Raw genomic sequence first — 244,009 nt, 5'->3', positions numbered from 1 at the left:
CCCTAGCATAGATGGCAACTTCTGAAAACTGGAACCCCAGAACTTTCTGCACAACTTGCAGAGTCCAGCCAACTCCCACTGTTTATGTACCCTTGAGTGAAAGGGGCCCTGTGAATCTAGTCAGTTTCAGGGACTTCAAGAAACTTGTGAATTGTGTAAAAGAGACTCTTCCTAGGGTGGGAAGTTTCAATTAGGAGGATATTATTACACAATGTCCCCAGATCTACCCCAGATTTGCAGAAGTTTCTGAAACATAATTTTGTCATCAGGAAGCAAGGGAGGGAAAGACCCTCCCCCCCCCCACACCCTTGCATATAAAGCTGCATATAAAGTTATCCCCACAGAGTGACTCTTAGAGAATGTAGTAAGCTCTCTCCATTCTCTTCTCTCTTCCCCACAACTTTCCAAGGATCAAAGGACAAGTTGAAGTCAACCCAGAGGGAATATTCAGGACCCTAGCTAGTGTCCTGAGTTCTTCAGGGCTTCCATTGTTTCTGTGACAGCTTCAAGAATAGTCTTTTTGGAGCAGATCTAACCATGCTGCTCACTTAGCTAGTCACATAGGTTTCCCAGTGGAAATAGTCCCCATGTGCTCCAGCCCCTGCCTGTCTCCATAGCTCATCTTGTACTTAGTGGTCACACTGTCCTCCAACCCCTGCTAAGATTTTGTTTGTTTCCTTGTGTTCTTATTTATTTCTATTTTTTATCTATCTGATAAACTTAGTTGATACCTTGAGCCCTGCGCCTGAGACAGCTGTTCCCAGTATGGCAGCAGGTTGTGGCAAATGCCAGTTATGGCCACTTTATACAATTCTCTCTCTCTCTCTCTCTCTCTCTCTCTCTGTGGTGTTCCCTTTCCTAAGCAATGCCAATGAGGAAAAGTAGAGGTGGTTCACTCTGTGGTGGGTAGTGCCTCTTACCAAGTAGGCAGGAAATGGTGTATGCTAACAGGATGGAGAGCTGTTAGCAGCTCCTCAGAGGAGCCCAGTGCCAGCTTAAGTCCTGGGGTCCTCCTCATTGCCTATCTGTCTTGGTTTCCTTGTGCAATCAGAATGATCCTGAACTTGACTTCTGGTGACATCTGGTCTTGACCCAGTCCCTTCCCTGCAAAGTGAGAAGTCAGAAAATTTGCCTATGCTCTTTTTTCTTGCCCTTGGACAGAATCCCAGCCAAGCCACCAAGCATCTCTTAGCCACCCTGGGGAAGATCTTCCCAGATCTTTGTAAATTAGCCTTGTCTGGTCTCTGTAGTTCCAGATAACACTTGGGGACTATAACCTATACTTCTAAGTGGCCTTCAAGTAGGGATGCATGACTACTGGATATACCCTAAGAGCCTTGACTTTATGGAGAAACAATAGCATATTACAATTCTCCAGTCTCTTAGAAGCACGTCTTTAATCCCAGTACTCGGGAAGCAGAGGCAGGTGGATTTCTGAGTTTGAGGCCAGCCTGGTCTACAAAGTGAGTTCCAGGACAGCAAGAGCTACACAGAGAAACCCTGTCTCGAAAAACCAAAAAAGAAGGAGGAGGAGGAGGAGGAGGAGGAAGAGAAGAACAAGAACAAGAAGAACAAGAAGAAGAACAAGAAGAAGAACAAGGAGAAGAACAAGGAGAAGAAGAAGAAGAAGAAGAAGAAGAAGAAGAAGAAGAAGAAGGAGAAGGAGAAGGAGAAGGAGAAGGAGAAGGAGAAGGAGAAGGAGAAGGAGAAGGAGAAGGAGAAGGAGAAGGAGAAGGAGAAGGAGAAGGAGAAGAAGAAGAAGAAGAAGAAGAAGAACAACAACAACAACAACAACAACAATAACAAGAACAAGAAGAACAAGAACAAGAAGAACAAGAACAAGAAGAAGAACAAGAAGAAGAACAAGAACAAGAACAAGAAGAAGCACACAACCTTGGACAAACGATGAATCCCAGTCTACATCTTCAGTTGCTCAGCACAGAGCTGAGGTCTGCTGGGAATGGTTATCTTTCTATTTCCGTTGTATCCTCTTTGATCAGGATGAAATGGATGCCAGGAAGTATTGGGGTTCTCATCTCCTAGAATTACTGGCAATGCCCGACACTTGGATAGTGTATACCTTATCCTGAGTGGCAACCACCATCTCCTCCTCAGAAAGAGCATTGGTGTGCTGGAGTCAGCTCACCAACAACAAGACACCCCAATGCCAAGTTCTCAGCATAAAGGAGGTTTATTTGTCCCATATGGACAGAGAATAGGGAAAAAGAGACAAAGACAGGAGATAGAGGATGAGGAAGAAGAGGAAGGGAATAGGGGAGAAAGGGAAGGGATATTTGTCCAGAGGGGGCCAAAGGACTGCCTCTGGATAGAGAGGAGATAGACAGGGCTCATAGGAAAGTAGAGTTTATAAAGGTAAAAGGGGAAACCCCATGTTAGGATGAGGTGTTTATTTTAATTTAATTTAATTTTATGTATATGAGTACACTGTAGCTATCTTCAGACACACAGGTAGAGGGCATTGGATCCCATTACAGATGGTTATGAGCCACCGTGTGGTTGCTAGGAATTGAACTCAGGACCTCTGGAAGAGCAGTCAGTGTTCTTAACTGCTGAGCCATCTCTCCAGCCTGAGGTGTTTAATTTTAATTGGGCATGTTAATTAGGTGAGCCAACAAGTGTTTTTGATTGCTGGACTTCAGTACTTTGATAGTTAGACATTGTAGTTGGCCTCAGGAGGGAGAAATGGCCAAATATTGGAATAGACCTTGGTGGGTAACTTTAGGAATATAATCTAAAGATTTTTAGCAAGGCAGGGGAATGGGGAGAGGGCAAGGCCTTCCAAGCCATGTTTGCCACACCCTGGCTGGCTAGAGTTGCTTCAACTGGGGTTTTTTTTCTCAGCTCACATCTGTTTATCTCACCTGACCCACCAAGCAAGAGGAGCTGAAGAGAAATTGGATTTATTACTTTGGGCTGGAAAAGCAGGTTTTCCTTGTTTGTCCCTGGATGGCATCCAAGTTTCTGAAGTAGGACTTTTGCCACCCACATTTGCCAACAAGCTGTCTCAAAATTTCTGGAAAGAGCGTCAGGAAATTGGAGACATCTCTGACAAACGACAACGCCCAGCCAAAGCCACACTCCTTGGGAGCTAAACTCTCATCACAGTGGTCACCACTAGACTAGTTGCCATGACAACATCTGTTTCCAGTAGATGAATTTTAATCCAGCAACATGGGTGTCCTGGCAAGGGATCGTATCCAAAGACCTTCTAGGTCTATGTGATCTGACTGGAATGCAGACAGGCTCTGGATCACAGTGTGATCTGGCTGGAATACAGACACACCGTTAGTACACATCTTTGATCCCTAACAATAAAGGTAAGGTTGGTTTGTAGGAAAGCAGCCATGTTTGAAAATGACATCTAATTGAGAGGCAGACGAAGTGACGAATCAGAGAAAGATCTGACAGAATGAGTCAGGGATAGGATGCACCCAACTCTCATGAGGACAGACAGGAAAGTGAGCTACCTAAAAGCAGGGCAGTTGAGAATGGAGGGCAGTCCAGTTGAGTTTTGTTCACGTCTGTTCAGTTCATGGAGTTTAGAGGCAGGTTTCCCAAGCAGAACAATTCAGCAAGAAGCTGAGAGAAGCCAGTTTGAATCAGCCAGCTTGGAGAGGCATTTTGAGCCAGAACATCTGAGTTGAACCAGCAAACCAGAGCTCAGAAAGAACTAGAAAGGGTGAACTTATTCAACAGTAAGCCTCCTAGATGACAATTACATCTGGTGATTATAAGTTAGTTACACAGTTCCCCAGTATCAGGTACCATTTGTGCTGACTCACTTGCAAGGGGCATTCAGGGGTGGGGGTGGGGAGGAACATTCTTCAGCACAAAGTTAGCACCCAACCTTTCCATCTCTTGATTATATTCCCGGCAGATGTCTGCTCTGGAGGGAGATGGATGTGCTCCAAAGGGTATTGCCCAAATGGTGGCATCCAACTAGCTCTAAAATGTAAGAACTCTTGGGTGCAAAAATACAAGTGCCCAGCAGCAGTCAGACACAGATGAGACTCAGTTCTCAGAGCCTCAGGTGCCATGCTCAGGGGAGCATCAGTAGCCTTCAGAGGAACTGTAGCAGATGCCAAAGCTTTATCCAGTGCTGGGCAGAGAGAGCAGGTTTCCTTTAATTTCTACAGGAGACAGTAAACTAAAGATCTGTGAGAACCAAATTGTTACCAGGCTGTGCTGGCTAGTTTTATGCCAATTTGGCACAGCTAAAAGGCATCTATCTGAGAGGAGGAAACCTCAGTTGAGAACAACGACTCCATGAGATCAGTCTGCAAGGCTGCCTGTAGGGAATTTTCTCTCTTAGTGATTGATGGGAGATGGCCAGGCCATCGTGAGAGGTGCCACTCCTGACACTAGCCCTTCTTTCTATGAGAAAGCAGGGTGAGCAAGCCATGGGGACGAAGCCAGTAAGTAATACCCCTCCATGGCCTTCTCATCAGCTCCTGCCTCCAGGTTCCTGCCCTGTTTGAATTCCTGCCTTGGCTTCCCTCAATGGACTGTGATGTGTGCGATATGTAAGCCAAATATAAACCCTTTTCTCCCTAAGTTGCTTTTGGTCATGTTGTTTCATCATAGCAATGGCCCTAAGAAGCAGAAATACAAAAATGTTAAAGCTGGAAGGGGCTTGCAGGTCATTTAGTCCAAAATAATTGTATAGATATGAGCGCTTAGGTGCAGAGGCAGTTACCTAGCTTGGGGATCTAATAGTGGCCAGGGACAGTTACCACATAGTGTTACATGGTCATGGCTCTGACTCAGCTCCAGGCTGAGGTGAGCATGATTTGTTGTTGAGGTCACTTCACTGGAAAGCCCTTGATTCAGTAACCCCCACCGTTTCTCTTTTATAGATAGCCATAGCAAACATTAGTTTGGGGCTCCAGTGAGCTGTCTTCAGTTACCTGTGAATTATAGTGAATACTATTTGGCTGTGTAGAATAAAGTCCACTTAGCCCATCTTATTACAGAAATACAAATGCCCCCAGTTGCCATTAAGACGTAATAATGGGAATAGGAAGTATAAAAGTGAGGACTGAATGTGAAAATATCATATGACTGACAGGATGTCTTTCCTGGTTAAGAACCTTCCAATTTGATCGGCCATGATGACACATCTCTTTAATCACAACACTCGGGGAGAAGTGGGCAAATAGCTGTGATTTTTAAGGCCGGTCTGGTCTACACAGAGTTTTCCAGGACAGCCAGGAATATAGAGAAAGACCCTGTCTCAGAAATAAGATAAAGTGAACCCTTCAAATAAAAATCAAATATCCTTTTCTTACTCTCAAGACACCTCCTTCAGAGGCCAGATCTGAGATGGGTCACCTGGGTAGCTTAGGGTGGCAGAATTCCAGGAGGCCATTGCCTCTGTCTGTCCTCTGTTTCCTCGATCCTCCACTGATGGGGTGCTGGGGGGAGTCTTGAAGAGTCTCAAGAACCCACTGGATATTCCTTACCAGGAATGAAGTCAAAGCTCCAAAACACACACACACACACACAAACACACACACACACACAAACACACTCCCCCACAAACACCCACACCCACACACCTACACTCACAAACATTTCCCCACACACAGACACACACATGCACACGCTTCTTTCTATTTTTCCTAGCAGCTCCACTCACTTTTCGACATTTCCCCCAAGAGACGATACATGTACATGGGAAACAACGGCAGAGAGAGAGAGGGAGAGAGAGAGAGAGAGAGAGAGAGAGAGAGAGAGAGAGAGAGAGTGTGTGTGTTTTAAATGTACATCAATAGAATGGGCTGTGGCAGATCCATACAGTGGAATATTATACAGTTGTGAAAGAGAAGTTAGTTAGAGCCACATGTCTGCATAAAGCTTAAATTTTTAATGTTGAAAAAAAATGTGTGATGCAATTTAAGAATTGAAGTAAAACTTGGAAACACACAAATACTCACTAGTGCTCAGGGATCAAATGATCATTTAGTAAAAATATAAAGGAAGGCTCAGAATAACAAATCAGAATGTAAGATCCTGGTCTTCTCAGTATAGGGCACAAGAAGAAAATTCAACTGTGGTCGTCAAGGTTTATTGAAGTTGGCAGAGGTTCATGGGTGTTTGATACACGAGATTTTTTTTCTGAATTTTATACATCTAAAATATTAATGTAAAGGAACAAAGAGAAACACTGGGCTGCCAACCCGATTGGAAAACGATTTATTTACCACTGTAAGATTTTGTGCTCCAAAGTGTAACCAGACATGTGACCACGATGTCTCATGCGACTTTTTGTGCTTTTATGTGGAATGGCATCACAAACACGCAGCATCTAACAACAGGAAACAGCAAGGGTAGAAACACTGCACAGGACCAACTTTCTCCTCCAAAGATTCCCACCTCAGTTCAGGCCAGACACTGCCCCTTCCCCCGGGGCCCCTTTACATCTGAGAGCTGCCCGCCTGAACAGCAGTCCCGGACTCCTCTTATCTGATGTTTCCGTTAAGGTGATAAGCTACTCACTCGCCCCCAGAGCCTTCTCTAATCAGAATGGACAGACACATGCACGGTCTTGGTGGACAAACACTCAACAAATAGATGCCTAGTTGTCCTGGGGAGAGGATTCACAGAGGACTGGGGTGAACTCCTAACCTCCCAGCAGTAGCCCAGCCTGGAATGGCCTCTCACTTTATTTCCACCTCTTTCCAGAAATCACTCCCTGGCAAAGACATAGAGAGGTTCCTTCCCAAGCTGATTCGGAGGTGACTTACAGGAATGGCTGGAAACAGATTAAGCCGATGTAAAAGGTGACTGAAAGTTTTTGGTTCCCAGTCTAACATCTCTGAGCAATTTACAGAGGAGGTTTTGGAGAAGAAGCACAGCCAACGGAGGAGCCAGGAAGTGCCACCAACTGACCAGTAACAATTGATGCCCGCTAAGATGCCTCTTGCTTACCTCCTGAAGCTGGACTGGCAAGCTCCCATGACATTGGTGCTGTGCTATAGGTGGCCACACTGAGGCGCTGTGGAGCAAGGAAGTAATGACAACTCGAATTCCGGCTCACAAGTATCTACCCCTGCAGCTAGCTACTTATTTGATTCCTAGTGGGGCATCTATTGGAAATATCAACAGGGGCAATCAAACCTAGCTTTTTGTTATTTCCAAGTTAAAGGACATGTCCCCCAAACTGGAGGGAGGCATGTTATCAAGAGACCACGTTTTCTCTTTAAAGTTCATCTACCTCCTCATTTACATAGCCAGATGGAACAAGCCAAGCTCAGAGCTACTTCGTCCTGAAGTACAGGCATACTGAGAAGAACAGGTCTGTCACATGGAGTCAGCTTGGGGGTGGGGGGGGGTGACATGACAGCTGTCCTCAGAATGCCGCAGACACTCCAGAGGAGTGGCAACCTAGGCCTGCCAGGGAACGGGCACTCTACGTGTGATAAAAAAAAAACAAACACAACCCACTCCAATCCCTTAAATAAAACAGTCAAAACACACAATGTAGCTCGAGAGTGGAATATGAACAGCAGAAATATAAAAAAGAAGAAATAAAGTAAGCAGAGAGTTCCTGCCTTCACACTGTCCTGGTGCTGGGCCCCCGGAGATCAAGAGGAAAGGCTGCCTGGATAGGGGAGAAGGGATCTTATCAAGCGCAGCCCCTCCTGCTCTGCTCCAGAACCCCTGTGCTAGCTAAGGACAGAGGCTTGTGTATTCCACCGGAACATCAGTGTGGCATGACCCCCCAGTGGCCCAGAGACCTGCTGGCCAGCCAGTGATTCTCAACCTTCCTAGTGCTGTGACCCTATAAGAAAGTTTCTTGTGTTTTGGTGATCTCCAACCACAGAATTGTTCTCATTGCTACTTTGTAACTGTAATTTTGCTACTGTTATGAATCATAATGTAAATATTTTTTGGAGATAGAGGGTTGTGATACACAGGTTAAGAACCACTGCTTCAGCTCAATGTGAGCAGGGGCTGCCGACTGAGGGTACCTGGCACATATCTTTTTCCATAACACAGATGAGCATGATACAGTCTTCTGAGTGCCAGTCCCACTCACTGTCCTGGCGCCACCGCTCACTTTTTAGTATTGGGAATACAGTAAGAGAGGAATGAGGTCTTGGCCTCAGCCAACACGTCTGCATCTGTCTTTGGGTATAGGCATGTGGACAGAGCACGAGGGATGACTGACAGCTGAGCCTGGAAGATGACTGTGTCCAAGAAAGACGGTCAGTGGCCGGTGGCAGGTGGCCGACTACAGGTGCAGTTGGTGCCACATGGCGATCTGCCGGCGTGGGTTTTTTAGCATCTCCTCCCAGTGGCTGCGCTCAGAGCCCGAGGCATGCAGGCCTAGGCTGCAGTGGCCCAGCTCGCAGCTCGGCCCCTCCTCGCCCTGGCCCAGCACCTCCAGCTCCACACTGGATGCCCGCAGCAAGTCATCCGGTAGCTCAAACATGATCATCTCGTTCCACACGGGGTTGATCTTGTGCTTGGCCCGTTTTGTCTGTTTCTTCTTCAGCTTCTGAGCCTGGTGTTTCAAGGTCACCTTGACAGACACATCTAGGGAGGGGTACAGAGAAAAGAAAGTTGTAGGGGAGCAAGTGAGCTGCTTCTTCTTGGGGTTTCCTACATCTCCACTGGACCGTGCATTCTCTCAACAGTATTAAGTATCTACCAGACGTCAGGAACCGGTCTAGAGATAGCAAAACAGACAAAGATGCGTGTCTAACCCTTGCATTAGAATGTGGAAGACTGGCCATACAGGATGAATACCTATCTCTGTAAGGTTTGGAACCATAAACATTTCAGATTTGGTGTGTTTTACAGACTAGGGGATATTTGCATATATTATGCAAATTGGAATTGGGTCTCAAGTGTAAGCATAACATTCATTTAATATTCATTTTTGCCTTGAACCTCGGACTTTACATATACTAAGCAAGCATTCTAGCCCTGAGCCAAATCTCCAGTCTTCTTTTCTCTTTTTCTTTGGTGACAGGGTTATACCAAGTCACTACAGTTGGTCACAAACTTCCTCTGCAGCCCAGGCAACCCTGGTCTTGAGTTCTTCCTGCCTTCACAGAAGCTGGGATTCCAGGCCTGCACCCCTATGCTTTCGTGTGCCTCTTACACACCCAGCCTAAAGATACTTTTATACAACATAAAACCAAGTGTTCATGGAGTAGAGTTCTCCACTAGTGGTCAGGAGATTCCAGAAGTTGGCATTTATTAGATTTTCACGTTAGAGATTACATTAGCCTGTCACAGAACATATGAGGTCAGTGGGTGGCTCAGACCTGAGCATGTCAGATGGCCTCTGGGGAACCACTTTGACCATAGCCCTTTCTAAGTGACTTGACAAACCAAGTCAGGGGCAAGGGCTTAAATGTCCTCTAGTTTGCTATCAAATCAGACCAGACAAAAGCTCTCTCCACCTTTAGCTTCTCCATTGTCCAGTCAAGCCTATGTTTTATCGTTAAGATGGTCCTGGCTGGCTGAGTTTTGTTCATACGTCTCTTTCCTAAGTTTTACCTGAGGACCTGGATTTACTATAGAGAGGGTGGAGGCAGGCTCCCTGGCCTCAGGTCCCCAGGAAATTCACAAGTCAGCAGGCAAGCTTCCACAGTTTAGGACCGTTTGTTTTCATTAGTCAAGGTTGCCCAAGCTAATGTGAGAATAATTGTTACTTTGTATTTATTGCTATCGTTATCGCCCCTGGGTGGTTAGTTTGTTATTTCTACAGAGATATTTCAGACACAAAGTGCTCTTCTGTAATGGTCCTGATGGGAGCTATTAAAAAAAAAAAAAAAAAAAAAAAGCAAGACAGAATTGACTGGAAGGGATGAAGCCAGGCATCAGCCTCTGACCTGTGGCTCAGGACTATAGCAACACCAGCCCTTCTGATTTCATTTACCCAAGACTTGTTAGGAATGCACAGGTGAACCTGTATTTTTTAACTTTAATACATAAAGATGATTTCTGTATTATTGATATCTTGCAGTGAGCAGTCCGTTCCCTGTGTAGGTAGGTCCCAACCTATCCTTGCTGCTTTTCTGCTTTTCTAGGAGATCTTGCTCCGTCCTCACAACTAGGGACCTGTGCCCAGGTATCAGAAGGCACCCTTAAGCCTTTTATGAATAGGTTTATGTGGGCATCTATATCACAGATTCCTTAAACCTCAGCCTTTACCTTCATAGCCACACATCACCTGCTGTGAGCCGAGTTCAGCAGGTATATATGGGAGGGGGGGCGTTTGGCCAAGGCTTGGAATGGAGAAGAGAGGGGGAAGGTGTGAAATCACTAGCAGAGAGGTGAGAGAACTTAAAGACACGAGTGTGTCCATCAGAACTAGCAACAGACACTGAGGGTGAGTTCACTATGGGACTCCTATCACATCCCGGTTCACCCATCTCCATTTACACCAGGGACCACTGCCTTCTGCTTGTATCCCAGACAAGACATCCTGCCTGTCTCCTTGCACCCTCACTTACCCTTGCCCAGCAGCTCCTTGGATTGGTTGGAGTGGAGGTTCTTAGCTTTAATCAGCACCACCAGGAGGCGATTGGCAGCTGGGAGGTAGCTGATTGACAGAAGGACCTCCCCGGCCCCTGCAGATGGCTCCTGAACACAGAAAGGTAGAGATTGCATTTGTGCTTGCCTTCTGATCCATCAACTGAAGCCAAGGCTAGAGTCACACTGCCCTCATACCCCGTTGACATCCCAGGGTTCACTCACCGAAGGTTCGTTTATTTACCACTGTACAAGGCAGCAGGGCCCAGAGGAGGAGGCTGACATGCATGTCAACAGGAGAACTTGGTCTACCATATGTCATCACTCTATGTGTATTTATTTGAAACAGGTTCTCACTATGTAGCCCTAGCTGGACCAGAACTCATTATGTAGATCAGGCTGGCCTCAAATGTAAAGGATTCACCTGCCTCTGCCTCTTAGGTGCTAAGATTAGGCATGAGCCGCCATGCCCTGGCACACATTCTCTCTCTAAATCCAACTTATAAGCAGAAAATAGTCCCCTCTCATGCTACATTGAGGGCAGAAAGCAGGGGGACTCTCTCCTTTTGCACCCTTTGCCTAGACTCAGGACATACCTTGGTAGATGTCTAGGGTCCTAGGAAACCCAGTTTGAGAGTCATATCATGGACCCACCAGGCGCCTGGGGGGGGTAGGGTTATTGCTTTTCTCCCTTTGTTTTTCTTTATTTTAAATTATGTGTATTTGTGTGCTGGGGTGTGCATGTGTGAATGCAGGTGCCCTCAGAGACCAGGTGACATCAGATCCCTTGAAACAGGACTTACAGGTGGCTGTTAGTCACCAAACATGTATGCTGGCACATGTGTCCTCTTTCGGAGTGGTTGGAGCTCTCCATCACTGAGCCATTTCTTTTCTTTTCTTTTTTTTTCTTTTTTTTTTCTTTTTTTTCTTTTTGTTTTTTTTTTGTTTGTTTGTTTTTGTTTTGTTTTGTTTTGTTTTTTGCGACAGGGTTTCTCTGTGTAGTCCTGGCTGTCCTGGAGCTCGCTCTGTAGACCAGGCTGGCCCCGAACTCAGAAATCCGCCTGCCTCTGCCTCCCAACGCCCGGTACTGAGCCGTTTCTTTAGGCCCACCCAAGTTGTCCATGTCTTTGTTTGAAGAGACAACTCCAGCTTTGCAGGCTAGTATCACCAATGAAGTGGCATGTCCTAATGCTTAAGAGGGACTGGATTTACCAACAGGAGCCAGCAACATCAGCACAAGGCTGGGCATCAAGAACAGCTGAGTGGCATGTCATAGTCAGAATAGGCTTGAGACACTCTGTCTCTGTCCACCCCCAGCGCTCCCAAGCCCCACCCCCAAGCGCCCCCAAGCCCCACTCCCAGTGCCCTCAAGCCCCACCCCCAGCACCCCAAGCCCCACCCCCAGCGTCCCCAAGCCCCACCCCCAGCGCCCCCAAGCCCCACCACCATGTACTGATTTACAGTGCCCCCCATCAACTTCCTTCAGGAGTGTGAGCTGTTGCCAAGTCTTTTGAATGAAGCCCTCCCTGACCTGTGGCACAGCTTTTAGGCCCCAGATTTTGTCCTTTTTTTTCGGCTCAGTGAGAGGACACAGGGAGCCCATCCCCTACCCAAACACTGAGGTCACTGGTAAGTGGTCACAGAGCCCTTTACCTCCTTCAGTCAAACTGGCAGGAGCCCAGCTGTGGATAGTGGAGCCCTGCTGTGTGCTCTGAGCACACCCTCTGCCTCAGAGCATGCCTGTCATCCAGGACAAATGTCTCTACCATGACCCCAACAGCTCATTCTTCCCAGGGGATCCTTTAGAAACTATCCTATGCCCTTGAGGGAGGATCCAGGTCTCTACCCTAATTGCTTCCCTTCTGCTCCTCTAATTTTTCTCCTCTTCTGTTTCTAATTTTAAGAATTGGGGAACCTGCAGGCCATTACCTCATGATGGGAACTGAACCCCCAAAGCAGTAGCAATACCCCTATAGAGAAGTGAGATAACCTCACCCACACCTTTGTGCCCACAATTATCCTGCCTCTGCCATCTCAGGGCTACTTCAGGACAGGAAGGCAGACAGCTTTCTTAAGCAGTGGGGAAACAAGCTTTCCTGCTCTGCCTCCATTCCTGTCCATGCTAATTGGACCCTTGAGGCAGCTTGTGGTCTATCCCGGTCTGTTGAGATGCCCAGAGGAAGGCCTTGGCCTTGAGATTTCAGTAGAAGTTTAATTAGATATAGATAGCTAGTCACATGACAAATTGATCTGGGAGTGCCGGGGACTCTTGGTGTGACAAGAGAGCAGACAGCCATGGTCTATTAAACACGAACACTCTGCTCCACCCAATTGTGTTGCCTGTCCCCGCAGACTGCAGGTTCATTCCACAGCCCTGGCACTGGGCATGCACTGGATACAAAATACATGTTTGCCAGAAATTTTGCAGACATCTCTCTTAATCTTGGCCGTGACCTTGGGAAGGGAACTGAAGTTCTCATTCTCCTTGGGAGAACCAGGTGGGAGCTACCTCCTGGGTCAGCAGCTATGACACAGCAAATCTGAAGCTATGACACAGCAAATCTGAGACTCCCGTGGAATCTGCTCTAAGTCCCAGTCACTGCTCCAGCTTCCTAGGTGAATGTCCTCTTGTTCTCATGTCACAGTGGAGGCAGTGAGGTCTGGGGATAGGTGACAAACACATAGCCTGGGAGCAGCAGAGCCGTCAAGGTCACCTATCAGAGTGACACAGCTGTCCTGGGCCACTGTTAAAAATGACCAGGCCTGAGCCCTCTGCCCTCCACCCCTCAGCAGGTCTGCACTCTTGACGCACGTGAGAGTGAAAACCAGGACCAGCCATGTGGATGTCATCACACAAGAGAACTGCAGCCACACCTGGCCCTAGTCTCAAAGCACCACAAAGGAAAAAAAAAAAAAAAACGAGGCTTCCCCCCCTCCCTCTTCCTGTCTCACGCTACCGCCTTTTCTCTTAGATGCTCAGTGAATCACTCCAGGCTGCCCTCAGAGTGGGGTGCTCCGTTGTCCCAAATGACGCACATGCCACTTTTGGCTAAATGTCTTCCGGCAGGAATTGGGGCATTGCTGCCGCCTCTGTTAACCCATTCAAGCCCAAAAAGGAACAAAACTAAACAAAAACATCTGGTTTGCAGAGACTGCAGACTCTCTTATCAGCTTTAAATCAGCTCTCAGTCTGCATCTGGGTGGGGTTCCTGACCTGGCCAGGAGCTGAATGGCTCCTGCACACCACTACCCGGAGGGAAAGAGATGCTCCTGGCTAGCTCTGGAGTAGTGACAGCTGCAGCAAGTGATGACAGTAAGATGGATGAGCCTGAGGACAGGGCTCCAGCTGCAGCTGTGGCTTACTGCCTGGGACACAGCAGGGGTTGGGCGAGGTGCTTAGGAATGAGCGATTATTGTCTTCCAGGGGATAGACAGCAACAGGCAAGATACTCAGGATTCTGTCTCAGTGAGGTGGATTTCAGCCCTTCTGGGGTCATTCCAAAAGCACCCAAGCCTGGTAGGGGGACCTTCTAAGCTCCAGAGAGGATAAGCTTATTAGTTTAAGAAGCCCACATGTCTTCTCTCCCACCAGGGACCCTGTGTGTGACTCCACATACCACATAGTCATTAGAAAGTGGGCTTTGAGACATCAGGTCTCAAAGGGTGGCTGTGGTTTTTCCTCTCAATTTTCCAAGCGGAGAAAAGACAGAGAAACAGGGCTCAGGAGAAACGATGAGCCAAAGAGAAGCCGGAGAGGAGAGGAATCTGCTCTGCCTCCTACAGTCCAGGCTTGAATAGAAAAGACGCCTGTCCATCACCTCCTCTGGCATGTGCAGGGCAGTTTGAAAAAGCACCCAGGATGAGAAAGGACATGCCGTCGAGGCTGAGCTATCTGCCCCGCTGGTCTGCTGATGCTGTGTGGATTTCTAATCAGGTCAGCCTCAGTTCCCCTATGTGTGCAGAGAGGGTGGTAACAGTGTTGCCCTTACCTGTCTGGTTTGGAAGTGATGATGATGATGGTGGTGGTGGTGGTGGTGGTGACAACCATGACTACTACTACTACTGCTGATACTATTACTACTATTCAGATAGATGACTTCCTAAGCCAAGCCACTTAGATGGGGCACACAGAAATAGTGTCCCAATGGGCAGATTGGCAACTTGCTTTATCCAGAAAGGTAATGGGAAAGGCTTGCAACTTTGTGGGTCTTTCAAGCTGGTCCAGACTGGTCCAGCCTGTGACCCATGGGTTGTAGGAAGCCTCGTGACATAAGGATTTCTATAAATGCCACCCAATGCAAAACCATAAACTCACGTAAAGCATTTTGAGATTGTTTTGTGATATTTATATACATATACACGGTTCTTGATGGTAAATCATGACAGGCGAATGACAACATCATATCCCAGTGTCAAAAGGTTGGACACATCTTAGTGATGGAAAACAGCAAACTGACAGACAAGCTATCATTATCAGAAGTTCCCTGAAGGTTGCTCAGTGGCAGGCTCGTGGATTGATTCTGACTGACACACCATCCCTGACCTGCCTTGACGCCATTATTGTCCTGGTTGGTAGGGGACATGGCTTGATTCCCCAAGGAGCCCAAGGTCTCAGCAGCCTCCACAGTGGACACTATCCCAGACCAGCATCTGTGCAGACCACTGATTGTACTCTGCTCTTCACAGAGCCCAGACAGCTCATTCAGTATTAGCACCCCTTCCTAACAGACCTTCCAGAACATTCCATCAGAGCACATACAGGCTCTTCTTAGACATCCCAGGATCTAAATCCTGTCTCAGATCAGCTGTCAGCAGCTATCTGTATCAGTTTGTCCCCAGGTCTGCATGCTCTGAGATCAGAGGGGCTCTGTGCTTCCTTCCTCTGCTCACCTCTGCAGGGCTAGCTGGAGAGGAACATAAGAATCAAAGCTGTATTTAGATGAGGGAGGCTGTCATAGCATGAAAGCTGATGCCACCCTCACCATGATGCTGCCCCTGGTGGCTGGTCTGTCCTCAAACAGGTGCCAGGAACCCCAAGTTCTGGGCTACGAATCTGCTACCTACGGCCTCTGACCGGGAGCCCAAGCTGCCTTTGCTCTGAGCTGAGAGTGTCTCTAGAGTCTTGTTTCATCATCTCAACCTTCTCCTCTGAAGCTCTACCAGCCAGCTCTAGGCCTCTGGTCTGAAAGCTCCCTACCTTTGCTGTGGTCTTCAGCTCACCCCACTGTGCTGCCCCCAGGGGTACAGATGCTCCATCCAGGCCCAGGCGGAGTTCCCCAATCACACTATGGCGGGAGAAGCGGTCACAGGTGCGCAGGGTGAGTGTCAGGGTAGCTGTGGGGAGCTCTTCCTCACCCAGGGGCAGGGCCAGGCCCTCCTCCCAGGTTGTGTGCAGCTGCCGCTTCTTCAGAGCTGTCTGTGCCTCCACAGAGCCGGTCTTGACAGCCACGCTGCCTTGGATGTAACAGTCACAGCCTCCTTCATGGTCACTGGTGACAGCTGCAGGCAGGAACAAAACAAGACAGACCTGGGACTTCCCGGGCTTTGGGGAGATAGGTCTCCAGATGGGGCTATAGAACACAGGTGACCTGGGGTGTCTGCAGGACCACGGGGTTGCCACAGCATTCCATCACTATGTAACAGTCTTGTGGGGAAGAAGCATTTCAAATTGGGACATCATGGAACTGGGCGGGGGAGGGTTCCTTGGATAGTAAGGATAAGAGGAGGCACTTTCCAGGTTCCTTCCGACCTCAAGATTCAGAGACGTCCCCATTGGTGCCAAGGTCCCTGACGAGCTTTGGTTAGGATAGCTACCAACGCTGTGTGTGACTCATGGATTTCTGTATTTTAAATATTTACCACACAGCCACTTGCGATCTGAGTCACCCGGCTGCTGCCTCATGAATGTTGCTTCCGACTCTCGACCTTGATGGTTTGGATGCATCCCACTGTGGATTGTGTTAGTCAGTTTTCTGACACTGTAACAAACACCTTAGAGTACCAGCTTAGAGAGTAAAAAGGTTTACTTGGTTTCATAGTTTCAGAAATGCTAGCCCATGGGACCATCGGTTACATTGCTTTGTTAGGCAGCATGTCATGGTGGAATCACATGACCCAGCAGAACAATTACATCATAGCCAGGGAACAAATGAGTGTGAGAGAAACAGATCAGTGGATTGGGGAGCAAGTGTTAGCTGCATGCACTTCTGGGGACAGTTAGGATCTAAGCTATAGCATTTGGCCACTCTGATGGGCTTCGGTCTTTAACCTCACCAGGAAAGGGACCTGGGTCTCCCACTCAGCGCCCTGCTCTGTGTCACTAATGTGTCACTGTGTCCATCCCTGCTGACCAGTGTGCTTCTAAAGTGTCATGGCGTGGATGTGTCCTGCATACCCTCCTAAGACTCTGATGATGATCCCTTCACTGTGGGAGCTGATATGAGAAAGAGAGAGAGAGAGAGAGAGAGAGAGAGAGAGAGAGAGAGAGGTTGAATGAGCCCATTCTCCATCAATGAGGCCTGAGGACCTGGTGCTTCCTTCTGAGCTTCAAGTGGCTGTTTGTTCCTGGCTCCATCACTCATTATCAGAGTAACCTGGAGCCCTGGGAGGAGAGGCTAGAACTGTTTCCTAATCTATAAAATTGTAGTTACCTGAGGACCAGAGGTGTACATGGGAGTGCTTAAACATTTTAAGCAACAGAACAAAGGGAAAAATTCTCACTCAGATAAGGAAACTAGGGGCTGTGGGGGGAGGGGGGTGAAGCTCAGGGGTGGGGAACTTACTCAGCAGGCTTGAAGCCCTGGTTTCCATCTCCAAGGTCAAGTTCAATACAAGACTGATGTGGTACAAGTGACAGTTAGCTTTGTCAACTTGATAAGATCTAGAATCATCTAGAGGACCAACCTGTGGGCGTGGTCATGAGGGAGCTTTTAGATCCCAAAGACCCACCAATGGTGCCTTCTGAGAGCCTAAGCTGAAAAAGTAACTGAGCCTCAGAGTTCATCACTCTGTGTTTCTGGTCTGTAGACATTGTGGTCGGCTGCCTCAGTCCCCGGCTGCCTCAATCCCCGGCTGCCTCAATCCCTGGCAGCCATGGTACACAATGGACGTGTATTCTCCAACTGTGGGCCAGAATGAATCCTTTCCCTTTAAATTGCTTTTGTCAGGATATTTTATCAAAGCAGATAGATAAGTCACTAATGAGGGTTTGGACCTTCACACGTCCTGCAAAGGCAGCAGGCTGGAGGCTTGGCCCTGGCTGACGGTGCTCTAGGGAGGTGGGACCCAGGGGAAGGAAACCAGTCACTGGGCATATTCTTGAAGAGCATCATGGAACTCTGGCCACCCCCTGCTTCCTTGTCACTGTAAGGTGAGTGGCTTTGCTCTCTGCCATGGTGTTCTGCTCACCACAGACCCAAGGTCAACAGGGCCCCCTGTAGACTGAGGGAAACTTCTGGAACTGTGGGCCAGAACCAATCTTCCCTCCTCAGGTATTTTGCCACAGTGATGGAAAGTTGGTTAACACAGAAACAGAAGTCATTAGGAAGAGAAACAGCACAGCTGACACACCACTGTCTCCAGCTCGGGTTTCTTTGTAGAAGTCTGAACTTTGTTGGTGGCGGGGAGTACTGTCAGAGGAGTACTCCCCAGAATATCCTATCAGACAGATTACCCGAATCCAGGATAAGTTCTCAGAAATGTTTCTGACCTTTGAAAGACTGTCTTTGTCTGGCACAGAGCCCTGTTCAATGTCAAAGGCATTGCTGGCAAAGGCCACTAGCTGCTTGTCCATCACTTATCTCCCATCCTGGTAGGCAGCCTGCCAGGTCACCTTTCCTAAAATGCCCTGCAACAAAGTGTGGCCAAGTGAGAAGGTTCCAACCAATGGATATGAGAAGAAGTGACTCACGCTCCATCCATTAAGGCTATTATGAAATGGCTGTGACCTCTTCTAATTCTCATCTTATCAGCTAGAAGCACCTAGCAGGAGGTCTGAGAAGTGTAGAGAACTACAGGTGGAAGGGACTGGTCCTTGAGTCACCATGCGGAAGAAAGATGTCTGTCAGCTAGGAATTCCTGGTGTGCACGGCTATAGGAGGGAGGGGGGAAGAATCTCTGTGTCTGAGCACTGTGCATGAGAGACTGCCAGAGCGCTAACCCTTGCTCTTTCTAGCTGCAGACCCTTCCATCCCACCTGCAGGGCCTGCCAATCACACAAAGCAGTACCTTCCAGGCTTGTCACAAATAACTCAGCCTTCTTCTGGTCATAGTCCAGGCGGAAGTGGAGTTTGGGGGCCTGGTTCCAGCTGGCAGCCTTCTCTGGGTTCCAGGTCTCCATGACACAGACATCCTCAACTACACCTGGGAGACAGATAGGGTGACCATGGCTATCATGCTGATCATAATATGCTATCTTTGCCACCCAAGCCCAAAAACTGTCCCTAAAGGGGGCTATGGAATTGCACCTTAAGGGACCGTTATGGTTCAGTGGTCAATATGTAGGTTCTGATATTGCCCTTAAGTTGCCACATAGTAGTTGTGTGTTTTTTATAGATGATGCTCTCCGCTCTGGCCTGGTCTATAGTGTGCCTTCCACAAGGAAAGCTGTCACGTGGTCACATGGTCTGGTAGGGGGTAGAATTATGGGCAAATCTCACAGAAAAGAACAGGTGGAGACAACAGCAAAACCGAGCCCAGAGTTGATGCCACTGGCAAGGATGGTGGCTTTGATTTTGATTTTATGTCCATTCAACATTTGCTGAGTGAACGGAGAACCTTATCTTTAATCAAGAAGCTCCTAAAACCACCAATAAAACTACCAATGTTGCTGGTTTCACCCCTCACTCGAGCTGGAGCCTAATGTGTGAAAGATTCTCGTGAGTCAAGCCTGAAAGGAGAATTAAGAAGCCACAGTGGATACCGCAGATGACACTTAATGCAACCAGAACTGAGCTGCTGCTCCTCAGAATGAATCAGAGGGCAGGACTCTAGGGGGCCATTAATGTCCCCAAGGACTCATTATTAGACTCTTGCTACAAAGTATCCTCTAAGGAGAAGATTGACTGTGGTGAGATCAAGACACGTATATGTGCAGGATGCTCTTGGCTCCCAGAGCCATCCTGAGGATGCCGCAGTGGACTGGGTAACAAGGGGCTTATTGGTACCTAGAGGTCTTGGAGCTCAAGCAGCCTCAGACTGAGGATGCAAATCCCCATCCATCCGGCATTGCCTCCCCTGGCTGGGCTTCTGCCCAGGAGCAGCATCTGCAAAGCTCCCTCTGCAGCTGTGTTATCCTTGAGTGAGGGGAGGAGTGGAGCTGGGGGTGGGAGGGAGTCAAAAACACTCAGTGCATCATGGGATGCTGGCTGAATTGGCCAATGCTGGTAGCTGTCTGTGGGTCAGAACCAGGATGCTGCCCTTTGCAATGGGAAGGAAATGAAGACAAGGAGTCTCTGTGTGCTGGATTCTCTGGAGCCATGGCGAGTTCCATCCTGGATCCATCCAAGCATTGAGTAATCCAGGGCTCCTGAGAGAGGCTCTGGCAGTGGGGATCGTCCCCATGAGTACTCACACCCATCAATCTTGCCTGACTTAATTCTCCCGTCTTCGATTTTGAATCTATGTGAAATGTGGGCAGGGAAGCCTGACTGCTGACAGCCAAGAGGACTGGCCCACTTGCAGCACAGATCCAAGTGGTTTCTGAAAAGCCAGGCCAGGGATCACTGCTGAACCCTGAATTAGGCCATCTGTCCACTGGCCAACAGGAATACACATGAACCCAGGTCACTGTCAAAGCTGCTGCTTCCTCACTACCACATGCAGCAAATCTGGACCACAGGACTGGCTACCTTCTTACTCTTAGGATTGTCTCTCTTAAAAGCTTCTGTATTCCTGTGAGTTAAGGCCTGCATCTCAGCTCCCCTGCTATAGCCCTGGCTGCACCATGCTGCCCACCTGTGAGTACTGCCTTCCGAAGCCTGGTGCTCATAGGAAGAATAGGGACAGTGACAATAGCCATATGGTTCCATGCTTTGTACTAAGCCCTGGTTCAAGCATTTATTTTAGTCATTATTGATATACATTTAACAGTGACTTTCACAGGTAGGTGATAATATGGTTCTACTCCATCGATGAAGATGAAGTCCCAGAGAGGCTTAGTGTATGTCTATGCCACACAGCAAGCATATAAAAAGGCAGAGAATTAGACACAACCCAGAAGTCTGTTTTTAACCTTGATTTTTTTTTATCCCTTATGTAATTGCACAGTAGGATCTGAAACAGACTCTTCGTTTCTCACAGGAAAGCTGGATGCCAAACATCGGAGCCTACCACACCGGGGCTCTAGACAGCTTCAGGGGGTCACACACTGTATCCGAAGATACAGGCAAGACCCTCCCTGACCTCATGCGGCCCACCAGGCGCAGGGAACCCTACCGTTCTGAGGACGGATGGACAGCTCCTCTGTGACCTGCCTCTTGAGGCGACTGTCACTCTGGGCCTGGGGGCTGGCAGGTGCAGCAGACTCCTCTGTGGTCTCCAAGGTGTAGTCTGCGTAGTTGATGACTTCTGGGGCCGTCACGGCTGGCCGGGGACCATAGATGTCCGGGAACTTAAGGAGAGGTCGGGGCTGGACAGGCTCCGTGGACTTTTTAATGTTGAACTATGGATGGGAATAGAACTGGTTAGTTGGTGCGAACAGAAGGAGGTGGTAGGAACCATGTTCACCCCAAGAAGGAGAAGTGGGCATGACTTCCTGAAGGAGGGAGGGTGGGAGCTCTGCTTCCAGTCTGCCCCAAGAACTAGCCTGGGAAGGGAAAATGTCACTTCTAAGAGTATATGTGTAAATGGAGTGGGCCATAATCCATTATTCACCCTCCCCTCAACCATATCTGGGTAAAGTCATATTTCTATGCACCCCCCTTTAAGGCCTTCCTCTCTGTCTCTCTGTCAGTCTCTCTGTCTCTTGTCTATCTGTCTGTCTGCCTGTCTGTCTGTCTCTTATTCTCTGTTCTTTATGTCCCTTTCCAATGGCTGAGCTGGGCCAGTGGTCCCCACCACATCTACCACAAAATCCAGACTCCTGTAACAGCCTGCCTTGCCTGACCCACTGGCCTCTGGCACTTCCCAAACCTGTCCACCTCCTTTCTAAGGCCCCAAAGGCCATCTCTGACCCACCCATCACCCATCTGGACTATTCCAACCTCTCCTCACCACAACTGGTCTTTGGCTCACAGTACTGACCTCCCCCAGTAATGTTTTAGCTGTTGGTGGTGTGACCCATGAGCACAGCACCTAGGTCTAGCCCCACTCCTGACCCTAGCACCAGAACTGGGGCACTTTGGCTGGGTCATTTTGCTTCTCTGGGCTGTTGGCTTAAATGACACCTCTGAGCTGTTGCTTCAGGTTGCAAAGACAGGTGACATTGTCCTTTGGGAAGATGTCCCAGACAACAGAAGGGAAGAACTAGCCCATCTAACTGTTTAGGAGATAGAGCGTCAGTGGACCAAAGGTCAAGGGCAGGACTGCATGTGATCCACAGGCAATTAGAGAGTCTGGAAGTCAGGTTTGGCTTTGACCTTGAAGGAGGGAGGTGTGCAGAAGGCAGAAGGACCATGTCCCTGACACGTAGTAGTCCAGAGCCATGTCCTGCATCTCACCTAAGTGTGGGTTAAATCTGTTTTACTATTTCGCAGTGGGGAAAATGAGACTCAGGAACACTTGGGGCCATACTGAGCCCCTAGAGACTCTGATGTGTCTTCATACCATTTATCGGTTGGCATCGACTGTCATTTGGCCATTGCTAGTGGACCAAATGGCAATTGAAGCACCTGGTCCTGCCTCAGGTGCTCTACCTTGTTCCTCGGCCCCAAGGAGTTCCTAGATACTGCTGGGTCTCAGCCACCCTTGACTCAGAGTCAGCTTGCCTGCCACATATTGGGACCAGAAGTGAGGCTGTCTGAGTAGCCTTGGGAGCACACCCTTGTCTACATTTGATTTTATTCCACCTTAATCGTTTGATAGAGGGCTGGATTTGGCTCTTGGGTTTGAGTCTTGGTTGGCTGAACTTGTGGTTTTGGTGGGGGGACACATCACTGGCTCCTGGAATGGATGGAGTTCTCCATGGGGACCTCCCCCAGAGCCAGGGGATGCTTTCCTGCCTATCCTGAAGCAGAAAGACACATCCTGACTCCCTTCTGTCTGCTTTCCCACACACTGTCACCTGGTTGTCTGGGGCCATCTTCACCCCCAGGCTGTGATTGCTCGCTCTATCCATGGCATTACTTTGGTAGATTTTCCTGTTCATTCCTAGAGAAGCCAGTCCAGATGCTATGTTAGGCATGTTCTCCAGACAGAATGTGTCCCCACTAGGCAGAAACCACATGCCCCTGTCTTGTGACTGCAAGATGAGTCAGAGTTAGGACAAAGCCAACACCATGCACTGCGGGTAGAGGGACACAGAGTCTGTTTCTCTGATATTAATATTGTGGGGAGCCGCCCTCACATTCGCCGTTACAAGATGGCGCTGACATCCTGTGTTCTAAGTGGTAAACAAATAATCTGCGCATGTGCCAAGGGTAGTTTTCCACCCCATGTGCTCTGCCTTCCCCGTGACGACAACTCGGCCGATGGGCTGCAGCCAATCAGGGAGTAATACGTCCTAGGCGGAGAATAATTCTCCTTAAAGGGGACGGGGTTTCGCCATTCTCTCTCTTGCTCTGGCTCTTGCACTCTAGCGCTCTTGCGCTCTGGCTCCTAAAGATGTAAGCAATAGAGCTCTTGCTCTCTTGCTCTCTGGCTCCTGAAGATGTAAGCAATAAAGTTTTGCCGCAGAAGATTCTGGTTTGTTGTGTTCTTCCTGGCCGGTCGTGAACGCGTGTAAGAAATATCATTTGGCCACCAGGTCCATCCACCCTGGGACCTTGAATGCTCACAGTGATGATATTCTTACTGTTGGAGCTCTGCCTTGTAACCCAAAGCATGCCAAACGGATGCCCAGCACCGCAGACAGGGTTCATCAGCCTCTGTCCACTCAGCCTTGGGCAGGACTTCATATCCCTGCAATCTTCTGTATGCCCAGTCTATGGCTTCCACACTTGGTATCGATCCTTATCCTGAGGGCAAACAGCAGTGGCCTTTTGCAAGAATGATTAATGGTCCAAGCTCTGGGAGCAGAGCTGCGGTCAGTAACTCACATCCTCAAGGCACAAAAGCACCAGTCACACATCTTGTTTCTCATTTCAGAACCCTGTTTCGGGGTCATTGAGTTGGTTCACTGGGTAAGGATGTTTCTGCCAAGTCTGACAACCTGAGTTCAATACTCAGAACCTACATGATGGAAAGAAGAACTGACTCCTGTGGGCAGTCTTCTGACCATACATACACCATGGACAACATGTGTGCTTCCTACCTACCTACCAACCTACATACATACATACATACATAAATGTGAAAAAATGTCATCTTTTCATTGCATGTCAAATAACTGAAACCTCACTGCTCAAGTCATAGAAAAGAGGCTGAGGGCAGAGAGAGCTTGGGAGAGGGGTTTGGGGAATAACAATGTCTGGGAGAAAGAGGATGTTAAGGGGCAGGCCCTGCAGGCACACTTGTACCCAAGTGGAGGTGGAGAAGTGGCCAGGACTTCTGGTCTCCCTGTCCCTGTAGCCCAGGACAGGGATCTGAGACAGTAGGTACCAATGCATCAGGAAAGGTGTTCAGAGGGACTACAATCAGGAATGTCTGTCTATCAGAGCCAAGCAGAAGAGACATGTGTTCAGAACAGAACCCTCAGAGGAGCCCCTTGGCTTCCCAGCCTTATCTGAATCCTAGACTATTAGCCTCTGATTCCCTGCAGCACGGCCAACTCTGCAGATACAAGGTTCAGTCGGGGCGGGGGGCTGGGGGGGGGAGGAGTGTACGACAGTGCCTGAGACATGCCCGGTCACATCCAGCCTGCCTCCTGCTGCAGGACTGAATCAGCCAGTCAAAACCAACCAGGGAGTGCAGAGCACTAAAAGCCCATGGGGAAAAGTCAGAGTTAAAAAAATCCAAACTACTCCACCCAAAAGCAGGCAAAGGACTTCTGTGGTCATTCTCCAAAGAGGAAACACAATTACCACCTAAGCAAGATACGCTGGGTAGTTTCTCTGTGCTTGACACAAGCTGGGTCATCTGGGCAGAGGGAACTTCAAAAAGAAACTGCCTTCATAAGACTGGTCTGTAGGCAAGTGTAAGGAAATTTTCTTGATTAATGATAGATGTGGGAGTGGCCAGACCACTGTGGGTGGTCCCACCCCTGAGCAGGTAGTTCTGGGCTATCTAAGAAAGCAAGATGAGCAAACCATGGGGAACAAGCCAGTAAGCAGTGTTCCTCCATGGTCTCCGCTTCAGTTCCTGCCTCCAGGTTCCTGCCTGAGGAACAGAGAGACAGAGGAGAGAAAAAGAAAGAAATTGGCAGTACAGGCATTGAAATGCTATTCATCCTTAAGAGAGGAGTCCTGACACGCTGCCATGTGCGCAAACCTAGAGGACAACACTGCAACTGGAAGATGCTGGCTACAGGGCAAACCTGAGAGACCTTGGGTAGTCAGACACCATAGGTAGGATGCACAAGGGTGGTATCGAGGCATAGTGGGGAGGGAGGGAGGTACTGTTGAAAAGGGACAGAGTTGCAGTCTTACAAAATCCACATGCTGTGGAGATTCTGGGTCACTACCCAGCATTGTGAGCTTATTTAACAGCCACACTAAGCAGATTTCATGCCATGTGTATTTAGTACAACAGAGCATAGTAAGCCTGATGTGTTGGTCAGGCATGAGCGTTCCCTATGTGCCTGTAATCACTGTTGGGAGGCAGATCTGGGAAGAGTGGCATGAGTTTGAGGTCAGCTTGGTCTACATTAATGAGTTCCAGGCCAGGCAGGCAGGGCTATGTACTGAGAAACTGTTTCAAAAACCCCAATACAGGCACACATGCACACAATATAATACACATATACATACATACACAAACATTTATAAACACACAAGCATATGCATACATATATATACATACAACACACAGATGTGTTACATGCATGTATGTATTCACATACATGTACATACATATAACACACATATATGCATACATATATAAGCACACATACATAGACACACCTATATACACATATAAAACATACATATTCATATACATACATATACAAACACACACATATATATATATATACACACAAACATATACACATATATAACACATACATACATATATACATACATACACACATACATACATAAAGGTGGCATAGTGATTCACACCTGTAACTCTAGCACTCAGGAGGTAGAGGCAGGAGGATCACAAGTTGAAAGCCAACCAGGCCTATATAGTAAGATCCTTCTGCAAACAACATCTATAAAAAAATAATTTATTTTATTTTATTTTATCTTATTTTATTTTATTTTGGAAAAAGCTTGTGAAAAGCCAATAGCTCTGGGGAGAACTTGCCTCTGTGCAGGGAGCCTAACTGAATTTCGGTTTTTCCTTTTCTTTGTTTTCCCCAAGTCTTTAGAACTTGGGGGATGAAGGTGACTCCTGCAGCCCCAGCAGTCACTCTGGGGCTAAGTGGAGGCTGCTGCTCGCCTTGTGCCCTTCCTCCCAGCCTCACCCCACCTTCCTGGCTCAGGCTTCCTTGGGCTCTGTCTACATCAGCTCTTGCAGGCTGACAGATGGCTTGGGGGCAGGGCAGGAGGACCTGGACTTCATCTAATGAGCAAATATTGATGGAGCCTCACCTCAGGCCAGGCCTCACCTGAGCGTGAAGGCTCCAGGAGGGAAGAGACAGATGCCCTCCCAAGTGAGGTTTATGTTGGGAAAGCAGAAGTTAATTACAGAGCTAGCGGTCTGTGAAGACTCAGCTGACCTGAGGTTTCTTTGACCCTGGTTATTAATTTGATGTTTTGTGCTGGGACATCCTTCTTAAAGTAACGGATGTTTCAGGGAGCTGGAGAGATGGCTTAGACAGGAAAGGGTTAGTACGCAAGCATGAGAACCTGAGTTCAGATTCCCAGTGCCCACATAAATAGCAGGGTATGATGGCACACACTGGTGACCCTGGCATCCAGGGGGTGGAGACACAGATTCTCTGAGCTCAGTAGCTAGATGGTTTATTTACATCAGTGGACTCCAAACTCAGAGAAGCCTTGACTGAAAAATAAGAAGGGAGGCACCCAAGGTTGATCTCTGGCCTCCACATTCACATGTACACAGTTACACACACACACACACACACACACACACACACACACACACACACACACACACACACGCACACGTGCACATGCACGTGTGAATACACAAAAGTGCACACATATAATCACCATCTCCCCAGGGGAAGACTACCTTCTACAGGCTAAGTTTGCAGTTCAGATTGGCCTGACTTTCTTTGGAACCTAATTTTGCCATGGAAAACTGTGTGCTCTATAACAAACAGCTTCCTCCGCACCACGGAGAACAGTGGGGGTTTCCTTTCAATCTAGGCTAAACTCTAGAATTTTATCCTGATGTCCTCTACTGCCCCACACAGCCTTCCGTCCAAGGGTGGGGGATGGGGAGCAGGCATATTGGAGGAGCTAGCTGGCAGACATCATTCACAGAGAGAGCCAGACAACCCAGATTCCAGGCCCGGGCCTCAGGTGGATTCTGCATGTCTAAGAAGCCTCCCGTGGTGCTACTGGTGTGACTGGTACCTGCATCATTCTTGGGCCCATCCCAGGTTGACAGAGACCCCAGAGACACAAGTATGGTAGATCAGCTTGGCTGCTCAGGGGCGAGTCCACAGGGTCCCAGTAAAAAAAAAGGTGTGTATTCCAAACTGCTGAGCTGAGCTTCATTTTAAAGAAACAGCTGGTCTTCCGGTCCTGGCGCCAAGCAGCGTTTCCATGGCAATCCTGCAGCCTGCACCACCTCCTCTCCTGTGTATTCCAAGCCTGTGTCCCAAATCCCCTTCTATCGGGACTCACCTCTTCCTACTCTGTTTTCCCTTGGAGGTTATTTTTAAACCTAAAAAGGCTAGTTTTGAGGACTGGGGATGTGGCTCAGTAGGTAGAGTTTTGTCTAATATTTACAAAGCCCCGGGTTCAACCCTCAACACTCCATAAACCAGAGATGGCACACACCTGTGATCCTAACACTTGGGAGGTGGAGATAGGAGGATCAGGAGTTCAAGGCTATATCCTTGGCTATATAGTATGTCTAAGGGCAGTCTAGACTCTAGACACACACACACACACACACACACACACACACACACACACATATATATATATACACACACACACACTTGTGTGTGTGTGAAAATTGTATGGCTCACGACTTTGATCCTAGCACTCAGGAGACAGAGGCAGGTGGATCTCTATGAATTTGAAGCCAGCCTGGTCTACAAAGTGAATTCCAGGACAGCCAGGGCTGTTATACTAAAAAAACCCTGTCTCAAAAAGACAATAATTAAAGAAACAAGCAAACATGAATGAATAAATAAATCAATAAATAAATAAATAATTCTGTGTATCAATCAGATGTCATTCATAGGTCTATATATTGCACCAGAAGGATGTGTTTAAAGCTTACTACCTCATGAGGAAAGTGTCTATATTCTGCCTGCTTTTCAGAAGAGGAAACAGAGGCACAGAGGAGTAAGTCTGAAGTCATGTGATTAATGAGATACCAAGTTAGGGTTTGGATCCAGGCATGTGACTATAGAGTCTGTAGGCTAGCCTGTGCTTCTTTGCTGGCAGTGGATTTCCCAAGGCTGTGGGAAGGTGTAAGGAAAGATGTGGGAAGAGGCTTGAGGAGAGAACGTTCCATCTCTGTGTTTCTAGGCGGTACCTTCACTCATTCATCTGGTCAGACATCATTCACCATCAAGGGCATGTTCTGTGAACGAAGCCATGGCAGCCTCTGGTCTTTACCCTCACACACGGTCTGCACGCATGCGGAGGGGAGAGAGGTGTGTGGGTCTATTAAGTTAAGCCAGCTAGCTGAGGGAGATCACTGTCCCCAGTGGAAGCTGACCTCCTACAGGCTAAATCTGTAGTCAGAATGGCCTTACTCCTCTTGGAACTTAATTTGGCCAGAGAAGACTACGTGCTTTGTAACAGCATCCTCTGCCCACCCCCTCTACCCCTCACCCTCCACCCCCCAGGTCAGTGGCTAAGCAATTCGAAAGCAGATTTTTTTTCCCAGTCTGAGGAAGATCTCTGCTTCTCTCATTTAAACTCAGGCTTGCAGCCTTTCCCACCCCATGTCTGTCTGTGTCCTCCCTACACTGCCCATGCAAATTCCCGAGCTTTCTAAGTCTCTGTAGAGGAAATTATGTGAGATTGATACATAGTTACAGATGTTATAAGGGAAACTGCTATGCTGAGCCTAATAAAAACCCAGCTAGAATGGGTGGCTGGAATCGCACAGATTTTGTGGCTTGAATCACACAGCATCCAGAGAAGGCAGTGTAGAGAGGGGAGCCATGCAAGAAGATGCTCAGAGACCCTGACTTTGGACTGAGCACCCCAAAGCATAATCGGCAGCTTGACAGGCAGAGACATTAGAAAGGAGCATTCTGGGACAAAGCAGTGGCTGAACATTTTCATCCAAAGAGCAGTGAGTCTGTAGGTGATTGACAGTAAGGCACCAGAGGATGAGGTGGGCTAGACCCAGCCATTCAGAAAAGAGATAGAACAGAGCTGAGCATGGACTTGCCACTCTTAGAGGATCTGGGCTCACTTCTCAGCACCCACATGGTGGTACCATTAGTAACTCTAGTTCTAGGAGATCCGACACCCTCTTCTGACCTCCACCAACTGCATGAAAGTGGTAGACAGGTGAAACACTCACATATAAAAATTAAATAAAATTTAAAAACCAAGTAAAAATCAAATCAGCATAGCTCTTTTCTCTACCAGGAGAAAATGGGGTATCATAAAAACTGAAGCTTGTTCAAGGCCTCAAAGTGGGTGGGCAGCTCAGACAGGATTAGAATCCAAAGCCAGTTCTGCTCAGAACATGTGTGGCTCCCAGGTCTGGATATCTACGGAAACAGTTGAGGATGGATGTCCCCAAGGCTTCTTGACTTTCCCTTTGGTGTTGCCTACCTGGACACCGTGTCCTGTGGGCCTCTTCTCCAGACCAGTGAGGTGTCTGTTGGTTTTGAATGAATGGTCTGGATGTTTGAACATTGCCCACTTTACTATACTCTTGTTCAAATCTGAGTTTGACATTCTTTGTGTGCTTCAGTGACTTTCGACCCCAGAGCTGTCTCTCCATCAGCCTTTGACCTCCAAAGTTTCCGTGTGAGCCCCTCCCTCAGCACTGGTCCCTCCATCTGCAGGGGCCGAAAGTCTCTCTGTTAAATAGAGACTAAGGGCCAGGAGCTCAGCTCAGCCTATCAGTGGCTTCTGTAAGACAGCAGTATACGGGCTTCATACAGCCTCTGATCCAGTTTAACCCCTTAGACACTTTTACTTCCATTTCTTATCTGTGGTGGCCATGATTGTTTGGTGTGTTTGTGTGGTCACTCAAATACCCATGTGTGTGCAGGCATGTGGAGGTCAGAGGACATACCTTAGTTGTTTCTTAGGTGACACGTCTACTTAGCTCTTCTGAGACAGAGTCTCTCACTGTCCTAGGACTCTCCAAGTAGCCCGGGCTGGCCAGCAAGCCTGTGTCTGGCTCCTCACCACTCATTGGGTTACAAGTGTAACCTTGCCTGGCTTTTATTACATGGGCCCTGCTCACTTTTCTAGACACGGAATCTAGACTCTTCTTCCAGAGCAGCCAGAGAAATTGTTGATTCTATGATCCTTGCATAGTTGATGAAGCCATGGGCCAGGACAACAGTTTCACCCCTGTTATGATGCCAACTTATTGAAAATCATAAGCTACTGGAACAGGATTGTGTTTACCCATGAAATAAGGGGTGCACTCAAGATTACCCTTCTAACAACGCCTGCTGTTCACATCCGCATCCCCGAAGCTTTTCTCCACATTAGAGGAGGAAGTACATTTGCTGAGCCTGGCAAGCATATAAATCATCCATCAAGGGTGACACAGGGTGGAAAAAGTGCAGAGAGGTGCAGGTCTCCGGGAACAGCTGTGCTCTGTGCTCAGTCATGTGGAAGGCACAGCAGTCTCTACCCTGGAGATATGAGTACAGCCGGGGAGGTAGTGTGCTAGCGAACAGGTGTGCATTCTCCTTAGATGTGGGGCTTAAGCCTAGATTCTCCTCGTTGGGTTAGGATCTGATAAGTCATCCCACATCCATTTCCTGTGTACTCACCCAGCCTCTGCAGCAAACATGATGTTCTACTCCCAGAGAGTTTACTGAGGGGTTGGATGAGAGACTCCATACTCAGGAGCAAGGAAGTGCTTATGCCCCAACTCCTGAGACTGAACTCATGGCAGACACAGCTAATCCATCAAATTCCTGAGACTGAACTCATGGCAGACATAGCTAATCTATCAGAGGGTTCGTTCTTGCTCAGCTCAGGCATCCTCGTGCTGTATCAATGGGTAAGGACTGATAGACAAGATGAAAGGTATTGGCTGCCCCGGGTACATCTGTATAGAAAGGTGAGCAGCAGCCTTTCATTTTGGGCAGTTCTGAGGACGGAACCCACGCAGCCTCATGTGTGTGACCAAACCCATTACAACTGAGCTACTCCCCCAGCCTGCCGAATATGGCCTTTTAAAAGTGAAGGTTATTTTTATTTATGTGCATATGTCTGTGTGAGTGTGTGCCACTCACAGGTGCCTGGGAAGGCTAGCATCTGGATCTGCAGCCATAGGCAGTTAGTGTGAGCCACCTGATGAAAGTAGTGGGAACTGAACTCAGGTCGTCTGAAAGGCCAGCAAGTGTTCCTGTCTCTCCAGTTCCCTGAGTGTGGTCTTAAAAGGTCCAGTGTTTGGGGCTGTGCACTACCAAAGGCCCAAAAAACAGCTCCTCGCCATCGGTGTGATCAGAGGAGGAGGGCTTCAGCCTAGAACTTGAGGCTGATGAATGGTGAAAGAGACAAAGGCATCTCAAGGAAGATGGCAGTAATCTGGACCCAGAGGGCTACACACCCTTGGCATGGTGAAGTCACCAAGGTGAGACTGGAAAAGAATGTGAGGCCAGGCCATCAAGGGCCTTGAACAAAAGGTTTGGAATTCTATTTTAACAGCGAGAGCTTTGGAGAGTCTGTGAGGGAGAATGGCCTCAACAAAATAGATTCAGGTAAGTCACAGCAGCAGTGCATGCAAGGACAGTGACAGACAGACAGACAGACAGACAGACAGACAGACAGAGAGACATGAGAGGTGGGAGGAGAAAGAGAGATGGAGGGGTGGGAGATGTCCAGGAGGGAGGAATCAGGGGCACCAAGAACCAAGCCGAGAAAAGGAGCATCGGATGAGACATCTCCAAGAACAATGGACTGCTTAGGGTGGAACCCGGTTTGAGGGGGAGGGGTGTGTGTTAGAGAGCTGAACCCAGGAGGAATTTTGTTTTCTTCTTCTACTTCCAGGTTTGTAAGCTGCCCAGAGGGAACTCTAACGGAAGGTGCTGCATAACTACCTACAGCAGGGCTTAGAGGGCAGACTAGTTCCTTCCTTGACCTTCCTATCTAGTCAAGAAGAGACGATCCCTTTAAAGGGCAAACACTGGGTAGGCAAGGAGTTGAAGATAGCCAAGGATATTGACATGTTGGGCAGCTATATTTCTTCATGGTCTGAATGCCCCTTTGGGGTCACAGTTAGGTTGTTGCCACTAGATCAGAAATTAGAGCGCTCACCCAATTTCCAGATATGTGCTAATGAATGGTGTGTGTGTGTGTGTGTGTGTGTGTGTGTGTGTGTGTGCTGTTAAAGACTCTGGCTTTATAATATACATCACTTACATTGTGGTTTTGACTTCTGTACCCTTGTGACTTTTTTTTTATAGGATCATGGGAAGAAATGACCTAAAAGGGAGATCTGGTCTACCATGATTTGGGAGTGAAATGGCTTGCTTACCCTAGCCCATGAATGTGTTGCCTACCAGATCCAGAGTTATAGAAGTTTCTTTCAAATGCACAACGCAGAACCCACTGGGCAGCTTGTTCCCTTCAAGGCGGCCCTTTGCAGTTTCTCTTTGGAGTATCTGCTTTGCTTAGCTTTGCTAAAACAACAATAACAAACACAAGCCAGCAAGTAGACAAAACTCTTCAGTTTACACAGTCTGTCTCTCTAACTTAATCCTCTCCCTTGAGAAAATACAGAGAGATGTCTGTCCCCAACCACAGCAGAGCCAGGTCGAACATCTCCCTTCAAGCTGCCATTTTGACAGAGTTGTTCTTCCTTCTAAACCAGATACAAACCTCTTGCATCGCTCACCCCACATCCTGCAACAGGTCTGAAAAATGTACAAGAATATGATTGGACCATAGGAGGTCAGTAATATCAGAACAGCTGGCTTCTGGTTACTATAAACTTGGGGTGTTTCTCCTCAGGTCCTTACAAGCTCCCTGAAATGAGAACCACCCTAAAGTGCCCTGCTCCCAGGTGTTGATTGGCAACAGGTATTAAAGGCCATGAGATTCACAGATCCTACTGTCTGGATGTTGAATAAAACGGAAAATGAAAGCCAGTGTTATAGGTTGAGACCTTGTGTGACTAGAAGCATCTTCCCTGTTGGGCCCCACCTTCCCAGTCTCATTCTCCTGGCTGACTCTCAGGGTCTGTGATGGTGGCTAACACTGACTGAGCACCCATTGTTAGATTTGGGCCGGAACATGGGGTACATTTGCACTGGATGTCAGGATGCTGCGGGGGGTGGGGGGGGAGGCTGGATGGGGGACCTTTCATTAAACATTTACACTAGTGGAGGGTCAAGGCCTCAGCGTGAAACATGAATGGTGGATATCTCAGGCCCAGCAGGATCATTGGGGTTCAGAGGAGGGGAGGTCACAAGCCCCAGGGCAGTTGGATGACTGAAGACATTCCCCTGGAAAGTGCTGAGCCCTTCAGTCATGGATACAGCAAGCCACCTTCAGCAACCTGGCAGGGAGGAATCAAGGGGAGGTCTCCTTCAGGGTCCTCTTGGGCTAACACACAGTGTTCTAGCAATGTAGCTGACAGGAAGGAGCCTCTAGGGCCAGAGCATAAAAGGACAGAAAATCAGGGTCGCTCAGGGAAAAGGTGGGGGTGGGATAAGATTGGAGCTGGGCCAGGAGGACTCAGAGAGAGGCCTTGGAGAAACAAGGGGCAGTTTCTAACCCAGCACTTACTGCATTCTGGGCACTATGCTTTGTGTGTTTTGGCTCACAGTTTGAAGGTGCAGTGCATCCTGGTAGGAAAGGTATGGCCGCAGGCCCTTGAGGAGGTTGGTTCTATGGTTGGTTCTATTGTATCCGCAGTCAGAAAGCAGGGAGATAAATTCTAGTGTTTTGCTAGTCTTCTCCATTTTAATTTGTCTGAGACACCCCCAACCTGAATGGTCTCACCTATGGCCAAGATGGGTCTTGTCACCTCAATTAACCTAATTTTGATCATTCCCACAGGCCGGCCCCCGGGGGGGGGGGGGAGGGGGGCTTGCTTCCTTAGTGATTCTAGGTTCTGTAAGGTTGACAATTTACTCTAACCACCACAGCATGCTACCTAATCTCCATGATGATTCAGTAATGAGGAAACAGCAGGTAACCAAGGCAGGTGCGGAAGGCATAGGTCACTGGCTGATGTCAAAGCAGAGAGAAGGTGGATCTACTCAGATGCCTCAAGACTTCACTCACTCAAAGACTATATAGCAAAATCACTCTGAGAAGGGCCTTTGAAGGCAGCTTAATTATTTATACTATTTATTAGCCTAATTACCATTCCGTTTACTGTTGCAATTAGCGCAGCCTCCCAAGGCGGCCTGTCTGAGTCCCCCAGGCAGGGTTTCTCCTGGCTTAGTCAACCTCAGCCACAGGCTCTGTGCTCCTGAGGAGGCCGTGGCCCTATGGCGCCTCCCCCAGGGACAATCTGCAGTGCTGTTTGGATCCCTGGCAGGAGCCTCAGCCCATGATTCCAGACTTCAAGGCCCAGGTATAGGCAGACACAGGGAGTCACTGTGAGACTCTCCCAGGGCATTGGCAGCTACACAGCCAAGGATTCTGGAGCTTTCCTAAAATGAAGGAAGAGTCAAGAAACCCCACCGGGCAGGACTGGCAGGCATTTGCTTCCTCTGATGCTAGCAGCTCCTTTGTATGGACTGCAAATATCTCAGTTGTGCCCCACGTCCCCCACTAAGGCCCTACTTGCCTTATAGGGATCTGAAGGATGCTTTGTCCATTCAGACTCTGGTGAGCATGACCCTCTCAGGGCACCCTGAGACACAGTGACCTCCACCCCCAGCTTCCTCTCATGCCACCTGCAGGCTGAGCTCTCCTGCCTCTGGTCCACAGAGCCTCTGTCTGTCTTCACAGCCAGGCTTCCCTATTGGGTTCTGTAATCTATTGTTCCAAGAGTGTTTGTTGTGGAAAGCAAAGATCCCCTGGTTCCCTATCCCTATCCTGATGCCAACATGGCAAAACTCTGGCTGTGAGTCAGCCACTCCTCACACTCTCTTGCTCTTCTTGTCCGTAAGTGTTTTGCACAAAGGCCCCATCGTGTGCTGCTTTGAGCATCTGCTACTCCTACAGTAGGAGATGAGGTCTTCAAAGGACACACTTGCACAGCTACCAGAAAGCCTGCAGGTCAGGCTGGGTTTTGTCTTGAAATAACACCACTGATGAGCCTCTGTCTGTCAGCTCGTCCTTCCTTTTAGACAAAGGAAGGTGTATTGGAAATGGAAGCCGGACTGCTGAAGGGCTCTGAGGGAAGGGAAGGTATGAAACCAGGAGAGGCAGGGCCTGGGCCTGCCTCCATCAGACCCTCTGCTGTTCCCTCCAGTGCTCTCCCCTACTCTGAATCCTCTCCAGAACATTCCTCTTTAAACATTTTAGTCATCACTATTTTGGATTCTTTGAGACTGGGCCTCATGTAGCCCAGGCCAGTCTTGAACTTGCTATGTACTCAGGGATGACCTTAAACTCTTGACTCCCCTGCCTCAACCTCCCTGTGTTACAAGCATGCACCACCATGCCTTACTTTTTAAGTTATGTTAGTTGAACTCCATTATAGCATTTTCATGCCTATGTCTCACTCTCGTACCTCACCCTTCCAAATAGCTTCTCCCCACTCTCATCCAATTTTCTGTCCCCTCTTCCCTCCCAACACTTCCTCTGCTTTTATATGTATATGGGAATCTACTTGGTGTAGGAGAGAAGACAGTTTGTCATAGTCAGTTGTGTCATCTTCCAGTTGTGTTGTCTTCTTTTTCCTCCTTTTGTGACATGCTGGGGACTGAATCAAGGATATGCTAGGCAAGTGTTTCATCACTAAGTCACATTCCAGTCTGAAGATATGTCTTTCTTCCCATCCTCATGCCCTTCTTTGGTTCTCCTGATCTTTGGAAATCTTCCTCCCACATCATAGTCCTCCTTCTACTTTCCTGTTATACATATATGCATAGCACACACAAACATAGATGTGTGAATACACACATAAACATATGTGCACAAACACACATATATGCATGCAAATACACACTTGCACACACACAAACACATATGAACCCAGACACGCATATGGACATGCATACATATATGCATACATTCACGAAAACACACAACCACACCCTCACAGACAGATACAAGTACACATACATGCACAAGTGCTCTCATGTATGAACCTGCATATACACATGTGCACATGCATGCACACACACACACACCACACACCTCTCTCCTGCTTGCTACTACCTCTCCATGATACCTCAGCAGCATAGCCACCTTAAGCAGTTTGGACCCTTTGTCAGGCACAGTATGAACTTCCCAGGTGTTGGAGCCTGGTCCTCACAGGTGAAGACTTAGGTGTGTGTGTAGATACACTTGCACTTGTGTGTATGTACACATGGAGATCAGAGGTAGATACCTGGTCCTATAGACTCCCTGGTGCTGGAATTATAAGCACTCACCACTATGCCAGGCTTTTAGACTGGTGCCACTGATTTGAAGAGACCTCCATGCTTGCACAGTCAGCACTTGGCAGATTGAGACAGCTCCCTGCGCCCACGGGTGAAGTTTTTACTTTGTCCTAAGCTAACCAAGTGAACCAAGGCCTAAAGGGAGGGAAACCAATCAGAAGTGAGACTGCCCACACGCCACAAGGCAAGTGCAGAGATTGCTCAAAACCTGCAGCACCCCTGCAACCCCATGCCTATGCTGTGAGCATGCTGTGGCTGCAGGCAGCTTGCTCACCCACTCCCCAGCCAGCCCCCGTGCAGCTTCCAATCCATTCACCCTCTTAGCCTTCCTCCAAGCCCTGTGCCAGTTTCTAAGAAAGCTAAGCACACCCTGGCTTTAATGAGCGGAAGTGAGGGCAAAGGAGATCAATGAAATCTATCAACCTGCCCTGGGTCTTTGCCAGGTGGACTCAATCACACAGAATTCCCTCAGGACCCTTCCCTGCTTTTGTTCATTCATACTCATGTGTAAATGCCCCTCATGGCACAGTCCCAACTTGTTCCCATAGAGCAAGCTTTAGTAGGCAAGCGACACTCTTGTCATTATAATGGAAAAACTCATAAAGTGTTCCTTGTCACCCTAAAGCCTCAACCCACCTCTCGAAATATCTTGTAATCACCCTTCAATGCAGTGTGAAAATCATCTAAGCCTTTCCTTTACTTTAGTGTAAAGGCATGAAAGCCTTTTAGCCAAGGAGTTAGCACTTAGTGAAAGTTCCGATGGGAAGGCTTGGGTACAGGCCACACAGCAGCTCCATTGGGGACATTGTCAGAGCTCCTCCTGGCACTGTTCTGGCCTGTCAGCCTCAAGACATATGGGCATTATATACAAAATGGAGTTGAGCTTAGAGGACACTCGAGTGTCTGGGTGAAGCAGCAGGGTCCTCAGCTCCAAACCCAAGCTAAAGGTTGGTGGGGTGGGAGCTAAGGATGAGGGCCAAGACAGCGTACAACTGATTTAAGGTACAGAATGGCAGGTACAGACTTCTCAACTGTCACGCCGACTGCTTCTGGGACACAAGTGTCTCAGATGCATGCAGACGTACCTGGGTTCACTTCAATGAACTTCCAGTGTACTTAGAAACGTAAATCAGGATAAATGCACAAGAATCATTTTAAAATGTTTCCAGGAAAGGCTTAGGAGATTCTGAAGTGAGATGCGTGTGTGTTTTAGTTTCGTCTCCTGCTGCTGTGACCAAACCTGACAAGAAGGAACTTACAGGAAGGAGAGCCGATTCTGGCTCACAGTTTTAGGGGATACCAGGCCATCATGGTGAGAGAGGCAGGAAGCCAGAGGGTGAGGCAGTTGATCAGATTGCTTCTGCAATCGGGAAACAGATCAGACAGGTTGTGGGGCCAGGCTGTAAAACCCCAAGGCCCAACCCTAGTGGCCCACTTCTCTTGGCAAGACTCCACTTCCTCAGCCTTCCAAAACATCGCCACCGGCTGGAGGCCAGAGGTTAGAACACAGCAAGCCTAGGTGGGGTGGGGGCAGGGCATAGCTTACATCCAAAGCACAGCTTCACACAGTTTCAAGGGGGCTATCTCAAAGGAAAGAGGAAGAGGAAGAAGGAAGGAAGGAAGGAAGGGAGGGAGGGAGGAAGGAAGGAAGGAAGGAAATCAGAATGTAAAAAGAGTTTCAGAATTTGGCTTCTTGAATATTGTTGGGAGAATAGAAAATGGCAGAGTATCCATGGAAGGCAGTTTGGCTGATCCCCCAGAAGTTACATGCAGAATTTCCATATGATCTGGAATTCAACTCCCATGTGTATCATGTCCTGAAGGAACACAAACCAACAGGCTGTGATGTCCAGGGAGGAGGACTAGGGAAAGGAAAGCAGGCGGGGTGTGTGAACAATGGGACAAACCTTAGCAATGCTCTGAGTGGTGGGACTAGAGAGCTGGTGCAGCAGGTACCAACATCTGCTGTTTTGCAGATGACCAAAGCAGGGTTCACACACTTCTTCCCATAGCAGACAGCTCACAGCCATCTGTAACTTCCCATCCAGGCACTCGGACAGCCTCCTGTATCCGCATCCAAGTGTACCTGCACACATACGCTCAGATTCACACACACACACACAAAACTGAAAATAAAACAAAGTTTTGCAAAAACAGTCATTATGCTAACTCTAAGACACCAGACACAGAAGGTCACTTGCTAAATGTTTCTATTTATACGAAATGTCCAAGGAGACCAGCAGCAGTGTTTACCAGAGCCTGGGGAAGAAGGACAAGAGGCTCTCACTCAGCAGTGCAGGTTTTCTGCCAAGGTTATGAATTATTCTGGAACTAGGTACAGTGGTAGTTGGTTAACAACTCGAATGTACTAAATGGCACTGATTCATGATTCATGCACTTTAAAGTGGTCGGGTTTTGTGTGGATTTCACCTTAATACAAAAACCCATGGGAACTAAATAGAAGCCGTACTCAGTCCACAGAGGCATTAGAACATATGGAGCATGCATGAGGATGGCCTGACCAGGGGCTGCAATGGGATGCTTGCCTCAGCTTCACTGACCCTCAAGCCTGACCTCATGCTCTTCACTTCACACACCCTGGCCTTTCTGTTGACTCTGGTCCTGCCCACAGCACTGTATGCTTCATGAGGCTAGAGAATGGGTCACTGTGTCACGGAGGAGGGAGCAGTCACTACTGTGTACCCATCCCCGCGTACTGAGCCTGGCACACAGTATGTGCTCAATAAATGTCATTACAGGGGTAAAGAAAGGAATAGAGGGTCAGGTATGGTGGCACAAAACTTTAATCCCAGCACTTGAGGGGCAAGGCAGGAGGATCTCCAAGTTCCAGGCTAGCTTGGTCTACATAGTTAGAACAGTGAGACGCTGCTTGAAATGCTCAACTTAAAGAATAAGAGAGAAGGAGGGGAAGGGGAGGAGGGGAAGGAGGAGGAAGAGGAGGAAAAGTGAGTATAAACACAGTGAAGGGGAGAGAGGGCAGGAGGGAGGGATGCTTCTGTTTTCTTCTCCCCTCTGCTGACACGTTAGTTTCTACATTTTGGTTATGAGGTATTTTGTGTGCTCCAATGTGTTGGTTCTGATGCCCATACAAAGAATTCCTTAGTTATTAAAATTCAGCTCTACTGGGACTGGAGAGCTAGATCCGTGGTTAAGAGCTCTTGTTGCTCTTGCAGAGGACTTGGGTTTGGTTTCCACCACCCACATGGTGGCTCACAACTGCTTGTACCAGTTCCAGGTAATCCAAACAATGCCCTCTTCTGACTTTTGCAGAAACTTCTGTGCATGCATGCACATAGTGCTCATGTACACACACACACACACACACACACACACACACACACACACACACAAGAACACTTGCTTCTGTGAAGCTATTTTCTTCATCTTCAGACCAGGTTTCCCCAGAGCTAGCAAGGAATAGTCTGTGTTGGTTGTGAACACAGAGGCACTAAGGTCGGGGTGGGGTTTGAACTGATGCCCTTTAGTAGAGGAATGTGTAGAGACCCTGTACTCAGGGTAGGCAAGAGAGAGCCTCGGCCTCAGTATCCCTGTAGTGTGGCAGGTACCCAGGAACGAGCTCGTGTCTGTTTATTCTGATTGTTTCTGGATCTTGACTCAGGTATCCTCTTGCCCTTCTGAGTCCTCTTGCTGGTCTCTTCTTTCCCTTCTCTCTTTGCCTTAACCACTGCTTGCTGCTTTGGCTATTTCCCCTACTGAGTCTTTCTCCTGCATTCTTAGTTGCCGATTACATGGTCAGCATCTAAAACCCTAGGCAGGGTGCAACAGTGTTTTCTGTATGGGATCTACTAGGAAATAAGTCACAAACCTGACTCTTGGCTAATTTTCCTGTTGCTGTGATAACATGCCTAGTAGACAAGGGGAAAGGCTGTCCTTTGGCTCAAGGGAGAGCAGGGAGATCAAGGCAGCAGGAGCTTGGAGTAGCTGATCACATCACAATCGTAACAGGAAAGCAGAGGGCAGTGAAGGCACACTGCTCTTCAGCTCCCTTTCACCATGTATTTAGTCCTGGATTTCATCCAGGGGATGGTGCCACCCACAGTGGACAGGTCTTCCCACCTTGGTTAACATAATCAAAATAATCCCTAGGTATGCCCAGAAGCCTGTCTCCTGAGTGATTCTAAGTTCTGTTAAGTTAATAATCAACATCAATCATTACACTAACTAATCTATAAGCCATACCAAAAAGAGAAACTGGGGGAAAAACCAGTAATGTGATGGGTCAGGACCTGCTGTTGGGAAGGGACTGGTAGGTCCAAGTACAGAGATACCCTATTCGATTGCTTTGAAGGGCTTAGCACTTCCTGCGGCTGTGTGCTCATCTCCCTGAAATAATATATGCTAATCTTGTGATGAAAAATTCATACTGTCTTTGTTGTTGCTAAGCAACCAGCCCAAACATGTTTACTGTGTAAAATCTCTCTGGAGGGCCCTGAGCTGTACCCAGTGCCTGGAGCCGACAGATGTACAATGCAGAGAAAAACCCAAGCATCAGGGGATATTTTGGAAACTGGCCTGCAAAGACGCAGACACCTGTTCACCTGTCTGGGGAAACAGTGCCCTGAGCAAAATGTTGACTAGCTTTTTCTTATTAAGCTCTAGCTAAGTGATCAAATATTTGGTTCTAGAGCCAGACTTCATGTCCCAGCTCTGCGTATGAATGTTACGCTCTCACATTTCTCACTGGTAAAGTGCAATTGTCTGGTACATAGAAAGAACTTATGTAGATGGCAGTGCCAGACCTGATATTTGCTACTCTGTGGAAATGGGTCTTTTATTGTTGTTCATAAAGACAGAAGAGTTACTAGTCAGGGGATTTACTACAGAAAGCTGGCAGTTGAATCCTTTAAAGAGGTGAGAACTGGCCTGGGGTGGTCTTAGTAGTAACATGTGTACTTAGCATGTAGGAAGGGTCAAGCCTCCCCTGCCCCCACCAACAGCTATCAACATCAATAACAAATGAGAAAAAGGCTGAGAACCTATGGAGGTCAGCTCTTAGAGCAGCCAGAGTCCAATCAGTTCCAGAAGTGGGGTTAGCAATTCACAGGACCTCCAATAAGAGTCATCAAAAAGGATGTCCAGAGAGTGGCCTTTCAGATCTGGAGAAAGATGTACTTTGGATTGTGGCTGGCATTGTCCCTCCTCAGGATTTCCCATAGTTCCCTGAGTGTTACCTCTCATGGAGCAAAATTACACGCTCTGTAGCAATTGCTGGCTGTACCTTCTGTCTCCTCAGCAGCAGTATGTCCGCCTTTTACCATATACTGTGCTTCGGATGCACTCATTAACCTTTAATGGATGACACGATTAATGTGTGGTACCACTGCTGTGCTTGGCCTGTCTCACTCATGGGTGTAATGAAAACAAGCAGCTTAGAGGTGCTGCTCTGAGGCCATAAGAAGGACAATTAGGGGTGTCCTAGAGCCCCATTGATGGCATTGTGGCCCCAGTCCCTAGAGCAAGACTTTTATGTTGCAGGTGGAGAAATAGTGCAAATGGGTAGTGTCAAGAGGCAGCTTGTGAGAGACCGTGTACAGGAGGATCACAGGCCTAAAAGCCCGTATCATTAGACTACTGGCCTAGCCTTCATAATGTTCACAAACACTATGTCACGATGAGATGGCTTAATAGGAACCATGTTGGTACATAACTTCTTACAGGAAAACAAACAATAAGGCTAGGTACATTTTAAAGGAAATAAACCATGTACCCAGCACTTACATCAAGAGGCAGAGCAGAGATCAAAGTCCAGAGGCTACCCATGCTTTATGCAGCCTGTCCCTTACTGGCCTTGCAGGGTGTCACCGTGCATGTCTCAAGCCTGGCTTCAGGTTTTCTGTAAATAGGCGTTTGCCTGTATGACCTACTTTGTGGTTTGTCCCCCCAAGTCCATGTTGTATATAAAACCTTTCATTCAATATACACATCCAGGCGGATCACATGCCCTGCTTCCCAGCAGACATTGTCAGGGACATGGGAAAAGTGAAGGACATACTTTGGACTTTGGGGGAAAGGACTTGACTATTCATATATTATTTGACACAAATCCAGCATTTATTCATCCCATGAAAACTTGGAACTCAGCTTCTGTTGTAAGCCATCATGTTTCAGCTCTGATGGAAGGAAAGAGCTGAGTGATCTGGGTGCTGGTATGGATAGGTTGGGTGTGGCAGTGGGGAGCTGGGGTGTGGGTGGGGGAGTTGGGTGTGAAAGTGGGGATCAGGGGTATGATGGGAGGGTTGGGTGTGGCAGTGGGGAGCTGGGATGTGGGTGGGAGAGTTGGGCGAGTACAGATAAAGGCCAAGCAAGTTCACTAAAGTCTCTGGCTACATGTTGCCTTTGAGAGGACAGACAATACCAGGTCCCCTGGGAACCTAAAAGTTATTTGAAAAGATCCACCAATGGCACTTATGGTCACAGTCAAGCAAATGTCACATAGGGGTATAAGGACCCTAAAATGAAAGCCTCTTGACTTCAGGATGATCAAGGGGGAGAGTATCCTCTCTGCTCACCCAGGAATGCCAAAAGGGACAGTGGGGACCTGAAACCTGGGAAGAGAAAATCCCAGAGAATGAAGGCAGGGAATCTGAAGGCGGCTTTCACATAAATTCAGAGACAGTTGTGATGGAGAGGACACAGCCCTCAGAGCACCTCCCTGACTATTTCTTCTTCAAATCACAGGTCAGCTGTAACCGGGACTTCCTGGTGTTCCTAGTGATTCCAGCAACCCAGGAATGTCCTGTGTAAGAGACTGAATTGTCTGCATCTTCCCCAAAGGCTGGGCACAGTGAGGGGGAGCAAGAGCACTGTGACCTGTGACCTGTGACAGCAGGGCATGGTCTGCAGAGAGGATACTGCAGAGAGCTCCCACCCTCTGCTACCTGGCCCTCAGCAGGAGCTCCTGATCACCCGTGCTGTGTCCTGACCCCTTCCCTCCAGGGTGCTTAAAAATCTGAAGGTAAAACATATAGGCTGTGAAGGAATAGTCAATAGCATATGTCCAGGAAAAGCTACATGCGTGGTCCTTTATTAATGTAGTAAATCACAGGACAGAGCAGGAACTTTAATAAATGCCATAACTTAAAATGGGAGGGGAGGGGGATAAACGACTACGGGGAAGCTTCAGCCAGCGCTGCAGCATGGTTCAGATGAGCTACGATTTTCTGCAACGAAGTTGCAGGGATCAGGAACACGCCCCTGCTTTCTTGTTTATAGCCCCACTTATAGAAAATGCCAAGTTTCAGTTGGAGTTACTGGTGATAAAACCATGATCATTTCTCCCCCACTCCAGACCCTGACCCCCATAAACTCCATCTGCAGACTCCTGGCAGATTTTGAACCCCTGGGAAGACCTCCAGGCTCTTTTTTTCAGTACAAACTTCAATTTTGTTTATCCATTTGGGGCATAAATCAGATTAGCAGCCTGCCCTATAAAACCAAAGACATTTCCCAGCAACACAGCCAATGAAATCTGGAAACATGAGGCAGGGATGCTGCACCCTACAAACACCCCAGTCCTCAGGGGGACACAACAGCTGCAAGCTGCTGGGGCCAGAAACTGAGAATCACCTTCCTCCTCCAGTACTGAGTCCTCTCTCTGAACGTCATCTTCAGTGAGCCCTGCTGACTGTCCTCAGTCACCTCCCACCCTGCGCCTGCCTCCTTGGCTTCCTTGAAATCAAGTGCGCTGTCTTTGTTGTTACTTTATCTGGGTCAGTGGCTGAATCAGAGCACAGTGGCCACCAAGACACACCTTGAGCTCTCAGGCCATCATTTTCACACCTATTGAGCCTCTGTTGCCAAGTTCCCTGGCACCAGGGAACGAGGAGAAGAAATGTAGATGGGTGAGCATTACTTATCAACAGATATTCATGGGCAGACATCACTGGGCCTCCGTAGAACTGGCCCTGGGCTGCAGAGCCGCAGCCCCTGCACCCATATCCCTTGGAACAGAAGGCTGAGTGCCTTTGTTTGTCAGTGGTTTCTTATTGCACAAATGCCATTTTCTAGGTAGGAATGAGTGCAATGCAGGTGGATGATATGAATGGCCGCCAACGTTGGGAGCGCTGTAAAGGGCATTTGAAGGGATGATATGGGACAACGGTCATAAGGGTGGTTGTTTCACGGGCTAGTAAGTAAAATCCTCCCTCGGATGATAACAGGAAGAGATAGAAAGGCTGAGGCCATCTGTATGGAAAATGAATGGGGAGGAAGAAGAAGAGAAGGAGGAGGAGGAAGAGGGAGAGGGAGAGGGGAAGGAGAGGGAGAGGGAGAGGGAGAGGGAGAGGGAGAGGGAGAGGGAGAGGGAGAGGGAGAGGGAGAGGGAGAGGGAGAGGGAGAGGGAAAAGAAGAAGAAAGTAAATACTGAAGTCACAGGGGTGAGCCTTCCTGGAGAAACAGGCAACTGACAGACATAGGGGGAGGGGGCTGGCTGGAGGGGCTACTAGTTAGGAATCTTAAATCAGACTAGCTCAGGGACAGTGAGGCTCAAAACCAAAACAAAACAAAAACCTCTAACTGTGTGGCCTTGGGCAAGTCACTTGCCCTCTCTGAATTTGTGTTTCCTAATTTGTAAGTTGGACTATTCCCCTCTACCTTTGTTGGTCTGTTAAGAGCAAGAATATATGTAAAAGTCTTACCAATGAGGCGGTGTGGGGGTGACTAAGCCATGGCTGGCTTGCTGCCACTTATTCTAATGAGGTGTTTGGGGGGTTTTAAGTTGCAAAGAAATAGCCTGGCTGGCATGTCTTTGGCAGATAATCAACATTGTGTGGGCTACTGGGGGTCAGTAGGACAGTCAGAAAGGAGCTGAAGGCAGTTCACACTAACTGCTCCCCAGCCAGGGGCAGGGCTGAAGGCCACAGCTGAAAGGCAGCAGGATGCCATCTGTCCCTCAGGTGTCTTATACACACCAGATGGGAGGGCAGTGAACCACACCCTCACCACGGGAGGGGGAGCCCACTCCCCACTCACAGACGGGTCCAGGCAGACCTCCCACCACTCACCAGCTCCTGTTTACCAGTGACAATGTCACTTGCCTGGGATTCTAAGTGCCTCAAGGACAGCAAGCCATCTCCCTTTTACTCTCTCTGCTGTGACCAATGACACAGGCTCCACTCTGCGACCCGGGAGGGGTGTGTGTGTGTCTTCTGAATAATTAATTTACTAGGAAAAGAAGAACTGGCTCAGAGCAAAGATGCTCCCAGAAGACCAAAACCAGGGAATCTGTAAGTTCCTGGGAGGTCCCTGATACACGCTTGACCTATGGCCAGCCTTCCTCTGTCCAAGGAGCACTGGCCTCCACCTAAGAAGCTTTCTGGAGTCACAGATCATGGAGAAGGCCCTTCTCCCAGACCTCCCTGCTTCCATTCCTGCCTGGGATGCACAGTCCATTTCCAGCTCAAGTGGGGCCACAGATGCAGGGGGATAAAAGCCCTCTGAATCTCCGGAGACCCACGGGGAAGCTGAGGCTCAGCTGCTAGGAGTGGAGGGTCTTGCAGGCTCCTCCTCGCTGGCTGCCTCTAGAGCCGTCTCCCCCCCCCCCCCCCACTCCTGCTGTCCAGCTGGGAGGAGGCGTCACCTCCTCCTTTCTGGTTATTTTTCAAAAAAATTTGTTTCTCCTGCAGTCTCCCTCTTTCCTCTGGAAGACCCCACTACCCTTGTCCCCTATTTCTGCAGGCGTCCCCCGAAGGGTCTTCTAACCCTGCAGCTCCCCCATCCTTCCAAAGGCTCACCACCTCTCCTCCCTGCACACTGTCCCCCAACCTCATTCCTTTCCCAGCCCTCTGAAGCCCTCATTCCCTCCTCCCTCCCATTCTCCTTCATGTCCTTCCCCCATTCCTCGGGGCCACTGCGACCCCTGCTGCAGGTCTGCAGTTCCTTCCCAGCCTGGCAAAACATAGGGTGGCCCGGCTATCCCACCTGGCCTTCACTCACCTGTTGGGCCGCCTGAAGCACACCGGGCCTTGCCTTCTCCGGGTCGGGCTCACGGTCCCGCGGCAGCAACCCCTTCTTGGGGTGCATGTGTCGGCACAGGCAAGTGACCCCGCACAGCGCAAGGATGCTGGTGGCAGTGCCCAGCGTGGCGCCCAGCGCGATCACAGGCACCGACAGCACCATGGTGCCTGCTTCCCGCGGCTCGCCCGCCTCCCGCCGGCCTCCTGCACCTCGCGCTCCCGCCTGGCTCCAGCCGCTCTCTAGACTCCGAGGGCGGGGACGCAGCCAGCTGGGAGGAAGGATGGCTGTAAGGACGTCAGAGGCGGAGGCTGACCCAGAGGCGCGTCAACCGCTACCCCCTCCTCGCCACCATGTGACCCGCCCCCTATTGCCAGGAGAGCAGGAGCAGGTAGGTGATAGCCTCAGGTTTGTGTGTTCTATGTACACAAGCACACACATGTATACACACGCACAAACACACATTGGTAGGTGATAGTCTCAGGGTTGTGTGGGGTCATTCCACATTCTCTCATTCTCTCTTCCTCTCTCTCAGGTGATAATCTCGGGGTTATTTGGAGCAATTCTTAGAACTCTGTGTACACACATGTATGCACACAAAGACACGCAGATGCAACACGTACATGTATGGACACACACACACATTGGCATGTGATAACCTCAGGGTTGATTCCTAGTGCTTTATGTATAGACACACACACATATGCACACATTCACAAAGACACATGCAAGTGGGTAATTTTAGTGTTGTCTGGAGACATTCTTAATGCTCTGTGCACATGTGTACACACACAGGCAGTTGGACCTAAGAAGGACTGGAGCTTACTAAGGTCACAGGGTCAATCAACCAGGGCTTCAACCCAGACCTGGAACTCACTCTGGGTAGCTGGTCACCTCATCAGATTAGTAACCCTTTGCTTGCCACGGCACCCTTCCCCCTTCCCCAGAGCTGGTAAGAAGGCTGTAAAGTGGAAGCCCTAAGCCTTGCAAACACTCACACAGGACTAGAGCTGTCTCATTTTCTAGGCTCACAGTGACGTCCCACTAAGGACAAAGACAGAGACTGGGAAAAGGAATGTGGGGGGAACAAGGAGAGAGATTGGGGAACCTGGGGTATGGCAGGGGCTGGCTGATGTACTGTGGCTTCTGGTGTGGGGTCCTATGTTCTGGTGGGTTGTATTTACAGCTCACATTGATTACCTGATCTGATCAGCAGAGACCTTACCTCCTACATAGCTGAGGACACAAGGACACTAAAAACCTTGCCAGCCTCCTGAGGCCACACTCCGTGTTTGCTGATTCCAAGTCCTGTCTTCCAGGGACCAACGACAGCAGAGGTTGCTGCTAGGGCACGAGGCTCACAACAAGGAGAGCGTGTATGCTTGTGAGGGAGGGAAAATGAGAATTTGTCCAGGAAGGTGACTGTCTTAGCTCTAGGAAACTGAGCTGTTTGGTGTTTTTCATTATGAGGAAGGTTTCCTCCACTGAGGACTAGATGTTGTTTGTGGGCTCTCGGGGTGCTGGGCACTTCTGAGAAGGGGCTCGGCAGGATTTAATCCTCGGCTTCCAGGCAGCTGATGATTCCAGCAGCTCTTGTCTGTCTCTGCTCAGGTGTGATCATTGTCTGGGTCCCCCTTCTCCTCCCACTAATTTATCACTTACCCACCGCACAGAGCCCCACCCAGCACTTCGTGCCTTAGAACGGTTGTTTTTCTACACAGCGTGATTCTGTAGGTTGTCTGGGCTCAGCGAGGTGGTTTCTGCTTAGCAGTCTTCTGGGACTGCAGTTATCCAGGGGTCCAGCTGGTTTGGGCTGTGCAATGGAGCACTCAATGGCAGCAGCTGGTGCTGGGCCACCACAGGAAGCACTCTGAAACCTCAGCAGGCACCCTTGGTTCTCCTCTGCATGGCGTCTCTCTGTGGCCCGAGCATCTCCCAGCATGGCAGCCAGCTTCGAAGAGGAAGAAAACCCCGACTGCCAGTTCTCCTAAGGGATGGGTACAGGAGAAAAATCATTTCTTTGCTCAAAGTAATATGCTTGTTTTTCTAATTCTTTCAACATCTACCAGAACGGATGTTTCTGAAGCCTGCATTGGACCCTGACTGTCACAGACATAAACTCTCAAAGGTTCTCCGTGGATGGACCCCAGGAGCAACTCAGATGCAAACACTGCCACAAGGTTGGTCCTGCTTCTCTTCAGGCATCCCTAGTAGGCTGCAGATTCATTCATTTATTCAAAAATTAGAGGCTGCATGTTACTCATGACTGCACACAGCAGGCACTCAATAATTGTTAAGTAACCCACGTGATCATCTCCCTAGGGGTTCTGGCAGCTTGCAGGGAGTTCCATTTTCGAGATCACCTCCATTTTATTACATTGACTTTCCCACAGTTATTACTTGTGTGCTTGCTCTACATTACACCAGGAATAATTTCCTATTAAGCTCCATTTGTTTACAACTATGAACTGTACTTCTTGAACACCCACCCTACCCCCATCTCCTGCGTTCTATTTAGCAGCCTCTCTCATCAGAACCTCCCTGGGAGGTTCTTTTGGCTCCTGAGCTTGGCATTGCTAAACATTCTGGAGAGACGAGAGGCTTAATTAAGGCAGCTGGCTGCAGGTCTCCCAGGCCTGAGCTGCTCCCCTGGGAGACTCTTAATGCCACCAGTCAGAATAGAATCTACTGAAGACATGGATGGAAGGAGGAGGAAGAGCACTTAACACCAGAAAATGTCTGATGGACATCAGACACCTGCCATGTGGTCCATTGTTGCTATGGTTACTGGGATGCTAGCAGCTGCAGTGGCCCCCAGCCTAGGAAGAAGAGTTTACTTCTCATCTCTTTCATATGCAATGAACCTATTAGAGAGCCAAGAGTGGAGTCCAAGACAGATGAACCCCAGGGGTTGTCAGGATGCTGGGATGCCTTTGCTAGCCAACCAGACAGGCCTCACACACACCATCAAAGGGATAACTTACACTTCCTGTGACTGATATCTGAGAAATGGTCTTTAATGAAAAGGCATGGCTGGGTTTCTTTGACAAATGAAATCATGTGGTCTGATAAAAGTGGTTGACAGAGTCATCCTGGAAGAATGGATGAGACAGTGAAGAGGCTGGTGGATAATTGGGAATATTCTGGCTGCCAGGCTTCCAAGGTCAGACAAGAGCAAGATGGTGGGGGGGGCAGGCATTTTAAGCAGAAGAAGGCTCTCTATGGGCTGCTCCCCAACCTCTGGATGAAATGCCTTCATTGTTATCTTGATATATGTGTGGATGTTTAAATAGTCACTCTAGTCTAATAAGGAAGAGTCACTCCCAGTCTCTAAGATCCAGAAAGGCTTTCATCCTGGAGAAAAAAAAAATTCAAATACACCATGGGGTAGCTTCTGAGAATTCTTCAAGCCACAATCTCATCATAGGATGCAATTACAAAGACCAGAACACATAGATCAGCCAACCTCCCTGGTCCCCTGTATGCAGTTACGGGAAGCCATGACTGGAGGCTGCACAGAGGCTGCATCCAGTATCATTGTTTCACAGTAGTAATTTTTAAAATTATTATAAGGAATGCATTAGAAAATGCTTATAATAGTAAGTGCAGTAAATACATGAACCAGTGATAGTGGCTCGTTGCTTTGACCAAGTATTGTCATGAACACAACTCTATGCCCTGTGATTTTCTATAACCCATGGTATAGTATGTCTGTTCTCGCAAGGCTCTCTAAGGGCTGTCCTTAGACAAGTGTTCTAAGACAGGAGCATGGCCATAGACAAGTGAGGACTGCATCACGGCCACACCAGGTTAGCACCATTCTCATCTTATGGAGCCAAAATCAAATGTGCTGCATCTCATTGACCACACTCTCCCTGTAATAAAACACATGACAGTGTAAAGAGTCAAATATGAGTGACCATGGCCCAGGAACACGGATTCAGGTTGCCCTCAAAATGTGGTAACTATTTCATGATTTAAAAAAAAAATGGTAACAGAACAAAATAGTCAAGTCACTTAGACTTTTCCTCAGTGGAACCAGCAGCTTTGTAGGTTTTAGCAAAGCAGGTGTGGTGGTTTGAATGAGAAATGGCTTCCATGGGCTCACATATTTGAACATTTAGTCCCCAAGGTAGGGTCTTATTGGAGGAAGTATTTCACTGAGACTGGCTTTGAGGTTTATAGTCTTGCCCCACTTCCTGTTCTGATCCTTCTGCTTCTGGTGTGTGGATGAGACGTGACTGTCCAGTTTCCTGTGGTGTGCAGATGAAATGTGACCATCCAGCTTCCGGCTCTGCCACACTATGCCTTCCCTGGAGTTACGGACTCTAACCCTCTAAAACCCGTAAGCCAAAATAAAGGCTTACTTAGTTGCTTTTGATCATGGTATTTTATCCCAGCAACAGAAAAGTAACTCAGACCACACTCTTTGGTACAGGCTCCAGATGCCATCTGATGGTGTGCTCAGCTTTCGAGTTGCTAGAAGCTAGTGGATTGTTGATACATCCCAAAGGATTTATACCAGATAGTCCCAGAATGTCAGGTCAGACCCAGTAGTGGGCCACACACATGACTGTTAGGAAAGATAATTGCCTCTGGGCCCGCAACAGCTTAAAAGTCCTAGTTAGTCAATCTGCAGTGCAGACAGCTGGTGCAACAGCTTGGTTTGGTTTGGTTTGGTTTGGTTTGGTTTGGTTTGGTTTGGTTTGGTTTGGTTTGGTTTGGTTTGGTTTGAATTTTGTTTTTTTGTTTTCTGGGAACTTTGGTCCACAGCGCCCCCAGCTGACCAAGCGTCTCATTTGCATGAGGCCAAATATTGTGTGTGTGTGTGTGTGTGTGTGTGTGTGTGTGTGTGTGTGTGTGTGTTCTGTGGCACTAGAAAGGCTTGTTCCTAGTATCTGCTAAATCTGAAGCCGGAGTGCCAGCAGGAAGGTGGTCCCAGAGAGAGGGGAAGGGGAGGGGGAGGGGAAGAGGGAGAATTAGTGGGAAAAGCCACTAAGGAAGAGATGCCTGGACCACATCAAATTTTAACAGCCATTATGACTCAGATCTGGTCTTTCCTCCTTTCTTCCTTCCCCTCCCATCCTGTCCATCCTCCACTCCTCCCCTCCATCCTCCCCTGTTCTGTAACTGACATAACGCTTACATGTGATGTATACTAGTATTATACCCACAGAAAAAAACAATCAAGAACACAGTATGGGATGAAGATATAAAGGGATGAGGGAAACAGGCTTTTTAAACAACCAAAAGCCATATTTTAAACTAGATTAATCACACGTTTCTCTCTGCATCTACAGCTCCTTGTACTAAAAACAAAAAAGTTTAACGTTTGATGGTAGAATTATAACTTTACGAGAAGTGCTAGTTTTAGTTTTAGGAAAGATTAGTCTTCAATACCTAAACCATTGTAATTCCTCTTTGTGACTAACAATTTCATTTGTTCTATTATTTTGGTTACATCAGATTCATTTTGGGGAAGTGAATAGAAACTCATGTTAGAGAAGAATACAGGTGACAGCATAGTATATTATCACTTTCAGTTTCTTTTTAGCAAAATATATTTTCAATCTCTCTCTCTCTCTCTCTCTCTCTCTCTCTCTCTCTCTCTCTCTCTCTCTCTCTCTTTGTCTCTCTCTCTCTCTCCCTCTGATGGTTCCTTGAAATTTTCCCTTATAAACTTTAGAAATATTTTCCTAAAATAATTATAGTTCCATAAAAATCAAGGAAAGCAATATTTAAAAAGCAGAAAACACGGACATCATGTATTCAATATCTGGCAGTTATAAGTACAGCATGAAACATGGCACATTTCTGTGTCATCTTAGAACAGATAACCCTTTTACCATTGAAGTCTTGGTATAATGGGCATTTAGAAACCACCTTTGCTCAAAGCAATGACTTCTCATTCAGGGCAGAATGCAACCAAAATGCTGGTTTAAAGTTGGACATTTCTGTCTCCTCCCAGTTTACCATTTCCTTTACATTTGGGTTATCAGTTTAATAATTTAATGGGTATCTATTTACATTAGTTTATTCCTCTTCAAGGCTGAAGGCTCAGAGATTAATTATTGTTGCAAGTGTGCTTACAAGGAAGAGGGGATTTAAATAATATTTAAGATGTAATATAAGAGACACCAGTATCATTTGTAAATATGACATTTTTAAAAAAAATCTGTAAGCTTGAAGCAGGCAAGTATAGGCTAGCAGTTTAGTTTTATAATGACCTTTAAGATAAATTAGATCTAAATTTTCAGAGTTGTATTTAACTTAGGCTTGAGAAAATAAGGACCTTGAAAACACTGTTTTTCAAAAATGGTTAGAAGTCAAAATTATACTCAAAATGCTTACATTCACATGCATGCATGCACATACACAAACATACATGCATACACGTTCATGCATGCATGTATACTTATGAATGCGCGCGCGCACACACACACACACACAATCTTAAATTACACATGCCAAGAACAGTAATGCTAGTGCACAATAAATTAAAAACGTAAGCTGCAGTGTCCACAGATTTTGTTGCTCAGTCATCAGTTTATTTTAAAGGTAGAATCTTGTCTCACAATGTCTTAGACACAAAAGTGACCCATAAAAATGATCATGCAAACAGTGATCATTAACACACATGACGTGACATCAGTAAATCGGAGTGTCTTGGGAAGATGGAAGGTTTCAGTGCTTTGAGATGAAACAAAGGCTGAATGTCTCACAGGGAGGTTTGTCAAGCCGACCCTGGGGAGTAACTGAAGCTGTCTCAGGCTACTTTGTGGACTCTTCTTTCTTTCTCCACTCCTTTCTCCCACCCTTTCAACCCCCTAACCCTAGACAGGAGAGAAGAAAAGATAGAGAGGACAGGGGGCGACATTATCCTTAAACCACTTCCTGTGGCTTAGAGGAGTTGAGTTCCTTGGGGCAAGTTTGATCTTCACATTCAGGATATCTAATTTCTTCTTGTTTCTTCTCTGTGTGTGACTATTTAACAAACCACAACCAACAGCAAACAAGCCACAAGCAACACCCCACCCCACCTCTAGGAGCCCTGCCATTCATATACCCTCTGAAAAGTTCCCAGAAATCTCCATGTCACACAATCACAGAAACTACCTGCTTCTGGCAAAATCACACCCCTGCTAGAGCATGAGGCAAATCACACTCACCTGCTGTGGACAGTCTGAAGCAGCCCCATATTCCACACCTGGGATTAGAATGAAAACATATTCTTATAACATTTCTCTCTCTCTGTGTGTGTGTTTTAAGAAATCAAACTCCTAAAACTGTCACTACAAGTAACCATCCCTATTCCATACCCGCACAGCAGGGTGTGGGGGCAGGAGGTGTTTCACAGCTGCAAAGCTTGTCCTGGAATAGACTGCTAGCTAGCATCTTCTGCTAAAGACAAAGAGGAAGAGGTATGGTCAGGGAAGGCAAAGTGAGAGGAAGGAATTGAAAATTACATTTCTCAGGATTTAGCTCTGGCACAGCCTCTAGAAATTTCAAATTAATTTCCTTTTCATCTTTAACATCTCTTATTAACTTAAATGTAGTTCCCAAGGCACCCTGGGAGCTTCCACAGTCCATCACTGAATCCTACCCCAGTGAAGAAGCCCAGTAGATCTCAAAGGACAATGACAGTTCAAGCGAGCTGCTTATTCCTATGACCCCAACTGCAGCAGGCCCACCCCTGAAGCAAAGCTGCCTGGGTGGGTGACTGGTCACACACATCAACACATGACTGAGCCAAGCAGAGGCTAGAGGAACCTCCCCACTGAGCCCAGCCAAGTGCCACCCGCAGAACTCAGAGTTCCATTAAGTAATAAGCTGTTCAGTTTGGGAGTATATGTTACATACCAAGAGCTAACTGACATAAACAAAGAGATGATTGATATCCTATCATTCTTGGGTTCATGTTAAGACAGGCAACACACCCCCTCCCTTTTTAAAAATTGTGTATCTTTTATTTTACTTTCTGTATGTCTGTTTGCCACTTGTGTGCCTGGTCCCTGTAGAGGTCAGAAGAGGGCATCAGAACCCCTGGAATAAGGCAGCTGTGAGAAACTATGGGGATGCAGGACACCAAACCTGGGTCCTCTGCAAGAGTAGCCGGTGCTATAACCACTGAGCCATCTCTCCAGCTCCGAATACTCTGTATTGTTAAGTAACCCAGAGCAGAGTCTTTAAGTTGCATGATTAATGCCTTTGATTATTTTTCTTACTGACCAGGGGAAGCCTTACAAACAAATGCACAAGATCTTTTGGATCCCAGCATTGTGGAAGTGAACAGCATCGCTTCCCAGAACTGGCCTCCACTGGTCCGGCTTTCTAGCTTAGTCCTAGCTCCACATGGCTATGGCCCCACCCGATGCCTCAGTCTGTTCGATGATGCTCATAGCCCACAGCCCACACTCTAATTGACATCACCTTTCTCCCCTTACCCCTGTCTCTCACCTACCTAGGGATAGCTGATTTCATATCCAGACCTTTTAATATCTGTTGATATCATTATCAAAACACATGTTTTACTTGTACAACCCCTATGGAAGTCAATCTGGCAGTTTCTCAGAAAATTGGAAATATTTCTACCTGAATACCTAGGTATACCACTCATGGGCATATACCCAAAAGATGCCCCACCATACCACAGGGATACATGCTCCACTATGTTCATAGCGGCTTCCTTTGTAATAGCCAAAAACTGTTAACAACCCAGATGTCCTTTAACTGAAGAACAGATACAGACAATGTGGTACATTTACACAATGAAATACTCAGCTATTAAAAAACTAGGACAGCATGAAATTTTCAGACAAATAGATGTAACTAGCAAATATCATCCAAGGACATGCATGGTTTGCACTCACTGATAAGTGGATACTAGCTTTTAAGTACAGGATACTGAAATAACAAGGCAGGCCAAAGCAAGGATGCCTGGATTTCACCCAGAAGGGAAATGAAACAGTCATTGGAGGCAGATGGAGGTGGGAACTGAGCAGGGAGGAGATTATCTCTAGGACCCAGAGACCTGGGATGGGGGAGACTGCCGGGAGTCTGTGGGGGTGACTCTAGCTGAGACTCCTAGCAGTGGTGGATATGGAACCTGAAGTAGCCACCTCCTGTAGTCAGGCAGGACCCCAAAGGATGAGGACACCAAACTACCCACAAAACCTTGGACCCAAAATCCTGCTTACAAGACATGCAGGGACAAAGATGGAGCAGAGACTGAGGGACTGGCCAGCTGATGACTGGCCTAACTTGAGACCCATCCTATGGGCAAGAAGCAACCCCTGACACTCACTGTTAATGATACTCTGTAATGCTTGCAGACAGGAGTCTAGAATAACTGTCCTCAGAGAGGTTCCACCCAGCAGCCGACTGAAACAAATGCAAAGACCTACAGCCAAACATCAGAAGGAGCTCTGGGAGTCTCGTGGAAGAGTTGGGGAAAGGATGGAGGGACCCAGAGGGGACAGGAACTCCATGGAAAGATCAACAGAGTCAATTAACCTGGACATTTGGGGGCTCCCAGAGACTGAACTATCAACCAAAAAGCATACCTGAGCTGGACCTAGCCCTCCCCTCCATATATAGCAGATATACAACTTGGTCTTCTAGAGCAGGGACTGTCCCTAAATCTGTTAGACAACAGGGTCTGTGGATCGGGTTCCCATAACTGGCTGCCTTGTCTGGCCTCAGTGAGAGGATGAGCCTAGTCCTGCAGTGACTTGATGTGCCAGGGTGGGGTGATACCCAAGGGGTCCTCCCCTTCTCAGAGGAGAAGGGGAAGGGGGACTGAGTGAGGAGGGACTGGGAGGAGGGGGACCGTGATTAGGATGTAAAGAGAATCAATAAAATAGTTAATGAAAAAAAAAAAACCCAACACAACATAACCCCACATGTTTTAATTAATTGAGAAGTCAACCAACAAACGAGAAGTCTGGAGCATTTGTTTGATGGAACCCAAGATGGGTGCTTTGCCCAGATCCACTGGGTCATTGGTGCCTTTAGAGTTGCTAATGAATTAGGGTGAGTTATTCATAAAAGTCGGAGAGATACTCCAACAGGTAAGAGCCCTTACTGCTCTTCCGGAGGATCTGAGTTCTGTTTCCCAGTACCCATATCAAGTAGTTTACAATTGCCTGTAACTCCAGATCTGAGAAGATCCAATACCTGAGCTGGACCTAGGCTCCCCCACCACAGATAGCTGTATATCTGCTATATATGTGGGAGGGGAGCATAGACCCAGCTCAGGTATACCTCTTTGGGCAACTGTACTCGTGTGCACAAATAATAGTAACAAAAACAACAGGCTGGTGAAAATTCCAGCATTCTAGGACTCTGCCCTCAGACTCCAGGCAAATCTGCTTGTTCTCCCTTTACTGTAGAACAGGGGACAGACCAGGAACCACAAAGGAGGCTCCGTGGGTGTGCTCCGGAGGTGAGGCTGACAGTCATTAAGTGCTTCTTCCTACCTGTCGGAGCTTTCTGTCGGTACTAATCCCATTACGTAAAATCTGAGAAATCTGAGGAGAATGGCAGCTCTTGCTAGAGGGGGTGGGGGCAAAACAATGCAACGGTGATTCAGATTAAAATAAAAGCTTAGGGCGTGGGTGTCATTGTGACTGATTTTTGAAGTGCGATGCACACAGTGCATAGGTCCTAAGCATGTCACAGCTGGATCCTATAGTGTGGGAACCCATGTTTGCCAGATCAGAGATCAGTATTCTCTCCCCAGGGGTTCTTCAGGTTCTGTGTCAAAGACGCCCCTATTTTAGAAATAGTTTTAGACAGAAGTTGTTTCTTGAATGAGGAAATGCTTCCCCCTAGAGGCCATCATAGGAATTGTTCCCTCTCTGCATCTGCTGCAAGCCTAGTGTCCTCTAAGCAGTCTTCAAGGACCTGATACATCTGAAATCACCATCTCTCTGCTTCATCCTCCCCATCTCTTGCCCCATCACCTCCTGGTCCTCTTTCCTGTATTTTTTTTCAAGCGTTTGAGCTTACACTATTTAATCTTCCACAGCGCACTGCTTATCTGTCTTGTTTATCTTGCTGAGTATTCTCTGGAAATAAGGCCTTAGGAAGACAGGGAAAAACGGGTCTGTGCTGTTCATTGGTGTGTTCTCAGCCCCGAACAGAGCCAGGCATACTACATCCTTCTAAAATGACACCAACTGTCACTGACAGCCCCTGTGCCATCCCTGTCCAGGATAACTGATTCCCTGACGGACTCTGAACAGACTTTTGTAGGTTTCCCTACTGCTTCCCACTTGTGGAGGGGGCCACGGATCTCCCTGGTTTGTGTCTGTTCAGCGGTCAGGCAGGCTGAGATCAGCGTCGTGCTTTTGTCTAGAAGGAAGTGGCCCCAGTGAACCTGAGTCCCACAGGGAAAGCAGCTGGGAAGCCTTAACCGTCCTAAAGGCTAAGCTCAGTGTCTGAAAATGGTGAGGCGGCTATGCAGTGGACACGGAGGTTCAGCCTAATGCGCGTCACGTGATGCGCACTGGCCTTGGAATGATTTCTGTCCTTTAAAACAGCATTGTAGAATGTGAATCAGGTGCTTTCTGGGTGCAGGAGGGAGTCTAGTCACAGTGATGGGTGGAGTAGAAAACAAAGGACAGGCTGCTTTGGTGGAGGAGAGTGAGGGCAGAGTCGCTTGGGCTAGCCTCGTCACCTCCCACCCACCTCTCCGAAGCACCAATGGCTCGGTTCTCTGAAGTATGTATGAGGCTCCTGATGGTAGTTTGTGCCCTCATTTTACAGGGGCGGGGGTAGGGAGGCATTTTACAGATGGGGACATGGGGTATACGGGGTTGGGGGAGGGTTTACTGCAGCAACCAGCTAGCCTCTCCCAGGGGGAATGCTCTCAGAGCTTTGCCAGCGTTCCTTGTCTCTGGACTCCACGTTATGCTGATAAAATGTCCTCCTGAGAGGTTCCAATTATGTAGAATCCAATGGCCTCCTGGGAATCTTGCTTCAGCAGCTGGGGGAGGGGCGGAGGGGGGAGCGCAGGTGTGTGTGTGTGGGTTCTCCACGCTGGCAGCTGCTGTCCGAGTGCTTTCTGATGGCTTCCTCGGAATCATGTGACTGCCACCAACCATGTGAATCAGCCTATGATCCAGCCCTGAGGACCCTGTGCCACTCTGGCTTGGGACCCCTCCTCTAAGATGTGGTGACAGGAATCAGATTTGTGTACAGGCACAATTCATACTGACCCATCTCAGACATTTATCCCCTTGCCAATCTACACAGTCATGTTCGATACACACTCATTTAGCAGGGACTTATGACAGTTTGGGGATGTGTCAGTCAACAAACCAGACAGTGGAGACGGCTTAGGGAGTAAAGGATTTGCTTCACAAACGTGAGGACCGGAGTTCAAATCCCTAGGACTTATGTAAAAATCGGGCACAGAGGTGCATGTCTGCAACCTCAGCACCACAGGGCAGAGACAGGTGAAATCCTGAAGCTCACTGGTCAGCCAGCCTAGCCAATCAATTGTGATTATAAAAAGATAAGGAAGTATTAAGATATGTTCTATGGGGGTATGGTGTATCTATGTATCTATCCGTAAATATATCTATATATCTATGAACCTATCATCTATCTACCTGCCTACTTACCTGCCTACCTATCCAGTATGTATCAATGTTTATAAGTATGTATGTGTGTATGTGCATCTATCTATCTATCTATCTATCTATCTATCTATCTATCTATCTATCTATCACCTATCCTGTTGTCCCTGTCTTTTGAGAGCGAGCCCTAAGTACTACAGTGGTACACATTACTTACTAACTGGTGAGCTTATCTCATGACCAAGGACGAGGACAGGCTTTTTCTTAGAAAACTCTTTAGTGCCGGGTTGCAGGGCAAGTCCACCTCAGCAGTTACTGTGGCCTCAACAAACAGAACCCACCAGATTCTATACTGACCTTCAGATGTGTGCTCTCCCTTGCCAAGGTCCCTGCCCTCTCTTATGAAGGGGGTGATGATTCCTGTCTGCCTAAAGAACTGTCCAAGTGAGTTGGTGAATGCCATTATTCTTGGGGAACCAACGGCAGCCTTCTGTGATACTTACACAGTTAACATTGTGGTGGTCCATCCTTTTGTTTGACCTATTTAGAAGGTAGCTTCCTTTCCTTTTCCTCTCCCTCCCTCTCCTCCCCCCTCTCTCTGAGAAAAACTATCACTAAGCCTTTGTTTCTTTGGAAAACAAAACTAAGGAAAGTGCCCAGAGCTGCCCAGTGTCCCCTGCTCCCCTGCTGCAGGAGAAGGCTTGGCAGAGTTCTGGTTTCTGTGGGACTGTAGAACTGGGTGGCTTTCTTACTCCATGTTTGTTTAGTGCTTTGCACCCATGGAGGGCCATGAGATTTCCAGCTGAGCTTAATTGTTATTGATGTTTAGTGAGCCATAAAACCCCAATTTCCTGGTTGCAACCCCTTCCCCAGCTATAAATGACCCATTTGCAGCAGCCTATAAACTGGTGGGTCCCAGTTCCATTCCCAAAGCCTGGAGGGTTTTCAAACATCAAAGTCTCTCCCCATCCTTTGCCTCGTTGGTTTCTCTGGCCGGCCCCATCCCAGTGCTTCCTGAACTAGCTTCTCCACTGAGCAGGGACCACAGCAGCAGCGCTGTGTCCCAGAAATGGTTGAGAGTCCATGCTGGAAGCCTGTGGCTCAGGGACCTGATCCCACCCCCACCCCCACCCCCACAACAGAGTTCCAGGGGCCCTGTATGAGAACAAAGGGACAATAAGAGCCACAGGCAGGAATAAAGTCTCCTCTACTGACCAGGCCTGGCCGAAGCTGCACCCTGTCACCCACACTTCCTGTCTGTACTCATGCCCCTTACACCCACAGCCTCCATGGTAGTCAGTCCTGTTTCAACTTTTCCCAACAGGTAGGACACTAGCAACTACTTTAACAGACACTAGTCTAGGAACTCCTTGTGCTTCAACTGTCCCAGCAACCAGCACCCCAAGGGGAGTGAGCATGTCTTATCCTCCCTGTCCCTCCATAAACCCAACTAGGTGCTGACCCAGGTGCTCCATGCCTGACCCTCTCTTCTCTGCTTTCCAGGGTCTCACTATGAAGCCCAGGTGGGTCTCAAACTCTCAATTCTCCTGTCTCAGCCTCCTGAGTGTTGGCACCCACACACCTTGCTGTTCCATGTCTTCCCGAGGAGATAAGATAGAAAGGTCAGGCAAGGAAGAGCCAAGCCAGAGAGAGCCCAGTGGATTGGAGCACAGCCAATGGTGGCTTGAGTCCTCTTCATTTCCTATCCTATATATGTCTCTGGGGACACAATAAAGAGAAAGTCTGACAGGAAGTCAGGAATGACTCTAGGCAAGCCTCATTGTTCTTTCTTTCTCTTACCCCTTTTTATTTTTTTATTTTTTGGTTTTTCGAGACAGGATTTCTTTGTATAGTCCTGGCTGTCCTAGAACTCACTTTGTAGACCAGACTGGCCTCGAACTCAGAAATCCACCTGCCTCTGCCTCCCAAGTGCTGGGATTAAAGGCATGCGCCACCAGGCCCGGCTCCCCTTTTTATTTTTTTATTAAGGGTTGCTTATTTATTTGGCGTATATGTATGTGCTGTGGTGTATGTGTGGAAATCAGAAGACAATTTTTGGGAGCTGGTTCTCTCTTTATACCATATGAGCTCCATGGATTGAACCTGGGTTGTCAGGTTTGGGGACAAGCTCCTGCCCACACTGAGCTACTCACTGGCCCTTAGACAGCCATGGTCAGAGGCTCAGTTCCCCTCCCGTTAAGGAAGGTATGGAGTTGCTATAGTTTTCTGTGTCCAAGATACTAACAAAGAATCCACAGTGACAAGCACTGGGCTTTATTGGTTCACATTTTGGGCTGATAATAGTTATAAGGTCATGAGAGCCCTGCCGTCTGGCCGTGGTAGGTACCAGATATTTGTCTATGGCTGGCAGATGGAGATCTTGCTCACACTGCTGTCCATGCCTTGCAGAGCACCTTCATTCTTTGGGAGTGTGGTGGTTTGAATATGCTTGGCCCAGGGAGTGGCACTATTAGGAGGCATGACCTTGTTGGAGTTGGGGTGGTATTGTTGGAAGAAGTGTGTCACTGTGGGGGTGGGCAATGAGACCTTCCTCTTAACCACGTGAGAGCCAGTCTTTTAGAGATCTTCAGATGAAGATGTAGAACTCTCAGCTCCTCCTGAACCATGCCTTGATGATAATGGATTCAACCTCTGAACCTGTAAGCCAGCCCCAACTAAATGTTGTCCTTATAAGAATTGCCTTATTCATGGTGTCTCTTCACAGCAATGCAAACCCTAAGATAGAAGTTGGTACCAAGAACTGGGGTATTGCTGTGATAGACCTGACCATGCTTTTGTTTGGAGGAACATGGATTTGGGGACTTTGGAAAGCAGTGGAATGCTTTGAGTGGAGCTTAATGGACCAACCAAGTAGAAATATGGAAGACATTGATGCTGAGGGTGATTTGAATTGTGCAGACCTGACCCAAGATGTTTCAATGGAGAAGGATTTTAGTATGTGGCCTAGAGACTGTTCTTATGATAGTTTGGGGAAGAATATGGCTGCTTTTTGTCATTGACTTAAGAATCTGCTCCTGGCTTCCTTTGGCTGAAGATACAGAACTCTCAGCTCCTTCTCCAGCTCCATGCCTACTTGGACGCTGCCTTCCTGCTATGATGATAACGGGCTACATCTGTAAGCCAGCCCCAATAAAATGCTGTCCCTTGTAAGAGTTGCCTTGGTCATGGTGTCTCTTCATAGCAATGAAATCCTAACTAAGACAGGGAAGCTCCATCCAGGAAAAGTTAGATCTGTGACTTCCACAGAAACAAACTTCAGGATGTTCTGAAGTTGTTGACTTTACCCATACCCAGGATTGAGGACCTTCCTTTTCTTCCCATGTCCCCATAACTTCCTGTCCTTCTATCCCACCTCAGTGGAGGTAACTGGACACCATAGGAGTGGGGGAGGAGTGAGGGAGGGGTGCTGGGTGTAGTTATCATGCAGAGCTTCTTACCTGGGACAGCAGAAGTGAGCACATCAGTGTTTATCTTGCAGGCCTTCAATCCCTGTCACTAGTGTCCTTTGGCACCTTAGACACCCAGTGACAGCCACCTCCCCCACCTGATGGCCCTTCCTCATCAGTCTCAGTGATGACAACATTTCACAGGGGCACACCAGGAACTTCACATCTGAATGCAAAGGTTAACAGTAAGAGGTCCAGACAGAGCAGTGGGACCTCTGATGTTACTGTATCCACAGAAGAGCTGCCTGCAGTGGCCTTTCTGGAGATGGGGGAGGAGACTAGCTGTACTCACCTCCATAGGATCAGGAGGAAGTGGGGAGGCCGTGTTGTTCCTCCCAAGCCCAGCAGCTCTCCAATGGGACTCATTCCACTTTGTGGGCAGTGAGTTCTACTCTGCCTTAAGAAACAAGGGACAGAAAGCCATCCCAAGGCAGTTTAACCAAACCAGAGAGCTGTTAGATTCACCATCCAGCCAACAAAAGATGCAGGCAGGATTAGTTTGAGGGCCTCTTAGGTCCGAGAACTCAATTGTGACTGAAGTCTTTTCTTTCCTCCTCCCTACATTTCTGCTTACCTCCGGGGCCCATGCTGAACCGTGTGGTTTCAAAGAAAAAGAAAAGCCTGTTGTCTCTTTGACAACAGTGTCTAGTTGGCTCAGCTTGTATGAAGACAGCAATGAGCTATGCTGAGTCCCTAGGGCTGAGATTGCATAGCTGAGTTCTACATAGGGACCAAAGGAGCCAGAATGTTCACAGAAGAGGAAGAGGTTCTTGCTAATACTGAGCCCCACAGAAGAGGTCCCAAGATCTGAGCAGGGGCTCAGTGTCTGTTCCAGTGTGGGCAGCTGCTTCACATCACAGGTGTCATCTCCACTGACTTCATTTCCAAAGCCAGACACAGGAGTGTGAGGCAAGTGGACCATGCCTCCAGACAGAACTGGTAAGGTCCAGCAGGTTCAGACCCCAGGGGATCTCAGATTCAAGAGCAGCAGGATTAGAGCCAACTCCCTGCCAAACTACTTGATCTGGAACATGTAACCATGACACCCCACTGAGAGGACCATGGTAATCAGTCCCATAACATAAAAACTTAGAATTCCTCATGCAATTGAGGTACCTAGGTAGGCCCTGAGTGTTTAGCCAATGAGCTTCCCTTCCTGGGCATTCCTTCCCAAAAAAGGTATTTAATCCCTGGTTCACCCTGAATAAGGTGTATACATTCACATTTGCCATCATATAAAATAGTTTGGTCAAGCAAGGACCTTCTTTTCATCAAGAGTTGGGGAGTGGGGGGTGTAGCTTTGTTATAAAGAGCCTCAGTCTCCTAGACAAGGCCTTCTCTTCTTCCAGTCCCTCTCTATTCTTGGCACTCACTTTGAGCCAAACCTGGTTCTGAACTCTGCCTTCTCCTTCCTGCCTGGCACTTAAATGCCCTGAGAGGACCCTCAGACCCCTGTTCCCAACTCCCAAGGGGTGCTTGGGTACACAAGAGACTAAGGAGCCACGACAACCATCGCAGAGCCTGCTGCTTCCTACCCGAGAAAGCAAGGACTGACAAGCACTACAGACTGTGTTGTGCCTCCCCGAACAGCTTGCCAGACATGCAGCTTAGCCTAGGAGCTCTGAAGCAAGCAAGCCATTTCCCCCTTCCTAATCTCTGGTTCCATTCTGGCATGTGGTTCAGCTTTGGTAGGCTGAGATGGCTACTGGATAATTTCTTACTACAGATAAGCAGGCCGTTGTGTCAGAAACCATTCCTTCCCATGTCAACAAGGACACATAGTTAGTACCTTTGAAGTGGCCTGTGGACATCTGGAGAAGCAGCTATATACCTGAATGTCACACCTCTCTCTGACTCTATCTCCTGGTATCTCACCCTGTCATTCCTATAGCCTGTCCCAACAAGACAGTGAGCTTCTCTACTCGGGCAGTTTGCTTCCCATAAGCACTCGCTTCTTGACTATTCATTGCATAGCCTGGAATTCACACTGCAGCCCAGGCTGCCCTTGAATACATGGCAATCCTCCTGCTTTAGCATCTAGAATCCTAAGATGGAGTCACCATGAGTCACCATGCTAGCTCTTTCAAAAGTTTAAAAGTTTGTATTTCTCATTTAGGCCAATCCTTCACCCAGAGCCCTGCTGTTCCTGTGTTTGGTGGGAGGTGGAGATCTGAGCATATTTTTCTACAAGGAACACCAATTGTCAACACATCATGGATTGGCTGCCAAACCCTTCCATACTGGCTTGCAATGCTCCCTCTGGCAGTGAGGCGCCTCGTGTGGGCATGTGGTCTTCTTCTGGTTCTGAACTCTGCTCTGTCTTGTTAGTTCATGTGTCCACCCCTGCTCAGCAGCACACAGTCTTCATCACATTGGTTTTAAATCAAGTCTTTCTGCAACCAAGACAAGAGCTGCTAATTCAGTCCAATTGTCAAATTTGATGAGAAATCTTTTGAAGACTTTAGTTGGAATTAAATTAAATTTATAAATGGATTTGAGAAAAAGAGGCATAGTTAGGAGTTCAGATTTTTTCCATCTATGAACACAACCTATCTCTCCATTACTGGGGACTTCAATGCCTTGCAGTGAAACTTTACTCTGCTACATCAAAATCCTCTCACATCTTTTGTTAGGTTTAGCCTTGGCTTATTTACTTTTATTGCTGTATTTAAATGAAATATCACAGCTTTCCCCCCCCCCCCAGGTGCTTTGATATAGACATGTATTTTGTCTTTGTTTACTGTTCTTTTGTGAAGCAGCCTAGCCTGGTTCTCTTAGGTCTGATAATTTGTTTGCAATGGAGGTGATTTAGTTTCTTTACATTTGGCTCCCCTCCCCATTACTGCACGGCTGGGACTCACTAGTCCACCTTAAGTGAAAATACAGCAGATATTTTCCAGTCCACCTTAAGTGAAAATAAGGCAGATATTTTCTCTTAATGTAATTTCTTCTAAGGAGAAGGCTTAGTCTTTCCATTCCTTTCTCTTTCTTTCAGTTTTAGGTTTTAATTTTCTCTAAGTGGCATGCTTTAGATTTTTTTCCTTTCAGTTTCTGTCCTTGCCTTTGATTCTCTTCAAGAAGAAAACGTTTGAGGAACACTGAAAGAATGGTGGGTGACCACTGTGCACCTCTTCACTGGCATTATTAATATTTTTTCTTTAATTTGTTCTAGATTTATTTGTTTTTATTGTATGTGTACAAGTGCTTTGTCTTCATGTGTACACACATGTGCACTGTTTGCGTGCCTAGTGCCCTCAGAGGTCGGGGAGGATGTTGGATCCCCTGGAACTGTAGTTACAGATGGTCGTGAGCCACCATGTGGGGCCTAGGAATGAACCCCATTTTCTCTGTAACTGCTGAGCCACCCCTCCAGACTGTTTGTTGGTCATTAACACTGTGCTTCATGCTTCCATTTCTCTTTAACTACACACAGTTCCCTTCACAAAACACTGAAGAAAGCAAAAGACAAGTACCTACAACCTTCATCCTGAAGGTGCTGAGACAAGCACTTCCTCCCACACAGCCTCCTCCTCATAACCTAAGAACACTGATGTTAGCTCAGTAACTCCTAATGTACAATCCATATACACCATCAGCTGCCAGTCAGCCTGGAAATGTAGTGCATAGCTTTAAAAAAAAAAACACCAAAAACCAAAAAAACTGGAATCCAATCACCTATGCTCACTGTGTTTGGCTAGTGTGTCTCTTGGGTTTAGAGAGGCCACCCCCATCTCCCATGACTCTTGACTAAATGAGCTCTGTGTTGTGAACTTCATCAGTGCCGTTCTGCACAGCAGGAGCTCCTCTGGTCTTGCTGTAGTATAATGTTCCATAGCATGTGACTTCCATCACAATTATCTCCCTTCCCGGACAATGATGAGCAATGGTGGCTCTCAAGCATTTTGTCCCCAATTATTTGAGCCAGTAATAGCAGCCTTGTATGTGTCTCCTGGGAAACTTATGCTCACGGCTTGGAAAGGTGTCACTAGGTCACTGGTTAAATGTGTGCTCGACTTTAGTAGACAGGAAGTTTTTCAGTAGTTTTACACTAGTTCTCCTAGTAGCAATGGGTTAATGCTCTGTTTGCTCCAGTGTGGATGGCTTAGCTTGAGAGATTCTGGATTTATTGAATTGTCTTTATAATTGGAGGCCAGGTAGTCAAACAATGACCATCTTTGGTTCAACAGTGGAGGTGTAGAGAACTCAATAACTGCTCAGTTCAAGAAACTGGAAGCCTTAGAGCCAGGGTGCTATAGTCAGGGTTTCTACTGTTGTGATGAAACATCAAGACCATGATCAATTTGGAGAGGTAAGGGTTTATTTCACTTACTCTTCTATTATCACAGTCCATCACTGAAGGCAGTGAGGACAGGAACTCAAACAGGGCAGGGGCCTGGAGGCAGGAGCTGACACAGAGGCCATGGAAGAGTGCTGCTTACCGGCTTGCTCCAGATGGCTTACTCAGTTGGCTTTCTTGTAGCACCTAGGACCAACCACCCAAGGATGGTATCACCCGCAATGGGCTGGGCTCTCCCACTTCAATCATTGTATTGTTCTCTAGAAGAAGAGAACTGTTTACACACACGCGCGCACACACACACACACACACACACACACACACACACACACACACAAATACACATTGTGGGCCTGTGTTCCACTCTGACACTGGGGTGTGGGTGGGGCTGCGGGGCTGGGGAGGGGCAGAGAGTGGAGGCTCCCTGGCATCCAGTTGCTGCTGGGGTGCTGCACAGAGAAGTTGGGAATAAAGGATGGGGGTCTATGGGCCCAAGGCAAGACTGGACCAGGTTCTCTCAAACTCTTGGACATCTAGGTGCTGCTGAGTTGAAGGGAGCTGGGAGCAGAGTTGGGGGCCTGAGGGCTGAGGGGGAAAGGAATGGGAGCTGCAGCTTAGCGCATCAGTGATTGATCGGTAATTGGCTGTGGTTGTCTAGAAGTGCAAAGAGGCTTTCTACAGGCTGAGGCTCTGTAGGCAAAGCCCTTCTTCATCCTCCCCATGGCAGTTTCAATAGAAGAGACAGTCCATGTGTATTCATACTGTTTATTGACTGTTCATCGTGGAAAATGGATGCATACCAACTCCTCAGGGTGGACCAGAGATGAAATACCTTTTGGAGAGAGAAATGTTCAGGAAGGGAATATTATTGGCTAAACCCTCAGGGCCTCTGGATACCTCATTAGCATGGAGAACTCTGTTCTGGGCTATGTGACTGACATGGGAAGTGTGGTCTTGTGTTCTGGGCCAGGAATCTGGTAGCGAGCAGGGAGGTGCCTACCATCTCAGGTGGGTGCTGGGGACCAAGGACTCTGAACTTGCTCAACCTACCAAGTTTCCTGGCACAGTCCACTGTCCAACAATACATTTAGAATTTTATTAGAGTGGCTTACAGTCTGTGGTCCAGCTAGTCCAAAAATGGCTGTTTTACCAACAGAAGGTCCAAGAATCCAAAACTTATTCAGTCCGTGAGGCTGGATGTCTCAGCTCGTTTTCAGCATATCTAAGAATCCCAAAGAAATAGACTCTAATACTAGTGAAGGTATGGCCTTCCCAGTAATCGTGAGGTCAGGCAGACAAAGAGCAAGTGCTTCCTTCTTCCATGTTCTTTGAGTGGGGCCATATTTAAGGTGGATCTTCCCACCTCAAAGGCCAATCATTTTCTGAATCAAATTGACTTTTTTCAAATGACTAGCTCTGGTTGTTAAGATAAAGTGAGCCAGCACACGTGAGGAAGCACTGATGGAGCTCCAGTCTGAGGATGATAGCCTGGGATTTCCTGGGGTTACTGGGACAAGCTTGTGTTGAAAGGCTGAAGAACGTGGAGTGGGGTGTCCCTGGACAGTTATAGCAATACTAGGCCCATGCACTCGAGAAAACTGGAGCCTCCATGAGCTGGCTGACTGTCTCCTTCCTTCCTTCTAATAGATGGTGCTGCCCACATTCAGGGCAGGTCTGCTCCCCCAGTTACCGTATCTCGCCTTAGTTTTCTCTGGAAATGCCCCGCTGGACACACGTAGATGTGTTAATCCAATCAAGTCAACAGTGATGATTATCCATCACTCTAAGAGTTCAGCATCCTTCCACATGCCCAAGGCTCAGGTTGGGGAAAACGTACATCTTGTTAATTTTATATTGTCAACTTGACACAACCTGAAGTCATCTTGGAAGTGGGAACCTCAACTGAAAAGCTGCCTCTTCAGACTGGCTTGTGGCCACATCTGTGAGGGAATGTTGTGATATGGAAGGTTCAGGCCATAGTGGGCGGCGCCATCCCCAAGCAGGTAGGCTTGGGCTGTATAAGAAAGCCAGCTGAGCATGGGCAGAGAAGTGAGCCAGTAAGCAGTGTTGCCTCAGGGTTTATGCGGCAGGTCCTGCTTGAGTTCCTGCCCCAACTTCCCTCAGTGATAAACTACAGCCTGCAAGTGTAAGCCGAAATAAGTGTTTTGTTCTCCTAGGTTGTTTTTGGTTGCAGTGTTTATCATAGCAACAGAAAGCAAGCTAAGACAACCTTATTAAGCCATATTACTGTGCTGTTATTATTGCCTAACTTGTAAGCAGTTGATAGTCTATTTATCATTGATGACTAGCTTGATTCCACAGCTGGGTGAGGATGGGCTCTGAATGCTTCTAATATTTTACATTACTTTGAAGTTTCTTTAAATAGCCCGGCAATATGGTATTTGAGTAAATATTCTATGTGCACTTGGAAAATGTGCGGAATTTTTCACTGTGATTGAAAAGAAAAGTGTGTGTGTATGCATGTGTGTGTGTGTGTGTGTGTGTGTGTGTGTGTGTTGGTCTTCAAACCAGCTCCTGGCAGAAAGCTCCTAAAACCCTTAGAAGTTCTCAAGCAGTAGAAATACTAGTAAAATCTTTAGTCCTGACATTGGCTCGCTGACCTAGTTCCAGGCACAGAGCTCAGATTCTCTTGGAATTTCCTGGGTACTAAAAGTCATGTTTGTTCTAAAAAGGTGGGCCTTGTTGGAAAGGGGTGGGCTTTGGTGTTTCAAAAGACGCAAACCATTCTCTCTCTCTCTCTCTCTCTCTCTCTCTCTCTCTCTCTCTGCTTCCTACTTGTAGATCATATGGGAGCACCCTGCTGTTCCTGCTGCCAGCCTTTGCCTTGGTCATACTGTTTTGTCACTGCAATAGAAAAGTAACCAACACACCCCTGTGGCTCTCCACATAGCTGCTCACTGTATTCAGTACCGGCTCCCCCTCCTTAATAAGCCAGTGCATGTGTCCCCTGATTTGGTGAGCCAGTCTAGCTAACTAATAAAATCCTAAAAGAGGATTGTGGGAGACTCCAGTTTATAGTCAGGCTGGGGAGAAGTTGAGATGACTGAGTGTGCACAGCCTGGAATTTTAGGGTCTTTTTATGGGACTTATGGCAGAAACTGGACATAATCTGAGGTAACATTTTTAAAGATTGGTTATCTGCCAATACTGAGAGCTGAAGCAACAGGGGTCACGCGTGTTCTGTGCATGTTCGATGCATGCCCTCCTGACCCAGCTGAGGAGGGAGCCAAAGGCTGCTGTGTGCTGCTCACCTAGCTAAGGGTGGTGGCATGTTTAAACCCCACTCTGCTCGTGCCTGATTCACTCTGTGAGCTGCTGACCTTGGCTGGTCCACTGGCTGCTGGCCCTGGCTGGAGTCACTGGTCGGTTCAGTTGGGGGGTCTTTGTTCTTATGGTTAAGTGGCCAGTTAGTGGTTCTACTATAGGCCTTCCCCCTTTAATGCCTGTGGAGAATGAATTCCTGCCTTGTTAGCAATACAAGAAAAAAATAGTAATAACATGTATAGCACATACATTTGAATAATATGTATATAGTTGGGTTTTTTGTTTATTTGTTTGTTTGTTTGTTTGTTTGTTTGTTTTTTGAGACAAAGTCTCAGGTAGCCTGAGCTAGTCTCAGAGTTGCTAGGTAGCTTTACAGAAGGAGCAAACAATTGCAAGGTCAGGAGACTGAGCGGCTGAGAGCAGATTCTTGGACCTGCAAATAGTGCAAAGAGCTGGCTCCAGGGTCGCAGCTTTGGTGAGGCGTCCCTGGTTTTGGGGTGAGCCTTTCAGTTATGGAAAGCTGCTTTTGTGAATCCTCCCTGCTCCTGTAAGTAATCCCCCAACAGATCTGTTAGCAACCCCAGTAAAAACTCACCTGCTCACCCGCTCACCAGGTTGAACTTCGGCACAATCATTGCATTGGTCTGTTATAGATTCCTTTTCTGGAGTGATTGTGTGACTGTGTGCGTGTGCATGTGTGTGTCTCCCCAGGGAAAAGCCTGTCTCACTGCAGTGTGTGGTGCTTGAACACATGTATACAGGGGCAGGGCAAAGTGCCAGGGGTCCTGATCTGCTACTTCCTCACATCCTTCTGAGGCAGGGTCCCTCTAAACATGGAGCTAGGCTGGCAGTGAGCAGGCCCCAGCATCCTCCTGGCCATGATTCCACAAAGTGCTGTGCTCTGTTTTCCGCTGTGCACAGTCATGCTTGGCCTTTTGTGTGGGACCTCAGGACCTCAGACTTGGGCAGCAAGCACGTTACCTCCTGAGCCATTCCTCCAGTCTCAGGAAGGTGTCCAGGCACAGCCTTGACCTACAGCAGGGCTGGAGCGCCACTTTCCACCATTTATGGTACCAATCGTTTGGAGGCACGATCTCAAAAGGGCTGACCTCAATCTTGTGGCAATCCTCCAGCCTCATACTCCAGGATGCTGGATTACAGGCATTCACCCATTGCCACTGAACTCTCTCTAGTGTCATTTTCTAGGACAGGAAATTTTAGTATTGATGGAATCGACCTTCCTGCATTTTCCTGTGGCATCTGTGCGCTTACACCTTACCTAAGAAAGACTGTAGTGGTTCAGACATAAAATGTCTCCCGCAGTCTCACGTGTTTAAGTCTCCCGTCAGCATTGCTATTTCTGGAGGTGTGGAACTCTGCGATACACGTTCTAGCCAGGGGATGCAGGTCACCTGTGTTAGCTGGGGATTGATAAAAAAGAAGGAGACCAACCTTTCTGAAGGCAGAACTGTTCTTCAGGCAGGACATCTGGAGGACGCAGTCTCTCTGCAGGAGCAGAGACTGTGTGTGAGCGTGTGGTGCAGGGAGCTGGAGGTTTTATAGGGTGGGAAGGGGGTCTGGGGGATGGAGGATGCCACCTGATGTCAGTTCCCTGCAGTGGCAAATTCCCCCCGGGTTGTTACGTTGGCCTTCTTATGAGAAGCTTCTGGTATTCTAATAGCCCATGGGTGTTATTAGTCGGTCAAGTCAACCGTCTAGAGTTTCTCTGTCCACCTGAGGGGTATCGAAGGTTACACCCCAGCCCTACTTCTGGCCCCCCTTTGATCTGCCCGGATATGACAAACTGCACTGATAGTTCTTCCTGTTCTTCTTCCTGTTCTAGACAGAACTGTCAGGGAACTAACTGTGTCTTCCCAACAGTTACGGACCCTGCTCCTGGCAACCATGAGCCAAAGCAGACCTTCTTCCCTGAACTTGTCACAGCGATGAGAAAAGAAACTAATATGGGGCCTTTCATTCTTCTGCATTGTATTTGATTTTTTTTAAAAAAAAAAAAAAAGCATTGGCAACTCCATTAAATCTTTAACCCATCTGGACAGTATTAGTCCAGTACTGTGTACTTTATATGGAAAGCCTTGAACTTTGTCCAGGCTAGGAGCAGAGCAATATTCAGTAACAACCTCTCAGCACGGAGTCCAGCTGTCACCCTCCCCTGAGCTACAGTGTCACACCTCATACACCAGTCTGTTTGAGGATGGTCCTCTAGGCCTGCGGTGTGTTTCTGTTTTGGCCTCTAAAGCAGGTTTATTTGGATCATGGTACCTCGGGATCTAAGTGTGAACACTTGCTCAGGTGAAGCCCTCTTCACTGAGGCTTCTTAGCCATTTTTCTGGCCCTTCTTGAATATTTATCCTTCCATCTGAAATTTAAGGTTGTCCCTCCTCTAACAAAGGATGCTACATCCGTGTGCCATTTGTTTTGTTCACTTAGGAGCATCTCTCTTTCCACCCTCTTCTTCGTTCTTGTGTCCCAGGACGTGGAGTTGGATTGTAGAGTTAGGATGCTGTGTATGTGCAGCATCAGCCCCTTGGTACCGCAGTTCATGCAATTCCCACTTTACGTGGAGGAAAAGGAAATTAATTTCTCCTGAGACCACTGTGCAAGAGCAGCCAGGGCTCTGAGCCCTTGTCTTTTATGGGCCAAGCCACAGAGTGATGCAGACACTGGTGTACTCCTTTCCGATGATATTGGATCCCTTCTTGGTCTGGAATGATCTTGTTTGAGTGCCCGGGTCAGAAAGTAAGTGGTGGAGAAGATAAAACATCAGCTTTAACACCTGTTGGGACGTAGATTTCATCTCAAAGCCTGGATCAGCTGTGTCCTGGGGTCTGGCATCCATAAATTCTTTCATTTGTCCAGCAGCTGAATGTGAGGTGCCCTGTGCATGTGAGTGCTGGTCCCTCACGCCACATTGGGAGCCTTCAGAGATCAAAGCAGAGCTGGGCTTTGCCCCTCTCCTCCCACCCTTGAACTGACAACATATTTGAAGAGTGATGTCCGCTCAGGGCTGGAGCACAGATGGAAATATCGGACCCTTCCCTTGTCTCTGGGTCCTGATGAGATGGAGTGTCCAAGGTCTAACAGGTACAGATCCACTCTAGCCAAGAGGGAGTGCAGTCAACAGCATGGGAGGCTAAAGTCATGGGATGAGGGAGGACCACTTCATTTCTCTCAGCTGGATAAAAAAGCCCCATTAAGAACACACCCAGCTGACGTGAGCTCTCTGGAACTGCCCTGGCAGTAAAGCGGGATCTTGTTTAACAATGCTCTTGTGGGGATGTAAGGACCTGATGATGCTCTGGTGAGCTTGGAAGAGAAAAGGCAGCCTCCTTCTCCCTCCCTCTGATTGCCTGAGAGGAGGACACTGTTCTGAGGTAGGGACCCAGGAAGGAGGCCAGGCATGGCAGTTTGCTCTTGCAGGTGCCAACAAGGCGAGGCTCCCTCTGTCTGCTGGCCTGCTTCCTCTGGCTGCCCCACAACCCATGTGTTTGGTGAGTTTGTCTCTCATCTGAGATGGCATCTCTCCTTTCAGACTCCCATCTTCCCCTCATTGGGATGAGTTGAAAGCTTGAATGGTATAAACAATCATTTTATTTATTATTTCTCAAAACCATCTATCAAAGATTATCTATCTCAGGGCTGGAGAGATGGCTCAAGCAGGTAAGGCTATCTGCTTTTTCAGAGGATCCTGGTTCAGTTCCAGCACCCATGTGAGTTGGTTCATCACCACCCATGACTCTGAATCTAAGGGAGCCAGTGTCTCTGGCCTCTGTGGACTTGCACACACAAACACCCAATTTAAAAGATTACATTACTCAAGATCTTAATCAGTTTACCACCCAAACCAACGGAACAAAAATGGAGGGCTGTTTCTGTGATCACAAAGATCATCTCCCAAACACTCAGGATGAGGCCGAGGCAGGAAAAAGTCCAGTTCAAGGCCCACCTTGACTGCAGAATGAGTTAAGGTCAGCCTGGATAACTTAGTGGAGGTGTACACTGTGATACCAACACCTGCTCACCATGTGTGAGACCTTGAACTTGGTCCTCAATGAGAGCAACAGAACACAAGAACAGTACTCACCAGGAAGGGCATGTTCAAAGTCACTTAAGAGCCAACAGAAAAACAGAGCATTCAAATTGAAATTGCACTTTCTTCTTGACTTGGGATTCTTTTTTCAGCTAGGTGATCATATATCTCTTCTATTATTTGTTTGTTTGCTTATTTATTTACATGTGTGTGTGTGTGTACATATGTAGAAGTCAGAGGGGCAGAAGTTCTTTTTTTTTTAAGATTTATTTATTTATTATATGTAAGTACACTGTAGCTGTCTTCAGACACACCACAAGAGGGCATCAGATCTCATTATGGATGGCTGTGAGCCATTATGTGGTTGCTCGCATTTGAACTCATGACCTTCAAAAGAGCGGTCGGCACCCTTAACCACTAAGCCATCTCTCCAGCCCCAGAAGTTCTTTCTTTCCATTCCAAGGTGGGTGCAAGAGCTCAGACTCAGCATGTTTGCCTGATGAACCATCTCTCCAGCCCATAGTTTCCCGTAGATAACCTCAGAGCAGTCAAAGCTGGCCCCAGAGGAGCAGAGCCTCAGAAGCTGGCCAAGTATTGGCTCCTGACCCTGGGAAGGCCTGGGGCTTTCCTGTTCTGTCAGCCTTGCTCCCAGTGGGGGACACTGGTGAAGAGTGAGTATCACAGGATCACGGGGTGACTCAGCTCTGCCAGCCTGGACACCATGCAACAACAGTGCCTTAGACTCCTCAATACAAACACTGCAGCTCTGTCTTAACGGAAATAAGAACCAGTTTATTCTGGAGCTGTTTTGAGTGACCTGGACTCAGGAGCATTAATTTAGTTTATCTCAAATTCCATGTTTCAATATGGAAGCAGTTTCACTGAGTTTTATAGTTTTACAGAACAGAAAGTGTCTTAACTCAAGGCAAGGGAACATCAGAAAGGCGGGTACAGGGAGACTAGCGGGGTGTGTGTGTGTGTGTGTGTGTGTGTGTAGCTTTCTTATAGGTTCTAGTTGCTGTCAGGTGGCTTCTTTGCTTATGGATTGGTAGACACTGGTTGCCTGCTAAGTTAATAGTCTATCAGTTTTTGTTGTTTTTGTTTTGTTTTGTTAATTTATTGCCACAAGGTGTTACTTTTGATAAGAAACGAGCCAATTCGAGCGGGATTAGATTATATTAAATAAAAGTTTGTTGGGAGGCTGCTCTTGGACAGGTGAATTCACTGACTCCAAGGAAGGAGACCAGGGAAGTCGCCATGGAAAGAGTGAGATGAGAATGGGGAAGAGAGAGAAGAGAAAGGAGCAAGAGAGGGAGTGGGAGAAGGGGGAGGAGACCAAAATGCTGGATTATATAGGAAAAAGCCTCTGGGAGAAGGGCAGCCCAACCTCTGGGCTGGAAAATTCAGGATTGGGTGCAGAGTATGCCAGGTAGGGACTGAGGGATGCTGGGAGAACCTGGAGGTCAGATCTGCTTTGATGTGTAAAATATGCCCCTCAGTCCTTGATCCTGGGTTCCAAGCCTAACAAGTTTCTACACCAGGTTTGGGAAATGTCAAGGAATGGCTGTTCAAGCCCAAGATAAGCTAATTAATCTTTGGACACACACCCTTCCAATCTCTACATTATGGAAATTCTAATCTGCCAATCAGTGTGCAGATTCAGTTTCCTTTCAGGAAGAAAGGAATTTCCCAACAAATTCCCAAAGGAATTTGTTCACAGTCTCCCCAGTCCCACCAACTCCTTCTCTGTCTTCATCAGCCTCCTGACTCAGCTCATCTGCCTTCAACCTCCCTCAGTCCTCTCCTCTCCCTTTCCCTCTTCCTTCCCTCTCTCTCCCTCATTCTTTTCAGCCTCCCTCATTCTCCCTTAGTGTCCTTAGCCTCCCTTGACTTCCTCATCCTCTGTCATCTATCACACTTGGCCTCTTCATCCTCCCTCATGCCCTCCATCACTCTTGGCCTCTCAGCCTTCTCAATCTCACTTGGTCCCCCTTGGCCTACTCAGGCTCCCTCTGCCTTCATAGCCTCTGTTTCCCACAGCCCCCTCTGTTCCCTCATCCTCCTTTGCCTTCCATGAGCCTTCTCAGCTCTTCCCCCACTGTTCATTTGGACTTTCTTAGCCTTCTTACACTCATCGCTCAGCTCAGTCTATTCTCTTTTCTATTCTGCCTCCGACCAGATATCTGTGCCCTGGACGTTGTACATACCCAGCTCATCCAGAAAAACTGCCTCGCCTTTGAAATCTGATGCTAACATCATGGCTGAGGCCAAGCTGGCTTTGGCTTGAGGTCCAGCAAGATGCCTCTGGGAGCCGGCGCCTCCTCTTCCCAGGTGGGCTCCCTTACAGCTTGTTTCCAGCACCTTCCACCAGTAGCCAGCCTGAGCCTGCTTTTGATGGAACGAGTCAAGGCTTTACTGGAGCTTCTGGTTTCTGTACAAAACTTGTTTGAGGCAGAGCAAGAATGTGGCACATCTTGAAGCTGGAACAAGTTTGGTCAAGCTGGGAAATGCAGCCCAACAGGTCAGGGTACCCACCGTGGGGACCTGTGGAGAAAGGGTGACCAATGTTCCTACCTGGTTCTTGTTCTCATGTCATGGAAGTTCCCAAAGCTGGATCTCAGGTGCAGCCTCTGGATCGGTGGCATCTGCTCATGGCTATGCGCCTGACCTAGTGCTACCCAGGTAATGGGCTCGTATTGATGTCACAGTGAGATGAATGGTGGCTGCCATTGGTTTTGGACCTGGGACAAGGGACTGAGGTGAATATTTTACATATGAAAGCAGACCAGACCTCCAAGTTATGCCAGCATTGGCAGTCCGTACCCTGCCCCAACCCCAGAACTTTCCAGCCCAGGGCCTGGGCTGCCCTTCCCTCAGAGGTTCTTCCCTGTATAATCCAGACATTTTGGAGACTCAACAGAAACAGACTGAAAATTATAAATAAATAAATAAACAAACAAACAAATAAATAACAAAAAAAAGAAAAGAAAAGAAAAAAGGAAAGAAAGAAAAGATTTGGGCTTGTAGCGAACCAAGCATGCAGCAGCTTTTATTCTGCCATTATTAAACATTACAATAAGGATCATAGCAAATCTGTTTTAAAGTATGCAGGAGGTAGGGTGTTTGGGGGTCACATGCAGCTCTTTTACAAGGAGCTTGTGTGTCTCAGATTTTCGTATCTGAGGGTTCCTGGGAACACACCCACCCCAGGTCATGAGAGACAGTGGCACTCAGAGAAAGGGTCTTTGTACTGTAGTTAAGCATCTTACATGCAGATTACATTGGGTTATCTAGGTGGACCCTGTGACAAGTATCCTTACAAAAGCCATAGAAGAGGCAAGTGGTCCTGGAAGATGGAGAGGGAGGAGCCAGCAGTGACTGGAGATAGAGGGGGAGGAGCCAGCAGTGACTGGAGATGGAGGGAGAGGAGCCTGCAGTGACTGGAGATGGAGAGGGAGGAGCCAGCAGTGACTGGAGATGGAGAGGGAGGAGCCAACAGTGACTGGAGATGGAGGGAGAGGAGCCAGCAGTGACTGGAGATGGAGGGGGAGGAGCCTGCAGTGACTGGAGATGGAGAGGGAGGAGCCTGCAGTGACTGGAGATAGGAGGGAGAGGAGCCAGCAGTGAGTGGAGATGGAGGGGGAGGAGCCTGCAGCGACTGGAATTTCTGTACAGGATCTACCGGCTGCCAAGAGGCAAGGAAGGAACTCTGCCAAGCTCCCAGTGAGAAGTGACCCTCACACAGGATCTTGGGCTTTTAGTCTTAGCTCTGCCCTTGTTGGGATAGTAAGGACAAGCTGACAGACTCAAATTCAAGTCCCCACTAGGGCCTTTCAGGACCCTATAGCCTTTGCTAAATCGTTTTAACCTCCAGGGCTTTAAGTAGTAATAGGCGTGAACAAACTCAGGCTCGTGGTGAGGATGCTGAGAGATCATGTCCCCGTTCAGACGTATAAGACCGCGTTCCAGGCACCGCAGTTACCCTGCCTCTGGCTCCTTAAGCATCTTTCTCAGTCTCGATCTAGCCCCTCACACTCTTCCTTTTGGAGTTCTTGTCCCAGCTGCTGGAAAGCCTAGGTACCTTTCATCCTTTGGCCTGGCTGGGGTGGGGGTAGGGGGTGCGGAAATCGCTAGTGCTCAAGCTTCTTCCTGCCCTCTCCTCTCCGCAGCCCTCCCCACAGTCACTTCCCATTGTTCCTGCACTTTACCAGACTGCAAGCTCTGTTGGGGGCAACCACATCTGAGCTGGAATTGGCTTAACGAATATCTAATTAACATTTGTTGATTTCATGGTTCCCTATAACTGGCTCTAGGGAAGAAACCTGATCCTGTGGTATTCTGGTTTTGTTTTGTTTTATTAGAAAAATAAGGATGTTGGAAATAAGGGGTGTTCTTCCTCTCAAACTTCCATCCTGTTCAGCAAAGCTAAGAATCAGCGAGTCGAGGCTCTGCTCATGTGGCCTCTTGCTGCCCCCTGGTGGGCAAGATGATAAATGGCACCTCATCATTTTCCCTTGTCTGTTTTGTACTCTGTTAAGAACACACAAAAAGCCACCCACTGAAGCAGAATAAAGCCAAAGAAAGGACAATATTCAGCAGTCAAAAGACCATGCTTTCTTTTCCATGACATGCTGTGGGTCACAGAGTTGTTCCGCATATCAGGAATGGTGATGGAGGGCCTGAGGCCACCACCTTAAAACTCCTTGGGTGAATCTGGTCTTAGGGCGGCTGTGCACAGCCTGTGTTCTTATCTGTGAATTGGGCATAGAAAGCATCCACCTCACAGACGTTTCAAGACTAAATGTGGCAAGGCACCTGACCTGTGGGAAATCCTTAGCAAAGGTCGGTACCCTTCTGGGCTTTCAATACATTTTGCATGAAGAGGCAGCAGCCACAGACACGGGGTATTTAGTACTCAGGTCTAGTTTCTGTTGTCATAAAGTACCCTTAAAATGCCACTTAAAGGAGAAGAGGTAGAGTTTTAGCTCACAATTCCAAGTTGTAGACCATAATACCAGGGAAGTCAAGGCAGGAACTTGAGTCATCTTCACAGTCAAGAGCAGAGAGAGCGTGATGCATGTCTGCTTGTCCATGTTCAGCTCCTTCTTATGCTTATACAACTTAGGGCCCCCTGCCTAGGGAATGGTGCCACCCACAGTAAGCTGGATCTGTCCCACACCAACTCCTGAAATCAAGACAATCCCTCCCAGATGTTAGCATTTCCTCTAGGCTCCGCCCCACAGTTACCTAGCAACAGCCAGGTATATAAGCTTGGAGCCAGGCATACAAGGGCTGTTCAGGCTTCTTTCTCTCTCCATCTTCTCCCCCGCCCCCCTACCTATTCTCTCTCTCTACCTATTCTCTCTCTTTCTCCCTATGTGTCCCTGGATGGCCTCTTCCCTTCTTTCTCTCTCCTCTCTTTTTCAGTCCTTCCCTGTCCCCCATTCTCTGCCTCAACCCCCTTTCCCCAGGTCCCATATAAATTCCCTTTTATATTAAGCCTGTCCTGTGTCTGACTCTTCAGAGGGAACACTTTGGCATGGGCCCGCCCAGGCACTTCATTTCACCACACCACTGTATGTTTTATAAAACACAACAACACACAAAAACATTTATGCATGTACACACATGCACAGGTGCGTGCATGCACACACACACACACCAACCTAATCTAGACAATCCTTCACTAAGACTCTCTTCCCAGATAATTCTGCATTGTGTTAGGTTAAAAAACTAGCACTATAGCACAGAGAAACAAGGAAATGAATCTGGGAGCCTCTAAACAAGTAGAGTTCGTTTCTAACCGAGGTTCTTTGAGCAGGCAGCTCTGGAGTCCCTCTATATCTAAATGCTTGTCTACAGAATCGAATGCTGATGTACAGATGGCTCCATTCACATCTTTCCACCTCTCTTCTAAACGTCTTCCTGCAGCACAGACATGGGAGCGCTGAGGTCAGGTGCCTCCCCCTCCTTCCTGGCAGCCAGGTGTGCTATGACATAGTTTCCATCAATCCCCATTCACGGCGGTTTCTGGGAGACATCACGGCAGATGTGTTGGGCTTGCTGGGGAGATTGGGAGGAACCCTAAACATTCAGTCCCATTATGGTTTGGGTTTGAAATGCCCCCCCCCCCCAGGCTCATGGGCTTGGTCCCTAGCTGCTCTGGGAGGTTATGGAACTTTTGGGACATGGGGTCTGCCTGGAGGACAGGGGCCATAAATGTGAGCCTTTGAATCTGGCCCAGAGTTCCCTGTTCCCCGTGTCAACAGAATGTGAACACGTCCTAGCTTTTAAAGTTATCATGCCTTCCCCAGCCATGATGCACTTCTCTAATCGCAAGCTGTTTCCGTCAGGTAGTCGGTTGCAGCAGTAAGAAAATGGGTCAGAAGCAGGGGACTTCCAAGAGAAAAGTCCTTTAGGGACCTGGGACAGGTGAAGAACAAGCTAGACTCAGCTGCCCAAAGCTATCTTGGGTCTGCTTGTTTCCCTGGTCCTCCCAGAATCCATAAGTTAAACCCCACCAGGTCCCCTTCAGTGTGAGCTTGCTGGTGGAGCCTCTGCTGTGTGCAGCCAAGGGCCTCGGGATGCACCAACTGTACTATATTAGACTGGAAGATGGCCCGTGAGTGATCTTTACTTTATAGGAGCAGTCATTCTGTGTTGGCTGATAATTCTATGAGAGGAGCGTTGTGTCTTCTTATGGTTAGTGTGGAGAGGTTTTTAAAGTCCATCAATTTCTCTCCATGGGGACGTGTTCAGGTGGCATGTCCCAGGAGAGGACATGCCACCTGAACACATAAAATCTAATTCCAGTAAACTCCTACTTCTAGGGTTGCTCAGTCAGTGAAGGCTTCTTCCCCTTTTCTTGGCATCAGTGATGTAGGGGTACATGTACTACTCACCTCCAGTCTCATCTGCAAGGCAGCCAAGGATGATGAGTCTGCCTGACCCGTGCCTCGATCCGTGGCATCTAATTCTTCTGCACCTGCCTCACCCTCTCCACTGTCTCTTCGCATCTCCTCCCCATGATGCTATGCCTCATAGGTTTCTCCAGTCTCTCGGCTCTTAGAGCCTCTCCCTGGGGTCCTGGCAATGCACAGACCCCAGGACCTGAGTTCTAGCCCCGCCTCTCTGACCTGCTTGCTCTCACTCACATCTGAGGTTAGAACTCACGTATCCCTTTGAAAGGGGACATTGTTCCTTTGCTTTCAAGTGTTGTTTTGCTTAGTTGTTTTTGTTTGTTTGTTTGGTTTGGTTCCTCCCCCCACCCCCCCACTCTGTGAATTTTTGTGTAGCTCACCAAAAAAGCCAAAAAGGGAAAACCTACTTTCTTAAACTGCATGGAAGAGTGCCTTACTGAATGTGTGGGGGTACTTACAGACAGACATTCCCTGGGGCAGGAAACATAAAAGTAGGATGGACAGACAGACATTTGCATGTAGGTGGACAAGTGCACAATAACCACATTTGCAAGCCCATTTTTAAAAAGGCAACTGTCCTATGGCTTTGTGAAAGCCAGAAAGGGGACGTGGGACAGAGCAGCTGGCTAATGGGAAAGTGGCCTGTTATGCAGCCTCACGGGACACAGGCCACCACCAGAGTCCAGGGTATTCTGACCTGTTCAAGTCTAGCAAGATGGGAGGCTCACACGAACTCTAGCGACCTGCAGTGAGCTTACTGTGGCCGCAGAGATAACAGTAGCCTTCGAGGTACAAGGAGTTGTTCCCCAGGATGGATGGAGTCTCCTCTGTCTGTTCCCACTTACAGTGCCACTAAGGAGTCCCAGAAAGCCAGCTTGCTTGTTGACACACCAGAATTAGGATTTTCGGTACAAAGGCTGTTTCCAGAAAAGACTACCAGCAGAAACAGAACTGGATGGGTCCATGGGCCCTTGGAGAACAGTCTGTGGTGCTGCGGCATTGTATAAGATATGCAGGAAGGCTGGCATGCACTTGAGCCTGAGTCTACAGACCATGCAATGTGCTTTACCATGGGCAAGAATAAGAAGGAAGGTCAATAGGCTTGTTGAACAGTGACCAGAGAGTGGGCAGCTCTGACTTAAATAATCATCAGGCTGTATTCGGTTGGACCCTGTTTGAAGGCACAGAAACCATGAGTTTTGTCATTAAAGGTTGGAAGGCTTAAGTAGAGAAGTGATTTGCGTTCTAAGACTATTATGATCTCTTTGGGGGAGTGATTGATTGTAACAGTGTTGCAAGGGCAGGACAGCAGGGAGCAAAATGAGTGCTGGAAGGCCACATGAGCCACAAGGGCAGCCTGGGCTCTGAGGATGGAGCTGGCCAGGAATACATTCTTCCAGATGCATCTTCAGAGCTGCTGGTTGCAGGATGCGGAGCAAGAGCAGGACTTGAGAGATGCTCAGGCATTCCCTTGGGCGTTCCCTAGGAAGACTGCACTGCTTCATAGGAAGAGATGCTAGGACAAGTATTTCCCACACTAGAGGGAGGAGTGTGTGTGTGTGTGTGTGTGTGTGTGTGTGTGTGTGTGTGTGTGTTGACTGAAGCTGTTAGCGTCATCTTTCATCCTATAGAACCCTGCAGTAGGACCTAAAAGGTTGAGCAGTGACACTTACTGTCAGTCAGATTGGCACAGGCTCACCCATGGCAGCAACTTAGGGATATCTGTGCTCATGCAGCTTGCAGCCTGCTGTGCACCCTCCACATGCTCTGTTCTTTAAGGAGTGTGAGCCTCAGAACAACTGTAAGGTACAGGTACTCCATGAGCCCTCAGTTTACAGAAAAGGTGAGGTGTGAGAGCAGAGGCAAGGTCCTACCACATCTAGGCTTAGCAACACTGGCTCTAGAATGGCCAGGGTGTGCAAGCCCTGGTTTGTTTTCCTGTCTCTGACTCCAGATGTGGAGACCTGAGCAAAGGCTTTGTCGTACAGCAAACAACAATTCACAACGATACTTTGTTGCATCGATACTTGGGTACCCAGCTAACAGGACTCTTCTGAAGTTGAGACACAATGGGTCTCCAGCAGATGCTGATTGCAATGATCACCAGCACCAGGCAGGAGGCAGGCTGTGTGTCGATCTCTTTCCTTCTCTTGTTGTTACTCTGTGGCTGCTCTAGTGAAGCTGGGCAAGGAAAAACTTGAACATCCTTTCATGGATCCTTCCTCTTACTGGAAGGGAGGAGAGAAGAAAGAAGCGCAAATGTTAACAGGGTGTAAAATCCAAACAGAAAGGCTCAGAGGCAGGGACAACAGTGACCTGGAGATTGCAAATGGCAAATGATGTGGGGCCCAGGAGATGGCAGCCTTGGCTGAACGAGGACGCTGTCAAGAGGAGAAAAGGGAAGAATGGAAGGAAGATCAACCCTGGACATAGACGAGAGGAGGCTGAGTTCTGTGGAACGCAGGCCTGTGCACCTTGTTAGGAGGGAAGGCCTGTTCATTTGCTTCTCCACTGTTGAAAATTTTAAGGACAGAGATATGTTTGATTAACTTCCAGCAGAGGAAAGATGTGGTCCTTCTGTGGGAAAGTGAGAAGTAGTCTGCCCATCCCTAGAGGAGGGAGAAAGGAAGATGGAGGAAGGAAGAAGGAGGGAGACACTCTAAGCAAGATAGCTGCATCCCTGCCCAGTGTGTCTCTGCCTGCCCAGTGTGTACCTGCCCACTGTGTCTCTGCCTGCCCAGTGTGTGCCTGCCCAGTGTGTACCTGCCCAGTGTGTGCCTGCCTTCCCAGTGTGTACCTGCCCAGTGTGTACCTGCCCAGTGTGTACCTGCCCAGTGTGTGCCTGCCCAGTGTGTGCCTGCCCAGTGTGTGCCTGCCCAGTGTGTCCCAGCCATAGTCTCTTCACTCACTGGGACTAGAGCAATACCATCTGGAATCAACATCAAGCCACCCTGAAGCAATGATACAAAAGGGAAAAGACTGGCTGGCTGGGCCCGAATTAGACACACAACTCAGACTCAGCCATGCCAGAAGGGAGTTTGATCAGCTGCTGCCAACCATGGAAATTGCTTTTCTGGGAAAGACAGACTTGTTAAGAAGTGAATAGGGGCCAAGCCTTAAATCAGGGGTCCGCAAGCTTAGCTGTAAAGGGCAGCTAGTAAATACTTAGGCTCTCCACTCGGAGGCTCTGGGTGGCTCTGCTGACATCCTGGGCAATTAGCTAGACAGTCTCTACAAGAGTAATTGTGTTTGTGTTTCAGTGCAAATTTATTTAGAGACAAAAAGATGTGAATTTCTCTGTGAAAAGGGAACAAGACCTAGGGTGGAAGACACATACTATTAAGGACAAGGATCCAATGTACACAGATATTAATAATTCAGCGCACACAAGAGACCTAGTATGGGGGCATAACTTTTAATCTCAGTATTAAAGAAAAAGGCAGGCAGATCTGATTTCAAGGCTACCCTGGTCTACATAGAGCAATGGCTCTCAACCCTCCTAATGCTGTGACCCTTTAATACCCTCATGTTGTGGTAACCCCCAACCATGCAATTATTTCTTTGCTACTTCATACCTGTAATTTTGCTACTGCTATGAATCATAATGCAAATATCCGACATTCAGGATACCTGATATGTGACGCCCTATGAAAAGATCATTGGACCCCCCTCCAAGGGGTTGTGACCCATAGGTTGAGAACCACTGACATAGGTTCTAGGGCAGCCATGGCTACATGGTGAGACCCTGTCTCAAGAACCAAACAAAACAACCAAACCCCCAAACAAAAGGAAGCTTCATGGAATTACTAAAGTGGAAAAAGACAAGCAGGGCTTGAATGCAGACTATTCTATGAGCAAAGGCCTTGTGAGAAGACGGCCCCCCTGTGTCATTCCAGCTCTGTCATATTTGGGGAAAGAGGGCTTCAGAGGCAGTAGAAAGATCAGTGTTTGCCTGGAGGGAGTGAGAGTTAGAGAGATGGATGAGTTCTTCAGGGCAGTGAATATATTCTAGGCAATTCTTTAATGGGGCAACAGATCATTACACACGTGTCAAAACTTAGAGCATGTGCTGTTCAATGGTGAGTCCCAGAGTGAGCTCTAGACCGGTTAATAGCAGCAAGTCAGCATTGGCTCACATACTGTGACCAGTGCACGTCACTAATGTGAGGTGATGAAGATAGGAGCAGGGCAGGTGGAAAGAGGGGGCCAGGGGAGAGGGTGGGGAGGGGGGAAATCTGGAAATTCTCTGTAATTTCTGCTCAATTTTTTGGTAAACTTGTGCCCCTAAAGTCTGTGGTGGCTCACATCTGGGATCATAGTGCTCAAGAGGCCAACACAAAGGGATTGCTGTAAGTTCAAGACCAATTTGGGCAAAAAGTGAAATTCAAAATACAAGAACAAAACCAGAAAAACAAACAGAAGAGGAGCTGGAGAGATGGCTCAGTGGTTAAGAGCCCTGGCTGCTCTTGGTGAGAACCGGGGTTCAATTCCCAGCACTCCACAGTGGCTCATAACCATCTATAACTCCAGTCCCAGGGGATCGGATGATGTCCTGGCCTCCACGGGCAGCAGCCCACATGGTGCACAGACACACACGTGGGCAAACACCCATCCACATAAACAAATCAAAACCAAACCGAAAGCAAAAACTGCATAAGTGGTTCTGTGGCGGAGTGATGTGATTTACCACAGGGTCTAAACCGGAATTGAAGTTTAAAGTTTAAAGATAAAAATCTACAATCTGAAGTAGTTTTTTTTTTTAATTTACCTTAATTTTCTTTTGCAAATTAAGTTGTTAGGTTAGGGCTGGAGCTACTGGGGCTACTTCCTCGGCAGCAGTCAATCCCCCTTTCCCCTCCACAGCCACCTTATAAGAAATGGCAAGCCCCATGCTGCAACTCTCTGCGAGTCTGGACTTCTCATCCATGCCCCACCCCCTGTGTACCCAAGGGAGCTTACCAAGCTCTTGGGGGCTCCAGGTGGCAGGCACTGCCACCTTTGATGGACACACATCCAACAAAGAGAGGCTTTGTCGCTCTGTCCGTCCCAGGTGACTGCTGAATCCTGTAGGAAAAGGGGCCCTGCTTAGCCTCCTGAGTGTCCCCTGCCATGCAACTTCCTGTGGTATCAACAACTTACAGAGAAACCTCCTCCCCAGGGGACAAGCGACCTACAACTGAATAGTTTTAGGAGGCCTGCAGTTTAGATTCAGGGAGAAAGAACACTGAAGGTTGCCAACACTGTGGTCCAAGTAAGCACTGTCCATGCATTCTTCACAGCCCTGTTTGCAATGCCTTTAGGGAAATGTGCATACTCTCTGCAGGTGACTTTGATGACATTGGTTGTGCTGATGTTTCCTGACTCTCAGCCACCAGGAAAGACAGTCTAGAGCCAAGGTGGCGGGGTTCTTTCCACATGGAGGGAGTGGAGGGGGGTGCTGCTGGCTGATACCTCTGCCGCTGGACCCTAGCTAGACCACCAGCCACGGGAGCTGAGGCTCCTAGGATTCATGTGACCCTGACAAGTGTGTGAGGGATAGCAGTCAACACCACTTGAAGTCTTCTTTTGTATCCACACGATCGGGAAAGTGCATGGATCCTTCATCCCACACAAAGAAGAAGTTGAGCCGTTCCCCTCACAAGGACAGAGTATCTGCGCACAGCATGTGTCTCTGGACTGAATCACCCAGGCCACCACTCTGTAGTCTTCCTGCAGAGAAGAAAAGGTTCAGAGAATGGGTTGTCCTCATAGCAGCATCAGATCTAGATGCAAGAGACCTGTGTTGACTGCAATCATCTTTGTCCATCTTCCTGATATGTGGACACTTCTCCCTCCTGGAATAGCCTTGGGAAATGCCACAGGAAGCTGTGTGAGGAGAAGGAGAGAGCCAGCTGAGGTCACTCCAAGTCCTTGGAGGAGCAGCAACTGAACCAAGCATGGAAAGACCCACAGTACGAGATGGGAGGGGTACAAGCCAGGAAAGGACAGTTTATACTAAGGAGGGGCAGCCAGACTGGCCAGCCCTTCCAGGAACTGATGTAGTCTTTGGAATAGCACAGCCTCATGGTTAGGCTTAAGGCCCTAGTGTAGGGTCTAGCTCTGCTAGATTTTAGCTTATGGCCTTGGGCAAATGAAATGACCTATCTGTGTTTGCATCTCCCATTGAAAATGGAATCTTAGGGCATTAACTTCACTCAGGTGTCAGGATCTCATGAACAAGGGTCTGTCCAGCACTTGTAGCCATGGTTGACACATGGTTGACTCCCTTATTATAATCTAGATGGAAAGATGACTGGTATTCTAGTTCTCCTCTGTTACTATGAACATTCTGTTCAAAAGCAATTTGGGGGAAGAATGGGCTTATTTGTCTTACACTTCTAGGTCACAATCCATCACTGGGAGAAGTCAGGCAAGAAACTTAGAGTCAGGAACTGGAGACAGAAACCATAGAGGGATGCCACTTCCTCTCTCTCTTCTCTGTCTCTGTCTCTGTCTGTCTCTCTCTCTTATTTTCTCTTTCTCTCATTTTCTCCCTCTCCCTCATGCCTTCCCTCTGTCTGTCTGTCTGTCTCTGGCTCATATTACATTGGTTTTCTAATATAGCTTAGGCCCACCACCTAGATGATGTCACCTCTAGTGGCATGGACCCTCCCACATCAGACGTGAATCAAGACACTCATTCACAGACATGGCCCCAGGCCAGTGTGACCTAGGCAAGCCTCACTGAGACTAGAAGCTGTGCCCAGTTGTCACGTGACACTAGTAGGAAGGGTGGATTTACAGGCGAGGCAGTGCGTGTCCAGATTATGGATTCTGAGTCCATCTGTGGAACAGCAAGAGGAGCTGCCCTTTGGTGATAGGGCCAATGCTCCCACTTGGTGGTCATGGACATTGATAGCATCCATGTCCCTGAGGCTCTGAGCCACTAGGGTTTAGGACCACGCCTTCATCTTGGGTCCTGGCTACAGCCCATTTCCCCCAAAGGCCAGGTATGGGAAGCCAGAACTCGATGCTAAGGTAGTAAGAGATAAGCGATCCTAGAGTATTTGCGCCAAAGTGAGCAGGCTGATCCCATAGTTCACACTGGGCAAACAGAAACCATGGCTTTCTGAAGTTAAGCACACAGGCAGGGCAAAGAGGGTCCAAAGTGAGGAGGCCAAAGGGTCTGAGCCAGACCCAAGCAGGCACGTGGAGCCAGCTCAGGCATGGGAGAGTCCACCAGATGTCTGAGAAAAGATGCTCTAAATTATCTCTATTAAAATTGCTCTCAGAATGTTTTAATCTCAAAAGTAATACTTCATCTCTGAAGAAATATTAGAATATTCAGAAAAGCAAAGAAATGTGAGGGAAATTTTAAAAATCACTCCCCTATGTGTCTTTTTAGATGTGGTGGTCTGGTAGCATCCTGCTGCCGGCCAGGGTCATCTTCAAAACATTGGACATTGCTGTCAACTGGGAGCCCCTCCCTGGCCTGTACTTCCTTAGGGCTGTTCGCAGGTTTGGAAGATAACAGAAGAATCTGAGTACTGGAGAAAAAAAAAAAAAAAGACTTGTTTATAAGGGACCCTGCTTTCCTAGAAGCATTCCCAGACTCACATTCCAGGGTAGTGACCTCACATGTCAGAGTGGCCCTGGTGGCAACTCCATCTACAAGGAGATAATTGATGGTGAGAACTTCTTCCAGAAGCAGACGGGTCCTGGCATCTTGTCCATAGAGAATGCTGGACCAAACACACATGCTTCCCAGATCTTCATCCATACTGCCAAGCCCTGGAGGTTGGATTGAAAGCTTGTGGTCTTTGGGTCCCAGAGCCACAAAACCAGTAAGAAGACGATAGTTGCTGCCTGCTGACAATTTGGGCACATTTGACTGGTGCACATCTTAACCACCAGACCAGAGCAGCCACAGCTCAGGAGCCCGGCCCTCACTATGCTTGTATGCTTGAAATCCCTGCCACTCTTGTGTTCTCCCTGCCAGACTTCGGTTTTTTTCTGTACTTTCTTAGCTTTTGACTTAACAAGTCAAAACTAAACAATATGGCTGAGGAGATGGCTCTGTGGGACACGGCTTGCTGCACAAGTCTGAGGTCTGATTCCAGGGACTCAGGTAGACCAGATGCAGTAGACTGGGTCTGTAATCACAGAGACCCTACACTGTAGGACCTACAAGGGGGTGTGGGGCAGAGGGAGGGGGAATTCCTGAAGCTGAACAGCCATGGTGTAAGCAGCAACAAACTAGAGATTCCATCTCAAAAGAAACTTGTCTCAGCCGGGCAGAGGTGGCGCACGCCTTTAATCCCAGCACTTGGGAGGCAGAGGCAGGCGGATTTCTGAGTTCGAGGCCAGCCTGGTCTACAGAGTGAGTTCCAGGACAGTCAGGGCTACGCATAGAAACCCTGTCTTGAAAAAAAAAGAAACTTGTCTCAAAGAAAGCAGAAGGCAGAACTATACTGAAGGTTTTCATCTAACCTCTGACCTCCACAATGCCCCTCTGCATTGACGTCTGCACTCAACATGCATGAACACACATACATTTCACACATACTATGAAAGAAAAACTAAACTGAAGATATATTCCTACTATCTAGAGATACTCTTTACACTAAATACCTCCCACCTTTACCCCTAGAACTGCAATGTGTCTATTTATGCACACACTTTTGAAAATTGAATCATGTACCACACACCACTGTTACTTTTTTCTTCACTTTGCACTATATCATTAATATACTTTCCTTTCAATCATTAATGTTTGTATACATTTCATCAAAAGGAATAATTTTCATCAGTTCCTCTTCTTGGCTATTTAGGCTACTTTCTAGTTCTCATTATCCTGAGTGAATATTCCATTGTATTTACCCACACCCCCATTGGCTTACTGGGGTTATACATCTAAAGACAGAAGTGCCTGATAAACAAGATGCTAACATTTTAGTAATGAGTGAAACCCCAGAGAAGGGACATGCTGATTTGCCTACAAACCAAAGCCTTGTCCGTTATTAAACACACACAGTTGTGATTTGAGCATGCTCAGTCCTGACTCTTCTAAGCAAGCTGTCTGAAGGTCTGCTCTGAATTCTGCTAGGTCTCTAAGACTCGGTGAATTGGTCCTATGAGAGAGAGAAAGGAGAAAGATGGAAAGGTGGCACCTCAGGGGAGGAAGCCATTAAATAACCACCTAGGCCACTAAGCTGAAATACAGGTGTTAACACTCCAGTTACAAGCATGACTAGTCCAACATAAATTAAGTCTGAAACTTCACACTGTGGAGCCAGGCCAGGAAAGGTCACGTGTCTGACAGACCTGCCCACCTGCTGGTTAAAATTGAAGACCACGCAGAAGGTAACCTTTGTTCTATGGAAACCCCCAACCCCCAAGAATCTCCTAGAGTTCCTTCTGGGGGAGTCACACTGCCTTCAATAGTTGATGTGAACATCTTAGGGAACTTGCTTCACAGGCATGTGGGTGAATACAGAGGAGCCCCCAGCTGCCATTCATATCCACCCCACGCTTTGATTTTTTTTTTGACCTATTTGTTTAAAATCTTTGAACCAAAGGGGCTCGCTTCATTTTGACACGACGGGATCATTGCTGGAAAACAGAGAAGGTTTTAGTTGAGCCCTACAATGGTTTCTGCATTAAGCCTCACAAATGAAAGGCAGATTTAACTGGCTTTACTCAACCTTGACATCAAAGAAAGGAGAGGGAAGGGGAAATACACATTAAAACACACAAAATCATCTTTCCACAAAGCCTGACATTTATGAACATAACTCGGAGAAAAACCTTAGAATTAATCTAGGGATTACAGTAATTTGAACACAGAATGGAGAACGGAGAGACAAAGTGAAATGTATTGACATCTGAAGTCTGTTTTCATTGAAGAATAAACAGCCTCAAAGAACACAGAGTTCTCTTAGCTATTGGCCATGTATTTTCTCCCCATGGGCTCTGTGTAATTTTCATCACATACAATATATTAAAAATCCGCTTTAGGATTTACCTGCACAAAAATTGCAAAGGAAGAAAACGTTATAAGATTCTACGACAGTCTCAAAGAGGAATTGCAGATGTGCGCATCAGGCAACAGACACAAAGGAGGAAGGGGGGGAGGGGGGAAGGGGAGTGGTTCGGCCGGCCTATCTCTCTCCAAGGACTTGATGTTAATTTCAATTCACTGGCAAGCAGCTTTGTAAAGGATTATTCAGGAAAACAAATAACCAGGCTGTTTGATAAGAAGGTAGTTGGGGAATTATTTCCCCGGAATTTTCATTAGAAGGTGGGCAAGTGAGTTTCTGATTCATAGCAGCCTCTGCTTTTCCACTGGAAACTGGAAAGGGCAGCAAGCCCACCTCAGTGTGAACAGTGTAACGTGGTCTCCTGGGCAGGGCACAGGAAGGCACTCAAAGAGTAGCTGCGTTTGAGCCCTTTGTGGTGGCTCCTACCTACCCTCCCAACAATAGGGAGCCTGGAGGAGCCTGAGTTGGTGGCTAGCCTGGCCTGCAGAGTGAATTCATGGCAAGCTCAGGCTACATTTTTATTGACATGGTTCATGGCAAAAAAAGATTTTTAAACTACCTGTAATAATACCGCTAAGAGGTATAATAATACACTTTTCTAAAATGTGTCCTTTTTCTTTAGTTCTTCCGCATCTACAGTGTAACCAAGTAATAAGCTATGCTGGGTTCTTCAGATGGCAGAACTCAATCAAGGGCAGCCTCTTTCTCTGAGCGCTTGCCACACATCAAGAGCTTTATAGTAATAAAAGAGTCCTTACATCACCCAACGGGCAGGGGCTGTCACCTAGCTTCATTTGCCATTGATGGAGCTGAGATCACTAGGAGTTCAACAGCTTTTCAAATGGCTGGAAGCAGTAGTAAGAGGAGCTAAGAATGAACTGTGGACTGGTTGGGAGACTTGGGATGGGTGGTTTGAGAGAGAGAGAGAGAGAGAGAGAGAGAGAGAGAAGCACTGTGCAGAACTGTGGAGGCTGGGAAATGCAGACTTGCAGGATAGCTGGCTGAGTAGCCGGCTGAATCCAATAGCCGTTGATGCCAGTCTTGAGCACCTTGGCTGACTAGATGCTGAGTTCCTATCAACTGATCCCGATCCGGATGATGTTTGCTCATAGTTTACTCCATTCAAAGTCTACTGATTCAAATGTCAATCATAAACGAAAAGGATAGCTTCACAGCAATACAGTGTTCAAGCAACTGAACACTGTAGCCTTCTTGGTTGTCATATGGAGTGAACCACCATGGGGGGCAGCTAACGATACTGCTTATGTTGCCTGGTTGGGGAAGAATTAAATGGAACTGAGTGTCTAGAACTTGGAATACCTTCAGCACTCTATATATTTAGTGCTTGGGGAAAGATCCAGCTGAGGTTGAACACTCTGTAAGAGCTATGCACTGTTACTAAACCCAAGCCATGTGTCAGCTTCTAATGTAGTCACCAAATAGAGCAGCAACTATGTATTTGTATGTGACTAGGTTGACTAGAATATAGACGTAAATATAAACACTAAAGCAGCAGAGAGTTTTAAATACTGAAAGGATCCAGGTACCAGATATATGTCTGAATAAAAGAGACTGAATAAAAGAGACCACCACAGTTATTTCACTGTTACTTTTCAGTTGTCTTAAATGTGGATCCCCAGGGAATTGTAAATGACACATGTAGTTGCATCAAATTTCACTGTGCGGTACTGCTCCAAATGTGACCACAGCTCTGCATAGAAGAGGCTAAGCAGGGAAACACAGTCTCCATGTGCCTTGGTTTTAGGAGGCTACATGGATGCTACACCAACCTTGAGAACATGGCAGCAGCACCAGCCACACGAAGAGTGTGCACCCTGAATTTCAATAATATAAGATCTTAGGATTATTTATTTACTTGTTGTTGTTATTGTTGGTGGTGGCATGTGTGTGTGTGTGTGTGTGTGTGTGTGTGTTTGTATGTGTATGCCTAAGTATATATGTATGCAGCTGCATGGAAGTGTTGTGCCCTCAGAGGCCAGAAGAGGACATCTTTTAGAGTTGGAGTTATAGGTGTCTGTGAGTCACTCAATATGGGTTCTTTGCAAGAGCAGCAAATGCTCTTAACCACCAAGCCTGAAGATGAGATCTTTTGTTTATCAGGGACACTATTAAGAGAGGGGAAAGACACAGAGCAGAGGTGATGGTTAGTTTTGTCAACTTAACACAAACTATTATGGAGAATGAACTTAATTGAGGGGTTTTCTTCATCAGAATGGCCTGTAATCAAGACTGTGGGCCTTTTTCTTCATTAGTATTGATGCTAGAGGGCACATCCCATGGATGTGGTGGTGTCACCCTTGGGTAGATGGTCCTGGATGGTCTAAGAGAGCAGGCTGAGTAAGCCAAGGGGAGCAAGCCAATAAGCAGCATTCCTCTATGGTCTTTGCTTTAGTTCCTGCCTCCAGGTTCCTGCCCTGACTTTCCCAGATGATGCAGGGAGTAGGTGGAAATAAACTATTGCTTTGGTCATGGTATTTATCACAGCAACAGAAAGCAACTTAGTACAACAAATTTAGAAAAGATAATCACATCTGCCCAGGATCTTCTAGCTTTCATAATCTCTGGTGAGAAGTCTGGTATAATTCTGATAGGTCTGCCTTTATATATTACTTGACCTTTTTCCATTACTGCTTTTAATATTCTTTCTCTGTTTAGTGCATTTGGTGTTTTGATTATTATGTAACAGAAGGAATTTCTTTTCTGGTCCAGTCTATTTGGAGTTCGGTAGGCTTCTTGTATGTTCATGGGCATCTCTTTCTTTAGGTAAGGGAAGTTTTCTTATATAATCTTGTTGAAGATATTTACTGGCCCTTTGAGTTGGGAATCTTTGCTCTCTTCAATACCTATCATCCTTAGGTTTGTTTTTTTCATTGTGTCCTAGATTTCCTGGATGTTTTGGGTTAGGAGCTTTTTGCTTTTTGCTTTTTCTTTGACTGTTGTGTCAATGTTTTCTATGGTATCTTCTGCCCATGAGATTCTCTTGTCTATCTCTTGTATTCTGTTGGTGATGCTTGCATCTATGACTCCTGATCGCTTTCCTAGGTTTTCTATCGCAAGGGTTGTCTCCCTCTGTGATTTCTTCATTGTTTCTATTTCTGTTTTTAGGTGGCGTTGCACCCACAATCAAGAAGCAGAGAGCAATGAATGCGTGCTTCATGGTCAGCTCCCTTTCCTTACACAGTCCAGGATTCCCCACTTAGTAAATTAAGATGGGTCTTTCCACATCAACTAATGAAATCGAGCTAATCTCTCACAGCCTTTCCCAGAGGCTCATCTCCCAGGGGATTCTCAGTCCTGTCCATTGACAATTGACACTGACCACCACAGGTGTATATGCTAATTACCCATCTCATCATTAGCTGGGTCAGCATGATATTGTGTCCTGCCCAAAATATAGCAATAATTTATTTTAAAATGCAAACATGGAAACTGTGAAGTATACTTCTAGAAAAGATGATGTCAAATAGCCAAAAAGCATGAAAAGAAATATAGTGCATGAACTTTTATTTATACCCAAAGGCAGATGAGATAGAGAGGACTGTGGTTCTCAGTGGTTTTGGGAAAGGTCATTGGCGTAAGCACACGAGGATGTACTTCCTTCATCGACAGTCCTAAAGCTTTCTCTGTTTCTCTCCTCCCTACTAACAACGATGGGGAATTTCACTTTAAAGCTCTTCTTTCAAAATGGGTAAAATAATGAGGAAGAGGGCCTTGGGTTCTGCCACACCAGGAGTGAAGGGGCATTGACTGAGCCATAGGGAAACCACAGGATCAAAACATGGTAAGCTTCAAAAACAGACAACTACAGCCACTGACCTTTTGTAAGCAAACCTGTGGGTTCCTTGCAAGCTGCAGGGTGGCCTTTTGGAAGCAGAGGGCCCCTGTAGGGGTGTTTGTGAAAACAGACTGGAATTAGCCACGAGTTGCTTTCACACTAAGACATGAAACAATTTTCCTTGGGGAAAAAAAAAAGTGGGTCTGTAACAAATGCGCCTGAAGACTAGATCATGGGAAAATGGGAATTTGCAAAGCTTTGCTTGGGCCTTTGATATCCTGGTCTGCCCTAAATCTAAGAGATAAGAGCTATTCTAGTCTGTTTTTGAAGTGTCTCTGTAAATCTCTGCATGTGCGAAGCTCTGCTTCTAATTAGGGAAACTCAGGGGTGACTGTGGATAGCATAAAACAGGAAACCCTGGAACTGCTTGCTTTCTTTCTCCCTCCAAGCCTAGCTGCTGTTTCCTCTTTGCCTAACCCTGGGTCCTGATGATTTGATCCCCCTTTCCCCCTAAATTGTGTGTGTGTGTGTGTATGCTTATGTGTGTTTATGTATGTATATATATGTGTGTGTGTGCATATGAGTATACATATATGTGTGTATCTATGTATATATGTGTGTATGTATGTTTGTATGTGTATGTGTGAGTATATATGTGTGTGTGTGCATGTGTGTATATGTGTATACATGTGTGTAGGTGTGTTTATGTGTGTGCATGTATGTGCAGAGGCCAGAGGCCAACCTCAAGTGGCATTCCTGAGGAACTTTGTGTTTTGGACAGTCTCCCATTTCCTGGGACTCACTGATTAAATTAAACTGGCGGGCCAGTGAGCCCCAGGGATTCTCCTGTCTCTGCCTCACCAGGGATGGTATTACCAGTGTGTTACCATACTTGGCATCTTTATGGGGTTTGGAGGGTCAATTACAGATTTTTATGCTTGTACATAGGAACTTCCCAAACTGAGTCATCTCCCAGCCCTTCGAATGTTTAATAGCTACGTTATGCTTATGACTTACTTCAAATTCTTTCTTAAGTGCCTGTGAGACCTGAGTCCTTTAATTCTTTTAAAGTTTAATTTATGTGTATGTATCTGTGTGATTTTCTGTGTGCCACATATGTGCAGGTTCCCTTGGAAAATGGAAGGTCACCTGGCTTTGTGCTAGGAACCAAATCCAAGTCCTCTTCAGGAGCAGTGAGTACTCTTGATGGCCAAGCTCTCCCGGCCGTCCTCCCAGGAGCCTCCTGAGTCATTTTTATTTAGTTGGTTTTTGAGTTTTAAGAACTTCTTTTTCTCTTTGTTTCTTTTGTCCCTTTCTCTCTCTCTCTCTCTCTCTCTCTCTCTCTCTCCCTCCCTCCCTTCCTTCCTTCCTTGCTTCCTTCTTCCCATGAAAGCCATGCTCACTCTAGCGTTATTGGCCTTTGCTTTTGTTTCTTGCTCAAGAATCTTTAGGGACAGGTGCCCCATGGCTCTGCTTCCAAGCACACTACTGTCTTCCCCTGATCTCTGTGTTCATCTTTCTTCCTTACTGTGTGGCTTGAGAGCATAGTTCGAGATCAAGGTTCACTGACTTTCCCCATTGTGTTTTTCTCCTTTCTCAAAGTTCTATTGCTACTCTCGCTTCTTTGTCTTGTTGTAAACATAGCAGAATAGTCTTACTCGTGTCTACAAAAATACTTCTGGGATTTGGCTAAGCAGTTTATTAATATGTACAACGTAGGTATGTATCTATCTCAAGAAATGTCACCTTGGCTGAACTTTTCAGGGCCATCTTCTTTCTCTGTTCAGACTTTCTTTGATTTCTTCCAGCAATATTCTGTAGCTTCCAACATACGATTCCCAGATTTATCTGATTTCTACCTGAGCATTTTGTGTGTCAGGCTCACACATTCAGTCTGTGTTTCTTCTGCCTAAGTTTCTTGAGATTTTTCAGTGCATATAACTATGTGAAAACAGATACAATGGTTTTTGTTTCATTTTTGTTCATTTGTTTTGATCAGCGCGGCTTTTTATTTCCCTTCCTTATTTTATTGCTTTGTACAAAGTTCTAAAATCATGTTGAATAGGAATGGTGAGAAGGGACATCCTGCATGTGCTCTGACTTTAGGGAGAAACAGTCACTTTCACTTCATTATGCGTATTATTACAGAGTCTGGAGAGGTGGCCTAGCAGGTAAGCATCAATCATGAAGGAGAGTTCGGAAGTCAGTACTGAGATGACAAGCTGGTATCTTGTAAGTGTCTGTAACCCAAGCTTCAAGGGACTCGAAGCAGGAAAATGAGATAATATGAAAACTGACTGTTTTATCCATCTCCCAAGGGGATTTCCCAGGTCCTGTCACTTATTGGTTGGTGCTAGTGAGGACTCTGCCTCTGGAGATGCTCCTGTCCTCATCTCTGGCATCTCGCTGCCTGCCTGCACCAACCATTGCCAGTGTTTATAGTGTACCAGAAGGACTCAGGGAAGGCCTGTCCAAAAGCAGATTCCAGAGCCTTGGTCTGCAGGTGGATCCCGGACTAGTAGCATCTCAGTCTTCTGTAAGATAGGTGTCAGCATCAGAACTCCCTGGGATGTGGAAACTTAGCACTATAGCATGAATAAAGGTTCCATACTGATAGCAATTTACTAGATTCTCATGAAAAGAAAATATTGTAAAAGTGGGACGAGTAAGGTAATAAACGACAGGATGTGGGAAATAGAGAGGGGTTTTGGTATCGGGACCGACAGTCAAGGTGGTTGTCACTCCGTGCAGTTTCACCTTCTCTCTCTCTTGACCTCTAAGTACAGAAGGCCACTCTACCCATCTCATGTTTCCCCAGATTTCAGGCATTTTACATTACTGACAAGCCATTACATGGAGGCACACACGACTTTGCCTGTCTTTCTTCCTGCACTAGGGAAGAAAGTCTTAATGAGGAATTATTTAGAACAGGTTCCCCCTGTGGGCAAGCTTTGTGGGTGGGGTTGCCTTGATTGTTAATTGAAGTGGAAAAGACTCAACCCATTGTGGGTGGCACCATTTCCTAGGCAATGGGAACTGAGAGTAGAAAGCTGGCCAAGTGGAGGTAAGGATGTGTTTGTTCCCTTGTTACTATTGACTGTGGATGTGAATTTCAACTAGAAAAGAGCAGGTCCACAATTGTCCAATTAAAGCAAGCTCTATTGTGGGGGTGTACCAGGAACCAGTCAGCTGGCTGCCTCTGCTAGCCTCTTGAAGTCTCTTATAGGAGAGATGGGATGTTCACAGGGGCAAGAGATTGTAGGTTATACATTGTTAGGAAAATACAGTGTAAGGGAAGGAAGGAGGGTAAGGAGCTCCGCCATGGGCATGGGGCTGCAAGCAGTTTACACCAGTTCTATGAAACAGAAGCTTATTCTCACTTACAAATAGAAACCTTAACTTGCAAGAACTCAACATAGGACAACAGAGACTTCTTAACTGTCTTAACTGCAAATAGAACCCTTAACCTACAAGATGTATGGTTCCTGGTTTGGTTTCACCAGTCCCTTCATTCTGCATCTGCCACGGACTGGTCTCAGTTGGTCCCTCAATCTGAGGGAGAATTCAGGGTCCCGGTTCTCAGGTGGACAAGAAGTCAGTGGGATGACAAACAGACATGGACACCAGAGAGAGTGCTGTATCTGAATGTAATGTCTCCAAGAGAGCATCAGACTTATATTACAGAAGAAAATAAGGAAGTTTGGTGACACATCAGCCAAGGTACATTGAGGTTACCGGATACTTAATAACTCTTTACACAAAACAGAGAAAATGCATACATAAAAGCTGATAGAAACTAGGCAGTGTTACAACTGAGATAAGAGCAGCCCTATCTAAAATCAGCTATTCACAGGAGCCAGGTGAAAGGGCTAATATTCCCAGGTGCAATTCTAGTCTATTGTATAACCCACCACCAGGGGTTCCTTAGTAAATACCAAATTATGCTATTTCTCTGGGCCTAGTGGAAAACAAGCACCAGGGCAGTTCCGTTCCACTAACCTTTTCAAGAATAATACAATATTATAGTTCCTCCTTAAACCACAACCCTCCTTCTTCCTAAACTATTGTAAATTCCTGCATATGGGAGTAAATTGGCTGCTCTTTTAAGTATCCATAGGGAATCTCCATTTGTCAGAGGAACTCACCAACTTTCTTCTAATATGTAATGTAGTCTGCCATACCTGACTGTAATGAGGATTCTAAGTATACTTTGTTGAACTAGCCTTGAGAATTCTAGCTCCTATCCGGCAAACTGCAATACCTAATTTCTTACTATCAACACTGGAGACATTTCATCTGAATGAGTAATATTCTTACGAAATTCCAAGCCCAGGGTCAGCTCAAGGACTGCCTAGGACATCAGGACATTGGTGAAAGGCCAGGAAGCAAAGTTAAATCTAACTTATCTATTTGTCAAATCATTCCTTGGAGGCACCTATAATAAAACAATACTGAAAGAAAGCACACAGAACCATTCACTGACTAATGCAAGGAAAGTTTGGAGCATTCATGCTACGGGATGCCAAGGCTCCAGGAGACCAGTTTCCGTGAAACTTTTTGCTTCAGGACTGTGTCCAAGCTTTTGGGCTTGTCAAACAGTTTCCACTAGAGTGGGTGTGGCATGCATCCATTCTACCAACCCCACTTTCTCAAAAAAAAAAAAATATCATCCTTTAAAAACAAAACAAAAGGCAATTTAGCCATCAGTTGATTAACATCTTCAACTCTTTTTGTGAGACAGGGTCTCATGTACACCAAGATAACCTCCCATAGAACAATGCTTTGGATTCTTGTTTCTCCTGCTCCATTTCCCACAGACTGAGACTGCAGGTGAGAGACACCATCTTGCTTTGTGTGGTACTTGGAATTGAATTTATGGCTTTGTGCATAGTGTGCAAGCACTCTACCAACAGCCACTCTAGCCACAACCCTAGATCCTCTCTACTCTTAAAACAAAACCCAACACAGCTGTGCATCTCATCCACATAGCTTCTATCAAAAAGGAGCTCACAGGAGCCGCAGTTGCTTTGTGTGCCTCCTGTTTTCTGACTCTTAGTGGCACTGCCCTCTCTTGTGCTTCCTTTAATTTTGTGGACTTCTCCTTCCTCTTCCTCTTCCTCTTCCTTCTCATCTTCTTCTCCTTCCTCCTCACAATGGTTTCCAAGAGTAAAATGCATGGGTAATGTTGCTGGTAAGGCACCGTATTGAGTGACTGAGGAGAAAGCAAAATCAGACAGAATCTAGGACATCATCGATGGAAACTAGTCAGCTCATTACTGACTACTCAGGTATGTTCCATTTCGTCATAGCTTCACTCCTGCATAGCAAAGTAACAGAAGCCATTAAAGCAGCGGTTCTCAACCTTCTTAATGCTGCGACCCTTTAATACCATTCCTCATGCTGTGGTGATTCCCAACCATAAAATTATCTTTATAACTGTAATTTTGCAACTGTTATGAATCGTAATGTGAACATCTGTGTTTTCCAATGGTCTTAGGTGACCCTGTGAAAGTGTCATTCCTGCCCCCCACCCCCCAGCCCCAGAGGTCACGACCCACAGGTTGAGAACTGCTGCAGTAAAGGCTCTGCCTCATTGAAGACAGTAAAGCTCACAAAAATTTGGGAAGGGTCTATATCAGATATGGAGAAACTTCTAGAGAACTGGATTGAGAAGACCCATTGACCCACAGTTCCCTCCCCCTTCTCTCTTTGGCTAATGAAAACAGTCAACAGTATGTCTGTAGCATTGCACGAGAAACCGACCCCCAATGAAGACATTAAACTCAGGGCTGCAGGGACAAGAGTCAGTCGTTGTTATCCACTACACTTGTGGGACTGGAGGTGTGTGTAAGTGGCAGTGTAGAGAACACTCGTTGTTATTGGTAAAATGATTACAGAGAACTAATAACAACTCCCAGCCACAATCCCCAGGCAGCCCAGGCCTCTGCCAGCTCATCCATCCCTGTTGACAACACTCATGAAATTGCCCAGGGGCACGCACAATTCTTGGAACTGTCTCTGTCGTTAGCCCCACAGGATTTTAATTTAAGAAGACATTAGCATCTTCTTTCTACTACAACTCTCATTCTTTCACAGACAATTTCCTGGGAGACTCTGTATGCTCATTTTTGCCCATTTTCTCACCCTCCCTCTCCTTCTGCCCCCCCCCCCCCCCCGGGGCAGCTCTTCTCCTTAGTTCCAGTGAGCAGGCTCTGGCTGGTGTGTGCATGGCATTCCTGGTCTTCTCAGCACAGTGGCCCAGGTGCCCTACTCCTTGGAGCTTTCTTGCCTTGCTCCTACTACACCATTTCTTCCTATGGCTGCCAGCTGTTCCTCTCCTTTTAGCATTATTTATTTCTTAATCTTGCATGTATGAGTTTTGCCTGCACGCATGTCTGTGTACACTGTGCATGCCTGGTGGCTGCAGAAGTCAGAATCCCTGATGCATATGGTTGGTCATTGTCATCTGGGTACTTGCTGCACACGAAACCCTATGAAAAGAGCAAGAGCTCGTAATCATGGAGCCTTCTCTCCAGCTCTCTTCTTCCTCTCCTTTTAAGAGCGGGAGCTCTTGATGCTCAGTCCTAGGCCTGTTTCTGAAAGAGCGCTTTCCCCCTTGCTCCACTCCATCTTTGTGCTTTAATTTAAAACAGACTTCTAGCTCAAGCCTCAAAATGAAAGCTCCAATCAATGCATCCCGTTGGCCTGCTGAGTCTCCCCACCTGCTGGTCCTTCAGGCTGAATGTCTCTAAAAACCAAACTGTTTCATTTGTGTCCTTTTGTGGCCTATAGTACCCCAGTGTTCACATAGCTATCTACCTATTGCAATTGCTCCTGCTCATTCCACAAGTCAATCTACCACGACCCCCTTCTCAGCCATTTCTTCACCTCTTCCTCTCATATTTTCCAGTGTGGCCCTATTTCGAGTAGCTCCAAGGGGAATCAAAGCACTCCATGTTGAAGACTCTATAAGTCGTAGTGTCTGAACTTTATAATTACAGAAAACTAGACGGTTGAGACCAGAACCAAATTATCCTGGGCTGTTTTTCAGCCCCTGAAAAGACATTCATTGACCATTCCTGTCTGATCTAACATTCGTATGACTACTAAAACCCATACTCTTAACCAGTCCAAAAGCTAAGAAAGTCATCAGATAGCACCTAAAACCTTTAGGAGAAATGTCCCAGCTTTACTGACTTATGGCTCTCTTTGTTTTGTAACTAACACAACATCAGGTGACCACTTCCATAATGAAGCATGTCTTTGGGAGCAGCCTGACTCCATTCATGTTCCTGGGCCACACACACTCATATTTGGTTCAAGAATGGTGAGGGCTATGTTTCTCCTTGACATGGCCAAAGCCAGACAAGCCTCCTTTAGATGCTTCATGTTGGCTGTACTCCATGCTCAGCCTTCCCGGGGCTCCATGCTCAGCCTTCCTAGTGCTCCCTGCTGGAAACTGTCTACTCCATGGCTTATCCTGAAGTTTCCACTGCCAGGAAACTTAACGGTTGGTCCATCTTGCTCCCTGATTTCTGGGTCAGAGCACATAGTGGGGCTACAATAAACACTGTGTCCAGAAAGAGGAGGGTGATTGATGGTAGTGGGAAGGAGTGGGTCAGCCCATTCTCTTTGCTACAGTGCAGAGCCTTAAGGTTGAGACCTTACCCAGCATTCGCAACATGGTGGCTACCTGACCCAGGGTGGCTTTTGGGTCTCACATAGAATTTCTCTCACTTTTTGGCTTGCTTTAGCGCCCTCTAGAAATGAAGAGCTGACGTTAGCATTTTGTCTCGGCACACTGGAGATCTCTGCCTCCTTCATCTTCTTTACCTATCTGAGGGGCTGGTGGTGAGGCAGCCTAGAGAGAAACAGCGAGGAAGGAGTCCAGAGGAAGGTTCCCTGAGCTCAGGTTGAGAACCCACTCACGGGTGCAGCAGGGATACAGAGACAGTCAATACTGTGGCTGGCCATCATGGTCACCCAGGGCCTTGATATCCACAGAACTGCTCTCTTCTCCGTTTAGATTTAGTTGAGCCAGACCCAGCCACTTAGTTATCTGGCAAACTTCCTGTATCTGGATCTACATCCATGAAGAATGTCATTACTGGATAATGCCAATTGTATCACACACCTTGCTTTTTCATTGAAATGGCAGTGCAAATCCAAGTACAAACAGCACTGTTAATGGCTGAGAGGTCTATAGAGGCCAGAGACTTTGGTATTTATCTTTAAAATGAAAACCTTAAAAATTTATTGAAAGAACTTGAAGGCGCTTGACATAGACCTCGCAGAAAATGAAAGCTGTGCCTTAGTGGATAAGAAAGACCATTACCAGGAACGAGGGGGATGGCTCAGTGGTTAGAGTACTCACTGCACTAGTGTGAGGACCAAAGTTCAGATCCCTAAAAACCTGCATAAATGCCAGGCGGAGGCAGTGGCCGGCTGTAATCACAGCCTTAGAAGGCAGAGGAAAGGTGCTCCAGTTAACAAAGCTGAAAGGAGCTGGAGATCTGACGAGCACTTTGACATCAGATGTGGAGATACAGAGTTCTGAGTTTACCCTGCTGGTTTTAGGTCTGGTGTTGGTCCAGTACTGCCTCCTTTCCTCCCTTTAGGAATGGTGATGTATAGCCCATGCCATTGTATGTGAAGTTTGTAATCTGCTTTTTGATTTTGATTTTACAGGGAGTTACAGAGAAGTTGTTGTCATTATCTCAGAAGAGGCTTTAAATGTTGGAATTAAAGAGTTGAGACTATGGTAGACTATGGGAACTTTTGAAGTTGGACAGAGTGCATTTTTTTTCATTATGATATAGCTACAAGCCTATGGGGGCTAGGGAGTGGAATTTTGTATAATGTGGTATTTTGTATAAGCATAGGCTCATATATTTGAATGGTCCATCATCAGAGAGTGGCACTACTTGAGAGGGATTAGGAGGTGTGGTCTGCTAGAGTAGGTGTTGCCTTGTTGAGAAAAGTGTGTCATGAGGGGTTGGTTGGCTTTGAGGTTTCAAAAGCCCAAGCCAGACTCAGGCTCTTCAGACCTCCAACTCCTTTCAGCTTTGTTGACTGCAACACCTTGCCTCTGCCTTCTAAGGCTGAGATTACAGCATGCCACCACCTCCACCTCTTCCTGCTGCTTGCAGATCTGGATTTAGAGCCCTCAGCTCCTTCTCCAGCACCATGTCTGCCTGTATGCTGCCATGCTTCCCCCCATGATGATAATGGATTTAACCTCTGAAACTGCAATCAAGTCCCAATTAAATGTGTTCTTTTTATAAGAATTGCTGTGGTCACAATGTCTCTTCATAGCAATAGGATAGTGACTAAGACACAAGGAATCACAGAGCAATCTGCCGGGTAAGACTAGTTGTATGAGCGAGCTCTGGGTTTGACTGAGTTTGAGAAACCCTGCTTCTGTGAATCAGGCAGAGGAATAATTCCTGATACCCACCGTGGGCCTCCAAGTTCATGCATATTCATGTAAGTGGATTCATACATGTGCAAAGCAAAGCATGCAAGGATGCACACATACCAAAGAACATCAGTGCCTTCTACCTTAGCATTGGACTAAGCAGCAACAGTAAGCCCCTCCAGAAAAGATCTCTAGATGTTGCACAAAGAAACACACAAAGTGAAAGTATCCCAGCAAAGCAGCTTCTTTTTGTAAAAAGGGTGACCAACCCCAACCCAAAAGCCAGGTAGGTGATGAAGCACAGTGGGGCCGGCCGGGAGGTCATTCAGCTTTCAGTCTCAGTGACGGTGTCTAATCCTGTTGGTGGGAGCTTGATCTCACAATCTGATGAGATTGGCTAATTTGTGATTGGAAAGAGCAGGAAGAGTGCTATAGAGTCCAGCCCTGGGATTGCAAACGGTCACACAGAAAGAAGAGTTTCACAGGATTGGGTGGTTATGTAACATTGGCCCTTGCCACCTTTAATAGAAAAAAGAATTTCATCATCCCTCACACTATATTTTGCATAGTATGTTGTATATAGCCTGTGTTAGCATTCTGTCTAAGCTCCTCCCCACAGTTACCTGGCAACAGCCAGGTAGGCCTGACCCACTATAAAAGGGGCTGTTTGCCTCCTCCTCATTCTCTTCCTCATCTTCTTGCTCTCTTGCTCTTTCTCTGCTTTCCTTCCCCTCTCTCTCCCCATTCCCCCCTCCCCCCAATCCACATGCTCCTCTCCTCTCCTCTCCTCTCCTCTCCTCTCCTCTCCTCTCCTCTCCTCTCCTCTCCTCTCCTCTCCTCTCCTCTCCTCTCCTCTCCTCTCCTCTCCTCTCCTCTCCTCTCCTCTCCTCTCCTCTCCCCTTGTCTGTCTCTACTACCCTCTTAACTCCCCTCCCCATGCCCTGAATAAACTCTATTCTATACTAAAGCATTGTGTGGCTGGTCCCTCCCTCAGAGGGAAGGGATGCCTTGACATGGGCCCGCCAAGGCACCCCCTTCCCCTACACCTCCATAGAACATACACCCCTCTTTATCTTTTTATAAACACAACAGCCTGTTTGTTTGTTCGTTCGTTTGTTTGTTTGTTTGTTTTTGAGGTGGCGTAGGGGGATCAAGGGCTAGAAGTCTCCAGAGAGCTGAGGAGTTTGTGGAATCTTCTCACTTAATTTCTATTCCCGTTGTTAACGTGTCAGCAAGCACGTGAGGACATCTCCCAGATGTGCCACTTACCAGCAGAGGACACTGTGGTTTGACCACTGAAAGTCGAGAGAAACAGACTCAAACCGTTGCTCCGCCTGAAAGAATAAGGTATTCCGTTTGATAACACGGGCATAGCTTTGTGATAATAATGCGCTTTAGAAATGAGTCTGTGGTTTTAAGTAATTAGCATATAAATTTTAGTTATCAATTGGTTCATAACAAACAGACTCGCTAGGTGCCCTACTCAGTCATTTATCTAAATGAAAAGTTCTGTTAAATTGTATTTGTGGGCATTGATCAAAACTAATAGGAAAAAGAGATTAAGATGAAAATCATGGGATTAAAATTTTAATTAGCTTGCCCCTGAACAGTTGACTCGCTGACTGGAAGCACACGGCTCCCCCTGCATGCCTGTGAGCAGGAGTGTCTCACCAAGACTGAAATTGTGAGCGTCGCCCTTCTGCCTAAGGGGGAGTGAAAGGAGAAGGTGGCACCTGGGGTCACATGGTCTCTCAACACTCAAGCTTCCTGAGGTCAGGGCTGAGGGTCTCCCCGCTCTGGCCTCAAACCTCCTCGTACCCAGGGGTTCTGAGGTCAACTCGCCCCCCAGCCCCATATTAAACAACAGTGATCGTCAGGCAAAGCCTCAGGAGTGATCTTAATTTCTTCTTTATCTCATCCCCTAGGCCACAGCCATCAAATCCTGCCAGCGTCCCCACCAAAGCATGTTATGAGTCCACCTGCTCTTTCAGTGACTTCCCTCCTGGGCCAGGGCCAGCACATCACCTGCTCGTCACCCTGCCCGCCTGCAGGTCAGCACTCTCTTTGTATGTTTTGTCTTGTTTTTTGCTTTGTTTGGTTTGTGTGTTTGTGTGTTTGTTTTTTCTGGGTGCTGGGAATACAGTAGAGCCACTTTGCATGATCTAAGTGCTGGGGACACAGCACTGGTCTTCATGCTTGTGTGGTAACTGTTTTTATCCATGGAGTCATCTCCCCATAACCTGATGGTATGCTCTTTAATATCCAATAGACAACGGATGGTGCTGCAGAGGGACCTTACTCAGACTCATCCTCACTCTAGGGTGGACTCGAGGACTGGGGATGAGGGAGGGACATTCCCTTGGTGTTCAGGAAAGAGAGTCAGAGAAGGTAAACTTATCTTTCTATAAATCTTCCTTAGCCTGATGTTGAGTCAACGTCCTGCCTTCTACACACCATTGACCTCGACTTCCTTATGACTACCCTTGGAATTTCTTCCAATTGAAATGCAGACTTTATTCAAGTCCCAGCCAGGGTTCCATGTCTCCTCTAGTCTGTGACAGTTCTCAGAATTTCCATGATTTCTACAGTCTTGGCTTTGAGGCTGGCCAGTGATTTGGGGACTGTTCCTCAGCCTGAGTGGCTATGATCTTATCTCTTGGTTGTTCTGGGTCTTGGACAGCCACACCCTTTTGATGTTCCAGGATGAATTGTGTGACATCAATATGGCCCCCTGGTTCTGTTCTGCATTTACTGGCACAGGTATGAAAGTCAAAGGTCAGTTCTCTCCTTTGACCATATGGGTCCCAGTGATTAAACTCAGGTCATCAGCCTTGACAGCAAGTGCCTTTACCCAATAAGCCATCTTGCTAGCTCGAGGATTCTATTTTTATTGGTATTTATTTGAGGGCGGATGGTGTGAGAGTCCTTCAGTTCTCCAGGAATGCAGATTTTCCTTTTGCATAAGCTGGGGTAAAGGTGGGGGTGGGGCAGGGACTTGTTCACACTGTGCAGCCCAAGTGCAGAGATTCGAGTCAGTAATGGCTGGGGGAGCTTTGTTCTGTTTGCTTTGCGACAGAGTTTGCTGTGTAGCCTGATACCTGTGAGCCTGTCCTGAGCTCAGGAGAGTGGCCCTGCTGGTTTAGCTGTGGCCACCTCCTTTTTTTGTTGTTGAGTTTTGTTTTACTTCATTTTTTTTTTTTTTTTTTTGCTTTTCACTTCCTTCCCTCCTTCATTTTCTCTTCTCTTCTCTTCTCTTCTCTTCTCTTCTCTTCTCTTCTCTTCTCTTCTCTTCTCTTCTCTTCTCTTCTCTTCTCTTCTCCTCTCCCCTCCCCTCCCCTCCCCTCCCCTCCCCTCCCCTCCCCTCTCTCTCTCTCCCTCCCTCCCCCTCCCCCCCCCCTCTTTTTGAGACAGGGTTTCTCTGTGTAGTCCTACCTGACTATCCTGGAACTAGCTCTGTAGATCAGGCTAGCTCAGAAGTCAGAGGTTTTCCTGCTCCTGCCTCCTGTGCACCACCACACCCTGCTGGGGCTACCTCTTGATGTATATAAAGGAAAACGGGATGTGACATGCCTTTGTCCTGAGGTGTGTATGTGGACTAGACAGAGTGCTTTCATCTGAGAGATATCAGCGGATGTTTAATACAAAACGTCATCACTTTTGACGCTCTAGCTGCTCTATTATTTCATGCTCAGGACACCTTAAATTGTTTTGTGTGGGAGGAGGTTGTTTTGATTTTTGAGACAGAGGCTTGCTGTGTAGCTCAGGCTGGTCTGGAACTTGTAGCAATGCTCCTGCCTCAGCTTCCTCAGTGCTGGTGATTCAGATGTAAACCACTGTGCCCAGTGCTAATACCTACTGTAGGTATTATTAGTTATTTAAACAACCAAGATACAACTTACTGCAAGGCAAGTGGCAGGCTTGGGCTTGACTCCAGACACACTGTGTGCTACTTCCACGCTACCAATCTGTTCTCCTACTGTGTGCCAAGCAAGACTGTATGTTAGATGGCCTGGAAAAGAACCTCTGTTCATTCACAAATGTCACCCTCTTTCTTAGTGGCAGTTCCTGTACCTTGAGAACCTCTGAGCCAGGGTACCCTGCCAGGTTGCTGTGGCTACAGACAGGGATTGACTTTAGTTGGCCATCTGCTCTGCTGGTTGCCAGATGCTGTGGCTCTCAGCCACTGCATGGGCATCTCTGCTATTTCCATCAAGCTTCTCCAGCCCAGAACTGGGTGGACTCAAAGCCTGCGCTCTCCGTCATGACAGAAGCATGGCTTCCTGAGTCTCCCTCCCTCCTGTGTGACTATGTCTCTGAAATCCCTTTGTGCTTAGAAGGACTGGTAGCATTGTTGTGAGCAGTTCATTAGTACCATGTGCTTGTTCCTTAAACCAAACATGCTGTGTAAGGCTCTTAGTTAACACTAACAAGAGGGACTTAAAAAGTCCCGGAATTGTCTGTGGCACATAAACTATGACCATGTAAATGGGCTGTCCTGAGTGAGGCAGCACACACAGCGAGCGCATCAGGGTTCTTTGGACTTGAGGCTCCAGCTCCTTCAGAGGCCTGATGTGACTGCTAAGATCCTGGCTGCCCTGTCTCAGGGTGTTTGCTGAACTTTCTCCAGGAGATACAACAGATAGGGGCCATCGGTCTTCTGCCTCTTCTCCTCTGACAGTTCTCTGGCCATCATTCTTTCTGTTCTTCATGGTTGGAAGTGGCAGAAGCAGGGAGGTATAGCTACACCAATGGCTAGAATAGACTGGGAAAGCAGTAATCAGTCCGATGGGACAGAATATAGGCTGTCTGCCTTATTAAAATTACTCTACTTGGGACTGGTAAGATGGCTCAGAGGGGAAAGGCACTTGCTGCGAAGCCTGCTGACAAGCTCTGGGTTGTCTCTCTGTTCCCACCCTGGAAGGGAGCTGAGGTGCCTGCACACCAATTTCTGTAATGGACAGTTGCTCACAGTAGTGGGCCTGGGAAGAAAGCTTTGGCCAGGCTTCTGGTGATGGTAGCAAGCAGGGTATACTGAGGTGCTAGTGTTGGCATTTAGTCTAGGCTCCGCCCCACAGTTACCTGGCAACAGCCAGGTGTACCTGACTCACTATAAAAGGGGCTGCTTGCCCCCTCCTCTCTTTCTTGCTCTGCTTGCTCTCCTGCCCTTTTTCCTTACCCCCTTCCCCATTCCCTCCCCCTCTCTCCACGTGCTCATGACCAACCCCTCTCCCTCTCCCTCTCCCTCTCCCTCTCCCTCTCCCTCTCCCTCTCCCTCTCCCTCTCCCTCTCCCTCTCCCTCTCCCTCTCCCTCTCCCTCTCCCTCTCCCTCTCCCTCTCCCTCTCCCTCCCTCCCTCCCTCTCTTTCTCTTTCTCTTTCTCTTTCTCTTTCTCTTTCTCTTTCTCTTTCTCTCTCTCTCTCTCTCTCTCTCTCTCTCTCTCTCTCTCTCTCTCTTTCTCTCTCTCAACCCCCTTCCCCATGTCCAGAATAAACTCTATTCTATACTATACAGTCATATGGCTGGTCTCTCAGGGGGAAGGGATGCCTCAGCGTGGGCCCACAGATGCACCCCCTTTCCCCACACTTCACCAAACCTCCACCAAATACATTCCTTTTCTCTTTATTGTATTCTATTTTATTTTATTTTATTTTTAATAAAACACAGCAGCCGGGCCTTCAGGGCAGGCCTGGGAACTGACAGCTTCCACCTTTAGGCAAAACCAAACACTGCCCCACACTCCCCGACCATGCTTCCTCCTACCAGTGGCCTCCAAAGCTTCTTTCATGTGCTCTCCGCTGCTCTGGCTGTAAATTCATTTCACTGGCAAATTCAGTAAATTCCACCTTCAAAGCATCAGCATTTCTTTTCTTTGTTTGAATCAGGGATTCCTGTGCTGCCAAGGCTGGCCTCGAACTCCAGATGCTTGCCCTGCCTCAAGTGGCAGGCTTCCAGGCATGCACAATGCGGGGGCGGGGCAAGCTATGCCTGATTCCTGCTGCTTCTCATCCCTCCCACCCCCAGCATCCGTCTCTCACTGATCTTAGTGCCTCTTCCTAGCCCCAGCTCCCTGTTATACCCTTTCCCTCCAGGTGGTGAAGGCAGCCATCTCCACAAACCTAAATCAGAACATTTTATTCCTCAATTCAAGAGGAGGTATGTAGAGGTGTCTTGTCACTCTTTGGTTAAATCTGAGAACCCTGCTATGCATTAAAAGATTCTCTGCTGCCACCTGTCCTCTCTGACCTCAGTGACCTCTGTCCTTTCCTCTGCTCACAGAATTGGTTTCCTGGACACACTACTGACCCAGGGCCTTTGAACCTGTTCTTCCAACCAGCCCTTGAGATAGTAATACTACTCAGTTCACTCATTCAGTTTTCTGTTCAATTTTCACTTTCTTAAGAAAGAATTCTTAGTACTAGGTCTAAAAACAGAGCATGGTCTTCCTTTGGTTGCTTTTATTTTTTCTTCCATAACAAAGACCTGAATGGTCTGTTTTTGTTGTTGTTGTTGTTGTTTGTCTGGTGTTTGTTTGTTTGGGGCCTGCTTCCTACACTGGAATACAAGTGCCAGCAATGAGAAAATCCTGTCTTGAATCCTGGCGTCACCCCAAGCTCCTGAAAGAGGGTGACATACAGGAGGTGGGCATTGATCGGATGGAGTTATCACTGGCCCCAGAGAGAGCATTCATCACCCAAGACCTTTCAGGGCAGATGGGAAATCTCAGACCTCAGCTGATATACGCCGGGCAGCAGCTTGTCTCTGAGCTGACGCTGTCAAAGGTCCCAGAGGGATCAAAGACTCCGGGGTGTAGGAGGGGGTTCCCATGTGCTCTTCCTTAACATCAGGGCAGAGAGCAGCCTCTTCATTTTCCTGTCAGTTTGTCTTCCTGAGAACAATAGAAGGAAAATTGGGGCAATCGATGTCCCACATGTAGTATACAATGACAGGGACAAAGAAGTATTTTTTTTTTCCTTTTTAATAAACTAGAAGACAAAGTTGATCATTTTGCTTGCTGCCTGGAGCACAGTAAGTACACAGTGAATATTGAATGTTTGGACAATGTCTTCTCTGAGTCGATGAAGCTTCTGTGTGTGCTTACTACACTGTAGGCACCGTGTAAAACGGCTCACACATTAAAGATACCAAGAAAGGAGGGGATGGTCTCCATCTCTGCCAATCAACTCAGAAAACCCTTGTTAGAGTAGAAAGGACTTCTGATCCAGAGAATAGAAACTCTGGCCTGGTTGGAGATCTAACATTCCAACTAGGCCAAGTTAATCACCTGGCCAAGGGACCACCCCTAGGAAGATGTACTCCCCTTAGGTTATGCTAAAGAGATAAGAGTATAACTGGCCCTTCCACTGTGTCTCCTTCCCAGAATCCATGACCCTATAGGAGCTGACAAGACAGTCAGGTAGGGTGTAATCTGGATTAGAAAAGCATAACTTCTCTCTTTCTCTCTTCTCTTTAAGCACACTTTCCTTAACAGACCAGATTTCCCTGATCCTCCACCATCCTGTTCTGTCTACAGCCTCCTGCCCTGTGGCTGTGTGGGGGCCAAGTGTCTGACCTCTGCGGCAGCTCACATGGCATGGCTCTCCACCTGCAGTTCTCACTTCACTCTCCACACAGATTTATAGTTCACCTGCCCTGGGAGGCTTTTCCTTTAAACTCTAATAAAATTGTCCTTGAGCTTCCATTTAAGCCCATTCTTAAGTTCTCTTATTAATGGGTCCAAGAACCCCACTTTCCCAGAATCCCTCATCCCTACCCACCCCCCTCTCCCATACTGTGGCTCTGAAAAGAAAGGAATCAATTCTCTCTTTGGACCTGATCTATTTTAAACTACTCTAAAATCAATGCAGGCTTGTTTTAAGAAAAAAAAATCTTAAATTACAAAAAAGCAAAAGAGAAGAAGAAAAATAACCTGTGATTTTTTTTTACCACCCAGAGATTCTCACCGTTAGCACGCTGGGATAAGGTATGGCCTCCCTGTGTTTTCTTTGTGTTTTCATGGAGTCTTGACACAGAATTCTCCCTCTCTCTTTAAAACTTAATACGGTAATATAAGCACCTCTGCGTGCTGTTCACAGCTCAGTGAACACCTTTTTTTTAATAGCCGTGTGCCATCTCATCTCATCTCCCTGTGGTAGCCCCGTTAACTCCTTTTCTATCTTTTAAGATTGTAAGGAACACGGCACTCAGCTTCCTCCTGCCCCCATCTTCCTGCTGCTGCTGGGACTTGAGGAGTCCCCACCACGCGATAACTAGTTCTAAGGGATATGGACTCTTAATGCGTTTTGCGAGATTTCATTTTGATTTCTAAAACTGCTTGAATGTGTCTTCCACAAAAGAGCTCCAGCAAAGCAGATTGCCTGGAAGAATTTACTTCCCGTGTTGAGGCGTACAGGCCCGCAGTGTTTTAGCACCCAGTTTAAATGAGCAGATTACAGCCCGTCTCCTCTTCCAGCCTCTCCTCTTGCTAATAAAATGCAGCAACGGCGCTGTAAAAAAATCTTTCTTTGGTAAACAACGACTTTTGCTGTTCTCAGGGATTGTTTTTGTAGAGTCTTCCTGGCAGATACTGGGTTTATGCTGAGAACTTTGTGTTGTATTTTTGCACGCCTGTTTAGGGTGTCTTAAGGGTTTAGTTCTGCTCTATGGATTATTTTTTCTTTCATTCTCAGCCTAGGGAGAAGGTTCAGTCGGTGAGAGTGCTTGCTCTGAAAACATAAGGACTCTAGTTCAAATCCCTGGCACATACATGGAGAGCTGGGCGTGTCTGAAGCCCCCACTGCAGGGCAACAACAGGTGGATTGTGACAATCCATTGACCCAGAAAAGTGAACTTCAAGGTGATAAGGCAGAGTGATCCAGAAAGACACTTAAGATAGTATTCTGGTCTCCATGTGCATACATACAGACATGTATGCCTGTATATTCATGTGCAGGTAACACACACACACACACACACACACACACACTCAGATTCCCCACATGAATACATACAAATAATTTTAAAATTTTTTAAAGGGGGTCTACACTTTGCAGCAATAGGACCTCTACCGACCAACCTGTCTTTGTCTTGTCCAAAGGACTGTGACTACCTTGCAGGGTTCACCCTTGAGAACAGCATGTGGGTAAGGTTTTCTTTATAAGACTGGCCAGCCTGGTGAGGGCCTGGCTAAAGATGGACAGTTTGTAAATTAAGGAACCCATGCAATAGCAGGTCAGGAAAGGGACTGGACTGCCAACATCTGGAAAAGCCGAGGGATACGTGATGACTTGGAAGAGAATCATCTCCTTCTGTCTTATGGCCAGCACGCACGGGACAGTGTTAGAAAGGATGCCGACGTCTCTTATGTGTCATGAAAAGAAGTCCATTCTGAAGAGCGAGCTGTAAAGAAACACAGACAGTTTGATCCTGTGTTTGCTACAGAGGTTAGAGAACTCTGTTTTATTTTAATTATACAGATGAATATATTATACATTTATTGGGAAATATATAGAATATATGTTCATATCATAAAATTATATATTATATGTTATGTGTTAAAATATTATATTCAATGTTCTATATTATACATTATATATTATATTATATATTATGTATTATTTATTATGTATTAGTTATAGGTTATAGATTATAGATTATATGTTATAGATTACAGGTTATAGATGACAGGTTATGTTATATGTTGCATGTTGCATGTTACATGTTATATATTATATTATATTATATACATTGTATATTGTATATACTATACTATATACGGTACGCGGTACGCGGTACGCGGTACACGGTACGCTATATGCTATATACTATATACTATATACTATATACTATATACTATATACTATATACTATATACTATATACTATATACTATGGACCTGGGAGGAGAACAAGGACATGTTCACCTCTCAAAACTCAGCTGAACAAACAGGCTACAACAACCTCAAATTCTTCTTGCAAGTTGAGCAAAGGAAGAAGGCTGCAAAACAAGTGTGTGGGGGGGTGTGAGTCAGAAGGAGTGAGGACAAGGAGGTGGTTGTCAGGGAGGGCCTGTGCAGGGTGAGTTCCTCTCCTGTGGAGCCCGAGGCACGGAGGTCAGGCTCCATGAACATGGCTGCCTAAGCTGCACACATTCCCCTACTCCTCCTCCCACTCCAAGCTGTTGGAGACTCTTGTGTTGACCTGATACCATCCTGGCAGGAATGAAGACTATAGACAAAATGCCCCCCACCCCCTACCCCCACTGGGAGCTGGGAGAAGGGAAAGTCGAAGCCTGGTGACTCCAGGGAAGAGATTTCACACAATGGCTCTGAGAAGCTGCTGGGCAGACAGGAGCCCAGAGACGAGAAAGGCAGGACCACACCTTGAGTAGGGTTGCTTGACCCACTTACCTCTTCCTCCTATTTAAACCTGAACCTCGTGTGAGGCCCCAGAGATGGAGTTGGAGGAGCGGCAGAACTCTGAGTTCCTCTGCCCAGTGCTCTCACATTTAATGATTTTCCTCTTTTCTGCTTTTCACTGTTGCTTTCCTGTTCAATTGGCCTCTTGAGAACTAGTGACTGAGCCTGGGTGAAGCCTCTGACCCTAACAATTCTGAGGACAGAATTCTGGGAACTGACCTGGAAGTCCCTTGGAAGGTCTTTGGGAAGGAGGGAGAGGACGGCCATGAGAAAGGCTCTGGATGTAAAAGACTGACTGGGCTTCAGTACCCACATGCTCTGGGCACACAGGCCTTGGGCCTTGAAATCCAGACAGTGCCCAGGGCTTCCATTAACCTTTCCCTGGGAGAGAACGCTGAGATACAGGTCTCTGAGGAGGGAAGGCTCTGGAGCTGCTCGGTATCAAAATGCTTTGCTTTACGGTCCGTTCGTGAATTAGGGGGTGTTTACAGGGAGGGGATGATTTAGACTCAGGGGAGTCTGCTGCTAATAGAAGGCATCATTGAATCTCAAAGTCTATTAGAGACTGTTGTCCTACATCTTGTGCGATGACATTTTGCTACCCGGCTGACCTGACTCTTGTGTTTGCCTTTGTATTGGGATACCTCTCTTCCTTTATTCCTCTCTTTTCTTCATTGTGCTTTAAATATTAGATTTCCCTCCCTCCCTATAGCCGAGTCAAAAAAGGCTTTAAGGTAGGCAAAATACCAAAGAGGGGCATCCAGAGATGGTAGCACTGTGTGTCTCTGACCCAGGGCCTCTAGGCTCTTTGTTTCCTGTGAGACCTCCAGCAACAAGTGTCCTGTAACAAGTGTTTCTGTATTTAGGTAGGGGTGGCACTGTATATTTCATTGTATGCATGTGTGTTTTGTATGTGGGCCACATATGCATATGTGTTTGTTGGTTATGGGTGCATGCATGCAGGGGTTTGCAAGTGTGCATGTGTGTGCGTGTACGTGTGTGAGACAGGGTCTTGCACCAAGTCTAGAGCTCACTAATACGACTAGACTACCTGGCCAGCAAGTCCCAGAGGTCCTCATGCTTGTACAGCAAGCTCTTTGATGACTGAGCCATCTCCTGGCCTAAGTCCCATCCAGTTCTTAGTCATTTTGCCCCAACCATTACTGTTAAGACTTTTGATCCCTCATCAGACATGCTGGTCCTGGGGGTTCATTTCCAGAGTGCCTGCTCCTCAGAGGACACTCTTGGCAGTGACTCTAGTAATCTCCAAACACAAAAAAAAGGGACTGAAGTGCACCAAAAGCCACCCTACTGCCTCTGGAGAGGGCAGCCCAGTGCCACTCCATGAGGGACCGCCCCCCTCCAAGCCCCAAGAGTAAGAACAGCCCTTTCTCTTCCCAGAGTCTGAGATCTGGCCCTTGGCCTGGTGAGAGCAGCCTTGCTCTGTGGTCCAGTTTACTGGTGACCTCTGTCCAGGCACTACTGAAACCAGCTGGGGGCCTGGCCCACGCCTACCGCCCAGCCCGCCGGAATGAAGGCCTCTTCTTTTGAGCAAATAGTTTGCACATTGACATCTAGAAAATGAAAGCATTTGTAGTGGCGGGGTGCCCAGCTTCTCCCTGTGGTCTCTGGAAAAGATTTCGTGAGAGAGAATGGTACAAGGTCTTTCCATCTGATCCTCCCTCCAGGCCGGCAGCACAGAGCTGTGGGGAGCCTGTCTTCCTTCCCTGGCACCCCACAGTTTGCTATTGTCCCATTGGTCTCCTCTTTGAGTTGAACAAGGCGGGCAGACAGGCCAAGGGATATATTTCAACTGCCCTTGGCTGTGTTTATAATCACAGACATGAAAAGGGAGGAAGGAGATTGAGTTTATAGGATGGGTTCTTTGTGTAAGCTCATTTATCTCTCTCGAGCAGCAGTGGGCTGAGTGAGTTTCCTTTTTGTTTCCAATTCGGGAAACTGAAATATGAATCTATGCTGATGAGAGAAGAAAGGAATTGAAAGAGGCATAAATCTTATCTTCCGAGCCCTCCGTCGGCTTCTGTGAAGAAGGGGCTCTAGACTGGTAATTAACTGCTTTGTGGCTGAAGAATAGCATCCAGCCACATTGGATAAAAGGCTGGAGGGAGGCGCAGGGCTAACCATGAGCAGTGTCCCCCAGCCTGACATGTCACCTAGATCCCAGCTCTCAGAGTCAGCCTGGGAGGTGTTTGGCCCCTTTCTGTACCACGTACAGAGGGCATCGCTCAGCCAGTGGTTGCACAGAGGTATCCTGGATGCCACTTGGACTTATTGCCAACTATATTCCAATCCTTGCCCAGGACCTACTAGGTGCTTAGGGAGATCTGATGGGTAGTGACTGCCACCTGGTAGCACTCATGCAAGTTCTTGTTTCTCTCTCATCCCTGTGGTAGAATTGTAAGAGTGTAGATAAGTCACTTGTCACCATGCCTTGCACATGGCAGGGGATCAGTCCATGGAGCTGTTGACCACACTGCAGAATGTAAGTTCATGGAGCACACAGACTTGTGATAGTCTTCAGTGTTCACAAGGCTTACAGTGAACACTCTGCACCTCAGCTCACACACATCTGTCCTGGAGGCCACCCCTCCTATATTAGCACCAGAGGAGTGACTGCCTACCTCCTGTCCTTCCCATTGGGTGTCACTTCAGTTCCCTGGATCTGAGCCCCCGAGCTCTGTCTCCCCACCGAGCACAGGCAGATCCCCTGAACAGCTGTGCATGCCTCTGTCTCCTTGAAGCAGAAACCTCTCAGGCGCACTGAGGGCCCAGTGAATCATACACCCTCAATTCAGACAGCTGCCCAGCAGGTACCCCTTTAATACTTACTAAGGGTGTGACAGAGCCATGTAGCAAAGTCACCACCTCCCTTGCTCACATACCTATTCCATACACAGAGCCTGAGGTCCAGAGGGCCTCTGGTGTTGGAAGAAGCCCCTGGGTTAGTTAGTTTTAAACTGAATCTCAAAATCAGGCCTTCTAACTTAGAGTCGGGGCTGCTTGCACCAGACACATGGGCTATGTCACACTGAGGATGATGATGAGTAGGTACTAATTGGACTATCAGAAGTTCAGGACCCATGTGGTTCATGGAAGCAGAGCCTGAGAGTCCGCTGAGGGAGAAGGCACAGGGCAGGGCTACAATGGGTAGCGTTGGGGGCAGCAGCCATGGAGGCAAGGGTTGGGGATTGAGATTTGGAGGTGTGATGGTCGTCAAAACCTGTGAGGTAGTTGGAAATGAGACTGAACACTGTCCATGCAATACATAGTGGAAACACAGTGGAGAACTCTGATGGGGGCGGGGACGGGGGGGAGACGTAGCCTGTGACTTGGGTCCGATGAACTAGAGGGGCTAGGCTTGTTGCTACTGATGCAGGGTGTTTGGGATGGAGGAAGCAGCCAGGCAACCTAAGCTGTGGGTGGTCAGGGGCATGCTGGAGCACAAACGAGCCTGGAAAAGCAGGGGATCCTACATGTAAGCCCCAACTCAGAGTCCCGTGATGCAGGACAGTGATCTCAGCTACTTAGATGGTGGAGGCAGAGGGATGACCATCAAGGCCTGCCTGGCCTGCAGAGTGAGACCTTGTCTCAAAACAAAAAGGCCAACGGGTGAATCTCAGTTCTGTCTTCAGTACCTCAAACATAAACGACCAAGCAAAGAATCTCCAACTGTGTCTGGTCTCAGCACACCTGACTGGGCCAAGGTTCCCCTACGTGCAGCTGCTGTAGTTGATGTGAGTTGTTGCTGGGTTATTAGGACTGTGAGGATTAACCAAAACAGGGAAGCACCAAATATAGAAGCTGGCACATAGTAGGTGTGCAACAAAATATACAGGGTCCAGTTGGGAGTGGTGGCACACACCTTTTGTCCCAGCACTTAGGAGGCAGAACAGGTGGATATCTTGTAGGTGGATGCCAGCCTGGTCTGCATAGGGAGTTCCAGGACAGCCAGTGCTGCACAGAGACTCTGATGTGTGTGTGTGTGTGTGTGTGTGTGTCTGTGTGTGTGTCTGTGTGTGTGTCTGTGTGTGTGTCTGTGTGTGTGTCTGTGTCTGTGTCTGTCTATCTCTGTCTCTGTGTGTTTAAGATACAGTGTCCAGTTGGGGAAATGACTCAGACAGTATATTGCCTCACAGGCGTAAGGAATTGACTTTAATCTCTAGGACCCATGTTAAAAGGCAGACATGGAGGTTGGAGAGATGGTAATTCAGCAATTAAGAGCACTTACTGCTCTTCCAGAGAACCAGAATTCTATTCCCAGTAACCACATGGCAGCTAACGACATCTGTAACTCCAGTTCCAGGGCATCTAATGCCCTCTTCTGGATTCTGGCAAAACACATAAAATAAAAATAAATAAAGCTTAAAGAAAAAAAAAACAAGCCAAGGATGATAGCATACATTTGGCATCCCAGTATTGGGGAAGCAAAGAAGGGTAGATCCCCAGGGCTGGCAGGGCGACCGGTCCAGCCTAATGTGCAAACACAGATCCCAGATCCCGAGGAGACAGCCTGGTGGAGAAAACAACCACACAGCAACCAAACACGGACTCACAGGGTAAAGTGCTTGTCCTGCAAGCCTTGTACCCTGAGCTCTGCCTCTGAGACCCATGCAAGGAAGAGAGAGAACAGACTCCACTCTTTTCTTCTTACTTCCACACGCACATACATGTGTGTGCACACACATACACACAAATGATAACACACTGAGACAAAGTGGGCATCCCTCAAGAAACAACATTCAAGCTTGTCCTATGACACTCAGATGTAATAGGAGTCACAGGAAAACACACACACACACACACACACACACACACACACACACTACACCTCCCTGTGAGATTTTCACTGTCACCCAGGAGTGCAGGAGGGCTAGTCCAGAACTATTTTCGGACCCCTTTATCACCCTTAAGCTTTTTCCACTGTGCACACAGTGGGGGCTGGGCTCCAGGTCTGACAACATTGCTAATATTGCTAAACATCCCGTGTTTATCAGGTAGAAACAGGTACAGAAAGCTCTTCAGTAGCCAGCCTGGATAGATGGGGAATCAGCCTTGCAGTCTGAGCACTGCTGGTGAGGATCACAGGGTGCCCTCTCCTCTGGGTATAGAGGGGAGCCAGGCCTTCTTTCTACATTGGGCTGGGTGGTGCAGTCAGAAGCCCGTGCCTCCCATGGGGCCGCAGCTGCTGGGGGACCCTACAGGCACCTGTTGCCACACAGTAACGCTGGGGCAGAGTCAGTTCCTCAGCCTCTCTGGATGGCCAATCAGCAGAGTTAATGTTTGACATCACCCTGCATGCTGTTCTTCTGTGAATGGCTGTCAAAGTCTCACTCATTTGAATGGTGCTGAGTTAAATGTTCCCCAGCTTCAGCACAGGGGCTGTGGGTCAGAGCTATGTGATAAGGACCCAGAAATCCCCATGCCTGTGGTCTTTCTAGATGTTCTATGCAGGATCCCAGGAAATGACTCCTGAGAACTCCTGTCTGCTCTGCAGCAGGTTCTCTGATGGGACAGTCAATAAGGAAGTGAGGAGGACTGTGGCATCCATACAACTCTCCTCGGTACATACACCCTTGACCATGTTTTTCAATTCTGGCTCAGAAACAGATATTTGTAGCTGTGTTTCCTTAGAAATAGCTGTAACTCCTGACCTAGAACAGAAAAAGTAAGTTTCTACCTATCCCACATTTACCTGTCTGCTGTCCATCCATTCATCTATCCATCTATCTATCTACCATTTGCTCATCCATCCACCTGTCACTCATCAACCATCCATCTTATATCTGCTCACCCACCATCCATCCATTAATTATGCATATACTCATCTATCCATCCACCTATTTATAAATTTATATATTTATAAACACTCACGTACTTACCATGTACCCATCTATCCACCTATCCAGCCCTATCAGCCCATCCATGAACCATTCACTATTAACCATCTGTCTATCCACCCAAGGATCTACTGACTGGCTCTGGTTTGGGTTTCTGAGATACCATGATGATGATGAAGAAGAAGAAGAAGAAGAGGAAGAGGAAGAGGAGGAGGAGAAGGAGGAAGAAGAAGAAGAAGAAGAAGAAGAAGAAGAAGAAGAAGAAGAAGAAGAAGAAGAAGAAGAAGAAGAAGAAGAAGAAGAAGAAGAAGATCTGACTCCAGGCTAGAGTTCCCTATCTAGTTGAATCATCATAGCACATCCAGTAACGAATGTCTCAAAGGCACACTGATAGGACAGGGTCAGAGAAACAAGACAAAGATGTGTGAGTGGATTGTGAAGGGTGAAGAGGAATTTTCCATATGGAAAGGGTGTGAGTGTGTAGAAAGGTAGATGAGCCCTGTGTATAGAACCTTTCCCACTCACAGTGCAGGCAGAGGCCTCTCCTCCCAGGGTAGTCAAGCTCTGATGCTTGTCTGCTGCTGCCGCTGTCATCTCCTTACAGCTGTGTGCAACCATAGCTTCATGTGTGCACTGCAGGCTAATGGCTGCTGCCTCTGCTACAGGCTAATAGCTGCTGCCTCTGGCATAGTGAGACTATTGTGATCAGCCAGGCAAGCTGAGAAATGTGGCTATTTCAGGAGCTTGGGTTCAGATCCAAGCTCTGCCTCCAGCTTCCTCTAACTGTGGTCAGGTCTTTGAGCCTCAGTTTCCCCATGTTTAGAGTAAAGAGTTGGCTTTCAGTTCTGCTGTTTTCCTGCCCTGCTTGGTGTGAAGCTCCCAAATTCTGACCAGCAACACCGTTGCTTTCCTTTGTTTGTGCATGCAGCAGCACAGCATCGGCAGATGTGGCCTATTTACCTGGAGCGCCCAGCACCAGTGTAGGATCTGCAGCCCAGAAGTGGAGTTTGGGAGAGAAACTGCAGAGCAGAAGCATGACTGAAGGTGGCGCTGTGGCTCCAATAGCTGAGCTACTGAGGGTGGGGTGTAGGGATGAAGGGATGTAGGAGTTGAGATGTGTGTGTGTGTGTGTGTGTGTGTGTGTGTGTGTGTGTGTGTGTGTGTGTGAGAGAGAGAGAGAGAGAGAGAGAGAGAGAGAGAGAGAGAGAGAGAGAATCCTAGTCCTTCCCAGTGAACTAACTCACACTCCAGCAGAATTAGATGATTTGCTATAAAGCCAGGTCGGTCCTTTTGCATTTCCCAACTTTTCAGCTCCATCCTGCTTTCTCAAAGCTATTTCCTTCTGGGGCCTCCCAGGAGGAAAAGAGGAAGATCTCAAGGATGGGATCTAGATGTGGGAGAGAAGGGAGGGGGAGAGAGAGGGAGGGGAGGGGAGGTAGAGTAGGAGGGAAAAGAGAGAAGTGGGGGGTGGGGGGGAAGATAGGTCAGCACGGAGAGGATAGAGGAGGGGGGAGGAGAGCCTGTTGCACACGAAGTTTGGAGGGGTTCCTGAACCCTCAGTTCTCAGAAGTTTGTTTTCCCTTGCTGTCTACAGGCCGAGCCCCAAGGCTGGAACAACAGAGACAACTGTAGCCACACCACTGGGCTCTCTTCACCTGTGGTGACTCACTTGGTGTTTCCATAGCCCAGTCCAGCACACTCAGGCTGGGGTTTGGTTTTTGGCTGAGCCACCTGGTCAAGAATCCAAGGGGAGAGAATGATGGGGAGGGAAGTGGGAAGGCGAGGGGAGAAAAATGCTAACATTCATTAAAGGCTTCCTGGGCAGCCACCAGCTCTCCTGCAGTCTGGGGTGTTACTGTGCTCTGGGTTGGTTGAACCTGACCTCTCCTCCATCCAGGATCAGAAACAAACCTGGCCACACGAATCAGGCACTAGGGAAGCGTCTCCAGCAGAGAGCCCACACATAGACACACCTGTGTGTGCAGGTGAGGCAGGCTGGACACCTACAAGTGATCGTCTCCACACCTTCCAATTTTTGTTTGAGACAGGGTCTCTCATTTGGCCAGGGACTTCACCACATAGGCCAGACTAGCTGGCCAGAGAGCTTCCAAAGATCCTCTTGTCTCTGCCTCTCCTGTCAAGGCTGGAGTTACAGGCATGTGCCATGGCACACAACTGTTTTTATGTGGATTCTGGGGACACAAGCTCAGCTCCTCACACTTGTGAGACAAATGCTTCATTAGCTGAGCCATCTTCCTAGCCCTTCTGAGAGGTTCTTATCTTTAATAAGTTATATATATATATATATATATATATATATATATATATATATATATATATATATATATTCTGTAGCCCAGGCTGACCTGGAACTCATGAGGATCCTTATTCTCTCTGCCTCCCAACTCCTGCAATTCCAGCCCTGAGCCACCACATTTATCTGAAACGTCATTCTAGAACTCTGAGCACCAGTGTGGAACACTCACCTACGCAGAAGAACAAGTGCCTGTCTCGCTCGGTTGACTTTAATGAACATGTCCGTTCTCTGAGTGGCCCTGGGTCACTAGTGAGTCCCTGTAGGACACATCACCGATTTGTATGCTTTGAGCCACGTTGGTTAGGGAAGTGAGGAGAGAGCCCAACATGTCCACAAAGAACTTCTAGTGGCCAGTCACAGAGATTGCTGCTGATACCACTTTACAAAGGAGGAAACTGAGACCCCGAGAGATCAGGCCTTAGCATAGAATCATCTCTGAGCCTGAGTATTTTAAGCACTGAACCTATGCTTACATGTAAACTGATGGGAAAACTGCAGACTCCATTTATTTATTTATTTATTTATTCATTCATTCATTCATTCATTCATTCATTCATTCATTCATTTACTTATGCCTATCTGTCTGTCTTTTAAAGCATCTTGCCTTTTCAAAGGCCACACTTCTAGAATTCTCTGCTCGGGGACAAAGTGGGATCTAAGATCTGGTTTGTATATTACAACTCCAACCCCCAACTGTCTTAGAAGAAAGCAGTCATATCAAGATCCGAAAAGCTCAGAGCTGAATAGCTAATGATCGTGACATGGCTGACCGATTTCTTCTGAAGTCATGGAGGAACCCCCATGAAACTGAGAGAACCTCTCACTGGTGACTCTGAAGCCACTCTCTGTGTCCGATGGTCCTCTTGTTCTATCCATTTTCCTTCTTTGTAGGTGAATTACCAGACATTCCAGCTCCTAAAGGTCACTGCTGGTATGTAGGCTCCTCCATGTGGCTGAAGAACAGGGGCTCTTTCAGGCCTCCTGCAGGAAGCAGGGTGCTTGCTGCATTCAGGGTAGGGTCAGGGAGGTGTAGGCTTTGGGCTCAGACATGTGTGGACTCTTGGTCTCTCTCTGCCCCCTGACTGGTCCTGTGATCCAGGCTTCCTCACTGACCTGCGCTTGACATCTGAGCCTGCAGATACTGCTGTAGGGATCACGGTGTCCAGATTTACTGGGCACAGTGCTGCCCTAGGCAAGGCTTCTCAGAAGCTCACGAGGGCTGTGGGAGAAGAACTCCCAGAGCTAAATGGACATTGATCACCTATTTTTTTTGTTTTTTGTTTTTGACCTGAGTCATGGATACGCTGTTTCTTTCGAGAATGGAGGATCCAGGACAGAAGAGAGTTGTACATCACGAGTCCTCCTCCAAGGTGTGCTGGCTTGGACTGGTAGTTAAAACAGGCAAAAGGAGGCTCTGAGTATGGGCTGCATTTCCCGCTTTCTACATCTGTAAGGGAGTTCACTAGTACCCTCGAATCTTGTCTGGAAGGTGGGGTGGCACTGATACTTCCCTTCATTTTTTCTTTTTTAAGACTTGTTTATTTATTATATGTAAGTACACTGTAGCTGTTTTCAGATGCACCAGAAGAGGGCATCAGATCTCATTACAGATGAGCCACCATGTGGTTGCTGGGATTTGAACTCAGGACCTTTGGAAGAACAGTCAGTGCTCTTAACCACTGAGCCATCTCTCCAGCCCCGATGCTTCCCTTCTTAAGCTGTAGCCTGTGCTCAACAGACGTGCAGGTGACACTTGGAGGCCCTTGGTTCACTGCCTGGCAACCAGGAGGTGCTCAAAATTTGGTAAGGTCATGCCTACTAGGAGTCCTCCTTCTTTCTCTCCTCCTTCCCTTGGTCTCCCTCTAAATCCTCTTTTCTGACTCCCCTCTTCTTCCCTTTCCCCTCTCCTTCCTCCCTCCCCCTTCCCTTCCCCCTCCCCAGCTTTCTTTGTGAATACTCTGGCCTGGAACCCACTGTTCAGCTTGGATAGAAGACATGGGTTTGTTCGAGCCAGGATGGCTTAAAAACATTTTATCTTAAATGTTCTCTGTCTGATTTACAATGATTTGGGGGCTGTGGCTTCGGGGTCTCTGTTCTCTTTAGCTTTGCCCAGGTCTCTAGAGCCCTGTGCCCTGGGTCCCACAGGTTGGAGCATGCTCTTGCAGCCAGCTGTTGCAGCCCACCCAAAACTTGCTGATTGCTAGCTTTCAGGCTTGGCATCATACCGCATCTCCCAAGAATGTTCTGTGGTACTCGGTGATGCCTCCTCGGGGTGCCTGGTGTTTCTGAAGCCAGCTTTAGGGCAGAGGGAAGGGGCCCTGTCCTAATGATGTCCTGTGGCCTCTGAATTTCCTTTTTGCCTGGCAGGTTCCTGCACGCAGTTGCTTGCCTTGCGCGCTTCCTCTATTCATGGCTCAGTCTGTCTCCCTGTGCACTGGTGGGGCTTCTCCAGAGAGATGGAGCCAGTGCATTCTGTACATATAGAAAAGGGTTTATTTTCAGGAGGTGACTCACACCGTCCTGGAGCTGCCAGGCTTCACATCTGCAGGGTGGGCTGGCAGCCTACAGACCTAGGGCACAGCTGTGATGCAGTTCAAGTCAAGAGGCTGCCAGCTGCAGATCTCCCACCTGCTCAGCAAGGCCTGTCCTTTGTTCTGTGGCAGCCATTTATGGACTAAATGAAGCCTACCTATGTCAGGAGGGCAACCTGCTTTCTTCAAAGCCTGCTGATTTGAGTGTTAATTTCACCCCCAAACATCCTTACAAAAAAATCCCACAGTGGTTCATACCTGCAATTCCATCATTAGAGGCTGAAGCAAGAGGACAACAGAGAGCATGAAGCCAGCTGGGGCTGCATAGTGAGACTACTTAGAAAAACAAAAAATCCAAAAACATCCCCATTAGAAGTATCTAGAATAGCATTTGATAGCATACACGAATACCGTGGCTTGTCCAAATGGACACAAACTGTCTGTCATACCATTTATAGCAAACATGCCAGGTCACAGGGACACTGCTCTATAGCTGTGTTGCAGGCCAGCCTGGATCAAGACTTCTCTCTCACTTCCTTAAATCAGGAAGGAGAAAGGCAGGTGACAGGGGATGGGATGTGGGTTTTGCTGTGTAGGTCAAGACTTTTTGGCCTCCGACAGTATGGGACAGACCTAGGGCTGAGGGCTAAGAGCCTAAAGCTGAGAGGTTGGGTTTCAAAGCTGAGAGGCTAGGGACTAAGAGCCCAGGACTGCAGGTTGAGGGGCTGAGGGGCTGAAGGATTGGGGGGCTGGTGTGGCAGGGCTGTGGCTGAGGGGGTGAGGGGCTGTGGCTGTGGCTGTGGCTGTGGCTGTGGCTGTGGCTGTGGCTGTGGCTGAGGGGCCAAGGAGCTAGGGGCTGATGGGCTGACAGACTAATGGATTGAGAAATGAAGGTCTGAAGGCCAAGGGATTGACAGTGGGACTTTGAAACATGTCGCTAATGGGTTCTATGTGATAGTGAGGCAGAGAATGCTGTCCAGGGTCTGGAAAACCTATCTATCACACACACCAGAATAATTTCCAAATTCAGATTTCCAGACCCTACTCTCAGAAGTTTCCAATTTGGAAAAAATCAGTGCATCTGTGGTTTCAGGAAGCAAATAATGTATTACTATAGAAAAATCTAAAAAGATAGTGGCACTGTCTCTGAGCATCATAAGGTGGGGGAGGGGAGGTGGAGCACCTGGTATAATCAATGCACATGCTGAGTCACCTTTCACCAGCCTCAGCTGAATGCCTCTTGGGACAGAGGCCCTGCTCCCTTAGAGACAGCCCCTTGTGTTTTTAAAAGGCTGTGCCCCCCCCCCCCCACACACACACACCTCAGCCTCACCCCTCAGAGCTCTTAGATGAGGAGTCTGTGTAATTGCTCAGCCACCGGAGATCTCTGGAGGAGCTGGAGATAGTTTTCATTTCCTGCTCTGTCTTCTCTGGGTTAAATCTCCCCAGCCCCAACATGAGACAATGTGTCCCTCTGGGTGGGTGACGGTCCTCACAGTGGAAGTGCTTGTGCTTCTGCAAGGCCCGGCAAAGGGGTCCTTCTGTCTGTCCCTGCGGACATTCCACCCTCATTAATTCAGCTGAAGGAAATGCAGCCTCTCATGGTAGCCTGGCCATTCTGGAAACAGGGCCCCTAGGACAACCCTGCAGCCTGGAATCTCATCCTCCTCTGTCTTGCCTTAGGCCTCACCGAGTGTGTGTGTGTGTGTGTGTGTGTGTGTGTGTGAGTGTGAGTGTGTGCGAGCGTGTGCTATGCTCTATATGTGTGGGGCGTCAGAGGACAAGCTCAGATGCTAGGCCTTTCCTCTACCTTTGTTGACACAGGAAGTCTTCTTTGCACCTGTGGATGATGCTCTGGTCCGGTGTCCACCTCCCACTGCACTGCAGGATCCCTGTGTTTACAAACGCCTGCCAATGCATCAGGCTTTTGTGTAGGTTTTTGGGATTCAGACTCAAGTCCTCATGCTTGCAAGGTAAATGCTGTAGTCACTAGCCAATCTCCCAAGTGCTACTTGAATCATTTTCATAGCACAGTGCTAGGGATTGAACTGGAGGCCTTATGTATGCCAGGCAAGCCTGACAGCTCGTGTTAGGAAAACTGACTCCAGGGTATCTTTCAGCACTGAAGAAATCCTACAGGTTAGTGCTGTTTTGGACCAGCCACTTTTGAGGCCGGATTTTGCCATAGCCAACCTGAAAGAACCCAGAGACTCTGAGCAAGGCAGAGTTGTGTTCAAATCTCACCTCTGCCCATGGTTCTTGGGGCAGCTGACCTTCAGGTTTTCATCCACCCATAGCATCCTGTCTCAGGGCTGTGCTGAGTCTCTGTTTCAAATGTCACAGCATGCATTCCCTTATAACTGCTGTGACCAAACACCTGATAGAAACAGTGTTAAGGAAGGAATGATTTATGCTGCTTTCTACTGTCGCAAAATTCATCCCATGGTTGTCTGGCCCATGAATTTGGATGGAGCATCCTGGTGGCGGGAATGTACGGTGGAGTGGGACTCCTCACTCCTGGAAACAGAGGAGGAATAACAGAGGAAGAGACCAGTGCAGGTAATCTCCTAAGGGCAGAGCCCAGGAATTATTCTCTCTAGTTAGACCTCACTTCATGAAGTTCCTACCACCCCCAAAATAGCATCAGCACCCAGCAATGACATACTCAACACAGGAGCCTGTGGGGACAACCCGTATTCCAGCCCTTGCAATAGCCATGTAGCAGGTACACTTTAAGACTGAGTCCTCATCTCCTCTGGAGGGAAACTGGAACACTGCTCCCTCCTTCTCTCCCATCTGATCCCCCCAAGCCCAGCCCCTAATGTTGAAGAGCTATCTTCAGCAAATGAGCTGAGGACGCCCTGGCCAAATCTCAGGGCTCTGGGAGAGCGTGTTATCACGGGTGGATGACCTGCGACAGGCCTGCCCTTTCCTGTAACCATGGGTCCTCACCTCTGCTCTGACAGGGTCAGATTAGGGGACTCTGCTTCTCTCTTCCTCATAGGGACCTCCACTTGGTCCCTGAGGGACATTGGCAGGTTTGAAACCATCTTCCAAGCTCCCTGAAGTGAGGCTGGGACGTCCTCCCTCTCCCCTCAGCTCTGCTCTCCAAGCAGGACTCATGTCATCTGTGCCTCAAGTCACCCAGGGATGCCTCACACGGTACAATGTGAAGGAGCAGAGAGAAGGGAGAGGAGGAGCAGCAGGGAGGATGGTGGTAGGCCAGGGCCACAGTGAATCCATTGGCCTGCTCTGAATGAATGAAGTCAACAAAGCTTTAGAATGTGGCAGCGAGATGAAGGTGGAGGCCAGGAGAGCCACTGGGAATCTGCTGTGGAGGCCTGGGATGGAGGCCAAAGGAGCAAGTGAAGTCAGTGCCTGCTCCTCTTGGCAATGTGGTAGTGTGGCAACCAGACAGGTGTGGCTCCTCCACTGCAAGGATCAACTATCCACCCAACATTCACTCACAAACGATGTCTGTTGAGCACCTGTGCTGGGTCCAGCTGCAGCAGGGAGCACTCTAAAGAGGGATCAAGGGCCTGTGCCCTAGGGCTGCTGTGAACTGGAGGCTTAGCACAACAGTAGCCCATGCCCTCCCAGTCTAGAGAGGGAGATCAGTGAGTGGGTGGCAGTAGAGGCTCCTGGGAGACACCTGACTTTCTCTGGCGACACCTGTGTCTCCTTGGTGGCCCCTTGCTTGAATTGTCTCAGTCATCCTCTGCCTCCATCAACAGTCACATGGTTTCTCTAGTTTCTGTCTCTCTGTCTGTCTCTGTCTCTTTGTCTCTGTCTTTGTCTCTTTGTCTCTGTCTGTCTCTGTCTCTCTGTCTCACTGTCTCTCTCTGTCTCACTGTCTCTGTCTGTCTCGCTGTCTCTGTCTCTCTCTCTCTCTGTCTATTTTCTTGTATATGTTCTATATGTTGTATAGTGTGGGTACATGTGCATGTGTGTAGGGGTCAGAGGTCAGAGATCAGCTTGGGTGTCAAAAAACAAAAACAAAAACAAAACAAAAAAAACAAACCAGCTACACTCAGCATCTTCCTGGAACCCTGCTCATGTCCAGACCTGGGCTTGTTTTTCTTGAGCTGCAGTTAAGAAAAAAAGTCATCATAGCATTAAACTCAGTATTTACCAAGCAGCAAATAAGTAGGAAATTATAACCTTTTAAAATAAATCTGTTTCTAATTGTAGACACACCCAGTTTACTTTTGCAGCCTAGCAGGATTTCCTGGGCAAACAGGGTATGCAGACACTGTTTTAAACTGACCACCCCTGATCTTTTGGGCGTTCACCTCCAAGATGCCCATGCTCAGCAGACAGTGGTCAGCATGCTGTGTGTCACGGACAAGCTGTGGGGAACCTCAACCTCAGGGTTTCCTTTTAGTTCTAGCCGCCCAATCCCTTGATTACCCTCAACCTCAAAGCCACAACCCCCGCCAACTGTCTGGCCCGCCCTGCACCGGTCTCCCTTGACTTGCTCCCTTGCAGAAGAGTCAGCAATTTCAGAACAAGCAGAATGCAGCTGTTCTTGGGGAGGAGCCAGCGTGGAAGTCCATAGTCCCTGAGTGTGGAAGGTCTCATCCACACCCATGATGAAGAAAGAGAAATAAACTCGAGTAAAGTTTGTAATGTGCCAACAGGGTCCCTGGCATGTGGGAAATATTGATAAATGGTACCTTTGTTAACATCTACCAGGTAGGTCCTGTTCAGGCCCATTCTCTCAGCAAGTGTTTATTGAGCACCTATAATGTATGCAATGTGTCACTGTACTGGCTGGTTTTAGGTCAACTTGACACAAGCTAGCATCATTAGAGAAGAGGGAGCCTCCACTGAGAAAATGCTTCCATAAGATCAGGCTGTAGGCAGGCCTGTAAGGTATTTTGTTCATTAAGGATTGATGACGGAGGGCCCATGCCCAAGTGGTACCATCCCTGGGTTGGTGGTCCTTGATTCTGTAAGAAAGCAGACTGAAGAGGTTATGAGGAGCAAGCCAGTAAGCAGCACTCCTCCAAGGCCTCTGCATCAGCTCCTGCCTCCAGGCTCCTGCTCTGTTTTGAGTTCCTGTCCTGGCTTTTTAATGATGAACCATGATTCAGCAGAGTCAGTTGAGTACAACGTTCCCCTCCCAAGGTGCTTTGGTCATGGTGTTTCATTGTAGCAATAGTGACCCTCACTAAGATAGCCACTCCCAAGGTGCTTTGGTCATGGTGTTTCATTGTAGCAATAGTGACCCTCACTAGGACAGCCTCGTGCCACTCTCCTGCTCACTACTTCACCTCCTGCAAGACTTTGATTAAATGCAGTCTTAGCACTGAGGCCTTCAAGGCCAGGCATGTAACACTGTAGCCAGCATTCTTCCCTGACATGCATGAAGCCCTGGGCTCAACCCTTAGTAATAGATAATGCAGGTAAAGTGCATATCTGAAATCCCAGCACTTGGGAGATGGAGGCAGAAAGGTCAGAAGTTAAAGGTCTTCCTCAGCTACATAACAAGTTCAAGACCAGCCTGGGATACATAAGACCCTGTCTTAAGAAATAAAAACAAACAAATAAGGAGACAAATAAAATGAAAGAGACAAGGCCTGGATTTCACTCCGTAGTGAAGCTAGAGGAAGATATCCTTGGATTAGGGATCGGTGGCTGCAGAAGGCATCCAAGGTGCTGGCTCCTTCTCTCCTACCTGAGGGCTCTGTCAGGCAGGGCCAGGATCTGTGACAGTCAGGGGCCTGGAGCAAGGTGGCCTCCTTTTCCCTGCCATCCGCCCCTCCTCCTGCAGTAACCCAACCTGAACCCCTTGCAGTGGTCCCCTGAGGTTCCCATCTCCTTTCACCTCAGCCTTTCCCCCTCCCCCCAGCCTGGCTCCTATCTCTGTTCACTTTAGCACTAATAGGCTTTGCACATCTCTGGGATGAATGGGTGAAATGATGCCAACCCCAAAAGCCTAGACAGAGAAGCCTCTCCTGGGAAATGGAGGGCTGGCAGCTTCCATCTTCCACAGGGGCAGAGGATGTTAGTGGATTCACTGGCCTGCAGGTGGCTCAGACCCATCTAGGACAGGTTGATCTAGGAAGCTGGAAAGTCAAAGAGAGAGGTAGCCATGGCAACCTTTCCTGAGGCATCAGGGCCCAGGAAGGCTCCAGATGAACTTCTGCTGCTTTTGAAGATTGCCCTGGGGTCCGGCCACGAACCCTCTGAGACCTCTGGTGACTGTGCATAATGTTCTTACCAGACATAAAGGGTGGGAGGGAAGGTGGTACCTCTACACACCCTGAGAGCTGAAATCCTGTCTATAAACCTCCAGGTGCCACTTCTGCAAGTGATGGGAATGTGCCAGTTGCCACATGGCCCATGTTTGCGCTCTCTCTCTCTCTCTCTCTCTCTCTCTCTCTGTGTGTGTGTGTGTGTGTGTGTGCACGCACACGCGGGCATGTGGCTGTCAGAGGATACCCTTGGGTATGCATCATTACCTCCCACCATGCTTGAACAGGCTCTCTTTTGCTGTTTGCTGCTGAGCACTCCTGACTAACTAACCCACGAGCTCCTGAGGATCCTCTGTGGTCTTCTCCCATCCCACTGTGGGGTCCTGGGATTGCATGTCTTTACAGGGGTTCTGGGAATTGGAACTCTACTCCTCACATTGACACGGCAAGTGCTTTACGAGTAGCACTGAGCATCTTCTGTTTAGTCTTCCCCTGCTGATGATTTGATATGGAGCCTCATTGCATGATTAGGTTTGCCTCAGACTGGCGCCACACTCACGATCCTCCTACCTACCTCAGTATTAGGAGTGCTGGGATTATAGGCACAAACCATTGTGACCAGCTTTAACCACATACACTTTGTGTGTTTTCTTTTATTTTTAAAACATTTTATAAGTTTTTTTGAGAATTTTATTCATGAAACTATTATAAATTATTATTTATTCATTATTATGATCACATTCACCCTCCTCTTCTCCCTCCAACCTCTGAATCTTTTAGCCCCCGATGCCCACCTTCCAACTTCAGGTCCTCTTTTTATGTTGCTTAATGTCCTACCATGTCCAATTAGAGCTGGCGGTGTGGGCGTGGCTGCAGGGTCACCAGAGCATAGGCAACCTACCAGCCACACTGCCAAAGAAAAATTATTATCCCTCCCCCAGCAGCCATCAACTGCCAATAGCTGCTCAAGGGCGGGGCCTCTTGAACCGCTCCCTGACCATTCTGGAACTTGCGCGGGTAACCACACACAACTGCTGTGAGTTTAAGCGTGCAACAGCCATGTCCTATCCAGAGGACAGCAAGTCACAACATTCTTTCCCACCAGTGGGCTCTTCTGCCTCTTCTTCAGCGACATTCTCTGAGCCTTAGAGTGGCGGGGGGGGGGGGGGGAGCGCGGGGTCAATACAGCTGTTCTATTTAGGGCTAAGTCCTCAGTCACTTATCCTCGACACTTTGACTGATGATGAGTGTCCGCATTAAGCATGCTCACTTCATGTATATTGAACAGTTATGAAAAAGAATCCATGGCCTCTACCAGAATGTTGCAGGGCTCATGGTGCAGGAGACATTAAACGCCCCATTTCTCAAGCTTGAGTCCTACCTATGAGGCTCCCCTGTCCCCAGCCATTGAGCCTCTGGGGGTCTCTGTAACTCCTATTAATCAGGCAGGTGTAGAAGCTCAGGATACCCCATGTATGGGTAAGTCATACACCTCTCCTCTCTCTGCTGTGCCCACTTCCTCTGTTCTCTGGGACATGGCACAGCTAAAATAATACCCCGTTCTCTGTAGAACTCAATTGTCTGTTTTACTGCCAAACCAGCTCTGTTCGAATTTCCAGGCACCAATTAGAGCCAGCTTGCTTAGACCAGTTAAAGTGTACAGGTGTGGTAGTGTTGACATCAACAGGCTGGTATTATCACGGTGGATATGTTCATGAAATAGTTATGAGAGTCTAGGAACTTTAACAGTTCAGTGGCAAGCTTCCCTCATCAGGAGAGCAAGAGCCAGCCAGGGAGAGGACAGAGTGGCAGAGGCCAGCAGGGCACAGAAGAGGAGGTGGGTCTGAGAAGCCCACAAGGAGGATGGGGAGACAGTATCTTCCCAAAGCTCTTGGGAATGAACAGAACATGTCACCTGTTGAATGAGATGAGTTAGGTGGTGGGTGTTCTGCAAGGGGCCTTTGTGGGTTCAGAAGATGGGAATTTTAGACAAGACTGTCATATATTTGTTGTGTGAGACCGAGTGGATAGGTTGATTGGCCCATTTTGGTACTTGGTCCTCATGCATCTAAGGATGAAGATAGCCATCATCGTATCCACCTCCCAGGGAACAGAAATGACAGATGAAGTGGAAAGGGCTTTGGGAAGGGCTCAACATTTACTAAAAGGAAGGTTCTCACAAATGGGGCCTGGTCCCCAAAGCTGAGCACACAGTCTAGAGGGAGGGTCAGTCTTTCCTGTGACCTCAGCACCTGGCACTGCTTGGCCCCCCCATAACACTGGTCTTATGTTTGCTGTTTACTGTTCTTCATGGGCTGGAGCAGGTTCAGGTTGGAAGTAATGTGGGAAGACAGCACTTAGGGTCAAAGGCACAGGAAATCCAGAAACTACAGCAGACAGTTTCCAGCATGTAACAGCCACAGCCCAGATGAGTAAACTCTCCACTCTGGCTTTGCTGAGCTTCCCCAAACCAGACTTGTCAGGTTCATACAAAGGATGAGTCAATATACTGCCTCCCTGTGACACAGAAAGGCCTCTGTCCTGAGGGGTACCCTCCATGAGGCACATTCCCCTGGAGGGTGCCCTATAGCTACTCTTGATAGCTTTGTGGGACATGCAGAAATGGGTCTAGGTCTTCACAGCTCTCTGTGCCTCTGCCCTTCTCACGCTGACTCTGGTCTGGTCCCGATCTGGCCACCGGGACAGAAGTCAGCCAGATGTGAATAGAGCTTGAGAAAGCACGTGGGGATTTCCCTGTCCCTCTTGCTCCTCTGCTTTTGTCTGGCTACCTTGCCAGAACTTCAGAGCCTGCAGAGAAGAGTAAAGGCATCCTTAACAGTCTACAGCCAAGATCAGGTGAGTCAGACACCACCCTCTCCAACACACACACACACACACACACACACACACACACACACCACCACCACCACCACCACCATAGGGAACTACTTGGAGGCTGATGGAGAATCATTTGTTACACAGCAGTAGCTGACTGATGCAGTGTTTATGTTCACCTTACACTCTCCCTGAATGGCGCATTCTCAGTGAAGAGAAAACAAAACCTCTGGTATCCTTTCCTAGTGGATACCAGGGCTATCCGTATAACTTTCAGGTAGTCACTTGCCTCAGTGTTCCCATTTGCAAAACGTAGCTGTTGTACCACAGGGCTGTAGTGAGTTAGAAATGGCAGTGGTTGTAAAGTACACAGGAGGAAGGGCCCCTGTGACACAGTGTGCAGCTATTTATCTATGGCAGCTGATGGTTGGTCAGACCCTGCCCCAAAGTCTCTGTTGATGGCCCTCAGCTTACATGGTAGCAGGCAAGGCCCATGGTAGGGACACAAACTGAACAGAGAGGCTGTGAGTGGTGCAGATTTCATATATGTGGGGATTTGGGGAGCAAATCAAGACTTCCAGCTCCACAGCAACAAGCTCTTGCCCCCCAAGATACCTGGCTGAGCTCCCCAACATGCCCATGTCCACACTCTCATCTAAGAGGCTTACAGGGAGTCTGAGAAGGGGTTAGGGCTGACCCTCACAGGCCCATTTTACAGATGATGACTCCGAGGCCCAGAGTGGGACTCTGACCTGCAGGAGTGAGATCATCAGATCTCAGGATGCCAACCCTCTCCTTCAGAGCCCTCTCCTCCTACACAGCTGGCCAGATGTGAGCAGGTCAGTCCTGCTTTTATAAACCTATTCATTCTGTTGCTCCCCACCTCCCCTCTGCAGGCCAACTCGATGAACTCTGAACCTTAACCTTCTCAGAAGCCACTGGTAGTTTGTATAGGAGGCTGGAAAGATACTGTGGCTTACAGAGGGTCAAAAAACCACAACTTCCCAAGCAACTGGGGCTGGGAGATGATTTGCTGGGGCAGTGCTTTCTGTGAATACCCAAGGACCTGAGTTTGGATCCCGAGCACCCATGTACACATCCAGGTGTGGCAGCATGATTGTGGCATGAATCCCAGAACCTGGAAGGCGAACACAGGTGGATCTACTGGCTGTGTAGCAGATTCTACCTGGCCAGCTCCAGACCAGTGAGAGACTCTGTCCGAGAAAACAAGCTGGTCATCAATTATAAGGAAGAATCAACACTGTCTTTTTAGCCTCCACACGTGTAAACACACACACACAAACACACACACACACACACACACACACACACACACACACACACACACACACACTCCAAAACCAAAACCATAGTGCAATATTATTAAAGACCATCATGGAAAAGAGCTGCTCTGTAAACAGCTTTCATCTGGCTGGCTCCCTCCACAGCAGGCAGATATAATAGACATTATAATAATGGAAGATTCTGCCTCCTGTCTGTCCCCTCGTAGGTCCCTGTCCTGTAGCAGCACATTCATTCATGGTGTGTGTTTTGGTTCTCTCGGGCAGTCATGGAAAACACGATTACTACAAAGACCAGATTGTTTTTTTCTTGCTCTGTGGTCTGAGAAACTACAAACTGGCTTGCTCAAGCCTCAGTCTCTAGGCTCCCAGTCTGGGGGGTGGGGGTGGGGGTGGGGGTGGGGGAGGGTTCAGATGTTCCCAAGGGGCCCAGGGTACAGAGGAGCTCAGCCAGGGAGGAGCTTTTCCTCGTGCTGACTGCAGTCTGCAATAGGTCCCAGTTTTTATTTCTGGGATGTCTCGTCCCAGCGTCATGGGAACCTTGAGGGAAGGTAGCCAATTTCCAGACCCTTGCCTTTTCCTCCCACAATGTTTGTGTGAGGGGTGGGGACAGTGGCGGTCAGGGAGGAGGGAAGAGGGAAAGTGTGGTGCCGGGAAAAGCATTTAAGACTCAGAGACTCACAGACGGATGGGATTAAAGTCTCAGGTTCCATACTGGATGTTTGCTTTGGGTCTTGACCTTCACTTACACATCTGTCCTCTCCCTGGTCCTCATAACCGCCCCGAGACAGTGGAATTGCCATCATGGCTCCAGCTCTGAAGTTGAGGAAACAAGCTCAGGATGGTACGAATGAGAGACCAGGCTCTTTCTTCATCCCACCTCTGTGTCCTACTGTGGATCCAACACGAGCTACTGTGTGGCTGCTCTGAGGCCCATTACGTCACAGGGTCAGTCCACGGTGCTCGTGGACTCCGATGATGCAAGAACAGATACATGATCAGGCAGATGCTGCTGGGGTGCGGGTGGGGTACAGCTGTGTCATGCCAGGGCAGCTTGGACTGGATGGGTGCTCCTGCCATAACTTACCCCTAAGGGTTCCACCTGTACCCTCTGGCTCCTCTCCTCCGCATTTAACCTCTTCCTGCTGACAGGAAAGACCTGGGGGCTGAGGAGACACTAGGGGTAAGGGAATAGCACGTCATGACCCCGATGCTCAAGTCCTAAGTCTGCAGAAGAATGGTCTGAAGGGAGATGGTGCCTTGGGTTTCCCTCATGCAGCAGAGGCCCAGGCTGGTAGGCAGGAGAGCAAGACTGGGAAGCCAGCTTTGTTCCCTTGCAAACCTTGGCAATGGTAATGGTAGGATGGGCCTGGTTTCAAGAGGGGAAACCAGGACAGTGGGGCTGGAGTACTGCTGGAGTCCCCCTCACCCCCCATTCTGTCCTGCACCAGCTTTAGGTGGCTCCTGCTGGCTGTCTTGGGCACAGCAGGATGCTAAAACTCACCACCCAGTGCGAAAGTCTCAGACCCTCACCTCAGACCCAGCCTCCCAGCCTCCCTGCCAGGAATATGTGCTGTTTATGTATCCCACCCTTCCACCCACCAAGGGCAAAATATTTGGTGTTTGGAAATGGTCTGTTTGCTTTTCTGCTTCCTGAGGCCAGCAGAGCTTAAAGAGGTCCATGCAGATGTGAGCTTCAGCAACCAGGCCCTGAGTCTGAGCACTGAGCCTCCCTGGCTGGAGGCCACAGCACCGGGGCGCCTGAGAGCTCAACCTGTCATGTCAGGGAAATCAAGTCAGACCCTAGACCCAAGACCCTGAGCCATGGGATGAATTCGCTTCTCTTGGCAGCATGAGGGAGCTGGGGATCCTAGACAGGATTCCTGTCCTTATGGTCAGGGACAGAGATTGCAGCAGATACCTCCTGTCACAAGAGCAGAGAAGGGACTGCTTGGGGAGCTGGGCTCCCCTGCATGGTGTCTCTGCAGGCCACTGTTAGTTGAGGGATGCGCAAATTTCGCCATCAGATATTTTTAGAGGAATTCCAGGTGGCAGGGACTCTATTAGGTGTGGGGCATGATGGGAACCTGCATCTGCCTGCCCCTTGAGCTTCTACTTGGTAGAGAGAAAAAGAACACAGGCACCATGCTGCTTGCTTGCAGACTGAGACAAACATCTCAGCCAGCTCCCTTTGTTTATGGGAGAGAACATCAACAGAGGGAAAGGACTGGCCCAGGTTCTCACTGACACGTACCTGCACTCACTACTTGCTCTTGTTAGTGGGACTCCATTGCCAAAGGGAGTCAACATGTGTGGGGACACGTTTGTGTCAGGCAGAAGTAGTGGGTGCTCACAGGGTGCTGTCAGTCCCGGGGTGGGGGGTGTCTTTCCCCATAAGCCTGGAAGAGGCTGCTGGCCTTGGCACAGGCGAAGGGGCCCCAATAGGTCCTGAAGGCATTGAAGATCAGAGCGGGTATAAATTGTCTTTGGGGACTCTTTATTGGGAGATAGAGGCAGATGTTGGGAGTCACTTAACTGGGCTGTCACTGAGCCTGGGCCTCTCTGTGTCCATTTCCAAGGAAGTGACCACAGGAGCCTGTCTGTAGCCGTTGTAAGAGGCCTTTAATAGGATTTTCCCTAGGACTACATTTTCATTACCCACAGTTCCTGTGGCTGTGTTTCTCTAGTTAAATCATATGTTTTGCAAAAGAAAAGTTAAAAAAAAAAGCTAAAAACCCTTTCCATCACCATTGTAAATCCTAAGTGTCTTTATTGAGAGTAGATGGCTTCCCGGCTCGCTGGAATCTGTGGATGTGTGGGAAAAGTTTAAGTAATTAGTTGACCAGGGAGTCCAGGTCTTCCCTGACTTCCTCCATGTTTTGTCCAGCCCTTTTCTGATGGCTTCCACCTCCCGGGGAGGCAGGAGCATGTGTCAGGAGGCTGAGGGAGAGAAGGACCAAAAGGAAAAACAGATGTTTCTATGATGGGGTGGGTTACTGCCCACACCCCAGCTGGGCTCTAGAGTCCTTGGCCAGGTTACCTCACAGTGAGTTCCCACGGCCCGTCATGCATGCCTGTGAGCTCCCAAGAGCATGCACTGGGGCCTCGTAGTTGGTCAGTCCATTGCAGAAGGACATGGGCAAATCTAAAGCGGAGGGGGATTGGTATAGGCTCAGAGTGAATACAAAACAGAAAGTGATAGAGATCTGTGGAGAGAGCCTAGGCTCCGAGGAAGGGGAAAAGAGACAGTTGAGCATTTATGAGCAAAGTGGTAGCTCTCAAGACCCAGATTTAAAGTGAGCACAGAGAGGCTTAGCGGCTTGACCAAAGCTACACAGCAGATCTGAAGCAGATTCTTCACACCTGTGGGTGGGGCTCATTGGTTCTGGGGAAGATATATTGAGCTTTCCTGGGGATCATGCCAGGCCATATCTAACACAGCTTATTGCTCAGGGGATGGCAAAAGAGATGGGCACATGCGTAAGAGCAGCAATGGAGACGTTTCCTGTTGCTATTCTCATTCTCTATGGGATTTGAGATACCAGAAAAGTTGTCGTGCCAAGGTGAAAGAAAAAATTATGGGAGGGACAGCTGCAGGAGAATGGCCTTTTTGTGTGGGGATAAGGAAGTGGCTGGAAGGGACCTATGGAGACCTTCCTATGTTTGAGCTTGATGTTGGGAGAAAGGTAGGCAATTATAAGGTGTTAACTCAGAAAGGCAGTCCAGGGGCAGGAATGTCCATACAAAGACCACAGGTGGGGAAGAACATGGCTGCTACAGTGCTCAACAGGAAACCACAGACATGAGACGAGGCCTTGGGAGGCCAGCAGAGGTGAGCTGGGGAGGGCTCAAGGCCTGGGTGTGGAGGTAGACACAGATCACAGGGAATGGAAGTATGGAAGGAAGTTTTAGAAACTCCCCTTCCAGTGCACTAGGGCTGGTGGAGGTAGGAGGCCACAGGAAGCTTTGCTGTGGCTGTGATGGGGGGAGAGGAGAAAACACAAGATCTGACCCAGTACCCTGACCTCAGGGGCAGAGGATAGAGGTAAGGTCTGATGGGGATATTTCCCAGGACATGGCCTTTTAAGCCTCGTGGCTGAGAGGAGAGAGGAAGTCAGGTCCTGACTGCCTCTGAGCTCCAACTTGAGGAGCAGCCAGATGGCAAGAAGTGCTCCCTCAAGGACACCTAGGCCTTATAGGTCTAGAAGCCCTTCCAGATGGCACAGTCCACCTTTGCTGATCCGAGCATCTTTAATTAAAAACAAAGAAACAACAGATCCCTGCAGCGGCTCAGGGGAAGAGGGTTCTAGACTCACCTCCATCTGAATGGGACGTACAGCACCAGCTGACTTGCTCCCAACTCTATTTGTGCTACAGTTTCCTTTTCTGGAGATGGAATCTTCCAGAAGCAGAGCTGCCGTGAAATTATGAACGACATGCTTATTTCAGGTGAGCCTTGGAACCATCACGAGGGGGAATTTCTGTATATTAGGTGTGCTTGGAACATTCTCAATTTACAGTGCCTCCCACTGACCCTGACTCATGAGGGCATCCTAACTGTAAGTAGCACAGCATCCAGACTCATGAAGACCTTGGAGAAATACAGAGAAGGGAATTCTAAAGGTCCACCAGGGCTGTGCACAAGTGTCCCAGGGGCTTCCACTGAGTCTGTGTGGGGAAAAAACCCCAGAAGGGATGACACCCCCCGCCCCCACTACCACTACCACCATGGAAGTCAGGAATGAAGTTCACTTGGATATCAGGAAGGAAAACTAATTGGCCAGATGGGCCACAAGACTCAGCGGAGAAAGGGTTCTTCTCCAGAGCCACATGGCAGTCTGTCTGCCTGCTTCCTCTCAGAGTAACTTCCTGGGGGTAGGGGTGGGAGTGAGGGTGGGGCACCTGCTGTGTTTCTAGGCTCCACCTGCTGGAAGTTGGTTTTATACTCCATTTAAATAATTAAGCTTTAAAATACCCAAACCAGATCATTCTCCTCCCAAGGTTTCACAGTAAGATTACTATCTGAGACAAAGGCAAGCAAATGAGCTGCCTTCTGACATCCCTGCCTTTGCTCTTCCCACCAGGCAAAGCATTGTGCTTGCAGGCAGAGGTCTAGGTAGTGAGAGGTTGTGGCCACAGCTGGGGCAGGAGAGGATGCTGGGGAGTTGGGAATACCAAGGGATGGGGGATGAGGGTGTTATTGGCGTCTGTGCCCTTCCCCAGGGCTTGCTTGGCAGTGTTGGGCCATTCGAGTCTCTGTGGCTTTGTAGGACTTGGCACCACCCTGTGATATGGGTGCCAATCGACAACATGGACCCAGAGAGAATCTTCGAAGCCTTCCACATACCGTTGTCTAGGAAAATTTTAATTGTCCTAGAAGTATAGTCTTCATATTCTGACATATTTTTTTTGTTTGTTTCTAATGGTCAAAGGAAGGAAAAATGGTTTTGTTTTGTTTTTTCCTTTAAAAAAAAATCTGTGTATAGGTGTTTTTCTAGCACATGCGTACAGTACCCAAAAAGAGGCAAGAAGAGGGCTTTGGATTTCCTAGGACTGGAGACTGGAGTTTTAAAAAAGCAAAACAACAACACAACAAAAACAACAACAAACCCTCAAGTGGCCAGCCATCATGTAAGTGCTGACAATTGAACCTAGGTTTATCTAGCAGAGCAGTGAGTGAGCTTAACCTCTGAGCCATCTATCTCTCCAGCCTGAGATTAGATTGTTTTGTATTTCCTTCCCTGGGAATGCATACAAAGCAGCATGCCTACAGACTTTGAATTGGGTAAAGAATAAAGACACGGGGTGGAGGGAGGGAGGGTTCACTGGCCGAGTATTTACCTTGTGTGCATGAAGACCTGAGCTCCATCCCCAGAACCTACAGTAAAAGCAGGCTGTGGTAGAGATCGGAGATCCCGAAGACTTTCTGGCTAGACCATCTAGCTAGTCAGTCATTTACAGGCCAGTGTCTCAAAAACACAGTGGGTGGCTAACAGCTGAGGACTGAGTAAGATGCCGTAGGGGTCATGTGCATTGGGTGCCCATGGAGGCCAGAAGAGGAATCCCTAGAACTGGAGTACAGGCTGTGGTGAGCCACCCAGCATGGGTGCTGGAAACTTAACTCTGGTCCTCCGGGAGAGCAAGCAAGAGCCCTTAGCAGCCGAGCCATCCTTTCTAGCCCTTGTGTCGATTTCTTTACAGTTCTCCCACGTATCCATCTCTTCCAAAACAATGCTGCTCAGGCTCATTTGCCTCTGAACCCTCCCCATGTGGCTTTGCACTGCAAACACAGCTCCTTCAGGGCTAACAGCCCAGCCTGCGACTTGTTCCATTTCTTGGCTCTCCAGCCTTCCATCATGAGGTTCTATAGCTATATATAACTATATATATAATTATAGCACCTGGCCTCTGTCAAGTCACACTGCTTTCTGGCTGAGCAAGAGTTCTCTAAGGAAAATAACTCTCGGATCACAGGGCTTATCTCAGATCACAAACCCAGTTTTGCCTGGTAAACTGAAACAATGAAGCCTTGGGTACCCCCGATCCAGCTTGCTATCTACCCCTTAAGGCTTAAAAAGTAAAGGTACTACTACTAATCAAACTGTTTCCCTCCAGAATATTGTCACCTAGGTGCACAGCCCCAGCATAGCACGAGAGCTGGAGAGTGTCCCCTTCCTCTCAATGTTGCTCTGCTTAGGGGTCTTCCTTTTCGCCACTGTGGTGTGCCAAGGATCAGCACTGGCACTGTCATCTTGCATGTGTTCAATGACTAGTGAGACTGAGCGCTTTGTCTGTGTTTCTTGGCCCACAGGGCGGTTTCTGAGGTGGGACAAGTCAACCGGTTGCCAGTCTGCCAAGTTGTTGGGGGGTTTTTAAAATTTGTTGATTCATACAGATTTGTTGTTGTTGCTTCTCAAAAGTGTGTTTTAGAAATCAATTGTCCGCAGTTCTATGAATTGCGAATATCCTCTCACACTCTGTGGATACTTTTATTGCATTTTCAAAGCATCCATGGCTCCAGGGAAGTCTGAGAACTCTTCCTTTATATTATATTACAGGCTCATTTAATTTATATTATAGGTTGTGTAAACAGGAGGCCTGTGGGCCAGAAACCTCAAACTTTCATTAAGTGTATTAGAATACATTGTGCCAGAAGTCAAGGGTGTGTCCTATGTGGCTCAGTTGTGAGATTGCTTGCCTGGCATGCAGAGCCTTGACTTCCATCCCTAACACTGATAGATATGATGGCACACAGCTGTGATCCCATGTCTTGGGAGGCAGAGGCAGGTGGATCAAGGCCATCCTTGGATATATAGTAAATTCAAGCGAGGCTGGGAAACAGACTCTGTCTCAGAAAAACAGTGTCATGTTCAATGTCAAGATGAATCTTAGCTTCTCTTCAAGTTTCATACTTCCTGGACCTGCAGCCCTTAGGTGTGTTCTTTGTCATATCAGGTACCCAGTGTCTTTGTGTCTTTCCTTGTTGCTGTGTTAAAATATCCCAACAAAAGCATTAAGGAAGAAAGCATTTATTTTAGCTCATAGTTCAAGGTATGGTCCAGCATGCCAGAGAAATCAAGGCAGCAGATGCTTGAAAGCTGGTAATAGCTCATACACAACCAGGAGGGAGAGAGATGAGTACACACTGATTTACAACTCCTTTTATCCATCTATACAGTCCAGTGTCCCCCAGCCAAGGGGAAATGGGCCTGGCCACAGGCATGCCCAGAGGCCCATCTCCTGGGTAATTTCACATTGACAGTTAACACTAATCATCACACCCAGGGCCCAATGCCACCATGGGCTGTAATGGGGGTTTCCTTCCACACCCTGGTTCCATTGTCCAAAATACCCTCAAGTGTCCAGCCACTCATCACATGCCCCTGAGTTCACTTCCATAATGACTATTGCAAGAGACAAGAAAACCAATGGCTTGTGCTGTTCACTGGAAGAGCTCATTGTAGAACACATGTGCACACACCAACGACCAGGACTTCGGGGGACGCCAACTTTATAGCTTTTGCATCTTTGTAAGCAAGTGCTGGACAGAAACAACATACAAGAAGATTCAGCTTGGCTCACAGTTTCAGGGGCCTTGGTCTTTTGTTGCTTGGCTCCATGCATTTGGGCAGAACATCACAGCAATGGGGGCATGTGAGGGAGACATCTCACCTTATGGAGGACAAGCAGAAGAGAGGGAGGAACGGGTCTGCACCCTTCAGAGGCGTGCTCTCAGTGACCTACTTCCTCCAGGTAGGTCTCACCTCCTAAAGTTTTCACAACCTCCCAAAAGAGCATTATCCAATGGGACCAAGAATTCAGCACTCCAGACTGGGGAGGGGGCAATTCACATTCCAACCACAATGTCAAGTGAGTGTCTTCAACTTAGCCTATTTCTGGCACATCTCTCTAGACCTAGTACTGACTTTTTAAAGTTAAAGGCTCAGTCTTGCAAGGCTGCCTTCCCCAGATCCAGGTTCCAGTAGCAAGCCCCTGCCTGTGCCCTGTGCTTCTGACCCACTGGCTTTATTTGACGTCATCATGCAACTCTCTTTGAGTTCAATTAATTTGCTAGAGTGGCTCATGGGTAACGGGGACTTACTTCACTTGTGCTTACTGCTATAGTACAGACATGTTTCAAAAGCTATAGATGAAGAAGTTGATGGAAGGGTCACACAGGGCACAGTGAAGGAGAAGGGCATGGAGCCCTCATGCACACTCCTTCTTGGCAACTATGTTATTGCTTAGTCCTACCTACCAGCCAGGGATGTTTTTATTATAGAAGTTGCCCTATACTGGCAAGACAGGCCACTAATTCCATTTTTAGCCACTCCCTTTTTTGGAAAAGTCCTAAGCTTCCTATGGCTCTGTCCTACTGGTAACCAGAGCATACTAAAGCTATACAGAAACTCACCAAGAGCCACTCCCTAGAGCAAGAGACTCTTCTGTCATTCAGGGAACTCGAGAGGACTAGAGAGCCCTGTGTCCAGAGCTGGAAGTGGAGACCTAACATCAAAGCAAAAGATGCTCCCAGTATTGAGGGTGCATAGGAAATGACAACAGTCTCAGGAGTCCTGTGCTGGGACCAGGAGCCAAAGACCCAATCCATACTTCTCATTGGATTACAGTATCTTGATTATGATTGTGTGGTCCTGCAGATGCTCACAGCAGGACCACTATTGACAGCTGATTTCATCTTAGCTTCTGACCTGAAGATCAAGGCTGGGAGACTTACCTCTTTAAAGAGGACAGAGAGAAAAAGTCCCAGGAAGGACATGCCCTCATCCTCTAGCCGACTCGCTGATGAACATTATGAAGATGGTTGTGAGCTTTGGACTGTCTTCAGAGTGTGCAGGTCTCCTTGATCTGCCAGGGAAAGAGAGGAGAGAGTGGTTACCAGACATATTTGGTTTCCTGTTTAATGCAGGGACAATTTGATTTGCATCTCATTTACATCTATTTGTAGGCTGAATCTTGAAGGGCCAAATTCAGAGATAAAATAAAATCATGCAACCTGCTATAGCTGGTTCATATGGGATATGGAGGGTTTGACAGGCCTTGAAGCTCAATGAGGCTCAGAACTGCCTTCTGGAAGGGCTGGTTCTGTCATGCAGTTGGTTTCTTGTACTATGAGCCAGCTGCTGTACTAGGAACCCCATGACAAGGTTAGGCTTTCGGCACTAACTCAAGCCTGTGTAGGGTAGCAGCCGAGTCTTTATTCCTTAAAGTCAGGAAACTAGTCAGATGCCATGAGGTGGAAAACCTTTGTGGTTGGCACTATGGCCTTGGAGCCCAGCTCTGGCTTTACCACCTGGGTATTCTTGGACAAGCTAGACATTACACACAGAGCTTCAATCTCTCTGTTTACAGAATGAGGACAATAACAGGCTTATGTCTAAAGCTCATGTGAAGATAAACATGTAGCTGTGGGGTCATGCTCTGGTCCCAGTGTACTACCCAAAACAGGAAGCAGAGAGAGCTAGGTATAAGGCCAGCATGATATTCTCATCACTGGTCAACTGACTGTCACCCACAGAAGTGTGCCGTTAGCCAATTCCATAAACTAGCCTGCCTGCTTCCACCCCAACCCAGCAGGAACATTCAGGCAGCTGGGGTCTGGGAGAGCTCAGGTGTCCACATCACTGTGATTACATGTGAGATGGCACAGGGCTAGAGATGTCATCTCTTGCTGTCAATATTGTTTGTCTTCATGTGAGAAATGCTAGGCGCCTCTCAGCACTTTCCAGTATTTTCTTTCTTTCCCATCTGCCTGAGGTCAACAATGAAGATAGAAATTCTCCTGTTTCCACAAATATCTGGAGTGTGCAGGACCCACACTCAGGGCCCTCAGAAATGTGTCCAGCAGAGACCTGTAGCAGTGACTTCGGAATTGTCCTGACAAGCCTAGAAACTAGTCACATCAAGAACTTTCTAGGCCTGAGGAGATGGCTTAGTCAAGTAAGGCACTCTCCTCACAAAAAGGAGGGCTTGAGTTCAGTCCTCATCACTGAGGCGACAAAGCTTAGTGTAGTGGCATACACTGGTAATCTATAATCCCAGAGATGGCACGGTGTGAAAGAGAGGCTGGTGGATCCCTGGAGCTCGCTGGCCAGTGAGCAGATCTTCCTTGGTGAATTTCCAAGTCAACGAGAGACACTGTGTTTCCAGAATTCCTTCCCCAGGGAGATGTAAACAGCATTTGTCCCTTCCTTATAAGGTCCAGACAGTAAACTGAAGTACCCTTCCACCCAAGTTCACCCAGTGAACCAGTGATCCTTATAGGATCATGGGAAAATCCAAAGCAGCCACACTGGAAACTCTTCACCCAGCACAGCTCTGCCTCAGCCACATAGGTGGAGTCTATTCTGTTGACCTGCCCCGGTTTGTATGCTCCAGCACCTCCTGAGACCAGGAGCCCTATGTGACTAGGGTAGAACTACATATCAATGACTGGGAAGAATGGCTGGAGTCTCAAGTTAGGGTTCAACAACCAGTCCCCCCCCCCCCATGCCCAGCTTCTGTGAGGGAATGGCAACTGTCAGCAAGCCCTGTGGCAATGGGCTCTGCAGGCAGACACAGCCGATCTCAGGAAGATGATGTGTTTTCTCCCAGAGGTCCACATTCTACAGCACTCTGTCTCAAGCAACAAGTAGAAGGCAGTGGAGGAACACCTGAGATTCTTCCATGATCTTCATATACACCTGTACACATGTATGCTTGCCCATGAGCACACACACACACACACACACACACACACACACACACACACACACACACCTTTCAACCCCTTCCTTCTCTGCCCCCAAATTTAATTCATCCACTCTGGCTGGGTTGGTTTTGATCCTCTGAACACAGCTGACAGGCAGCCCATTCAACATGGAACCCAGCTCTCTTGGGAGAGTGCAGCCAGAGAACAAGTTCCAGAGGCTGCCTTGCCTAGGCTGGAACTGAACTTCTGGCACTCACTAGCTGTGTGACCCAGAAGACAACTGACCTTCCCAGGGTTATCACCCTCTTATAAAATGCCAACGAGCTGCCAGGCATGCCTGTGCATGAAATGATTGCCTGGGTTCCCCCTCTTCCCCAGGCCCACATCTGACTTGGAGGGAGACGCATCCCCACTTGCTCTTCTTAGGATATGCTGTGTGTGAGCACAGGCTTGACCTGGCTCAAATCTGGCTCCGTCCACTAGGTTTCCCTGGAGCCTCAGCCATCTCCTTGAACCTCAGTCTCAGCAGCCACAGAGGCCAGGGGCGTGAAACAGCTATGCCCATTCGTTTCCCCTTTCTGGGCTTCCTCTGAGCTCTCAGCATCTGCTCTTGACCACAGCCCTCATCTGGAATGTCTCTTTCTGGCATGTCTCTTGCAATGGGACACTTGTGCCTCCTCTCTCTTTGGGGTGTCCCCTCCCCAGGAGATTGGTGCTCTCAGGAGGTAGCCTCTGTGCCTGTCTCCTATCTGCTTCCTCAGAGATCTTGGGTCTGCACACAGGGCCCTCAAGGACAACCCACTGGGGTCCCTCAGATGGAGTATGTATATGTAAAGTTCTCTTCTGGCTCTGCCTCCACTGGGTTCACCCAAAGGCACTTTGAAGAAGCTGTCATATGAAAGATACAACTGTATTCAGCACACACTATGTGGACTTGGGATTCTGACCTTGGTGTGGGTTGACTGAAGCCATCAGCTACTGTGGAACTGATTGTGTGTGTGTGTGTGTGTGTGTGTGTGTGTGTGTGTGTGTGTCTGTGTCTGTGTGTCTGTGTATTATTTGCCTTCAAGAAAGTAAAACAATGTTTTCTTTTCATATGCAATATGAAATAGACAATAGCAACAATGAAAACTATGCAACTGGACTGGTCTCAGTTTACTTTACCTCAGGGTTTAAGGCAGGAGGGCAAAAATCTAGAGCCATCTGCACTGGGACAGGTGTGAGGAGGGCTAGGTGGGGAAGCACGAAGGGGCTTATCAGTACAGCTGCCCCTGACAGCCGCTCTTGGGTCTGCATTCTAGGCAGCAAGCAGCTCCTCCATCTCTCGGTTGGAGTTATTAATGAGAATTATTCATTATTGAACAGCTAATGCTTCTTTGCAGTTGACACATTCAAAAACAAGCACCAAAAGGACGCAGAGTTAAAGGTCGCCCTCTGTCCCAGTTCCCCTTCCTGGAGGCAGCCAGGGCTGCTGTCCTTTGTGTGTTCTTCCAGATACAGCGTGTTTACGCTGGAGGAAAACTATTTATGCTCTGTGTTTGTGTGCTTAAATCCGTGTGTTTCCTTCAGTCGTACGCAATGGTGGCAGCCCGTGTCTGCCGTTCTGCCCCGTGCTTCTTTGCTTTGTGCTGGGTTGGAGGTGGGAGCTTACTAATTTGCAGAGCACCATGGTTACCCATGTGTCTGTTATAGAACAGCTCTTGCTTTATTTAGCCTGTCCTCCCTCCATGGACACACAGGTTATTCTTTTTTATTTTTTTTTTCAGAGGCAGTCTTCTCCAAGTCCGCATCCTCCGTGGCCCAAGCTCATTTGAAGGGGCAGATGATGTTGTTACCTGGTAGCCCCTGCAGCTGTCACCCCTGCAGCTCCCCCAATGCACCATCTGCTCCAGCTATGGCTCGTTTTCAGGCAAGTTGTTACAGGAACCTCCAGGGGTCACCTTTCACAGTCCTCTGCACCCCCAAATCCAGTGCGTCCTTTGAGTTCTACAAGAGACCCTGGCACATCTGCCGGCCCTCCTTGACTAATAGCACTTCTTGGGTCAGAGGCTTCACCATGGCTTGGACCACTGCAATAGCTGCCTTTCATGTAATGGAACACCAGACAAGGTCCATTCGGGAAAGAAATCTCAAGTCTCCATTCCTGCCCCGTTCCCCTCCCGTCGTGCTATGATTCTTGTTACTCTACACCCATCCAACTTTTATCCCATCGCCTACTGTGCCTTCTCTAGGGCACCATCCACACTCAGATCCCTCCCACAGTCCTAATTCCCTTTTCAGTCAAGTTCCAAAGTTAAACAGCATTTTCCCCAAGAAGGCTGCTGTGGCATACCACCTTAAGGAGGTTATTCATCCATCATTATACCTTCTCTATGGATTTAACTCAGTTGCCATAACAAGTAGAGATCTGCTTTTGTGTCTCTGCAAAGGCCACCTTCTCCACAGGAATAGCAGAGTCATCTGGAGGTTTAGGGACATTTGTCGTCCCCTAGGGAGTTAGCAGTGTCTCTATAGTTAAGTCTGGGTTCAGCCATGGCTATAGGCAGGCAGAGGGGAAAATAAAGCAAGACAGAAACAGACCTGTTGTCTTAAAGGCACTGGCTTGGATGAGGCACACACCTTTTCTGCTCAGATCCCATTGTTAGGAATCTCAGGCTGGAAAGTATGGTCTCTCTGGGCAGCCATGTCCACACTGATAACTGTACCTTTCTGGGAGGAAGGCATGCATGGAATTCAGTGGGTATGGAGGAATCTTCTGTTGTGGCCTCTAGGAGACCTTGTGGAGAAGCAGGTAACCCAGGGTTTGGGTGGGTGACTCAAGAACCCCAGGCGACCATCATCCAGGCTGTGAACCATTCTGTGCCTGGTTCTCTGCTGCTCTGTACTAAGGGGACAGTCCTTGGGCTCTCAGTCTCTGTTTTCTCTGACCATGCCTGTGGACTGGGCCTTCTCTAAGATCTCTCTCCTCTTTTGTGCCAGGTCGGTGATAATCAGGCTCATGGTTGAGCACTGGAGCTCAGTTAAGAGCCCCATCAGCAAATAAAAGTCACAGCGCCTCATGGGAGCCATGCAGACAGACAAACCTTCCAGTATCCGAGAAGCGCCTTTGAAGACAGATGCAGAGAGATGTCTTTTTTTTTTTTCATTTTCTTGTGTTATTTTTTTTTGCATTTGATGTAAAATTTGGCAAAGTGTTCAAGACACAAATCTTAAATGTTCCATTAACCAAACGAAACCTCTCGTGACTGGCTGTACTATGTATTAGATGTTATATACAGTAGACCACTACATCAGTAGTTTATGCACTTGAGCTATTTCAGGGTCGTTACATCATGAAATGAAACCTCAAGAAGTTCAATAAAATGTAGAACAATACAATTACAGATGTGTATCATTAAGTTTTCACAAATATTTTAGGAAATACTATCATAGTTTATATAGATATATATAAAACTTGGGAAAAAATCTTAAGTCCTTTTGGTGATATAGCAAGGCAGTATGTTCATTTGTAAAGTGGAAGTCCTGTTAACACGTCTGCATCGTTGACCTTCCAAAGGCTACAAACTGGCTGTTCAGTGCTGAGGCTCTCATCCCAGCTATTTCCTCTTCACATGCAGAAGATTATCTTTGTCATCCTTGACTGTCACAGGCATCCCCACGTTCCTGCCAATACCGGAGTCACCCAATAGGTGTCACTGTGTGCTCTTGAAAGTAATAAAAGTATGCTTAAAAAAAAAACCCTATCTAAAGTTAACTTGGACAAAGGGGATAAAAATCTCATTTGTATTCGAATGAACGACAGCTAATATTTATCCAGCACTTTAAGAGTTGAGGTCACAAGCTGAATTCCCAACACTTCAGGATCCTCATGGTCAGGTGGGGAAACTGAGGCTCTGAGACTCTGACTTGGCTGAGACCACACAGTTAATACACAGCACAAGCAGGATCTAGCCTCATTGTCTCTGCATCTGGAACCTTCCTTTATAACAAAGCCACCAGAGTAAGCTGTACAGGAGTAACTTGTCCACCATGGTCTCCGCAGACAGCATTCTGGGCTTATTTATATCTGTCCCCATTGGGAATGGAAGCATGGAAGACAAAGGATACTCTACTTGGGGATCACTCATGTCGGTCTTCTGTACCTATGGAGAACAGGAACCATCCTCACCTGGAAGGGCAGCTGTCTCTCTCACAAGGGTGGGCAGTGTCCACACTGCTGGTAAGGGCACCACTGGCCACCACTGGCCTCAATGGGAAAAGCCAGTCTCTGCCCCTCCCCCCTGAATACCTTGGCTGCTGTCACCTCCTCTCACTTTCTGGGGATGATCCCACACCCTCATCCCTGATCCTTTTTCCTCTTCCCACCATCAGCTTCTATCAGCCCCTGATCTTTCCAGATGCCAGTAATTCCAAGAAGAGATCCAGTCAAGAGTCAAGCTGCTGCTGCCCAAAGGACCTGGCTTTGCCTTCTTGGTTTCTGTATCATTACCCCGTCCCAAGACAGCAGGTTCTCTCCCAGCTTCAAAGAAAACAGGAGGCAGAGGAAAAGCCTGTGAGTAGAGAAACATAGGAACTTCATTCTCTCTGCCTCCTTGGAAAGCCACATGGCTGTTGGCAAAGCGTGCTAAAGAGCTGGGAAGATGGTTCAGTCAGTAAAGTGTTCATCTTGTAAGGGTAAGGACTGAGTCCAATCCCAGGACCCACATTTTAAAAAAATGCTAGGGGCTGGAGAGATGACTCAGCAGTTTAAGACACTTGCTGCTCCCAGCACCTACACCAAGCAGTTCACAACCACACGTAACTCCAGCTTCAGGGCATCTGCCCTTGTCTGAGCTCTATGGCACCTGCACACACGTGGTTTATGCACACACGCACATAACTAAAAATAAAAGTGCTATTAAAAAAGTGCTAGTCATGGTAGAACACTCTTATAATCCAAGTGTCTAGGAAGGTAGAAACTGATCCCCAGGGCTTACTCTGGCTGTCCAGCCTAGATCACATGGTGAGTCTCAGGCCAGTGACCTGTCCCTCCCCAACCCCCCAAAAACCTAGGAAATGGAAATGATAACCAAGGTTGTATACACACACACACACACACACACACACACACACACACACAGAGTGATTGTGTAAGTATGTGTGTGTGTGTGTGTGTGTGTGTGTGTGAGAGAGAGAGAGAGAGAGAGAGAGAGAGAGAGAGAGAGTATGTTTGTGTGTGTATGTGTGCTGTGATAGGGTTGGACCCTCCCTACTCTTCAACTTGCAAGGCAGCCAGGATTTGGAGTCTGAGAAATGCCTTTTCTCGTCTGTTTTCCAGGGTATCGCTTTTCTTAGGGCAAAAGATTGCTTCAGCCCCTTCTCCCTTCTCCTCAAGCTTGCCTGGCTCATCACAATAACCAGTCACATGGAGAACTTTCTCAGCCCAGCCTCACTGTGGTTCCCATGGCAACCACAGTGGCAGGTCAGATACCTCTCCTTCCCCATCCCTAAACCCAGAGGGACCCGACCTGACTCCCTGAGCATGACAGACAGCTCAGAGGTTTCTCTGGAGCTCAGGAGCTGGAGACTCCATTTGTCACCCTGGCTAGCTCTGTGTGCTTACTCTGAAAAAGTCTCTTAGAGACATACTATCTCTCATCCCCAGACGAGTAGCAACTCTGCTCCTGGATGAGGCTACCCCACTCAGAGCAGGTCACAGCCCACCACTGGACTGGAAGGTGGCGAGAACTCTCCCTAAGAACAGAAAGAAAACAGTCAAGGGTGGTAGGTCCCTGCCAGACCCAGTCTCCAAATCCCAAGGTTGTCAGGGTCAGATGGGCAATGGGATTTAGAGAAGTGGTAGGGGCAGAGGTCATGGGGTAGTTGATGGGCACCCTGCTGACTTTTGCCCGAAGCCTGACGGAAGAAGGCCAGGTGAGCGGGGCTTTGCCAATAAGACCTAAACTCCTGGTTTGCCCTGCACTCAGGTGTCCCCCACCCCTTCCCTACTCACAGCAAGCTGCCTGAGCCTGATGTTTCTTCCAGCAAGGATGCTTCCAGGAGACTGACCGAGGAGGGTCCTAACATTACCAACCACCTCTGGGGACTGTGGGGATGCTGAGCGGGTGGCTTGGGCAGCAGCATGGGCTGGCACTACCATCTGTTACCTCCCTCCATGGCAGTGCCCAGCAGGCCTCTGACTCAACCTTTGTTGCTCTCAGTCAACTTTGGACCTGAGTCCGTGAGTGGGTGGGTAATGAGCCCTCTCACCCTGGCAGTGGGGCATGAGGAAGAGGGAGGAAGGAGGGAGGGAGGGATGGAGAAACAGAGAGAGACAAAGAGATGGAGAGACAGAGACAGAGAGAGTATGCTCCTAGGGGCTGTGTGAGAGGGACCAGGCTGCTCTGATATCTCTGAGCAGTTGCCTCTGTTCCCCTGAAGGTGGGGATGGGTTGTTCTGTTAGGGAGTGGAGCGCTCAAGTTGAACACCTGACTTGACCACCTTAGGAGGCTCAGAAGATGTTGGTGTGCTCTCTTCTGCACTTGCAGACACTATGCAGAAGTGGGAGTGGAGAGGGAGTGTCTGGATGCAGGGCTGGGGGCTGGGGGTTGGTGGCAGAGGCTCACCAGCGCTCTGCTTTGCCTCTGTCTTGGGTTTCTCTTTGACTCTGAATCTCTCCGACTCTTTCTATCTTCTCCTGTCCCTCAGAGCAGCAGTTTCCATCTCTCAAAAAGGCCGGAGGACAAGGGGGATGCCTGCGCAGGTAGCGTGATAAAGACCAGTTGGGATACCCTCTGCTCTCCTTCCTACAGAATCCCCATCTGTGGGCCTGACCAGGCTGCACCTTCATAGTCTAATGTCATCTTAACTCAGAGTTACAAGCCAACTTTCCCACCTCTGCAACACTACAGGCATCTGAGAGAGCATAGCAGGACAGCCAGGCTCTTTCTGTAAGGTGTAGCCAGCCCTGGTTGGCATGACTGTGTGGACCTCCTAAGTTACAGGTATCACAAGGCTGACACCCTCTAGGGACTGTTGCAGAACCAAGTGAAATGGCTTGTGTGTAGCTGGGGCCCCTGCTGTGATCATCCTTCATGCTGCAGAGCCTTGGTCCCCCTTCCTGACCACAGGAGAGCAGCAGGCTGCATCCCCACCCCCACCTCTGAACACCTGGCTTTTAGCAGAGGGCCTGCCTCCCGAGTGGTGGTGTGTGTTGGAAAGGCCCTGCCTGACCTCCATCAGAGCACCCTCATGTTCCTTCCCTTGCCCTAGTCACCCCTCTGGTCCTGTTACCAGGCCAGATGGCGACAGGGCTTGCATTGATTTTTCTCACCCCCACCGGCCCCCACCGCGGGAAGCCTGTGTCACAGGGAAAAAAGAGCCAGATGTGAAAGCGATGGACCCTTCTGATGTATTCAGCCGGTGGGGATGTTTGATCTCCCGCTTAACAAGCACAGCCATTTTTCTTAAGAGAGCCAAAAGAGAAAGAAGGATGGGATGTGTGTGTGTGTGTGTGGGTGGGGGGGGGGGGGTGGAGACAAAGAACTTGAGAGCAATGAGATAAAATGAGGTGGAGAGCAGGAGAGAGAGAGAGAGAGGGAGAGAGAGAGAGAGAGAGAGAGAGAGAGAGAGAGAGAGAGAGAGAGAGAGAGAGAGAGAGAGAGAGATATGCTAGGGCCAGAGGAGCTGGAGCAGGATCTCCCTCCAGAGTTACCTGAGCCTACCTCCAGCCCTGCCTCTGCAGCTTAGGCATCTTAGCAGCTCTGAGCCATCTCGCCCTCCTGATGGAGGTGACAGCTTCTTGCTCAGGGTGACAGGCATCTGCTTAAGATTGGGGGTGGGGGGAGGGGAAGGCTGTTTCTGCCACAGCAGGGACTTCCCCAGCAGGCTGGCATGAGCTGGCATGGGTTTGAGAGGGCCCATGGTGCTGTGGAGCCAGGACCCCTGCCTCCCTCCCTCTTGGGGTTGAGCAGCCATGAAGCCCTGGCTTTTTCTGTTTCCCCTCCCTTTCCCCTTCCCCTTCCCTCTCCTGCTTTGTCTCCTGGTCTTCCATTGATTTCCTATTTTAGAGAAGTCCCAGCCAGCATCACTACAGACCCAGGCCTCTGAGTCAGAAACCAGTGCTGGTTTTTATTAAAGGCAAAAGAAAAATAATCTGATTTTATGAAAGAAAAACACTGCGTGATAAGCCAAGTGAGTGATCCCCGAGACTAAGATAATATGTTAAACCCTGCATGTACACAGGACAGCCCCTAACCGTTCCCAGCCCCTGGGGAGGAGTGTGAATCTGTAGGAACTGTTCTTTTGCCCCCTCCACCTCCTTCCACCTCCCCCCTCCGACGCCCCCCCCCCCCGCTCTTATTTCTAGGTCACTGTGCCCTCCCCCACTAAGAGCTCCCATGCAGGAAATGCTATGGATTCCTTCCCAGTCCTGAACCTCCATAATTAATGGAATCACTGGTAGCTGTGGAGGATGCCTGGGAAGGAAGGATGCTGGAGGCAGGCAGGGAGGGGTCTCATCTCTCTATGCTCTGCCTCTAGGAGCCAGGTGGTGATCTGAGCCCCCCACCCCCTTCCCCCCAGACCCCAAGGATGCTTCGGCTGAAGGGGAAGAGTCCCCCTCTTAGCTACCTGGAGCTGGTGGGGGAAGCCTCTATCTCTGTGCCCCCCTCCCTCTGGACCTGTCTCCTTCTATAATTCTCTTCTCATCTAGTCTATTAGTGTGCTCCTGCAGACTCTGCCAGGTTCAGCTGCGTCTCTCACCTCGTTTATATTAGAAGAGAAAGTTCTGGCGTGTTTTCCCCTCACCTGAGGACTGAGCACTTCCCTCTTTGAAGCTGCTCACAGCCTCTGATGAAACCCAAGAAAGATTTAAATGATAATGAAATGTCTCTGCTGCCAGGAAAGGAGCGGCCCCAGCATTACTTCCAGCAGCCTGGAAAGCAGGGGAGCTTTCCAGCCAAGGGGTGCTGTGCATGGGTGCCTTCCTTACACTGACTGGCCTGTCTCCTGTATGACCCTGCTTCCTGCTCTGACTGGATTGGTGCAGTTGCCTCCTGACTGATCTCTCCACCTCTTCTGAGTTCAAATCCCATTACTTCTCCCTGGAAGGTTCGGGCATGCAGCCTGAATTGCCCTCACTGGGTCACAAAGGTCCTCCAGCACCTTCTAGGCAGAACAGACAAGAGAGCAAGGCTCTGACCTCCTTTCCTGCAGCCATCCTTTAGTAAAAACAAAACAGGCACCAACAAAACAAAACAAAACAAAACACCCGTCTTCCTCTCCTGCTAAGCGACAGCAAACACCATTGCATTTGTAAACTTGTCCAAGAGAGGTGAACCTGTCCCTATGGGGCAAGGCCCATGAGGTAGCAGGTGACTTCAAGTCCTCACCCTGTCCATTTTCCACCAAGTGCCCAGGACAATGTCACTTTGAGTTTGCTTACCAGCCTGTGAGGCGGGACTGTGCCGGCCACTTCAGAGCTGTTGTAGAGACTGGAGACGCCCCTAAACTGTGAGCATAATTGCTCAGTAATGCTGGCTACTTGGCTCTGTTTCCTAATCTGGGGAGAGAAAGGAAAGATCCATTTGGTTTTATGGAGAACAAAGTGGATGTCAGCCTTGGCTGTTTTATAAACAGTCAGGGGACTTTCAAAAACTACTTTGCTGGGGCTTCACTCCCAGGCCTCTTATGGGGGTGGGGGAAGGTCAAATCTCCCTGACAGAGCAGAACAGGAAGTAAGGTACAAGGGCTAATGATGCAGAAGCCCTCTGGGACCTGCTGGCTTGGAGAGGAGCCTAGGGGAGCTTTGGCACAAGTTCCTGGTGGGGGTGGGCAGAACCCTGCTTGGGCTGTCAGCCCCTCGCTATTAGGACCTCTGGTCAGGAGGGGTCATTGGGGAAGGCTGGTTGTGACTCTTCCTACTACTTCTGAGCACACCCAGTGGACAAAGCAACCTTAGAGGGCAGGAGATGCAGGTCCAACCAGGTTCCTGGCCCAGATCCCAGCCAGTTCCATAGTAAGGCCTTCTCAAGGAGGGTGGGAGCTCTCAGGAGAAGCAGTTAATTGAGGTCAGCAAGAAGGAAGTCTGGTTTTCCACAAGGGAAAACACCTTCAAGTTAATTAACTTTCAGGAAGTATGGCTGGCTCTAAGGTGACCACAGCTGGGGTCTCACTCTGTTCTCCAGTGGGAGATTATGGTGGCCCAAGGGAAAGCACCCTCAGGCATTAGGGACAGCATCTTCCAGTTGCATGCCCCACGCTAATGCATTCATTCAGTCATGGAGAATGTGTAAAATGCCAGTATCTGTGCTAGGGGTGAGGGACAGCTAAGGACAACCAAGAGAGAAAGAAAGAGACTCCTTGTCTTTCCTGAGATAAAATCTCAAGCTCTTCAAATCCAGTCCAAATTCGCTGGACTCTTCGGCCAGCTCTGTTTATTTTTTCTAATGTGTTATCTGGGCATCTCCTACATCTGCCTTGACTCACCTCAGCCTCCCGCTCTTCCTCCTCCACTCTCAGCTCAAGGCCTCGTCGCCTTATTTTTATTTTTTTATTTTTTTGGAAAATAAAGTGAACTGGGGACTGGGGAGCATACAACAGTGTTTGCTTGCCAAGCATGGGGACCTGAATTCCAATTCCTAGAACTTATGTAAAAAGCCAAGTGTAGTCACTGGCACCTGTAACCTCAGTGTGACAGGGGTGTGGAGGCAGGAGGATGGCTGAGGCTTGTGTCTGCAACTTCCCTTTCTACAGCATCATTCCCAGTATACCATGTCATTTCTTCTTTCTAGAAACTGATAGGACATCTCTGGACTCCACTGTCTCCTCTAGAACTTCCCCTACCTTTTTTTTTTTTTTTTTTTTTTTTTGGCTCTTTTCTAAACAAACACCTGCAAGCAAGTCATCTATCAGGGAGTCCCAGGGCTGTCTCTGAGGCTATCTTCCAGTTCTTTTTATCTCTTTTGGTTTCATCCAACTAGTTTTCATCCATCACTCCATAGTACCTGCTCTTGCAAGAGTTGCTAGCTCTTTTCTGGTAAAGACACAACACTAACGTGTATTTACCCCAGATAAGAAACAGATCAAAGTAGGATACCACCAAAGTATGACTTAGTGAACCTGAGTTTAATGGGGTTACTTCCAGAAGCATGGGCAAATCACAAACAGCATCATCGTTGACCCCTTGTCCTAGTGACACCTCACAAAATCTGGATCCCTAGGACTCCTCAGATGACTTATAGGCAATTTCACAGGTGAGTTTCTTCTAAGCAGCTCAGTTGATCTAAATGTCCTTAGCAGTCCTTATTGCTTAAATAACCTTGGAGAGCAAAGAGTCTTGTGCATCTAGTTGGATTCAGGGACTTGCTGAGATTTGTGAGTTGTTTACTTCCTGAGTCTTATTGAACTTCCTTTAACGTTTCCTCAGTCTTTACAAGCTTCCCTTCAGGATAGAATGTTTTAATGGGAGGAAATCACTACACAACCAGTGATCTCAAGGACACCAAGAATATGGTGCTTACATAATTTGATCCAGCTGCAGGTTTGGCATATCTGATCCTTATCTTCCTTTGAAATTTCCCTCCAGTGGGTCCCCAATGTGTCACACTTCCTGGCTTTCCTTATACCTTGTTGGTCACATTCTTCAGCTTCCTCTGTTATGGCCCCTCCTCATAAACGTTGAGGTGTTCTTTGTAAAAGTCAACCCTTGAACTTGTTCTTTATGTGAATTCACTCCCACTGTGACTCTGTCTAATCTTACAGTGTGAAATATTCTATCTGTGCTGACAATTCTCAAGTTTATATAGGCAGCTCAGGCCTTACTCTAAACTCAGTATTGACCCATCTAACTATCACCTCTTTTTTTTTTTTTTAAGACAGGGTTTCTCTGTGTAGCCCTAGCTGTCCTGGAACTCACTCTGTAGGCCAGGCTGGCCTTGCACTCAGAGATCCACCTGCCTCTGCCTCTCAAGTGCTGGGATTAAAGCCATGTGCCACCACTGCCCGGCTATCACCTCTTCTTAACAGGTGTCTGAAATTCATCAGGCTCGAATTCAATTCCTGGCCTTTCCCCATCATTCAGATTCACTCAGAGTTTTCTTCCACTTAGTCTACATCTTTGTCCTTCTAGTTGTACAGACCAAGACACTCCCAATTACCTGGAATCCCTTCTTTTTTCTTCTATCTACAGACACCTGGAAATTTCGACTCCCTCCAGCTATCTTCATCTCCACTGAGGCCAGCACCCAGTCCAAGTTCTATCTTCTGTAGAACTGTTGTATTGCTACCTCTCTGGACCTTGAATGAAAGCTATTATTTGCATTTTTCAACCTGTTTGTTCAAAATCATCTTAGTGGCCTCCATATTGCTCCAGGTCACAGCGATCTGACTTGAGAGACCCTCCGTGATCTGAGTCCTACACTGTTTGGACTCCTTTCTTATCCTAGTCCCAGTGCTTGGTTCCCTGTGGGCATGAAAGCTCCAGTGCTTTAATGCTCATGGTTCTAGAGGGTGCCTCCAGGGCCTCTGCCCTCATCTTCTGTTCTGAGCAAATAACACCCTCAATCTGTCTGCCCTTGAGCACATTTAGAACCACAGTGGCCAAGCCCTCCTAGTCCATCTTTCCTCAACCTCTGAATCTGTAACACTCTCCAGGAGCTCAGATTCCAGGGGAATGATATCCTTACTTCTCCAAGGAAGCTTATGGACCTCAAGTTGTCAGAGCCAGAGCATCAGAGAGCCACTGATAGCAACACATCTCCCCATCTGTACAATGGGTACACGCAAACTGGATATGCTCCTCCTTATATCCCCTATGTCCTTGGTGTCACACAGTTCTTTCTGGCAGTGCAACCCCCCCTCCTCCTGCTGCCTGATGGGAAATCAGATACCATCTGACTACCTGAAACCTTCTCCTTCCTCTGAGACTTATAAGAAGGGACCACCCCCAACACCACACTGCCTTGTGGGCTTGAGCTCTCATCAGACCCCCGTCATGCTGTCTAACTGTGGTGTTGAGGTCTGAACTCTCCTCAGAACCATGTTATACTATTGACTATCTATTTATGGTATTAACATCTCTTTTCTTTGATCATATTTGGAAGTAGAGTCTTAACAGATATGATTAAGTTATGGAATTTGACAAATCCATCCTGGAAGTAAGACTTCCAAAATTCAAGGGCTAGAGACTTACAAGAAAAAGTAGAGGAAGATCTGAGACAGTGGCGCTCAAGGATCTAGGGTTTCTGTGTAATGGCATGTATAGTCAGTCCCCAGGACTAGAAAAGATAAAGGAAGACCCTCCTTCCAGCCTTTGAGAGAGTGCGGCTGTCATGCCATCTTGGTAATGTTCGATGCTATGTGACAAGTTCTATATAATACCGTGGAGAATGGCATTCAACCCCTAAACACTGCACAGCTCATACAGTCTACTCATGCAGCACTGTACCAGGCACTCTGATGAGAGCCAGGGAAGATAGGCATGGGGCACCTCTATCCTCAGCTCTATGAGGCTGGGCAGGGCCAAGGCCTTAAAGACAAGGTTCAAGCCTCAGCCCGAGAGGCCCAGCACTCTGCCTGTTTCAAGAGTGGAGATAATAAGGCAGGCAGTAGACAGAAATGTCTGCATCTCAGAGTGGCTGGAAGAATTAGATGGTGTGCAATAGGTGCAGATTGGATATTGTCTTCCTCTTCATCCCTTTGTGCCGATCCCCCATCTTTAAAGCTGGAGAATGGCCAGGATTATCTGCCTTGGAGAACCATTCTTCATGATTTCTTTTATCAAACACCACTTAATGACATGGAAAATATCCATACTGTATTGTGAAGAGGGAGCAGGCATGGTGGCAAAATAGCACATGATTAGAGGAGCTTGTGATAAGTGGGCATGAAAGTACAGCCTATCACCGTGAAGGAATCCTGCTGAAGTGCTCAGAACCCAGAGCCCAAAGCCTTCCTTGCTTCAGCCGCTGAGTGTGCCTGCAAGCGGTGGAAAGGCTACCTGGCAGGAGCTCTGGGAAACCTCTCTCCTGCTGTCATGCCCTCATCATTTCCCACAGTGCCCCAGTCTGGCCAATTCTTTTTATTTCCTCTTGTAAACCTGTATCAGCTTCCCCATAAAAATCATTCCCGTTTCTTGTGAGGTTTATTCCTAGCGCTGTTCAGCTTGTCTTGCTGCCTGGAAAGGAGTCTTTTTACTACAGTTCTAAATTCGTTATTGCTGCTGAAGGAGAGCACAATCGATGTTTATATATTGACCTTGTTCTGGGCAATGGTCAAGAGCTCTGCCTTCTAGAAGGCTGTAGATTCTACACAGAGATGCAAATGGGTACAACTGTGTTTCTTCCCAGCCTTTACACATTTTCCCCCCTCTCCCTTTACCACATTGGTTGGGATCTCAGGTTCAATGCTGAGCCAATCAGCACTGGCTGTGTCAGAGGGGGACTTTGTCTTGGTCCTGGACTCTGTCTAAAGCTTGGCCATTGAGTACAGAATTTAAAATTTGGGGAAACGTTATCATATTATGAAAATATGATATTTTCCCACTTTGCCAAGAGTTTCTGGTTATGCCAGTCAATGCAGAATTATGAATGCTGTGCATATAATTTTGGCAACTTGGATGTAATCAGAGGAAATGGACATTTTTCCCCCCATTCCCTTGTTAGTAAGATGATTTATGTGAGTGCTCTTCTGACACTGAGCTAACCCTGCATCCCTGTGCTGAATGGTTCTCCATCATGATGTAGTTTATATGAATGGTAAATTCCATGAGTGAATGTTATATTTAGGATTTTTTTTTCTGCTTAAGTTCATGAGTGGGATGGCTATGTAATTTTATTTGCTGGTATTGGGGCTGTACTTAAGGCCTGGTAAGCCAGTGCTCCAAACGTGAGATGACACTTTCTAAAGTTTCAAGCATTAGTCATGGCAGCCAGACAGTTGTGTCCTTGGCTCTGTTTCTGAAGAGTCAACCAAGCACAGATTGAAAAAAAAAAAAACCTCTGAAAAGAAATTGTGTCTGTAGCGAACACATGTAAATTTTTTTCCTGACATGATTCCTTAAACAATACAGTTCAATGACTGTTCACGTAGCGTTCATGGTGGATTAGACATTGTGAGTAATCTAGACAAGGTTTAAGGTACATGGAGTATGTTTGCAGATTATATGCAACCATGCTCCTGTGTTCACATGTGACCTTGTATGCGCATGTGCAAACAAATGCATGTAGAGTCCAGAGGAGCAGGTCAGCTGCTTCGCTCTATAACCTCTGCCTTATTTCCTTAAGAGAGGTTTTCTCAATAAATCTGGAGTTAGAATAGTGTCCAGCCAGCACCAGCAATCCTCCTGTCTCATCTTCCCACAGTGCTAGGTTATGGGGATGCATGTGGCCTCATATTTTACATACATATGACAGATTTGAGCCCAGGTTCTCATGCTATATAACAAATACTCTTCTCTACTGAGCCAGCCCCGAAATATGCCATTTAATGTAAGGGTGTTGATGGCAGAAGACTCTGGATGGATCCCCATGGACACTTTAGAGACCCTATCCTCTTAACTTATACTCAGTAGGTCTCAAGGCCAAACTGAGCCGTGCCTGGCTGGCACCATGCCAGGAATACTGCAACTCAGTGCACATCTGTGATTCTTATAGGATTTTGATCTTTGGAAATCCCATTTGAGATTCAAGTAGCCTCGGAGTGAGTCTTAACTGATATTAATGTAGAGAAGAACCCTTGGCCCGTGATAGGATCACTCTGAGCAAGGCCTGATGGCTCAAGTAGTGGCATCTTTAGCAATGTTCTTCACAGGTGGATGGAATAGGGTTGCTGGTGCTGGCTGTGGTCCCTTTAAACTGATAAGCAGAACATGTAGCTTGTCGAGATGCTCTAACCTAACATCATTAAGGAATAAACTTTGAGCTTTAGAAGACATTCTCTTGTCCAGAGTCACTACAGAGATCCACCATTATCCCCAAGAACAGCCTATATGTACCCCCAAGGAAACTAAGAGCAGAGAGGGAAACTGGATGTTGTAATGTTCAAATTGTGCCCCAAACAGTGCCTCCATGACAGGGGGAGGGGCAACGACACAGCCCAGAGATGATCAGGAGCCATTGAGGAGAGCTGAGGCCTCTCCTTCACGAGGAACATAGGAAGCCCAAGTTCAGACTCCTGTCCAATTCTGGTGCACAGGGAAAAGCTGAGTCCCAGCTGTGAGACACGGCTCTGTAGTGATGGCAGGACTGAGTGACCAGCTTGTTGAGTCCTGAAGGACCCTCACAGTGTCCTTGACAGTGGGCTGTCAAGTACTGCACCAGACACAGATCAAAAAGGGAGTCAAACTGAGAACAATGAAACATCTATATGTCTTGGCAAGGTGGATGAGTAGGCTGGGTATCTCTGATGCCTTGGAAGTGGATGGGAGAGGTGATTCATAAATAGCTTCTTGCAAAATACTTGGAACAAAGCATTTTCTCCTCTACCCATGCCTCCTTACAATGTTTATTCCTCTGCCATTCACTCATCTATCCACCTAGTCATCTATGTATGCATTAACCCACCCACCCTACCTAGCCCCCTATAAAGTCGTCTATCCATTTGTGCACTTAATTCACTGTCCACATGCTCATGCATTCATTTGTATATCTATCCATGCATCCAACCATCCAACCACTCACCCATTCACCTATCCATCATCCAACCACCCACCCATCGATCCATCCACCCACCCACCCACTGATCCATCCATCCACCCACTGACCCACTGATCCATCCATCCATCCATCCATCCATCCATCCATCCATCCACCCACCCACCCACCCATCCATCCACTCACTAACCCACTGATCCATCCATCCATCCATCCATCCATCCACCCACCCACCCACCCACCGATCCATCCCCCATCCAGTTACTTATGTATGCATTAACTCTTCCACCTACTTTACCCCCATCAAATGATTATTTATCTGTCCATCTACCTCACTTTATACAAATGCGTCTACCCCACTTCTCTGTTTATTACTAGCAATGGTGGCAATAACACGGAACTTAGCAGTTGGTGCTTATTTAGCCCTCCACCACAGTCACTGCTTAAGGTATTTCACAGGTGCAATTTAGTCCTAACAAGTAAAGTCTAAGGAAAATTCTGTTATTATTTAGAGAAGAAAGAAACCAGAGGTGCAGAGAGAATCATTTTCCTATAATCCATAGCCTGGAACCATCCCTGCTAGGATTCTGTCAAACACCTAGTCCAGAGCCCACACCACAACCACACTACACGGCCTTTCAGGTGTTGACTTGCCTTTCTATCTCTCAACTGCAACAGTCTGTGTACCACTCAGCTGGTCAGCAAGGCTGCCCTCCTGCTCTGGCTACCCTCTCCCTTACTCAGCCTACTGCAACATTCCTAACCATCTACATCCTCCCCTCCTTGATCCTCCACTCCTTTTTTCTTTTTTCTTTCTGTTTGGTTGGTTGGTTTTTGTTTGTTTGCTTGTTTTGAGACAGGGTTTCTCTGTATAGCCCTGGCTGTCCTGGAATTCACTCTGTAGACCAGGCTGGCCTCAAACTCGGAAATCCACCTGCCTCTGCCTCACAAGTGCTGGGATTAAAGGTGTGTGCCTCCACTGCCTGGCTGATCTGCCACTCTTGTGTGGTAGTTTGAATAGGTTTGACCTCCGTAGATTCATGTATTTCAATGCCTGGCCATAGGGAGTGACACTTTTAGGGGTGTGGCCTTATTAGAGTAGGTGTGGCTTTGTTGGAAGAAGTGCATCACTGAATAGGCAGGTTTTCAGGTTTCCTATGCTCAAGCTCTGCCCAGTGTGGAATCAGAACCTTCTCCGGGCTGCCTTATGACCAAGATGTAGAACTCTCAGCTCCTTCCCCAGTATCACATCTGCCTGCATGCTGACATGCTTCCCACCATGATGATAGACTCTGGAACTGTAAGCCAGCCCTAATAAAATGCTTTCCTTTATAAGACTTGCCTAAGTCATGGTGTTTCTTCACAAATGAAAGCCAATGTAAGATACCTCAATCTATTTCTATTTCCTCACTACCCTTTTCTGCAGCCTCTGTTGCACATTGGCCCAAGCACCATTATCTAAGCATCTTGTATCCTTGAGATGCATTGAGACAAGTGATGCTTGTCTATAAAGACTCATTCTCAATGGGAGGACTATGGGTGTGCACATGAAGGAGGAAACAAGGCAGGATACCATAGGTGAAGCAGGCAAAGCTGGGGCCTTGCCTGGGAAGGGTCCCTGAGGATGGGGAGACAAATTGTCAGATCCAGGAAGAAGAGGCAACATTCCCATTAACAGAGGCTCAGTGTCAAGTTCAAGTGGGACAGGGAGCAAGCTGTCCTCTCCTCCCCATCAACTGTATAAGCAGATGCCAGCCAAGCCATATGTAGCCCTCCTTGCCATTTCCCAGCTGAGCTTGGGATAGTTCCAGCCGATCAAGGATGCTGGGCAGGCATCAGAACTGAAAGAGAAGTCCGACTGTAAGGCTCCTTTTAAGCCCCTTTGCTGCTTGGCCTCTGAGAGCCACCTGCATTTGCTATTCTGTGCACTTTCCGTGGGCTTGCAAGTTCTGATTGAACAAACACTGACAGGGCTATAGTGAACCCAAATAATTGTGTGCCTGTCAATGGAACATGTTAATTGGAGAGTTGTGAAGTCTGCAGGACAGGTCACTTGGGAGAAGCCAATTACTCCGTGTACCTGTTTGGAAGGCTTCGGCTGCTGGAATCCTAACCTGCATCACAACACTCAGGATTGGTCCACGATATTGATCTTTCTCCCTCCTCGACTGATGGGTTCGTTAATTGACAATTACTTTTTACACTGTGTTGGGAGAATCAACCACAGAGCCTCAAAGTGTTCAAGTCTCATTTGGGCTGAGCTAAGCTCATACCTGTTTAACCGATAACAAGTCCCATCAGGCCACTTTGGGGGATGGTGCAACAAGGAGACTCCAGGGATGCGGGTGCCAGTGTTGGGGTCAGTATGGAGCCTGCTAGGATTACAAGCGAGGTGGAGCTGGGGCCAGGCACAATGAAGCTGACAAGCACACCTTCTCAAGGGGACGATTCGTACTGGTTTGTATGTACCACCATACCATGTGTGTCAGACACTTGTTTCTGTACCCCCATAAATATTAGTCTAAAGCCCAGGCTGGTCTCAAGCTCCCAGTGATCCTCCTGCCTCAGCCTCTTGAGGGCTGAGATTCCAGGTGTTTACCACTATACTCGGCTATCCTCACGAGCGTTTACTATCATCGACAGGACCCGGATCTTTGAACATCACATGCATCCTTTAATCCATGAAAGGATGATGCTTTACTACCTACAAACAAAAATAGTTGTTGCTTGTTTGGGGGTGATATTCCACCCACCCCTTGTCCCCAGAATATATGGCATAAAGAAACTAAGGCAGGAGTCAGGCATACAGGCTTGATGGGTGGCTCCCATATCCCCATATACACCGGGTATGAAAGTGGAGCTTGTTCAAAGTTAAAGTCTTTGGCAGCTGACTTGGGTTCAAGACTCCCCTCTGCTGCTCACTGTCTGGACAACCTCTCTAGACTTTATTTAGTCTTCTCACCTATTGAGTGGAGCTCTGCAGTGTTCCTCTTACACTGGGCTGTACCCACAAGTCAGTAACATGGGCAGAGTGCTCAGTACACACACACACACACACACACACCAAGTGCTCAGTGAGTGGAGGGGCAACTGCTGACGTCACCTGTTGCATGTCCAAGTCTCAGGGGTATCCATGGCCTTAGTCCTTGAGCCTTGGTCCACTGCCATTCATCAGCCAAACTCATTAGCATCTTCACACTGACTCTTTACAAGTAAAGGCACAGAGGTAGCAGGGCTGCCCATGAACATCCAGGACGATGTGTTCCCTTGAGGACACCGTGTCTGGATGCCAACAGGAAGTTACTGCTTTAGTGCTGCAGATGTGAAGAAGACTTTCCCGAAGCTTCTGCTGAACAGTGTGCATGGCTATCTCAGTATGTCCCTGGGACCTGCATGCTCTGTCGCATGAGGGGAACACCTTGTCCACCAATGTCTGTGGGCCCCGCCTCTGATGTGAGGTGTACTTGGTACCTGTCTTCTGCCTCATACTCCCACTTGGGTGGAGGTCAACCTGTTGGCCCAACTGACCTATTGCAGGTGGGAGGTGTACTGGCTAGTTTTGTGTCAACTTGACACAGCTGGAGTTATCACAGAGAAAGGAGTTTCAGTTGAGGAAATGCCTCCATGAGATCCAACTGTAAGGCATTTTCTCAATTAGTGATCAAGGGGGAAAGGCCCCTTGTGGGTGAGACCATCTCTGGGCTGGCAGTCTTGGTTTTAGAAAAGAGCAGGCTGAGCAAGTCAGGGGAAGCAAGCCAGTAAAGAACATCCCTCCATGGCTTCTGCATCAGCTCCTGCGTTCTGACCTGCTTGAGTTCCAGTCCTGACTTCCTTGGTGATGAACAGCAGTATGGAAGTGTAAGCCCAATAAACCCTTTCCTTCCTAACTTGCTTCTTGGTCATGATGTTTGTGCAGGAATAGAAACCCTGACTAAGACAAATTGGTACCAGCATAGTGGGGTATTCCTGTGACAACCTGACCATGTTTTGGGAAGGACTGTGGACTTTGGAACGTTGGGCTAGAAGATCCATTTGCTGTTAAGAACTCTGTGAGATGTTGTGTAGGAGCTTGGAAGATAATGTTGAGAACAGTGCAGAAAAATGGAGTCCTGGCTTGTGAAATTTCAGGGCCATTGCTATTTTGGAGTTTGATTATTCTGTGGTTCTGGTTAGCTGGGGATGAAGAATCAGCTGTGATTAACAAGATACCAGAACTACTTCTGGAAAGTGTTTTCTGAAAGCACAAAGAGGCTGTGTTCCAGAGATAGCCAAGGTTGTACTCCTGCTGCAGCAGGACTTGGTAATGTGTAAGGGTCACCCAGGTGGTACTGGTTTTGAAGGCATGAAGGGGTCACGCAGAGCAGCTGAGGCTCAGCACTGTAAGAGGCCATGGAAGGCCATTGGTGAAGGTATAGCCTCAGTTGCAATTGACAGCCCAGGACTGAAGGGGTCATGCAGTGTTTTGGAGATGCCAGTACCAAGAGATGACCACCAAGAGCAGCAGCAGTGGAGTACAGGCATCTGGAGTCTAGAGGACGACACGTGTGCTACAAAGGGCATGGCTGGAGAAGTGACCCAAGCCCTTAGAGGAGCCCAGAAGATCATGAGTTGGATCCCAGACATTGGATGGTTGGAGATTGATTTTTTGCTTTTGATTGTGACTGTGCCCTGATATTTTCCCTCTTGAAGGAAGAAACTATTTTAGTGGAGCCCACAGTTAAGAGACTTTTAATTGTAAAAAGACTTTGCATTTTAAAAGAGATGGATACCGGGGCCTAGCAAACACAGAAGTGGATGCTCACAGTCAGCTAATGGATGGATCATAGGGCTCCCAATGGAGGAGCTAGAGAAAGTAGCCAAGGAGCTAAAGGGATCTGCAACCCTATAGGTGGAACAACATTATGAACTAACCAGTACCCCGGAGCTCTTGACTCTAGCTGCATATATATCAAAAGATGGCCTAGTCGGCCATCACTGGAAAGAGAGGCCCATTGGACTTGCAAACTTTATATGCCCCAGTACAGGGGAACACCAGGGCCAAAAAGGGGGAGTGGGTGGCCAGGGGAGTGGGGGTGGGTGGATATGGGGGACTTTTGGTATAGCATTGGAAATGTAAATGAGCTAAATACCTAATAAAAAATGGAAAAAAAAAGAGATGGATATTTTAAAGAGATTGAAAATTTAAGAATATGTAAAGACTGTGGGACGTTTAAAGTTATTTAGTCCTTGGGGGTAAATAAGAATGTAAGGGTTGAGGCTTATTAGTGATGTGTTTGTGTGTCAAGTTGACTAGGGGTACAATTGTCCTGGCTAGTTTTGTGTCAACTTGACACAGCTGGAGTTATCACAGAGAAAGGAGCTTCAGTTGAGGAAATGCCTCCATGAGATCCAGCTGTAAGGCATTTTCTCAATTAGTGATCAAGGGGGAAAGGCCCCTTGTGGGTGGGACCATCTCTGGGCTGGTAGTCTTGGTTCTAGAAAAGAGCAGGCTGAGCAAGCCAGGGGAAGCAAGCCAGTAAAGAACATCCCTCCATGGCTTTTGCTTCAGCTCCTGCTTTCTGACCTGCTTGAGTTCCAGTCCTGACATCCTTTGGTGATTAACAGCAATGTGGAAAATGTAAGCTGAATAAACTCTTTCCTCCCCAACTGCTTCTTGGTCATGATGTTTGTGCAGAAATAGAAACCCTGACTAAGACAGGAGGACTGCCACAGACTTGACTGTGACTTTGTTCTGGCCGGTGGCCACTTGAATCTGAAAGACCTCCATGGGGATACCCCCACCTGAGTCATGAGATAACTCGCACTCAAAGAATCATGAGAGACCGTCTTGATGCAAACACACGAGGTAGTTTAATGATGGGGCTCCGGGCCGACACGTATCTCATGCAGGAGACAGAGGTGTCAACCACGAGGCTCAAAAGTTAGGGGTTTATATAGGAAAAGAGTGGGGTAGGGGAAGAGTTGGTGCAGCTTCACACAATTGGACAGTTTAAACATCAGCAAACTGTACGTGCAGATCGAGGTAACAGAAGAGCATCTGGTTAACATTTAACCCATGTCAGAAGGGCAGGAGATAGGGAGGCGCTGGGCCAGTCCAGACATTCTTGTATGTCTTCTCTATCTTTATGGCTAGTTGGTTCCTGGGATGACTTAACAGCAACAGCCTTTGTTCTTTGTTCTAGGCCCAAAAAGCCCTCCTAACTAGCAAGCCGCATGAGTCATGGACCTTGAATTTTAATTTTCTTTCAAATCTTGTCAGTGTGAAAGAGAGAATTTCATGTTTGTGTGTGTTCCTGTTCATGAGTGTCTCAGTTAGGGTTTCTATTCTTGCACAAAACATCATGACCAAGGAGCAGGTTGGGGAGGAAAGGGTTTATTCAGCTTACATTTCCATACTGCTGTTCATCACCAAAGGATGCAGGACTGGAACTCAAGCAGGTCAGGAAGCAGGAGCTGAGGCAGAAACCATGGAGGGATGTTACTTACTGGCTTGCTTCCCCTGGCTTGCTCAGCTTGCTTTTGTATAGAACCAAAGACTACCAACCCTGGGATGGCACCACCCACAATGGGCCCTCCTACCCTTGATCACTAATTGAGAAAATGCCTTACAGCTGGATTTCATGGAGGCATTTCCTCAAGGGAGGCTCCTTTCTCTGTGATAACTCCAGCTGGTGTCAAGTTGACACACAAAACCAGCCAGTACAATGAGTGTGGGTGCAGGTGAACAGTGAGTGCGTGCATGGGGAAGCTAGAATCAACCTAGAGCACTATTTCTCAGGTGCCATCCACCTTGGTTTATTGAGACAGGGTCTCACTGGCCTAGAAGCCAACATGTATGCTGGGCTAGCTGGCCAGGAGGGCGAAGGGATCCATCTCTCTCCACTTCCCAGCGCTAGGATTGCCAGTGTGAGTTCCCATATCTGATTCTGTTTGTTTGCTTGTTTGTTTCTAAACAACAACGTGGATTCTGAAAACCAAATTGAGGTGTGCAGTCTCTTTACAGACTGGGCTGAGTCACTCTTGCCCCCAGATCCTATCACCTATTTTTTAACATCCAAAACTCATAAGTTCAAATTCAAGAGAGGCATTGTTTCCTGCCCAGCTTGGCTTCATCCTTGCTTTTCAACTCCTTTTTTTCAACCTTTCATTGTGCCCAGGGCAGCACAGTCCCACCTGTGACAGGACAGCACAGAGCCACATGTGACAGCACAGCCCCACCTGTGACAGGACAGCACAGCCTCACTTATGACAACACAGTCCACTTGTGATAGGACAGGACAACCTCACTTGAGACAACACAGTCCCACCTGTGTCAGGACAGCACAGCCCTACCTGTGTCAGGACAGGACAGCCCCACTTGTGACAGGACAGCAGAGCCTCACTTGTGACAACACAGTCCACTTGTGACAGCACAGCCCCACCTGTGTCTGGGCAGCACAGCCCGACCTGTGACAGCACAGCCCCACCTGTGACAGGGCCCAGCCTGATGAAGCTCAGATTTGTCTTTGTCTGTTGCCCTCCTTTTCAGCTGTTTTTAAGCTGTTCATCTGGTTCTTCAAGTGAATCTTATGAGGCAGCCCAGTGCATACCTAACAGGAACAAATTGCACCCCTAATGTGTAATAAAAGCAAAAAAATTCCCCCATGTGTGACTGTTTGCTGCCTCACCCACACTTCTAACAGTCTAGTCAGCCTTCTAGAAAACATGGAGTTCTGCTTTGTAGTCAGTGTGGGTGAGAGGAACAGAAGCAGAGAGCTCCTGCCTCTTCCACGAAACCTCTCTCCCGAACCCCTAAAGCCTGGAAGAACACTATTTAGAGGGTGACCATTGATGGTAATGGTTTGTCACCCTAGCTTGGCGCTAGCCAGAGGCCTCCCTGTGCTTAAATTTAGTCATCTATTACAAAGCAGAGCTGAGCTGGAGAGATTGCCAGGCAGTAAAGGACTTGCCATGCATGCATGACGACCTGAGTTCGATCCCCAGGACCCACATAAAGCTGGAGGTGGTGGCACACACCTGTAATTTGTACTCTGGAGGCAAAGACAGGTGGCTCAGGGGCTCACTGGCGTGTCAGCCTAGCCAGTGGGTGAGGTCTAGGCAGGTGTGCAAAAAGCCAAGTGGACAGTTCCCAAGGTTGACCTCTGACCTCCATGTTTACACCTCGGTGCATACCTGTGCACCTACACACATCATGGAAGAGGAGAAAGAATCATGTTAAGCCACCTCATCACAAGGTCAGAAGGGATTAGGAAATGTCCAAGGTCACAAGGGTGGAACCCCATGATGACATTGGTGGCCTTATAAGAAGAGTTGTGCTTGCTCTGCCTGCCCCTGTGTTGCCCTCTTCGGGGCTACACTTTAACAAGAAGTTCCTCATCAGGGGTGAAGTGGATGCTAGTGACAGGTTTTCAGAGGTCTCTGCCTCCAGAACTCAAGCCAAATGAACTTCTCTTCATTACAAATTACCTGCTCTTGGCTCAGAGCCAAAGAAAACAAAGGAAGATGGTGGATAAGAATCTGAACCCTGGTGCCCACTTCCAGGTTGGGGTCCCAGCTCTTTTACTGACGATTTGGTGTCAAGCAAGTGGCCTGACCTGTTCTTGCTCCAGTTTCCTCTCTTGTAAGGTGGAGGTGACAGTGAGACCGACCGCATGGGTTGTCTAACACCCTTTCTCTGGGATGTCCTGGTGACAAAAAGCCATAGCTTCATCCCCAGGTCTCGTCCATGGAGGTAGGACTAGAGTGGGGGGTGCCCGTAGAAGAAAGAGGCCCAGAATGCACCACAGGTGATGCAGGGGCTGCTGCACAAAGAGGTCCTGTTGGAAGGCAAAAATCTCAATCCTACCTTTAATACCAGCACTTAGAAGGCAGATCTTTATGAGTCCTGGAAGTCAGCCTGATCTACAGAGTGAGTTCCAGGGCAACCATGGCTACAGAGGAGACCCTGGGTGGGTAGGTGGGTGGGGGTGGGGAGAGAAAGAAAAGCAAGCAAGCAAACAAACAAACATATATTCTAGAAAAATAATTCGAACAGAGAAAAGCAACCACAGTTTTAGAGCCCCAGGCAGAGGACAGAAGGGCAGTCCCAAGGACACTTGGCCAGGCAAAGCCCTGAAGCAAACACAGCATGGGGCCGAGGACACTGGCAGATTCACAAATCTGGCAGGTGTGGAGAGATGGAGTATTAAGGAACATGGTGCAGCAAGTGTGTGGTGACAAGTGAGCCCACTCACCTGTCTGTACGACTCCACATGCTCCCGTGACAACTGCATCTTTTATATATACATACCTAGGTCTCACCTACTGGATGTGTAAGAAGCCGAGGCCCTCAGTTTGTGATTAGAGCACCTTCGCTTTATGAGAAGAGCCCTGGGGGGTCCAAAGGGGCACCAGTGAGGCAGTTTATTTTACAGTCCTGCAAAGTCAGGTGTCGCGTATGGGGCTCTGGGTACACGCATGGGTACAGAGGACTCTATGGCACTAATTAATGCAGGACCCTCTTCCCGCAGCCCTGAGCAATCAAGGGTGCAGTCTTCCACGTCAGGTACGTCTGGTCTTTCTCTTTTCTTGTGTTTGCTTTGTTCTCAACAAATCACCATGTGGCTTCTCTCTACCATTTAATTCTGCTCGTTCTTAAGGCTATCTGATGAGAGATCTTGCAGAAAACCTTGGCTGTCACTAATTTTCTGTGCTGACTTCTGGCTTTTGCAGGTGAAGCTTAGCAGAATTTGGGAATGAGAGATATCTAGATGAGCAAGCACTGGCAGGGGTCGAGAGATTGCTGGTCATTTTTGCTGGGCCTTAGTTAGCTTGGGGGCACCTTTGAAAAACGAATCATCAGTATTGGGTCCAAAGGAAATTCCAGTTCCTCAAACTCCAAAAGGCAGTCCATATGTCCAGAAATGAGCTCAAGCTGGGCTACAGGAGGATTTCTGTTTATTTCGTAAAAGCCAGCATTCCTCAGGAACTTGTGAAGTTGGTTCCCATCTGCCAAAAAGGAATCATTTTCCTTACCTCTGACAGAAGGGACATATGGCTACATGTGGCGCCTATCAGCATATCAAAGTGCATGCTGGCCTCCAGGCTCCCTCAGCCTGAGCCTCCTGCTCAGAAGTACATTTCAAAGTCCATGCTCGCTTCCTGGGCTTCTCTCCCCAGCTACTCCTCCTTCTTATAATCTAGCTACTCTTGATATTCTCTCTCCCTCTGTTCAGTTCTATTCTTGCTCCCTCACTATCTGCACCACTCTCCCCTGCCATGTTCTCTCACAGTCTTTCTCTTCTCTCAAAGACAGCCATGGCCGTGTCCAATCTGTTGGCCATGTCTGCTTTCTACTCTAGACTCGTCCAGGTGTCTCTGGACACCTCCCCGTCCCCACCTCCCCCGCTCTTATTCACAATAAAAAACGTTCCCCTTAATAATGGGTTCATTGTAGTGGTTTCTTTACTGCATCCCTTCCCAGACAATAAGACAATGTTTCTTCGAGATAGTGTGTAGCTCAGTCCCAGGTCCTAGGTCCTAGCTTTATGCCAGAGTCTCCTGGGGGATGCTCACTACCTGCTGATTCTGTTTGGCTTCCTGGATCTGCATCTCCATTTGCGTGTCCCCTCCTCCCATCATCTAGACAGGGTCTGTGCCTTTCATTCCAGTATAACCAAGGCCTGCCATGTTCCAGATGCACACCGCCTTTGCCTTGCGAGGGCCATGATTTCAAGCACTTTTCTCAACCCTGGGTGCTAAAAAAATCAAGGGGAGAGCTTTTCAAAGACTGTCACCAGATCTTCTGGCACACAGTGTTTTCAAAGTGCCCCAGGAGTGAGGACCACAGTGTCCAAGTGTTCTCTAGAGGGATGATAGAATGAATCTGTAGCCATCAGAAAAGGATTTAATAGTGTATTACAGGCTCTGTGTGGTCCAGCTAGCCCAACAATGGTGTTTCCTGATGGAAAGACCAAGAATCTGATAGATGTTCAGTTCACAAGACTAGATGTCTCCCTTGGTCTTTGGTATATGTTGGAATCTTGAAGAAGCAGGGATAGTTCATCTATCACTCAGCAGTAGGATAGATGAACTTTCCAGTGGCAAGAAAGGCAAGCAAGCAGGCAAAAAGCAAATACTTCCTTCTTCCATGTCATTTAAATAGGTTTCCACCATAAAGTGTAGCCCAGATTTAAGGTGGGTCTTCCAACCTCAAATGAGCCAATCAAGCAAAATCCCTTACAGATATGTCCAGGGGCGTTCAGTTTTTAGTTAATTCCAGTTGTAATCAAGATTAGTCACTACATAGAGCTTAATGTATGTAGGGTGTGTGTGTGTGTGTGTGTGTGTGTGTGTGTGTGTAAGGATGTAGTGTGTGCATGTGTAGTTCAGAGGACAACTTTGGCTGTTGTTCCTCAGGTGCCATCCTCCTTGTGTTTTGAGGCAGGGTTTCCTGCTGGCCTGGAACTTGCCATGTAGGCTGGCTGGCTAGTAAGCCCCAGGGATTCATTTGTTCCAGTGTCCATGACAAACCCATATCACCACATCCTGTTTGTTTGTTTGTTTGTTTGTTTATGTGGTTGTAGGGATGGGATTCCCGGCATCATGGTTGCAAGGCAAGCACTTGACTGAGCCATCTCCTCAACCTGGAAAACCATACTTTAAATAAGTCTCCTGGCATAACCAGGACACTCACTACTCACACCAGTGTATCTCATCTTCCAACGGCCCCTGAGCACAAAGCAATGATTTCTGCCACGAGAGGATGGTGTTTGGAACCTAGGACTGAATCGTGGGAATGAGGGTGAAGCCCGCTTTGCTTGCCAGGTCAACTCTGACTCCACAGCCATTATTCCTGTGACCATGCTCACCAAAGTCCCACCGAGAGTTTTATTGCCATGTTCTATTGTTCAACAGGAGGCTCGGACACTTACAGTCATAATTTGAAATATTAAATTACATGAAGCATTAAGAGCCATGTTTTCTGCTAGGAGACAGGTTAAATGCTGCTCTCCATCTTCACTTCTGAGACTGAGGGCTGTTTCTCATTTGCTCTAATTGGCAGTGTTGGGCCAGCCCTCAGTGACCTGGCAAGCCTTTGACAGTGTTTCAGAGGGCTTTCATGGATGCCTCTTTTTCTTCTGTCTTGCACATTTAATAGATCTCTATTTCTTTGCTTAGCTTTCTCTCTGAGAAGATATTTCAAAACCACACTATGAGACGCAGAAATAACTACCTCCTCACCAGAAGTTTAACATTTTTTTAAAGCTGGGATTGACTTGCTAAGATTGATAGCAATACACACACACACACACACACACCCGCATGCATACACACCTAGATGTGGTCCATCTTGTCCATTCTGTTCTTTGGTGGTCAGGCTTGCTTGTTTGTGAATATTAGGGCTTCTAAAGAGATGTTTCCAGAACTAAATTTAAGAAAGCATCCATTCTGGACCATCTAGAGACTGCCACACCCGGAGATCCATCCCATAATCAGCCTCCAAACGCTGACACCATTGCATACACCAGCAAGATTTTGCTGAAAGGACCCTAATATAGCTGTCTCTTGTGAGGCTATGCCGGTGCCTGGCAAACACAGAAGTGGATGCTCACAGTCAGCTATTGGATGGAACACAGAGCCCCAAATGGAGGAGCTAGAGAAAGTACCCAAGGAGCTAAAGGGGTCTGCAACCCTATAGGAGGAACAACAATATGAACTAACCAGTACCCACCCCCCCCCTCCCCAGAGCTCGTGTCTCTAGCTGCATATGTAGCAGAAGATGGCCTAGTCGGCCATCATTGGGAAGAGAGGCCCCTTGGTCTTGCAAACTTTATATGCTTCAGTACAGGGGACCGCCAGGGCCAAGAAGTGGGAGGGGGGAAGGGAGTAGGGGGGAGGGCATGGGGGGACTTTTGTGATAGCATTTGAAATGTAATTGAAGAAAATACCTAATTAAAAAAATCTAAAAAAGAAAAAAAAGAGAGAGAGAGAGGAAGCATCCATTCCACACACAGGTTTCTAAATGGTTATCTAGATAGAACACCAGGAGAGCCTCGTGCTAGGCTGAGGAAGGGCTGGGAGTGAGGCCCTCCCCTTGAGGAGAGTTATGCAGTTTGAAGCTGCAGCTCTGGCTTGCTCTGGAAGCATCAGAGGAAATGCTTGCACGTCAGAAGGCTCTGGGATTAAATCCCTGCCATCTCCTGGCCCTGGTGCTTTGGCTTTGGGCAACTCAAGCCTCTTTTCCTAGACTATAAAATGGGGTGAATAATATTGCCTTGGATAGTGAATGAGAGGATGCCTGGCCCTCAGGAAGAGCATAATAAATTATTGATATTAAATACTATAGATTATTTGCCAGGCTTCACTATCAGGGAGGGCTGGGAACTGGGAGGAAACTAGCCAAAGGAACTGTCAGTCTCAGCAGTCTACAAGGAGCTTCCAAATCTTTAGCCTGGGTCACTTTAACATCTCTTTGCAACTATCCTCTACCCAGACTAACAGGTGTGGAGCGATGGAGGCTCAGAGAAACAGAGCAACTGTCTTGAAGCCACACAGCTTGTAGGACGAGCCAGTCAAACCCCAGGGCACACACCCGCCCCTATTCTGCAGCTTGCAGGAAGCATGAGCTGTCTTCCACCTTTGTCTTAAGGAAGCCTCTCTGGCTCTCGGGATTTCCGTGGCTGGGGTGTGCTCCCAGTGCACCTAGGGTCTCATTCTGATGGAGCTGATTTCCAATTTGAATGCAGGACACAGAATATGTAGGCCAGTCAAGCCACCAGTAATAACATGAAATCTTGGCGGCTCCTAAAGCACTTGCTTCCTGTGGCAGCTTTAGCATTTTAATTTGATACGAGGAATGTTATTGCTCCACAGTCATTAAATTCCATGTTAGCCTCTTTTAAAATTCCCCTTTTTTGGTAATAAGACAATTTTCTACTTGGAAAGTCACTTGGGGAAAGAAGAGCTGCTCAATAGGTTTTCACTGCCATTGCCATGGTCACTCATAACCACACCACCTCTGCCACAGATCTACTGCTCCCTACAAGGGAGTAGGTATGTGTGCATGTGTGTGCATGGGTGAAAGTGTATGTATGAGGGTATATGTGTGAGAGTATTGTATATGTGTATAAGTGTGTGAGAGTGCAAATGTGTGTGTTAATGTATGGGCATCTGTATGTGTGTGTATTACACGCCCCCCCGCCCCCCGTGTGTGTAAACAGCTGTCTGACCCTGCAATATGTGGCTCCGTTGTAAATAACCCCACTAATAGAAGAGGCCTTGTGCAATCAATCAGTCTTATCCACCGGGGCAGATACAAGGATCCTTCCTGTAAGAATCAAAGTGTAGAAAGAAAAGAATTGTCAGGCACAGTAGAGGGAAGATGGAGGACCTGGGTGTGTGCAGTAAGGGAGATTCTGACCTGCTTGGTAGAAGTAAGTAGAGAAATGAAGGATCAAACTCTGCCTGAGAGCAAGACTCTGTTCAAAGACTGTACCATGCCTGACAGGAGCAGCCATGATGCTTTCAAGATCCACTGGGCACAGATGTAGAAGGCTCAGCTCAAAGAAAGCCCTGTCAAACATTTCAGCCTATTTTCTTCAAGGGAAGGAAATGATTGACAGCGGTCACCCGGAAGGCTGGAGTGAATGCTGTCTGACAAGCCGGTGATCTTTTTGCTGTTCTATGGAGCTAACTTTCCTCAATCCCTCAACATCCTGAACATTGTGTAGGCTGTTATCCTGAGCTTTGTCTCTCAGTGGATAGAACCATACTTACGAAAGAGGTCCCGTGTGCTTTGCATCCTCCACCAATAGAATCTATCCTCAGGATAATTACAACTCCTCCTTTGGCCCTTGCTCTGAGCTCTGCTTATCAGTCAGTAGAACTCAATGTAAAGGACACAGGTGCTTTGCTACTTGCTAGGGAGTTTCTATGTAGCTATGGCTAAAGCTTCGCTCTGATAATTGTCATGTGGAAACCTTTTTTCCCCAAAGTTTTACTGTGTTAAAATGTGTCAGAAGAATCATAAACTCTGAGGTCAGACTCTGGAAGTTTTAACCCAGAAACTGCAAACCTGGTGCTGGCTTGAGTTTCTTCACTATGTGTGGCTGTCCCCATACTGATTGTGAGGCTTGAGGGGGAGGGAGGAACATGACATCCAGGATGGACACACACAGGACAGGACACGGACTTGTAGACTTTCAGGGAAGGTATCCTGAGTCATGCTAGCAGACCCCTTCCCTGTCTCTCATTTTGTCACTCAAGAACTGAAGGTTCCAGAAGGCAGTGACCTGGCCTGGGCATGCAGCCAAGATGGACCCAGAACCCACTGGTCTCAACCCCATCATCCTTAAGGTACCACCACCATGTTCTCCTTGCACTCATCCCAGATGGCACCCACCATCCCGTGGCCTTGTTCTGCACCAGGGCACGTTTGAACTATCCACATTGTCTGAGTCCTTGCATTTGTCACACAGCCACTCTCGTGGTCAGAGCAGTCAACAAGTGAAGGAAGTGGGCTCCAAAGCCTCCCCCCTCACCACAGTGCTTCCATTTCTGTCTCTAAGACACAAGAGCCGAGTCCTGTTCCCATCCTGACACATTTACACTTACAATTTAAATCAAAGGGACATAAAAATTCCGGGGCACATCAAAGGTGCCATAAAAACAGAAGGCCCTATGCACAGGGTCCCATGTTAATGGTGTTAATAGGGCACGGGTGGACTCTTTGGCTCAAGGCCTTTCTACCCTCTTTAAAGCAATGAAATTGTATCAGAAAAGAAAGGGTCTTTGCACTCTCATGTGTGAGGCATTTATGCGTTACCAGACATGTGCACTCAAAACTTTTATTTGAACCCTTTCAGGGATCATACGAATCCAGAGATAAATAAAGTCAGTCTCAGGTCTCATGGCACTAGGGAGGCAGAGTGTCAAAGCATCAATTTCATTCTACAAGGAAGCTATCAGATGGAAGAAGGGCTGGCAGTATATAGAGGATCAGGAAGGCCCAGCCCAGTGTGCTGGTCAAGAGGGCCAGCTCTCATCTAGCTTCTTGGGCTTAAATCTTTAGTCTTCTTTCCTTGTTGCTAGACCTCTTGTACATAGACCTTGTTATACCCTCCCCATTTCCAGATTGGAATCACCCAGAGCTAGAAACCAGGCAGACAAATGACACAGAAGTCTAAAACACCAAAGGTTTCTATGACATACCAAAACAAGGCTTCCAGAAAAATAAATAATAAAATACAAAGCTTGCTGTTTTCCTTTCAAGTCATTCATTTCAGAAGTTGGCAGAGCAGAAGCATCTCTCCCAGATCCCAAAGTGCACACACCCTGGGGTGGCTTACCGGGGTCCTGGAAAGAAGAGTCCAGCTTCGTAATTTGAGTGGAATGGCTATTCTCTTCCTGAAGCCTCCAAATGTTAAATGTGAGTTGGGGGAAAACCCATTCCCATGACTGATTAAAGCAAGCTTTATGCAGAATTGGCCGGCTGGTGTCTTCTCCCAGTCACTGGTCACTCACTGGCTTTTGAGGTCCCTTTTTATGGGAAAGGGTTAGGGTTGATGGAAAACAGCTGCCGAGATAATTGGCTGTTAGCACCTGGCCAGAGGAGTGGGGGGACTCAGGGCTCAGGACTGCCTGAGGGTTAGACAAGTGTGATGGTAGCACCTGCCGAGAAGAGTGCGAGACTCAGAGCTCAAGGCTACCTGTGTGCTAGGTAAGGGCAAGAATACATCACGTGGAAGGGGCATCATCAAGGTGTCTGGGAAGACACATTTGTGTAAAGCAAAAGGGCAACCATGTATCACAGGTTCAGGAGTTTAGCAAGGCAAAGGAGTGAGCATACACTACAGTCACGAGCTCAGCAAAAGTTGAAAAACGTAGTTTTTAGGATACATTAGGCTTAGGAAACAGGAACCTATTCCTCTGAGGTGTGGAGACTTAATGATAATATCTGACAATGTGGCTCCTTAGCAACAATGTGTCTCCTTAGCAACAATATGGCTCCTTATATGTTGGTTTCACATTGTGTGACCTGGGGCAGTTTGCTTGACTTCTCACTTCCTAAATTTATCTTCTGTCAACTAGAAATTACAATATGTGATCATAAATCTTTGCCCCAAAGGATCACTTGTAAATATTCCTTCAATCAGAACCCTTTGTCAATCTGAAGAAACTTCCAGATCCCTTCTGGGAATGAGGTTTCTCATTGCATGCAATAAAAATATAGAGGATTATAAAGTATACTAATTACATTAAAATGGTATCAAAATATTAAGAGCACAAGTTAATAATGTAGCAAATATGGGCTTCCTTATTAAGGCATTAAATAATAGGATTAACTGAGGTGGACTAAGAACCATCATTTTAAAGTAGTGTGAGGCATAAATGATATTTTGAAGTGCCATAGAATTTTCTTGTTGTTCGTATTGGTGGCACAGAGCTCCATCTCAGTTACTGTCAGTGAACACACAGATGAGACTCTACCCTTCTCTGCCTGAATCTGGTCATGAGAAACTGCAGGATAATTCTGCCTGTCAGCCATTGGGGACAGATGAGCAGGGGACAAACAGGAAGGGCTGCTAGTATCAAACAGGACGCCATCCATCAAAGTACAGGGAGAGGTGCAAGAAGTGAGTAACACCCCTGCCATGTTGGCATGGGCTTGAAGAGCAACTGACACCCAGCATGCCAATTTCAGATGTCATACACCTGTGCCCATGCTTGGCTTGAAATGACCCATGGTGGTCAAGGGTAGGACCTCCCTATATTCCAATTCCAATCCTATCACCTACTTTATGCATATTCTAGCTTTGTTTCTGTTGCTATGACAACTGCCCTGACAAAGGCAACATGAGAGAGAGAGAGAGACTACAAAGTTGTCCCATCTCCAAGCTCTCAGAGTAATGACTCTGAGATTCAAATTATATTTACAAATAACTTGGCCATAAGATTTGGCTGTTTCCCAACTAGCTCATAGATTAATCATCCAATTTTTCTATTTTATATTCTGCCATGTGGCTGGTTACCTCTGTTCAGCTCCCATGCTTCTGTTGGCCTCCATGTTCCCTGAGCAAATCTTCCTAAACCTGGCTCTGTCCCAGAATCCTTACTTCCTACCAGAACTCCCACCTTCTATTTCCTGCCTCGGCTACAGACCAATCAGCTTTTACAGGTGAAGCTTCAAACCAAATGTAAGAGACTCCCTCTACATTTCTCCCTTTTAGTCTAATAAAAAAATTTTCCTCTTACAATAATAAACTATATATAATAATAATTATAGAAAATATCAAGTAAGAATTACATTTACAAAGTCTAGTCCATGTATACTTGACAATTTTGCAGAAAGTATTCTATTATCTATTCTATCTTGGTGAGTTTAAAGTTCTGTACCTAAATCAATCTCTATTATAACTTGCACTACTAGCCTAAAAATTCCTCTTAAACCTAAAAACATTTTCTTAAATCTTAAATCCTAAACAACTTAAGCTTAATGTGAGAGCATCACTGTCTAGTCTTCAATCACCTTAAATACCTGAGAAGAAATAAATATTACCTGAGTGTGCAGGAAGTGCAGGCAAGCAGCTTCCAAAACTGTAGAAATGATAGAGAAATCTGGCTTCCTAGACTGCCCCTCAAAACTGTCTCTACAACATCTTCAGCCTTCTGGCCCAGTTTGTCTGACAGATTTTTTTTTTTTTTTTTTTTGAGAAGCAGAGTTTTGAAGGACTTGCTTACCTTGTTCTTGCAAAGCTTGGCAATAGACTTCTCTGCATCCTGTTTGTCCTTCTTGGACAGCATTCTGTCTGCAGTTGCAGCACTAAGGGCTAACCCCCTGCCTCCCACCCCCTCCTCCCCCCCACCCCCATTGGCAGCTTGCCATATTTGAAGCAAACTCCATAAGGAGATTCTTTGATCCTCATCATCTTCTTTGAAGTCGAATGGGGATGCTGCCAGGAGCTGACATGTGTCACTGTGAAAAAAAAAAAAAAAAGCCTTAAATTAATAAAAAAATTTAAATACCATATTCTGTAGGTCTCTGAGGTTTTTGAAGATGTCTACCTATATAAAGTATGTCTGAATAGGCAAATGTTGTTTGTTTTTAGCTGTTTACTATCCATCCAACTAGACTAGTTTATTACAGAAACCTAACATAAACATGAATGTGATTGACTAATTATTAACTTGTATTACTTAATTATCCTAAACAATTTGTAATGGGAGCTCCAAAAGGACCAGAGCTAAATATTGTATTTTTAAATGGCCCAGTACCTTGTAAGAGAATTGAAACATAATATACAGTATGTTGTAGCAAAAATAACCTTGTATCAATATATAAAAATCCATACCAGTGTATCCAAATATAACCTCAATTTTATATCAATATACAAAGACCCATACCAATTTAAGATTATTGGCTTATAGAATATTCTTTAGTAAAGTGCCTTTATTCCTTCATTCCTTTATTATTCCTATATTCCCCTTATTTCTTTTCAACTATTCCCCTCCTACATAAGAAAGAAATGATAGAGAAAAGAAAAAGAGAAATTCCTGAGTCTAACCTCCTAAATCTTGTTTTCTCCCCGATCAAGACCATTTAACAACTTGCAACCAATTCTGCTAAGCAAAACCAAACACCCAAAACCCACTGAATGGCCAAAAACCGTCCACCCTCCTTTTGGGGATGGGGTGTCATTTTCCTAAAATTTCTTCATGCTGATATTGGATATAGTTTTTCTTTTTGGGAACTCAAGGGAAATTGGAAAAATAGTCAAGTCTTAAGAAATCCAGCTATAACATTTATTGTCCAGTCTCCTGTAAAAATGCAGGCTTAGATGAAGTTCTAATTGGAATAGTCTTAAAGGCTGGATGAAGTGAGCTAGCTACTTTGAAGTTTTGATGAAACAGCAACTGAGGCAGTCTGAGGGTAGATCAAGCAGGATGCTGGAGTGATGCTATGTCTCAGCATTTCAGCATCTTGGAGGGTGAACCTTGTCAAGGCTGCCTCCATTCCATTGGTATCTGGTCCTTTTGTTCTGTAAACATATAAACTCTCACAAGTAATACACATTTATGTAATAACATTATGGAATGTGCAAGGTGTACATATCAGTTAAAGGTGATTCTTTGCTCTTTGTTTGAACAAAGGAAAGACATCTGTCTTTCTTGAGCTGCTTTGGACTCTATAGCAAAACTGTAATATAAATCTCCATTCATGCAATATGAAAGGATGGCATGTATTACTAAGTCATGAGACATCTGTAGCCAACAAGATTTATTGGCTATGTATAGACATTTTAAGTCTCAGACAGTCTCAGAGCTGCTCCCACATAAAGGAATCAGTGCGTAAATTACCTGCCTTGTTGGCTTTGTTGATTTCTTTATTTGTATCTGTAGCCAAGATCTTTGGGGGGGTCTCCCCTTGACATATCTGATTTTTATCAATTTGGATGGAATCCATAGTGTTTCTTCTCATGTGGAAACATTTACAAAACCCCTTCCCCAGTGTAGCCCAGTCCCTGCCTTCCGAGGTTAATCAGCCCTAAAATAGATAGGATGATTTAATTCAGCAGTCCTTTCTAAAACCCAGTCTATTTTAGCAGTTATGTTATATCTGTCTCATTGATTAAAACATTTTAGGTCAAGAAAGCATTCTTTAAAGTATCTTTGGGGGGGGGGTCCCATATCTCCCTTCTGTTCTATGAGCATCTCCTCCAAAGTCCTGTGAGATATCTCCATAACTGCCCGACTTGTAGGACTGACTATAAGCCACATTTTCAACATGTTTTATGCCATAATGTATAAAAAAAAGTTGTTGTATTATAATGGGTACATATGCCTGAGCATCATCAGTTTCAGTCTGCAAAGGTCTCTACGATAGCCATCATCTCGGAATCATCCTTTTCAGAATTCAAGGCAAAAGCCCATTGGAATGCTGAACGGGTATCAATAATATGATATATCAACACATACACATATCTTAATTCTCCAAACTCTATAAAAGGAGATACGTAACCTATCATATGACATTGTTCTAAAGTAACATCATTAAATGGAATTTTGATTCTTAACTCAGTCTATTGTATCTCTATGTGTTGCCATTCTGTAATCTTCTTAAGCCTTTGTGGATTTCACCAACAGGAATTATCCTCTCTGATGTTATTGTAGTTTTCAGATTGGACTCCTCTGAAAGTTTCTTACTCTGATTTAAAGAATCTTCTAGCCTCTGTTCTATGGCCTCTAATCTAGCATCTAATTTCTCAGTCTTTTCTTTCTCCAGCTCTGCATTATTCTGATCTCTCCTAAGAGGATATACAAAACTGTAATTGTTATTGAAAAAATAATTCTTTTTATGTTGATAAGTATAGCAAAATCTTTCTACATTTTTAACATAGACTATATATAATTTAGCTAATACATGCATTGCCTTCTCGCTCTGCCTCAGCTGCTCTGTTCACAGAGAAAGGTCATTTCTGCCATGTTGTGAGTCATCTACCAGCTACTCTGCCCTTTCAGCTTAGTCCAGCCCTCTGACTCAGGCCTTTGATTGGCAAGTCATCTTGGGCCCACATGCTGTTCTGAGGTGGACCACTGTTTGCTAGTCTGTTCCAAGCCATTCTGCCTGTCAGGACCCTGCACAGCTGTAGGCTTTTCCCTCAATTGCAGGTCTCATCCTGCGTCATCTGTCCCATCCAGTCCCAGCTCTGGGCAGTGTGCAATTGCTAGGGAACTGTCATTTCCCCACACAAACTGTGACTTCTGTGCCTGATTCTCTGGTATCTGGAACTTTTGGCTAAAGCCGGAATCTAGTGTCCTAATCTTGGATTATGTGCCTGGCAGTGGACACTACCTGTAAAAGTGGAGGGGGGTGGGGAGGAGGTTTCCTCCCATCTTCAAGTTCCCATAACAACAACTCTAAGATTAAAATTATATTCATGAACTCTTTGGCCATAAGCTTTGACTGTTCCCTGGCTAGCTCATATATTAATTATCCTGTTATTGTATTCTAAATTCTGCCACACAGCTGGTTATCTTTGTTCAGCTTTCATGATTCTGTCCTCTATGTTCCTTGGGCAAATCTCCCCATACCTGGCTGGCTTTATTCAAGAACCCTTGCTTCCTACTAGAATTTCCACCTTCTATTTCCTCCCTCATCTACAGGCCAATCAGCTTTATTTGACAAGTGAAGTTTCCAAACAAACATAAGAGATTCTTTCTGGGGGCTGAAGAGATGGCTCAGTAGTTAAGAACACTGACTGCTCTTCCAGGGGACCTGAGTTCAATTCCCAGCAACCACATGGCGGCTCACAACCATCTATAATAGAATATGATGCCCTCTTCTGGTGTGTCTGAAGACAGCTACAGTGTACTCATATAAATAAGTAAATCTTGAGAGAGAATCTTTCATAGAGACATTATTTGGGATGCAGCCCAGATTCTAATCCATCACTTTAGGAAAGTCAAGACAGAAAGAGATTGTTGTGGGAAATATTAAATAAAAGCACTATCCTGTGCTACTGACAGCTACTCTCTGACCTGGCCTTCTTGCTGCCTCCATGGCTAGCTAGCCCCAGGCAGTGGTCTTTCCAGCTCTGGTTCAACTGCCTCAGAGCCACTTGTACCTTCCCAGCCATCCACCCCCTGTGACTAGCTGTCACAAATCCCCTTAACCCAGTAAATCAAAACCCTTAAAACTTATAATTATCAGTCAGTCTTATATATCAATAAATTCTCAATTCACAAGATGCCCATACAATAATTTCAGAGCCAATTGATAATGATACAAGCTGCCCACCTACAGTAGACAAGTTATCCCAATTATTCTATCCTTTTATGATACTCATAGCTACCTATGGCTACTTAAAGCCACATGGATAAGGTTAATCCTCTTCTCTACCCATCTTCATCTTCTTTCGCCCTCCTCCTCCTTCTCCTCCCTTCTTGTCCCTGTCTCTGAAACTCTTAGCTCTGCCTTCCTTTTCCCTGTCCAATCACAGGCTTCTTTTTGTATTAATATTCAAATTAATTGGGGGTGGGTGGGATTCTGCTACATTTCACCCTTTCTGTCCAAATTTTTTTTAAAAAGGCAACCTTAAAATAACTACCTCCAGCCCCCAAAACTATCTCCAGCCCCAAAGCCCAGGGAACTTGGACAATGACTCTTCATAACTTCTTCAAGCTGAATACGGGCATTGAGATATCTTTGAAGGAGGGGGAAGGGTAGGGAAAATAGTCACTGACTCCAAGTAGAGAGAGCAGTGATACTTGCCTGCTATGAACAGGTATTAATTAATAGGTTGGATACATCTATTAATTATATATATGCATGTATCAGCTGCCCAGTGTGGCTATAGAGAAGGGTGAATTATTATCTGCTTGTTTGTGGTTCATGCAGGTACAGCGTGTGTTAAATGCTCACATGACAGCTTTCTAGCATTTATAGCATCCATTGCTCATTGACCACTTAGCACTTGCACCCAATCACTTGCCAAACTCCTGGAAAATCCCAAAGGACCCAGGAATAGCTTGACCATCAGCACCGCTACATTATCCATAATCTGCCAGTAGCCATTCATCTGCCAGAGCCAGGGTCATGGATCTGAGACTGGGAAGAACCAGACATCTCCTGTCTGTTCCGTGCCGTCTATGATTTAAAATGACAATGCTATGGACAGCATTAAAGGAATTCGAGGGAGTTCTAAGATCAGGTGACTGATCCAGGCTCTCAGAGCCAGTGAGAAGAGGGGAGGATATGAACTCAAGCCCACTCTGCATCCAGAAGACTCAGCTGCAGGGAGTGTTTCTCTAGGCCCAGGGGGCTGAGTCAGGCTTCCTGCCTGCCAGTTTCATTTTATATGTGTAAGGACCGATGACTCTGGTGGAGGCACACCTTTCCTGCAGGGTTCTCATGCATCTAGGATGCAGTGGAACCATGACAGCCTTGGGACATTAGACTCAGGGCAGCCGCTGTGTGCTATTGTATGCCATAGCACAGGGGCAGAAGCCAGTCACCTCTAGGGATTAAAAAAGGGAGGTGCTGAAAGAGTGAAGGGCTCCTGGGTTCTGGGAAAGCCCAGCAAGTGTTCATACACTCACAGTCATTCACCAAGCACATGCAGGCCCCACGCAGTGTGCTGAGCACTGAGCACTGAGCACTGAGCACTGAGCACTGACATAAATGAGTGAATAAAGCCCTCTCCCCCTGTGCTAGAACTTCCACTTTTCTAGACACACAGATGTGTAGTAGGTCAGTCAGTTGTCAGCGTGCTCAACTAGGACATGACAGGGAGCAGGGGGAGGTGAAAGGCTGCTCAGTTTTCTTCTGAATGTGGGCTGAAGCAACCTAGGGAAGACCATAACAGGTTGAGCATTAGAGACCAAGCTGGTGTTCACCAAACAGGCAAGAGGGAACAACCAAAGGAGATGGGGACCAGAACTAAGACTCAGCACCGGCCTTCCTGGACCAGGAGGTTCTAAGCAGGCTCTTGCGCTGTTATATCTCATTTCATCTCAAAAGACAGCTGCCTGGGCAGGCCACGTGCTTCTTTTTCCACAATGGATATAAAGGGCCTAAAAGAATTTTCAAGCTCACACAACTGGAGATGCTGAAGATAGGTGCCATTCAGGGCTGCCTCACTACAGACTTTCTGTTCCTCTTCACATGGGACACTGTCAGGAAGGATCCTATCTCTCAGCAAAGACCCCGAGGAAGAAAAGGGTCTTTGTGTTCAGAGAAGAAAGCTGAAATATGGAGGGTCTGCTACTCCAAAGATGGCAGACGTTGGGGCTGGAGAATAGTGTGCTATTGAAATAATGTCCTTAGAAAGTTCTGCGCTCCTGAGGTGGGCTGTTTATCATCAGGATCCACCGATCTATCTCTTTCCCTATGCTCTTGGTGTTAGGATTGACCAGCATTTCCTTCCAGGAGTGGAGTTGATTTCCAGTGTCACGGAAGCCGCCAGAATCCCTGGGCATAGACATGAACCCTGGCTCTCGTCAAAGGGTTAACTGGAAACAGCCATAGGGAAATACCCCCACCCTGGCACCCACATTCACATCAGACACTAACACCAACTCTAGTAAGTCACCAAGCTTTAGGAAGGCTGTCACATAGAAGTCACACACACACACACACACACACACACACACACACACACACACACACATACACACACACTTCAGGGACAATTGCTAGAGGGCAAAAGTTTGACCTCAAAGTTGCTTCCCTGCCCTGTGATTCTGGAATCATCTTCCACGCTGTGGGCATCCAAATGCTAGACCAGCATCCAGTGTTCCAGTGGGCTTCCATCCCAGGAACAGCTGGGGTCTCCTCTGGAAGCCGGAATCAATGGCCTCTCTTCCTTGGCTGACACATTTGCTTCTCTGTCATGCCACCGTCTTTCCTCCTTCCATCCCTGATGGTGGAAGCAGCTGCCAAGATAAATTGGAGCCTCGTTGCCAGAAAACACCAAATGCCTAGTGCTAGTTTCTCTCTGTTGTCTCTGTGACTCATGCTTAAACTGCGATCAAATACAATCTTTCCACCAGTGACCCAGGGCGGCCCGGAAGGGCAGTCTTTCTCTACCTGAGCCCCAGAGACACCACAGCTGCCTGCTATGTGTTATGAAAAAGATCTGTTGTTATGATCTGTGCGGCCCTATTGTGTGCTAGCTGTGTTTTCAGGCTTCCCACAGACAAGCAGGATTGTGGATGGGATCACACTTCAGGAGGAGACTTCTGCATGATGTGTTAGCGGGTAGCCAGGCTGAACTCTGAATTACATGATGGCTCCCATTTAAGAAAAGAATGTTACCACCAGAAATGCAGGCAGAAATTCATCAGCTAGGAGCCAGTAGCCAGAATGGATTAGCCACTGAAAAACATTTCTCCCCTCTTATGCTGCCCTGCTTTGGCAGAGAGTTTGTGAGCAGGCCTCCTGACCCACCAGCCCTCTTAGAATCAGCTTCTCTTATACAAGCCTATCCTTTTCCAGACCTATATGTCATTGTCACAGCCAACAGCAGAAAGAATTCTGGATATGTATCTCACACCTAGTAAGCCCAAGCAGAAAATTCTGGCTCCCCCAGATCTGGGAAGTGCCTCTTAGATCTCTCTTAACCACCATCACCAGGCTCCGGAGCACCAGTTTGTCCCAGATGGAGTCACTCAACAGACAGACCACACTGGGAAGCATCAGGAACGAGGTGGGCACATCAATAAAGCACTCGTTATAATTCCCGATGCAATGGTGGGGAGAGTCAGAACGTGGGACTCTGCTTGATTTGTCTATCTGCTTTCACCAATCACTTCTGATAGCCAGGTTAGATTATTAAGGTGAAGGAGGGACACCATTGGTTAAAGGATCATGAAGACACTGGTCTAGCTCCTCTAGATGCTCCCCCTAGACAGGTTTCTGTGCTCCTAAGAGACATGCTCATTATGCCCCACCCAAAAGGTAGAAGCATCTCCTGGTAAGCAGTGATTCTGACTTGGAAACCTCCTCTTGGTGATTCTGGGTGACAGAGTGGCACCCTGAGACATGTGCATGGCCCTGATGATACTTCCGGCAGGATCAGATCTCAATTAGCTGATTCAAGGACCACTATGGGTCCAGCTATCCTGGTCTGCTGAGGGTAAGAGGTTACCCCAGGAGATGAGACTTCCACACTAAAATTTAGACCATTCCCTGGGAAAACCAAGGTTCATCAACAGTGTAGATGTCCACTCAATACTGGGCTTGGATCCTGAATGACCCCCAAAGGCTTAGTCTCTAGGATGGCACTGCTGGGAAGTGGCTAGGTCCCAGTAGGAGGTATTTAGGTCATTGCAAGTATGGCCTGGAAAGGGATGGTAGACCTTGTCTCTTTGCTTCCCGGCTGGTCTGCTGAGTAATTTTGTGCTGACATATTCTTGTATTGTGATATGTACCCTAAGGCTCAAAGCCATGAAGCCAGCTGATCATATACAGAAGCTTCTACAATTGTGAGTCAAAGCAAACCTTTTACCTTCATGCGTTAATAATCTCAGGCGATTTGCTACAGAATCTAAAGGCTATCGACCACAAGGGCTGAGGAAACTGGGTTCTGATGTTGATAAAAGGTGGCCGCTGCAAAGATGGAAAGGGTGAACTTGTCATCAAGATCCCAAGGCAAACAGACCAAAGCAAAAGTGTTTCCCTTGAACCTCCTGAATCTGGGCCACCTCCAGAAGATGCACACATTTAAGGTGGGTTGTCTTGTTTCCATTAACCTAATCAAGAAACTCCATTACAGGTTTGCCCAGAGACTTGTCTGCCTTGTTTCTAGATGCTGTCAAATTGACACCCAAGGCTGACCATCACAATCGCCTCCTTTTAAAGCATATCTCAATTCACTTAATTCCTGACAAGTGCTTGATAGTGAACGACATGTGACCAGCAGCCACCATCACAGTGGATAGCAGTCTTTGTGCTTTTGCAGTCCTCTAGGTATGTCTAATTCTAAAAAGTGTGTGTTGAAGCTTTTAAACTGTTTGTATGTGTATGCACAGGCAGACATATGGAAGTCAGAGGACCACTTACAGGAGTCCACTCTCTCCTCCAGCCCTGAGGGTCCTGGGATCAAGCTCAGCTGTCAGGCTTGGCAGCAAGTGCCTTTACCAAGACTTACCTCTCTGGCTTTAACTTTGTATGTTTGTTTGTTTACAACTCTCCTTTCACACTGATACTCTTTGCCCTTTGTATTTAGCTGTGACGTTATTAGGTGCATACATGTTTATGGGTTCACCTTCTCTGGAACCCAAGCCCTCCACCATTCATTATATGATCCTCTTTGTCTTTTTGCACACACCTCATTTTTCACTTTGCTTTGTGTACTAACCACATTATGCCACCCACTTACCAATTTGTTTCTGTTTTTACATGTGCCTGGCATCTAGCACCTTCCTACAACCTGACTCATCTCACTCACCACCATGTCTACTGGTTGACTCATTTCTTCTTTCATACCGGCGTCCACATTCTCCCTCGTTTCGGGCTCAAGGTATTTGGAGTCTTTTCTATGCTTTGGCTCTCTGATCTCTCAGAGCAGAACTCAACATCCTGGCTCCTCCCACCCTTCACCTTCATCCAGCCTCAAGATCCCACCACTGCCGGGGCAGATGGTAAAAAGTTTGATATTTGGCCTTTTTTCCTTAGAGACTTTTTTTTTTCTGGGTTGGGGGAAAGCTTAGGAATCCACATTTTAGCAGCTGCCCTGAGCAATTTTAATGACCTAGCCGGTGGGAGCTCTGCACCCTCCCAAGTCACTCACCTTCTACCATAGAAGAAGTTCTCCTGGCATTAATTGAGGCTGGCAGAAGTTCCCTTTACTCCAAGAGAGAGAAAGGCTGGTCCTGCTGCACTAGTTGGTTTAGTCCCACTGTTCAAGGACTTCTAGCAGAGGCTGACAGATGTGCAGTTCCTATACACACAAGTATCCCCTTTCCTAGAGCCCACCCATCTCTACTTAAGAACTGTCTTGTCTTTAAAATTGTAAGTTTTTTTAAAAGAAAATTTGTCCATTTGTTTTTTTCAGGGGGTAGAAGGTTACAAGACTATTTGCCAAAGAAATAGAGGGCAGGTTTCCAGTGCTTTTTAATCGAAATGCTCTTATATGCAAATTACAACAACAAAAAATTAACTCTGAAATGAGTCTCTGTAGAAGTGAGAGTAATGACCCCAGCTTAAGAGAGATGATCTGATTTGCTTTCTAAAATCACACACTCATCTGACATGTGCAGGGGGAGCTGCCAGAGCTGGAAAGAGGGCTCCCCCACCCCACCCCACCCCACCCCACCCCACTCTCTCCTCCCTCCTTCTGGTCTTTCTCCCTTTCCCCCCCCCCCCTATGGATGCCAGTAATTTATCTCGCTTGGAGAGAGGCTGAAGATGGGCAGAGTGGGGGAGAACAGGCATGTCCCTGAGGATGGCCCTCAAGTACCAGCCCTCGGGGAAGTCTTTGCAGGTGCAGAGCACACAGGCAGACCACTGACCAGACCTGAAGGTGTTAGTTAGCCTCCCTCATCTTGGCTCCTGTGTCTTTGGTGCAGGGGTTGCTGAGAAAACCAGACAAGGTATCGTGTAAGGTCTGGAAGGTCTGGTGTGTACCCCACAGGCCTGCTCACACTCCCTGGGGACTGGCTTGTACTTTGTAGAAGCAAGTGCTGAGGTGGCAAGTCCAGCAGATGCAGGTCAGAGACTTCCCCTCGACCTGCTCACTCTGAAGCCTCAGCAAGTTTCCTCCTATTCGTCACCCCAGTCTCCTCGTGCACAAAACGGGCTGTGGTGGCCACTTTGGAGCAGTGCAGCAACAACTAAAGTTACAGATGTGCTTTCCAGAACAAGGCAACCATGCTTCCGCAGTGGTCCTGTCTCTGCCTTGTGGATACAAACTCAGAGTGGACATTTCTCTCCTCATCTCCAGCTTTAGAAGAGTTCAGATGAAATGTGAGTGAGTTAGATCCTCCCAGGTTTACCTCACTGCCAGCCCAACCTCTGTCCACCAGTCCTCCCGGTTACCAATTTGCTTGGTGACTTTCAGGAAGTCACTTGGCCTCTCCGAGAGATGAGAACCAATTCTCATCTGCCTCAGTTTTCAGCTCAGCATGCTTGTCTGCCATGATAGTTTATTTCATGAATCCACTCTGCCCGGGTGTGATGCAGAAATATTTGGTCAGGTCTCATTCTGGAGGTCCCTTTGAGGGAGGTTTTAGGAGAGCTCACCTGGTGACTAAGTGGCATGCCTACCATCCTACTGGTGATGCTCATCCAATCACTTGGCAGCCTGAGAGAACCAAAGACTGACCTTATTTGGACAAGAGGGAATCCTGTGGCTTGAAATCTTTGCACTTGGCTCCCAGTGTCAGCCATTCTCGGCTTTCCAGTGCACCAGCTGATTCTGCAGGCTGACAACTTGCCAGCCTTAGCAACTGCTGAGCCAATTCCTTAACCCAGCCGTGGCTTGGAACCAATTGTGTATCTCTTTTGCTCCAGTTTCTTGGACAGTCCTTGCAAAAGCATTTACTCTTCCCTCAGAGTCCCAGGAAGTCCAGGGGTGCTTAGGACCTCCATGCACTGACAGACAGACTTGAATGTTGGCAAAGATCTGGGTCTCTGGCTCTATGTCTCAAGGTTGGGACCATCTGGGCTGGGAGTGTGAAACTCTCTTGTGTATTTTCTAACACTGGCTCCTGATGGTTTGGGGTTTTTCTTTTTAATTGCTTGAGTCATGATCTAGCACCAACCAGTAACATTTAAAATGAATAAACAAACAAATAAATAAAAATAGCCATTTAAGGAATGCCCAGGCAACAGCCGAGCCTTGAGGACCCTACTGCTCAGCCTGGAAGTTGCAGTAGAAATGGCCAACATAGCTGGGTACTAGTGTCACCTGTCCACATGCCAACTGACTGAACAAATGAAGATTCCCAATGCAAAAGTTGGGCCGGGTCATCAAGAGGCCTTGTCCCTGCCCCAATGTCCCTTGCCCTCCAGTGCTTTGGCTCCATGTGCAGCATCAGGAGGCGTCAGCGACCAGCTCTGAGAAAACATTCTGGGGACTGCACTGGGCTTCCAGGCCTGCCTGCACCAACAGGAGAAAGGTGGAGATGTCTGGAATTTAAATCTTCCATCCTCCCTCTGGACCCGAGTGCCCAATAACTAGTAGCTCATACTGGAGCATCTAGTACCTTGCCTCAGGTGGAGACAATCCCTGAAGTGAAATTTACACTCTTTGCTGTATAGGGGCCATGCCTAAGGTCCAATGCTTGTCTGATTTCCCAGCTCCACCATATTACCTGGAAGCAGTTTCTTAATACATCATTTGTACAAATGTGCAATGTTGGTGTGCACCTGGAAGGGACGCTGAGACAAACCACCTCTATAGTGTTATTTGAATCTGCCCATTGCACACAGGCACACTTGCTATGTCCCTGTGGCTGGCTGACTATCTCCCTCCCCCTCCCCCTCCCCCTCCCCTCTCCCTCCCTCCTCTCCCCCTCTTCTTGTCCCTCTCCCTGTCCCTCTCCCTCCCTCTCCTCCCTTTCCTCCTCTCCTCTCTCTCCCTCCTACCCCTGTCTCCTTCCCCCCTCTCCTCCCTCTCCCCTTCTCTCTGCCTCTCCCTCATCCCTCCTTTTCTCCCCTCTTCTTCTCCCTCTTCCCCTCTCTCTACCTCTCTCCCTTTCTTTCTCTTTCCCTTTCTTTCTCCCTCCCTCCCTGCTTTTGAGATTTCTTCCCTCAGCAATGTATCCCTTACTCCCCACCCTGAAATTCAGCTTCCTCAAGCAGAGGAAGATTGTCCCAGACCTGGGCAGAATCCCGAGGGCTGTGTGGACCTTCCCATACCCTGCTTACCTGTCTCACTTCTGGCTCCTTCCCCCACTATCCTTGGGGTTTACTCTGCCTTCTGCCTGATGGCTGCTAATCCACTCAAGGTCTAAAATAATTGTGGCAATGATCATGGAAATGATGATAAGGGCTGATTATTTTTAGGGCATTATTGTTCCCGAGGATGCTTCATTTTAAATGGGATTTCTGGAACACTGTAAATGACCATGGCACCCAAGAGGGAACTTAGATGGAAGAATCCAGCCTCTGTGGTCCCCAGATGAGAGATTTGGCTTGAAATCTTGCCCTGTGCCCCTCACATAACAGCTGGGGCACACAGGGCTGTATCCTAGAGCACTTCTATGCCAATTAGGCAAAGATGCCCACTCTGGCCTCTGATTGGAAAATACGCCTTTCTCGGGGTTAGGCACAGCTCTCAGGGTACACAGTAGGGCAGATGCAGTTCCCACTTGTTTCCCTACCAGGTGCCTTTGTACAGTGCACAAACTGACCAGTCATCCACAATGTCCCTAAGCACCCAACTAATAACAATGGACAAGGTAGAGTTTATCCATGCCAGTGCTGTTTGCTATTAGCTTTTCATCTTGTTTCTTTTGTAGGGTGAGAGGAAGAACACACACACTCTAGACAAGTCCTGACCACCAAGTATGCTCCAAGCCCTTTGTGCCAGCATCATATCCAATGTGTTGCCTGTATTCTCCCCTAACCACATGCTAATGGAATGAAGTGCGTATAATAGATGCCATCCTCACCTGTATGATGCCAGAGCTGAGGCACTCATCAAGTCAGAGATCTTCCCATCATTCTGCACTACAGGGAGGCCTTCCTCTCTGGGTATTTTGGAAAAAGAGAATGAGAGGTAATGACTGGTCAGCAGGGCACATGAACAGGAAGAAGGAAGCATGGCTGGCTGGAGTACCTAGAGATGAGGCAGGGTGTTGGAGGGCAAGGCATTGGCATGGATTTTGAGGTATTTGTGGGTCTCTCAACCACCTCTGAGCCACTGTGTGTTCTTGGTGGAACATGTGATCACTCTGAGTTTTGATTCCCTCATCTATGGACTTAAGCAGGGGGAGAGGGAGTACCCAGGGTTCCCTTAGAGTCCCTGCAATCCAATTCCCACTAGACTGGTTGCTGAGGGGCAAGAGAGAGCCACCATCCCAATATGGCCACTCAGGGGCAGGCTCAATGACCCTGTACTCCCTAGCCTTCTCCAGGAATGTTTCTAGCCTTATCCAGACTGCAGCTGCTGTCCTGAGCCAATTCAATAGAACCATTTGTCAAGGTCATCTGAATGGATTTATTCCAGGAGATGAGAAGAGCTCGGAGGAAGGGAGGAGAGAGAAGGGAAGGATGGAGGAGGGATGAGTGATGAGCTGGCTGACTACCTTGGGAAGCTGGAGAAGGAACTGATGAAGGGGTGCCAGCAGATCAGGTGATTTCGGACCCATTACCTGAGCAGGTCCTGGCACTTATGGTCCTACCTCACAGATAAGGACAGAGATGCACACCTATCCATGTAACCTGGACTCAGATCTGTCAAGGCAGAACTTAAGTATGTTATCGCTCAGACCATGTGATATTAACCACATGCTCCCTGGGAAACAGGATGTCAACATAGGAATTGACCAAGCATCACCTAGTGTGCAGGACCCTGGGCTAGGTAAAGGGAATGTGGGAGATGAGAGAGAAGGGAGGTGGGGATCCGTGTGGAGCCAATGCTGGCTTGTGACATCCACCACATGAGAGGTGTCAAGGACCTTTTCATGAAGTCACCTGAGTCATGGTCCCCAGGGATTTCCCAGCTGTGATGATCACAGTGGCCTGGGTGTCAGCTGAAGAAGGGGTCGGGGATGGTGCTCCTAATGGTGCCCCATGAGGTGGATGGTCACCATGCTGCTGAGGACAGACAGCAAGATCCTGCAGCAAGATTCAGGAGGTTGCTGCTGAAGATACTGCAGGCTGAGAGGCTACAATAGCCTTGGATGACAAGGTGATCCTCAGTGTCCAGGTGACTGCAGGTGGGAGGGGCCCAGAATCACTAGCCACAAATTCCATGACCCCTGTGTCTGTGCCCTGAAAGGGGGCAAAGGTGACCTGTGAGCAAAAATGAAGTTGGGCTCATGCTGTGGACAATACAATACCGTCAGCAGGTGTCTGTGACCCAGTGTTGGCTGCTAAAGGACAATAGCAGAGAGCCGTGGATCTGCCATTTGCTCACCTAAGTGACAGGGGTTTCCACAGAGGGGAAGAAGAGCCAGGCTGGGAGGACATACTGGAGACCTGGCCTCCCTGGACATCTATGCAGGGTGTGGAGAGGGCAACTGAGAAGGAAGGTACCTGGTGTTCTTCCTGGCCACTCAGGTCATTTATGATTCCTGCTCTGGGCCCCTGCCTGGGCCTGCAAACTGTATCCTGCCACCCTGGGTTGGGAAGTAGACTTCCCTCAGGCCCTACCACTACCCTTCACCTAGGATGCACTCCTCCTAAGATGGTGGGGAAGGAGAGCACCAGCCAGCTTACATGCACATGAGTCTGTCTCTGTGGGCAGGAGGGGGTGCAGGGTGTCACTCTAAAGTCTGCTTCAAAAACAAGACACTCATCTCCCAGATGTAGGAGTAGGGTCTGCTACAGATTTCAGCTAAGTCTTTTGGTGACTCTCAATATCAAGAGAAAGCCTCCTTCTCCAGTGGTCTCCCCTCTTCCTCCTGTGACAGGGCCACAAAGGCCCTTACCCTTGACCACATTCTGGACCTTTCTGAGAGGCCTCAGGGTTTGCCTGAGAATCTATTAAGGACCTGATCCATATCCTGTGGCATCTAGGCTTCCCTGTCTAGCTCTTTGTCCTTGTGGCCAAGATACCCTTTGCAACCCCGCCAAGCCTCCATATGCCAGACACTACCTTAAATCTGCTTCCAGAGCTGGAAGCTACCTGTATGCAGGTGTGTCAGTGTGGGTGGGGCCTGTGGCACAGGTAAAGGGCATCTGTAGATAGGTAGATGGACACTGAGGATTTCATGAGGTTGCTGTAACCTGAGTATATAAAGGCTGGTGTTGAGCCTGTGTGTGTGTGTGAGAGAGGGGGGGGGAGAGAGAGCGAGAGCACAAGCCAGCTCAATCAACAGGGTCTCAAGGGAGAGAAGGAGGGAGGATTAAAGTGGAAAAAAAAGACAATTAGACAACATTATAGCATGACCCCAGAGTGCTGGAGCAGATTTATTTTTTTTCCAGTCTGTTTTTATATCATTTAGGTACATGCAAAGAATATGACCAGTTCTAAGGCATAAACAAAGTAGTCAAGGAACAAAGCACGAACAAAGGTTCCTGTTCCTAGGGACTCATTAAGATGATCGGGATACAAGGAATACGTTCCTTGGCTGTATTTTTCTTGAGCTTATTTCCTGTCCAATGACAAATATTCTTTCCAGTTTCCTAGAAGTGGCACCTAGAGCTCTCCATATCTCCCCATATTTCATAAACAAGACTGTATCTATCCTAGGTTGTTCTGACGATACCTTAATTACCCGTTATTGAAAATGCATTATCCAAGTCAATGCATTTATGTCTTAGGCTGGTAAGGTTCTCTGCAGAATCTTGCCTGTCATTGACTACCAGCCTGTTACATTAGTGGCTTTGTCTGGGGATTCATTTTAAGTTTCAAGCCATGTATTTTGGTCACTAGCTTGTTGATGTTGTTAAAGGCAAGTTTTATCAAAATGGGCAGGAATAAAAGTATTCCCAGGACAAGAAAGGCCAATTTGATCAAACTATATAAGTCGTTCTTGAAGCTTGATTAGGATGGAAATACTGACCTTAATCCATGAATAACTTTTTTCAGCAGTATCTGCAGCATCAAAGCTCAGCAGCATAGCATTCTATAAATTCACAATCTTGGTATGCAAAGCTAAAGAATCCAGAGAGGTGTTAGAATTATGCCAAATACCCTGCAAGTGGCTTTGAATTTTCTCCCAATTATAGTGACTGTCATTGTAAATTTTAGAAGTGACACAAATTGATTGGTATTTAGTGTGACACTCAAGATGGCTTCTTACTCTTAAATTCTGAACCTCCTCTCCAATAATTTGAATAGTATTATAGAGAATATCAATTCATTGTTCCAAGTGCCCAAGTACATCTTCTTGAATAGTAAGAGCATTAGTAACTTTTTTTTTTCTAAGTGATTAACAAAAGTTGCTGTCCTAACTTCTTGGAGCAAAGCAATTGCAGAAGCAGTGGCACTAGCTATTAATGTCCCACTACCCTCTTTCTTCTGCTTAAATCCTGACTCACTTCTTCCAATATTTGTAAGCTTTTTTCAGATTACCAAGGTCTTATTATACTTATAAGACACTAAAACAAAAGCTATTTAATAGACCACCATAACAGACATGCTAGATTTCAATACACTAACACAATTAGAAAGTGTTAAATTAAATACCGTTACATTAAATACCGTAGAAGAAACAAAAGTAATTTAAATGTGACCAATTAATAAAAGACTAGGAGCCTTAACACATTCACTAACACTTATTCGAAATCCAGATCCTGTCTCAATTTTTTCTATTTCTAACATAACTTCAAAGAGAGCTGCAGCTAATTTCCAAATATGCAGTTGAAAATAACCTGAATCTGATTGCCAAAGACCTATGGACATCTCCTTTGTCTAATGTTTGATTGATTCCCTGCCCAATCAATAATTCACATATTACTTGATTAATGTAAATCAAGTTGTGGGTTGATTATAACGTTCTTTCCTTTTAACAGTTTTGGTAAATGCCATATCCACATTCTCTGTGGGTTCAGACCATGATCACCTCATGAGGATCAGGGGTAGATCCCTCATAATATTTAGGCATGCCCATCTCTATGCTCTGAGTTACAGTTTGTGAAATCTTTTTCTTCCAAATTTGAGGAAGCACAGAAATACACCCATCATTCATATTATTCTTCACAAAGGAAACAGGAATGCTGTCACAAAGCGCATTGAAAGTCGTGGTCTTATTATAAGTTGACTCCCTTGTCCAAGGAGATCCAAGAAGTTGAGAATTATTACAAGCCACAAGAATCTCCAGTCTGGACCACACTGGTGGATGTATCAGTAGTGGGTCAAGAATGTATGCCTAATACAGTTTCCCTGTCACCAGTGTCAGGGCACTCAGCAAGCTCACAGTCAGCATCATTCTTTGTCCCAGCATCAGCATGTCTCACCAGTCACTCTGGAAGCCACCATGCTCCTTCAGCATCCTGAAAAAACAAACAAACAAAAACAAACCCACAAACATGCCCTCTTCCCCATATTAATACCTGATCTGGACCATACCATATGCCAGTAAGTGGATCCTTCCATTGCACCTGAGCATAAGTATGCTGAGTTGTAGGATGCCATAGACAATAGCAGAGAGCCCCTTGGCATCTAAGGTCCAAAAATTCAAAATAAAATTTTGTGGTGAAGGAATATACAACTCCCTCTTTTTTTGTTTTATGTAACTGGTATTTTAGAGCTCCATGGGTTTGTCCCATCATTCCCTGTAACAGAGATGTTGTTAGCATGATAACAGGCATTTTAAAGCTTATATTCAGAGGACAGCCAAAGAGAAATTAAAATCTTGAGCTTGTGATTGAATTGTAAACTGCCAATGTTCCATTAGCTTTGTACATATTCAACTATAATTTTTAACAGTTCCTTTTGTAATATCAAAATAAAGCATTTTTAAGAGTGAAATCATAGAATACAACCATAATTTTGAAAGGCAAAATCCAATTTTTAACAGTGTAAATAAATAATCCAGTCTCTTTAAAAGCAATACCAAGCACACTGTTTTCATTTTACAAAGTCTGGCTCCCAGGTCTGGTATATGAATGCATGATGGTGCAGCTTTTCATACTTCATTAAAGAAACATTGTTTTAAATCCTATCTTTTATAAATCTGGTTTCTAGGATAGGAATTACATAAAATATTATCCTAATTTAGAGGTATCTTTAGAGACCTGTTCCCCTGGGTTGGCTCCTGCCATGTGTTGTTGCCCAGAGTGATTCCAATCCTGAGTTACCAGTTTTAAGCCGATTTTCTGTTTATTAATGATATATTTTTTAACCATACCCGATAACTTATAAGCCAATATTCTATAACCAAGACATGAATAACATATTTATACATTTACAACCAGTCAGAAACAAACATGAAGTGGCTATACACATTATTTACATATTTAGATTAGACAGACAAAATTTTCTTATTTTTTCCAGCTTTAACTTCATGGGAGGAGCACCTTGACACTTGCTGAACCCAAATGTTCCAGCAGATAAAGTTTTAACCATTTTTTCTTTTGAATATGAAGCACAGAGCAACAATCAAGCAACAAAGATGAAACCATAGACATAAACAGACAGATGTAGACAGACAGGCATGCCAAGGACAGACAATAGACAGAGAAGGAAGAGAACTAGATGTCCCACCAAAGGGACTCAGATATCCTGCTTAGGGGACCCAGAACCAGGACTAAGCATTTCCCCAGTGGGAACCAGAGAGGAAGCAGGTATCGCCTGACCTCCTCTTGACTTTAGCGTATCTAACAAAAACATTCTACCATTACTCTGCCCCATTTTTACAGGGTTTACTCACTGCTGGCCCAAATTTTCTTTATTTTCTTTTGTGTGCACTTCCTCCCCGCTCCTCTCACCCTCATGGTGTCCTTCACTGAACCTCTCTTACTCAAGCTCCAGCATTGAGGGTGCCGCCTGACCAAGCCAGCTCAGTCAACAGGGACTCAAGGGAAGATGCGAGGATTAAAGGAAAACAAGATAATTAGACAACATTATAGTATGGCCCCAATGAGTGCTGAAGTGGGTTTAATTTATTCCAGTCTGTTTTTTTATATCATTCTAGGCACATGCAAAGAATATGGACAGTTCTAAGGCATAAACAACGTAGTCAAGGAACAAACAAGGCATAAACCAAGGTCCCCGTTTCTTGATTATCATCTTGATTATCAAGATGATCAGGATACAAGGATGCATTCTTCGGCTGTATTTTTCTTGAGCTTATTTCCTTGTCCTTGTCCTTGTCCCGTGTTAAATATTCTTTCCAATTTCCTAGAATCGGCACCCAAAGCTCTCCACATGTGTGTACACACCAACAACATAAAGGGGGTAACACAAAGGGAGTCCCTCTCTTCTGATCACCTTCCCACTTGCCTGACCAGGGACTCTGTCACTATAGAGAAGTTCCCATGGAAGTCAGCCTTGTCTGCACAGAGGCAGAAGAAGGCTTGGGTGCCATAAATCAGTCCGCCTCTTGCCTGGAATTGGTTCTGCTGGCTTAGCTCAGCCACGGCCACGCTACTTGCCTCTCCTCAACCTCATCCTCTCGTCCTCTTCCTCCTTCCTCAAGATGCCCACAGGAGGTCAAGAGGCCTTGCTGTCCTGTGCCATAAGTATGGGGTCCAGATCCCTCTGGCCAGGGCTGAACCTGGATGGGAGACGACCCCTCTCCAGGCCTCAGCAAGTTATGCTTACATTGACCTCAGAGGTCAAATGCAAATAACCAGATAATCTCCAGTGGAGTCCTGCCAAGGCACTGCTCTGCCCTGGGCTTGTTCCTGGAGTGATTGATTTTTCTGATCTGACTTTACATTGATTACCATTAAATTTCTGAGTGTTGATCTTGGGCTAGCAATTCCACCTGGGAAGAGAGTTTTGGATCATAAATCAGCTATGTCAAAACATTGTGTGCTTCTGAGGTTTGGCTGGACACATCTTTTGTGTCTTCATTCAAGTCTCTGGTAAAACTCACCAAGCTGGCTGGAATGAGGTTGATGACATGCAATGGAAGACCACTCAGTCCATTCTTTACCCACAGACTCCCCAGCTGGGGGATGGTCAGATGGCTGTGAACGGCCCTGACTCCTCCACCCATCTGCAAGTCCAGTCACCCTATGAGGAAGAAGGGGTGGAGACGGTTTGGGTGAGCTGAGGCACACTCTAGACTCTTATGTGTTCTGTCCAGTCAGCTCCTTTAGACAGCTGCAGTGTGGAGACTCTTCCACATTCCCTTCTCTTTGATAAAGAAAAATGATCAACGTTGTTCCTCTCATTCTTCACATTTCTTGGGAAACTCCACAGGATGAAGGAGGCTACTGACCTTGGGCCTCAGCTTATCTCACACTGGTTTCTTTTAGGGATGCTTAGATTGCCACAGCATGTGGCACCAATCCCTGGCTCCCCTTCCCCCTCCATAGGATCAGGTGGTAGTGGGACAAAAGGCACTGTTTCGTTTTATGAGTGTGTACATGCATGTGTTCATGTGTATATGCATGTTTGCATGCACACGTGTGTGACCCAAGGAAGAGAGCAAGGAAGAGGCTAATGGTCTTATAATAGTCCTGAGAAGGACATGGGGACACTTCCACAACATTCTATTCATCAGAAGCAAGTCACCACCTCCTACCCACAGTCTAGGAGAAGGAATAGGCCCTACTCTTGAAGGAAAAGGTGTCCAAAAACTGCAGACATAGTTTTAAATCGGCACAGGGGACTACAAAGAGACACAGCGAACCATATCAGGATGTGGGGTACAAGGTATCCAGGTCCCAGATGTGTGACTTTTTATCTTTCTGTTCTGGCTTCCATTTGTCACAGGTAGTCACTCAACTCCCTTATGGTCCTTTGGCTATGACCCCCATTGCAGACCTACTGTGACCTTTGTCTCATGCACATGTACAACAGAAGGCCTGGTGGAAAGTTAGTGAGTCCTGTGGGAATAGCAGAAGCAAAAGCTCAGAAGTAGAGGGCACAGGGCACAGGGCTCCAGGAACAAAGCCACTGATGTTGGACAGTGCTATGAACCTGCCATTCGGGACGGCAAATGACAAAGCTGCTACCCACACAGAGATCACAGCCCACAGATATTAAAAAAAAATCCACAATGCATACACACACACACATGCACTCACACACATGCACATACACACATGAACACACACACGTACCTACACATGCACACACATGCACATACACACATGAACACAGACACACACACACACACACACACACACACACACACACACACACACACACACGACCAGGTGACAGTGAAACAAAGAGGGAGTGAGGTAAGAGCTAGAGGAGACATGAAGGCATTGTCTCATTTTATGTGTGTGAACATGGATATGCACACTCATGTGTGAATGAGCATATGTGTGTGTTTCTGTGTACTACATTTCATGTGCATGTGTCTGCATTCAAGTGTGCACATAAGTGTGTATGTGTGTGAGCATGTGTGCACATGTTTGAGTGTGTGCACGATCAAGTGGAAGTCAGGGTCAACAGCAAGCATTGTTGTTCTTTGACATCTCTCTACCTTTTGTTTTGAGACAGAGTCTCTCACTGAATCTGGGGTTCTCCATTTGGTCAGACTGGCTGGCCACTGAGCCCACAGGACAGACACCATTCCCACCTCCCCAGAACTGGGGTTACAGATGCTCACTGCCTTAGAGCTTTTACTCTGCAGGTGCTGGGATCTGAAGTCAGGCCCTCATGCTTGTCAGCAGGCACTTGTTCCACTGCCTTTTGGTGGGTGAGGCCTTTCTGAGAAAGGGGCAGTGGAGCATAGACCTGTGGTGCAAAGGAGCTTTCCTGAAGATGACTAGGGGAAAGCATTCTCTCTCTCTCTCTCTCTCTCTCTCTCTCTCTCTCTCTCTCTCTCTCTCTCTCTCTCTCCCTCTCCCTCTCTCTCCCTTCTTTCCTTCCTTCTTTCCTTCCTTCCTTCCTCTTTCCTTTCCTTTCCTTTCCTTTCCTTTCCTTTCCTTTCCTTCCCTTCCCTTCCCTTCCCTTCCCTTCCCTTCCCTTCCCTTCCCTTCCCTTCCCTTCCCTTCCCTTCCCTTCCCTTCCCTTCCCTTCCCTTCCCTTCCCTTCCCTTCCCTTCCCTTCCCTTCCTTTCCCTTCCCTTCCCTCCAATCTGCCTGTCTCTGCTCTCCAAGTGCTGGGATTAATGGTATGTGCCATCACCACCTGGCTCAGGCCAAGCAGTTCTCAAACCAGAATAGCTTGATGGCCTTCTAGCACAACAGGCTGAAGGTCCTGAGCATGCAGACTCTCCACTCCAACCAAAGATGTGAGGTCCAATGGGTCTATTTCTGAGCTGCTGGCCAGAGTGTGGGTCAGTGGCCCTGGGGATGCTAGGTTAAGCAGTGCATGCTGTCCTGGGTGCTCTGAGTGAAACCTGCCTGGTCTGGCTCTGGTACTAGACTGAACTCAGGGTTCTCTGTTGGGTTTCGGTGCCTGAGGAGAGTGGGCACTGGTGAAGCAAGAGCATCCTGAGCAGGAATAGCTCTGGGTGCTGTTGTTTTTCCTTGTGACTTTGCTTGTCTGTCTTGTGCATATAGGCCTGAGTGAGAATGTCCCCGTAGGCTGAGGAAGTGGAACACTTGGTCCCCAGTGGATGGCGCTGTTTGGGGAGGCTATGGAGCCTTGCTAGGGGAAGCATGTCCCCAGGGTTGGGCTCTGAGTACTCATAGCTCCACCCCACTTCTGGTTTACATTCTCTGTGTCTTCTGTGTGGCTGAGAAGAGATCTTTCAGCTTTCTGTCCTGTGCCTGCTGCCAGGCCTCTCTCCGCCTCTGTAGACTCTTCTGGAAACATAAGCCCCAGTAAACACTTCCTTCTGTAAGTTACTCTGTATTTGATCACAGCTACAGGAAAGTAAGCAACCCATCATCTACTTGGTTCACTGGGCCACAGCTTAGCCAAATGTCTGAGAAGGTCAAAGGTTACTGTGCTCCCTTGGTACAATCTGGAAACTTTCCGGGTCCCTTGAGCCTTTTCTTGCTAGGGGAATTCTCCTGTCTGTTTTGGGTGAGGTCTGCTTTCATTAGCCCAGAAGAGGTCTTTTGGTCAAGTCCAGAGGGGTCAAGTTCTGCCCAGCTCACAGCAGGCCTTGTGGATGTTGTTGGGCCAGAGGCCATCTCTGAAATTGTGAGTCCTAACTGCTAATGGCTCGTAGTTGTCTCCTCATCTGGAGACTCGGCCTTGGTCCAAAAAACCGGTAGCCAAGGGAGTGTGAGCTACTAGTAAGAGAGGTTTAGTTTACACTATACACTTCCCATTGGGATTGTCCTGCCCTATCTTTTCCTCCCTTTCTCTCCCCCTTCTCTGTCAATCATATGTACTGAACCCCTGCCTCAAGTGACCCAGACTCTAGAAACAAGTCTGCAGCCAGGTGGTGGTGGCATACACTCAGGAGGCAGAGGCAGGAGGATTTCTGAGTTCCAGGCCAGCCTGGGCTACACAGAGAAACCCTGTCTCAAAAAAACCAAACCAAAACAACAACAAAACAAAACCCAAACAACAACAACAACACAAGATACAGGCCTGCTGTGACTCCAGACTCAGAACTTTCCCCTGAAAGGCAACCTCATAGGCTGGATTCCCCTCCCTTTCTTCTTGCTCTGATTCTCTGGAGCACTCACCTCACAGGTCCATCCCCTACACCTTCACCTCCTTTTGACCTACACAACCTCCCTCTTTACTTCCCACAGCAGCAACCTCCTCCTCCTTCCAGACAGCTTCCAAGCCCGGTAGCAGCCATGTTTGTCTCTCTCAGCTCTGCACATGCTGTCTGGCACCTAAACATGCCCTGACTCTAAAACTAGACTCTCTCCTCAAACCCTGCTCCTCCACCCAGCAGTCAATGACATTCTTCCCTTCGGGCTCTTCCCAGGCTCTGAGCCTGGCTGTGCCGTTCCTGCTCCCGGCCAGCGCTCGCATCTGTCCTCTGCTCCCTCCTCACCAGCACCAGCCTCCTACCCATCTCCCCCATCTGCTTTGAAGTGATCTTGGCAGACACTTGCTAAGAATGCACAAGTGTGAGATGCTGCGCTCCTTGCATCCATGCAGAACAAACGCTAATCTCTATTATTAACTCATTAACTTTCCTATTCTCAGAAGAGGAAACTGAGGTACAGACAATTAAGTGACTCATCCAAACTGGATTGCTCTCTTCTACTCCTAAGATCCTAACCTCAAGAAAGCAAGACAAATGTGCTTGAGAGGAGATTCTGAGAGACAGCAGGACCAGGCCAATGGTACAGCCTGCAAACCCACTGAGGAAAGGGGACCTTGAGTTTCTCACCGGCCTGCAGAGTGAGACTCTGTCTAGAAAAGGAAACAGAAAGAGCCAGCAAGGTGGGTCAGAGGCAGGCACTTGCAGCTAAGCCTGGCCATCCGATTCCAATGCCCAGAATCCACATGGTGTGAGAAGAGATGAACCCCCACAGATTGTCCTCTGACCTCCACCTGTGTGCCGTAACAGTTAGGTATGAGCATACATAAACACACACACACACACACACACACACACACACACATACACACACACACACACACACACGGCTACACATCCAAGCAAAGCACCCACATACATTAAATAAATATTTTTAAATGTTTGTATAAAATAAAAAGAAGGAAGGAAGAGGGAGAGAAGAAGAGGGAAGGCTGGATCAGGGTAAGGTGACATAGCATGACAGAATGTATAACCAGCCAGTGCCCCCCACCAAGCTGTCACTGTGGAAACCAGCACTTGTCTCCCCTAGGGAGCACACACCTATCCCGTGTCCCTACCTTAGCCATGTGCTTTACCAGCTCCTGCCTGTCACTGCCCACTCCCCCTCCCCAGTCTCTCCTCTACCCAGACTCCCTCAGTGGCTCCAGCAGCGGTTAGCTAAAACTTTGAGGTTTATTCTATGGTCAAGATCGCCTCAGAACAGCCCTTGCTTGCATCCCACTCCTGCCCCTGATGCTCCTGCAGGAGCCAGCACCAGCCACCGGCAGTGCTCAGCCTGGTCCCCACAGTCCTCCCTAGTGCTCCCTGCTGTCGTGAACATTTTCTCTTAGGACCTCCACTCTAAGAGCATCTGTTACCTCTATGACTTGGACTGTGGTGGTAGGTGAGCCCTTTGCTACAGTTGCCGGTCTTCGGACTCTGATCCCTTACGTTCAACTTGCTATGTGACTGTGAGTGGATAAATGAGTGTCTCTAGATCTTGATTTGTTTATCTGTGAAGTGGAGAGAGAATGCCACTCTGCCAGGTGATTGCTCTGGGATGTACCCAAGGAAACTGGTGTGGGATTTACATTAACTTAGCAAGCCTGAGTTCCATAGCCAAACCCCATTGTGTAAAAAAATATGTGGTATCTCATACTTGTAATCTCAGTGATGGGGAGATAGAGACAGGCAGATCCCTGGGGCTCACTGGCCAGCCACCCCAGCCTACTGGGCCAGTTTCAGGTCAGTGAGAGATCCTGTCTTTAAATAAATAAAAAAGAAAAGGTTCCTGGCTCTTGAAGGTTGATAAACTTGAGATTGATCTCCACATTCTCATGAGCACACACACACACACATCAACACACACACACACACACATACACACACATCAACACACACACACATACAAAAACAGAGACAGAGAGACACAGAGAGCTGCAAGTGTGAACGGGGGATGGAATTCATTACAAGCATGCAAGAACCAGCTCTATTGCCAAGCCGTGTACTCTATGCCTAAGGGACTCTGGCCCTTGGCTAGCCATCTTTATGTGACACTTGGCACAGCTTCTCCATAAAGCTGACAATGAATCATATTCAAGTACCAGTTTGACTATTCAGCCATGCCCCTTTCTTCATCCTCACCATCTCCAGATCTCTCCATGCAGATCATCTTGTATCCTGAACTTCCCTCTGTTCCAGGGGACCACACATGGGCCTCCTCCTCCTCTACCCTTCCCCCCAACCCGCTTTCAGCACTGTGGCCACAGCCTCTCTGCTGCTCTGCCGCAAACCACACAGGCTCCTACCGCACTGGACGCATGGCCTTTGCACCTGCAGTTTTCTCTGCCAGAGTACCTCCAGCACCCCACAGCCACCCCACTCAGGTGTTCATGTCACCACACGGAAAAGCCTCCCCTGGATGTCCTGCCGTGTCTTCCTCTGGCACAGAGCCTTTTTGGTTTGCCTGACCTGTTTCCTTATCTTCCTGCTCCCACTACCTGATACTGTCACTCAACGACAGTTCGTTATTTCCTTGTTCATTTATAGGACATCTCTGCTGACTGATTCTAAACTCCTCAGGGATAGAGAACCAAGATGCTACAGAATGTGATAGACATACAAAACATAATGACTGAGTGAATGAATGAGTAAGTGAGTGAGTGAATGAATGAATGAATGAACAGATAAATGGATGGATAAATGAATAAGTGAATGTATGAATGAGTAAATGATTAAATGAGTGAATGAATTAATGAATAGATGAGTGAGTGGATAAGTGAGGTGGATGAATGTATGAATGTATGAATGAGTAAATGAGTGAACGAGTGAATAAATGAATAGATGAATGATGGATAAATTACATAGATGAATGAGTCAATGAGTGAATAAATGAGTGAATGAATGAACTCAGCAAATATTTCAGATACTGTATCTTACCTCAAAGGACCTCTCCTAACATCCTGTGTCCTTCACACCAGCTCAGGCCACAGGAAGTCCGCTGAGTTCACTTCCTCCTGAAACTGACTTCTAAAGGAAGTTGCTCAGCCATGCAGGTTCATCTACGCTATGCCCTCCCCTGGTGGATCAGAGGGAGGGTGAAGAGAGGGAGGACACTGTGGCTTCTGTAGGGAGGTCTGGAAGGGCCATACAAATTGATTCAGGTGACTCATGTTGGACAATGTCAGGTCACTTTTGCAGGCTGCTGGTCCTTACCGTGCAGTTACTGGTCTGATATGACAAAGGTGAGTAGCATGGGGACTTCAAGGACTAACATGGTTCATGGCTCAGGGCTGGTGAGTTTGTGAAGGAAAGATCCTGGTGCAGGTTGCTTAGTGTTTCCAAGAACAAGCAAGGCCAGAGGAGGTATTCTCTGAGGCTCAACCGCTACACTCAGCAGGGCTTCCGAAACAGTCCTGACTGGTGTGGGGAGGGAATGAAGAAAGGACAGAAGCAGAGACACATGTGTGGAAAGCTGGGATTGAACGGGCTGGGCTCTGTGCTGGAGAAGCCATGCTCAGGGCATTTATTATCTACAGCTGAACAGGGAGGCAGGGTTGCTGCATACAGATAAGCAAGGAGTTGGGGTTATTACATACAGCTAAACATGGAAGCAGGGTTATTATATACAGCTGAACAAGGGGTTGGGGCTCACTAAATCACAGTAGGAACAGTCTTCAGGCCACGGGGAGAAATCTACTGTAAGCATTTCTGGCACACAGTCGACATCTGTACTTGGACCCAAGGGAGGTTTTGCTGTCCCTCTGAGCCTCACTCAAAGAAGGCTTGGTCACTCCCACGGGACTAAGACATTAGTGTCCCTGACGTGGCTGTGCCCATGTCAACAATAGACATCCACTTATAACCTCCCTCCCTCCCTCCCTCCCTACTCTGAGCCAAGACCAAACAAACTTCAGCCGTTTGTGGTCAGTATCGGTCCTCACCAAAATGCCAGATGTGTCAGGCAGACTGGAAGCTTCCAGGGACACAGCCAGGCTATGGCTGAGCCCAATCACGAGTCTGGCATGTCGAAGCTTCTGAATATTAAGAGGGGGACAGCCATACAAAAACATTTAGGGCAGGGTTCTTTACCAGAGAAAGGAAGTGGGGTGGAGGGAATGGGGAGGGAAGAAGGGGGCAGAAGAAGTGAGAAAGTTAGTAATGAAGGAAAGAAGGAAGGAGACAAGGGAGGAAGGGAGTGGAGGAGAGGAACTGGGGAGAAAGCACCCACTTGTCCTTCAGGCTGGTTTCCCTCTTCTTTGTAGCTGGTGCATTTAATGCTCTAGTGCCACCCATGCCAGAGTCCTGTGTGTGACAGTAACTCCTCCCAGTCTTTGTCACTCACAGGATGTTACTCAGCGTGACCTCTGATCCTCAGGGCAGGGCACTGTTTTAAGCATATTTGCAGTTGACCCTTCACTCCATCCTCAGCAGAACCAAGTCCACTTCCTGCCAAAATGTGTCACGGATGATAATTAAAGAGGTTGATTTATGGCCCTGGACAATGGCGACTCTCAAACACACAGGCAGGCAAAGGGTGAGCCTTGCTCAATGACTGAGAAGTTCCCATGCCACTAGCTATGCAGGCCATGACAAAGGATGCCGAGGAAGCACCAATGGCAGAGTGTTGGACTCCCCAGCTCCTTTCTGCAAGGCTCCTTTGGAGACAAGACTGGGCCCCCAGCTGCGGAGGGTACAGAAGCCATAGGTCCCTTCAGGGCTCTCTGTCCATTTCCAAGCTTCGCTGAGAGACCTGGCTGCCCAACCAAGTCAGGAGGAGCCATGCATGGGGAGGGGTTTGAGAATGTGCTTAGCTGGTTAAATTCAGAGAAGAGGGGACTGTGATCGAACCCTCCATCCTGGCAGGAAGCTGGAATAAACAGCTTCCCTGGACCTTTGAGAGACGTTTGAGATGTTCTACCTCCACCCTGAGGTCTGGTGTCAGCAGCTGTCTGGGCTCCCTGCAGGCCTCGGGCTCCCAGCCTCCCACTGGGAAGACCAGCAGCTGCCAGGGATCCAGAAGGCGGAGGCTGGAGCTGCCTATGGGAGTTAGAGACTATGCAGAGCACACAGTGACATCCCCAAGGGCATCAAGTGTCATAGGGCTTCCACCTCCAGGCCTAACCTACCTTCCTTCCTTCCTTCCTTCCTTCCTCCCTCCCTCCTTCCTTCCTTCCCTCCCTCCCTCCTTCCCTCCTTCCTTCCTTCCCTCCTTCCTTCCTTCCCTCCCTCCCTCCTTCCCTCCTTCCTTTCCTCCCTCCCGCCCTCCCTCCCTCCTTTCTTCCTTCCTTCCTTCCTTCCTTTGCATCACACATTCTTCCTTTAGGGAGGAGGGAAGCACTGCTTTCAGAGCCCAGGCTACCCTGCCTCCAAGCCTGCTTCTGAGCAGGCCTCACACTCTGTAGCTGAGTTGACCAAGCACATTGTTTGCCTCAGTGTCCTGGCAATCAGAACGGCTTCCACCTGTGTGAATGCACCCGTGGTCTCTGTACACACCAGTGCTGCACAGATTTGCACATCCCTCACTGGCTTGGGAACTGTGACGCCTTCCATTAGCCTCCGGGTGGGCTCTAACGGGCTGGGTCTCTCTGCTAAAGGCACAGCTCCTCCAGGTATCCCTTTCTATGTATCATAGGTCTCTGAAGTTTCTGGCAACTGCTTCTTTCTCTTGGTTTTTCCAAGCTGCGGGTATGTGTCTCCAATTGTTTTAACCACCTGTCTGCAGGTCTGGGGCTGAGGGAGGCAATTTGGATGCAGGAACCAGGTTACAACACTGATCTCTGAACTCAGTGGACCAACCTGGAAGGAGGTTTAAACAAAGGGTAGGAACACTCAGAGATGAGGAACTAAGGGTGAGCTGAGGCGGTGGGCGGTGGGGAAGATGGAGTCCGCCTTCTTCATATCCCTGCCTGGAAATGCTTTTCTAGTGTGAACCTTTGTCAAAGAGTAGGCTGCCAGTATCCAGAGAGAGAGGGCTCCTCTGTCTGTAGACATTTGAGCTACCTGGCGGGGGGGGGGGGGGGGTGTGTGGAGCACCAGAGAGCACATGAAGCTGAATGTGGGGTAGAAGGACAGCCTCTGTCTGGAAACTACTGGGTGACCTTTTTCTTGAAAAGTCTCTCCTTTCCCCAGGGCCTTAGCGGGAGGCCACTGGAGCCTGCATCTGGGAGCGTCACTTGCTCATGTATAGAGATACTTGGAGTGAGGGCCTTGCCTGCCCTGCCTGGAACCCACCTCTAGTACAGCAATCCTGGAGCTAAGGAAGAGCACACACTGACAGAAAGGAGAGGGTCATAGCATACACTGGCACCTGGAGAGAAGGGATCAGAAAGAAGGAAAGGGCTGAGAAGTTTTGATTTTTTTTTTTTTTGCTCTCACTTCTTTATGTTTGTGACAGTTTAATTTATCCCAGGCTAGCCTTGAATTCACCAGATAGCCTAGGATGTCCCTGAACTTCTGATCCTCCTGAATGCAGTGATTATCGCTCCACCTGTCTTTATGAAGTGCAGGGGATCAAAGCCAGGATTCTAGGTACACAGACTTCACTAACTGAGTCACACCAGGCCTAAGAATCTAGTCTTTGGACCAAAGAGGCTTTGCTTAAAAGAAAGATCTTCCAGAGCCCCTCACTCACACCATAGACAGGGAGGGAATCTGAGGCCAGAGAGGAAGTTACTTTGACCTCACAAACTGTACTGGCCCAGCCCAGCTCTGTCTCCTGCCACCACCACCCTCCAGCCCTTACACTGCCCACAGTCACACGCATGCCACCTTTGTCTCCATGTTAGGAACAGCTGGCTGTCCATGGTAAGCTACCGCTTGGGTATGAGGCAACCATTTTCCACAAGGCAGACAACCTCTCTGCTTCTCTTCTTGTGGAGAGGTGTGTTAGCTGCAATGGCAACAGCTGGGTGAGACAGTGCAGCCCTGTCTGCCCACACTCCACAGCTCCAGCCATCCAGAAGAGGGTGGGGAGGGAGGGCAGGCCTGGGCTACCAGCCTCCACAGGAGGAGCCTTACAGAGGCAGGTGCCAAGAGGACTTGGGCTTATCAAATGTCAAGAAATCAACTCCCATGCTCTGATTACCTATAAGAGCTCCTGTCACAACCTGAGACTCTGTCAATCACTGCAGCATTCAAACTCAGGACTGGCAATGGAGACCTGAGTCAGTAATAACTCAAATGGGCCACTTCTATTTGCATATTAAAGCTGGGTTCTTCCTGCTGTGTTCCACTCCTTTGTGGCTCACCAATGCTCACCTTCCTTACGTGGATGGGAAAGAATGAGGCTCCTGCACTTCTGCCAATGGGCTTGGCATTGAGCAGAAGGACAGAACCTGGGAAGGGGTCTATTAGTACGGACAGAGCTGGTCCCGGACACTGTGATGAGAACATATGCTTTCCCGGAGCAGCTGCTGTGCAGGATGATGTCCTCCAACTATCCTTCATCATCCTGTATAGTAAACCCAAGTGTGACCTGCAGCCTCCCACAGAGGTGCAGGCTGAACCTGCCCATGAGCTCAGGGCTGGAGGCACCACGGTCAGTCACCTGAAGGTACAGCAATGTGTGGCTGAATTTCTGGGACTGTGAGTGGCTAATGTGGGGGAAGATTTGTTTTGCAGCATTGCCAGTGGCAATAGCTGACAGCTACACAGGCTCATGGCTGGAGTCAGGGAAGGAGCCTAGATGTTGTTTAGACAGGCAGCCTGCCAGTGTTCCCACATGAAGCCTGTTGGGGAAATGCTTCAGATTCTAAAAGCTTGTGCAAACATGGGGAGGGCCCAGCGCATCTGTGGCACTCACTGCATCTCAGGGATGGAGTTCTTAGCTCTCTCCTCTCCCTAAAGGCCAGAGCTAAATAGAGGCAGAGCTGGGGCTAGACTTTCCTGACTCCTGTTTGTACTTACTTGATCTGGCACCCAAGCCTCAGCCAGTGAGCAATGAGGCCTGTAAGAATTGGAACTGTGCCACCCTCTCCCTACCAGTTCAATATAGTACTTGAAGTCCTAGCCAGAGCAATTAGACAGCAAAAGGAGATCAAAGGAATACAAATTGGAAAGAAATAAGTCAAATTATCACTATTTGCAGATGATATGATAGTATACTTAAGTAACCAAAAAATTCCATCAGAGAACTCCTAAACCTGATGAACAACTTCAGCAAAGTGGCTGGATTTAAAATTAACTCAAACAAATCAGTGGCCTTCCTCTACCCAGAGGATAAACAGGCTGAGAAAGAAATTAGGGAAACAACACCTTTCACAATAGTCACAAATAATATAAAATATCTTGGTGTGACTCTAAGCAAGTGAAAGATCTATATGACAAGAACTTCAAGTCTCTGAAGAAAGAAATCAAAGAAGATCTCAGAAGATGGAGAGATCTCCCATGCTCATGGATTGGTAGGATATAAACTGGCCATCTTGCTGAAAGCAATACAGATTCAATGAAAACCCCATCAAAATTCCAACTCAATTCTTCATAGAGTTAGAAAGAACAATTTCCAAATTCATCTGGAATAACAAAAACAAACAAACAAACAAACAAACAAACAAGCAAAAACCCAGGATAGTGAAAACTATTCTCAACAATAAAAGAACTTCTGGTGGAATCACTATGCCTGATGGTACTGTGGCAGGCAGGTAGATCAATGGAATAGAATTGAAAACCCAGAAATGAACCCACACACCTATGGTCACTTGATCTTTGACAAAGGAACTAAAACAATCTAGAGGAAAAAAGACAACATTTTCAACAAATGGTGCTGGTTCAACTGGCAGTTAGCATGTAGACAAATGCCAATCAATCCGTTCTTATGTCCTTGTACATAGCTCAAGTCCAAGTAGATCAAGGACCTCCACATAAAACTAGATACACTGAAACGAATAGAAAAGAAAGGAAGGAAGAGCCTCGAGCGCATGGGCACAGGGGAAATTTTCCTGATCAGATCACCAATAGCTTATGCTCTAAGATCAAGAATTGACAAATGGGACCTCATAAAATGGCAAAGTTTCTGTAAGGCAAAGGACACTGTCAATAGGGCAAAACAGCAACCAACAGATTGGGAAAAGATCTTTACCAACTCTACAACCGATAGAGGGCTAACATCCAAGATATATATATATATATATATATATATATATATATATATAAAAGTTCAAGAAGTTAGACTCCAGAGAACCAAATAACCCTATTAAAAATAGGGTGCAGAGCTAAACAAAGATTTCTCAACTGAGGAATATCGAATGGCTGAAAAGCACCTAAAGAAATGTTCAACATCCTTAACTATCAGGGAAATGCATATCAAAACAACCCTGATATTCCACCTCACACAAGTCAAAATGGCTAAGATCAAAAACACAGGCGACAGCAGATGCTGGTGAGGATGTGGAGAAAGAGGAACACTCCTCCATTGCTGGTGGTATTTCAAGCTGGTACAACCACTCTGGTAATCAGTTTGGTGGTTCCTCAGAAAATTGGACATAGTATTACCTGAGGGCCCAGATATACCATTCCTGGGCATATACCCAAAAGATGCTCCAACTTGTAATAAGGACACATACTCCACTATGTTCCTCCAATTTATAATAGCCAGAAGCTGGAAAGAACCCAGAAGTCCTTCAACAGAGGAATGAATACAGAAATGTGGTACATTATTTACACAATGGAGTACTACTCAGCTATTAAAAACGATGAATTCATGAATTTCTTAGGCAAATGGATGGAACTAGAAAATATCATCCTGAGTGAAGTGACCTAATCACAAAAGAACACACATGGTATGCACTCACTGATAAGTGAATATTAGCCCAGAAGTGCAGAATACCCAAGATACAATTCACAGACCACCTGAAGCTCAAGAAGAAGGAAGACCACAGTGTTGATACTTTGGTCCTTCTTAGAAAGGGAATCAATGGGAGGTGATACAGACACAAAATTTGGAGCAGAAACTGAAGGAAAGGCCATCCAGTGACTGTCCCACATGGGGATCCATCCCATATACAGTTACCAAACCCAGACACTATTGTGGATGCTAACAAGTGCTTGCTGACAGGAGCCTGATATAGCTGTCTCCTGAGAGGCTCTGCCACTGCCTGACAAATACAGAAGTGGATGCTCACAACCATCCATTGGACTGAGCACAGGGTCCCCAATGGAGGAGTTAGAGCATGGACACAAGGAGCTGAAAGGGTTTGCAGCGCCATAAGAGGAACAGCAATATGAACTAACCAGGACTCCCAGAGCTCCCAGGGACTAAACCACCAATCAAAGAGTACACAAGGAGAGACTCAAGGCTTCAACTGCATATGTAGCAGAGGATGACCTTGTGGGACATCCATGGGAGGAGAGGCCCTTGGTCTTGTGAAGGCTCGATGCCCTAGTGTAGGAGAATGCCAGAAAGGGAAGCAGGAGTGGATGGGCTGGTGAGCAGGGGGAGGGGGATGGAATAGGGGGTTTTCAGAGGGGAAATGAAGGAAGGGAATAGAATTTGAAATGTAAATAAAGAAAATATCTTTTTAAAAGAAGAATTGGAACTGTGACCAAGCTAGGTCTGCCTGGGTCATCATGGGTCTTGGAACAAGTCTGAGATTCCCACTCACTGGAGGTCAATGTTAGAGAGTTCCATGGTCAAAGCATTAATGTGCTTTACAAAACAAAGTAGCAGTGTGTGTGTGTGTGTGTGTGTGTGTGTGTGTGTGTGGCCCAGCCACCAGACCAGGGGTCCAGACAGGAGCTTCAGAGTCAGATAGAATAACATTTCCCAGCCCTGCCCCTTCTTGGCCATGTGTCCTCCTGAAGCCATCCTAACTGTGTCGATGGTAGCTGCTCTGTGCATCTAATGCAACCTCCCACAAAATTCAAGTGCCTTGACCTTCACTGTGCAGGCTATGTAATGGGGGGAGGCTGGAAGTGGCAGGGAAGTAACAGGAGGATCTCTGCGATGTGACAGCCAACATCCTGGCTTAAAAAACCATGGTGACAGCCCCTTTCTCAAGGGAGGAAGACACCTGATGTCCTGGACACCTGATGTCCTCCTCTCGCCTTCAAGTGTAAGTACACAGCTGTGTGCACCTGCACCCCCATGTGAACACACATATACCACACACACAGCTAACTTATTAATTAAAATAAATGAGGAAAATAGCTTGAGACACCAGCGAATGTCTCCCTGGTCCCATAATCCTTCCCTGCTAGTTGGAGCACGCACCTGGCGTTCACTGCTGAGGGCTCAGCTCCCCGCAGCAGCCAGAAAGAAGGCTCTACAGGGATGTTTCCATTTCCTTGTGTTTAGTTTGCTCCCTGGAGATTAGGTAATAATTGCTAATCCTATGGGGAGTATTTGGGGCTTATTGTCAGTTTAGAGCCCTGAGGAAGGCAGCCTCAGCCTCTCTTTTTGTTCTCACATGTGTGTGGAGAGTGGGGTTGACACCACACCCTGGGAAGCCTAGAGACTCTCCAATGAGCTACTACTGTGTCTGAGGGCCTGGGTTAATCTGAGGAGTTGTAAGGAAAGATGAAGAGTTGCCAGCACCGGCAGGAGGGCTGAGGTTAGGTCACTTGTACTTGGGGATTCACTCCAAGTCAGACCCCATTCAGAGGCATATGTGATTGAGTGGGTGGGGATGAGTGGGGATGAGAGGGAGAGGGAGAGAGAGAAGAGAGAGAAAGGAGGGGGACGGGAGGGGAGGGGAGGGGAGGGGAGGGGAGAGAGAGGATGGGCCTAAGAAGAGGGGAAAGGAAATCCCTTCCTACCACCCTCTAAGGTTCAAAACCCATGGAGTAGAAGACAGAAAGATTGTAAGAGCCAGAGGACTGTGGGGCCTGCTGTGAAGGAGCATCTTCCAGCCACGACAGAGCTGCTGGACTCATGCACTCACAGTAGCTGTGATGATTGGCACAAGATCCACACAGGATCAAGCATGGATGGGGAGGGGCTCAGCCCCCACCCCCACCCCGACCCCCACTCCTGACTGGGAGCTACTGTAGGCTGAAGGGTGGGGTGGTGTGGTCACTGGTAGGTTGTCCCTGCTCCAGCAGATGGCCCCACGCCTGTGCGCATACAAGAAGTACTCATTGAACTCATTGAAAAGGAGGAACAACGGTGGGTATAAGGAGAGGGGAAGGGGGGAAGGAAGAGGAAAGGAGGGGAAAGGAAGAAGGAACATGAAGTTAGGAGAAGTGGAGGAACCCTGGAGGAGTTGGAGAGTGGGGACTGAGTGGGGTGTGTGATCTAAATGCATTGATCCATGTATAAAATTACCAAAGCATTTACAAAGCAGAAAAGGGGACTGAGCATGTCAGGGCAGCTCTAGGTCTCCTCCCCCTTCCTCTTCCAGAGTCTCTGGGACTTGTCCTGTAAGGATAGAGAGAGGAAGGAGAGTGTGGTCTCACACCTGGGATGAGCCAGCTCCAAGTCTCCTCCTATGCCTCCTGCTGACAAGTCCCAGGACCTTAAGCAATCTCTCCTCCCTCTTCCCCTCCCCCCTACTCCTCCCTCCATCTCTTCTCCCTCCCTGTCTTCCCTCCATCCCTGATTCCTTCTCTTCCTCCAGGCTCCCCTCCCCTCTCACTTGATTTTCTTTTAGTGAGGAAGGTGGGAGGAGGAGGCAGTGGGACTCACATTCCTTAAGCCCTAGCCACTTAGAGCCCTCTACCCACCTCATCATCCTGGAGAGTGGATGCTGCCTGGGCCCATTTTAAAGAAGCAGAAACTGGGGTCAAAGAAGATGTGGGAGGTCGCCAGCCTCCGAGGGTAGAGGTGCGGTCCCAGTCCAAGTGGGCTTCGGTGCTTTCTCCTTTGGCATTGGAAAATTACCTCTAGAGTTGTAAACACAGGAAACTCCGGGTGTGTGCCGGTGCATGCTCAGAACTGAGTTTTCCTGGGGATTCTACGAACTGTTCCTAAAGAGGTCAGAGATAGCCAGAGAGGCTGCAGCCTGTCCACAGCCACCCACGGTCACCCCAGGACACTGGGCTGCAGCAGTGGCAGGCACAGCAGCAGCCAGGCCTTCCTGCTTCCGGCCTCTGCTTCCTTCCTAGCTCTTCCTCGAGGCCCTGTCCTCCCTGGAGCAGCTCCCACTTTCAGGGACCACACCCTGCAGAAACACTCTGAAACTCCCAAGTGATTCCTGGCCACATTCCTGTGGCTCTTTTCCAGAAGGGCTAGCTTGGCCTGAGGTCATCCACTAGAGCCGGAAGTGCTGCTGAGATCTTTCTCAGTCCAGGAAATGGCTGTGTGGATGGATGGGAGCTGGACTGCAGACAGCACACAGGAGCTCAAATCAGGTCACGTCAGCTGTATGCAGAGACCTCCATCTGATACTTAATCTAGCCTTGCAAGGTTCTTCCATATTATAGGTGAGGAAACTAAGGCACAGAGAGGTTGAGCTACCTCCCGGAGGACACACAGAGAGCTACTGTCCAGAAACTGCAGGTTTTTCTTCTCATCAACACATCTAGAGACTGAACTAGATAATTAATTTATGGGCTCGGGACCTTTTACCAAAATAGCTGGGGTCTTCCTGCCACAGACATCAACAGAAAGCAGGTTGGATTTTCTAGGATCTGGGTTTCCACTCCAGGCTCCATCCTCCCCCCCCCCCCCCAACCATTTCTTCTGTCTCTTCCCTGCTCTGCTTCCAGAGTCCCTGGTCACCTACTTGTACCTCCCTCACAGTACACATAGGTTTAAGTCCCTGCACACTTTCCATGCAATGAATGACCTCAGACAATCACTCATGGAAACTGCTGTAAGGGGCTCTCCCACCAAACTGTGGCCATCTTAATGAAATCAGGCATGCCTACTTCTGAGCCCAATGGAGCTGTGAACTTGGTATTTCTTTCCAGAATGAGGGGCAGGGAAGGTCATTGGACCCTCATCTGAGTATCCAGCCATTAGGATGCAATTTTCTCTAACCTACTCCTGGCAGGTGTCTTAGTTAGGGTTTTACTGCTGTGAGCAGATACCATGACCAAGGCAATTCTTATAACGATGACATGTAATTGGGGCTGGCTTACAGGTTCAGAGGTTCAGTCCATTATCATCAAAGTGGGAACATGGCGGCATCCAGGCAGGCATGGTACAGGAGGAGCTGAGAGTTCTACATCTTTATCTGGAGGCCGCTAGGAGAAATCTGACTTCCAGGCTAGGATGAGAGTCTTAAAGCTCAAACCCACAGTGACACATCTACTCCAACAGGGCCACACCTAATAGTGTCAGTTCCTGGGCCGAGCACAGACAATCTGTCACAGCAGGGGACTTCAGAATGAACTCAAATAATGGCTGGGGAAGAATAAGGGGAGTGGATTCCATTATGTGACTGGGGGAAGCCATCATCCATACAGGGCAAATGAAGACTTTCCAGTGTGGCTGACTTGGGGGTCCTCCTGCTCTTGTCAGAAGCCTTCACCCATGCTCTCTAAGCTCAATAAACTCACTGGTTCCCCGGAGTGAGCTATGATTTGTCACTGGGACCTCAGGAGGAGGGGTGGATAGTGTTTTCATCCACTTCCCAGAGAAGGAATCCTCAGAACAGGAACTGAGCCTCAGTTTCCTCTAATACAAGTGGGGTGACTGTGCTGACTTGAGGGCGAAGCAGGAGGACTGCTGGAGCTCCTGGGCACAGTTCACAGGGTGTGGGCACTGCTGAGTGATTGGTGGCTTTGGTGGTGTGAGGGGTTGAGGCAAGGGTGACTAATGGCCAGGGTGAGGCCAGAGAGGCACCAAGTGGTGGCCACAATCATATCTAGAAGACCCTGAACAACAGGATGGACAACGGACAGCCAGTGCAGCAGGTGTGGCAAGGTACCCCTGGGTGTGTAGGCCATCCTGGATGGCTCCCCAAGAGAAATGTTTTACCGTATGTTGCTTCTTTGAGCTAGGATCTCATTATGCAGTCCAGGCTGACCTTGAACTTAGAGTGGTTGGGGGGGGTGTATATTTATATCCCTACTTTGCAGAGCAGGAAATGGAGACACAGAAAGGGGGAGTCATCTCCCATGGTCATTTCCCAAGGTCAGGTGGCCCAAGGCAACCATGGACACCTTAGAACACAAGCAATAGGCTTCTCCTCCACCCTGTCCACTCAGCTCTCTACACTAGCTGAGAGACTACTAGAGCCAAGTGTCTCCTGACGCCCAGGATGGAGCCAGGCTATAGACAAGTTCCCAAGGGAAGCAGCAAAGTCAAGCTGAATCAACCAGACCCCTTAACCCATTCCAGGATGTACTATCCCTTTCCTGGACCCCTGCCCTGGAGCTACTGGAGAAAGGGCCCGGCTTAAACATAATTTTTAACAATTAAGGTTAACTAAGAGGAATGTACTCCATGAGGAAACGAGAGGGCCATGAGCCCGTGAACTTGCAGAGTTGGGGTTGACTCCAGCTCTTTCTAAAAATAGACCTCAGGACGGGGTTTCTCAGGGTTTATGCAGGAATCAAGTGAGACCTATTGCCCAGTGATATGCCATGGGAGGCCAGGCCTATTCAGGACTCTGGATGCAAGGACCTCTGCCTGGTGACACCGTTCACTAGCCTTCATCCCAAGGGACTTCCAGACCTGTTCATGAGCTGGACCCACATTTTCCAGCCCGGCACCTGGCTGCCTTTCCCGGAAAGGCCTTCCAACAGAAGGTTAATCTGTACACTTCCTGTAGAGAGCCTGTTGAAGACCCAGGCCAGACCTATACTCAGTCTCCCTCTATTTCTTTTGGGGTTTTGTGATCTCTAGGCAGGGGCTTAGGTCTCAGGCCATCTGTAAAGAAGAACAAAGCTGATATGGGGGTGGGATCAATGTGGAGGCTCCTCAAAATGTTTGAAGCAGAGGCTGGGAGACAGCCAGTGGATAAGGACACTTGCTGTGTAAGTCTGAGGATCTCAGCTCAGATGCTGCACAAGTGCCCATGTGAAAACCTAGGCACAGCCAAACGGCCTTGTCTCTGCCCACCCTGGGGAGTATAGAGAAGGGAATTATGTGTGCGATGGGCAAGCAGACAGCTGTATTTGACACATGTGCTAGCTCATGTCATCCTCACATATCCCTGGAGCAGAAGATGCTTCTCGCCACCCAGCACATGGGGAAGTTGGGGCACAGAGCAGAAACAAGACCAAATCCAGTCCTGCCAGTTTGTCACCTGGGCTCGTCCATTTCACCCATTGCCCACGGCTGATAAACTCTCATGATCCCCTGGGCATCTGCCAATGTGGAGAGAGTGGGACCAACCTGGCTTCTTCTATCTCTCTGTCCCAGAAGACAATGTTGCCAAAGCCTAAAAGAAGCCAGAAGCAAGAAAACAGGACTGGAGCTGGGCATGGTGGCACATGCCTTTAATCCCAGCACTTGGGAGGCAGAGGCAGGTGAATTTCTGAGTTCGAGGCCAGCCTGGTCTACAGAGTGAGTTCCAGGACAGCCAGGGCTACACAGAGAAACCCTGTCTCGGAACAAACAAACAAACAAACAAACACAAACAAAAAGAAAAGGAAAGAAAGGAAAAGAAGAGGAGAGGAGAGGAGAGGAGAGAGAGGAGAGGAGAGGAGAGGAGAGGAGAGGAGAGGAGAGGAGAGGAGAGGAGAGGAGAGGAGAGGAGAGGAGAGGAGAAGAAAGGAAGGGAAGGGAAGGGAAGGGAAGGGAAGGGAAGGGAAGGGAAGGGAAGGGAAGGGAAGGGAAGGGAAGGGAAGGGAAGGGAAGGGAAGGGAAGGGAAGAGAAGAGAAGAGAAGAGAAGAGAAGAGAAGAGAAGAGAAGAGAAGAGAAGAGAAGAGAAGAGAAGAGAAGAGAAGAGAAGAGAAGAGAAGAGAAGAGAAGAGAAGAGAAGAGAAAAACAGGACCAAGGGAACCTGCCCCTCCCAGAAGCCTCTGTTGGGGAGGGGGTGGGGCTATCCATTCTCCTGCCTTCCCCTCCTGTGCCTCAACATCCTCATTCCCCAGGAAGCCCTGTTTGTTCTTCTCCAGCCCCTTGGAAGGGAGGATTTGTAGCTTTAATAATGCAGGTTTTCTCCAGTAGCCTCCCTTGCTGCTCGGTCCCCTCCAAAGATCCTCAAAATTAAAACACTAATCAGGAATTTATTTTCTCATCAATCCTGCCCTTCAGGTTATGAGGCCCTGGGTGTTTTTGCAACCTGCTGTCTGGCCTCCGGGAGCTCTTTTTCAGAGTAGGAGCTGGGGACAGGGGACACAGGGATGTGGGTCCTGACAGGATGGAAAGGGTCTCAGGGTCCTGACAGGATGGAAAGGACAGAGTGACAGAGATGGCAGGGGGCAAAGATGGTTTGAGAGGAAGGATAATAAGCAAGCCTGTGCCCAGAGAGAGGTCCAAGAGCCACCTGCTGCAGGGAGGAGACAGAGGGAGGGAGCCTGGAATCAAACACACAAAAAAAACAAAAGAGGAGGGGGTAAGCAGAAAGTCTGCAAGACTAGAGGGGGGCAGAGAAAAATGGCAAGAGAGGGTCAGAGGAGAGACAGAAGAGAGAACAGAGAGGTGGGAGGAACAGTGGGGGGGGGGACACAGCAGCCAGGGGCATGCACCCCTACTAGTCTGCCCTTTGGGAGGGGGATTGCAAACCATGTCTGTTTTCACACAGATGTCTGCTATGTGAAAGCAGGGTGTGCTGATCTGTCTGTGTCTGCATGAGTGAACTGGGCCCAAGCTCCTAAGTGAAGACCCTGGATCTCTCTCTCTCTCTCTCTCTCTCTCTCTCTCTCTCTCTCCTCTTCCTTTCCCTTTACTTCCCTCCCTTCCCACTTCTCCTCCACACCCTTCTTCTTTCTTCAGGAGCCATCTGGAGCTTGCTGGACCCCAGATCCTGCCCTCCTTCCATAGGCAAACCTCTGAGCAGGCAGCACCCCACTATAGCAGCACAAATCACCTGCTTGCTCCAGGTGTCTCCAGCATCTTTAACCGTGCATGGATCTGTCAGGTCACCCTAAGCACTGGGCACAGAATCTGCTTGGTCACCCTTTATACACTCTGATAGCAGGCAAGCTACTTACCCCCTGAAGCCACCAGCCCCCCCAGTTCTTCCTTTGGTTGGCCTCAGTGGGCTTTTCCCACCATGATGGTCAATGGTCCAAACCACTTCAGAAGACCCAAAAGAAATGAAACAAAACCAACCAACCAAACCAATGGAAAATTGGGGATTGCATTCATCTGACAGGAGCACCAAGGGTCTCTCTCTCTCTCTCTCTCTCTCTCTCTCTCTCTCTCTCTCTGCTAAAGTGGAGGATGCTGACCCTGGCATGGGAGAGATTTCTGTAGAGAGCCCTGGGCCAGATTTGCCTCTGGCTTGCCCATCTGGATAACAGAATGAGGTAGCACCCACCCATCTTGGAGTATAAGTGCTCAGGGCTTTGCTCAAGATTGGCATTGCCCACATATCTGAATTTAAGGGGTAATCTCAGTTCCAGAAGGTTTTACACTGGCAGCAGATCCAAGTTCAAGTTCTGCGCAGGCAAGGTCATCACCTAGGATAAAACTTGAGACTTAGGTGGGCAGCTCAGGGGAAGTACTGGCCACAAGAAGATGTTTCACAAAGCTCAATGCAGGACCTGGTGTAAGCTAGTTAAGTGCCATGAAGCAAGAGTCTAGTCAGTGTTACACACAGGGGTGACCTGGAGTCCCAGGGTACTGTTGGAGTTTTCAGGGCAGAAGCCTGGTTCATGGAATCCCAGAGACTAGGCTGGGCCACTCTTCTCTAGCAAGCTAATTAGAGCTGGTAATGGTGAATTCAGAGGGGTTTCTTTAATGTGGCCACACTGGGAAAAGAAGCAGATAATAGGGCCCAGGAATTCCTCCATCCATCCTCAGGTATTGACACAGAACACAAGATTAAGGATATGAGCCTCAGGCCTAATTTGGGTCAGAGAGAGGTATAGGTATTTACACTGTCTGATCAGGGTGTGGGCTGCTGGGTCACTGTCTCAGCCCCTATTTTGCATATGGTCCCAAGAAGTTATCACCACCATTGCTTGAGGAGTCCCTGAGTGTGGTGACTCTCACAGTAGGGCCATCCTGGAATTGGATAATTGCCTTCACCTGAGGGGTTCTGTCCAGCAGGTCCTGTTGTTTCCAGCAGTTAATCAGCCTGATGTCCTTGAACCCAAGGTGATGGAGGGTCTAAGACTGCAACTGAAGGCTCTTTTGGGATGGAGGAGCAGGATACTAAACACTGATATCAAGATGCCCAAAGCCGGCTAGATTCTCAGTTAAGGCAGGGCCGTGCTTTCATTGTGCTGGTTGCTCCCTGTAAAGCAAAAGCAGTTTCAAGTGCCCATCAGGGCTGCTGGACAGACGCAGAGGCCCTTGCGTCTTCTGCCCGTGGGCTTCAAGGCTTGCCAGGTCTGGCATTAGCATCCTCTACCATGAGTCAGCAAAACCCAGGACCAAGCCAGGCCTCCCCTTTCTGCCTAGCAGCTTGTTCCTGCCATGGCCCAGCTTGTCTGCTTGATAGGAAATCAATATGTTTATGATCTGAGGCCTCTTGTACAAAAAGAGGAGGGAATAGCTATATCCCAGAACTTGGTCTGCTGAGTTAGCTCAGGAATCCTTCTCATGCCATACTCAGCCTGCTCAGACAGAGGTCGAGGGCCCTTCGTGCCACACCTCACAAGGCTAGGAGCTGCCAAGGGCTCCCTTCTGTTTGAGAATCTGGGTCTGTTGCATTTCTGGCTAGCTGGGTCTTCAGAGACTCTGAATCCTAAAATAACTGTCACTGGCTCTAAGTTAGACCCCTGTAAACAATATTTACCCTCAGGGGAAAGGTAGCTTTTTGTAACGGAATAATTAGGTGGTTATTGTGTCCTTGTACACTGTCACCATACTCAGAGGCACCCCTGACACTTCCAGGCAGCGCAATACAGGATTCACAGGTGAATTTAATATTCTAGACTCTAATAGAATCTACCAGCGCCCGGACACTTATGACCGACCACACACTGGGAGAAAGAATTAAAGTGCCTTCCAGTGATGCCCCCTATAAAGGGGGACTAGCCTGAAGGAGACTTGGATCGGATTAACTGCGGGTGGATTGTGGGTTTTACTCATTCAGAAAATGTCTGCCATGGAGGGCAGATAGCTAGAGCTGAGGAGGCCATGGTTCCACAGTTAGAGAATTTGGTGCTGGCTGTAAATGGATGACCCTACTGTCTGTCTCAATCTGGGCTGGCCCTTCCGTAGTAGCAAGAAATATGGGCACCCAAATAAAAGTCATGATTACTGTTGTGATTATAAAAAGATAAAGAACTATCTATGGGGGTGTGGTGAGGTATGGGGAAAGGGGGTGCCTTGGTGGGCCCATGCCAAGACATCCGAACCAGACACACACTGGTATAGTATAGAACAGAGTTTATTTAGGGCATGGGGAGGGGAGTTAAGAAGGTAGTAGAGGAAGAGAAAGGCAGAGGGAAGGAGAGAGTAGAGAAGTGGAGGCTGGCCATGACCACATAGAGAGAGGGGGAAGGGAATGGGGAGAGAAGGGAGCAAGAGGGCAAGAGGCAAGAGAGAGAGGCAAGCTTAAGTGAGAGCTTCCTTCTGCTCCTTACTTCCCAAGAAAGCCTGCAGGACCAAGAGAAGCATTGACCACCACTGTAATCAAACTTGGGGCTGCTTTATGGGTTCCTATTTCTACCACTCTTCTCCACCCTTACCCCTTCTAGAAGGAAGGGCTAGAGGGGAAAGAGGCATCAATATTGTCAGACTATTTCCTGCTAATTAAGGGTGTCAGGTTCCTTAGGGCAAATCTGATCTTCGCCATCAGGATATCTCCAAACAACAACCTCTACCCCTCTCTCAGGCTCTCTTGTAGCTTCTGAAGCTTCCCCAGAATCTCAAATGTCACACACTTAAAAAAAAACAAAAACAAAACAAACAAACAAAAAACCTATCTGCTAACGGCAAAATCACGCCCCTGCCAGAGCATGAGGCAAATCATAGTCTGTTGCTGTGGACAATCTGAAGCAGCCCCTTATCCCACACCCAGGGTTAAAACAAAAGCACTTTCACATAACATTTCTATGTTAAAAAAAAAAAACACACAAAACAAAACAAATGCTCACTATACACTACCTTGAGCAACAAAGTTACTCAAGGAGGTGGTGAGGGTGGAAACCCAAACAATATGTGAAGCCTGAGCCTCAGTGAGAGGAGCAGATAGAGAGAGAGGCTGCAGACTGCGTTGCTGAGTGAGAGTGTAACAGTTAGATAAGGATAGCCTTGTAACAAATGAGACCAGATCTCAGGCCCTGAATGTGGGAAGAATCTGTCTCTTCTTCATGTTTGTGTGCACCTGTGTGGCCAGGGGTCAAAGTCAGATGCATTCTTCTATTGCTCTCATACTGTTTGTTTACTTATCGGAATGTATATGATGTACATGTGTGTGTGCAGCTGTGCAGGCCCATGCCTACGTGCGTAAAGGGAAGAGGACAAGGCTGAGTGTCTTCCTCAATGTTATTGTCTGAGACAGGGTCTCTCACTGAACCTGGAGCTTACTATTTCTGCTAGGTTGACTGGTGGGTGAGCCTCAGGCTACATCCGTCTCTGCTCCTCCAGCCGTGAAGACATAGGTACATACTGCCATGTGTGACTTTGGCATGTGTGCTGAGGATCCAAATTCAGGTCATGTTTGCACAGCAAGTGCTTTGCCAACTGAATCATCTTCCTATCCCCTGTTTAGACACCTTTGAAAACCATTTGGCATTGAGTAAAAACAGCCTATTTTCCTGGGAGCTTTGGGTGTTATCTGGCTTTGGGAAGGAGATGGATGGAGTTCTGATGTTTGGAGAGAGAGAGAGAGAAAGAGCAGATGCCAGGAAGGGGGTGGCTGTGTAAAGGCAGCTTTGCAAAGATCTCTTCCAGCAATGAACTAGTTTGTCACCTCCCCTGGGCTTGCAACCTGCACTTGTTAGTCAAAACAACCTCAATATTATTTGTTTCTCCCAGAGAAACAACGCAGGGATGTTCATCTCTAAAGAGCCATGCTCTCTGTTTCTTCAAAATGACCACCGATACCCTCTCCTGCGAGTGGATGAGATGCCCAGAGGCCTGCCTACCACGTGACCCACTCGAAGAGGGAGCCACTGTCTGTGGCTATGCAGCAGTAGGGGTCTGTGTCCATGTCCGTGGCTCATATAATGAAAGAACCTAGTGGGGAAATCCCCACTCAGCTCCTGATTCGGCATGCACCCAAGAATCACGAATAGAACACAACACCTTGATGTAACAACACGAGGTTTTAATGTCGGAGCTCCGGGTCGAAACGTATCTCACACAGGAGACAGTGGATTCGACCACAAGGCTTGGAAGCTAGGGGTTTTTATAAAAAAGGAGTGGGGCTGGGGGAGGAATTGGCGCGGTTTCACATGATTGGTCCATTTGAACATCAGCAGCCTGTAACATTTAACTTAGGTCAGAGGGGTGGGAGATAGGGAGGCGACGGGCCTGCCCGGGCATGTCCTGGTCTGTTCTGCTATGTTCTCAGCCCCAGGTTTCAAAGCTCACAAACAACTCTTTGGGCTATTTGACATACATTACATGAATCACAGGTCTCAAGTTTTATTTCCTTTCAATACCACCAAAGGCTATGTGGACATCCCTAGTCTTGGGCTTCGACCTGGGACCATGTTGATGTCCAAGAACTGTGCAGGGCTGGCCCCATCCCTCACCCGCTGTGGCGCTGGGAGAAGCTGGTCCAGAGGTCATTGGGAGAGCTGGCCCTGACCCTTTCTGGTTGTAGCACTGGGTGAGCTAGCAGGGGTGGGGGGCAATGCTGAAGAGCTCATCTGGTGGTGTGGGTGTGGGAGAGCTGGCGGAATGACCAGCTCAGTTGCCACTCAGGCCTGCATCCAGGGCTTTCAGTTGGCCTAGTCCAACATCTATGAACTGCTGGAGCACATGAAAGGGTCGTTCTTGCAGATCCAAAGCTGCAGGATCTCCATGACACAGGGAAACAACAGGATATCTGAGAGGAGCCCCTGTGAGGATCTGGTATTGATAGGGTAGCAGAAGCCCAAGGGCTCAAGCCCGACCAATGACTCATTGCAATGAACATTTGCAAGCAAAGATGTGTGGACAGAGGGCTGTGCTGGGGGACATTATGGCACACTACAACTTCCGTGGCAACACGTTTTGTTTTCTATTTTATTTTATTTTGGTGGAGAGGTTGCCAGAGGGGAGGGCAAGTACGAAGGGACAGGAGATGAGTGGGACTGGGGTGCATGGTGTGAAATTCACAAAGAACCAATACAAAGTCTTTAAAAAGAAACAAAGAAAAGAAAATTAGTCCCCTGGACCTCCTGAGGTGAGGGCAGCGGCTGGATCACTTAGTCTAACAATTTTGTCAACTGCTTTTCTAAATTGCAATGCTTGCTTGCCCTTTGAAAAACAAATGACCACAGATATCTCTGTCAATCACCTCAAAATGGCATGCCTAGATTCTGGGCAGTGGCCAGTTCCTGGAAGGGCTTCTAAATCAATTAAACAGAGTTGCTCAGAAACTCACATCAAATACCAGTTAATATAAAAGCCCAACTCAGAAAGCCCTTAATTTTCACCGTGTTTTCTCTGTGGTGAATGACACCCCACATTCTGGGTGTGTTTGCCATGTGTCAGGCATCAGTACCAAGTTCTTTACTGGCACCTGTCTTTAGGCCCAGCCCACTCTCAACATGGAAGCAGGGGTGTGGGGCGGGGGTGTGTGTGATCTGGGAGGTTGAGCATCACCCCTGTCATAACTATGATAGTTAAACTTTATCAGCAACTTGAGTTAGAATCACATCGGAGACAGACTACTGGACTGTTTGGGTGGGTGTTTCCAGAGAGGGATCGCTAAGGTGGGAAGACCCACCCAGGATAGGAGTGGGATCAGTCCCCCAGGCCAGGATCCCAGACTGAATAAAAAGGGTCAAGGCAGGAAACCAGCTGAGCACTGACTCCATCCCTGCCTTCTGGTTGGGGATGGATGCAGTATGAACAGCACCTTGGGTTCTGGTCCCCATAGCAACAACCACTCTCTCTACATTTTCCTGTCATGACAGACCCCACCCTCAAACCATGACCAAAGCAAACCCTTCTTTCCCTATGCTGACCTCCTAGGGTACTTTATAACAGCAATGAGACTGTGATACCACGGAGGAGCCATGACGGGCCCTTCAGACCTTTGCGTCATTCGAAGAACCTCAGACTATGACTTCCAGGTGAGGTCAGCTCTGTTAGTCCACACTGTAGCAGCTACAAGCAACAGAAACTTCAGTTTTGATTTATCTAACTAACCCTGTCAATGCTCACCACATTCATGGGCTGTCATCTGAAGTCTGGTCCCCACCTCAGGCTCTCTGACTTTGGTTGAATCCTTAGGTAGGCTCTTTATCTTTGGTGAAACAAGGTATGTGCCCCAACCAGCGTGTGGGGAGAGAGGGGCAAAATGCCTGATTCTGACAGTTCCAGCCAATATCCTGGGGCAGGTAGGAATTAGCTTTCAGACTACCTGTCTGGTTGCTTTCTGGTAGCACTGAGGACAAAGCACATGGTTTTAGCCTTGACACAGTTGACTACTGGTTTTGGGTGACTTCCCTCAGCCTGTGAGAATCACTTCCAACACACTCACAGCCCACCTGCTCCAAGTGCTGCTGGGGTGGCACCATGGTGACTGTAGGAGTCTCAGACCAGCAAAGCCATGGCTGTCCCCAGTGGTACTGGAATGTCACCAGTGCTTCCTGTCTCTGTAGTGAATAGCAGGGCCCAATGGGAGAGCTGCCCAATGGAACAGGTGAAAGCGCAAGCATTGCTCCCTCTTCTGTCCCCAGCTCCAGCAAAGAGTTTAAAATCTAGACGCTTAGCGCGTACACCCTCTACTCCCCCAGAGCCAGCTGGAGGACCTGCGGGTGAGCCATTCTGATCCAAGGCAGGAAAATGGCTTTGCTGGGGTGAGGCTGCCTAGCCATATATTGAATTCTCCGCACACTTTCCCTTATGAATTATCATAAGATTTGTGATCTTTTACCCAGGACAGTTTATGATTCAGGACAGAGACACATTCTATTCTGGTAGCTCGAAGCTCTTCCTATGTGGACTTGGTGGCTGTGGGCAGCCAGGGGCTCAATCCTGGTGGTCTGCTCATCTTCCTGAAGGCTGCAGTTCCCTGCTCTCTAGTATCCCTCTCTTCTTTCTGGTCCTCCATGTGGCCTCTGGTCAGATACCTATCCCATCATTGTCCTCTCCTGTGGTACCTGACACCATGAGGGTGCCTGTCCCCACCATGTCACTGAACCCTCATGGCTGGGAACAAGGCTCTCATCGAGACAGCACTGGCTCACAATGGGTCTGTCCAGATGAAACCTGCAGAGGGGAACGAGATACCCAGTCCAAACATTCATTTCCCCTCCACATACACATCCTGCGCTGGCAAAGATGCCCTGTCTGTTTTGAAGCGCTGCCTGGCTGTGATGAAACCACACAGCACTGGGCAGGCTCTTCCTTCCCTCCTTCCTGTGCCCTTCTCTTCTTTCCTTTCGATCTCTCTTTCTCCTCATGCCTGCACTTACTCAGAGAGTTACTGAGCACCTACCAGATGTCAGGAGCTGAGCCACTGCAAACCAGGCAGAGAGGTCTTTATGCTCCACAACCTGGGACACACAGGAGAAAAGGCAAGTGAGCCCCAGGCCTCACAGCCATGCAAGTGCAGTGGAGGGTATGTCAGTCATGTGTATGATGTGTGATCTGTGATCTGAATGAGTAAGGAAGGTGGTCTGGAAGAGAGGAGAGCTAGTGCAAGGGCTCTGGGCCAGGGCAAGACATGGCCGCCTGATTTTGAGGTAGCCTGGTATGCTAGAGTCAGGGTTGGGCCAGAGGCAGGTGGCTTAGTTGAGGTCAAAGGTATAGCTAGGGGGATAGAAAGAAGTGCTTAGAGTCAGCACCCACCCCACACACAGCCCACACACCTAACACCCTAACACACACACATGCATATGCATATACGAACACACACACACACACACACACACACACACACACACACACACACACCTGATCCTTGTTTCTTTCTTCCTCCTGCTGCCTGGCAATACCCAGAGAGAGAGGCCAGCAGGAATCAGGAGCTCAGAGACCAAGAGCAGCTGATCAAAGCCCTGGGACAGGAAGGACAGAGTAAAGGCTACTTCACTCACCCTGGAGAGTCTAGAATGGGCTTGTCATTCAACCTAGGGGCTCAGGGAAACTTCCTTCTAAGAAGGATTTGGGTGTGTGCCTGCAAGCCTGCATGTGTCTGTGTGTCTGTGTGTAGGGGTAGGTTGCCACTTCCTCTGCATGAGAGGACTGAGTTTTGAATCAGAGGATTGGGGAACTCTGTGAACCTACAGAGGAGACTCCCAGGAGGGAAGGCCTGGAAGCCAGTGGGGTTGAAGACGTGAGTGAGCAAGATCTAGAAACCTGGATGGCCTCCATACATGGTATGGGTGGCCCTGGGAGCTCCTGACCCAAGCTGGGTTCTAGCATAACCACATACAGGCCCAGTGACTGGTTTGCCTTGATTTCTCCCCCTAGCTACCTGAAGGTCCATTGCAGGTGTGAGTTCATCTACAGAGAGGCTAAGGAAGAACAGACATGCTTAACCTTGGCTGGGACCAGAGCTCAAGGAAGGCTGCCTGGAAGAGGCAAGGGGATGACCTTGCAAGCTGAGCAGAAGAGCAGTGAGCTGTGTTTGGGCAAGAGCCAGAGGGCCAGCAGGGAGAGAGATGAAGTGACCCAAGGAGGTGGCACAAACAGGCTCAGGCTGCGTGGAACTGGCCCAGAATGTTCTTTCTGCTCGGCACTGGGGAGTGAATGACAGAATGAGATCGGATTCTACCACAGTGGCCTCTGATGGGGGTGGGCAGGAGCCAGAGAACTCAGGGAGGAGGCTATAGCTGCCTTGAACAGCTGAGAAGTAAGACCCAGAACACCAACAAGACCCATTTCAGTCTGTGGAAGCTTTGGGAAAGCAGGAACTGACATGAAAGCAGTCATTCTTGCTCAAGTCTTGACTGGGGAACTAACTTGCTGGGTGAATTTGGGTAGGTTTCTTACCCTTTCTGGGCCACATTTATCTGTGACACAAACATATTGGACTGTATTCAGTGCTTAGATGCCCTGGGGAACCAACAAGAAATGCAAACCAGGAGTCACCTGCGAGGCAGGGTTATCGGTCACCAAAACTCAGCTTCTCTCCTGTTGCTTTGTTAACTTGTGTTGAAGTTGGGGTTTCTGATAGTTCTTCAAGCTTTATTTTTAAGACAGGGTCTTACTGTGTAATCCAGGTTGGCCCAGAACTACTGATAATCCTTCTGCCTCTGTTTCTGGAAAGTCGGGACTATTGGCATACTTCACCAACACCAGGTCCAGACTTTTAAAGTAAGTTTGAATCCTTTGTTTGTTTGTGTGTTTGTTTTCCTGCCCCTACCTTCTGAGAGCCCAGATTAAGGGCACACAACACCACTGGTGTTGGCTTGTGTGGTGCTGGGAGGGAACCCAGGCCTATGTTTTGCTAGACAAACACTGCCAACTGAACTACATCAGCACTCAGGAAGTTGGGGTAGGAAGATCAGGACTTCCGTATTATCTTTAGCTACATAGTGTTCTAGGCCAGTCCAGGTGTATGTGCAGCCCTGCATCCAACAAAGAGAAACAAAAGGACTTACGTTTTTTTTTCTAGCCCACCATTTGGGCCATTGCACACTCATGCATTGCCACAGCCTGCCACAGCCCACTTGGTTGAGACTCCGTGTTCCTCAAAGGGTACATACAGTGAGGGAAAGGGCACAAGGTTGGGATGGGAGAGACCAAGGCTCCTAGGCCAAGGGCCATTCCACTATGGAATTCCCCAGAGCTGCTGGGACATCTCCAATAGAAGCTGATCTGACTCACTCAGTATAGACTTGTGAGTTGGCCCCCTTCCCAGGCCTTCCTCAGACCCTGTAACCTTATCTTTCAGAGAGATGGACAGCCTAGTCAGGGGTCAGGGCTGGGAAGATCCCTCAGTTTGGTCTTTACTAACTAAGCCAGGCTCAGAGGAGGTAGCAGAGGACAGAACTCCGGGAGTGACTCCTCTGACATGGTCCCAGGGTTACTGTGCCTGCACCACAGTGAGATTTTTAGTCCTTGAGGGTCTATTCCTTCCACTGGGGACATCAACCTCCCCCCATGGGCCTGGTTGCACCAGCCCCAGGTAGGTGGGAGACAGTGCTCCTATCAAGAGCAGGGATACGGGCTGAATGTGACTACTGTGGTCATGGCTAGGTCTGGAGCACAGCTGAGCGGATGAGAGAAAGGGGCCTTGGCTTGTGGGGGTCAAAGATGCCCCTTGACCATGTACGTCTAAGCACTGGACTGGCCCCAGGCAAGGGACAGCTGGAGAGAAGGCCTCCAAAAATAGCACAATGCATTGAGCACCAGGAAGCTGCCAGTGGTGAGTCTCGGATCCCTTCCCCCACTTCTCCTCTGCTCCAGAGGAGACCATGGGCTGCAGTCAAAGGGAGAGAGGGGGCAGCAGCTGGGAGACAAAGCTGCACACAGAGAACTGGCCCTTTAATAATCCCAGGTGGGCGCTCTGCACAATTGCATTTTGAAGATTCCCAGCTTGCTTAGCACAAGTGGAAAATTACCTTATCGTCTCCTCTGCGGTGCCTTTGGATCCTGATTTCATCATTCATATGTACAGCGGCGCATTTTCAACAGGGACAATTTAATTACGCTCAATTTGTGTAACTGAATTATTAAAGACTCATTTAGAGAGAGCGCCATGTCCAGGGCTTGCTGGGCGTCACAGTTGCTCACATTTAGCCTGGCACCCCCTATGGATGACCCTGGGTTCCAGAATGTTCCCCTCCCCTGCCCCTGCATCCCCAGCCAGCCTTGTCTTCTCATTTCTAGCTCATCGAAGTGAACATCTTTGGGCCAGCTTTTGACAGCATCTCCTGTAATGGCTCCCTGGTTTCTTGTATGTTCCTTCAGTCAATCAGCAAAACTTCGTGAGAGTGCTGTGGGACTGACCTCTCTCTCTGTCTCTCTCTCTCTCTCTCCACACACACACACACACACACACACACACACACACACACTCATGTGCATGCATATGTTCTCACACATGTGTTCGTGTGTGTGTGTGTGTGTATATATGCATGTATCCAGGAAGGGGGCGGGGTTTGGGACTTCATTTCATCCTCCTGGGCAGTGCTGTGGAGCAGGCCACAGGGCCTGCAGACCTCGAGAGCAAATGCACACGCAGAAATTAAACCTCTGGGTTAGAGGATCATCAGCACTTGAACCCAAGACTCCCGTGGCTCTCCTTCACCAAGGTCTTTCTCTCCCAGGGTGTTTGCTAGAACTGGGTGGAGGCAGGAGAGGGGCTATGTGGATTTAGGCATCTAGGACTGACTGTCAGAGACAGACAGCTTGAAGACCTGGAGGCCCAGAGTTTTCCAGTCATGAACTGGGGGTGGCTGTGTATTGAGTTGTCCAGAGCAATAGAGACAAGAGGGCAGGGCCATTTCTTCTGAATGGAAGTATTTCCTCCTGCAAGGAAAGAGGGCACTCAGGAATCTAAGGCAAGTTACAAGGCTCAAGAATGTGCCCAATGCCCCCCCCCCCCAAGACCCATACATAAATCGGGATGACTCCTGGGGAGAGGAGACTTTTTAGTTGCACTGCCTGCGAGTTGAGCGTGAAGATATTGTTGTGAATCATCAACAGCTTTTGGTGGAAGCCCCTTCAGCGTGGGATTCCCAAGTCCATCAGGGCCTCTGGCAAGGCCTCCCACCAGGGGATGCCACTTCACCACCGAAGGAAGGTACCGGAAGTTTGCACAGAGTACCCCCCACCATATACACAAGCCATCTCACCACTAGAGAAGTCTAGGCTCCATCTTAGGAGGAGGCAGTGACATACACAGCTGGTCCTGTTGGCATGCCCACCTCAGCCTGCTTTGGAACTGCGAGTGGCCAAAGACGCCTGTTCCCTTGCACTGAGTTTCTTTCTCTTACCTAGACCTTCAGGAACATTCTTCAGGGCCCCATCCTGACTGAGTCACTGCTTCTAAGTGACATCCGGTAAGTCGCCTGTGATCAAGAGCAAAATCAAGAAGCTTGGAGCTAGTAAGCCTGATAGTAACCAAAGAGCAAGAACAGGAAAGGACAGACCGGCCCAGGAACCAATGCTCACCTTACTGGGGACCCTGAGCAAGTCACACTCTTTAGTTTCTTCTCAATAATACAGTAATGAGGGTATCATGAAGTAACCCCTCCTGCCATGGAACCTTTACTCAAGTTTTTCCTCTAACCTCACCCAGCCAGCCAGTTCCTGTTCCTACTTCCACTTCCGCTTGGAAGCTTTCTCAGTGCACCCATGCTGGGTTAGGTATCTGATAATATCATCACCCTGCGGCCCCTGCTCCCTAAATTTCTCCTACCTGCCTCTTGTCTTCATCGAGTTGGACCAACACATGAAGAGTGTTAGTTCCATCTCAACTTTATGTAATCAGTAGAGTCGGGAGCCCCAGCTTTCCAGCTCACCTCTGTGTCCTGTCCCCAGGGCTAGCATGAGACTGACGGCATAGTCGATGCTCAATAAATAAATATTGACTGAAAGGCTGCATTGGACATCAAAAAAGAAAAAGTCAAGAAATCAGAAGCCATGTACACCGCTGAGCACTGCAAGCAGCTGGCCACTCTGCGGGCTACTGTGTCCCTACTGAGGAAAAGGGAGCCCAGCACTGGGGACATAGCTCAGTGTGTAAAGTGATTGTACTTACAAGTGTGAGGGCCTGAGTTTGATCCCCACACTCATGTAAAAAGCTTGGTATAGTGGCCCTCGGTCTCTGATCCCAGTGCTGGGAAGGTGGAGACAGATCCTTGAGGCTCACTGCTGGTCCTTTCTAGCTAAACTAGTGAGCTCTCAAAACTCAAGTTGGCAAGCACTTAGCAGGCAAAGACAGGCAGCTATCTGGAAGTTTGAGGCCAGCCTGATCTATATAGAGACTTCCAAACTAGCTATAGTGAGCTAAACAGTGAGACTTGTCTCAAACAAACAAACAAACAAACAAACAAAGCCCCTGCCTTTCTTGTTGCCTTTTTGCCTGGTTGTTGATGCAGACAAGTAGGGAAAGAACTCCCACTGCAGAGGGGTCCTGCTGAGATCCCACCCCATTCTCCCAACCCTCCTATCCCCTGCTGTTTCCTTGGCAACCACTGAGCATCATTATTGGAGGGTGAGGATTTCAGGTGGCTTGGAGCTGTAAAACCGTAGCTGCTCCCATGTAAATACTGTTAGTGTCGTGAGCAGAGACAAGACAATTAGTCCAAGCTGTCAGGGAAGCTCACATCAGGGCCTTCACTCGTGAAGATGGCCTCTCTTTCTCGAGATTTCCCCTGGCTCCGGTGAGTGCTGCAGGGAGCTGTCAGCTCCACTGCATGAGTGGAAGAGGAATTAAAAATCAGAATCGACTTTCAGAGAACAAAATCAGACCTGACAACCAGACTCACTCAAACCAGCCGTGGTTAGCAGATTGCAAATGTGTTTGTCAGAGGGGGGCAATGGGTGAGGGAGGGGAAGTCATCTCCCTGGCAATGTGGGAAGCCAGGTCTGCTCTGATCAGCCAGGTCTTCACTGAAGTTTGAGGCATGATGATCATGACCCTGGCTCCTGGGATAATGAAGAGCAGCCTCCCTGTCCATCTCTTCGGTTTTCCAACTTCTCTGCCGGTCTAAGCCCCCTTTGTGCTTGGTAGAGTGCATATGATCCCATCAATTGAGCCTCATCGAGTAGATTCAGTGACTACTGCCATGAAACTGGTGTCTAATGCCTCAGTCAATCTCAGGGCATCCACACACACCACAAAAGTGTTCTCAGTCAATCTCAGGGCATCCACACACACCACAGAAGTGTTCTCAACTGTGGCCTAGCACCCGCTGTCTTCAGTTCCCATTCTAGTATCCCAAACGATTACCTTCTGTGGTCTTAGTGCCACAATCCAATTATCTTTGTGCATTTCTTTGGTGATTTTTCTGTTGAAAATGATCCCCAAATGCAGTGATGTAGTGTCTCTAGTGTCTTTATATACCAGAAGGGTGTGATGTCCCCTGTGGAGAGAATGTGCTATGGCTGCTGGCCTTATGTGTTGGTTTAGAAATCAAAGATGTGCTTGTCAGAAGTGTGTATATCAGCAGTGTGCATATAAACATGTATGTAGCTTGTGCACACACAGTACATGTCTTTCAGGGGGCTGGAGACTTGGCTCCATGGTTAAGAGTACACATTAGGAATTCTGGGAATTCACAGCCACCAGTAACTTCAGCTCCATGGGGATCTAACACTCTCTTCTGCCTTCCACAGGCCCCTACACACACACAGCACATAAACACTTAAATTTGGGAATCATGTATAATTAAATTTTTTTTTCTAAAAGCTGCATTCAAAATCATGTGATGACCAATACACACAATATTTTGAGTAGAACTTGATAAATGTTACCTTGAATTCTCACTGGAAACAATGGCTTGGTGTTTCTAATTCACCAATTGCTGTGAGTTTATAGACGCCATTGCCTTGGATGACAAAAGTCAACCACATGTGACCCATGGGCTCAACTTGGTTCTACCTCTGAAGCTCCCCTCATGCTATAAGGGGATGATAGGGGTCTGAGTCATTCATGCGTTTCCAGGTTCTCAGCATATGTTTGCTGAGTGGGTTTTTGCTGTAAACAACATGAAGCATTCATTCATTCTGCCAGTATGTTTGAAGAGTGTCTGCTGTATGACAGGTGCTATTCTAGACTGAAGTGGAAGTGTCTGGTTCCTTTGGAGACTCGGTTCTGTCATGAGATGTTTTTTTGAAAACTGTCTTATGAGAGGATGTCTTGCTGAGGCAGACATATGGGAGGATGTTTTGCTGAGAACAGACATGTGGTGTTTCTCTGGAAAGGGCATGTGATGTTTTGTTGGAGCGGACACTTGAGAGGATATGTGATGTTTGGAAAGGGTATAAAAATAACCCAACAGACAGTGGTCAATGCTATGGCATTGGTTTGCCTTGCCACTGTTTGCTGACTTTGAAAAGAGAAACACACCAAAGAACTTTTATGATATTCTGGTGGCTTTTTGCCACTTCCTCAAAGACTCGGGCCAATTGGCAGAGCCTTGCTGTTTCTTCTGGACCTAATTGCAGTTGCTGAGTCATGAATGGTGTTTGTGAGTGGATCGAGCTGCTGGTGCTGATTCGTGTGAACTGAACTGCTGATATCCTGACAACTCAGATTGGATTCACCCCAAAGAACTATTTCTAAATAGATCCACATCCTCCTTTATCCTATAAACCTTTCCTTTCCACTACCTCTGGTGGGTGATGGGCTTGATGGGAGGTTAAAGTGCCTCAGAATCCTTATTAAAATACATTTTTTAAAAATTTAAGCCTACACTAGACATTGGAGAGAGAGTGGTGTAAAATCAGCCAAATCCCTGTCTTGTAAAGCTTCTGCTCTGAGTACAGATACTTGAAACAATCCAAATAATAGACCATCTCATGTGTTAGGCTGTGCCAAGCAGAAGCAGGGGAGAGTGTTAGACATGGTCAGGAGTGGTTTGGAGAATCTTGGTGCAGCAACTTCAGAGGAATGAAGTGAAGGAGCCAGCATGCAGGTATGTGGGAGAAGGGCTATCTATCAGAAGAACAGCAAGTGCTGTGGAAAAAAGCCAGGCTCTTCCTAGGGTGTTTGGAGAGTGTCAGACCATGTGGGCAGAATAAAGTGACCAAGTGACAGGAGCAAGGACCAGATTGGTAATAAGAATGTATGGGCTACTCAGAATGGCCCCTTCTCTCCGTTTGGATTTATTTTAGTAATGCAAGATTGATTTGCTATGTAAACATTAACATTTAGGGCATTAATTTAAAAAGGCAAAAAACCATGATAATCTGTTTTTAATGTGTTGTCTTTATTTATATGTTTGTGTGCCATGTGTGTGATGGGGGGCTGCCTGTGAATGCCAGAAGAGAGTGTCAGATCCCCTGCAGCTGTAGTTACAAGTACTTATGAGACACCTGGCATGGGGGGTGGGAACTAAATTCATGTCCTCTGAGAAGTGTTTAGATCTCTCTCTCTCTCTCTCTCTCTCTCTCTCTCTCTCTCTCTCTCTCTCTCTCTCTCCATATGTGTGTGTGTGTGTACATGTGTGTGTGATTAATAATACAATATAAGATTAATGATACAAACTTCCTTAAATGGGAAGAATTTGTCAGTAAAGCCATCTGAATCTTGTATAGCTTCTCTTGTGAATAGAGTTTAATTTGTGTGTTCTGGTATTAATCATAAATATTACTCAGATTATTTGTCTTGAATCTACTTTGTAGAGTTGTGTTGCCTAGGGAATTATCTGTTTCTTATGTCTTACATTTATTGACATAGGCTTATCCAACTTATATGCTCGTCATTCACTTGTAAGTTTGTAAGACCTGTAATGATGCCTCTTTTCCGGTTTCCCGGTCTGGGCTCCTCTTGTACACCCAGCCCAGTTCCTGAAGTTCATTAGTCTTAGCCTTTTAATTGAGCTAACATTGATTGGACAATTCTAGGCACTAGGAGTTAAACCAGCCAATGCCATTAAAAAAATAATTTTAGAAAGTAGTAAATTCAATAAAATATAGTGAGTCCTTCACCGAATTGCTTTCTGCTTTCTTGCTTTCTGGAAGGTGGTAATAGACTTTTAAAACAAAAGCTGACTTTAAAGAAATCAGAAAATAAAAAGTAATTTCTAGTCAGCGAAAATTTGTGCTCATGTCCAGAGGCTTCTTGGAATTGTGTTCAGTGGTGTGTTTGAGAGTGAAGCAGGTGCTGAAATGCTGTGTAAAGAATGCAGAATGGCCCACATGCGATCAAAGTAGTCAGGCGGGCAGGGTTTTACAGGCTACAGAGTAGAGCTTGTATCTTAAGTTTCTGTGTAATAGCATGTTTATAAATCCGCTATTGCTGCAATAATGCCCTGTAACAAATCCTTAAGCTCAATGGGCTTAATATTGATTAGTTGCTCTCTCTCATCCACTGAAAGTTGTCACCCGGAGATGGTTGTGGGTCACCCTAGTAACTGATCTTGGTTCTTCTGCATGTATTTCTCATCTGTGTCCAGTGGTTACGAGGGGATGCCCACCTCATGGAAGATGAGAGATACATAAAAAGCCAAGATGACGGTACAAGTTCATCTAATGCTGTATCTAAGGCATCATATCTATGAACTCTTCCTTTACTGAGGGAAGACACATGGCCAAGCACCTCATCAACAGAACAATGATGAGCGTGGCTCCAGTCTAATGAAAGGCACCGATAATTCCTGTTGTAATTACTGTGGGGAAGAAATGATAGATTAAGAATTATAATCCAAGTTTCCATTTCAGAACACTATGGCTGTTATGTGGAGGACGGATGGGGAAAAAGTGGTGTGTGTGTGTGTGTGTGTGTGTGTGTGTGGTTGCCCTAGGGGTACAGTGGAACAAGCAGGTTTATTGGTGATGGCAAGGGGTGACTGACTTAATTCCAGCCACAGTGACGTTCCTGCTGTGCTTCAAATATCATGGGTTGTGACCCCAGGATTCTTCCAACTGTTGTTCCCTCTACCCAGAACATTGTTCTTTTGGACACTGATTTGGTCCATCTCCTCAGTTCATTCAGGGGTCATACTGATCCCTGAATGAGATCATCTGCCCACCTTCAACCACAGTCTTGTCCCTCCCACTTTAAGTCTATGGTACTTTATTCATTTTTCTATGGTACTTTATACATTTTTGATACTTTATACATTTTTACATTTATTTATTTATTTGGTATGGACATATGAAATATTAACCATGAAAGGGTCTAAACATCTGTAGCAGGTCTGAAATAGTGGGAAGCAGGGGACTCCAGGGACATTTGTTAATGATGATAAGCAAGTCCGGGCACTGGTTGCTTTTCCAAAAGAATTAAGAGTTCCAGGTTGAAATGGGAATTAATTGATTTTACACAGTAGCTTTTCCAATGACAATATCTGCCATGGAAGATGTTGTGGGAAATGACAGTTTATGCCATAGAGACTACATGGCTGGAGGCAATGAGTGTGGATACAATGAGAGGAGCACTCTGTTGGGCCCAAGGGAGGAAGGCAGGGAGCCTGTGGTTAGGGAGGTTGCTATGGCTATGTATTCAGAGGGATGTATGGAAGCTACATATACTCAGGAACACCCTGTGAGGAGCACTTGAGGGGGAACACATGCAAGGGAGCACCCTGTGAGTAGCGCATTCAGGAAAGAACCCTGTGAGGAGCTCATTTAAGATAGCACCCTGTGAGAGTACATGAGGGGAAGCACTCTAAGAGGAGCACATACAGGGGAGCACTCCTTAGAAAAGACACTAAGGAAGTACACACAGGTGGAGGAGCCTGCGGGGTTCACAGGGTGCTGTGCATTTGTAGAAACATTTGAACCTACCCTATGTACCCCATCTAAAATGTCTGTGCTGGGACCAGAACAGTGCCAATTCGAGGGCTCAGGCAACCACCTACCCTGAGACAGACAGACAGAGAGCTGGGTCTGTACAAGAACCTCTGAGGCAAGGACTGCCATCATAGGCAGCCTAGGTGGCAGCAACCTGGGCAGGCATTGCCTCAAAGTGGTGACTTGATGGGGACTTTTGGCGGGGGACTATGAGCAAGACTCGCTTCCTCCCAGGTTGTATATCTTAACGCTTTTCCAGAAGGAGCCTCCCTCCTAACTGCTCATCCTGGAAGAATAGCCTTCTAGTCTACACAAACGGACCTCAGTGGGACCAATAAAGCAGTTACCAGATCCTTCCTCCCTGACCCCTGTCACCCATTTTATCTCTTAGCCCCCCTGAACCCCTGTCCCACTCTCCTATGCTCTAGATAGACAGAGCCTAATGTTACCCTTCATCCTTGTTGTCCTCTGGGACACCCTTAATGCCCTCTGCCCCGTGACTAGACAAACACTCTTTCCTTCAATCCACCACAGCAGGACTCTTGGCTAGGGTTACTTGTGAGGTCATGAGCAGCCACAACATTTCTCTATTATAAAAAAACCTTAGAAAACACATTTACTCGTGTGTGTGTGTGTGTGTGTGTGTGTGTGTGTGTGTACACGTGCGCGGTGCGCGTGTAGATGTGCATGTAAGTACATACACTTATGTGTATGCTTTATTTTTAATTGTTTTGTGGTGATGGGGATTAAGTCCAGGGTCATGTGCATGTTAAGCAAATACTCTACCAATAAGCCATACCCCAGCTCTCTCTCTCTCTCTCTCTCTCTCTCTTCTATCTCTGTGTGTGTGCGTGTGTGCGTGTGTGTGTGTGTGTGTGTGTGTGTGTGTGTGTGTGTGTTTAGCTTGGCAAGATGCCCTGGAAACTCATCTAAATTGCCATATATATCTGCAA

General features: G+C 47.7%; 1 protein-coding gene and 4 long non-coding RNA genes across 16 annotated transcripts; 1 reads left to right on the top strand and 4 right to left on the bottom strand.

Annotated features, from left to right (window-relative positions):
- Positions 1-5,873: 5,873 nt before the first annotated feature.
- On the bottom strand, positions 5,874-46,824 carry Syt13 (synaptotagmin XIII). The gene is made up of 6 exons (NM_030725.4): positions 46,556-46,824; positions 20,947-21,172; positions 18,739-18,873; positions 15,710-16,011; positions 10,494-10,623; positions 5,874-8,562 (listed from the first exon to the last, which is right to left on the bottom strand). Exons 1-6 carry the CDS (start codon positions 46,736-46,738, stop codon positions 8,258-8,260), a joined length of 1,281 nt encoding a protein of 426 aa, NP_109650.1. The 5' UTR covers positions 46,739-46,824; the 3' UTR covers positions 5,874-8,257.
- On the top strand, positions 41,973-148,978 carry Gm13791. 9 transcript variants are annotated; one of them, XR_001783399.1, is made up of 7 exons: positions 46,875-46,964; positions 48,643-48,753; positions 105,643-105,757; positions 106,336-106,461; positions 140,243-140,314; positions 141,352-141,496; positions 148,841-148,978. It is a non-coding gene; the product is annotated as a predicted gene 13791 (long non-coding RNA). The 9 variants fall into 9 exon arrangements; XR_001783404.1 differs by lacking the exons at positions 140,243-140,314; positions 141,352-141,496 and adding exons at positions 76,437-76,588; positions 112,592-113,849; XR_001783402.1 differs by lacking the exons at positions 140,243-140,314; positions 141,352-141,496 and adding exons at positions 76,437-76,939; positions 112,592-113,849.
- Positions 113,093-182,503, bottom strand: Gm39880. 3 transcript variants are annotated; one of them, XR_866558.3, is made up of 3 exons: positions 182,427-182,503; positions 145,101-145,231; positions 113,093-113,805 (listed from the first exon to the last, which is right to left on the bottom strand). It is a non-coding gene; the product is annotated as a predicted gene, 39880 (long non-coding RNA). The 3 variants fall into 3 exon arrangements; XR_866556.2 differs by lacking the exon at positions 113,093-113,805 and adding an exon at positions 143,390-143,906; XR_866557.2 differs by lacking the exons at positions 113,093-113,805; positions 182,427-182,503 and adding exons at positions 143,390-143,906; positions 156,500-156,659.
- Positions 150,206-155,038, bottom strand: Gm32413. The gene is made up of 2 exons (XR_374794.3): positions 154,779-155,038; positions 150,206-150,737 (listed from the first exon to the last, which is right to left on the bottom strand). It is a non-coding gene; the product is annotated as a predicted gene, 32413 (long non-coding RNA).
- A 19,381-nt stretch (positions 182,504-201,884) lies between the features above and the next one.
- On the bottom strand, positions 201,885-219,695 carry Gm13816. 2 transcript variants are annotated; one of them, XR_866546.2, is made up of 2 exons: positions 219,249-219,695; positions 201,885-202,984 (listed from the first exon to the last, which is right to left on the bottom strand). It is a non-coding gene; the product is annotated as a predicted gene 13816 (long non-coding RNA). The 2 variants fall into 2 exon arrangements; XR_866547.1 differs by lacking the exon at positions 219,249-219,695 and adding an exon at positions 209,529-210,443.
- Positions 219,696-244,009: the final 24,314 nt, after the last annotated feature.

Source organism: Mus musculus, chromosome 2, assembly GCF_000001635.26.
Source record: "Mus musculus strain C57BL/6J chromosome 2, GRCm38.p6 C57BL/6J".
Lineage (NCBI taxonomy): Eukaryota > Metazoa > Chordata > Mammalia > Rodentia > Muridae > Mus > Mus musculus.
This window is presented reverse-complemented; position numbering and strand designations above follow the sequence as displayed.

Bases quoted from the DNA above. Each gene is read 5' to 3' on its own strand.
- Syt13 (NM_030725.4), bottom strand. From the start codon at position 46,738: ATGGTGCTGTCGGTGCCTGTGATCGCGCTGGGCGCCACGCTGGGCACT. The intron at 21,173-46,555 runs GTGAGTGAAGGC...TCCCATCCATAG, and splicing joins TGCTTCAGGCGGCCCAACAG to TTCAACATTAAAAAGTCCAC. The intron at 16,012-18,738 runs GTACTGCTTTGT...TCCTGCCTGCAG, and splicing joins ATTTGTGACAAGCCTGGAAG to CTGTCACCAGTGACCATGAA.